Consider the following 288,358-nt stretch of genomic DNA (forward strand, 5'->3'; position numbering starts at 1 on the left):
ACAGTTGGGAATATACATGCACAGTACGATGAGTAAACATTTTCAGCCAATTCCCTTAGATAAAGCTCATAGTCTTTATTGATTCTGAAAAATGGTTTTTAAATTACTGGAAACTGGCAAAACACAGGATGAGAATTTTCCAAAACTGTCAAAAGATATCAAGCCACAGTTACAAGAGGCACAACAACCCCTAGCGGGATAAATACAAAGAAACCCACATAAAAAGAAATGGCAATGTATTAGTGATTCTGTTTCTCCACATCCTCACCAGCATTTGGTGTTGTCACTGTTTTTTATTTTAGCTCCAATGGAAGTGAGGTGCTATCTCATTGTGGTTTTAATTTGCATTTCCCTAGGGGCTAATGATGTTGAATACTCTTTTTATGTACTTAGCCATCTGTATATCCACTTCAGTAGAATGTCTTCTACCCATTTTCTAACTGGATAGTTTGGTCTTTTACTGGTGAGTTTTGAGAGTTCTTTAATTATTTTAGATACTATTTCCGTTATCAGACACATGGTGTGCAAATATTTGCTCTCAGTCTGTAGCTTGTCTTTCATTCTCTTAACACAATCTTCATAGAGCAAAGTTTTTAACTTTGATGAAATCTAGTTTATCAATTTTTCCTTTTATGGATCATGCTCTTGGTGCTAATTCTAAGAACTCTTTGCCTAACCCTAGAGTATAAAGATTTTCTCTTATATTTCCTCTTATGCTTTTTCTTAAAGTTTTATAGTTTTATATTTTACATTTAAGTCTGTGATCCATTTTGAGTTTATATATAAGGTGTGAGCCTTAAATCAATGATTTTTTTGTTTTGTTTTTGTTTGTTTTTGTTTGTTTTGTTTTTGGATGTTGAATTTCCAGCACCACTTATTGAAATCACCATCCTTCCTCCACATAATGCTTTGGCACCTTTGTCAAAGATCCAGCTAGGTATATTTGTATGGGACAATTTCAGGGTTTTCTATTCTGTTGCATTGATCTGTATGTTTATCCCTCCACCAATACGACACAGTCTTGATTACTGTAGCTATGTAATGGGTCTTGAAATTGGGTACAGTGTTTCCTCCAACTTTATTCTTCTTTTTAAAAATTGTTTTAGCTGTTATATTTCCTTTGCTTTTCAATATAAATGAATCATATCGAAATTAGAATGATCTTCTCCATATCTACAAAAAACCTTGCTGGAGTTTTGGCAGGAATTGCATTAAGCTGTACATCAATTTAGAGAGAACTGACATCCCCCGCATTTATTTTGATCTTCTTCATTTTCTTTAATTAGCAGTTTGTAGGTTTCAGCATATAAGTCCTATGCATATTTTGTTAGATTTATACCTGAGAATTTCATTTCTAGAAGTTGTTTTGTAGATTCCTTGGCATTTTCTACATAGTCAATCATGTCATCTCCAAACAGGGACAGTGTTATTTCTTCATTTCTATCTACTTGCCTTTTATTTCCTTTTCTTGCCTTATTGCACTAGCTAAAAGTTCCAGCACTGTGTTAAGCAAGAATAGTGAGAGAGGACATCCACTCCTCATTCCCAATTTTAGGAGGAAAGCATTTAGTCTTTTAGCATTAAGTATGTTACCTGTAGCTTTTTTGTAGATGCTCTTTATAAAGTTATAGAAGTTCCATTTTATTCCCAGTTTGCTGAGTGTTTTTTTTAAATCATGAATGAGTATTAATGTTGTCAAACTCTTTTTCTATATCAACTGATACAATCATGTGATTATTTTTTCTTCTTTAGCCTGTTAATATAGTGGATTACATTGATCAAGTTTTGAAGTGAACCAGCCTTGCATCCCTAGGATAAACTCCAGTTAGTAATGGTGTATAATTCTTTTTATACATTGCTAATTCTATTAGCTAATGTTTTGTTAAGGATTTTGCATGTACATTCATAGAGGATATTGGTCCTAGTTTTCTTTCCTTTTTTTTTTTTTTTTTTTGTACTGTCTCTGTCTGGTTTGGTATCAGAGTAACACTAACTTCATAAAATGAATTGGGAAGTTTTACCCCTTCTATTTTCTGAAAGAGATTGTGGATAAATCATGTTAATTATTCTTCAAACATTCCACAGAATTCTCTAGTGAATCTCCAGTGGAAATTTCTTTTGAGGAATTTTCAGATTATTAACTCAATGTCTTTAATAGGCTATTCAAACTATTCCATATTGAGTAAATTTCTGTTGTGGGTGGTTTTAAGGAATTGGTCCATTTCATCTAAGCTGTCAACTGTATGCATGTGGAGTTGTTCATAGCGTTCTCCATCTTTTCTATGTCTACAGAGTACTAGTAGCATTCCATGTTTCATTCCTGATACTGCTAATTGGTGTTTTCTCCCATTTTTTCTTTGTACATCTTGCTAGAGATGTGTCAATTTTATTGATCTTTTCAAAGAACCAACTCTTTGTTTTATTGTTTTTTCTCTATTGTTTTAAATTTTATTGATTTCTGCTCTTATCTTTTTGATTTACACTCTCCTGCTTACTTTGGGTTTATTTTGCTCTTCTTTTTCTGGGTTCTTGATGTGAGAGCTCACATGATTAAGATGTTTCATTTTTTCTAATGTAAGCATTTAGTGCTATAAATTTCCCTCTCATCACTGCTTTAGTTGGATCTCACAATTTTGATATGTTGCATTTTCATTTTCATTCAGTTCACTGTATTTTTTATTTCCCTTAAGATCTCCTCTGTGACTCATGGATTATTTAGAAATGTGTTGTTTATTTTCCAAGTGTTTGGAGACTTTCCTATTATCTTTCTGTTATTGATTTCTAGCCTGACTCCACTGTAATTGGAGAACATACTTTGTATGATTTCAATTCTTTTAAATTTCTTGAGGTTTGTCTTATGGCCCAGGATGTGGTCCATCTTGGTATATGCTCTGAAGGCCCTTGAAAAAAACATGGATTCTGCTGATGTTGGTTGGAGTGTTCTATAAATGTCAATTAGATCCTGTTGGTTGATGATGTTTTCTATCCCTGGTGATCTTCTGTCTTATTCTTCTGTCAACTGTCAAGAAAGGGGTATTGAAGTCTTCAACTATCATTGAGGATGTGTTTACTTCTCCTTTCAATTCTGTGACTTTTTGCTTTACATAGTTTGCCACTCAGTTCTTTGGTGCATACATTTTTAGATTTGTTATATCTTCTTTGGGAAGTAACAATTTAATCATTATATAATTAATTTTCCTCTCTGCATCTGGTAAATTTCTTCAGTCTGAAGTCTATTTATCTGATGTTAATAGAACCACTCTTGCTTTCTTTGTATTAATGTTTACATGATATATCTTTTTCCACCCTTTATTTTCTACATGTGTATATTATTATATTTGAAGTCAGTTACTTACAGACAGCACACAGTTAGGTCATATTTTTTGATCCACTTTGATAATCTGTCTTTTAATTGGTGTATTTTGACTGTTTATATTTAATGTAATTATTCCTACACTAGAGTAGGGTTGGTAGTCCAGGCTCCCCACATAGACTTCACTGAAACCGCTGTGGGGGGCTGGGGAGGAGGAGGGGTTAACACCCAATTAACACCCAGTGGGGTGGAAGTACTGACTCCCTACTCAGCCTTCTCTGACAACACCCCAGTATGAGATGGGGAGAGTTACAGCAAGGTGAGAGTGGAAGTCTGTATTCTCCACCTGGCCTTTGCTAGTCTTTTTCTGTAGTGTTAGACTGGAGTTGAATGGTTACTTTCTAAGAGTTTCTATCTTGTTGGCTGGTCCTTTGGCTACAGAATAGGCTTTTGTTGGCGTTTTTTAAAATTTCTGTGCCTGTCGGCATTTCTGGGTTACTAGCTTCTTCCACACAAAGACTGGAATATATGAGGCAAAAAGAAAACCCAGGTAACTTGAAATCATGTCATTCTTTGGGTCCTAAGGTCCCTAGGCAATCTGACTGATTCTCTCCATCTTTCAGAGTCTTCTTGTGTTTGTATAATTTCCAGGGTTTTTAGTTATATTTAGTGGAAGTAATAGGGAAAAGTATACCTACTCCATCTTTCCAGAAACAGAAATCACTGATCATTTTTTAAATTAATTCTGACAATCTTTGTCTTTTAATTGGTGTGCTTGACTATTTACATTTAATGTCATTGACATATCAGGATTTAACTCTACAATTATATTATTTGTTTTATGATTGTCCCATTTGTTTTCCATTCCACTGTTTGCCCTTTTCCCTTTTAGATTATTTGAACAATTTTTAGTACTCCATTTTAATTTATCTCTTGTGCTGTTTGACATTATCTGTATACTTTTCTATTGGTTGCTCTATGGATTACATACCTCATTTTTCACAGTCTACTTAGAATCAATAATTGAACACTTCAAGTAGAAAGTAAGATCCTTACCCTCAGATAGGTCCATTTACCCTCCCGCTTATGTCGTAGTTATTTTACATATTACATACTTTGAAAACCTTGAACAATGTTATAATTTTTGTTTTCAACCATCAAACATATTTTGAAGACTAAAAAGAAGAGGAACAGTCTATTGCAGGAGCCAGCAGATTTTTTCAGTAAAGAGTCAGATAATAAATATTTTAGGCTTTTCAGGCCATACAGTGTGGAGTAATGATTGAGAATGGCCACGTGGAAGCTTCTGGAATGTGGGCAGTGTTCTATTTCTTGACCTGACTGAGGGTTACACAGGAGTTCACTTTGTGGTAACTCACTGACTGTACATTTTTTTTATGCATAAGATTTTTGTTAGTAACTCACCGACCTAACTTTTGTTTTGTGCACCTAACTTTTTTGTGTGCGTTATACCTACCAATGAAAGTAATTTTGAAACTAAATAGATCAGAGAGCTTGAAAAAAATAGAACAGAGACCTTGGGACTGGATTATCAGAAAAAAGAAGGGGTTCATAAAGTGCATGGGATTTATTGCTCTCTTCAGCTCTTCCTTCTTTAAACAAAATTAATAGATGAGGAACTATTTAGAGTTTGCCCTCATCCCTGAGATATTCTCTGAGAATATCTTTTGAGTGGAGTGCACTGAGATGGGAACTGCATGCTGGAGCCAGAAGCTTAAAAATGGGAATTGTGAAAAAAATGAGATTAGAGGTAGATGAATTACATAAAATGAATATTCTAAGGGAATAACAGGAGAAAAGGAATAAGAAAAGAAAGGTAAAGATGTTCTTTAGTGAGAAAGTCAACAATACGAATTCTGGATATTTATCCTACAGAAGGCATGAAGAAAAAGGAGGTTGAAGAGAAGGTGGTTAAGAAGGGAGAGAGGAAAGAAACAGGGGAGGGAAGTAGGGAGGAAAAGGGTAGAGAAACAGAAAGATGAGAAGGAAGGAGAGAGGGGAGAAAAGGAATGAAGGGAAGAAGGAAGGATGGACTAAAGATAGGATAAGACACAAGAAAGAAACGTGGTTAAATGATCCATATTGGGCACCTGGTACAGGCCAGGCATTTTACCCATATAACACCATTTAAACCTCACATCAACCCTCTAAGGCAGATATTATCTTTCCTATTTTATGAGAAAACAGAAGCTCTGAGAATTTACTCTACTCGAGGAAACATATCTAGAAACATCAACCCTGGCTGCATGCAAAGCCAAATTCTGTGCTCTAGGAAACCATTTAATTCCAATAGGGAGCACTCCCTTATGGGAAGTAAATGCTTCTGTTACACTTGAGTCCTGGAAAGAATTACCCCAGAGGGTGCCTTTGTCCTAATAAGAAGTAGAAAATGGTTGATCTTCTGAAACTCAAATCTATACTTCTGTAATTGTATAGCATTGGGTCACTTATGTGGAATACTTATTGATATCACTGACATACTCTAAGTCTGCCTTAGTCTTAAGGGACATTTTCAAAGAATCTAGTGTACATTTTTTGGAGCAAAACCAGCAGAGTACTAGAAGAAGTTCTGTTTAAGTTGACAAACAATGTCTTACCTTATGAGAAAAGGGCACAAAACATATTCCATGCTGTTTTCAGTATTTGCCAACCAGCAGGAGCGCCAAGGATAGATATACGGAATGTGGTATAGAAAAAGTCCAAGAGAATACACAAGATCATGAAGCTACTTGGATTTCTTCAGGCTAAGCCAAGAGCAGTAGGCAATGACTGGGGAGAAAGAGCAACCCCAGAAGAAAATCATCTCATTTCAACCAAACTATGTGTGAAGAAGAGCATACTTTGTCTTCCCATGTACCACAACTTTTTGGATCACTTCAGAGTACTTGCAAAAAGTATTATTCATTAATTCTTTTGCTTAAGTTCAAAGTCTTCTAGCATTTACTGTGAGTCAAAGGAAGGGGTGTGGGGATAGGACAAGGAAAAGGAAAGGGATAATTCACATGTATTGAGGATGGGGTAGGAAACATGTCAGACTGCCAGGATAGTTTATATAGCACAGCTCTGGATATTCATTGTAGTTCCAAAAAGGAATAAAAATTAAACCAAGCTACCTCCAAGGAATAATTATAAGTGAAAATCGATAAGGAGAAAATGGCTCATATTCTCCTCATTGATTTCCTGTGCACAGTGAGGCAAACACGACTGTTCGCCAGAAGTCAGTTTGGCTACTTCTCATTACTTTTTCAGCAGTTGGGCGCTCCTGTCGGTGCCTTTCATGCTGGAGTCCTGCTTTGCTCTAATCACAGCTGTCAGCTATCGAACGAGTTTGACACCCTGGTTCCAGAAATGAGGGGATTCACACTCCATGCACATGCAGTCGGTTCCTTCATTAAAGCTGACTGACACAACAGACATGGTGCGCTGCCACTGATTTTTAGAAGCAAAACAAATGGCTACATAATCAAGAAGGAATCTCCTTGATCAGAAACACCCAGAGAGCCCAAGAATCAGTCCTCATACAATTCAGCCAGTAATACTGTAAATATCTGTACTTTTATTACTTAAAATGGTAGATCTAGGCAATCAAGAGCCAGATCTGAGCGCACACACACACACCAGACTCCTCTTCCACAACCTTAGCTATCCATTCCAAATCATCTTGGTTGGAGTTCCAAGTGTTGAGTGACAAGGGGGATTAGTTAGCTATTGTGACCTGGATTTTTGAGAAGCATAAATTTCTTGGAGGAAAAGGGGAGAATTACAGTGACCAGAATCTCCTCCCCCACCAAAAAAAAAAAAAAAAAAAAAAAGCAGAACTAGAGCTTCTCAGAGTGTTCTGAATGGAACTTAATGCCATAAAATGATAGACTCCAAGTTGAAATGGATCAGCTAGTCCAAAACCACCGAGTTCAAAATTATTTCAGAGCATCCCTGACAAGCCCATTCAGATTCTAGTTGGCACTCCTAGCAATAAGCTTGCCTTGTTTGGTGTGAGACCGCTTTCTGGAAATGGAAGCACGAACTGCATCTGTATTATAGAGAGTCATTATAGCGTGGTTCCCATAGAGATGCATTCTCTTCCTACCACTTGTATTTAGTAATCAACGTCTGCCCTCTTCAAACTCCAGGACTTTATGCCTCCAGCCACAGAATTTTCCTCCTGCGCTTCACACAATAGTTGGTCTCTTCCTCCCAGGCTACAAAGATATTATCAATGCCCTTCCAAAGGTCAAGAGACTTCTGACCATTCCTAATTGATCTTTAACTTCTGTTTCCTCCATCAGTTCCTTAAATACTCAGTGGAATGCTCTTCTATGGCAATTTGTAGAACCTCCAGCCACTACCACCTGCAATTTTTCAGCAACTCAGCACTGTTGACAAATAATGACCAAAAAGAAAGATCCTAATGGATTAAACAAAAATACTGGCAAGTAGCAACTTTTCAAATGAGTGAAGAGCAGTGTGGGGGTGCTACAACTAGGTGAGAGCATAAGATGGAAGATGGCGCTTACCCTACTATTCTGGGGGTAGGGAGATATACATTAACATATATATACACATATATGATTGTACTATTCGAGGCTGTGATATGCTTCTTCTTTAATACAAAACTATCCGTGGGGGCAGGGGGACAAATGCATCACTGCTGCACAGGGCGGCGCTGAAGAAAGTCCGCCCCGTGTCCGAGGCAGCTGACTATATTATCAAATATCTAAAGCGGCCCAACCCCGGGGTCAGATGGACCCAGCCCTGTTTATCTGCTCCAGAGCAGGAACCACGCTTGGACAGTGCTGCCTCGATGGTCGCATTTGCTCCGTCTCCCCTGCTAGAATGGACCCCAGGCCCAGAGGAGAGCCTGGCACGTGGCAGGTGGTCGTTCTTGAATGGGGAAGTGGCTGTTCCGTTAAGGCGCACCTCGAGGACTGAATGAATGAATGGACGGACGGACGACCCGGAGCCCGGCCTACGCGCCTGTCCGCTCCTGGGCCCCACAGCGCCGCGGCCTAGGGGCACCCAGCTGAGCGCCCGGGGCCACGCGCCCCAACCTCCGCCTACGGCGGCCGGGAGGCGGCAGGAGACGGCAGGGCGGAAGCGGCGTCGCCGCGGCTGCCCGACCCGCGCGCACGCAGGCGCGGCACCGACGCTTCCGGGAGGTCACTTCCTGCCCTGTCTCCTAGCAACGGCTGGAAGCGTTGTGGACTTCCGGGCTGCGGTGGCGCTGGTCTGAACCCGGAGTCTCGCCGTCTGCGCGATGGTAAATCTGGGGTCTCCGTCCGCGCCCCGCCGGTCCAGGGGCGCTGGCCGCAGGAGGCCTTCGCTGCCCGGCTCCCGGGGCCGACTCAGGCCCGGCTGGTCCCGGGGCCGCGGCGACGGCTGGGGTCTCCAGAAGCTTCTTGGAGGAGCGACAGGGAGACCCTGGAGGGACGAGAGGGCGCCCTTGGAGGGGGGAAGAAGATGTCTAGATGGAGGAAACTATCTTGGAGGATAGCTATCTAGGGGGCTGATTGAGGGTGTGGTCTTGAGGGGGGCTGTATCGAGAAAGAGAAGAGGAATATTGAGGGATAAAAGATCCCGAGGGGGATGAGAGATCTCGACCGCGAGCAAAGTTTGAAAAGGGGAGGGGCGAGATGGAGAAGAGAAAAATCACCCCGAGAGGGAAGAAAGAGGTGGGACAGGGAGCGCAAGGGAATGGAGAGAGGGGAGAAGGAGGGAGTGTTGAGAGAGAAGAAAGGAAAATAAAGGAGGAAAAAAGGGAAGAGAGAGCAATAATAATAAGAGAAGAGAAGGAAAGTGGAGACTGGGGAAAGTTTGAAAAAGAGCAAGGTGAAAGCAAAGAATTATGAGAGGAAGGAAAGGGGATTGGAGATGGGGATTAAGAGATTGTTTTAGGAGGGCTCAGAAATCATAAGAGAAAACAGCTGGGAGACGGGACAGAAAGGCCCGGGAGAGCAGAGAAAGGCGTTTGGGAGAGAAGTAAAAAAGAAGGACAAACGAGGGCAGTGGTGGTAAGGAACTGTGGACATTGTCTTAAAGATGGCAAAAATGTAATAAATTATTGATCCCCTGTACAACTATTACTTTAGTGCATTGTTTCTAAGTGAGATGCAAACACTAGTTGTTACATAAGATGGCTCAGAAGTACCAATAACATCAGAGAAAGTTATTCCTCTTCCATTTTTTTCAGCCTTTGGACTGTGTCCAGAATCAAATTTCTGCCGCTATTAGGTCCTTAATACCACTATCATTTGGTAATTTCCACTTTTCACCTAAAGAGCAGACCTCAGGCTCAGAGCTTTCATTGTGGTAGAATTTAATAATATGTTCTCTCTTGGTTTTGTTTTTCTGGTTATATCCATTTATGACGAATGATACCAGATTTCCATTTGTGGTAGTGATGTATAGTTTCCTTTTACATGGAGCTCCTATTTGAGCTTTTAGCAGCGAGATAATTTAAAGAACATGCTAGGTAAATAATATAGATGGTATTCATAATGGCAAAAATCATGAATCTAGTACATGAATGCCTGAAATTCACAAAACCCCTGCTCTGGTGGTGGAAGAGAGGAAATGAGTGCTTCTGCCCACAGTCAGTGCAAAAGAAAACAGTCCTCACTACAGTAACATAATGTTCACCTGTACAATGTTGGGAGGGAAAAGAATCACAAACCCTCATCAAGAGACTCTGAAGAATACTGTTTGAATTCAGAATATCCAGTGATTACTCAGTTATGAACAATACACAGGTTTGAAAAAGATTATTCTTAATTTTAGCATTTGTTGAGGGGAAGAAAACTGGTACAATATAGTCTCTGCATAAGATTCATTCAAAAAGTTGAGTTTAAAACCCAACGATGGGGTTCCAACATACTTTTTCAAGGTTGAACATTCAGCTTACTCTGAGATTCAGGCTATAGTTACCAAGAGAATCCTGGAATCCTGGAATGCATAGTTTTTACAGAATATCCTGAGTGTAATCATCTGAACTCCCAATTAGGAAACATTTAGGACTGAGAATTAGATTTCTCATTAAGGGATACTTTTAGACAGAGGGAGACAATGATATAGCTCTGTAAATATTAAAGGACTACAATGTAGAAAAGGAATTTCTGATACGAATACAGAAAGATCAATGAGTGAAAGATGATCGAGAGCAGATTTCTGTCCAAGGTAAAGAGTGCTTTTCCCATAAACAGAGACGGATAAAAATGGAGTGAGCTCTTGTGAGGCAGTAAGCTCTCTGTCTCTAGAAGAGTTCAAGCCAAGAGATTTGTCATGATTGTAGTTAGGGAGTCTTATATGGGCTTGTATATGGGACTTCACGATTTCAAAGCTCTCTTCCAAAAATCTGAGATTATAGCATCCAGTACCTTAGGTTAAGGAGATAGGAGAGTAGGTGTCTTTCTAAACATTATTCTCTTTGAGATTGGGGTCACCACAAAGACCCTTTTGGTTAACTACCTTCCTGATCTCTTCCAGGCAGAGGTGGAGGAAACCCTAAAGAGGATCCAGAGCCATAAAGGGGTTATTGGAACGATGGTTGTCAATGCAGAAGGTAAATACATCACAGGCTGCCTGCTTGACCCGCCGAAGCCAACCAAGAACCTGTTTGTTGTGCCAGGCCTTGAGACAAACATCTTCAAATTTGAAATAAAAAGCATATTTTGTATATTTTAGCTGTAACATTTACTTATCAAACATCTATTATCTATTATATGCCAAGCACTCTGCTAAGAGCTAGGGATGTAAATATGAATAAGACAAGTCTAAAAATGTCTGTATATTCCTAAGAAACACTATACTTGGTCTAATTTTTAAAGGTATGGGAACTCTTCTAACATTCAGAAGTACTAATAGAACTATCAAAGTAAGATAAGGAGAATATCACTCTTGGCAGTTTGTTTTTGTTTTAACATTATAAAGGGTACAGAGTTCCAGTCTTCATTTTAAATGAAATTGTTCCTTTACCATATTTAATAAAATCTTTGTGAATTAATTTTAATATCATTTATAGTATAGTCTTTGTGGATATAGTATCAAAAGGGCTGATGCATTTCCACCTCTGAAATCTGTAGACTTATACTAGAAACTTGCTCTCGCTCCCCAATCCCTATTAACAATCCACAGAGCATTTTCTCTGGCACGTTGCTACATACTCAGCTTTGGTGGCAACCTCTTAAAGGCTCCTGCTGGTTTCATTGCTAATTCAGGCATTTGTAAGGGCAAGAGGTGCCGCAAATCCCAGAGCATTAGTTGAAATAAGAGTAGCTATTTCATGTAGTTCGTGATGGAGCCGTGGAATTGGCACGTTGCCCCCTCAGTGCCTGGCAACAGACTCTCACAGCTAATCGTTATTTCAGAGCAAATCCATCAATAAATATTTATTGAACAACTATCAACTGAAAGTCTGTTTAGACTCTGAACTTCAATCCCTTATCATTACAGGTGGAAAATAACTTCCTTTACTGATGGTCATGATAATTAAATGAAATAATAATTATCAAGGACCTAGCACAATACCCAAAACTTAATAGAGTTATAATTAAATAGGTCTGAAAATGTGGGGATTTTTAATTGATTTTTACAAGTAAAACATTTGATGTGTTTTACAAAATAACAAAATTAAATTAAAAATAACTCAATGTCAAATGAATATGATAAATCTACCCAGCTTGAGTGATCAGGAGGGAGAGGGTTTAAGATCAGCCATACAGGTCAGTGAGGAGGTATGCCTAATATTTCCAGGAAGCTAATGTTTCCAACCCTAGTGCATGGTTCTGGTTGAATTGATTTAGTTGCAGGCTTTGCATAAGCTCTGGCACACCGCCTCAGATGGGCTGTCTGCATGGCTTCACAGAGGTGCTGTATTCGTTTCCTTTAGCTGCTGTACCACACACTTGATGGCTTTAAAAAGACTAGAAATTTATTCTCTCTCAGTTCTGGAGGCTAGACATTGAAATCAAGGTGTCAGCAGGACCAGGCTGTCTTTGAAGGCTCTACAGGGAAGATCCTTCTTGACCTCTCCACCAGCTTCTGGTGGTTTCCAGCAATCCTTGGCATTCCTTGGCTTGTAGATGCATCACTCCAATCTTAGCCTCCATCGTCATGTGGTGTTCTCCTCTCTCTGTCTCTGTTTTCTCTTCTTATAAGGACCCTAGTCATTGAATTAGGGCCCACCCTAGCCCAGTGTGACCTCATCTTAACGAATTACATCTGCAAAGACCCTGTTTTCAAATAAGGTCACATTCTGAGGTGTAGGGTGGACTTGAATTTTGGGGGGACACTGTTTATCTCAGTACAGGTGTGTTCACCTGTGACACCCAGGACAACTCATCTAACATCTTACTTTAGAAGATCTTAGTCTAAAGTACATTATCTTGGGAATATGCATAAAATATCTGAAAAATGTCCATACCCTTTGATCTGTAATTCCACTCCTAGGAATTTATCTTAAAGAGTGATTAATAAAAGATTTAGGTACAAAAGATATTCACCGAGGCGTCATATATAATAACAATAAATAAACAAATAAGTAAATAAATCTATCCCAACAGTAGGGGAAATTTTAAATTAATTATGTAATATTTACTTGATGAGCCATTTTACATATTTACTCTATTTAAAATGTTGAAGATTATTTAGAGTCATGGGAAACCACTCCCGATATTAGATGAAAAGAGCAGGGAATGAAGCAGTCCCCAGCATTTTCTAATCATAAATACAGCCAGGCACACACACCCTGCAAATAAATGTGGAAGAAAAGGCAGGGATGTGTTATGGTGATTATCTCTGAGTAGTGGGATTAAAAGTGATTTTTACTTTATTTTCCTCAGGTTTCTCAATTAACATTTTTCTTGTCCAAAGGCAACAAAATATTATTTTTAATGCCCATTAACTTCTTCTAATTAACATCTACTAGGATAAGGTGGTGTTAGGATTCAGGGCACTTTTCTGAAAGCCAGATTAACCTTTTTCCCAAAACTATAAATGAGGGGGTTATTTTTATGGTCAGATTATTAATAACCAGAGTGTACAACAAAGATGTTTATTAATAGCATATGTATAAGTTGTGTGACCAGAATGTAATAAAATACTCCATTTCAACAGCCTACTCAATTTTAGATGAAAGTCTCGTTTTTTATAGTACACCTCTGCAGCTCTCAGAAGTCTCAAGAAATTTAATACTGAAAATATTTAACTAAGATGATGTTTATGTGCTCTGCTTCTCTGCTAGCGGTTTTAATCTATTAATTCTAGGCAAATCATTTTAACATATTTTCAGATTGTATTGGTGGTTAGGCAGCCCTTCTACCATGTTTATACATTTAGATCGCATCATATGCCATGTTAAATAGAGCCCTTTGGTTTCATTGTTATTAAAACATAGACTTCCGATCCGTGACGATAAAGTAGACATCAATTTAGTCCAATGCCGAGTGGTGTAGGTTTTTATTAGAGTAGATTCTTTGTTAACTTTGGTTTCCCATTTAGAAAACCATACACTGTGTACAACATTGCAGCACTGATCATTGAATTAGATACTGTTGAATATATATATATTTGTTTCCCAGGCGGTCATATCTGTCATCTGTTCTTATTTATATAAGCCTGATTTCTGCAGGCTCTTAATTTTAAATATTCTTGACATTTTTTACAATCCATTGTTTGAATTTTATTAGATTTTATCAGCCATCCAGCCAATTCCTTTTATTTCTTTTCAATTCATTTTGTTTTTGAAATATCATCTATCAACCAAAGTACAAATGTCCAGTTGAGGAGGGCCAGCTTATGAAGATCATCAAGAGTCATATTTTAAAGTAGTGCCATAAACTTGGCAATATCAAATTCATACTCGTGTTCCAGAGTTCCATTTTGGGGATTTATCCTATAGATGTATACAGATGTGAAAGGGGATGCACGAGGACATGCTCTGTAGCCTTGTTTATAAAAGTCAAAGACTGGAAACATCCTAAATGCCAGGAGGATATATTAGTCACGTGTATTACAAAGCATCCATTTGACAGCCATATTGTGCTGTCATTCACATGAATGACCGTGCCTTATGTGTACTGAATGGAACAATTTCCCAAGTGTATTAAATGAAAAAAATTAAGATACAAAATAGAGACTGATACGATAAAATAAAGAATACAAATGCAGACACACTGAATAGACTTAGAATATGTCTGGAAGGATACTGAAGAGACTGGGAGCAGTGGTTACTTCTCAGAAGAGGAAGTGGGTAAATTTTATACCATGGCTAAAATTACTTCTTAATAAATTATTTTTTAATTACCTCACATGGTACCAAGCAAGAGCTCAAAAAAATATTTGTTGATTGATTTTTTTTCAAATGTCTATAGAGGATATGAAAAACTCCAAGAGTTTCCACAGTGCACGCTTGTTATTCAGAAGGGCTAGCTGTTTTATTTATTGACTTGGATCATGAACAGACTAACCAAATAGGCCTGAGTATCTGATTCATAATCTTGTCATCTGCATTTTAAATAATTTATTCTGGTTGTATTTCTTGTTTTGACACTGAGCAATGCAGACTTTGTAGGTAAGTCAGTATTCAGGATGCAAAATACAATTATTCGTCAAAAAGTGCTCTTGAAAGCTTGAGGGCTTGCTGCATTTCGGTTTCCTGCTTGTTAAAAACGCCTGCCTTGGGTTGTTCCATCAGCTGTGAAAGACATAACTGACTACTGGGGGAAAAGTGGCCGACAAATAATGATACAGAAATTAACAAGTTTTGTAGAAAACCTTATTTATTAAGTAGGTTTTCCTGTAAGTATTGTCCTCATATTGGTTAGGAAGACCCGTTCTGGAGATAACGGTTTTCTTAAAAGCAAAAGAAATCAGTCTGTTTCAAAGTCAGAATTGAGGCTCTCAAAGAGTTTCATGAAAAACTGGTAACACTCGTCCACTCTTGAAGTGCTCATCTTGTTCAGCAGTTTCTGGAATTACATTCTCTAGGGGAAAACCAAGAGCCACATTCACCTTCGTATGTCCCCCTAAGTTAAAGGCACATTTGCAAATCAAATCCCTGGAATTCCCTGGCTACGTGGTACTTCTCACAGTAATGCGAAGGGCCTCTCTGATTAGATACAGTGTATGTGAATACCTAAGACAGTACCTGTTACATAGTAAGCACTGAGTGCTGGGTGACCCAAATTGAGTTCAAGTGATTTGAACTGAATTGAATTATATTTGCATATTTGCCTGGCTGGATTTTTCCGGTTAAATTAGTAGGTTCTGTTCTAAACCTGTATAATGAACAATAGAGCACACAATTAGCCAGATTTAATGCTGCTTAAACCACGAGTGAGTGCAAACCAGGGAATGCCCAGCAAAACTATAGTGTCCTTGTTGCTATTTTCTCATAGAAAATAGAAGGTTTGCAAAATACCATGTGAGGAGTTACAAAGAAATTCTGCAAATCCTTTTTTTATATACTCTCTAGCATGTGCAGACATATCCCTTTCTATTTCTGGCTTCAGGGAAGAAAACAAGCACGGTGGCACAGACCAAGCATTTCACAGCAGACTCGCTGTAGACAGGACGCTTGGGGAAATCCTTTTTGTATAGTAATATGTTAAATCCGTACTGAAATAATCAATTAACAGCTTCCAAAAGATTTGTGCACAGAAATGTTCAACACCCCATTAGCTACAAAAAAAAATGTACAATACCTGACAATCCAACAATAGGGTATTGATTATATTGTGATATATCCATAAAATAGTAAAGTGTACAGCCATTAAAAATAATGAGGACGTTGTCACCAACAAGCACAACTTGTATGCTATCATTTAAAAGAAGAAAAAAGCAATTGTCAAATATGTAATTTATAGTTTGACCCAACTATATTTTAAAATCCACGTAGAGACAAAAAGGTTGGAAGGAAATAAACTAAAATTGTTACCAGAGAGTAATATCAGCCATCACTTCTCTTCTTCTTTACAATTATCAGTATTTTCCAAAATTTCTACAATGTACATGTTACTTTTATAATCAGAAGAAGTTTTTAACCCAAAATTAAATCTCGTGGCAGGCATTCCGATCCGAACAACCTTGGACAACTCGACAACAGTTCAATACGCAGGGCTTCTTCATCAGCTGACAATGAAAGCCAGGAGCACAGTCCGCGATATTGATCCTCAGAACGACCTAACTTTCCTTAGGATCAGATCAAAAAAGCATGAAATCATGGTAGCCCCAGGTAATTTTGCATTTCCTTTCATATTTAAAGCATCTTCTACTTTTACTGGATAAAAGCTTTGTTTCAAAGAACCAACGGTATAGATTTTAATATGCAATATGACACATAATATTCTTCAGTTACAAAATGAAGAAGTTTGAATCTGAAAAGTCCAACCTGAAAATTTTGTGAAATTAGCGATTAACTTGACCTTTGAAGAAGCTGAATTTTGCCCACTTGCATTTATTATTAGTAATCAAAAGATTTAGGAGATGTAGGTCTCATGTTAGGTGAACTTAGCGCACAGACTTTCTGGAGAGTGGGAGAGATGTCTCCTATCTAGGGGATAAGGGAGGGGATGGATCAAGGCCTGTAGGTCTTAAGCCCGTCCTAGGGGGAGAGCCCATCCACCTGGCCTGCCAAAGACAGCAGCCACCGAAATACTCTTTTCCTTGAAGAAATTAGACTGAAGGAATTAGAAGGAATTAGATTCACAGTGTTAGGAGATGTCAGTGTAAAACAAGACTCGTGATCCTAAACCTCGTGTCCAACGAACTTCCCTATCGTACATCTGTAAAATCAGAACTACCCATAAACTCAATAAAGCTCTTCCTACACCTGTGTTCTCATCCTGGCTGCACATTAGAATCACTTGGAGAGCTTTTAAAAAAAAAAAAATGATTGATGCCTGGAACCCCACTGCAGACCAGTGAAATCAGACTCTCTAGGACTGGGCCCTGGGTCATGGTATTTTCTAAAAGCGCAACAGGTGATTCTGATGTGCAGCCAGGGTGGGAAGCCACTGGCCCACAGGGGACCACAGGGTCCAAGTGATGTTTTAAAGACAAAAGCAGATCAGCTGAAGTATTCATTCATTAAATTTAATTTTTAGGGTGGATTAATTTTGTCCATATCTCTCCACAGATAAGGAATATCTTCTGATTGTCATTCAGAATCCATGTGAATAGATCTGCTATGGCTGAGTCTGTCCTGTGACGCTGGGTCGAGAACACTTCACTCTTTCATGATTACTAAGATTATATTCTAATCTAACTGGTCTTTTAGAGATTCTTTTTACTTTTAAACTATTCTACACGTCTCATTTAGTCTCTTTTGAATGTATTGTAAAGTTGTGATTTAGCTATCTAGTAAATAAATTCTGGTATGTACATCTCTTGTTTTATAATACATAAAACTGAGGGATTCTAGTGAGAAGACAGCCTTCCTTGCGACAGCTCTTTTAGTCTAGAAGTAACTCTCCCCAAGAATCAGTATAGGTGTATGATTTTGCCCATGTCATTAACACGCCGAGGAGATTCAGTGGAGCTGCGGGAGCTCTGAGGGAAGCCCCAGCCCTTGAGGAGTGTTAGACGCCTTCCCAGGTTCAATACAGGCGGTAAGAAGTCCGAAGCGTGGTTCTCAGCTGGGTCGGCACCACAGCTACGCTGCTGCTCCCATCCCTGCAAAGCTCCTCGGACTTGTGCTTCCGTCACAGCAGCCTGAGGGGACCAGGAGCGGGTCTCGGGCAAGGGCGCATACTTAGAAGGCTGACTAGATAACTCCAGAGGGTTTTATTTTTACCGGATATTTCCAACATTCAGAAAATAGTAGGACAAATATAACAGATTTCCAAGACCCAGATAGAAGTTGATGTTTTGCCATATTTGCCTTATATCCTCTTTTTTAAATTAAGCTTTTTATTTTGAGATAACAGGAGTCACATGAAATTGTAAGAAATAGCGTAGAGATCCTGGGTACCCTTTACCCGGTTTCCCTCTATGGCAGCATCTTGCAAAACTCTAGTACAAGATCACACAGGAAATTGACACAGTCTAGATGCAGAGCATGTCCATCACCAGCAGGGTTCCCCATAGTGCCCTATTGTCGCCACTCCCCAGCCCCTGGCACCCACTAATCTCCTCCATTTCTGTAATTTTGTCCTATCAACGAGGTTATATAAATGGAATAATATAGTATGTAACCTTTGGGGATTGACTTTTTTCACTCAGCATCATGCCCTTGAGAATTGCCCCCCAAAAATAAGAAAGAAAACATTATGGATACAGCTGCAGCTTCTCCTCCTCTGTGTGCCTCTCTCTCCTTCCCCAGAGGAGTCTTCTCAGGAGGCACAAGTCACCCTGCACAGGGGTCCACAGGCACTTAAGTTCCTGCAACTCCTATTTCATACTCAATAAATTTAATATTGATACAATAATATCGTGTAATACAGTCATATTCCCAATTTCCCCAGTGGTCCCAATAACATCCTTTATAGCTGTTTTTTTTTAATCCAGGATCCTATCAAAGGTCACATGTTGCATTTGGTCATCGTGTCTCTAGTTTTTTAGCTGTTTTTAGAACCCTTTGTTCTCTATTCTCCACCTCTAGGTGGTACGAATTCGTAACTGCTCTCCCTAGAGTCCGCAGTGCCACCTGCTCCCCATCCCCCTTGAGCCCCTCCTGATTGGACCCAGATGCAGCCTGTAAGTAGAGGAAATTCAGCCAAAGAGTAGGTCTTAATTACAGGTGAGTGTTTCCCCTGCCTTCTGCGCCATGACTTGGAGACCAGGCACACCACCATGGACCCAACCCCATCCTTCAGCCCAGTGAGGTCTGAGTACCATAATACCCACTCACCTAGGGACAGCTTCAGCATCTGCTGACAGTTTCCAACATAAACAAGATCTTGTTAGAATCCAAATGGCAAAGAAATTCATTATTGAGGGAAAGGGCCGCAGAGATCATCTGTCTGACCCCTGGGTTTTACAGGTAAGGCTTTCACCTGAGCTGGGAGTCAGGCATCTTTCAGGAATCAGGTATGTGTGTTTGCATTGGAGTGGTCATGTGTATGGAATCAGTGCTTATGATCTTACCAGGGGCCTCATGCTCTTGTGATACCCTCCCCAAAAAATTGTTTCTAGAAGGTAAAGATTAGCTCATTGTTATAAAATGCACCAGAGCTAACATTTGATTCCAATACCTAAATCTGTCATCTCCCCGTAGTCCCCCAGCCCAGCCAGAGCTCATCAGCAGATGCATGGCTGACTGGTAAAGCCACTTCCTTCCTCCTGGCCCAGCCAGAAATTTCAAGCCCCATTTGAGACGTAGCAGTGGGACATCTCTGGCAGGTGCAGATGACACTGTGGCAAGTGCCAGGGCTCTGCGTGGACTCTTCCGGGGAAGAAGACCCTTCCACCCCACTGGGCAGGGAACTCTGCTGTGGTCCTGCTGCACTTCTGCATCCAGAGGGAACGGTAACCCTTTGTTGGAGACAGAGACTGTGGCACCAAAAAGTAGAACTTGCCAAAGCCAATTACAACAGAGGAGGATATGATCTTGGGGAATTTGTACTACCCTTCTCTGCCTTCCAGCACACAGACATTCACATCCCCCTTTGGATTCATAACAGCATAGTCAATTAGCTCTATAAAAGATGCCTGGACCTATAGACTAAAGATCCACGCCCATACAAAACCATTGGTAAAGCTATCATTTCCTATGAGATGTATAAGCCTGGGCTCACTGGTGCCCCCTCTTAGTCCAAATTGCTATAAATTTTACCTGAACAATAGGAGAGCCATTTGCAGAATCTCTGGAGGAACATATCCCAACCATAAATATTAATGATCATGAACTTGGAAAGGCAGCTTAATAAAATAGCTGAAAATGCATTTACACATCATTAGCATTACGAGCTCCCAAATCTTCATCACTGAATAGCGGGACTATCCCAGCAGAGGATGGGCGTGAGCCTGCCCAAAGCCCCTGCAGGTGTCCGCCTCTCGCAGCCCCTTTCACTGGGACATTCTGGCCTTTCAGCTAGATCCCCTATCCTCTTCAAAAGCAAACATTACCATAGACTAAGACCTGGATTTCCCCCTTTCTTGGTCTTTGACAAATTACAATTATCCCCAACATGTCTTTGACATGGGGCAAAATATCCTTACTCTTCTGATGTTAGAAAATAGTGTAATGCCCTTGAACTGGAAACTATAGCATGTTTAGGTGAATTGGCCACAGATATTCATTCAATCAACCAATATTTGGTCTTATAGTCCCTGTTTAAAACAAAAACAAAAAGTAGATCAGGTTTGGGGCCATAACAGAGCTTTCAGAGTAGTGGTAACATCTCCAATCAGAAGCCTTACAGAAGATAAATAGGTATCTCAAATCCTGGAAACCACGGGACTCGAGTGCTTCCTTAACACGAAATCATCTCTAGTAATGGAAACTCAGGCATCCCCAGGGAAATTTGGAATAGTTTTAATATTTGGAATATTTAAGGCTAGTAACACTTTTCTGTATATTTCTTATGCAAGATGTGACACAGAGAGTTGGGATAGCCCTGCACTCAGCCTAGCCATTCCTTGAAAACGGAGAAAACACTGAACCTTTCTACTCCCTCCTGGGGTTTTACTCTGAGAAACCCCCACTCCTTATTTCCCTTCACCATACATGACCTCAGGACTCCCTCTCTAGATGTCATCAACCTTGAACCTTCCTGCTGCAGAAATAACTTTAAAATTCTCTTTCTTTGGTCAATTTTGCAACATGAGACGCAATACAGTGCAGGTGAAAGATCGTGAGGTCTAGAGTCTGACTCGACTGCTTGTTTATTAGCAGGGTCCACAACTTCCCTGAACCTCGGCTTGCTCGCCTACAAATGTAAAGGATGCCCACTGATGGTGGCCTGTAAAATACAGCGTAGATGCTAATTATTATTATTAATAATAGCTATAGTCACAAAATACAAATTTACCAGAATATAAACCATTTAATACATCTCACTGTGGCCTCATCTAATCTTTAACCATACGCATAAATAGATTTAAAGAGTTGTAATCCTCTTGGGTACACAATTTTGTCTGATTTCTTTACTTATAGTTTTATAAGCATTTCCACATTCCTATGTAGGGTTTATATTGATTTTTCTTAATATCTATATGCATTTCCATCAAGTTCGTCAGTGGTCACCTGGCCCAGACAAGGCCAATGAGAGAGGCTTCCTTGGGATTTAGATTTGGAAGAGAGTCAGAGAGAAAGGCCCCTTGTGGCTGGACCTATACACAAAAAACAGGTGTTGGGGGTGCCCATACTTTCCACAGGGGAGTAGCAGAGAGAGCCAGTTCTTAGAAGGAAGGAATACAGCAGCCATGCATTGTAATGCAGAGCAAGAGTCGAGTGTTCATTCCATGGGTTCCCTGCAATGTTCTAGACCCCAGCTACATTTTTACCCTTGGGTTTACAAGACATCTCTAAAGCCTTCTAGTAAGTTTTCCTCTTTTGTGTACATTACCAGAGTGGGTTTCATCTGTTGTCTGAAACCAAAAAGTCCTTACCTATCACATTTGGGCTATATTTGCGTCACCCCCAGCTGCTTTAATCAGACACAGTCAAGGAGCCCAGGGGCTCCCCAGGAAGTGTATATTAATCAGAGGCCCTGAACAGATGAGTTGTGGTCACCCACTCCCTTGCTTCAAAACATGCCTCATGGCTTTGGCTAGACAGGAGGATAGGCCACTGCTGGACTCTTCAGGAGGCAGAGCTCTGGGTGGGAGAGAGGAAGAGATGTCCCTCTCACTGGGGAGCAGAGTCCCCAGTTCATTTCCACCTGGTGAGTGGCCTCTGCCTCTGTCATTGACTGGAAAGAGAATCGGCTCCCTGGACTCTGGGCAGATGCATTCCCACAGCACCCACCGCTCCCGGTGGCCGGGGGTGTGGAGTGGTGGAGAGCCGTCTGAGAGACAAAGGGAAAACGCGGTGCAGCACAGACTCCCCTCACAGCCTGCTATCCCCTTGTCCCCAGAAGAGGGTGGTGCCCAGGAAAGGACACTGCTTTGTAGCCACACAGGTCTCTTTGACTCCCAGCCTTGCTATCCATAATAATAATAATAATAATAACTTATTATAGTACTATTTTTAGAAGAAGAGAAAAAAAGGAGAAAGAGGCCTCGGAGGAGACTGGGAAGGAAAGAACAACAGCAGCAGCAACAAACATTTGTTAATCAGTTACCGAGATAGGCACACTGGATTTCACAACAGTCTCATTTTACAGACGTAACACCAAGGCTCAGCGCAGTTTCACAGCTTGCCCAAGGTCAGTCAAGCTTTTCAGTGTCAGAGGAGGCACTGAAACCCCGGTGCTTGACTCGGGCACACACTCTTAACCGCTTCCTTGCATTGCCGACTCGCCAGACATGTGACAAGGAAATTAACATCTCTGAGCCTTAGAATCCTTACCTGTAAAATACAGACCGTAACTCCTACATTGTAGGTTGTCAGGAGACAAGAAGAAACTATTCAAAGCACCTGACACTTAGTAGATGCTCAACAAAGGGGAGTTGCTATTATCATCACCACCATCATCAACACTACCTGGAGAACCAATCAGCGTGGGGACGGTTGGTTGATGGCCATCGCAGCACTTATGTTATCATTATAAATGTTATCAATGTCATAATGTTATCATTATGTTATGTTATCATTATAAATGTGATCAATGGCATAATGTTGACATTTGACAGTATTCCGTGGGTTCATCAAGTAGAGTTACTCCTAATCCTTTCATCAAACCCCTCAAATCCCCAGCAATCACCTATCCATCTGGGTCTACAGGATGTCAGACCACCATTCCATTTGTGGAATGTCATCATCTCAGAAATTGCTCATAGGACCAACCTCCCCATCAAGAATGCATCTGCTACTTTGTGTGTTCACCAAGCCTGTTTTGTCCCCCTCCCATTGTGTCTACACATAAAACTAGTTTGTACCATGCTTTATCCCCTTCCCATTCTGTCCATACTTGTAACCTGTTTGAACCATTCCTTCCTTCCCCTCCCCACCCTGCTTACACATATAACCAGCTTTCCTACACCAGATTGATGGGTCAATTCAATTTATCGGACTGATTTTCTGGTCTGTGTTAACTGGCTGTATTGACTCAACAACTCACTCAAGAGAAGTTGTGCATTTGACAGTCTGTTAGGCTTAAGGACACAAACTCTGTCTTATTCTTACCCCCCAGTGCCTGGCAGAAAATCTGGCACAGGGTGGGTACTCAGTGTCTATGGGGTAAATAGTCAACATGTCTATTCCCACCCAGGCCCTATTTTAGAAACACTGTCCCCTGGATCATGGGATTAGTTGCAAAGGGGTCCACCAAGTTAATGAGCACCTTTGAAGTAGACATAATTAGCTACACCCCGAGAATACACAAGACGGGATTCTGACCAAAAACTTCTCAATTCAGATTGCAAAATGAAGTTCTCAATTCAGATTACAAAATGAATTAAGGTAGGTCCTTGACTCTCATGGGCCTCCTTCTGCATCTGCTCCTGCACAACTTTCTGCTTCTTGAATAGCCCCAAGGAAATATCTGGGGCCTCCCCATCAATGCCAGGAGAGCAGAAGGCCCAGCTTCTCAGAATAGGTTCCAGCTCTCCCAGCTGCACCCTTTGTGGAGCATGGATGGGAGGCCTGTATCGGCAAGTCCCAGACCTCTGGGGAACGGGCTGGCGCCAGCACCATCAGATTACAATGCCCCAAATGGTGCTGTCAGCCAGATCCTTTATCCAACATGAACTTTAAGTTGTTCACAAACTCTGAACCTTCGGTTGGGTATTTGATCACATCTCGGGGAAGTGGGGAGAAAGTGAATGTCTGGTGTCTCTGGGAGAAAAAAAAAAGCACAATGCCATCGGTGATGTCAGGAGGACGGGAAAGAGGATATTATCTGAACATGTTTACTTGCTCTTGCCAAGCCCAGCAATTTCTGGGAGATGCAAGCAGAGATTAATAACCATTTATGAAATCTCGAATTAATAAAAATACTGGCTCCATCTGAGAATTTAAAAGAAAGAAGGTGTGCTTAATTGGGGAAACATTAACCAGGTGGTGCCCCCTGCTGCAAGCATTTAACCCCTAGTTACTTTATGCCAGGCACACTCTTTGCCCAAGAGCAGCCATGGATGACATCATCCCTGCCCCAAAGAGCACGTGGTGTATAAGCGAGATAGGTGTGCAAAAAATACGTTTTCAGTACAGTGAGATAATAGCAACCAAAGAAGTAGGTGTGAGGGACGGCACAAACGCAATGCAGTCAAAGGACGGATACAGTGCTTGGTGCTTAAGGGAGGCTGCATTCCAGCAGAGGCCCCGGAGCTGGAGGTTAGAGGTGGAGTAGGAGTTTACAATGCTAAGAAGAGGGAACGAGTGATCTGGGCAGAAAGAACTGCAAAGTGAGGCATGTTCTAGGCCAGTGGTTTTCAAACCTTGCCTTAGGAATAGGGACCTTTGTTCACACACAACCTTAACCAGAGGCGAGCACGGCTGCTTGCTCTCATGAAGCCGAATGGACTCCTCTTCCATTCTGTCCTCTTCTCCTGCCCTTCGCCACCCCACATGTACACACAAAGGTCCTTAAGGGGCCCACCCCAGACCTGCTGAGCCAGAATCTGCTTTTAGGAAGATTCCCAGGGCATTCTTGTTCCCATGGAATTTTGAGAAGAGCTACCCTAGGCCGAGGAAATATATTTTACCCCAACAAGGGCCCAGGGAGAGGGCTTATGACTAGGCAAGTTTAGGAACACTGCCGCTCCACCATTTTTCTCTTCTGCAAATCTTCCTCCATCGCCAAGCCCAGGCCACCCAAAGCTACAGTTAATAACAGCTAGGGAAACAAGTAAAACAGTGTTGCATGGAAGTCAACTTATACCCCAATCCTGACTAAAAGAAAGAGAAAGGAGATGCCCTGCAAAATCCTGCCATAGCTGAGGCCACAGCCAGGTTTCACACTCCAAGCATTTGGGGGTCCCCAGGGTGCCTAGGGCTGCCATTGAGCCAGTCCAGCCAGTTTCCACGTGGCATCACCATGACCTTTGCTCCAACCCTCTTCCCATGGCACTCCCATGTCCATGGGGACATTGCCGCTCCTACCACAACTACTGGGTTCTGAACATCACAGATAGCTCCGGGAACCACTGTGCTAGCGGGCAACACCCCCCTCACCTGCCACCACCACCTCCTCCCATGCCAGGCACAACTGTCACCTGTGAGGTCTGCTTGGAAGTAGTGGAAGGAAATGCCTCGCTCCCCTTTCTGGAGTCCTTCTGCTCGGGCTCCTGGTGAAGTCCTCCCTTTCAGTTTCTACACACAGGGAGCTTTCCTGGGTACAGACCCTTCTAAAATCAGATAGTTCTTCCCCTCAGAGAAGTGAGGCCTCACTGGGTTAATCCTGGGTTTTTTCTTGCCTTCCTCTTCACTCAGAGTGAGTTCTCTACCGGGAGGTCCCGAATCACTCATGCAAACAGGTTTCTGACAGTCGGCAGACATGCCTGGATCCCGATGTGGGCTTGCACCAGGCTCCTACAGCAGTTGTTCAATGCCATATACAGTCATGGAGCCCGTGCCGTGTTCTGGGTTCTTTATGATGTTACCCCATTGGTCTCAACATAACCTCGCCTGGTAGACTTTATTACCCCCATTTTTCTGATAAGGATAAGTTTCACAGGAGGGCAGTATCTTGCCCTGAGTCACACTGCTAGACTCAAAGCCCCTTGAGATCAGAAACCAAGTCTTATTTATCACTGCACCCCCCCGTGCATCATTCAGAGTCCACATTCAGTCTACACTCAGCATAGAAAGCTTGGATGAAGAATAAATGAATTGGGGGCTGGCCTGGTGGCATAGTGGTTAAGTTCACATGCTCTGCTTCAGCGGGGTGGGGTTCACTGGTTTGGATCCCAGGTGCGGACCTGCAAACCGCTTGTTAAGCCTTGCTGTGGTGGCGACCCACATACAAAATAGAGAAAGATTGGCATAGATGTTAGCTCAGGGCCAGTCTTCCTCAAGCAAAAAGAGGAGGATTGGCAGCAGATGTTAGCTCACGGCCAATCTTCCTCACCAAAAAAAAAAAAAAAGAAAGAAAAGAAAGAATAAATCATTGCGTCTGGTATAATCCACATCACCAGTTTAGGGGGCAAGTAGGGGCACATGGTTTAAATAAATAAGGGCAACTTTGTCACCGGAGCCTCCACCTCCCAGATCCAGAGGACATCTGAGGTCTCTCTCAGACCTATCCCTTCCCTGAGCTTCCCAGAATATCGATTCCCGATGTGTGGTGGCCATTCTTATTTCTATTAAGTCAGCACTGAAAACAGGCTGTTCTACTCTCAAGATTAGGATAATCGGCTCCAACACAGCCAGGAACCCTGTTACCTGTGTTTGTGTGTGTGTGTGCATGTGCACACACACACACGTGGAAAGATTTTGAAAAATACACACCAAGACACGAACAATAGTGATTTCTGAGTGAGCGGGATTATGCCTGATTTTTTCTCCCTTTCGCCCTGCTTTATCGTCTGTTTCTTTCACTTTTTTCTGCAATTTACATTTCTTTTGAAGTATGATATGCAGATAGAGAAAGCACACGTATCATGGTACATAGCTTGATGAATTTTCACAAACTGAACACACCCGTGTAACTGGCACCCAAATCAAGAAACTAAGCACGACCGCTCCCAAGAAGTACCCTTTGGGCTTCCTTCTGGTCACTAATGGCCACCCCAGGGGTCACCAAGAGCCTGGCTTTTGTCACCAGAGATTAGTTTTTTCTCTTCATGTACTTTGCACAAGTGGAATCCGGCTCTTGTGCCCAGCTTCCTGCACCATCAGTACTCTGGTGAGATTCATCCACATCACATGTGAATGGTAGCTCACTCATTCTCATCGCCATTTATTGCCTTTTTAAGCACAGAAAATGTTACTTAAATATATTTGGGGGGAGGCAGGAGGGAGTCTATGTGGAAGGAAGTGTGGAGCCAGGTCTCTCCTCCCTGCAGAAAGTAGGTCCATGCAATCAGGGCTGGCCGTAAAAGAAACAAGAAATGGTAAAAAGAAAGGAGAAAGTTCGATGCTTTCAGCGCCTGCCTCCCAGACGCCAGCAGGTCCAGTGCAGTGGAAAGAACATATGCTTTGAAAGCTTTGGTTCAAACCCTGACTCGGCCACTCACTTCTCCAGGGAGTATTGTTCCACTTTTTGAGCCTCAGTTTCTTCACCTGTGAAATGGGGATCTTAATTGTCCCCTGCAGCAGACACTGTTGACTTCCACCCATATACACTTGGATCCTTTTTATCATTTCTGTGTGCTTTTCTGCTGGCTTCCAAGGGCTTTGCTTCCACCTGCCCTCGGGTTATAGGACCCACTTTATAAGCACACAGGGAAAACCACCAGTGCCCAGGGGTTCCCCTAGAGGCCCTCAGCCACTGAGTGCTGGGTGCAGGGGTGTGGAAGTCCAGCTCCCTTGCCCTAGGGGTGGGTGCAATTTACCCTCCAGGGCCCCTGCAGGAGCAGACCGTGGTCTTGGCCTGAAATCGCACCTTTGCTGGGTTCCTTCCCCTCTCCCACCCTGCTCCTTGTCCCCCTTGCTGGTTTGCCCAGGGATCTCCTCCTGAATTAGTCACATGCACAGGAATCCTTGGACACGGCGCACCTCTAGGTGGTTGACACCTTACAGGTGGTTGGGAGGTACACATGGATAATCGTGGATAAACCACCTGGCACCCAGGGGTACCCTCACCTGTTAAATCTCCTCCCCATGTCTGCGGCAGGCTGGCCTTGCTGTGCGGCCACACGCCTGGAATCACAAAATCTCCAGGGTTAGGAGCGACCGTAAACATCCCAGACTCCTAGAGTCCTGAATTATCTTGAATCACTCCATCTCTTCCCAAAGAGTATTACAGTAACTTCTAAATGAAATAACCAGGGACAGCAGAGCCGCCCCCACCGTAACTCCAGCTTTATTGTGCTACAATCAGCACAGCCATCTCGAGTGGAGACGAAGCGGTCCAGAGCGGATATTAAAGCCACGGGTTGTGCGGAGCTTCTCCAGATCGCAGGCCAGATTCCCCACCCGCTGCCCGAGCAGCAGTTGCACCCCCTCAACCCTCCTCTGGCTGGCGGGGAGGGGGCTCTGCCCTTGGGCGGTGGTGGGTGGGCAGCCTTGTGTGTCAGCACCCACTCTTCCCGAGAAGAGGTCTTTCTGCACCGTAAACTAAGAAGTGAAAAAGATATTAAAAAGTGGGGGGCGGGAGGGGGAACATAGCATGCAAGGAATTATCCTCTCTTTTGAAAAGACAATTCATTGTTTTTGAATAATCCATGGCTTTGATCTGTATTCCCAGAGCAAGCTTTAGACTTATTCCTCTCAACAGGGTGGAATCATGGGGGCCAGATACTGACCAGAAGAAATTGTTTAATATTAATAGTTGCCATTTATGTGCCAGGCACTACTTGAATGTTCAACAGTCTCTGAAGGCGGCATGTGCATCTTCGATTTAGAGATGAGGAAGTGGAGACTCCAGGAAGGCAAATGGCCTATCCCGCCCCAGGCAGCTGGTAGGAATGGAGCCGAGAGGCACACTCAGTTCTGTCTGCCTCTAATGCTGCGTTCTTAAGCAGAGCTGTTGCCAAGGATTTGGGTACAAAGGATGTTTTAGTTTCCTAGGGCTGTTGTAACAAAGTACCACAAACTGGGTGGCTTAAGACAACAGAAATTATTCTCTCCAGTTCTGGAGGCTAAAATCCTTTCTCGTCCCTTCCCAGCTTCTGGTGGTGACCGGCAGTCTTTGCCGTTCCTTGGCCTGCGTCTCTCGAATCTCTGCCTCTGTCATCACGTGGACTTCTTCCCCGTGTGTGTGTCTGTCTCTGTTTGTTTGCTTGTGTTCTTATAAGGACATCAGTCATACTAGATGAAGAACCCACCCTACTCCAGAATGACCTCATCCTAACCAATTACACCTGCCATGACCCTATTTCCAAATAAGGTCACATTTTTTGGTACTGTGGGTGAAGACTTCAACATATCTTTGTGGGGGACACAATTCAACCCATAACAGAGGACAAGCAGTCAGAACTCAGTTTCTAAGGAGGAGAGAAGGGGAAGAGGCTGGGCCTCCTCCCCCACAGAGGGACCCCAGGATGGACACTCAGTGCCTTTGATCTTGAGTCTCCGTCTCCATCTTTGTCCCCCTGCTGCTAAGGGGTTGGCCCCAGAGGAAGAGGCCTGCTCGCCACTGCACTGCAGCAGGAATAAGGAAGAACGTGGGGGGAGGGGGGCTTCATCTTTAAAATGTGGCACCCTCTAAATGGCAGTGTTCTGGGGCCAAACCTCTATGAACCTATTCTGGTTAAGACTCTACTCTTTTAAAATATTTCTTATTAAACTAAGACTGGGTTCTCAGTTGCAAGCATGGAAACAAACTCTGGACGATTTTAGCTGAAAGGGAATCTATTTTAAAGACAGGGTCTAGCTCACACAAGAGCTGGGAAGGCTGGAGGACCCATAAAACACTGGCCAGGAACAAGGGAGTCTAAGAGACAGCCAGGACCACAGTCAGAATCAGAACCAGCCCAGTGATGACACTGGTGCCTCTGAGCATGGCCCACTGCCATGGACCCACCGCCATGACTGCCCGTAGGCCTCGGACACTACTGCTGAGGCCACCGCAACTACCAGCAAAGATTCTCCGCTCTCCCTGATTTGCAGGCCACTAGCTCCAGATTTAAAGTCATCGGTTGAGGCTGGCTCACACATCTGAGGTCTGGCTGCAAAGGAGTCTGGGAAAGCACATATCTAGCTTTTTTTAGTTTTAATAGAGATAGAGTCTGCCTCCTACAACAGCCATACACTAAGGAATTCCAAAAATATGGGAAAGAGGCTCAAATGTCGAGTAAACAATGAAAAGTAGCTCTCACGGAAGACTAAACCCATTTATCCAGGAGGAAAGGTAAGAGGGGGATGTCAGGGCCAAAACTCTTAAAAATGAAGTCATGGCTCACAGACTTAAGATATTGGTACCATAAAAGGGCGAATTTTGTGTTACGTAAATTATATCTCAATTAAAAATAAAAGGAGTCTCAGAGAGGGATCCCGGCCCCTCAAATTTGCAGGAATGAGAGGACTCCCAGTCATAGGAGAGTAATGGGATGGGCACTGGGGGATGTGAAATGGGGGAAAGGGGCATTCCCTCGATTTTCCCATGATGGTAACACAATTTGATAGACAGGTGTTGGTCCGGGGGCATGGAGCAGAGTGGGCCAAATATGTCAGTGATCTCAAACATCCCATGTTTCTGGAAAATACTCCATCTCTCTGCTCATTGGGTCACAATGAAGACACGCATTCCCCATTATTTCTGCTCAGAATCACACAAACATAAAGCCCAGCGGTGACTGGTTTTAACTTGAGATGGAAACTTTTTTTTTTTTGTGAACTCATCTGGGGTCCGTGGGGGGCAGGTAATAGGGAACTGGGATATGGATTCTGCCACGAATGTTCTAGACCCTGTGCCAGGCCCCGTCCCACTGAATCTTCCCCCCAGCTCTGCGAGGGGGTCACGATCTCCCTTTTGCAGACGAGGAACCTGAGCCACAGAGAAACTAGATGATTGGCAGCTAGGTCGTCTGACTTCAAGGCCCTGCTACCTTCAGCACCCAGCTTCCCGGGGTCTGTCTAGACATGGATGTAACATTCCACTAGGGTCACTGAGGTGGGGAGGTTGGGGCGGCAAGAGAAGGGGTCAGAGGAGTAGGTGCAGGAGACAACAAGTGACTTTTAAGAACAGGAGCGTTTAATTTTCAATTTTTGATTTTTTGGAGGAGTGTGCCTCCCCAAACCTTTAGCCAAGTCTGCTGTACAAAGGTCTTGGGTAACTGGGGACATTTTTGGCAAGGGCTGGTTGATTGGTTGATAAAAGAAGATGTTTCCCATTGGATCCATGCTGGCAGAAATAAAGCAACAGAGATAAGATTTAGAGACGGGAACTTCTTAACAGAAGCCAGAAGTCTGATCTAAATTTGAACTTGAGGTTGTAAAACCGTCTTGGAATTCACAGGTTTTGTAGCTGATCATAACTAGATCTTAAGGGGCAGGGAGACCCCCTTTCTTATGAGGACTCCACATGTCTTACCTCCCACATTCGACTTTGAGCCTTTTCAGGGTAGGATCGAAATCTGACTCACCTCTGAAGAGCCACTGTCTAGCACACGGCAGGGACTCAATAAATGTTCGTTGAATGAACAAAATTCAGGGATAAGGCCTCATGTGAACAGATCACTATATAAGTCAGAAATTGTGTTTGCCCACAAGTGAAAGAATCTGATTTCAGTGTTTACATGGATAAGAAGTCTGAAGGTGAGTAGTTGAAGTCTGAATGTCACAATGTCACAAATGAGCTTCTTCTATTGTCCTGTTCTTTCGTCTTTATCATACATCTCCATGGTCTCAAGATGGCTGCTGTCGTCCAGACACCATGCCTAGACTCCGAGGAAGAAGAGGGAGAGACCACTGGTTCTCTCTGAGCCAGGCTTTAGCAGAGAAGGGAAGCCTTTCCCAGCAACTTCTGTCTCCATTTCCCTTGCCAGAACTGGCTCCAAGAGGTGCTGGGAATGTAAGTAGAGAAGAGAGTTCAATAAATAGATGATTAGAGCCAGATACAGCACTATCTGAGGGAGGGGGAGTCTCCTTTGCCATTCTTTTCAACCCAACAGGGGATCTATTTGGAATTCAAGGATTGTTCTTATCCTTCCAAGAGGGATACTTACCACGGGAGAGAATGACAGAGGCCTGCAAAAGAGGGAACCGAGGCTTTCTGTTCCCTCCCTGGGCCAGACCAGTGGGATTCTCAGGGCCCAGGGAGACAGCGGCATGGGAAGGAGACGTGAGCAGCCCCTCGTTCTCTGGTTCTCTGTCCTCCAGGATCCGTGCTGTGAGATTTGAGCGTGTGCTGTCTCAGAGGCCAGGCCAAGCCAGGCCTCGCTGGCAGTGCACAGCGTCTGGTGGCGAAGTCTTACATCACACAAATTAAAGGCCTCTCAGCTCTGCAGCCTCACTCCCGCCTCGCAGCCAGGGATGGAGGGATGATGCTGGGGCCACCAGGACTCTGACTCATCACTGGGGGCTGGCAGCACGGAATATTGCAGCAGATTATATGGGGGGCGTGGGGACCGGACCCTGAGTCATGGAGGACTCACATGGCCTTCCCCGGGGCACCCCTGCCATCGAAGCTCAGGTCATGGACGGGGCCCTTCTGCCAGCCTTCCCCTCACTTCACAATACTGCCTTATCAGAAACCATAAGGTGCTCAGAGGGTGGGGGACTGCCTCTCCTGTGACTCATTACCAGGACCCAGAGTGAGCAGGAGAGAGGGGGCGGAGGGGAACCTCTCAGAGCAGCGATTTTCAACCTCGCCTTGGCGGTGACCAGCCACCAGAAATAGGTTTTACGTCACAACCTGGTGCCCCATCTACAGATATGCATACAAAATGGAACCAAGTCTGCTTCGTGCAGACGAAGCAACCTTCACCTTTACTGCAGGCAAATACTCGTGCTATATTTTATTCTATCCTGGTTTTTCTTTTCCTTTTTTTTTTCTTTTGCAAATGCTGGTTGTGACCCACAAAAATGATGTCAAGAATCCATGAGGGGGAAGCCTGCAGTTAGAATTTTGGTGAGTCAGTACATGGTCTTTGCAAGACAGTTGAACTGGGTTTGAACTCGCTGGCCTGTGAATCCAGCCAAGTGACTTAGCCTCTGGCATCTGGCCACCTTTCTCAACCGCGAACACTGTGATCCTAGTTCCTGGCCTCCCTTCTGGACCACGGCATGGCCTCCTGACTGGTATCCCTAAAATGCAACCTGGAACCCCCTCCTTGCACATTCCATGTGCAGCCTGCAGCGTATCTGTAAGTGTGGGCATGCCAGCCCTTGCTCAGTGTCTTCAAGCTCTCCCTTTGATCTCTGGATAAAGACAAAGCTCCTACCTTGGCTGACAAGCCAACAAAACCTGAGTGGTTTGGCTCCTGCCCACCTCTCCCACTCTCCACCTGTCCCACCCCTCCCTACCTCAACCACACCCCCCACCTTCCCTCCTTCCTCCTCCCACTTCCCCCTCCAACCCGTTCTCATGGCTCCAGTCAAACCCATTCCTCCTGAGCGCCTCCTCAGTGTCCTCACCATGCTCCCTCCTGCCACTGGGCCTTTGCACATGCTTTTTCTTCACCTCTTTACCTGGTTCACTCCTACCCTTCTGTGCTTCAGATCTCAGCTCAAAGTTGCTTCCTCTTAGAAGCCTTCCCTGACTTCCCAACCAAGCCAAACACCCCAAATATCCCTTCTGGACTCCACTCACCACCCCTACAGCTCATGTCAGGGTTGCAGTTTTACATTATTTAGAGAGTTACTCGTTTGACTCTGAGACCAGGACTTCTCATTCCCACTGGGCATTAGAATCAAGTAGAGACATTTCAAATAGTGCAGAAACCTGACTCCCCCAACTCTACCATCACCAACCCCCCCCCCACCTCATTCCAATTCAATTGCTCTGGGGCATGTCTGGGACATCTGTACTTTCCACCGGGAAGGAGAACCACTGGGCTCAACTCTCAGCTTCACGATGGCAGGGACGATGTCAGCTTTCCACCGTCTCTTATGCTCCAGTGTCTAGCTCTGCTTGTGTGTTTGTGGAAGGAAGGGAGGGAGGGGAAAGGAAGAGAGGAAGGAAGGAGGGAGGAAAGGAGGGAGGAAGCGAAGGATGTAAAGGAGGGAGAGGGGAAGGCGGGGAGGAGAAAGGGGGGAAGGAAGGACAGATAGCCTCCTTAAGGAGGATGCAAGTTCCAACACAAAGAAGCAGAAGCTGTGGCTTTGCTTTTCTCGGTACCAGCCCCTGGAAGATTCTAAGGGCCTGCTGAGGAGCCGAGCAGACTGACCACATGAGGACCTGTACTCTCGGGGCCCCAGTTTACTGGGGAGCATCCATTGGCCCTGCAGCCTCCCCTGAAGCAGAGAAGGTGCCCCCACAGCTGGTGTGGGGGGTGTGAGGGACATAGTTCTGAACGGCCTTAGGAGAGGACAGGATTTCACCTCCATCCCCCTCCGGCCTCACGTAACAGGGACATGGCGGCACTGACTCTTGTCCAAGCTCCTTCCTGTCTGTGTCAGATGGTGCCCCAAGTCTGTGGGGCTGGCAGGGCAGGAGAACCGCCAGCTAGGGAAAGTCCCTCAGCTAGGGGGTGCTGGGAACAGAGCACTCAGCGTAATAACAGCCCTTGTCCTCCCGAGGCATGCAGTATAGCGGGAAGAATACGTCAAATAATTTATGATGACACGTGAATTGAAGCATCACTGCTGTACAAAATGCTGCCGGGGGAAGAATAGGGGGCAGAGGTTTTGGAGCCACTCAGACTTGGCTCTAGGACACACTTTCCGGCTCTAGAACCTTGGACAGGTGCCCCCTCCAACCCTTTCTCAGCCCCAGTTTTCCTAACTGTGAATTGGAGATAATAACATGTCCTCGTCGGGCTGTTTGTGGGACTGAGAGGGGATACTGTGTCTGAAGCACTTGGCACTCTGCCTGGTGTGGGGTGAGCACCCCCACGGGGTTAGGCGTTATCTCTGTTCCCGGGCGCAGATGTGGAAACTGAGGCTCAGAAAACAGGAGGCATTGGGGCGACGTGGTCAGCTCTGTGTTTCAGGAGTGTTATTCTTTCGCTGGCTCCTCCTCCTCCACTCCAGCTGTAAAAGTCCATCACCTTCTGCTCCTTCTGAACCTTTATCCTAGGTGGTCTCAACCCATCCTGTAGTTAAAACTCTGTCCGTAGGCTGATGACTCCCACGTTTCTATCGCCACCCCTGGCCTCTGCCTTCAACTCTAGACTCATCTATCCAGCTGCTTACTGGATATTTCCACTCGACTGTCTAGTGTGTATCTCAAAATAAACATGGCCAAGAAAACCTCTGGATTGGCACCCCCACCCCCAAGTCTACTCTCTTCCCATCTCAGTAAAGGGCCCTCCTTGATTCCTCGCCATCCCTCACAGCCCACGGCCCAGCCACCAGCAAGTCCATTGGCTTTGCCTCCAAAATAAATCCCCAATCCACTCACTTCTCTTCATTCCCACTGGCATCATCCAAGCCTCCATCGTGGCTCATTTCCTGTGGCCAGCAGAATAACAGCCCCCAAAGAGGCCCACATCCTAATCCCCAGAACCTGTGGATATGTCATCTGACATGGCAAGAGGGCCTTTGTGATTAAGTTAAGGATTTGGGGATGGGGAGATGATCCTGGCTTACTCGAATGGGTCCCATGTAATCAGGAGGGTCCTTAGCAAAGGGAGGCATGAAGGTCAGAGTCAGAGATGGAGATGTGACAACGGAAGCAGAGGTCAGAGAGAGAGAGAGAGATTGTAGGTGCTACAGTGCCGGCTTTCAAGATGCAGAAGGGGCCACAATCCAACAAATATAGGCGGCCTCTAGAAGCCAGAAAGAAAGACAGGGAGTGGATTCTCCCCAGAGCCTCCAGAGGAACCAGCCCTGCCCACACCTTAACTTTAGCCCAGTGAGACTCATTTGACTTCTGACCTACCGATTGTAGGATAATAAATTTGTGCTGTTTTAAGCCACAAAGTCTGTGGTAAGTTTGTTACAGCAGCAAGAGGACCCTAGTCCACCTCCTCTCGGACCTCATCTCGCTGGTCTCCCTGGGTGCCTCTGTCCCCTCAGTCCATTCTCTGCACTGCAGACAACAGGGGCTTTTAAAAAGCATGCAGTAGCGCCAATCACTTGGTACATAAAAACTTCCAATGGCTTCCATTGTACTTGGAATCGAATTTCAACTCTTTATCATGGCCTAGGAGGTCCTTCGATGCCTGGCCCCAGCCAGTCTCTCTGACCACCTGCTCCCTCCCAGGACGCCCCCGGGGCCCCACTGCTTCTCCAGGCTCTAGTCGCCCCGGACCCCTTCTTGTTCCTTGAGTAATTCAAGCTTGTTGCCACCTCAAGGCATTTGCTGTGCTGTTTCTCTTCCAAGAATACTTTCATCCTCTGTCATTAAGGGCTTGGCTGAGTTCTTCTCTGATGACACCCTCATGTTGACGAAGCCCTTCTCGCCTTAGCAAATCTCTGTTATATTCTCCCATTTTATTTTCTTCCTAGCATTTATCAGTAACGGAAATGATCTCATTCATCTGTTTTTTTGCTTACAATTGTGTGGATGCAGGGGAGGAGTGGTTTTTTTGTCTCCCCTCCACAGCCCCAAATTGTCAGCTCCACAGGAGCCATCTGATGGTCTGTCTGATTGTTCCTCACTGCTCCGGCACTGTGACGATGGGTATGGCAGTACACAATATTTGTATGTTTTAATGTCTGAAGGAATGAATCAGTGAATGAGTGAACGAATGAACAGTGCAGTGGTCGGCACTGTGCTCAGTAAAGGTCATTTATTTAATATTATCCTTGTCATGATGACCACCATGAGAAAACTGGTTAATAGCAGAGCCTGCACACGTGAGTGGCGTCCTCACTAACTTCATCAGCTCCCTCTAGGGGGAGAGTCAGCTGGGATGGCTTTGGGTCTCAGCATCCCCCAAGAGACCAGTTGGAAGCCACAGGGGCCTGTGATGGGGTGCAGGAAATCTGGGCTGGCAGAGACCGGGTCTGGTGGCCAGATGTGAGGGCAGAAACTTCCTTGGGGGAGGCACTTGTGTTATTACAAGTGCTAATTCAGAGAAGCAACAAATGCCCTCTCTCAGTGCACAGACACACACACACACACACACACACACACACACACACACACCACTTCAGCCCCACCAGGGCCCTGCCCGCAGATCCAGCAAAAGAGGGGCCTCTGCAGGACGGATTTGCCGGCGCCCCCGGGGCACCGTCTGGAGCGGCCCTCCCGTCATTAGTACCCCAGGCCACTGAGCACATGCTTTCTATTGGGATGAGGAGAAATAAACAACAACAGGAGACTGGCAAGAGATGACCCCCAGAGGAAACCCGATCCTCAGGCAATTAGAGCACTTCTGTTCAGATAATTGCCGGCTGAAACGGGGAGCTGGGTGCCCACCCTCAAAGGGCGCCCGTGCGCTGATCGCAGCTCGCCCAGCACCCGACCACAGGCTGGGAGATGGCGCTCAGCAGTATCCCTGCCTCTGTCTGCCCGGCGCTGGGACACAGACGGCACTCAGGCGTGAACACCACCTGTGCCATTTTCTGTGAATCTGGGGATGAGTGTGGCTGGGCAGGGTTCTCACCCAGAGGGTGTGGAGGGAGGATTTCACCCCCCGGGGACAGCTAGCAAAGTCTGAAGACATTTTTGTTTGTTCCAACTGTCATTTAGTGGATAGAGGCCAAGGATGCTGCTAAAAATCCCGCAACGCACAGGACAGCGCCCTTCACGAAGAACTGGCAACCCAGAACGTCGACAGTGCCGAGACTGAGAAACTCTAGGGTGGGGCCAGGGCGAGGAGAAACCTGCACGGGCGGACGTTTCTCATGTGGTCCACCCACCCGCTGTGGGCCAAACACTTTGTCCGACATAGACCTCGGCCATCGAATCCTCGAAAGATCATTCTGAGGTTTATTTTCATCTTCATTTCACTGAGACGGAAACTGAAACTTAAAGTGGTTTTTAAAAGTTTTTTAGCAACTTGCCCAAGATCCCCCTGCTGGTCAACTCAGATCCAGATCTCAAAGCTGCAGCGATGCCACCAAGTCTGAGCTCTCCCTCCAAGCTAGACCACGGCTCAGTCAGAAAACCCCTCCCTTGTGCGGGTCACTCTCACATGATCATCTTCTGGACCCCAAGGGGAGTGTGGAACGGTGGAAAAGCTGGGCCTTTGTCTTCCTACAGGCCTGAATTCAATTCCCTGCTTGGCCATTTTTACCCGCCATGCAACCTTGGGCAAGTTAGCGAAACTTTCTGGGCCTCAGTTTCCTCATCTGTAAAATGGGCTGATAATGTGAGGGTTTTCACAATACTGTATGTAAACACCTTGGAACAGTGCCTAGCCCTTCGAGGACATCAACAGACGGTAGCTCTGTGATTGCTACTATGGAGTTTGAAATTCAGAGCCACAGCCATGCTGATTGTCAATAGGGAAGGTGGGGCGAGTAGGGGAACGGAGGGTAGAGGGTGAGAAGGGAAGGGGACTGAGGGGGTGGAGGGAGTCAGTTCCTACAACTGCCAGAACTCTGGCTTCTAACTCCCCTCTGCCCTCCTTCCTTTGGGGAAACTATTGTATTTTGTTTACTGGTGAAGGTACGATTACCTGAACCTATAGAAATAAAGTTCCAGACAGGACTAACCGGGTCTGGAGAAGTGGCCGAGGTGAGGGCTGGGGAGCCTCGCAGCAGCGTGCGGGCCACCAGGCTTTGAGGCCTGCCCCCTGCCCAGCCTTGTCTCCAGTGGAAGGGAAGAGAAGGAACACGTCGCCACAGCCTGCTCTGTGCGAGTGCCTTTGAGACAGCTCCTCCAATTTTCCCAGAAGTCCCTGAGTAATCATAGCATACCCATTTCACGATTGGGGAAACTGAGGCTCAGGGAGATTTATTAATTTTCCCATAGTGGCACAGCTGGGAAACGGAGATCTGAGCCCTGACTCCAATGCTGGTACCTTTACGCACTTCCCCTCAAGCCCAGTGTGCTTGTGCAAGAGGGCGGCCAGACTGAGGGGCTCACTGGGAGCTCCTCTGGCTCCTCTCGCCGTCCGCTGGTGTGTGGGCCCCAGTGAACGTACTTCCCAAGCCGCAGACCCACCTGCTGGTCTGAAAAGAGTGAGTGCCTTCAGAGGGCACGAGGGAACTCAAAATCAGGACCTTCTAGAACAGCGCTGCCCCATAGAACTTTCTGCAATGATACAAATGATCTATAACGCTGCCGTCCAATGTGGTAGCCGCTGGCCACGGGGGACGGTGCATTTGAAATGTGGCTGGTATGACTGTGGAACTGAATGGTAAATTTTATTTAATTTTAATTAATTGAATTTTTAAATTTAAATAGTCACAAGTGGCTAGTGGCTTCCACGCTGGACAGCGCAGAGAAACGTAGGGCTCTTAGTCTCTGGCCTTTTCCAACCATGTACTTCTCAGAGCGCCCGTCCGTAGAAATGTCGAGTTTAAGATCCTCTAGCTCTCGACCTCCCTGGGCTCAGGCGTGAGACAGGCCCTCGCCTGAGCTGAGTTCATAGACACGACGTTTAGAGGATTTGCCCAGGTTCTTAGGGCAGGGAGCTGCGCTGTGACTTGAGCCCCAGTCCATACGACTTCAAAACTGTAAGTTGCTCAGTTGCCCAGTCTCAGAGATGATAGGGGCTCTCCCCGTGGCACTGCGGAAAGAGAGAACATTTGGGTGCTTACCACGCACCAGCTGTGCAGCTTGGACAGGTCACTTCACTTCTCCCGTCCTCAGGTGCCTCAGCCGTGAAACAGGACCATTTCAGTCCCTGGATCATTGTACAGATCATATGGATTCACGCGGATGAGTAAATAAGACAGTGTGTGTAGAAAGCGCCGCATGGAACTAGCACAGGTGGAACCCTCAGTATCAGCTCACGTTATCAACTAGCATTAGGTCGGTTAGCACAAGCCTGGCACACAGACAGGACTCTGCAGATGCTCCCGCATGACCTTGTCTCCATGCCCCCGCTCCCTTTAATGACACACAGCGCTAACCTCCAAACCCCTTTACCTGAGTGCGACTAAAGAAAGTGTTGTTTCCCCAGACGACTTAGATGCCTGGCAAGGCCACTATGAGCAGCACAGCCGCTCCTGGAAGCTGCTCCCTGCAGGGTCGTGCCACGCCTCTGCTGCAGACCCTCCCCCAGTCAGGGATGACCCACCGCCCTTGATTAACACCCTGGAGAATCGGAGTGCAGAGGCTCCGCGAGAAACCCTGAAATTACGACAATCAGCTGGGGCAGAACTGCCAGGGAAGGGAGAGGGTATTTATAAACCCGGCGCCGGTGACTGAGTCCTCAGAAACCTGAAAGAGGAGCAGCTTCCCCACCCCTCGGGGAAACCAAAGAGGAAAAACACCAACACGCTCCGAGCTTGGGCTCCAGTCAAAAGCCATGGAGGGCACATCCGAATCCCCTTCTAAATTTAGAACATTCAGCCAAACCAGTTCTCCGGCTCACCCCACCTCTCCCTATGGCTGGACCAAGATGTTCTTCTGAGAGCCAGGGACACAGATGGGAGCCCAGATGCCAGCCCACTCTGTCTCCATTTTTGTTCTCATCACACTGCCTGCCAGGACCTCAGGGCCTCTCTCACACCTGAGGCAGCCCCGTGCGGTAGGAAGGGATCTGCAGTCAGAGACGAGGGTTCCAATGCTGACACTGGCTGCTGACTCTAACCAGCCTAAGATCCTAGACAAGTGTCTCGGGCTTCCTACGTCTCAGTTACTTCATCTCTAGTGCAAGCAGAACATTGGACAAGCCTCCATTTCATCATCTCTTTCAAGAGGAGAATGAGAATTACCAGGGATCTCCCAGTCCCTGAGCCTCAGACTCCCTATGCTTCACAGGGGGAAATCACACCTCGGATAAAGTCTCTGAGGATGAAGTCCAATGGCAAAGAGAGACTGCCTAACACAGCAGCTTATGGTGGGCACCCAACCCATGTGGCTGAACCAAGATGGGAAGTGGAACCTGCAAGTCCCTATTCTGAGTCTCTCTCTCTCCTTCTCTTTTACTAAGTTCAACACGTTTATTTAAATGTTACCTGTGTGTTCCAGGCTCTATTTTCAGTCTAGGGATAAAAACAGGGGTCATGGTAATCGTAATCAAAAAGTATTTCTCTATCCTTGACCCCGTCTACAATTGAGTAGCATGTCGTCTGTCTTTAAATGCCTCTTGCTATTCTAGTACCACTACCTCCATTAATAATTATAATATAATAATAGCTAACAGCTATTGAGCATTCACTATGTATAGACATTGGGTTAAGGGCTTTACATGAATTATCTTATATAACAATTCAATTATTAATAGTTAATATACGTATATATATTAGAACCAAGGTTCATTTGACACAACAGTAAAAAATATAAAACAGCAATACCAATACCAATGCTCATATTCTCTCATTGACTCCTCACAGCGGCCCTGTGATGGGCTAGCTCACCTCCCTGGTTGGGTCCACAGGGGGCATTGTGCATGCACTCAAGAACACGCCCCTCTTGGATACTCCGTGAGCCCGCCATCTCTCCCTCCTGGCCAGCTCTAGTTTTATCTCTGTAGGGGACGATCGCTTCTGTGCCCAAAGCCCCCCTACCGTGCTCTACACCCTCTAGCGTGACACCCTCATTCTGTGCTCCAACAGCACCCCAACTGGGAAAGTACCTGTCCCCATTTGCGCTACATCCTGTTTCCCTGGTTACAAAACCCTGCAGCCGTGGGCTCTCGACGCCTCCCCGAGTTTTGATGTGCAGCAGCTCTCTGATTCGGGGCTCAGGTTTCACTGTAGCTGCCTCGCCCTCAGGAGTTCAGCAGCCAAGTGCGTTCCTCACCCACTGACCCCTGTTCTTGGACCAAGCTTCTTGGTTTGGATTCCATCTTCCCTCAGAATGTTTCTTTCCCAGAAGCTTTGAGAAAATGACCCCACGAGGCCACCCCACCATCCTCTAGACTTGCCCAGACATTTCTGACTCCCAGGGTGAACACGACAGTTTGCGCTGCCCAGCTGGGACTTCTGTGCAGAAGATCGAGCTGTTAACCAGCCACGCGGAGACTCAGATCTTTCGGTTATCTTCTTAGTACTGGGGTTGGTTTTGAAATGACTCATCCGCAGCCTCCCTCTGCTATTGTGAGAAACCCTGTGCATTGTTGAGGCAACTGGTTAGCACTGAAAGTGATTCTCTGCTCATGGTGATTGTTTGACAAGTGCTTGATGATTTGAACTAAATTTCCTTCGTGCGTTCGTGCTCTCAGCAGGAAGGTAAAGGATTCATGTGAGGTCAGACTCACAACTGCACCTCTTCAAATCCACGCTCCAACCCCGAGGGCTAATTGGAAGGCAGATGAGGTTCTGAGCTGTCAACCGGGAACTCCAAAGCAAGATATGTACATAGCATCCCTCGGTGTGGACCGACCATCGTACGCTGTGAAAGCAGCCTGGCCTCTGAGATGGGCCGACAAGGCAGTGCCAAGGTGGCAACTGGCTGGTGAAATGCTCTTGCAGGAAACAACCCGGGCCACTTGGCTCCCAGCCTGTGAGTCAGCAGCCCTGGCGGCTGCTTGTCACTCACCATGAAATTGCACGTGTTTGGAAACTTGGTGACATCTAGAGTTTCGGTCTTAATCAATCTGCTTTTGGCATTTCCTTTCCTGGTATGGAGCTGTTTTTTCTGGGTATTTTTCAAACCTATACATAGGGAATTCCATAGAAAAGCCCCTAACCTGAATCCTGCTAAAGCCACAGCGTGAAATTCCTTGACTGGCATTTGTCTCATGGTTTGATGTGTATCCACGCCAAGAAAGACTGACCGGAGTCCGTAAAGATATGGCACCAAGCTGTAAGTAGGCGGAACAATTTCCCTCCACCTCCTGCCTTCAGACCCTGCTCTGTGATGTACCAGGTGTGAACTTGGCAAATCACTTCTCCGGGTTTCTCTTACTTTGTCTAAAACAATGAGATAAATGATATGAGAAGTAAAGTGCTTAGAAATTAATTAAATACTTAATTACATATAATTATTTAAAAAATCATAACCAGTGTCATCATTCCACCAAAAAATTGCCAACAATTCCTTAATGTTATTCACGCACACACACACACACACACACACACTCCTGATTGTTCAAATCAGGATCTGAAGCGGTCTGCACACGGCGATTGGTAGATGTGACCGTGCTAGGTTCCCTCCTTCTGTTGATATTTTTTTCTTTGATATTCATTTTATAAAGGAACCAAATGCTGAAATACTTTGTTGTGTGGTTTTCCACATTCTAGATTTGACTAACTGCATGGATGGAATCTCGTTTAACATATTTCTCTCCCTGTACTTCCTGGACATTGGAAGATCAATCTAGAGGCAGGTGGTGGTGTGTCCCGCCATGAGGAGGGAAATGATGTCTAGTCATCTCCCTTTTGGTGGAATTAACAGGAACAGTGATCATGACCTAAATCTAATAACTCGTTAGTGGTTGCCACTCAATCACTTTTAAGAGCATAAAAGAAGCCTGAGACCAAAAACCATGAGAACCACCAGTAGAGAGCAAAGATCACGGGGTTTAAAACGAGACCATGCCATACTCCAAACCCAGCAGTTGCCATTTGCTAGCTGGGACTAGTTATGGACTTGGAGAATTTACTTAACCTCTTTGAGCCTCAATTTCCTCGTCTGTAAAAAGAAGATCACAATATCGCCCAACCAATTGGTTCGTTGTAAGGACTGAACAACAGATATAAAAGGTAGTGTATGGCATCTGGTGCATGGAAGGTAATCAATTAATGATCTCCCTCCCTTGATGACAATCTAATCTAGAAACTGATGGGGGAAACCATTGTGAGTAAGGCCCAAGGAAAAGGATGTGTGGTGGACTGAGGAGGGAGACAAAGAAACCCCCCTTCACCTCTTTGGAGGTACAGGAAGACCCCCTACCCCCTGCCATGACCTCCAGAAGAACCAGCGTGGGCTTGTGACTCGGCTAGAGCAAGGTTCAAAGTATGATTCTGCTGCTTTCTGGCTGTGTGACTCGTGGAGCCTCAAGATGCATGGGGTAATAAGACAGAACTTTTGGGTTCATTGTGAGGACTAATGATATAGGATCCATGATGGTACACCGACTGTGGGACCCGAGGTATTACACACAGTCAACAATGGTAGTGGTTGTTTGCATACTGTGAATAATAATTGTGTGGGGAACCATGGTCGTCGTTCTCGCTCAGTTCCCTAGCTGAGAAACACAAAGAGTAGACAGTGGGATATCGGCTTGATTCATGCGAGCACACCTACCCAATCTGAGCTCCCTGCTAAAGCATGACTAGAAAATACCACAAGACCTCCTCTCTCCCGACCACCCCCCTTCTTCCTCCTCTCGTTCAAGGCAGAGAAGACAAAGAATAGCAGCCCCCTCCCCAAGGGGGCACACCCAGCCCCGGGGCAGAGATGCAAGTTCTGTCTCTGAGACCCAGGCTCATTGAAAACCAAGGCCCCGGGGATGCAGGGCCCTCATTGATCAGGGGAGCACCCTCCTCGCCCATGGAGAAATTGGAATAAAGCGTAGAGAGAAGCGGGAGCTGTCGCCCCAGCACCTCAGAGCCATTTCGGGGAGTTCTCATATTACGAGCAGAAGTGGGAATGTGGGAAGGGGGAGAAAGGGTCTCCCCCCGCAGTAATAAAAAACTAGAAGTGCCTTCTGTGGCTAAAGTCCCCCAAAATGATAACACCAAATGCTGGCGAGGATGTGGAGCAGGAGGAACTCTCATTCATTGCTGGTGGGAAATGTAAAATGGTGCAGCCACTTGGGAAGACAGTTTGACAGTTTCTTACAAAGCTAAACGCAGTCCTACTATCCTCTTCAGCAATTGCATGCCTCGGTTTACTCAAATGAGCTGAAAACTTATGTCCACACAAAAACCCGTGCATGAATGTTCATAGCAGCTGTATTCATAACTGTCAAAACTTGGAAGCAACCAAGATGTCCTCCAATAGGTGGATGGATAAACAAACTATGGTACATCCAGATGATAGAATATTATTCAGTAATAAAATGAAATTAGCTATCAAGTCACAAAGAAACTTACATGCACAGTATTGCTAAGAGAAATAAGCTCATTGAAAAGGCTGCATACTGTGTGATTCCAACCATAGAACATTCTGGAAAAGGCAAAACTATTGCCGTGTAGCAAATTACTATGAATTCAGGGGCTTAAAACAACACAAATTTATCATCTCACAGTGTCCATGGGTTGGGAGTGTGGGCCCAGCATAGCTGAGTTCTTGGCTCAAGGTCTCACGAGGCTAAAATCAAGGTGTCCATTGAGGCTTGGGTCTCAGCTGGGGCTCAGATCTTCCAGTCTCATTCAGAGTGTTGGCAGAATTCAGTGCCTTGTGTTTGTAAGACTGGGGTCCCTGTGTTCTTGCTCTGGGCCATTGACTGGTGGCTGATCTCAGCTCCTAGAAGCCTCCTGCCATTCCGTGCCATGTGACTCTCTCCATTTGGTCCTTCAAGGCCAACAGGAGAGAACCTGCTTCAGCTTTGAACTTCTGACTTTTTCCACCTCTGCTCTCTAGTCTCATAAAGCTTCACCTGATTAGGGCAGGCCCACCCACATTCAAGGGCAGGAGATTATACAGGGCACGAACACCAGGGAGTGAGAATCTTGACGCCGTCTCAGAATTCTGCTTACCATAGCCCCAACTCATTAATCAGCTCTCTGAAACTAAATAGTCTTGGTCTCCATCTGCAGAAACACCAAGAACAACCAAAGATGAGAGAATCATTATTTTTACACACCCAGGATCAAAACAGAAATACGTTTGTTTAGAAAAGAGAATAGCTGCAAAAAAAATTCCTTTTTTTTAAAGATAAAACAGCCATTTTTCCTTTCCTCCTATAAGTAAGGAAATATCCACCAGGAGGATTTAGTTTTACTCACTCAAATTTAATTGAATACCTACTCTTTGTAGGCACTATAGAAAATAAAGGGATAAATATCCTACCTTCAAGGAGCAAACGGAACTGCGAATCTCATTCATGCATGCGTCCATTATTTTATTTATTTATTCATTCAGCAAACATCGTCTTGGGTTTTTCTCTGTGCAAGGCACAAAAATGCTGGAGATTCAAAACTGGTTTTTGCCCTCGAGTAAATTCACAGTGTAGAAGCGACAGCTTGAGCTGCAATATCATTTAATATTATTTTTCAACTGCTTTCACGACAGAAGCAGTTCTGACAATTTGAGTACAGTTTACAGAGATCAGAGTGTGGGAAGCATGGTGCAATGGAAGGAATGGAAGCCTTGGAATCTAAACCCAAATAATCAAGTTAACGTCTCCAGTAAGGGAACAAATGGACACGGTGTGTCTCCAGATACGATGCACTGGGAAAGACATAACTTCGCTTCTCGGATTCTCTTGCCAAAAATGCACAGCCTGAATTAAATAATGGGAAAAGCTGAGACAGACCCAAACTGAGGGGCATTCTACGGAATATAACTAGCCTGTTACATTCTCTTCAAATTGTCAAGGTCAAGAAAATCTCAGGAAGGTGAAGGAACTGTTCCAGATCAAAGGAAATTAAGGACAACTAAATGTGATGTGTAACCCTGGACTGGATTCCAGACCAGAAGGACATTCGTACGACAGTGAAATCTGAATAATTAGATCATAATATTGTTATTAATGTTAATTTCCTGATTTTTATAACTGTGCCATGCTTACGCAAGATGTTATCATTTGGTAGAATCTGGGTGAAGGGTATGTGGGATTTTTGGGGGGACTATTTTTGCAACTTTTTTGTAAGTCTGAAATTATTTCAGAATGAAAAGACACCAAACAAACAAGTAAGTTGGGATTCCTGCTTACTGCTTAACCACTGTGTGTCCTTGGGCAAGGCGCTTCACTTCTCTGAGCACCAGGTTTCTCTCCTATGAAGTGGAGGCATTAAAAGAGATTGGGCATTAAAATACCTTATAAAGAAGGAACTAACCTGAAATAGGTGCACATTATTCAACAGCAGGCCTGCACGTTATTTCTTTTTGTGTGTGTGTGAGAAAGATCAGCCATAACATCCAATGCCAATCCTCCTCTTTTTGCTGAGGAAGACTGGCCCTGGGCTAACATCCATGCTCATCTTCCTCTACTTTATGTGGGACGCCGCCACAGCATGGCTCCACAGGCAGTGTGTTGGTGCGAACCCGGGATCCGAACCAGCGATCCCCAGGCTGCTGCAGTGGAGCGTGAGCGCTTAACCGCTTGCGCCACCTGGCCGGCCTCTGCATGTTATTTCTTAATCCTTAAAAAAAACAAAACCTAGTAGAGATATCTGAAGCCAAGAGGAACTGTGTATTCACAATGCATCACACGGTAACAGAGGTAGAATTTGAACCCAGCTCTGTTTGATTCCAAATGGCATGTTCTTCCCGCTCCCCCAGGGCTGTTGCTATGATGATAATGTGATGAACAATGCAAGGCAGTGGGAGGAGAAGGCAAAGAAAGACTCCGCAATTAAACAGGAAATGTGGCCAAGGGTAGATACAATCTTAAAGACACAACCACAAGACTTCTAAAAAAAATCGTCAACCGCAGATCTATCCGCCAGGAATTGGCCCACAATGTCTGAATTTTCTCCTCTTTGTCAGTAACTGCTTGTTACCATCCAAATGGCAGGGACAGCAGCTCATGCGCCTATCTTTGGAAGTGAAAGTGTAAACAAGTGTGACCGCACAGGTGGCATCCTGGGACACCGAGTGTGCCACGAAGCTAGAACCCATCAGGTCCCATGTCACCTCGACAGCTTATTTGCCATCTGTCCTGGCAAAGCCTAGGGCTCTATGTTCCTCAATAGTGGAAAATCCCAAGGACTAGCCTGCCCCACCCTCGCTCAGCGGGCACGTCTCTCAGTGCCCCTGAGGGACGGTGTGTTCCTCTGCACAGTGGCTAACCCTGAGGACCCCAATCATCCCACAGCCACAAATCATTTTTAAAGGCCCTTAATCCAGGAGGTTATTAAGTTACACTCCATAAATCACCATCTGGCTGGGGGATTTCCCATGTGGGTGGGGTCTCCAGGCACTTCTTGAATTACACCAGCTTGGATGTCAGTCCCTGATGACAGAGTCACAGAGACCCTCTCTGCCTCCCAGTTCTCCTCCTACCCTCCCCGGTGCTTCAGCCAGGTTTCTATTGCTTTTACGAGAAAGGGGAGGAGGTGAAGATCAGGGAATTGACATTTATGGGACACCTACTATGTATCAGGCCTTCTTCGGGGCACTTACTGCATTTAGCTCATATGAGACTTATCATAACCTGTAGGAGGAGTTATCGTGCCCATTGTACAGATTAGGAAATCAAGATTGTGTCATCCATCAAAGCCAGGTCAGAGATTTAAATGCAAGGCTGTCTGACTTCAAATCATGCTCTTTCCACTCCGACCTAAGAATCTATAACATTCTCATCTTTGACCTCTCCAGTTGCTTCTCTCAGCAAAATCTTTCCAAATTTCTTACAAATGGACAGTCCTGGAGGAGGAGTGATTGTTGATTCATGCACACGCTGGCGCTCCCCGCCCGCCTCGGGTCCTGGACAGTCCCCTCGCCATCCTTGGGCAGGATGGCAGCTGCTCTATGAAAGTGCACAGGGTCCCCTGCCATCACCAATCCTGACCCTCCCACGGTGGCTCTCGTCCCTGTTGCCCATTCTGTCCCCGGGTGCTGGATCTTGGCCAGCCACTCCAGATTGTTGCCCTGCTCAGGCTTGTCTGCTCCTGGATGCTGACTTCTTGACTTGGCTTGGTGCCCTGAGGGCTCTCATTCTCCCCCCGGCTTAGGAAGGCTCCCAGGCCGTCCGGGGTCCGATACCACCTCATCCGCGTTTCCAGGAAGGGGTCTGGAGGATGGAGAAGTACAGCCCTCACTGGAAACCTCAGAATCCAAGCGCTTCTGATGGGCTGCTTCGTGGACGCCCCGAGGGAAGATGCACCAGGTCTCTCGCACGCTCACATTTAACCCTCATGACAACCCCGAGAGCGGGAGTGCGAGCCCCAGGTGCAGACCGGGACACAGAGGCCAGCGAGGAGGAGGAGGGCGTGCCGGGTGTCACCGGCAGCTCTCTGAGGACAACGCTCCATTGGCTACCAGCAGAGACAGGTTCGCATCTGAGAGACCAGAGGGACTTACCACTCCTGTCCAACTCTCTCCTGGGCCCAGGCCTGCGTGTGCTCACGCCAAAACACACCTGCGCTGAGTTCCCCGACTGGGTGAGCAGTCTCTGCCCACAGCATTTGCCAGCACAAGTACTAATACGGCTACTGTTGATTCAGCAGTGATGCTGTGTCAACAACGGTCCTAAAGGGGTGTGTGTGTGCGCGTGCGCGCACGTGTATAGGTATGGAGGCATCTATCTAATCTCATATTTCAAAAAAATCTAATATATATATATAATTTCATGCATGTATGTAAAGCTCATTTCATCACTAAAGAGTGACTATGTGCCAACTGTTCTAAACATTCTATATATAGATAAAATCTCATTTCTATATGTACCTAATTTCATTTATATTTACCTTTCATTTATTTGTATAAATCTTATCTATATAAAACCTCATATATATACACACATATATGTAAATCATGTTAACTCATTAAACAGTGATTATTGGGCCAGCCCCGTGGCTTAGCGGTTAAATGCACGCACTCTGCTGCTGGTGGCCCGGGTTCAGATCCCAGGCGCGCACCAACGCACCGCTTCTCCGGCCATGCTGAGGCCGCATCCCACATACAGCAACTAGAAGGATGTGCAACTATGACATGCAACTATCTACTGGGGTTTTGGGGGAATAAAAAGGAGGAGGATTGGCAATAGATGTTAGCTCAGAGCCGGTCTTCCTCAGCAAAAAGAGGAGGATTAGCACGGATGTTAGCTCAGGGCTGATCTCCCTCACAAAAAAGAAAAAAAAAGTCTTCCTCTAAAAAAAAAAAACCAACAGTGATTATCTACCAACTGTTCTAAAAATTATATACAATAATGATATTTATATAAAACCTCATTTATTTAAATCTTATATATATAAAATCTTGCATACATATACGACAATCTCAATCATTAAATAGTGACTGTATGTCAGCAACTATTCTAAATACTATATATATAAAATTTCATTTATATATATAAATCTTATTATGCAAATCTCATTTAATCATTAAAAGGCTATATGCCAACAACTGTTTCAAATATTATGTATATAACCTAATTTTATATATTAATGTCATTTACACATTTAAATAAATCTCATATATACATACACAGTTACACATACACGTGTGTGTGTGTGTGTGTGTGTGTGTGTGTGTGTGTGAATCTCATTTAATCATTTAAAAAGCCCTATGAGGCAGGCACAGCCGTAACCCCCAAAGGCTGAGCGAGGTAAAGGTCCGGTGCATGTGATACTAGGTCTCAGCTGAGCTCCCAGCACCCCACTCAGACCTGCTCTCCCAAAGCCCAGAGCTGTCCCTGCCTCAGTTAGGGGCAATTCCAGCTTTCTAGCTGCTCAGGCCCCGAATCCCAGGATCACCCTTGACTCCTCTCTCTCTCTCTCTCTGACCCCACAACTAATCCACCAGCAAATCTTGGTCTGCCTTCGAAATACATTCAGGACTTCACTCCTTCACCACCTCAAGCACCCTGTCCCTGATTCAAGGCTTCGTCGAGGGCAGATGGACAATTGCGACTCTCCTTGGGTCTTCTTATTCTGCTCGCACCCCACTTTTGCCTATTTTCATAGAGCAAATCTGTAAAGCGCAAGTCAGTCCCGACCACCCCTTCTACCCTCTCCAGGGCTCCCATCTCACTTGGAGGGAGAACTTGAGTTCACATCACGGCCCACAATGCCCTACAGAATGTGTCTCCACGTGAAGACTTGCCAACATGTTGAAATCACCACTTGCAAGAGCCTGAATAGTTTTGAGATATAATTTTTTGGGGGGGGTGGTGGGGTGGTGAGGAAGATTATCTCTGAGCTAACATCTGTTGCCAATCCTTCTCTTTTTGCTGAGGAAGATTAGCCCTGAACTAACATCTGTGCCCATCTTCCTCTACTTTTTGTATGTGGGACACTGCCACACATGGCCTGATGAGCGGTGCTAGGTCTGTACCTGGGCTTTGAACCCGCAAACCCCGGGCCGCCGAAGTGGAGCGCATGAACTCAACCACTACGCTGCAGGGCCGGCCCCGGAGATATAATTTTTTTATCTAACATTTATTAAGAAGGGTTTGTAAGAATTTCTTTGGACAGAACTGTGCTACCCACCATGACATGCACACACCTGGAAAGTAAGTGAGGAGGCCTCCCCTTTCATCTGACACCAAAGGAGAATGGGGCTTCAGTGAGGGATTTATACGTACCCCCTAAAACTTGGGGGACACAGTGGGTTGGCATCTGACTCATGCCTGAGAAAGTCAACACACAGGAGACGGAGGCTGACCAGCTAGTCCACCAGCGAGGCAGTCGCTGCCGCCCTTAAGTTAGTGTGCGTCCCTGTATCTGCTTGGGCGCAGGGTGCATGAGCGTTTCCCATGAGGCAGGACAAACGGCTCACTAAAGGGTCCAACAGACCCCAACGGAGAAACTGGAAGCGGATCACCAGACTCCTAGAGGCTGGAGAGGGAGTAACAGGCTGATGATACAGAGTTCATCCGGCAATTATAAGAGACTGGCCACCACCAAGAGGGAGGTCGCCAAGAAATCCATACAAGTTCCCTGTGAAAGGGAGGGTCAGGGAGAAACATCTACGAGGCCCAGAGAATGAGGACCCCCATCCGCCAACAGCACCATCCGGGCCTTGTAAACTCCTTCCTGCTCTCCCCAGTCCAACGAGGACGGGCAGTGAGGGTCAGTGAGAATGAGAGAGGGCGTCACCTTGAATGAAGTTGGAAGCATGGATTCTTAAATGAAACATGGCCATTTTTGATTGTTGAACTGAGGCTGTGTTTGTGACTTTGAGGGACTATTATCTACCAGACAGTCCTGCAGCCTACCTGTGTTTTCATCTAGGGCTGGGAGAGGACCACTCCATTAATAAGCAGACTTAAAGGGAGAGTGAGAGAAAAAATTGCTTTTGCGATTACACTCTGTTACTGCTTATTCAATATACTGGCAAATCATTTAATTGTTGAAGTATCTGACCAGATGGGAGTCTTCGCCCATTTCACTCTCTCTGTTCTTCACCTTCCTTTCATTGTTGGGGAAAGGGGCTCATTCAGCATAATATCACATCAAAGTGAGTCTGTGGGAGACAGTCAAAGGAACAAGGGTTTGTCTTATAGATGTCACTTTGAAACATCCAAAAGGCCTCATCCAGTCTACTGGAAGGACCAGAAGCGGTTAGAAACAAAGGACTTTCCAGCTGTGACCTTGACTACTTAGGATGGAGTCAGGACCTTGGAGAAAGAGCAAAGAGGCACACAAAACAATGACAATGACAACGATGATGACACCAAGAACAAGAGAAAGAGAAAGGAAAGGGAGGCCAGCAGAGGGAGGATCCTGGGCTCCAGCCAAGGCTGCTGGCCGGTTGACATGGACTGAAAGGGGACCTGATGGAAAATGAACAATTAACATTGCACCATCTTCTAGACTCTGAGGGTATTGGCAAATGCTTAAGAAGGCGTTCTCTCCAGTCCTGCATTGTGGACAGTTTGAGAAGCACAGCAGGATTACCCGCCTTTCTCACATTCCTAGACCCCAAGCTTCTTTATGACAGGGACTGTCTGAGTAATCTGTGCCTTTCAGCATCTGTGCAGTGCCGAGACAGAGCAGGGGCCTCCACATGGCTGCCGGATGGACCGACAGGTAGATGATGACCTTGTGCAAATCCCTTTCCCAGAATTCCCTGTTGCCACGAGCCCAAAAGGCTCCTTCCTCTTTCCTGCAGCCCCCACAATGTCTCTGGAAGCCAGGTGCCCGCATCAGCGTGTCTCTCATATGAGCCACGTTGTGATGACTGAAGCAACAAGATCATGTATGTGAAAGGACTTTGCATAATTCCATAGTGACAAATACTGTCGTTAGCCACGTGTGGCAGCTGGGATGGTACAAGATCGACTCCGTGGAGCTTTATCTCTAGTGAGGAGGGAGCAAGGGAACATTCTGGGTGTACCAGCAAAGAGGTGAATGCTCATACCAACTCCCCAGAAAATAACCCGTGTCCCCTCATTCTAGGGTTCTCTGGAACCAAACATGCTGCCCAGTGAAGACCTGCCCGAATAACTGAAGCCTCAAGCTAGATGTCGCGGGGGCGGGGGCAGTGCCTCCCCCATGTTCCTCCCCAGGAACCCAGCCACAACCTAGAAGCATCAGATGTCTCAACCCCCTGGAGGCCCCAGAAACCTCTCTGTTCAGAAACCACAGAAGCTGTTTGAGAACTTCATGTACAGGCTGCAAAAGGGGGAACACAAGCAAATGCAGATGAAGTTTCAACCTTTTTATTCAAAGCAGCTCTCACAATGTATAAATACTGCATATTAGCACACATGAAAAATACAACTTCTAAGGCACCCAGAAATGTGTTCATACACGTTACAGGACCATTCACAAAGAGAGTGTACAATTTGCTCTACACAGTCAGCATTTGATAAATCAGAAGATTACTACCCCCCAGTACTGCACCCAGTCTCGGGAAATATTTACAACGTGGTGAGAAAGGGTCAGCTGTACCTGCTTTATAATTCTATGAAGTACTCATACTTACAAATATTCAGAACTAGTTCAAGACTCTCCCATGTTAACCTGGCAAAAGAAAACAAGTAGCCTAATTTGCAATGGTCGCCTTGGATTTTGGTGTGTGTGCTACGTCCGTGATCAAATCCCAACACTCCTAGGGTGGGCCGGATCCGTTTTTGGTAGCCTGCTTTGTTATCAGAAGTTTGGTAATAAGCCTTACCAATAGAATATCACTTCCTCATCATCAATCATTTCTCAACTGGTTAATGGATCAATGATTGCCTTATGAATGGGAATGGAGCATCACCTGGTGTGAGAACTGAAGAAAATTCTTCTCATGCCAAACAGGAATTGGAATGGGTCGATGTAGAACAAAAAGAAGTGGAAATTTAGCAATTGCAGGATCACTGCCCAGCGTAGAGACACCTGAAAAACTCACGCCGGAGGTTCCCATTCAGATGGAGCAGTGTACGCTGGTCAGACAACCTGGAAGAAGGCCAGACTTCCACTTTTTGTGACATGGATAAAGGCTGGGACTGCACAGCAGAAACACCCACCTGAGACAGTGAGTTTCCATCTGAGAAGCTCATCTTCCAGAGCCTTCCCAAGGTGACAACAGACCCCTCTGTAGGGCCAGGCAGGCGGAGCATGAGGTTGGTAGAGGGAGCAGTTTCTCTGTGCCATGAAGCAGGCACATCTCTATCTAGATGTGCCCACAAGCTATGAAACTCATGCTTTGGTGGAATAATGGAATTCTTTGGTCCTTGGTTTTATGAAAGGCAATATTTTTACAATCCTGTCAACATGGACATCAGCAAGTGACTTCAAGCTGGGACTAATGGCACAGGGACAAACTAAATCCTAGATGGAAAATTCCACATCCTTGAGACTTCCCAGAGTCACCTTAATGAGCTCCAGCATCAGGCCAGGTGTGGGGCCAACGAGACACGGTCAACCCATGGAGACGCCAGAGCTGAAGCTTACGACTAGACGCCAGCTTCCCTGACTGCCACACACAGCAAACATCTGCAGCAAATCTCCATCCTAATGGTAGGTAAGTTGACTTTATGAACACTTACTAGAAATGAACCAAATAACTTGACTTTAGCCATACTTATAGCCCTGGTCTCAAGATCATCTTTAAAGCCTTGTCAAGGAGAATCAGTTGGTAACTATGAAGTGTACCAACCAAAATGAATCATAACTTTAAAAAAATCTAAGTCCAAATTCTAGTTGGTTTTCTTAGGTCCCAGACAAGGGGATGTACCACCAATGAGCTCCATGACTTTTGCTCCATTAAAACAGCCCCAGGTGGACTGATTCAGCTGATGTGTATGTTCTGCATCTAGTCTGCCTTTGCCCTGCTCAACTCAGGTTTAGTATGACTTAACACACACAGTTCATTGATAAGACACTCAGGACACATGGGAATGCTGATTATGTAACTGAAATCGACTTCAGATTGTCTACACAGTAAGACTCACATGTAAACTTTGTTAACATCTTTCAAGGAGTGCTGACCTCAGCCAGGCTGGATGTTTCCTGGTCATCCACAGGGAACCTGGGGTCAACCGCCAAGGTCAGGAGCAGGAAATGCCATTTGTTCAGGACAAATGATGGACCAGCAGCCCTCCCTGTGACCATGTCTAAATCATGTGAATAGTATGAAGGTGGCTCCGGAAAACCTGTCCTTGGTCCATCTGTACGGCCAAAGACAATCACCAAGGTGCCTATCTGGCCCCCGGCTGCCATCAGCTCAACCAAACCCTCCAGATGTGCCATGATTTACAGACTGCACTGAGTCCATCAACATGGCTTTCGTTGCTTGGAAGAAACAACCCGTATTACCCTTTTTTTTTTTTTTTTGCAACAAGCTTAAGGCTCTGTTCACAAACTCCATCAACTGCCACACAGTGAGAATTTATGGGGAGATCTTAAACTATATATGTAGTTGCAAAGGTTGGAAAATTTATTGATCCTAATGGTAAGGCTTATTCACAAATTCAATACATTTTCAAATTACACTTCAAACTCAATTACTTTGAGGAAAAGAAAATTAACCTGCTTTCTAATAATATAAGAGCATTAGAGTCTAATGGGGGGAAAAAAAACACCATTGGCACGAAACCAGTATGCTATTTTTTGAAAGAACAAGTGATATTAATGGAAAAGATTGCCTAAAACGCATCTCCTAACTTACCACAGAAATATAAAAGTTTATATTCTGAAAATATATACTGTATTAAAGTCTGTAAGCATTTCAACCAAAATTTGCAGAAATAACTAAGCAACACTTATCTACAACAAAAATATACATGCAAACAACCCCCAAATGGTTTCCCTTAAATATCTACAAAGGCAAAGTGTAGATTTTTAAAGATTATACAAAACCATTTACAGAGAATAAAATAAAATACTTAAGAAATCTCATTTAGAGTCTTAAATACTGTGTATATTAGTAAGAGTGTCTAAACTAATATATACAACAGATCTAAGTTATCTGAATACAGAAACACAGAAGAGAAGCAATTCTGTATTTTAAATATTCACTTAGGAAGATTTGAAGATGTTTCCATTTGTTTCTCTTTGTTAAAAAAAATTTCCACAGAAACTAGATTGGTAAATTGCATGAATGTGACTAAATTTCAAACTAAAAAAAGTTTACAAAATTTTTAAACCAACAATTAATAATGGGAATTGCAAATTCAGATTCAGTGAAGGCTATTTTTAAATGTGGATATTAGGGGATATAGTGGCACTGCTTGAAGTCTATGGTGATTATTATTTTTCCATCCTCATACTAAACTTCATATGGGAAAAACATAATGCCATGCTTCAGAGAGAACATTTCCTAATTAATCTACAATGAAAAAGAACAATATTTTAAATTGATTCTCTACTACCTTCTCCTGGTTATCCAATTTCATTCTTAGAGGGTAATTTTTGATGATTTTCACCCACAGACATTATCTCAAGACAGGAAGGGACAGTGGGCACATCAGCGTTAGGCTGTGACTTCCGAATCATGAGAAGCTCTGGCCACCTCAGCAAAGTTCTGCAGAAAGTCCTCTCGGAACAGGGCTGTTAACTCGAATGTTTCCACCAAAAGACACTGGGAACTAATCATTAGGGTGGGAGCAGCGAGGGAAGGAGAGTTCTAATGCATGGCTAACAAGATATCAAGGACTGGATTGCCTAGAAGTTTCCTTGACTAAAGAGGTACCCTCCACTTCCCACCCATAGCAGTTCTTCCAACCCCAAAGGTGATTCTGGGATGGGGCTGCTGAAACCAGAGACCACTCCTCAAAGACCTCCCCAGGCTCTGGAAGTGACCAACATGGGGTGCAGTGGAGGCAAAGCAGGGGAGAGAGAGGGGAGAAAGGATCCTATGGGTGGAGAGAGGGTGCTAGGGTAGAAGAAGAAACGTGGAAGCCTGAGCCCTATCTCAAGAAAGCAACTAGGATAAACCCTGACACACCCACAGGTCTGCCATTTTCCATCCCAGGTTGATTTTCTGTAAGTTACCTGGATTTCATCTACACATTATCAAAACAACTCTGCAGAAGGTGAAAAATTCAGCGGCTCAGTTCACCCTGCAGCAAACAGATTTAACCAACTTTGGCCCAGCATGTGGAACATCCTCTTGAACTGACTGCATGGAAACAACCAAAACACAGAATCTTTTAAAACACCCCTTGTTATATCCAGAACCTATAAATTAAAAACAGGAATTCCACCTTAGGAATGGTTTCATGTTCCTACCTTATCATCAGAGATCCTTGAAATGTTTAGAAGCTTGGATTTGTGACACGTTCAAAGCTAAAACATTTCTGGTTTTTTCAGCAAGGAACAAAGATGGACATTGATCAAAAGGAATTCCAAACATCCTCTTCCATCTTCAACCAGAATCCTGATGCTGCTTCTATAGATGGTAAAACATAGCTGCCCCCAGAAGGTACACAGAAAGCAGGGGCTCCTTCTTTAGAGAATTTAGCAATGGTGAAGAGATTATCTGCCACAACACACAACAAGGAAGTTTGTCTGGGGGCTTTGAGAAAGTATACACTTGCTTTCTCAGAGGAAAAGACAAAACCCAAGTGGAGCTGTGACAACAGGCATTGGGCAAAAGCAGGTGCTTCCCCTAGTAATTCCCTAGAGCCTAGGTCTGCAGTTCCTGTAGGATCCCACATGGATGAAGGGCGGGGTACACAGGACTTCCACTCCATCCTCCTCTGGCTGGATTCAGCCAAGCTGGCCATCCCCCTGCCGGCTCCCCACGGCCAAGATGGCACAGACGGGAAGAAAAGGGAAGGGAAGGCGAGACGCTTCCTCCTCCGTGACCCTCATGAAGCCACGGGGAGACTCGAAAGGAGAGAGGTTTTTCTCAGAGGGAACCAAGACCATCTTAAGACTCAGGAGTCCGGATAAGCTTCAGATTCACCGTCTAAAGGACCGTCTCTAGTCATAGTGTAGACACTCAACCTGCTCTTTGAAACACAATGCTCAGGGCCATGAATCCTCTCCACTTGCCGGCCCACTGCATCTGGTCACCTTGAAGAAAGGAAAAAGGACCAGAGAGAGCTAGATGACTATAGCAATTGACGTTCCCTCTTCTCATCCCACCTCCTCACCCCCAAGCTGTGCCCAACTCTTACGGCTCCACTCAACTCTCCCCAAGGAAGGCTCGAGAGAGGCTGAGGACTAACAGAGGGAAAGAGAAGACGGGACGAGCAAAGGGCCTCAGAGAACACTCAGGCTGTGATGGAAATGGAAAAATCCCGCCACTCTGAGAATCTAACTTTCTCTGGGTACTTACCCCATAATAGGCTGAGCCTCATACGGAACATGCGCCTGTCATTTCTCTGCTCCAACCCTGATGTCTACCCTTCTCCTCACCAACCAAAACCAAAACCAAAACCAAAACCAAAACCAAAACCTGCCCTTCACTGCAGCTGTCCCAGGGACTCTGGGCTGATGCTCTAAACACAGGTGCTGGGATCCCCATGCAGCCCTGGCGCAGGAGACTTCATCCCTGATTATTGCTCCCTGATGTGGATGAAGAGAAAACTCTTCCATGATTTCTGCTAAGAACAAGTATCCAATTACTACAGCTGAGAACTGTTTTACACATAGAGGATCTGGTGCAGAGCTGCTCCATCTATCCACAGAAATCCTTCTGTTTTCATCTCTCTGAATTTTATTTCTACGTGGTTCATTGCTAGAATGCACCAAACAGCATAAACCTTGTACGAGATTTGGTCCAGGGCAGTATGAAAATAATATCTGTGTGAACGACAGATATCACAATATACAAACAAAAATAAATAAATTAAATAACTCTGATTAAAGAAAAAACATTTTCCTAGTAGTTCACGTTTTTGCAAAACTAGCTTTACATATAATACACATAAATTATCAGAATTTCCACTTACATCGTTTTAAAAATATATATTTAACAAAACATTCCTAAATGTACAATATCTGGGTTCGTAAATCACTCGATTGGGTTTGAAGACCAAGCCCTAAAAGTCACACAGATTTGCATCAGAGAGAAGACTGAGGCTGGCTCTACACAATCCTTTTGCTCATTGGTCTGGAAATTCCCTAAGACTGACTGGCTCCTGTCACCAGATCTGCACTTAACCGGAGAGAGCCATGACAGCCAAGTCTCCAAATCAGAGGCACTGTGTAGACACAGCCTGAGGCAGAAGGATGGGGAAACTGGTCTTCCCCTTCCTGGACCAGGATGGTGCATTTCAGCAAGTGGGGACAGGACAGCGGCACCTGGCAGAGGCCTGGGAAGATAGCCCTCCACGGCTCTCTAGCCAGCGGGGGAGGGGCCCGGGGAGGCCAAGGATGCTGCGTTTCCCATCTGTCACACAAAACCAAACCAATAAGGAGCAACCAAACACACGAGGAAATGGACACAACCCCAGGTGTAAAGAGACACCTGGACAAACTCCTTGGCCGGGCATACGCTGTGCTCTGTCCCAGTTCTGAAACACGGGGCAGAGCTGGAAGTCAGATGCCCTGGGGCAGTGGGGCAAGGGAGCCCGGCCCTTCAAACTTCGTAAATTTTGTCCTGCAGGTAGCTGAACAGGGAATCCAGGCCTTTGGAGGAACTCCAGAGCTGCTTGAGCATGATGCATTCTTTCTCGTTCACGTCTTCAAGCACTGATTTCAGGAAGCTCCGAACGAGGCATTTTGACTCCTCCAGCACCTGAGGGGAAACACACAAGCCTCGTTAGCCGGCCAGGGATCTGCTCCAGAAGCACGGACGTGGCCTACGAGGCACCACTTAACCTTCCGACGGCCAAAGCCAGAGGAGGCTGCCTCCTGTGGTCCCAGGCTTCCCAGGCCCCTGTCCCCAGCACCGCCAGGGACGGATTCCAGGCGTGCCGAGATGTTGAGCCCTCGTCCCTGGGACGGCTGAGTGCGGCCTGCATTCTCTGTGACCACAAGAGGTTTGCCTTTCACCCAAGGGTGACATAAGCTCAGGATCATTTTCTATGGGTGTCACGAAAAAGTGTGGGAAACACTGCTTTCACCTCCCCATGCTTCATTTTCATTATCTGTGAAACAGGAATAATGATACCTAACTCAAGGATGGTTGGGATCACAGAGTAAGATTATGAAATGAACTAATGGTCGTCAAAGTATCCACATGGCTCACCCCAACAGCAATGCCCCTTGTTCAGGCTTAGTAGTAAGAGCATCAGTAATAATAGTAGCAATCATTGTAACAATAACTGCAATAATCATAGTAATGAGTAATAACAGTGATGATAACAATAGTAATAATACTATAGTGTTATAGTTGTAATAATAGCAGTAATATTAGTAACATAGTAGTGATAGTGGCAATGATAGTAAGAATGCTATAGTATTGTAGTAGTAATAATAGCAGCAATAGTAGTAATATAGTAGTGATGATGGTAATCGTAGTAATAATAATCATAGTAATAAGTAATGATCATCGTAGTGATCATAGTAATAATAATAGCAAAGCTACTACAATCGCCGGTAACCAATAGGCACTATGAGAAGCACTTTTCCCGCATTCTTTCATTTCCTCCTCACGATAACTCTGCAAACAGGTAGTATTTTAATCTCCACACTATGGATGAAGGACCTGAGCTCAACAAAGTCAAGTTGCCCAGAGTTGCCTGATGGATGTGGCCTGCAAACATCTGGCTGATTCTGAGGACGCACTGCTGTCTCACTCTAGCAGAGGCACTGCTGGCAAGCGAGGCATCGAGCATCCTTCCACTGGCCTCCACCATCCTCTGCTGATGTCAAGGCTTCCGTTAACACTCCCACAAGCGCTTTCAAATAGGAAAAAGCAAGAGAAGAGTGCCCTGCTCCAGCAGGCTGGAAAGCGCCGTGATCTTATTCCTCAACGAGGGCTGGAAGCTGGCGGGCTGGCAGACTGAGACCACCTCCTTCCTCCCAAGAATTTCTCCGAACATCACCCACAAGAGACTGAGGAGTAGATTCCTTTCTTGGGCAAATCACCCCAAAGCCCTTGGATTCTTAACTGCTGACAGGAGACACTTCCTTGCAGTATTTCCTCCACAGCTGCCTTCACCTGAGAATCCCCACTGCCCGAAGACCAAATTCCTCAACGGAGCTTTGAAGACTTTCTCCTACCCTCCTTCTCAGTCTGATTGTCCCTCGAATACCCTGTGTACCTGCTCACGCCACCATGAGCCGCTGCCTAAACTCCACGTGGTTGTTCAGACTCATGTGCCCTTCCTCACGCCATCTTCTCTGCTTAGAATTTCCACCTGCCTCTCTGTGCAGCTCCGCCTAGCGTCATAATCATCCTGTTCCCCTAGGACCATGGGGTTTCCTGGGACACGAGACTGTCAGCACTAAAACCAGGAGAGTCCAAGGCAAAGTGGGACGAGTTGGTCACCATAGGCATCAGGGAGATTGAAAGAGAAGCCACATAAGAGAAGAGCACAGCGCTCGGCCCACAGTAAGTGTTCATCAAGGATGCAGGACCATCGCCACCCCACCATCATCACTGGTACTGTTAGCTTCCATGGAGCAGAGCCTACACACAGCAGGTGCCCAATAAAGGCTAATGAGGAGGATCAGGAGAGGCATGACAGCTGGGTGGGGGTTCAGGGGAGACGGGGAGAAGGAAGAGAGGGTCATGAGTCTGGCCCATAAATCCAGCCCAGCACCTCCCTGACCCTGAAGCCCAGGAAGAGTCCCCGGGCCTCATTCTCCCAGAGTGCCTTTCTCATTTCCTGAACGGCCCTGTGGCTCCAGGAGCGGCCTTTTTTCCACCTTTCAACAGGATATTTCCATACTGTGCTCAGAGTGACTTTTGAGATAAAATTGACACTTAAAAACCGGTGCCTCTGCAGAGGTGTTATTTATTTACCTATTTTTCAATGTGTCTTCAGAGTCAAACGGTGATGTTTAAATGGGCCAGGCACGCGGTAGGTACGAGAAATGACACACAAGGACAGCGCGCACTGTTTCTCCCATTTCTCAGCGGGTTTAATAGCCTTTGTCCTTCTTTGCCTTCGCTTCCCATTTCTTTGAAAACTATAGAGCTATTGTGTTTTCGTGTGTGTTTAGGACTTTCTTTTAAGGCAACACACTCTACCCCAGAGTATAAATCTCTTCTGTGAGGTTTTCAAACTGGAGAGGATGGGGAATATCTAATAATGCTGACCGTCTCCCTCTGGATTTAAGCTCTCAACACCGAGGGGAAGCACTTGTCAAATTACCCAGGGCCTTTCACGTACTCCCTGCATGACCTTTGGCAAGTCAATTAGTCCCTTCCAGTCTTATTGCCCTCATCTGTAAAGTGGGTCTATTGCAAGGACAAGCATACGGAGACACAGGAACTCACCACCGCGCTGCAGGACGCCATCTCCTTGACCCGCAACATGACCTCCTGGCTGAACGTGGTTGGCCAGAAGACCTGGGACACGAGTCCTCTGCTGCACGCCTCCTGGGCAGTGAGCTTCCGCCCACAGAAGAGCATCTCATTGGCCTGAAACAGCAAAGGCAGGGGAAGGCTGAGAGCCTGGAGTGCCTCCCATGTCTGTTAGCGAGGCCTGGGCTTGCTGTATGCAGCTCTCCCAGCTCTCGAAGGCAAGATTCTTAACTGGGGGTTAGATAAGCTTTGGGAACTACATACAAATGTTTGTGTCTATGTGCATCTTTCCGAGCAGAGGGTCCACAGCTTTCATTCAATTCACAGAAGAAGCCATGTACCTAGTGTGGCTTCGTCTGCCCAATACTCCTCCCCATGTCTGGCAGCAGATCCACAGGAGTGGGCAGGCACCTCGGGCTGGGTACATTTCAGTGCTGATGCCCCAGCCATTATGACTGCTCCAAGATGAACAGATGAACTGCCCTAGAAAACAAAGCTGTGAGGTTTCCAACTGGAGAAGATGTGGAAGAATCTTTCTCCATCTCTGGTTGTGGGCTAAAGTCAATGAGCTGAAGGGCCACGCACTGCTGTGTCCCCGCTCTGTGAAGAGGCGGGTGCACAAAGAAAGGAGGATGGAGAACAAGAACACTGACGATGCTTGCATGCCTGGACCCTGGCTGCCCCAAGGGAAGCTCCACTTCTGGACTTGCCAGTCACGGCAACCATTACCTTCCTTCCCCCTTTACGCCTCAAGTGTCTCCATCACTAGCAGCCAAACAGGTCCTGAGTAATACCGTAATACCAGTGCAGAAAGGAGTGTCTCTCCTGGTGGCCCAGGGCTGGGCACAGGCACTGCCCCGTCATGAAGGGCAGAAAGCACTCCCTGCCTTCTGCGGTTTCCTCTGCACCCCACTCCCCAAAGAATTTCCTTTTGCTTTGAAGTTCGCAGCTGTCGGACACGTTCTGGAGGAGCTACGTGGATAAGGTCCTAGGCACAGACAGAGCACAGTGCAGTCACCGCTGAAACCTACCAACAAGCAGCGCTCCACTGATAATTAGGGCTCAATGGTCATGGCCAGGTAACAGGTCCCTATCTCCTTCAAGATGAATCCCCACCTCCTTCACACCGCAGACAATCCCCTCCCTGACCTGCCTCCCCCACTCTTCCCTTCCTGCTCGTCTGCTGAGCTGCTCTTGGATGGATGTTGAAAAGCCAAGCTCTCTCGCCCTCTGGATCTATGCACGTGCTGCCCTGTGTTCTGGTTGTCACTGACCGGTCCTGATGACCCAAAGGACAATCTTTCATGCCAGAGTAGAGAAATTTATCAGGCCGGTAACAAGCTTGCGGCATGCATTTAGTTAGAGCTGGGAAGATAAATACATGTCATTAGACTTATTTAGAAACACCTCTGTCTCTGGAAGGAGAAACGGAAGAAAGGGACTCAGTAGAAGGAGCCGACCAGGATGCAGTCAGCAAGAACGTGTCTCATTCCTGGAGCAACATTCCTGGGGTTTCAGAGATGATTGCAATGAAAGAGAGAAAGAAACTGATAAGACTGGACAATGTTAACATTTTTGTGACCACAAGGGACAGGGAGGAACTGGAGTGGCACCAGCTTCGGGCAGAGCACAGAGGCTGCGTTCAGAAGGGAAAGTGTTTGCTTCCTGGGCTCCCTACCCGCCTCGTTTTCCTGCCACTGGTGCGACTATGAGCAGCCTAAAGCAGCTCTGAGGGCCTGAATCTGGATAGCCCTGTCAAGCCCACCTGTTGGCCCTGCTGTGTAGACGAGGTGGTGCTGGTGGGTGAGGGGCTGGTGACTGCCTCCACTGATATCTTAGTTGCCCTTCTGTTTCATGATAGCATCAACGAGCAACAAGCCCACAGAGAAGGGACAGAATGGGGGTTCCCATCCTTCCAGACTCACTCAAGAGGTGCCCCCACTGGGAGTCTTCTCTAACCACCCCTGAACCTTATCCAAGGACAGCAGTGTGGCCACTTGTAGTTTACTACCTTCCCAGGCAGGAAGGCAAAGGTGTAGACAAAAGCCCAGGCTGCAGGATCAGACATCCCCGCTCTGCCTTCTGCTTTGCCGTGTGATCCTGTGCAAATCTCTTTGCCTCTCCGAGTCTCAGTTTATTCATCTCTAAAGTGGGTACCAATTGCCACCTCCGGACGTCCGTGAGGATTCAGTGAGATAACAAAAGAATGGGAAAGACCACGCCAGCCACGCATTGGTGCCAAGGCCTGGGGAGTACTGAGGATGAAGCCTGCGTGTTACTCATCCTTGCATTTCTAACCAGGTAAGACAACGAATGCCTGGCCTACTGAGAGCTCACTGAGGTTCGCTGGCTGAAAGAAGGAGCAACACCTGCTACACTACTGCCTCAAATCTCTAGGCCTCAGTTTCTCCATTTGTAAAACGGAGGACAAGAAGACCTACCTTTGCAGATGTTGAGAAGAGCGCCTGGTACAGTGTCTGGCACACAGTAGGTGGGCAACACAAGCTCGGAGAGCCTTGCAGGGACAACCACTCGGTCCTCCGCAATCAGAGTGCCCATGTGGTTCTGGTGTGTAACGCGACACAGTGGACACATTTTTCAGAATGGAAATATCAGAGACAGCACAGAGCATCAAAACGAATGGGCATCCCTGTGCAGAATCTCGTACCAGCAGTACTTTAGTGAGGGCAGTAAGTCCCAGGTGCTCCTAGCACCTAAAGGGTTCCACCTCAACGACCTCAGTCTGGGGTGGGGAGAGAGACAGAGAAGCTCAGGAATCCGAGGGACAGAGGAGGCACGGAACTCAGTCTGCTGGGTTAGGACAGCAGGTGGTGCCCGAGCTGAGCTCACAGGCCTTGGGAGTTACCTGGGAGTGAGCTTTTGGAACTGCTGGGATGTGAATGTTGAAGCCAGAGATCAAACAAGAAAAGGATCAAGAATGGCTGGCTCAGGAAAACCTTTTGAGCTGTGCTGAGGAGCTCAAACTCAATCAGAAGACCCACCCAAGGTTTCGTAAGAGACAAACAGAGATCAATTATCAGAGGGCCAAGGAGACCTCACACTTGGTGCTAGAGAAGTCAGGAATGGAGAGTGTGGAGGACGGGGTGTCAAGGAGCATCTGTCACAGCAGAGCAAGCAAACACTGTCAGGGTGGACCACAGGCCCAGTGGGTTCAACAAACAGGTCATGAGTGTCCCTTGACAGAATGAAGGCGGGTTTTTTCTTCCACACTAGACAAGAGCACCTACATCCATATGTGTGGGCGCTGGGACTTTTCAGAACTGATTTGGAGGAGTCGACAGCACCAGGTCTGCTTAGCCCCCTTCTCATGGGGATGAGCTGTTACAAGGGAGATCCAAGCTGACTTGAGACAATACCATCTCACTCAAACAAACAACAGGCAAAGACTCCTAATCTCAGACTCACTCGTCAGATGCGGGTTCTACTTTATACCACACTGGTTAAGAGCACAGACTCTGAAACCAGACAGTTTGTGTTCAAATCCCACAACTGCCATTACCACTGTGTGACCCTAGACAACCCACTCAACCTCGCTGAGCCTCAGTCTCCTCAACTGTCAAGTGGGGATAACCAGTGTCCTACCTTACAGAGTTGCAGTGAGGATGGACTGAATTAATGGCTGTCAAGCACTGGCCACCATGAGTGCTTTCTGTGTTACTGTTATTATTACTTGCTCCCACCCAGACTTGCTTCTGGCTGCTGGTGCAGGATCTGATGGCAGCCTACAACGGACTGCACCACCTCACTCAAACACGGCTCTGCCTGCTCACTGACCCGTGACACGGTAAGTTCCTTAACTGCTCCAAGTTTAGTTTTCCATCTGTAAGATGGAAATCATAACAGTTTCCACCTGGGGTGGAGACTGCCTTGTGATCTCCAAAATCCCTTCTGCTTCTTCCTGGACACGCAGCAAGACTACATTTCCCAGCCTCCCTTGCAGGTGGATATGGCCACATGACTGAATCCTGGCCAATGGAATGTGAGTGGAGGCAAAGATACCCCACCTCCAGGCTATCCTCCAGGCCCTCTCTTCTCCTCCGCTGGCTGGAAGGGAAGGCAGATCTACCAGATGGAAGGTGCCTGGGTTCCTAGTCAGTGTGGACAGCTGCTATGTCTGCACGGGACTGCGGCATGAGTGAGAAAGAAAGTTTTGTTGTTTGGACCCCTGAGATTGTGGGATTGTTACAGCACATAGCCCACCCTAACACTGGACCTTATCAGGGTGTTGTGAGGGATAAATGAGATAACATATACAAAGTGCTTAGTTAAGTGAACTAACTTAACTTAGTTAAGTGCTTAGTTAAGTGAACTAACTTAACTAACTTAGTTAAGTGAACTAACACAGTACATGTTCAATAAGTAAACATCACCGTCATCCTCTCAGCCCTCAGCCACCCCGCTTCTGGCATCCGGCCCCACAGCCCGAAGGCTCTGAGATCAGCCAAGCCTCATCCCAGCTCCTCTGGGGAGGCAGAGGAAGCTGAGACAATCGGCAGGTTCCGCAGGCCGGGAGCACCCCTGGGTTTCTATCCATATGAAGGGCCATATCCAGAACCCAGGATAGAGGAGGTGGCTTGTGGGGACCCAAATCCGTGCATCACAGAGACAGAGCCCGCGGGAGAGACAAGGGGGCTTACCAGTGCAACACCCAGGATCTGGGGGAAGGTGTATGAGGAGCAGCCAGCAGGAGTGAGGCGGATGGTGGCATAGGGGGTCTGAAACCAGGCCTTCTCACTGGCCCACACGATGTCGCAGAGGGGCAGGATGGAGGCGCCCAGGCCGAGGGCGGGCCCGTTGATCGCCACCACGATGGGCTTCTTAAACTGGATAAAGGCCTTCACGAAGTCCCTGGGAGAAGAGAGAAGACCCTATTTAACAGATGACCAGGTGGAGGCTGAAATAAGCTGTGAAGCACCTGCAGGCCGTCAGAGGGGAGTGGGTGCCAGGCAAGGGTCTCACTCTCCCAGGCACAGGCGTGGAGCACAGGTGCCAGCTCTTCAGAGACAGGGAAATTCATGGGGTGACTACACGTCTCGGTTTGCCCAGATGGTCCCAGGTCATGCACCCAGTTACCACGTCCTTCCACTCCTTAGCTACTGACAAAAAGTCAATATCCTAAGGAAGGCAACCTGAATGTTAAGGTTCAGACCCAGAACCAGAAATAGAACCAAAAGGCGGGTGTTACCAGGCGGCATATTTGAACGCAAGGAGAGAAGGAATGTTCTAAGAGCACTGGCCAAGGTGGAGCGGACGGCTTTGGGAGGTATGAACTCCTCATTACTGGAGGTATTCCAATTTTGGCTCGCTGATCACTTCAGGCGATGCTGTAGAGGGAATTCAAGCATCACATGGTGGGCACAAGTGGGGACTGGTGACATTTAAGATTTCTTTCAACCCTAGGATTGTGTGATTCTGAATTACCTAAAGGGATGCCAGACTCATCAAGGGTGGTTCTAGAATGCTGACAAGGGTCTGTGTGTTAGAGTGGCTTTGACCAAAATTGGGGAAGGACGCTGGGCTCCCCTAGAGGCACGAGGCATCTGGAATTAAGGCTACTGGATTAGGCAGTATTGTATCTCCCTGCCTTCTGCACTGAGCAAAGTTACAGAGTGCACCTTCACCTATTAAGCAGATAACCTCCACTCTCTACTTCCTTTGCCTTAGAATGCTTTTCACCTTCCCTCTAGTTGCTATATAAGATCTATAAAATTTTAATATTCATCTGAACATGGAGAAAGATCCAAGATGTCTAGTAAAGCCTGAATCCTTTGTTATTCTCAGGTGGAAGATTGGAAACTGCCAAGAACTCATAAGAATAAAATCCAAACTCCCAACCATGGCCTTGGTCTGCCTCTGCTCACCTCTCCAGGCTTATCTCATGTCTCTCTCACCCCAGCTCACTATACATGAGCTGCATGGGCCTCTGAGACTTCTTGGAAAACACCATTACCACAATTTGCAATTATCCTAATTATTTGCTTGCTTACTTGTTTTTGAATTCTTCTCCCCCTTCAGCTCCTCAAGGAAACCCACAGGTCTGCCTTGTGCACTGCTTGGTCTCCAAACATATTGGAATTAACACTCAGTAAATAGCTGTTGAATACATAAAGGAGTCTCCCAGAACGAGAGCAAAGACTGTAGATGTGTGGCAGTGACGTAGTAGCTATTCACCAGACCTGAGGTTTCCCCTCCCTCTTCTCCCTGGTTCTCCTGCTAGAACACATTTCCCAGCCTCCCTTGCAGTTGGCTGTGGCCAAGTAAACAAGTTCTGGCCAATGGAATGTGAGTGGAAACCATACACACACTTCCAGGCCTGCTGCACGGAAACCTCCCACCATGTGGTCCTCCAAGCCCTGTCATCTTGACAAGCACGGCAATCGTGGAAGACAGTTTTTGAGCCACAAGATGGAAGGAGTCTAGGTTCCTGAGTCACCACTTGGAGGACAGCCAGGGGCTGATCCGTAACATCTGTTTTAGGTTCGCATATGTGAGAAGTAAATTTCTACCACAACTGAGCCATTATATATATTTGAAGTTTACTTCTTACAGTGGCTACTACTTAACTAATACAAATGCCGAGCTGATTTATCCCTTCTCAATTGATGCTACTCCCCCCAGTTCTTACCAAAAGATGTGGGTATCACAGTGATACGTTGGGATTGGATTCAACTGTGAGAAGACTGCTTAATATTCTGCTGGGGTAAGGGGTATCTTACGACCTGTATGTTGTCATGAAAGTATGCACGCTCGACCCAGTCTCTCAAGCATCACATTTCTGACTCCTGTATGACTCTTCGTGAGTAGATGACAGAGTTATCTCAGCCACTGCTGGCTCCACTGCAGCTGACCCCAAAAGGACACTGCTACAAAGACGGAGTCCTGGCACCATGGCCTCTGATTCCTGGTTTTCCAGTGGCCCATTTCCAGGCTTGGCTTCCTAACTTCAAGGCCTCAGTCACTGGTTTTTAACAAGGACTTTTTACCAAAGGCACTTTAGAGTCTGTAGGGGATATGGGGCTTCTTTGTAGGGTCCTGGGAACCACAGGATTTGGGTCATCTTTGGCAGACATCCCATTCCTAAACACCCTCATATAATTCCAGGATCTTGGATCTCAGAGTTGGGAAGGACTTTAAGAGTCATCGAGACAACTCTTCCACTTGGTGCAGAGTTCCCTTGATAGCATCCTAAGGATGCATCCTCTGGCCTCTGCTGAATATTTTCAACAAAGGGGGTCCATCCCTATCAAGACGCCTCCCTGCTGTGGGCCTCGTGTGGCCTCTCTGATACTCCCATTCCCTCTGCTCCATCACCCACACAACAGCCCTTCAGGAACTCACCTCAGCCCTCACAACCTTCTGGAAGCTTCCCCCTCCAGACCCCAGAGACTTTTGCTCTGTGGTTTCCAACTTGAGCTCTGTGCAAGGGCATCACGGACCCCTGAGGAAGGCTAAAGGGACCAAGTGTGCACAGCTCCAACCCTCCATCCCCAACCCCTCCTGTTTCACTCCAAGCAGCCTCGTCAGTTCATTTCCTTGATATGAAAATGTGATGCGCACACCGCTCTCCCCATCCATTTCCTCTCACCTCAAGCAGTAGATCTCTATCGCAAGGGCCCAGTGGATGTAGGAGCCAGACAGCAAACAGGATATTGCATTACAGACGCTGCTGCTCAGATATCTGATCCTGACTCGGGCGGCGGGGCTGCACTGGGGAGATGGCTCACCATCTTGCCCAGCATCCAAGTCCATCATGCTGACCCCAGCCCTCGCAGCTTCCTCCGCGCAACCTGAGCCCTGTGGCTTCTTCCTGCCCGAGCTGCTGGGCTGTTCTGATGTGGCAGAAGGAGCAGGAACTTTGAGGTCTGAAAGACTTGGGGTCAAGTATCAACTCTGCCCCTAACTAGTGGTAACTTCTTGGACAAGTTACCCAGTCTCTAGAGCCTCATTTTCCTCCTTGCAAAATGGGAAAGCCAGTGGTGTCTCCCCATAGGCCATACGAGAATTAAATGAGACGGTCCACACAGGGCACCAGCACAGTGCCCAACACACGGGGAGCGCCTGATGGCCGCTGCTGTTCTTATGGTCAGTGTGCCTGCTGGGGAGGGCGGACACAGCTTTCACTCCATTCTCAGTGGTCTGTGATCTGCTCTCCTGGCCTAGAGAAGACTCAGAAGCAAAACCCTGCACACGGGGATGTTTGGATTTCACGTGGAGCAATTGGCACTTCTTTTGCGACCCGGCTACCCACTCCCTTTAACAGAGCTGTGGGGTGGAGCCCTCCCACTGCCAAAGCTCAGAGCCAAGTCAGCCGGTATGGAGCCTGTGAGCACCAGATCCACACAGTGACAGTCATCCCGGAGCCCCCAGAGGGATGCTCTAGAAGCCCACTCCATAGTCAGACCCAGGCTTAGCTAGAACTCGTGGCTGGAAGTAACAGTACTAACAATGAAAATAATTCTTTACAGTTATTCTAAGTACTTATGATGTGCCAGGGAGAGTCCAGGTGTGTCACATCACTATTTATCCTAGCAAGCCACCAGGAGGCCACCACATCACCTGCAGGGAGTTCAGGTGAGGGCAGCCTCTCTTTCAGGACGGGCAGACAGCTTTGTTTGGGTCCTGGATAGAGGTTTCTGCTGAATGAATTATCCGAGCTCTTCCCACATCTGCTAGTTCATTCAACGAACATCTGCAGAGTGAACACGGCGTACCGGGTCACGTGTGCACATGTTTTCTTTAGGAAACGATGAGGTCGGGGTGGGAGCACTGGTCGGGGTGCTGTGGCTGTGCAGCATGCCCGGACCACAGAAGTCAGCCCAGCCAAGAGCATGCATGTCTCAAGAGAATTGCAAGAGATGTCAGTAGGTTATAAGGTTCTATGGCCAAAATATGTTTCAGCCATGCTAGATTTTGAACCAAGTTCTTTCACAAGAGACTTCTCAGACCATAAATATGTTAACATGCCTGGAAAATCTGCAGGAGTGGGGACAGAACTTGCAGCATGGCCCAAACCCATTTATTGACAGTGCCCTTCACTCACAGTACTTCTCTGGAACATTCTCTGCAGGACATTCTCTGGGAAATGCTTCTCTGCCACATCGTGTCCCAAACTCTGGAGTGTGGCTGCTGGAGGGAGCACCCCAAAGTTGGTGGAGCTGGGGCCTCCCCACAGGAGTTTGGTGGTGACCCCGTGGGCACTCTTCCCTATGGGGCCATATTGTCTGCACCCCCCACCCACCCTCTCTGGAAGCTCCTCACCTCCTGCTTATCCTTTCCTCTTCACCTTCTTCTCTTAGAACCACCTTTTCTCTCTTGCATAAAAATAAGGATCTTTTTGTTTCTAAAACTTTTAGTGCTGTCAGTCAATGGTGTAGAAACCTCTTGGTTAGGATGGGGCAGGGTTCTCAACCCCGGCTGCACATTAGAACCCCCGAGGGGACTTTAAAACCAAATATATGCTGGCCCCACCCCACACTCATTAATTCAGAATCTCCTGGGGATGCTGCCAAGCAGCTGAGTTTTGGAAAGGGTCCCTGGGGATTCTCCGTGCTGTCAGGGCTGAGAACCAGGGGACATCCTCATTCCCTTTCCCCACGTCCCTGCCAGATCACGAATTTAGAACTTCCACTCCCTTCGAAGCATCGGGAAGAATGCCCTCTGCCATCTCTCCCTCCACTCTGCCTAAGAGAAATTCATCTTCTGACGAGATGGCAAATGTATGAATTCCACTGACCATGCTTCTCCAGAAGTGAGCTAATGTGTTGAGCATCTCCTTAAGTTTGGGGCTTCTGGAAATCCAGCTAATGCCTCCACTGAAATGCATAAACCAGATGATGGCTACGGCCAAGGCCTTCCTCAGGTCCCATATGATGGTCCCATAAATGAGGAGGGAAGCTCTCTGGGGACCCTGCTGCTCCCCTCACCACGTGACAAGGCAGCTGCGAAAAGACACAGCTGAGTCCAAGGAGAGAACCACCGTAGATATGGCCAGGGCTGTCTGCCCCCCGAAAGCCTGAGAGCAGCATGAGACCACAATGCCTTTTCTAATACAGTGTTCGGGCTTTTCACATCTCTTCTGGCAAGAATTCTGCAGCAGGAAGCACACGAGCGTCCTGGAGCAGAGACTCCAGGGCACACTTCACCCTGAAGAGGGACTCAGAACCCCACACCTGAGGGTGTCCCCATGTCATCTCTTGGAGACTGTGCATCCCCTGGAAGCCCCCCAGCTACGCGGGAATCAGCCTCTGTGTGACGCTGTTGCAGCGCAGTGAGACTGGAGGCCCCACAAGATCCCTGACACCACATGGAGTGAGCGTTCCTTCCAAAGGGACCAGGCGGCACTGCTGAACCGTGACTCTGTGCACGGTGCAAGGCGCAGCAGCGAGCGTGTGTGCCCTTCCCAGGGTGGAAGATGGGTCATAGCCCTTACTGGAAATCACACTCACCTGCTTTTGATAAATCTATAAAGAACAGGGAACTAACTACCCTTCAGTGTCCCAAAAGAAATACTGATTGTTGTGATGGGATGTCACCCCCAGGATCCCAACATTTGCCCCAAAGGCAACAAGAAAGGAAGACACTCCCCACCCCATTGGGCCTGCAAATGCACAGCCTCCCAGGGAACCCCTCCATCCTCCCCCAGTGCTGAGTACATCAGCCAGAAACACCCAGAAACTCAAAGATTTCACCATCAGGCAGAGGGCGGGAGTACTGTGGATAATACATGGACATTACCAAACAGTGGGCTTAATCTGAGAAAATAACATCTCTTTTTGATCAAAAGAATAAAATGGGATCTAACCTAGAGAGCAAAGGCATCTCTAATTTCAGCAGGAAAATACAAGATGCCCAATTAAAATCTCAATTTTAGATAAACAACAAACATTTTTTTAATATATGTCTCAAATATTGCATGGGACATACTTATGCTAAAAACAAATTCTTCACGTTTGAAACTCTGATTTAACTGAGCAGCCTGTGTTTTTATTCACTAATTTGGCAACCATAGGCAGGCCCCAACGCATCCATACACAAGCAGAGCTCACCTGATGGCTTCTGCAATCCGGGTGCTCTCCTTTCGCCGGTCACTGGACAGCCGGCCGATTAGGTAGGAATAGTCCAGGCCGCTGCAGAACACACTGCCCACCGCGCTGAGGAGCAGCAGTTTGCTGTCGTCTGTGGAGGCGTTGCAGAGCGCTCGCCGGACCTCCTTCATGATCTGTGGGCAGAGATGGATTTGTAGGGGTGTTAAGTGTCTATGCTATAAGCCCGGGCTTTCAGACCTCAGGCCTGCCAGTGGCCTCACTACTGAGGGCAGAGGCGAGTAGCCTGCTCTGCCTGTGCAGGGAGCCCCCCTGAATACAAGCCACGTCCAGACCAAGCAGAGAAACACCAAAACCAGAGCTCCCTGCACCACCCCGAAGCAGGCACAGAGCGCTAATGAGGCGGCAGTGGGTCACTAGCTGCAGACGTGGAAGACTGGCCAGGAGTCATGTAATCCCCAGGAAACCTCTGCAGATCTTCCAGCATTCCTTGTTCAGCCCTTCCCAAGGCGTGGGGAAGAAGTCCTGTGCACAGCCCAGGTGAGGTATGTTAGCCATCTCTAGAAGGCCCAGTTCTTCCTCATCCTTAATCCAACTAAGACCCTTGCATGGCTTGTAGGTGGCACATGGGAAGTGGGCTTTGGCATCAGACCCATAACATTTTCAAGGTGCCAAGGAAAATAACTGTCAAACACAAATTCTGTATCCAGCAAAACTATCATTCAAAAGCAAGGGTAAAAATCAGGCATTCTCAGTGAAGAATGTTTACCACTCTTAGACTCTCACTGAAAGAACTAAAAAAGGATGCACTTCAAGAAGAAAACTATATTCTGAAAGAAAAACTGATACACAAGGAACAACAGCCAGCAAAGACACTGGTGAAGGTGCTGAGAAATCAATATAAGAATTGACTGTAAAAATCATCATCCTGACATCGACTCATGGTGGGTGTGGGTTTGCATTGAGGTAGCACTATAGTCCCAGGCAATAAGATTGTGTACGATGAGAGGTGAGATGACTGCAGAGCATGCAACGTTCTAGGTCTAGAGTGGTGGAGAGGCAATGATTTCACTGAGGCTTTGCTCTCTGTACAAAACTTAAGGATAACTTCTTAAAAGGACATGAATTACAATGAATGGGGGTAAAACAAAAGCTCATTCACTCAATCCAACAGAAGCTCGGGAAGGAGAACAAGTAAGTGCAGAGAGCACACGGTAAGAGAAAACAAGGCACGCCCTTGCCTGGGTGGAGCTGCGAGTCCAGTGGGGCAGATAATATAAGTGAACAGGCTTTTAAAGGATCGTTATTAATTATCCAATAGGCATAATCATAGGGGACGGGGAAAATATTATGAGAGCATTGTTTTTTAAATCATACTTTCAAAAGAACCCCCCATTTATTAAGCATTAGAGGTGCCAGGCACTGCATCAGGTCACTTCCACATCATATTCTATTCCAAACAAAAGACCTGTAAGGTCGGGAATGGTATCCCAGTCTTTCAGGTGAAGGAAGGAAGACTCAGAGAAGGGAAGTGAGTTGCCCGAGGTCACAGTCAGGGGCAGAACCAAGATGCAGATCTCACCCCGACATCCCTTCTCTACTACTCCGTACTGGAGGACGACTTCTATAAATGGGTGAATTTTAGTGGAAAAACTAGGGCAAGACGTCAATCTGATTCCAGAATCTCCTGGCCTGCACCTCGTGAGAAGGACAGGAGAAGCACTTTCCACTCTAACAGGGTACAAGCCACGGATATTCATTGTGAACATCAAAAAAGCTAAGAGGCCACTATCCTGTGGGTCCTTTAATCCACCTGCCTCCAGAAATAGACACACTCTCACCTGCATACGAACTCTGTTCTCGGAGAGGCAAATACAAGACACCCTGCTGTAAAGGCTGAGCTGCGTTTCTACACACGACTCAGAGCAGCCTCTCCGCCTGAGGTCACACTCACTGGTCAATTACTAAAACAACACCACACAAACCAGCCACCTCCTTTAAGAATTAAATGGAAACAAATCTATGTTTTATCCATGCAACAGAAGTAAAAAATTAAATTTTGAATTAAAAAAAAATCTAGTTAGTACACCTTTCATTTGCCCTTCTCATGTTGATAATCCAATTTGGACTGATGGCTGAGTTTCCACCTTCTTTTATAAAAGACCCCAAATTTTATAATGTAACTGGTTTGTTTCAAGTAACATGTTCTAAAATTATCACACCCTCCTTTGCCTTCTTAAACAGAATACACTGCACACAGGGAACCACCTCTCAGTGGTCACTTGCTGGCCTGCGACAGTCCAGTCCCCTCAGAGGTTCCTGGGGTGAGCCGCAAAAACAAATGATGCCAGACCGCCATGCGTTTTGAAGTTCTTGCGATTTACTGCCCTTGATATGCACTCACTCCTGCTGTTAGTGTCTGCTGGAGAAAGCACACTCCTCGTCTACTACTTCTAGCTTCTGATCTGCCATGGGTTGGAACCAGATAACCAACTCCATGAGAAGTGAGTATAAAATGAGAACAGACCAGGGCCCCTCTCTCTACCTGCTGAACCCCGTCACTCAGGGCCCATCTCACCTGCAACCACCTTCATGAAGGCTTTCCCAAATATCCCCGACCAAAGGCAAACTCTTCCTTCTCCTGACACCCCAAATATTTTAAATCCCTGCTATGACACTTCTGACAAACTCCCTTGTAGAATGTATGCATCCTTACCTTATCCTGCCTCCCACCTGATTTAAAACCCTGTGACAGGCAGCCTCTATGATGGCCCTCAAGGATCCCCTCCACTGGTATTCACACCCTTGCGTAATCCCTTCCCCCGGAGTGTAGACTGGACCTAGTGACTCACTTCTAAGCATGAGACTATGGCAAAAGTGATGGGAGGTCCCTTTCAAGAGGAGATTAGGATACAAAAGGACTGTAGCTTGTCTTGTCATCTTTTGCTATCTCCCTTTCTTGGAGCTCTCAGTCTGGAGGAAGCAAGGTGCTACGTCCTGAGTAGCCCTATAGAGAGGCTACTCCACAGCCCACGTGGAGTAGCCACATGGCAAGGAACTGACATCTCTGGCCAGTGAGGACCGGACACCTGCCAAGAGCCACTTGGGTGAGCTTGGAAGTGGATCCTCCACTGAGCCTTCGGTTGAGACTGCAGCCCCAGCCAACACCTTGACTGCAGGCTTGTGGGAGACCCTGGGCCAGAAGCATCCAGCTAAGCCAGGCCCAGATTCTTGACACACAGAAACTGTGAAAAAAATAAATGTTTGTTTTTTTAAGATACTAAGTTTAGGGCACTTTGTTAATGCAGTAATAGATAACTAATACAATTCCTTAAGAGCTAAAATAGTATTCTGCTCATCTGTATAACCCTTGTAACACCTAGTCCAGAACCTTGCACATAGTAGAATTTAATAAATGTTTATTGAACTGAGTGAATGGCATAGTATTTACCTCCTCAAGAGGTTTATAGTCTAATGGGTGGAATCAGACATTTAACAAATTACCACACAAATACATGTACACCAACAACTGTGATAAGTTCCAAAAGGGAGAGGTGCAGAGTGCTAGGAAAGCATAAGAGAGAGCAATATGACTTGGTCAGGGAGGTGAGGAAGACTTTCCTGCAGAAGTGATGGCTGTGCTGAGATCTGTAGGAAGAGCAAGGGTCAGCTAAGCAAGGAGGAAGGGAAGGCTGTTTCAGTCAGGAAGACAGGCATATACAAAGGCCCTGGGGCACGTGTGAGCATGAAAGAGATCCAGGGTGACTGGAATGCAGGAGGAGAGAAGAGTGATGTGTGCTATGAGGTGAGGCTGAAGGGTCAGAACGCATCGGCCCCACAGGCCACGTTAATGGTTTTAACCAGAGTGATCAGGAGCCATTGATGTGTTCAAAGTGTGTGTGTGTGGAAGGGGTGATTTGATCAGACTTGCATTTCCAGCAGAGCACTCTGCCTGCCTTGTGGAGAATGGATTACAGGGCAGGAATCGTGCAAGTGGGCAGACCTGTGAGTAGGTTATTGTGATAGCCCAGACAAAACAGCCTAGTAGTGTGGACTATGATGGGTACGATGGAAACAGAGAGAAGGAAACATATTAGGGACTATTTAAGAATCAAATAGCTTGAGGATGGTGTGGATCTGGCAGTTAGATCAAGAGGGGTGTGAGGTGTGATTCTGTATGTCTGGTGCGCTCCCGGGGATGGTGGTGCTGCTGTCTGCTGAGGCTGGGAGCACTGAAGAAAATCGGGAGTTGAGCGAGGGCGTGGGGTCCTCTCCTAACGGGGAAGTGGATGAGATTCTAGTCACCAAGACTTTGGGTAATCTGTTTTGCTTGCTCTTTCCTTAAGAGGCATTTTCATTATTCTCCTGGTCCTCTGCTATATTCCAGATAGCAGAAATATTACAACACACCCACTAGCCCCAGAATCTAGTTAACACGCTCAGGAATGTATGAATTTCTGCCCATGAGGCCAATCTAATCAATGCCACATATACGACCTGAAAGAGAAATTCACTTATGACTGTGAAGGTGGCCTCCCTCCAGCGCCTCCGTGAATGAGGAAGGCTGGGTCTGCTGGTGCCCATTAAACCGCCTCTGTTCCATCTTAACAATGACAGGAACATTTACTGATTGCCTACTATGAGCTAGGTACTCTGTGAGCCTCTTTGCAGATATTATCTCTAATCCCACAAGCAAGATACTGTATAATTTCTATAAATGAGGAAGCTCAGAGAGGCAAAGTAACTTCCCAAGTTGACAGAAGTGGTGAGCTGGTGGAGGCAGGATTCGAACCCAGGTCTGCTAGACTCTCAAACCTGTATTCCTCTGCTAACACCACCTCTTCATTTCCGTAGGATCTTTCTTCTGGGGCTGCTTTACCCAGTTAGCCAGCTTATCCATAGAGTCAATCCACTTCGGTTGTTGAGACAGCTGAAAACACCAGATCAATAAGATTTTTCCATTCTTCTCCTGTTCTGTTACCGACAGACACCCATTAGGAACGGAAGCCCTAATTAACCAAGCCCACTTCTCAGGAGGTGAGACCCTGTGCACCTAAATCAGTAGGATGCTTTCCATAATAAGTAGGCAATAGTTAACATACAAAGCTGCTCCAAAGAGACAGAGCAAACTGGGAGACTTCACATTTTATTCAATTTATCAAAGGAAAATGCTGTGCCTTTTTAAAGCATGCTTTTAAAAAGTAGTGAAGTAGAAAAAATCCAGGAAGAATTGGTCTCATGTGGCTGTTTCATGATGAGCTTAAAATAACAAGGTTTCCAGGTGTATAAACACGAAAAGAGCAGCCTTCGGGGTAAACCACAGGCTCTGGACTACTCTGAATCCTACACAGAGGTCTACACAGCAGAGGACCTCAAAGTGGTTCCCGAAGGTGGAGGAGGGAGAGACTCCAAAACACCATGCTTAAAGGATGGGCGATCACAAGCCCCACAAACTACAAAGGCTTTACCCACATCTCTTCCCTTACAGGCTGGCAGTCATTCCTGACTGCTGCACCCACAACTCTGTAAAAGAACCACAGTCCATGTGAATCATAATGCTAGGACATGTGACAACAAGTTCAAGGACACAGCACCTCCCACCCCACCCCACTTCCTGGGCCTCCCCGAGTGTGTGGATACACTGGGCAATGCCAGGCCATCCTACCAATCCCAGTCTGGGTGGGCAGCACTCCTCAAAGTGCTACCGAGTGTGTCCCCCCAAAACACACCCCTGTGGTCAACCCTCCATGTCTTCATTGGTACTACGGAAAGCAGAGTGCAGGATATTGTGGGGTCAGGAGAAAGGGGGTTTGGAGTTAACTGTCTTCAATGCGCCAGGCACTGGGCTGCATGCGAGAGACAAAACGGTGAGCAAAAGTGACAGGGGTGCCTGCCCTGTCCTCCCAAAGGGACATTCAGTTAAGCTGTGTGCTCCCAGGCCTGGTAAGTTCTCTGAGCCTGTTTCCTCATCTGTAAGATGGGGATCATAATAATCCTACATCAGGAGGGTGCTGGTGGGATGAAATGGGATAATAATAAATACAAAGCACAAAGAGCTACTGCACTGTCGCTGCTGTCATTGTCACTCTACGCCCTGCCCCAGGTGGCTATAGCTGGAGAGGGCTGCCCGGCTGAGGGCTTTCCCACATTCGCACCATCAAGAATCTCTTCACTGCTCCCCTCTAAGTACCTCATATTTTGAATGGTGTTGTCTACCTAACTGTATTAAGTATTCATTGTTTCCCAGTTCTGTTCACCTAAGACAATATGATTAGCATTAAAAAAGTAATGTAGAAAAAAGATAAATTGGACTGCATCAAAATTTTAAAAATTGTACGTCAAAGGACACCATCAAGAAAGTAACAAGACAACCCACAGAACGGGAGGAAGTATTTTCAAATCCTGTATCTGAAAAGGGCCTAGTATCCAGAATATTCGAAGAACTCTTATAACTCAAAATTTGAAAAAACCCAATTTTAAAAATAAGCAAAGGATTTGAATAGACCATTGTCCAAAGACAGACAAATGGCCAATATCAGCACATGAAAAGGCGTCCAACATCATCAGATGTTAGGTAAACGCAAATCAAAACCACAATGAGATACCACCTCATGCCCACTAAAACGGCTACCATCGAAAAGACAGACAATAGCAAGTGTTGGTGAGGATGCAGAGAAATTTGAACCTTCACATACTTACTGCTGGTGTGAATGTAAAATGGTGCAGCCGCTGTGGAAAACAGTTTGGCAATTCCTCCAAAAGTTAAATATGGAGTTACCATATGACCCAGCAATTCCACGATTAGGAGTATATCCAAGAAAACTGAAAACATATGTTCACACAAAAATGTGTACACAAATGTTCCTAGCAATATTATTCATAATAGCGAAAAGTGGAACCAACTCAAATGTCCCTAAACCGAAGAACTAATAGACAAAATGTGGTATAACCATACAATGAAAAGGAATGAAGCACAGACATGCTACAACACGAATAAACCTTGAAAACATTATGCTCGGTGAAAGAAGCCAGTCATAGAAGACCACACACTGTACAATCCCATTTACATGAAATGTCCCTGGAGACAGAAAGTAGATTACTGGTTGCCAGGGACTCGGGGAAGGGAGCAGGGGAGTGACTGCTAACGGGTACAGAGTTTCCTTTCGGGGTGATGGAAATGTTCTGGAATTAGATAGTGGTGATGGTTGCACAACTTTGTGACTATACTAAAAACCACTGAATTGTACATTTTAAAAGGGTGAAATTTATGGTATGTGGATTATATCTCAATAAAAAAATGTAAGTGAGCTGAGTGAATAGCATTCCACCTAAAGCACAGAAATTTGACATATTGACTACCATGCAGTTTAGCTGGAAAAGCCAAAAATATGATTTTTTGATTCTCCGGCTGCCCCCTGACTAATTAAGTGACTCTGATCAGTTTTCTGATTCTGTCTACTAGGGTCTTCACGGTACAAGGGAATGACATCGTCACCTGGTCATAAAGATCCAATGGATGACACATGCCAAGTGATCAGCACACTGTGTCCTACAGCCAGGCTTGTGTGCGTGCTGGCTATTTGCATCAGCTCCTCAATGGAACAGAGAGAAAGCTGTGCCCTGTTCTGACTGAGGGAGAGGCCCTCCCTGCCGGACCCTGCCTCTGATGCTGGCCCTCTCACCTCGGGGGTCAGCGCATTGTTGTCCGAGGTCTGACTGGACAGCAGGATGTGCGTGAAGCCCTCCTCCTTCCGCACCACGATGTCCCGGAACCGGCAGTTGCTCTCATTCTGGCGGACGCTGTACCTGAGCCTCTTGTCGAAGACGTAGTCCTTCTCTGCCTCCAGCTTCCTCTTCACGGGGCTGTGCAGGGTTAATGCCCCGTTGGTCAGCGCGGAGCCTGCCAAAGTCAGACCAACAAAGTGAGAAACTGACACAGGAACAATCGCACAAAAGCGTCGCAAGCAGAGAACGTTCAGATTTCCATCGACAGGGTCAGATGTGCCGGGGACCCCGTGCACCCTCGGTTCTGGGGTGGCGAAGTTAAGCATCCGTGGCTTAACTGCTCCATCTCCAAATCTGGAGGAGGGCAAAAAGGGATCTCTGTGAAGGGCCCCACCTGATCCTTGAATCCCCTCTCCCACACACCCGCCCATGCGCACCCAGCTTCTGCTTGGATGCCTCCAGCAACGGGGAACCCGCTGCTTTGAAAACTTACGGCCACAAAACATAAACTGCAGCTTTATTCATAATCACCAACAACTGGAAGCAATCAACATGTCCCTTAATAGATGAATGGATAAACACTCTGTGGCACATTCATACAATGGAATATTATTCGACAGTATAAAGAAACTAGTTATCAAGCCAAGAAAATACATGAGTGAATCTTAAATGCGTATTCCTAAGTGAAAGAAGCCAGTCTGAAAAGGCTACACATTGCATGACTCCAATTATATGATGTTCTAGAAAAGGCAAAAGTATAGAAACAGTAAAAAGATCAGTGGTTTCCAGGGGTTCAGGTGGAATAAGAGGAAGGTGGAAAGGTGAAGCACAGGGGATTTTTAGGGCAGTGAAACTATTCTGTATGATACTATAGTGGTGAACACGAGACGTTATGCATTTGTCAAAACCCAAAGAACTTTACAGCACACTGAACCTTAAAGTTCGCAAATTTTTAAAAAATTTAAGAGACTGAAGGAATCCGAGGATGGGATGTAGAATGTGACAGAAGAATCCAACTGTATTACAAATGTATGAAACAACCTCACTGAAGGGGGTGGGGGGAGAGGAGCTGACCTAAGTAACTTGAGGAATGAGTGGAGTCTGCAAAAGTAAAGGCAAATAACCTGAACACCAGCACTGCACTCCAGCTGATAAAGTTGACTCCCACGGAGGCGGGCACGAGTTGACGATTCTGATACCACTACACATGTATGCTGGAGCTGAGCAAGTACATAAATGGACAGCAGATGGTAGGAACAAGGTTTCTCACTGTTGGTGTGGGAGTTTACGGAGAAGCAAGGGGAGGAGGCTAGAATGATCCATGCGGTAATGGATTGGAGTTGAAGAGATCAGTATGACCTCATGTTTAGCTTAGTGCAGATACAGATGGTTATATACAGAAATATTGATGGATAAGTGTGTACACACAGGTTAGTACATACATGTGTACTTCTTTGCTGTCAGCTGAGAGCGCCCAGAATCAATGACGTCCCAATTAGCAGTGAGCACACCTAGCCCCCAGATCTGGGTTTCTGATACCATTCTCAATAAAAGGAACTAGGGCTCCCTGGAGAAATGGCTGATTCTAGGACTGGGGCAGGGAATAGACAAGATAAGCTTGTAGTGGCTGAAAGGAAGTACTGAAAAAAAATGATAAACTTCACAATTATGGAGGTATGTCAAAAGGACATAAACGCCAACTGGGAGAGCTCCCAACGGCCAAAGATGGAAAATTTGATCAACAAAATAGCGTAGTATTGCATTATAACTGAAAGTATAGAATATCCATGAGTCCACATCGATATAAATAAATGACTGAATAAATGAATAAACGGGAGAGAACAGACAAATCTCCCACACAGAAGAACTCCAAATAGTTTACATAGATACTCTGCCCTCAAGGAAGGGGAGCAAAACTCCCCACTTTAAGTGTGGGCTGTGCATAGTGACTTCCTTCCAAACAGTACAGTGTGGAAAGTCAGGGGCGGGGAGAGTAACTCGACAGAGGAGAAACCTGACTGGGGCTGATGGAGAAGTCAAAGCCCCCTCAGCCAGGAGATCCAGACCAACACCCACAGTGACAAGTCATGGTGCTGGCACGTTCCCTTGACATGATGTGAGGAGAAGGGCACTGTACCTCTCTGGTCTTCCTCCCAAAAACCCACAACCCCAGTCTAACCATGAGAAAAACATCTAACAAATCCAAATTGAGGGACATTCTACAAAACACCTAATCAGTGCACTTTAAAACTGTGAAGGTCATCAAAAACCAGGAAAGTCTGAGAAACTGTCACAGCTCAGAGGAGCCTAAGGAGACAGGACAACTAAATGTAACGTGGGATCCTGATGAGATGCTTGAACAGACATTAGGCAAAAACTGAATAAAATATGGACTTTAGTTAATAATAAGGTATCAATATTGGTTCATCAACTGTAACTAATGTGCCATTCTAATGTAAAACGTTAACAACAATAGCAGAAGCTGAGTGCAGGGTATATAAGAACTCTCTGTATTATCTTCCCAGTTTTTCTGTAAATCTAAAACCGTTTAAAAAGTGAAGTTTATTTTAAAGAATATATTCTACAATTAAGTTAATAATAAAGAAATACACAGAACACCTCCCAGGTGATTCTGACAAGCAAGCAGGTTTGAGAACCTGGAGCAGCAGGTCTTACACTTGGGCACCATCAGGATCACCTGCAGAACTGTTAGAACCCAGCCTGCTGGTCCACCCCAATCTGCTGCCACCGCTCCAGCGACCAGGCTTTCAGAACCAGGGTCCAGACAACCCAGGGATTCGTCCATCACCAGGCACCACCCCGGTGTCGAGCTCTGAGCAGTCTTCCTCAAGCCCTGCGCCTGAATCCTGACGAAGGTCTGAGAACCTTGCTGAGTGGCACCATTTCTGCTGGGGGGTGGGGGGGCGGGGGGCAGTGACTGCCTGCGCAGGATGGAGCCGCATCTCAAAGATGACCTCACTAAGGCGCAGTGACGCGGGAGGAAGGGTACAAGGAAACACAGAGAAGGACTTACTATGTGCTGAGCATTGTCGGAACCTTTTGTTTTTGGCAGGGAAAGACAAGAAGTCACTATGGAGACAAACGCTGGAACCAAGCAGAAGCCAGCCCCCTGAGGCCAAATCTGTCCCCCTCTTAGGAAAATTGCTGTAGATAGAGTGGACACCCCCGTTTGCTGATCCTCAGAGAACAGGTTACAAGGGTCAGATGAGATAACATATTTAAAGGACCCAGGATATAGCAAGCAATGCATAAATGGTGGCTCTTACTTGCTTTATAATCATTACAGCCTGGTTCAGCAGAAAAGTATTCCGGTAATATTTTCTGCATGAACCCAGTCTCTCCAACAATATTGTGAGCATCTTGAGGGCAGGTCACGCACAATGCAGCCCAGCACAAGATATGTGCACCGAGAAGTGCATGGGAATTGTTCCTTAGCCTCTGGAGCCCTGGGTCCACCTCTGGGTGGACTCAGATCCTTAATTAGCATTGGGGTTCTTGGAATCTCAAGAACCAAGCCAAAGGCAGGGACCAAGAAATGCTTCCCTGGACCCCTCCTTCCAGATGCCGGGTCCCCACCCAGATGAGCGCCCAGTCGCCAAGGGGCACAGAAGCAGCAGTGCCTGTGCCATCTGACAGACTCCATGAAGCCTCCTCATTTTGTACTTTTCCGTTACCCAAAGCAACTGGGCTTTGTCAAACACCACGATGCGGGTAAAATGATTCAATGAACTCCGGAAAATAAACGCGCGCATTTAATTAAAAGGCTGTGTAAAGGGAGCTGTTTCTTCAGCGTTAACCTCAAAACCTTCAGCTCCTCAGAAGGGCTTCCTAATTGGAGCTGGCCACGGTTTCTTAGCAGCCCAGGCGGATCCGTGCTGCGGTCCTCCTGGCAGAGGTTAGCCTGTTACAGGAGCTGCTCTCAGTGGACACTGGGCTCCCGCCTGGTGAGATGGCAGGAGTTCAGGGCGTGGGTACATCAAGGAAAGGTCTGAATAAAATCCTTCTGCCCCCCAACCGAGTTGAAGTGCTAATTAACAATTATATCAAGGAGGAGGACGTGAGGGTTACCTTTTTTGAGCAGCTCTATATATGCTGTCTCTAAATTTCTCAACAGTCCTAGGAAACCACCATTGTGAGTCCATTTTGCAGATAAGGAAAAGTGAATCGCTTCCTGGAAGCCACAAAGGTTTTAAATGATAGAGCCAGGATTGGAGCCAGCTGTCCCTCATTTTATTCATTCAAAATCTACTTATCACTTCCTATCTCTAGCTATCATACTAGATGATGGAGAGCCAACAAAAATTAGAGAAATAAGGTCCCTGCCCCCACAGAGCTTGCTTCGGGCGGGGCAGATGGAAAGTTAACAAGTCAATTGACACCTAAAATAATTACCGATGGCAAAACAATATGGTGATGTGATAAAGAATAATGGGGGGGCAGGTGTCTCTGTGAATTTAAAGCCTTTTTCTCTATCAGGACAGTGGGCCTGAGTCTCCCATGGTGACTTGGAAGATGCGCCACCCTCTGGGCCAAGGAAGGGAGGACAGACTCCTTGAGGGCCTGAATTCACGTCACATGTGGCTGCGTTACATTTCTGAATATAAGTGACTGAAACGGGCCCTCCAGGAGACGCAGAGGGAAGTCCCCCTCACAGCCCCTCAGACTCGGCCCTCACACTGAGTGTCCTCCAGACCTCTCCCCTTCTGGGGCATCAAACCTCTCGAGAGACTGCGGCAGGCTGGCAGGGAAGGCACCATGGGAAATAGAACATACTGGAAGCATGGATTTAGGGCTTTGCAGTCACACAGCATGGATATCCCAGCCCTGTGCTCCATAACTGAGAGAAGCGAGTAAGCCACACGAGCTCTTGAGCATTGTCTCCTCGATTATAAGATGGGGTTAATAGTACCTGCTCTTCAGGGTTGTTTTGAGGTAGTCTAACTAAAGAACCGATATAGGATGAGCCGAGTGCCTGGCTCATCCTAGGCACTTCATAAATGTTGGCTGAAGGACGCCAAGTCATTCTAGAAAAGAGGAATTAACTGGTGAGTCCTCACAGCCATGCTTCTGTTACTCCCAGCCCACACCCTCTCTCTAAGCCCGGGGCACGGACCCAGGACGAGAGACGGGGCATTCCAGGCAGAGAGGGGACAGACCGCCCTGATGAGCCCGAAAGTCAGAGTGAAACCCAATGACGGACCATCATTCAAACCCCCACACTGCCTCCTCTCAGGGGCCACAAGGCTGGGCGGCTCACTACCCACTCTGCGCCCCACTTTTCGCATGTGGAATGAGAGAAGCCATTCCCGCCTCGCGGGATTGTTGTGAAGTAAAGGAAATGATTCTTGCTGCACTTCTGGGACACAGGAAACCCCCCATCATGCTGGTTTCCTTCCTTCTGCTCCCTTCAAGCCTTCTCACATTCCTGCCTTCGGAGTACAGAGAACTATTTCCCATGAAGAAGGCTCCATAAAATCACGCTCTGACATGGGCCCTCTGCTCCAAACACGCAGAAGTGACAGGTAAAACACTGGGCGCACAAACAAGATAATCGTGTGTGTGTGAGAGGCAGAACACCAACACGGAGGACTAATCAGGGGTGGGAGCCGGGAGTGGTGGGCAGGAAGCGGACTAGAGGGCGGCAGAAACGAAGTCTCCCACGCAGGGTGGGAGAGGGGCTGACACCAGGGGATGGCGTGAGGCCCCTCCATCAAGGCAGAACAACAGTAACAGAACCACGTGCTGCCCACGGCTAAGGCTTTCCTGGGAGCTCTGGGCCAGGTGGAGGCAAACACGAATTGTTAGAGAGACAGGGAGAGAGAGAAAGCAAAGAAAAATAAAACAAACCTTCCTTCTGGAAATGAGCCTGTACACCACAATTCCAAAACAGGAAGATACCTAATGCTTAGAAATCTAGCCCACAAAATCAACACTTGTGACATGAATTACTCCAAATAAAATAAAATGAATATCATGAAACAATCTGAGGAAGACTTTAAAAGAGGAATGTTTAGAATGCTCAACGTGATAGCTGTTAGACAAACATTCATTTAAAATAAACAAGAAATTCTCAAACAAAAGCAGACAGAAAGAAGACAAGGATAGGAATAAGGTCAAGAACTAATTAAAAGACAAATGACAAACAGGAATAAAAAATATTTGCTTATTACAGATAAAAGACTGAGACCTTCAAATTGTAGAGAACTTTTAAACACTGAAGACAAAAAGACCAAAATTCCTCCAGGACAAAAATGGACAGATGATATGGACAGACATCTACAAAGATTACATAAAAATGGCCTTTAAACATAAGATTTCAACTTCACTCAAAAGAATAATGCAAATTAAAATTCAATAAAAGAAATGAAAATTAAAACTACACTGAGATACCATTTTTTACCCATTAGCTTAGCAAAAGTTCAAAATCTTGACAATATACTCGTCTAGAGAGGATGTGGGGAGTTGGGCATTCTCTTAATTGTGGGTGGAATGCAAAATGGTACAACTGCTATGGAAGGGAACTTGGCAATAGATGACAAAACTGTTTATACATTTACTCTCAACCCAGCAATCCCACTTCTAGAAATGCAACAAGAAAATATACCTCTAACAGTACAAAAATATATATGCACAAGATTATTCTTCACAGCATTATTTACAATCACAAAATATTGGAAAATACCTAAATATCCAAGCATAGACTGGGGAAATAAACTATTTACATTCACACAATGGAATACTATGCTGCTGTAAAACGAATGAGCACTATCTCTATGAACTAACATGGAGTGATTTCCAAAATATATCTTCAGGTGAAGAGAGTCAAGAGAGTGTAAGAAAGAAGAGTAAATAGATAAATCTGCTTATTTTTGCAAAAAAAGAAATGCAGGAAGAATAAACCAGAAAACAATGAAATTGGTTACCCACAAGTGGTTGACAGAGAGTGAAAGGGATGCGGAAGGAGTGACACTCTCTGAGTAAATATTTTTGTTTTAATTTTTGGAAGGATGTTAAAGCATGTTAAGAAAATAAAATCGACAAGGATGGGGAAAAATTAACTGAATGCAAATAGAAAGAAATTAATCCCATCATATTTCAAGTGAATAACATAAGCACACTGAAGCGGGGGCGGGAATCGATACAAATAACTTTTGGGTGTGATATTATGACTTATATGCCCTCAAACAAACCTTGAGCTCTTCTTGGGTTTGTTTTCACAGTGGTAAGGGTGGAGAAATTCTAAAATTATTTTATGAGCAATATAGGCTTGAGCAAATGAGTAAATGTGTGATGTTATAGAGAGATAGGGTTCTCTCTATGGAAGAAGAGACATGCAAATATGGAATGGGGGAAGGCAAGGAAAAGTCTGGTGGGATTAGAATGGAATTGGAGGTATCGGTATGAACTCATGATTTTAAAAATTATATATATTTCCTAGCTCTGTCCACTGAAAGGGCTTAGAACAAATGAAACTCTACAATGAGCACTTAGATCCCAGATGTTCGCTTCTAAATACCAACCCCCACTAAAATAAACCAGGACTTCTCCAAAGAAATGACTGCTTCCAGGGCTGGACAGGCAAGGTACAAGTTGGGCTGGAAAATCTTATTGTACCTGGAAGTAAGGAAGAGATCAAAAGAATAACCAGGGATGTCAAAAGGACAGATGAGGCAGCTTGAAGGGGCTCCCACTGGCCAAATCTGGGACAATTTGAACATAAAAATAAGTAAGGAGCAGTAATGGATTATAAACCATTGCACAAAATAATAATCTTCAAGTCTGTACTGATAATAAGTAGAAACGATAGACAGACAGACAGATGGACGATGGATGGATAAGAGAGAAGAAATAACATGATATCAGGTATGTCAGTGGAGATGAATAACTTGAATCTAATCTTGAGGAAACATCAGAGGAACCCAAATTGAGGAACACTCTGTAAAATAATTAGCTTGTACTCTTAAAAATGTCAGTGTCATTAAAGACAATGGAAGACCAAGAAACTGTTCCAGATTAGAGGAGACTAAAGCAGCAGACAACTAAAGCGTCTGGACTGGACTCCACATTGGAGGAAAGAATTCTCTAAAGGATATTTTTGGGATAACAGAGAAAATTGGAATAGGGACCACAGATTAGACAAAAGTACTGTACTGATGCTAAATTTCTTGAATTTCATAACTGTGCTGTGTTGACTTAAGAGAATATCCTTTACCTTAGAAAATACCCACACTGAATATTAAGGGGTACAGAGGCATGATGTATGTAATCTATACACAAATGTGTCAGAAAAAGAATAATCATTTCTATAATTATTTGTATATAACTTCTGAGTGTGAATGTATGTGTGAGTCTATATTTATCCATATACACACATACATGCACATATACATAAACACACAGACATATACAGACAAAGAGAGAGCAAACAAGGTAAAATGTTAAAAACTGACAAATCTGAAAAGAAGTTCTCTCTATAATGTTTTCTGTAAGTTTGAAATTATTTTAAAATAAAAAGATAAATACATTTGTAAAAATAGAACCCTGCACATAAGAATCAAATTAAAATTCCATACAAGAGACAACTCTAAGGAAGGAATATTTGAAGAGATAATAGCTGAATACTTCCTAGAACTTAGAAAAAGACAAGTTCTTAGTTTGAAAGAGTAATCTGAGGATGAAGCAGGATAAAGAGAAAAATGATAATGAAACTGCACGATGTCACAGGTAAAGAGAAGATCATAAAATATAGCATGGAGAAAAAAATCACATTATCAAAAAGGAATGACAGACTGACAGCAATAACAGAGGCCTCAAAAAAATGAACTACACTATCATCAAATGCCGAGAGAAAATAACTGTCAACCAATAGTTTTGTACCCAGCTAAAACAGCATTTAAAGGCCCAAGAAAATGGGCATTTTCAGATATCCCAACACTAAGAGAGTTTATCTACCACAGAGTCTGAAAGAATTACAAAGAGAAACTTCAGAAAATCATTTAATTCAGAGGAAGACTCAGGATGATAAAAGAAACAAAGTTGATTAAAAATTTTTTCAGTAATTGCTGGCTGTAAAAATAATAAATATAATCTTTGGTGTTTAACAACATTGGGTATATAAAACAGAAACAAGATGTCCAACGAGAACTTAAAGCCAAGTAGGGTCCTCCTTGCTATATTCAATAGGAGGACATCATATTTTGTAGAAAAATTTATAGTTAAGTATGTATGCTAAAATTTAAGAATACAAATACAATCTATAGCTAGTTTCCAAGTCAGCCCAGGAAGAGGAAATATATAAAATGTATCAATTCAATAAAAAAGCATGAAAAGGTCATGGGATGGGAATGGGAGAGCAAGCAGAGAAACAGATGAAAAGAAAATGCAAAATAAAATAGGAGAAAAAATCTAAATGTTAATCTGTGAACAGATTAAACTCATATATTAAAAGACAGAGATGAGGGGCTGGCCCGGTGGCGCAAGCGGTTAAGTGCGCGCACTCCGCTGCGGCGGCCCGGGGTTCGCTGGTTCGGATCCCGGGCGCGCACCGAAGTACTGCTTGGTAAGCCATGCTGTGGCGGCGTCCCATATAAAGTGGAGGAAGATAGGCACCGATGTTAGCCCAGGGCCGTCTTCCTCAGCAAAAAAAGAGGAGGATTGGCGGATGTTAGCTCAGGGCTGATCTCCTCACAAAAAAAAAAAAAAAAAAAAAAAGACAGAGATGATCAGATTGGACAAAGAATCTGGAATAAGGGATCCAGGTGTGTGGAAGATTCCCTAAGGAGAGACTCTTACAGACTGAAAAGACATCTCAACTCAGCTGGAGGGGAAGGAAACCTGTCTAACCAACTGAGAAATGGCAGAATGACTCCAAAAGGGTCAAGAAATGGGGTGCAGTTGCCATTGTGCAGCAAGAAAAAGTGTGTCAGGAAATGCACTGCAGCTTGTAAGATCCACAAAGAGAAACAGAAACGTGTTATCTGACAAATAAGCTGCCCTGGGACCAGGGGTGAGCTTTCCGGAACAGTGGAAGGTAAAGGTCTAGGGGAGGCCACAAAGGACTGGACAGACAAGGGGCAGACCACAGGACACTTCTGCCACACAGTCTCAGTTTTGAGGAAACACAGCCTAGAGGTCCATGCCCACTGACTTCATGGAGAACATGTCAAACCCCAAGCACAGAGGAGCACCAAGCTTCCTCCGGACTGGGAGGAAGGAAGGAAGAGTCTAGACAGATCACCAAAGGATGCTATCCTCAGTTGAGGGATGCGTTATCCATGCCGGTTCCACACACACACAGTATTTCTTAGAAACTAGAGCAGCTCTTTGATTATTATGGGCAACTAGGCAAGGGGTGATCTTTACCTGCCCCAGAACAATACGAAATGAAGGCTTCCATAGTTGGTACAGCATCATCCTCAATGTCCTTTCAATTGTTCACCATAATGCAATAATCATATTTTGCTGAGTGCTTACTACGTGATTCACACAGCTTATCTCATTCAATCCTAACAACCACCACGTAAAACACTGTTTTATCCACATTTTACAGAAGAGAAAACCAAAACCCAAGGTCATGCCACTAGGAAATGCCAGGATGGGGTCCAAACTCCAGCACCTTGCCTTAAAACTTGATGCTTGACTCAAGCATCAAGACTCTAAAACCTAATGCTAGTGTTGGCTCTGAGGGATGTTCTGCTTTTCTTCCAAAGAGACTAGTCTTTGCTGAACAAAGCAGGAAAGAAAATTCGGGCACTACACCTGGTTCTGGTGTCATGTGACGCTATTACCAAGCCAAGCCCTTTTTGCAGGTTATCATCATCTATACATCTGCCTGATGCCTCCACTGGACTGTGGGCTCTTTGAGGACAAGCCTGAGAATTATTCACCTTTGTGTCTGCAGGACTGAGCACAGTGCCTGGCAGACAGCAAATGCTCAACATGGTGCTCATCAAGTGAATAAATGAGTGAAAAACAAATGGAGGAAACTAACTGGAACAACCTCATCATACCAGGTGCCAATCTCATACTCAATGCTCCCAATGCTGGGAAGCGTTCCATATTCATTTCTTAACGTGTCAGTCACACCTCTGTATTAGTCATGTGCATGAAAACATTTGTTTTCTGAAATCAGGTTGATCTCACACCTAGATGACTCGTACTAATATCACACCTGGTCCTTCTGCCTCACAACAGCCAAGCGAGATCTCACCTCTCAAAGAGGCCTGGGGAGAGAACACGGTATGAGTGCTAGAAGTTTCCTTCCCTTGCGAAGGAAATAGTAACACCTTTCGTGGATTGAGCCATCAGGATGCAGAAGGAAGAAGTCACGAGACCGGAGTCATTCTCTCTCCTGGAACACCCTTCCGCCCTTGCCCACCTGGTAAAGTCTCCTCAGCCTTCTCAACACAGCTCCACTGTTACCTGCTTAGGAATTCTTCCAGAGAGCACATCTCTCTTCTTGCGGCTATTTATACACCCTTCCTTTTTTGCAGCCTTTACACAGCTTCCTCCATCCATTCAGTATGTAATTAACGTGTGTCTACAACAAGCCTGGCACCTGGGATACACTGCTGGGCAGAAACAGATATGGATCTTACAGTCTGATTCAACATTGTCCAAGAGAACACCCCACAATGATGGAAATGTTCTATATCTGCAAGGCCCAATACAGTGACCAACAGCCACATATGGCTATTGAAATTTTAAAACTTTTGTTTAATGTTAATTAATTGAAAGCTAACTTTAACCACATGTGGTTGGTGGCTACCATATTGGACAACACAGGTCATCACGCTGCAAGATAATTAACTTGCATACCTTGCAAATCCTGACAGACCTTTTCTCCCGTGTCTGATTCCCTCCTCACCCTCAGACGGATTCTTAAAGACAAGGGCTGTGTTAGTGATTCCTGTATCTTCAGAACCAGTGCAGCCCAGCACACAGAAGTGGCCCAGTCATTGCGTAATAAATGAATGAGTAGATAAGTAAGTGCCAGACTTATAAAGGAGGACCTATAAAAGTTTCTATCTCCTGACCAAAAGTAGGAGAGTGAGAGCAAGAGGCCAGAAAGCAGGATAAGGAAGTCGTGATGGATCTGCTGCAAGCCCCATAAAAAGATACAAGTGCCAGGCATTTCCCTTCCTGTCCATTCTCCCCAGTGTTCCGGTCATGATCACCATCTTGGGAAGCAGACATGATTCATAGAGACAAGGGAGGGCTGGGACCACCCTAAGGGCCATTCACACCGGAACACCTTCAGTAGCCAACTGTGGAGAGGGTTGGGTGGAGAGAAGGCTAAAAATAAAGAAGACTCATCAGTCCCACAGTTGAGCGAAACCATCACTTTGTTGACTGCGGGGTTAGGGTTTTCCAGCTGCAGTTCTTAGAAGAGAAAGTGATAGTTCTTGTGCATGAGAACCATTTCCTGGTCTGTGGTTGACTCACCAAAGATCCCTACAGCATCGCAGACCATTCTGAGAGGGCACTGAGAGGGGAAGTACGAGGGTGCAAAGTTAACGTGTCAGGCCTTTTTCCATCTCAGCACATCAGAAGGAATGAGGTGCTGCCATCAGATTCAGCAGGTGGGGACAGTAGCTTCTTTCAACAGAAGTGGGGCTGGGTGGTCAGGATATTTAGAGGTGGGGAGAGGGGACTGAGGCTGAAAAACCCGCCAGTCACTCCACCCACTCATGTCATGGGAGTTCAAAGAGCCCAACATGCACCTGAACTCAATACCTGTACCATTATTCCAGGGCTGGTCATTGTCCCAGAGCCTGTCACCATGCACAGAATGCCTGATCTCAGGGCTGAATTCAATAGCAAAGCTCAAATTTACAGGTACATTAAAAAAATCTTACTTAGCCGTGTTAGCCATCATCTAGCATGTTATAATCGAGCCTGATAAAATCCATACACTATGAATTAAGAAAGTTCAAGGAAGAATTTCATTTTTCCTTCTTCTCTTTGCCTGATCAAACTCTACCAAGATTATTTAGAACTACTGGGAGTGATGATCATACATCTTATGATGTTTATTATCAGACATCTAAATGTTTTAAATAGCAGAGCAAAGCATGAATGCAAAATGCAAAATAACCCGATTAAATGAACGTTTTCCAGAGGTCAGGTCATGTCTCCTATGTTAAACCCTCCATGGTCATACTGACCCTCAGAGCACTATTAGGCCAGAATCCTCGAACACGGCGAAAGACGCCATAGGGTCTTCAAAGTATGAAGTGACGCTGTTGAAAACCCATTTTCTCATCTTTTCTTGACACTCCTCTGCTCACAAACTCTACCTTCTGGCCTCAACCTATTTTCCAACCTGAACTCCCATTCCTGTCCCTTGAACGTTCTCATTTCCAGGACTGTTCGAGGTTCTCTGAAACTCTCTGCACTTTCCTGCTTCTGGGTCATTGCTTCAGCTGTCCCCTTGGCCCAGAATGACATTTCCATCCACCTTCACACATCGAATCCTCAGTGCCATCTGAAACGCTTCTCTTCCAGGCAGCTGTATCTTCCTCCCCAAGTGCCCAGGAACAGCCCACTCCCAAGGCCCCTGGGGTGGTCTGTCCAGGCCCTTCCTGAGTTCTCAGCACACTCAGCTTTGCATCTGGTCATTTGGGACCATCTGATCCCTTAATTAGTTTAATTAGCTTCGAGTTCTTTAGAACACGAGCCTAGTCATCTCTCTATTCCCAGTTCCTAGCACACAGTGGGTGCATCTTAAACTGAATCGTAGAAAAAAATAATGATCTAAAAAGGCTCAGAACAAAATGGGTTTTCAACTATGAGGTAGTTCTCCTCTGCACTCCCAGATAACTCCATCCCTCAAGAAGCTGACAGCAGCATAGTTAAGAATATGGGTCTGGGGCCAGGCCAACTACATCTGAAGCTGAGACCAGCCACCTACCAGCTGATAGACCATAGGCAAGTTATCGCACCTCCATATCCCTCAGTTTCCTCATCTGTAAAATAGGCAGAGAAATAGACCCTACCTCCTGGATTGAATGAGTTACTACATATATGGTGCAAAGAATAGGGCCTGGCTCACAGCACAGCCTTGATAAATAAATATTGGCTATTTTGGCATGGTATGGAAATTTTTTATTTGTCTTTTCTCTATTTATTTGTTTTCTTCCCTAAACTGTGAGCATCTTGTCTTATTCATCAACATACTCTGAGAACAAGGCACACAGTGACCCACTTCTAGCTGGCTCATAGCAGTCACTAAATGTTTGATGAAAAAAGCATAACTGTGGTTTATTGATGATGTCTGAGGTAAATGTTACATATTTTCTACAAATCTTCTTAATAAAATACAGTACCTACTGTCCAGAATGTTCTTCCTTCTCCTCTTTGCCTGATCAAATGCTACACATCCTTCAGGCCTCAGATTAGACACTGCTTCCCCCAGGAAGTCCTTTCTCTAGTCTCATAATTCCAGTGGCCTCCTCACTCATGCAGGGTGCTCCCACATCATGGCGTGCTGTAATGTTTACCACACCACGGGTTTCCCCACAAGAGTGTGAGCTGGACGAGGACAGCAACCATCTCTCACACAGCCGCAGCCTCAGCACCCAATACCAGGCCTGGCACACACAGATGCCCAGTAAACCTGTGGCCAGTTGCTTCTCTTTCACTACCAAGTGATGCGAGGAGCTGCTGGCAAAGAGCCAGGCCAGCAACTGGACATCTTGTTTAACCTCTGGGAACTCAGCATAGATCCACTTTCACCAGTATGGAGAAGTGGGAGAGAGTTGAGAAAGAGGCTGAAGGTGGGAAAAACCACCAGAGCTCTATATTACAGAAGAAGAAAGAACACACTTGGAGAAGGAAACCTCCAACCTAGTACCATCGTCACCAAGATGGCGGGTGGAAGACTCAAGACTCTGACTTCTGTTGAGGACGGAAGTGAAATCCCAGAAGTGGGGTCTCTTGAATTCGCCTTGCTGGTCTACACAAATAGAATGAAAATTAATATCCTAGTGTCGATGAGAATGCAACAGGACATATGGGGGTAGGGTAAGAAAGCATGCCTTTGAGCAAAGCAAGAGGTTCCATTAGCAACACAGTCTAAGAAAGGGCAAGAAGAGAAATTAACATCCACTCTGCACTAACTGTGTGCCGTGATTCACGGTTCCATCCTTTGTGGTGGGTGTGCTTATTCCCATAGAACAGAGATGAAAACCAAGACTCCAAAGCTGATAAGACTTGCCAAGAGTCACTGGCTCAGCAAGAGGCAGGTTGTACTTGAACTCACAGACCCTCTGTCTCCAAAGCACATGCTCACTCTTTCCAGTTTCTTCCTCACCATGCTCCCCCCAAGTTTACCTCAAGCTTAAAGGAGAAATCTCAAAATCCTTTCTGTAACTGGGACTTCCAAGAAGTCAACTACACTTTTTCTTCCACAGCGAAGAACTACACAAAATACAGAAAATGCAACCCAAATGGAATGCGCTCTGCTGAAAAGGGTACGCAATATCCTTGATGGAGGGCGGGGCGGGGTTTGAGACCAGGCGCTTAATTAAGAGCCAGGGAGAGTGCGTGAATATTAACGGAGGGGAAGCTGGCAAGTAGAGCCACCATGGCAGATGGTGAAACAACTGCCAGACGAGACAACGGAAGGGGAATCCTTCAGTTGCTGTTAAGAGCCCTGACAAGACGTTAGCTCTCCACGACATGGTACCAGAAGCAGGGAGCAACCCAGGGTGGGAGAGTGAGACCAAGATGACTGATGGGAGGATCTGACAGATGTGACAAGGATTCATAGCAGGGCCTCAGGACCCACATCCTACAGCAGGAGAGCCTTCTGCTTTCCCTCTTTCATTCATTCACGCCCTCATTCAGCAGGTATTTCTTAAGCACCTACAATGTGCCCGGCATGTTAGGTGTTGAAGATACAACTACAGGCAAAAAAAGAGACCACCTTGCCCTCATGGAGCTCACAGTCTAGCGAGGGAGGCAGAGATTATTCAAGCAATCAATCAGGATGTGACCACCACAAACTGAGGTTAAGTGCGGTCAGTGAAGCAACATAGTTCTACATATGTAAACAAACATGGATGCTGACCCACCCCAGGAGCCAGGGGAGGTTTCCAGGGTGGAATCGCTGCTCGACAGCCATGAAGGAGGAGTGGAGGCTGACCACTCAATGAGCGCCGGTGAGGAGAGGAACACACGCAGAACACAGGGAGACGGGTGTGGGGAAGGGTTCAAGGCAGGCCAGATCAGGGAGGCTTCGCAGGCCTGGAGAGCATGGGCTGCATAAAGGACTTCCTCAGCCCCCTCCAGAAAGAATCCCAAAACACCCCCTATTGCAGGCTCCATCTAGCTGGTTCTTAAGCCACCGTGACTGCACAGAGAATTCCCTGGAGCTTCAGCCTCCCCTGCAGGGTGTTAAGAATTGGTTGGGCGGCCATACTCTTCGTGATGTGGTATCATGCACCCACATGCTGATCATTGGCTCTACGCCCCTGTGTATGCCTGTTATCACCTTCCACCATTGCTGCCTTTTTCCTCACGCGTTCTGGCTCATTCTGTCAGACTCAGCTTGAGCATCACCTCCTCTAAGAAGCCCTCTCCCAACTTCCTTCCCAAGCTGGCTTAGGCACCCCTGCTTATAGCTCCCTCAGTATCTTCTGCATATTTCCATCATGGTATATGGTATTGTAATTATTTGTCTAAACAGTTCCTGGTACACAGTAGTCACTCAATGAGTACTGGTTGAGTTAACATATATAACAAGGGACTAATATGCAAAATATGTAAAGTGCTCTAAAAAATAAATCAGAAAATACAAAAGACCCCAGTTAGAAAAACAGGTAAAGGATTGAAATAACAATAGATAATATTTATCAGCTGTCCACCATATGCCAGGTAATATTTTAAGGGCTTTCTCTGAATGAATTCACTTATTCTTTACCCCAACCCCAGGAGGTATGATTATATCTGCATTCTGTGAATGAAGAATTTGGCCCAGAGAGGCTAAGCAATTTGCCAGAGGCGACGTGGCCCTTGTCCATCCACCATACTGAATGTCACCTCCTGCTACGCATGGCATGACTACACTCAGGCCACTCCCAGGGAAAGAAACACAAGTGGCAGGAACACGAGAAGATGCTCACCCTCGTCTGTAAACTAAAATCAAAACAACAGAGCTCGGAGAAACATGACAAAGATTGGCAATAGCCAGGGTTGGCAAGAGCGTGTGTCTCTGGAGGCCACCTAACCGTCCTTCAGAGAGAGGACAGTTGATCTGCACACTATAAAACCCTGGGCAGCTAAAAGCGAAGCAGATCCACACACCTGACACAAATGGAGTTTTACGTGTAAAACAAGATGTTCTCACCACCTCCAGCCTTTACTCAGGAGTCACCTTCGCAGTGAGGCCTTGGGTTCGTGTGTGTGTGTGTGTGTGTGTGTGTCTGTGTGTGTGTCATTTAACCTAAGGCCCAGAGGACAACCACTCAGGACCAGCAATTCCATCTCCCGGAAACACCAAGTCAGCATCTTTGGAACCACTGAAGACATCTCAGAGGAAGGCCTGGGGGTGCTGGCCAGACGTTGCCCTAGGACCCAGGGAAAGTTCTGCTGGTTTGAACCTAAATCTCTGAAGGACCTTTTTCCGTTTATAAAACTGGTCACAGACCTCTGAGAGCTTCAGCATCACAGACCTGACACCACACCCCAACTCCTCCCCTCAGCACGCTCGGTCTCAACCTTTCTGAGCCTCAGTTTCCCCATCTAGAAGCAAGGCCAATCCTAGCTAACCTTGTTATTATACTGCTACGTTGTTAACTTGCTAAGTCAAAGAACCACTGAGGGGATTAGATGATATCCGGTCTGTCAGGCACAAAACGTGAGCAGGCTTTGCCTACTGAAGGAGCTCAGCACCACCCTTATCACGATCATTAATGAAGACTGGTCTTCGTATGGGCAGTGGCAGGTGGGGGCAAGCCCAGGGCCTGGGATCCGCCCCAGTGGGGAGGAGCAGCTTTTCACTAACGTCAGCAAACTGATGTTTATTATTGTTTTTGAGACCCTCTGCAGACAATGCACCCCCTCTCACTGCTTGCACCTTGGGTGGGGGTGCCTTCCACTCCCCACCCCACCCACTTTGGTGCACCGCTGACGAATGGTGACTTGGAAACAGTTCCTCAGACTTTTTTTGAGGTAGTTGAGAGAGGAAAACAATATCTGAGCAGGCAGGGAAAGTAATTAGTCCATTTCGGAATCCTGACAGTGGTCAAGATTCCATCAGCCTCTTCTGGAGGCCAAAATCAAACCCAGGATTGGGAAACCAACTGGAAGAGTCCATTTCCCCCCTGGACTTGCCACGGGTCAAGCTGACAGTCAGATTTTCCATCACAGTCTGGCACTTTCCACTCAGAGGCAGTGGCCAAGTTGGATGGCCTTCACATTACCACATAAAAGTTTTAAGTTCATTCATTAGCAAAGTCACTTGCTTGCCATGCTTTGCAAGACAAAACATAAGAATCCCTAAGGCTTTTGTTGTTATTGGTTTAGAAAATGATCAGCTTTTGGAAAATAAAATGGTTGGTCAAAGTCTGTTGGCTTGGGGGTGGGTGTTTGAAGTGTGTTAAAAGAACAGCTATGCCCAGGGAAACGGATACCTGCGTTAACAAGAGGCCGCCAAGTGGACACCCTCTCCGGACCTTCTGTGATTCACTAGATGGCTTGGGGCCACTGCCCATGACACCCGGAGCCCTCTGGAGCCAGCTTCCTCTAGACCACTTCCAGGGACAAGCTGGGCACTCAGAGAAGCAGTGGTGATTCTCGAGGTCATGAACTGGGGTGAAGTTCGGGGCACGGAATGAGAAGTTTCTGGAAAACTCACAATTTTGAGGAAGTATGGAGGGAACTGTAACAAGCCCAGGAGGGGTATTCAGGACTTTTACCACTATATCCTTAAGTGAAACTGGTCTATAATTTTCCTTGCTCCTCCCCTCCCGGTCTGCTTTGGAAATCCAGGTTATACTGGCCTTGTCAAAGGAGTGGAAGTGTTTTCTCTTCTTCTGTTCTCTGCAACCATTTGGATAAGAGAGGGATGATCTGTTCCAGAATATTTGGTAGGCTTGCCTGTAAGACCATCCGGGCCTTGTGTGCCGTCTTCCTGCTTTCTATGGGAGCTTTGTAATGACTGATTTAATAATTTCTTTTCCAGTTATTGCTCTATTCAGGTTTTCTAGTTGTCTTGAGTTCATTTTGTTAAGTTGTGTTTTTTAAGGAAACTGAGCATTTTATCCCAGGTTTCAGATTGAATGGCACAGAGTTAGTCACAGTATCTCAGGCTTAGAAGCATTATGTCCTCCACCAATAAGCAATGAGGGTGAGTCCAAGATGTGGCTCCTGCCCCACCAGCACTCCCGGGCCCCCCAATCAGGGCGTATTTTTATCAGTTGTCAGGGCCTAGGAACTGCCCTCTACTGCCCGGAAGCCAGCTGGGCAGTGATCTAGGGGCCAGCTCTGGAGTCGAATTGCTTGGATTTCTCTCCTAGTCCCAACCTGGGCACTTGAAACCTCAGTCTCCTCCTCTGTAAAATGAGTAGAACAATAGCAGCCACCGCTCAGGACTGCCATGATGATCATAGAAAGTACTCTGTAAACCCCGAGGCCTCATCCCAGGGAAGTTCCCATTCTCTAAAACTTTCAACCTACAACTTTTCATTTCACAAACTTTCAACTTATACATTCTTATGAATGCAACTCAAGGTCCAGAGCAGAAGCGCGTCAACTCTCCCCAATGCCACCAACTGGTCTTCACCATCACCACCTGTCATTCCGTCTCAACCATCTTGGTGCTTATTAGTCTAGAGAAGTGGTTCTGAAAGTGGGGTCCTGGACCCGTGGCAGTATCTGGGAACTGCCTAGAGATGCAGACTCTCGGGCTCTCCTCCCCACCGACTGCATCAGAAACTCCAGGACTGGCACGGCACACATGCCCTCCAGGGGATTCTGATGCCGGCTCCACGTTTGAGAGTCCAAGGTTCTTGAAAGTCATAACGCATTTCCACGCTCGTGCTTAGTTCTGAAGTGCCTTTAGAACATGGTTACTCCATGACGATCAATAAAGGGAAAAACGATAATCATGCTGAAAGAGTGAGTAGGAAGAGAAAAACATCACAGAAGTGAAAGCTGAGATAATTTTAAAAGATCAATGGAGAGAAATTGGTAAATGTTGCCTGTTTGTGTGGGATGACTCATTCAATGATAGGAACAATTCTGGAAACACTGGATCAAGCAACGTCTGAGAGGCAGTGCCTATGCAACAGACAACAGTCACCAGAACACGAGAAAAATGATTTTCAAAATTCAAAGAAATGTGAACTCGGGGCCACAGAATCTGCATCAACAGTGGAAACTCAGTGGCTTCGTGGAAATCTGCAGAACGCTGGGCATCTAGGTTGTGCTAGGGCTCAGAATGAAACGTGGGCTCCTACTTAGGGATGTTTCCACAGGTTAAAGGCTCATCTGAATGTGTAAAGGATCGATGCTTTGGCCTATTTAGACAAGACAGACCAAGTTCTCCTGGACCAGACCACAAGAGGGATCAGCTAACCCAACAGCTTTTCCATATAGATAAAACTAGTCTGTTTTAGAAAAAACAACATGCCTGGTAAAAGGTGGATTAGCAAGGAGGAGAAATTATGTCAGGCTTTAAACCTACAAAGGACCAAATCACAGTCCCATTTACAAGCTTAAAATCCAAGGAATAACTCTGGATCTACCAACAAACGGATCTACGAACATCCATCACTTACAACTAAATGCTTCCGCGGGAACTACTGTATACACCCATGGCTGTTCAAATTCAGCACTTAAAATGCATATCCCACACCCTGCCCCCTGAGATCCCGATTCATTCGACTGGGGTGGAGCCCATTTTTAACAAGCTCCCCAAGGAATACTGAGGCAGATGGTCCCCAGACCACAGAGCCATTTGTCATTACTGGAGAAGAATCAGAATCAAGAGCGCTACTGAGTTGCTGCGTACATTTCACAAACATTGCTGGGGAAAACACAGTCTAAAGGCAAAACACCACCCGCCAGAGCCCCAATTTAGCATTTGTTCCCACAGCACAGATCAGGGAAGTCAGCAGTAAATGAGTAACATGTTACGTAAGTCGCTTTTCTGTATGCAGAACCTTAATTCACCAAAGACAAGTTAAAAATCATATAAAAAGCAACAGCCCACCCCCAAAACAAATGTTGTGAAAGCGTAGCCAGGATCTCCCCATCTCCTTCTGCCAGGCAAAGATGAGCCCGCCTCTATGCTGAAAACCCCGCTGGCTCACACTTGTGCCACTGGGAACTGGATCCTTTGGTGCAGGGGATCAGAGAACGTGGGGTTAGGGAAGGGGGAGAGAAAGACATCCAGGGTTCCACACGGGCATGGACACTGGCTTCATCAGGCTTCCCTCTGGTTGAAAACATAAGTGGAGCCATGTCTTGCTCTGACCCCTTGCTGGAAAGTTCTAGAACCACAAAACCCCCTCTGCCTTGGGTCTTCTCCAAGAACCCCAAACCACTCTCTTTCTCACAAGGATTCCCAGTCTCTTCCCCTCCCCAATTACCCTAAGACCTGGATAATAAGTTAGTTCTAACTAGAGTGTTGAAAGCTGACAGTGGTTGGGGCATTTATCACCCCAGTGATGACAGAAAAGGTCAGCGCAGGTACGGCCAAGACATACCACCTATATAACACACAGGTTACTCCTTCCAGTGAGCCAGCCTCAGGAATCTTCTCAACACTGACCTAGGGACATCCACTCTCAGTTTGCTGGAGAGCAGATTGTGTCAGAGGGAGCAGTCCCTACCTATCTTTTCATTACTCTGCTCCAAGCACCAAGCATGGAGACTAACCCTTAGGAAGTGCTCAAAAATAAGTAGTGAATGATTTAAACTGACACCTGACATGAACCTTAACTGCTGCCCCCATTATGCCACAGAGCACATCTCAAAATGCATTAGAGTCACCGGGGTCCTTGCAAAAGGGCTCCACCCCAGACTTAGTAAATCAGACTCTATGGGATCTGCATCTTAACAAGGTGCCAGGTAACCTTATACACGTAATCTGAGAACCACTGCCTTAACCTTATGAGAGAATCAATCTCAAGGACAACAATACCATCTGATGTGATTCAGCAAAAGGGCCCTCTGGGAACACCCAAAACCGAACAAAATAGAGGCGGGCAGCTTCCTCCTCTCTACCCAGATGTGGGCCCAAGTGGAGTAGAGAACATTCAACGTTGGGGAAAAAATGAGGCCGACAAGGGATCAGAGACAAGAAAGGTGTAGAGAAGCATTCTGGAGTTAATGGTGGGAGTTAACAAGGCCACCAATGATGCCAGCAGGCTTGTCCTCACCGATTTCCCCCGGTCATGGGGTACTATACACCTGATCATGAACCAAGGGGCACCGACGAGGCCCAAGGAAGGAGAGCAAACAGACAGCAGCTCTGCCCCACATTGGAAAGTTGCAAGAACGAGAGGCCCACCTTCATCTAGCTTCTCTGCAAGTCTGGCTCCTCTCCTTCATGCTGCAGGTCTGGCAGCGACAGTCAGCAAACCGCTTCCCTCGTGCTTCTCCCCTCACCCTTGGGGCAGCCACGTTTTGAGCAGGGCAGGGGGCTGCTACTAGCCAGGGTGCGGGGAGTCACGCCCAAGTTCCTTGAGCCTGCACCCAAGGAGCCTCCCCAGCCCCCCTCCCCACGACAGGGAATTCCTCTACTGCCGGCAGCTGTCACAGGAACATCAAACATGGACGTTCGTGCCAGGCCGCATCTACATAAGCCCGCTCCTCCCCGAGAGATGAATTTTTAAAACAAATAGCTTTTATATATGTTACCAGGCAGTCGTGTCAGCATCGGGGATCCCTAGACAGAAACGTGAGTCAATCTGGGGCAGAGACTGCTAAATAAATCCTGTTTGGGTGAAATTCCTCTCTCTGGAGAAAGAGGAACCTCAGAACAGATTGTTCAGATTCCCCAGCAAGAGTCCCTAAAAACGCTCTCCCCAGTGGGGCATTCTCTGAGAACCCTGAACTCTGAACTCACCATGACTCTCCCATGCATTTGCCTCCGTCACCCCACCCCTCCGTGAGCAATTCCAGCCCGGCCCACCTGTGGCCCACCTCCCCTCTTCTCACACTCTGGTTCTATCCAGAGCATCAGATGGCTCTACTCTGCTGGGTGCAGGTTGTCCACGCTCATGCAGGATTTCCTGACATCCCAAGGCTTAGGGTTCTGGCGGCAAAAGAGAAAAATGCCACCACATAGACACACAGGTATCTGGGAAACGAGAGTGCACACGTAACTGGTACGGACAGCTAACCTGGAAGATTCGGGCCACTAAGGACTCAGGCAAGAAGCAATTTGCCTACTGAGAAAAGTCAGGTCTGGGAGCTTGAATTACCTGGGTCATTGCCTCCTCTTTCCTTAATTTTGCCTGTGGGGATGCAGGAAGAGGAAGGAATTCCATAATCTTTGCTGTGTGGCTTCCAGGATGGAGTAAAAAGGGGCAAACCAAAAGAATGAGCAGAGGATGGGGTCAGGGCAGCCTTTAGGACCTGATATAGAGATGGGGCCAGATCATGAATGTTAGCGATAGATGAGGGGCAAGAGGCTCCAGCTTATGGACAGGTTTGGAGAATTCCAAGTCCAAACTGGGTCTGAGAAGGAGGAGCAGACTCCAGCGCAGACCCCGCTTTGGGCTACACTGCTAGGAATACCACAAAATGGAAAGAAAGGCTCTGTGAGGTGAGTGCTGCCCCAGAAAGGCACTGGCCCTCGGGGAGCGGGGGGAGTCTTGATGGATGGGGACTTTGAGCTGCCCTCAGAGCAGGGGCTCTAGAGTGGTTCCCATGGCTTTTGATGCAGTCAGGGATTTTTGACCCATTACAGGCCTTGGCTGGAGATCAGGCGCTTGGCCTCCCCACACACAGAGGTGTGTGTAACCAGTGTCAGCCTGTAACCAAGTCCACATGGCCCCAGGGGAGAGAGACGCGGGAGAACTCCTGCCTAGCTGGGGGTCTCACGCAGCTCCCTGGGCTGCACACAAAGCCCTCATCCCCCAAGGCTAGGGCCAAATGCACGAGGAAGACACGCCACATACCGAGCCCGTTCTCTGCCAGCGCCGCATGGCTAACATCGCACTCGCCCAGGTCTTGCTCTCCAACGTCATTCAAATCCAAGCTGGGCTGGTGGGACCCGTTTCCAAAGTTCCTCTCGTCCTTCTCGGAACCGGTGTCCCCATTTTCCAGCCCATTCTGAGCCTTTTTCAGGGGCATTATTTGCAAACCGCTGGGGGTAGTCCTGTAAGATACCGTCTTGGTGGCCCTATCCCCTCCCGCAGGGGGCTTGGCTGGGTACCCTTTCTTCGGCTTGGACAGAGAAGGGGTGATTCGCTTCCGTTTGTGGGAAGTCCCTTTGCTCTTTCCGGATTCGGAAGGTCTATGGGAGAGTTTCTCAACCGATGGGCCTCGGCTGTCCCGCAGGAGCTTGGAGGCGCTGGCCTGCTTCCCTGACTTGAGCCTCTTCTCCTTGGACAGGTGCAGCCCGTTGAATTCGTCGATGAACTCCTCACAGTGCAGCAAGTGGTGCTCGGGCTCCCACGTGTCCTCGGTGCTCCCATAGCCTTTCCACCGGATGAGATACTCCCATTTTCCTTTCTTGTTCTTCCTCTTGTCTACGATCCTTTCAACCTGGGATACAAGATGAGAGTCAGAAAAGAGAGAGAGAGAGAGAGAGGAAAAACAATCAGTCACAGTCATGAGGATAGCACAAACCCTCGGGGTAGAGGTGTCCGCCCCGGCCGTGGGGTGAGCTGTTCAACACTGGAAGCCCACACTTCCAGAAGTCAAGAAGGCTGGTTGATTTTAGGACATCACTGAATGGGACCAAGGGCGCACGGTCATTTCCCACAACGACTGCGTGACGCCATGCCCAGCTGGCAGCATCTGCCTGAAACTGCATCGCAAGCTTTCAAGAAAGATCTTTATTCTTTTCATTGCACCAAAGTAGAATCAGACTTTTAAAGACCAATTTGGTGTGGGTTTTTCACCCTTACTTATAATAATAATAACATTTGTGGAGCATCTATATGGTGGGCACAATGCTAATGTGTCCTTACAATAATACTAACAATTACTAACATTCATTGGGCATGTATGAAGTGGACATTATACTAAATGCTGGGCGCGGATGCTCCCATTTCATTTTCTCCAGACAACAACCCAGTGTGGTCGGTATTCTTTCCATCCCCAGTTTACAGTGAGGAAACAAGGACTCAGAGACATTAAGTCACACAACCAAGTTCCAAAGTGATAAGCGCAGAGCTGGGATTTGAACACTCTCACTCGTACTTATTTTCCTAATCACGAGGCCAGACCAACTTTCTCAACCACAAAAATCTTCCATATTGACCAAAATGACTTGAATCGACAAAGCTCGATTTCCTCCTATTCAGCTCCCCCAGCCGCAACACAGTGGACACAACCGCGAGGCGAGGTGATAGGCCACGCTCGTTGACAGCCTGTTATGCGCCTGCATAGCCCCATGGTGTGTACACCATTGTCACTCCCGTTGGTAGAGGAAGGGGTGGAGTATGAGGCAACTTGCCTACAATGTAGGACTAGGAGCTGGTGGAATTGAGATCTGAACCTATATCCTTCTGGTTCTAAAGCCATGTGCTACTGTCTACATACCTTCAAGGTAAGGAAATCTACCCTGTCTTCAAGGAATCTATGGAAAAACACACTTAGGAAAATGCCAGTCCTGATGCTAATCACTGGTGTATGGAGGTGAAGGGTATGTGAGAGTTCATTTACTATTCTTTCAACTTTGCTATAGATTTGAATTTTTCTTTTTTTTTTTTTGTGAGGAAGATTAGCCCTGAGCTAACAACCGTTGCCAATCCTCCTCTTTTTGCCGAGGAAGATTGGCCCTGGGCTAACATCTGTGCCCATCTTCCTCTACTTTATATGAGATGCTGCCACAGCATGGCTTGACGAGCGGTACGTCAGTCCGCACCGGGGATCCGAACCTATGAACCCCGGGCCACCAAAGCAGAGCGCGCAAACTTAACTGCTATGCCACCATGCAAGCCCCCGATTTGAATTTTTTTTAATTAAAAAAAGGACAGAAAATTCCCAATGTTCTACCAAAAAAAAAGCTAAATCTCAACGAAAAAGTAAACAATTCTATTCAAAAGTTTATTATATTTCAATGTCAACATAATATACTTTTCTAGAATGAAATTTTGACCCAATAAAATTAAGTAATAAGTGAGGAATACGCCCTTGAAACTCATGAAAAGAGAAATAATATGAGAGGGGAGAAGAGGATACAGTTATAGTTGATAATTGTTAAAGGTGGGTAATGAGTACATAGGGGTTCATTATATCACTGTTTATGTTTACATGTTTGAATTTTTATATGTTTAAAATTTTCCATAATAAAATGTAAAAAAGTTTGAAAAGTGAGATTGTCCCCCAATGGTTTATGTACAACAGAGGCTGTGCAAAATAATTAAACAACTTTCACTGCTCTGCATTTAATCAATATGTAAATAGCTAGACCATGCTGCCTCTTCATAATATTGCTTCTTCATCGACAATTTAAATTGTTTCCTTAATTGATTTATCTCAAATGAAATTGGCCTATTTTTATTAAAATTTCTTTCCTTATAAAATGCTGCCTGAACATCTGTTTTAGATTTATTACATAATTTTTAGATGTATCACACAAACTCTACAACAGTTTAAAAAAGTAAAACCATGCCAAATAATCCAGCTTCCAATCTTTTAATCAAGGAATGGGGCTAGTTGAGTATTCATCTGTGATAACACTTCAGAAAGTCAAGAGCATTTCTGGAAGAGCCTGCAGCTTTGCACATTTGGAGAACTCTGAAGGAGAAACCCTCTGCAGGTTTACAGAGGGAGGAAAGTGATCAAGCAACCTGGCACTGCCTGAAGTAGCAGCATTCCAAAGAACATCAACCTAGGAGTGTCAAGAGCAAGCCCAGATATTTCTTGGGAGCTAAGGGATCTGTGTTGGCACGGAGGTCTCCAGCTTCAGATAAGCATATGCCTGCCTCCCAGGATCAAAAAACTTCTTCCCCAGATGAAGCAGAAAACCATGTTAGACAAACAGCCAACACAATGGATAGATGGGTGGATGGACGGATGGATGGATGGAAAAATCGATAGTTGAGTGAATGAATGAACATATGGGTGGATAGTGGGATGGATGGATGGATGGATGGATAGATGGATAGATGGATGGAGGCATGGATGGAAGGGAGGGAGGGAGGGAGGATAGGAGAAAGGAAGGAAGGAAAAATGGGTGTTTGATGGATGGATGAACAGATGTGTGGATAGTGAGATGGGTAGGTGGGTGGGTGGATGGATGGATGAACAGATGGGAGGATAGTGGGATGGGTGGGTGAATGGAAGGATGGATAAATGGACAGATGATTGGATGGATGGGTGATGAGTGAAAGAGTGGGTAGAGAGGTGAGTTCAGGAATGAATGGGTGCTGGATGGATGGCACCCACTCATCAAAATGAGCTTAGTATTTAAGAACACGGGCTATGGAGCAAGACCATCTGGTTTAAATCTCCTGCTAAGCCTTTTATCACATGTTCTCCAGCAAGTCACTAAACCTCTTTGGGCCTCAGATGACTCATCCAGCAAGGGGGAACTAACAGCATCTACCTCTTAGGGTGGTTGTAGAGAATATACAAATAAGTTATTTTGCATTCCATAGTAAAGGTCACTTAATCTTGCATATCCTCCTATGAACACAAACCGTGGTGGTACCTAAAAACAGAATGTTTCCCCCTCTACAGATTAGGATCCCTTTAGGATAATCAATTCTTCCCTGGGAAGAAGAGAGAGCCCACCTTCTTAGATAAGTCCTTCCAAGTGTGGGTGCTGGCTATGCAGACCAGGGCTGCTCAAGAAGCCTACGGAGTCAGCAAGGGTGTGGTGTCTACATGGCTATTTGGAGCCACACTGAGGCCACCCTCCTAGTTACTGAAAGATTGAGTCACAGAGTCACAAGTGGCTTTATGGGGGACAGAAAAGCCACTGCTCCCACCTCTGGTCCCATCCGCAAAGCCGATGGGTGGCTTGACAACTCTTTCTACTTAAATTCAACCAATACCAACAAGAAACAGTAGTTAACAGGATCATCCCTAATAGCCTTGTAGGCAGAGAAAACTGCTGTCCCTGCCACTCTCTATCCACATAACCCTGGGCAAGTCACCCAACCTCTCCAGGCCTCAGTGTCCCCATCTGTAAAATAGAAATAATAGTAATAGCTACCTGTAAGGTTGTTGGAGGAACTGCAAGCAATAAGATACAGGGAAAGCAAAGGGTCTTGAATACCACAAAGCGCCACAAGGAGATGAGTGGGATTGCTCTGTTACGTATGAAACTTCTGTTGACAAAGTTCTTTAATATACATTATTTCCTCCAGTTTAAACGTTGGAAAAAAACAGTTTTTTTCAGGTTCAGAAAAACGATTGCTTTTTCTGAAAGACCGAAATGCCCACAAGCTGCTCAAAGGAAAGCTGGCTCCCAAATATCCCCTTAGACTTTGAATCCGCCGTCTCCTGGGACCTAATCTCCTCCTTTATCTCCCTGCGGGGGTTTTGCGACCCTCCTTCCTCTTCTTCTCAGGGGTGTCTCAAACTGAACCAGAATTCTGATTTCTTGTGTTGATAACAAAAGCCCACCTTACGTAGGACTTGATCTTGCGTAGGAATGCAACGTTTTACGTCTGGGAAATTCTTTCTTCGCCCTAAGCACCCCCGACCTCCTCCATGGTCCCCTAACTCCTCACACTTGCTGAAAACAGAGATCTGGGCCTCCAGGCGCTGGCTGCTCTGCTGCTGATGCACCACCCCACCCTACCTACACAGCCGTGCACTCCCAGAAGCTCAGTCCCTCCAAATGCAAACCATCATCAATTCCCGTTCCTCGTCAGCCCTAACTAACCACCGCACGGCTGGTATTTAAAAATCATGTGCTCATATACACCCGCCAGCTTCTTTTCCAAAGATAAGCAATCTGAGCCCCTGAACTATTCCTTAGAGTTCAACCAAATCATAAATTAACATTTACTCTCTGTGATCCCAGCTACTGCAGGAGGGGCCAAGGAAATTCTGATGCAATTATCACCAGTGCCACGATGACAAGTGGATGGCTGTCTCATTAGGAATAATAATGATGACAATCACTTTTAATGGCACATGCTAAGTTCCAGGAACTGTGTTAAGCACTTATAAGGTGTTACGTTTCATCATTATATCCAGGCTTGCAGTTGAGCGTTATTCTCACCACGGGACAGGTGAGGAAGTTAAGGCTCAGAGAAGGTGGGTAACTTTCCCTCGATCACACAGTCAGTAGGTGGTTAGCCAAGACTAGAACCCTAGTTCGTCTGACTCCTCAGCCCAAGTTCTTAGCCCCATGGCCACATCTCACCAGTGGGAAATCATCAGGTTAGCAGGGGACAAGCCCTTAAAGGAGTGAGCCCAAAGTAACCTCTAGTAGCAAATGATGGAAGGCGCTCTGATGTGAAGAGACAGGTGCTGTGAGAAAGAAGGGCGGAGGGGGTGGGGTACTTCAAAGCCCGTGGGCAGGAAGGTTCCTCTGAGAAAGAACAATTTAAGCTGAGACCAAACTGGACGTTCAGAGATGGAGAAAATGGACCAGTGCCTTTCCAAGCAGAGACAGGTCACTCCCCACCTTCCTCCTCTGCCTTCCACTGGCAGCTAACCAAATACTAACCCAATACTACCACCACCACCTAACATTTATTCAGCATTTACTAAATGCCAGCCACTGTTGTACATGATCCCTATAGGTTAACTCATTTTATCTTCAAAATAATCCAACAAGGCAGTAAATTTATTCTCATTTTTTATAGAGGATAAAAATTCTGCCCGCCTCTGGCCAGCAGTGGAGAGCTAAGACTTGGTCCAGTGCACCTTGGCTCCCATGCTTCCAGTGTCTACACTAGATCCACCTCCCACTCTTGTCCAGGGGTCCAACCTGCCTGACTGACAGCGTATCCGCAGCTTCAGACGCCTCCCCTCAACTCCTGCCGAGGCCACAGGAAACCTATAGCACCTTTCCATGGTTTAGGAAGAGATCCCTGAGCTTGACTCTCATGGGGTCCCCATCATGCCATGTGGGCCTCCCGCCCCTTCTGCTCCAATTCTCCATTGGTTCAAATGGAAACAGACTACTCATCAATCATATTCCCTATCCCAGTTTCCCACCAAACAACAACAGTGTATAAAATTACAGTAGCTCAGGAGCCCAGGATTACCAATCAAAGACTTTCCAGACTCTTGAAGAGATGCCCCCCACACCAGATGGGGCTGGACTGAGAATCTTTGGGTTACTAGTACATGTCTTAACCTCTGAATGCAAAAAGTAGAGCCCAAAAAGAATAAAGGAAGATCTCCATGCCTGCTGTCCGCCCATACATACACCAGAGCCGCCGTCCCTAGACATTCCCTGATTCTGGACCTCAAGCCCCAAATGCACAAGGACCTCTCTTTCTGCATCCTTTCAACATCCTGGAAGAGTTGTCCTTGCGGGTGGAAAGGCACAGGGAGTCCACCTTTACAACTTGGGGTATGAAGTCCTTGGGAAGGATAAACACAGGACGAGCTCTGGGAGCACGAGGAACGGGCTGTTTCAGGTCTAGAAGACTGACTGCTTCCGATTATCTAGTCGGAGAAGGCAGTACCAACAGGCAGCACTTCCCGCTCAGTCCAGCAAAACTACGCCAGGGAATAGCTGCCAGACCAAGAAATTCGGCTCAGAGCCGTGTAATTCAAGCTAACCTCCGAGCGGGAGTCTGAATGGGGAACTCAGGAGCATCCAAGTGATGAGGGACCAAGAGAAATTTCCACACCCACTCTAGCGGAAAACACTAAGCCAGAGAGACAGCTCTCTGATCGAAAACACACAGACAAAAACAGGTAATACCAACCATCATCACAAGACGTATTTATAAAACCCTCTAAAACCTATCAGAACACGATCATAACTAAAAATTTTCAGTAAAATCATACTAAGAAAAGCACCACTGTACATTTGTGGATAGCATTTGTGTCATGTTTTCAAAAACTGCAGAAAATATGACCTCTGTTTTTCAAAGAGAGGGAGGAAGAAAAGATAAGTGATGAAATGAAACCAACAGGTTGAGAAGGAAATCAAAATGAAAGAAGACTCGTTTACATAAAAAAGGCTGTAAGGAAACCAAAGAAAAAACCTGCAAAGAAGTAGAATTTCCACTAGAACCAGGAAAAAACAGAATCAACATGCAGAAAATCAAATCGGTAATGTAGACAATATACTTGAAAAGCCTTCCAAGAATGCAAAAGAAAAGGACACAGAGATTTTTTTTAAAAACATTAAGGAAAATGAGAATAGACATCTAGGACAGTTAATAGAGACCCAAATAATGTCAGTCTGGCAGAGGGAAAAAATCAAAATGAAAGACAAACACTAATAAGGCATTCTAGAAGAAATCTCTATATCTTCAGTCTGTAGATCAAAAAAAGATCTCAGTGATGGGGAAAGCAGAGGTTGAGAAGAAATCAACTCTATTTCTATTCTTGCAAAACTTCATCATTTCAAAAGATTAAACTCCCTACCCTCATACCCCAACCCTCTGCCATCCAAAATAGTAGGAAAAAAAATCAGGCAGTCTTCAGAGAAGACTTACCGGAATTAAACACTGGAATACAAAAAATAAATATTGTAAACTTAAGAATTCTAAAACCAGTCAAGTGGACTTTCCGATGAGATGGAGGGAGGAAGATATCTCATGTGTTAAGGGGCAAAATATAAACCACCCATTTAAAAAATGAGCCTGGAGGATCTTGTAGTGCCAGAAAATAAGAAAGTTCAAAAATTAAATAAATAAACCCCGAAAGATGGCAGAATGTCAAAGGAGCTGACTGAAAGAGATCCCCAAGGCCAAAGCTGGGACAATCTGAATAATAAAATAAACAGTGATAGTACTACATTCATAACCCAAAGAATAAAATAAATATCCATGAGTTCATCTTATATAAATAAACGAATTAATTATCAGAAGTTGGCCTGCAGGCCAAATTTGGCCCAATGCCTGTTTTTAAAAATAAAGATTTATTGGAACATACCCATGCCCATTCATTTATGTATTATCTATGGCTGTTTCACACTACAAGAGTAGAGTTAGTTGTATGACACAGACTGTATGGCCCACAAAGTCTAAAATATTTGCTATCTGGCCCATTACAGAAAAAGTTTGCTGACTCTGGAATAAACAAACAAATGGGGAATAAAAGACAAATATTCCTTACAGAAGAATTCCAAACAATCAATGTAAAAAGAATAAGGGAAATAGAAAAATCACCATTGGAACATCACAGTAGTAACTGCCACAGGCAAGATCCACAGATGGATGCTAAAATTAGTAGGTAAAACTTTAAAGAGAAATAGGGTATTAGCATAGCTTCAACATACTTGCCAACTATCCTGGTAGTTTTAACAGATGCCCACCAATTGATACCCCTCCCTTCAGGAGGTGGAACCTAATTCCTCTCCTCTTGAGTGACTAGACTCAATGACTCCTTTCTGATGAATAGAGTTTGCAAAGGAAAAAACAGTAACTGTACAGTGGAGAAACCTGGCAAACCTCAGTGGTTAAGGTTACATCACCCGTAATAAATCATGTGAATGTCACGTATGCTCTGATATGATTCACCGAGAAGGGCACTTCCCCTCTATGGTATAATTCCCCAAACCCATAGCCTCTTGAGAAAACATCAGACAAACCCAAATTGAGGAACAGTCTACAAAATACCTGACCAGTACTCCTGAAAATTATCAATGCCATGAAATTCAGGGAAAGACCAAGATCCTGTCTCAGATTGGAGGAGACTGAGGAAAGCAATAACTAAATGCAGTGTGGAATCATGGGTCGGATTCTGAAATAGCATTTGTGGAAATACTGGTGAAATCCTAATAAACTCTGTAGTTAGTTCATAGTGCAGCACCAGTGTTAATTTCTTAGTTTTGATAAATGTACACAGTGTAGGATGTAAATAATCGTGAAAACTGGGTTAAGGGGTACACGAGAACTCTGTGTACTATCTTTATAACTCTTCTGAAAATCTATAATTATTGCAAAAGTTTTCTAAAAGTACAATTTCAGGTTATACTAAAACTAAAGAAAAGCATCTGAATAATAGTAACAACAATCATAAAACCTAACAATTTTAAGCACTCATAATATACTTATTTGCTTAGTGATAATAAATAAAAGAATGAGCAAAGATACATCAGGCAGGACCAAATTTTGTAAAGAATATCAAAGTAAAATTTAGGAGAAAATATATTAAATAGGAAAGGAAGATTTTATTAAATTAAAAATACTCACTAAATACATAGTAGTCATGAACTTTTCGCATCAAATAACAGATCAAAAAATAACTTTACAAAATTCAACGGGGCTGGCCCGGTGGCATAGTGGTTAAGTTTGCGCGCTGCACTTCGGCAGACCGGGGTTCGCAGGTTCGGATCCCGGGTACAGACTGACACACCGCTTATCAAGCCATGCTGTGGCAGGTGTCCCACATATAAAGCAGAGGAAGACGGGTACTAATGTTAGCCCAGAGCCAATCTTCCACAGCAAAAAAAGAGGAGGATTGGCAACAGATGTTAGCTCAGGGCTAATCTTCCTCACAAAAAAAAAAAATTTCAACAGAAAACTTATAGTAACAATTTGAACTGAAGATTTAAACTCAATACTTTGAGACTTAGATCAAGCAGATGCAAAATATGGATACAAAGAATCTGAAATTATATAAATATGATGGTCAATCTAGCAAATACAGCAAATATTTGTACAAACACAAACTTTCAACTGCATAATTTGTAAAGAAAATAAACTCTACAAAATTTAAAGAAAACCACGTATGAAACAATTATGAAAATTCATTAAATAGGAAAATACCAGAGAAAAAACCCTAAGGAATGCCAAAAAGAAGATATTGTACAGACTGTGTTCTCCAAATACATACAATGCTATAATACTAGATGATAACACAATTTAACAATAAATCCCAACCACTTACAAATGAAAAAAAAATGATCCTAAGTAACCATCAGATAGGGAAAAATTTACAATAACAATTTTTTAAAAATCAAAAAAATGAGCACACACATATGTCAAAGTAGTTGGGATGCAGAATGAAAGGCGGAAGGAAGGGAGGGAGGGAGGCAGAGGGGGTGGGAGAGTGATTGCACATCCACCCTCAGTAATTAGTGAAAGAAAACACACTCGGGAAATATGAGGAAATAATAAATAATAATCATCATTAATAAATAAGAAAATAACAGTAAATTATCAAATAAATTAATTAAATAAAAATAAATTAATAATTATTAGTAAACTAGAAAACATAAAAAAGAACTCATTGACATTCAAAAACTGGTTATTGAAATAAAGAGCAAAACGTGGCAGAGCAGGCAGCTCCAAAGGCCTGTCCCTCCACAGAAACACTGAAAAATCAAGCAAAAACGTCAGTGAACTGTTTTAGAATTCTGGAAAACAAAGTCTATAGCAACCAAATGAATGCTGACTCAAGACAAACACAACTTAAAAACAGTAGGAAAGCTTTGTGTCATTTTTACTTATCCTCTCCCCACCCCCTCCCCACCACAGCAGCAGTCTAGAATATGGCAGCCCATGTTCCCAGTGTGGAGCCATGGTCCTTGGTTCTGGAGGAAGCACAGCAGACCCTACCCTCAAAGAACTGTGTTTGTTGTAACTTGTCAAGAGGACCTGAAGGACTGACGTAAGTGCTTGCTTTTGCTTTATTAAACTTGAAACTTACTCACACTGGAAAAATGGCTATGCAGAGTCATTCTTTCAAAACAATGTAAGGCAAATGAACAATCTGCTGCCAACTGGGGCAAAAGAGCACAGTTGAGAAAAACAATAGATGCCTGGGAAGAAAAGCTGGGGAGTTTCTTCGGGAAATTAGAGCATTCAAAAATGCCTGTGTACACTGGGAAATTTAGAACGCTATACATACGCCCAGGGCAGGATGCAAGCTCAGAAAATACCTGAGTCGCCCTAAGCTTTCAGCTCTGGCTGATCTCTAGGCTTAGTGCGGGCAGGAAGTGAAGACTAAGGCAGTGTTGTAAGTGGCCTGGCTGAGCACTGAAGGAATGTCCCAACACAGACCCCGTCTGGAAGGCCTGTGGGGGAGCTTGCTTGCTTGCTTCGCTCCTTCTTTCTTTCAATCTTTGTTTCTTTATACTCCTTTCTTTCTTTCTATTCATCCTTCGTTTCTTTATTTATTTCTCCTGGAATACAAGGAAACCTGTCACAACTAGCTTAACACAAGCTAAAGGAACAAAGATTTCAGAGACCACACATGACAAGGAATACAGACTTTGCAAATATAGTTTAAAAAAGTCTCTTAGCAAACAGCAACAGCTCACAACAAGCAACAAAACAAACTCCGATGAGAGACAAGAGTTTTATTTCCAGAGTTACCACATTATAATAGTCAAACCATCCAGTTTTCAACAAAAATTATGAGACATTCAAAGAAACAAAAAAAAAAATGGTCCATTCATAGAAGAAATTAACATAAACTGTCCTTGAGGAAGGACAGACATTGGACTTACTAGACAAAGGCTTTAAACAACTGTCTTAAATATGCTAAAGAGCTAAAGAAAACCATGAACAAAGAGTTAAAGAAAGCCAGGATAACAATGTCTCAACAAATAAAAAATATCAAGAGACAAAAATTATAAAAAGGAACCAAACAAATTTGGGAGCTGAAAAGTACAAGAACTTAAACAAAAAGTTCACTAGAGAGTTTCAATAGAAGATTTGAACAGGCAGAAGAAAAAATCAGCAAATTTGAAGCTAGTTCAACTGAAATTATCCAGTCTGAGGAGCAGAAAGAAAAAAAAAATGAAGAAAACTAAACTGAGCCCCAGAGACCTGTGGGACACCGACCAACAAAGGTAGAAAGATACATATAATGCGAGTTCCAGAAGGAGAGGAGAAAGAAAAAGGGGCAGAAAGAACATGTGAAGAAATAATGACCAAGGGCCGGCCCCGTGGCTTAGCGGTTAAGTGCATGCGCTCCACTGCTGGTGGCCCGGGTTCGGATCCCGGTCGCGCACCGACGCACTGCTTCTCCAGCCATGCTGAGGCCGCGTCCCACATACAGCAACTAGAAGGATGTGCAGCTATGACATACAACTATCTACTGGGGCTTTGGGGGAAATAAATAAATAAAATTAAAAAATAAATATGCAAAAAAGAAATAATGACCAAAAATTTGCAAATTTGATGAAAGATGTAAGTCTACACATTCAAGAAGCTCAACAAACTCCAATGAGGATAAGCTCAAAGAGATGCACACTGAGACATAGTACAATCAAACAGGTGAAAGACAAACACAGAGAGAATTTTGAAAGCAGCAAGAGAGAGACTCACCACATACAAGGGATCCTCAATAAGATTAGCAGTCAATTTCTCATCAGAAAACGTGAAGGCCAGTAGGCAGTGGAATCACATATTTAAAGTGCTTGAAAGAAAAAACTGTCAACTAAGAATTTTATATCTGGCAAAACTATCCTTTAAAATGAAAGAGAAATTATGACATTCCAAGATAAATAAAAACTGAGGTAATATATCACTAGTAGACCAGTGCTTCAAGAAATGCTAAAGGGAGTCCTCTAGGCAGAAGTAAAAGGACATTAGACAGTAACTTGAAGCCACATGAAGAAAGAACTCCAGAAAAGATAACTACATAGGTAAATATAAAAGCCAGCATTGCTGTATTTTCGGCTTGTAACTACTTTGTTTCCTGTACGATTTAAAAGACACAGACATAAAGCAACAATTATAAATGTATGTTAATGAGTACAGAATATATAAATATTCAATTTGGAATAATAACAACAGAAATGGGGGAGAGGGAGGGAGCTGTATATAAGCATGTTTTTATGCTGTTGAAGCTAAGTTGATATCAATTCACTAGATTGTTATAAAGTTAGCATGTTAATGGTAAACCCCACAGTACCACTAAGAAATATCTAAAAAATATTCAATAAAGGAAATGAGAAGGGAATCAAAACAGTATAACAACTGATTTTTTAAGCAAGGCAAAAAAATAAATTTCGGGTGAATCCCATTGAAGGAGAAATAGAGAAAATACAAATAAAATGAATCATAAATGAAATGAGAATGTAACAGATGTAAATTAAATGCATGTGATATCATGCATTCTAACATGCTGAAAAGTTTGAAATACTGGATGAAATGCGTATTATGAAATAATATATACATTAGCAAAAATGAATTAGAAGCTGAAAGTATCAAGAGATCAATAACTAGGAAAGAAATAGATATATTTACTAAGAATTACATCAGACTTCTTATCAAAAACCATGCATGATAGCATACCGTGAAATAACATCTTGAAAGCGATGAAAGAAAAAACTGTCAATCAAGAACTTGATATCCACCAAAAACAGCTTTCAAAAATGAAAAAGAGGGGCCGGCCCGGTGGCACAAGCGGTTAAGTGCGCGCGCTCCGCTGCGGCGGCCCGGGGTTCGCTGATTCGGATCCCGGGCGCGCACCGACGCACTGCTTGGTAAGCCATGCTGTGGCGGCGTCCCATATAAAGTGGAGGAAGATGGGCACCGACGTTAGCCCAGGGCCGTCTTCCTCAGCGAGAAAAAGAGGAGGATTGGCGGATGTTAGCTCAGGGCTGATCTCCTCACAAAAAAAAAAAAAAAAAAAAATGAAAAAGAAACAATTTCTCAGACAAAAACTAAAGGAATTCATCACCAGCAGACCTACTCTACACAAAATGTTAAAGGAAGTTCTTCAGACAGAAGAACTATGATGCCAGACAGAACAGCGGATCTACACAAAGAAATAAAGAGCACTGGAAAGAGGATAAATGAAGATGAAAATAAAGCTCTTTTTTTTTTAACTTTTAATTGCTCTAAAGTTAAATGACTATCTTAAGTGAAAAGAGCACCAATGTAGGGGCCAGCCCCGTGGCATAGCGGTTAAGTGCGCGTGCTCCACTGCTGGCGGCCCGGGTTCGGATCCCGGGCGCGCACTGAGGCACCGCTTGTCAAGCCATGCTGTGGCGGCGTCCCACATAAAGTGGAGGAAGACGGGCACAGATTTAGCCCAGGGCCAGTCTTCCTCAGCAAGAAGAGGAGGATTGGCATGGATGTTAGCTCAGGGCTGATCTTCCTCACAAAAAAAAAAGAGCACCAATGTATTGTGTGTTCATGGCATATATAAAAGTAATCTGTACAACAACAATAGGACAAAGGCAGGAGAGAGAGGGGAATACTACACTGTTGTAAAGTTATTAAACTGCACATGCAGCAGTAAAAGTTGTATGAAGGTAAAATTGAGTAAATATACACAATGTAAACTTGAGGGCAATTGTTTTTAAAAATAAACAAGAGATACAAATAATTGCAGAGATAAAAAAGAATCATGAGGAACGTTGAATTTTTTTGAAAATTTTAATTCAAAAGAAGGCAGAAAAATGAAACAAAGAACAGATGGAGCAGATAGAAAACAGCCAGCAGGGGTCGGCCCTGTGGCGTAGTGGTCAAGTGCGTGCACTCCGCTGCTGGCGGCCCGGGTTCAGATTCCAGGTGCGCACCGAAGCAGGCCATGCTGTGGCGGTGTCCCACATAAAGTACAGGAAGATGGGCACGGATATTAGCTCAGGGCCAGTCATCCTCAGCAAAAAGAGGAGGATTGGCATGGATGTTAGCTCAGGGCTGATCTTCCTCACAAAAACAAAACAAAAACAAAAATGCACCATGGGCCTGCCCAGGAGTGCAGCGGTTAAGTGGGTGTGCTCTGCTTCGGGGGCCCAGGGTTCACAGGTTCAGATCCCGGGTATGCACCGACCCACTGCTTGTCGGGCCATGCTGTGGCAGCATCCCATATAAAAAAAGTAGAGGAAGAGGGGCACAGATGTTAGCCCAGGGCCAATCTTCCTCAGCAAAAAAGAGGAGGATTGGCATCGGATGTTACCTCAGGGCTAATCTTCCTCACAAAAAAAGAAAAGAAAAGAAAACATCTAGCAGGATAGGATGAAAGATTTTAATACAACTACATAAATAATTACATTAACATAAATGGCATAAAATCTAATTAAAAGACTAATATTGTCAAATTGAATGAATAAGCAAGACTCCACCATATATTGTTTCTAAGTAATCTACTTTCAATTTAAAGATATAGGTTAAAACTAAAATGATGGGAAAATATACAGAGAAACAATAATAAAAAGAAAGCTTGAGTAGTTATATTAATATCAGAAAAAGTAGAGTTCAAAACAAAGAATATTACTCAAGACAAAGAGAAACATCAAAAAAAGTAAAAGTCGGGGCCGGCCCGGTGGCGCAAGCGGTTAAGTGCGCGCGCTCCGCTGCGGCGGCCCGGGGTTCGCTGGTTCGGATCCCGGGCGCGCACCGACGCACTGCTTGGTAAGCCATGCTGTGGCGGCGTCCCATATAAAGTGGAGGAAGATGGGCACCGATGTTAGCCCAGGGCCGTCTTCCTCAGCAAAAAAAAGAGGAGGATTGGTGGATGTTAGCTCAGGGCTGATCTCCTCACAAAAAAAAAAAAAAAAAAAAAAAAAAAGTAAAAGTCAATTCTCTAAGAATATATAACAATACACAATGTTTATGCACATAACAGAATTATGAATATATGAAGCAAAGACAGTGAGAACTGGAAGAAGATTAGATACACAGTTATAGTCACAGACTTCAACATTACTCTCAGTAATTAACAGAACAAGAAAATATAAAATCAGTACGGATACAAAATACCCTAAAAATAGTATGAATCAGGTTGACCTAATTGACATTTACAAAAGACCTCACACAAAAAGAGCAGAATACATATTCCTTTTAAGGGCACGTGGAACATTCACCATCCTCTAGGCCATAAAACGAACCTTAAAAAGTTCAAAAGAATAGAAATCATACAAACTATGTTCTCTGACCGTAACTAAATTAAACCACAAATTAACAAAAATATATCTGGCAATCTCACTCCTAATATTTAGAAATTAAACCACACACTTTTAAATTAATCCATGGATCAAAGAAGAAATCTTAAGAGAAATTTTAAAATATTTTAAACTAAATGAAAATGAAATGAATACAACATATCAAAATTTATGGAAGACAGGTAAAGCAGTGGTCAGAGGGATATTTACAGCATTATATGCTTATGTAAGGGAAAAAAAAGGTCTAAAATAAATAGTCTATGCTTCCACCTTAAGAAACTAGAAAGAGGAAATTAAACTCAAAGCTAATAGAAGGAGGAGAATAATAATAAAGATAGGAACAGAAATAAATGAAATTAAAAACAGTAAAATTATAGAGAATATCAATGAAATCAAAAGCTGCCTCTTTTAAAGAACTATATAATTGATAAACCTCTAGCCAGACTTAGCAAAAAATAGTGAAAACACCCATTACCTATAACAGGAATGAAAGAGTGGACATCCACAGAGACTCACAGATACACACTTAGGACTGTGATCCGTGGTTGCTGTGGGATGGGGGGAGAGAGGGATGAATAGGTGAACACAGAGGATTTTCCGGGCAGTGAAAGTACTCTGTATATTATAATGATGGACATGTCATTATACACGTCTCCAAATCTATAGAATGCACACCACCAAGAGTGAACCCTAATGTAAGCTATGGACTTTGGGTGATAGTGATATGTCAAAGTAGGTTCATCACTAATAATAATAAAAAAAATACAAATAACAGACTGATGAAATATTGACATTTATAATAAAGGGGTTAATGTCCAGAGTATATTAAAAACTTTGAAATCAATAAAAAAATTAAAAACTAATACAAATGGGCAAAGAACCAGAATAAAAAACTGAAAGAAGCAAAAATAGACATATTAAAAAGTGGGTCAAGGGGCCGGCCCGGTGGCACAAGGGGTTAAGTGCGTGCGCCCCGCTGCGGCGGCCCGGGGTTCACCGGTTGGAATCCCGGGCGCACACCGACGCACTACTTGTAGAGCCATGCTGTGACAGTGTCCCATATAAAGTAGAGGAAGATGGGCATGGATGTTAGCTCAGGGCCAATCTTCCTCAGCAAAAAGAGGAGGATTGGCATCAGATGTTAGCTTAGTACTGATCTTCCTCACAAAAAAAAAAAAAAGTGGGTCAATCTCTTCACTAATCAAGAAAAGTAAAAATAAACAATGAAGAAGATAGGCTTCTTCTTGATAACATACGTTGGCAAGAGTGTTGGGAAATGAAGAGCCACATATGCCCTTGGTCAGAACGTAAACCTATATACCCTTTAGGAGGGTAATTTAACAACTACCTATAAAAATGAAAAATGCACAGATGACAGATATCTCAAAAAATTTTAAATGCCCCCTGCCACAGACACACACAGTATTCCAAGTCACATCACACTAGTTCAGGCCAAGAGAACACGGGCAGAAGAAACGTGTGTCCCGTCTGAACAAACCATTGCATTGCCTGCCCTCTCTCTTCCATGCTAGTCCCCAGGGAAGCTCTGAGTTGCTTTTGGTGCAGCTACAGGACAGTTAAGCCTTCATCGTCAGCCTGGGCCCCTGAGGGACTGGGTGGAGCTGAACCCCCCACCAACCCACTCTACACCTTAGCATGAGTGAGAAATAAACCTTTGTCGTATTAAGCCACTGGGAATTAAAACTGCACAAACCCTTGACCCAGCAAATTGGCTTCTGGGCATCTATTCTGACCGTACAACTGTTTCCAACGGAAAAAAGAAATAAAGGTAACTGTAGGTAATCGTCTATCTAGGAGAATGATGACAGAAATTAAAATAGAGCTATATGCTTTGATATAATAGTATGATCCCATTTATGTTAAAGTATGCATATGCAAATATATAAAGGTCTAGAATAACTCACTGTTCGTTGTCTATAACTACTGCCTAATTATTAACAAGGGCTGGCTCTCAAGCAGGGGTTGGGATTGAGGAAGAGGCACTAAGGGGGTCTTTCATTTTTATTCAGTCTTCTTGTGTATTAACTGTTTTCAGTGCAAGCTATTTATACAGTATCCGTGCCATTTTTTTTTTCCTGAGGAAGACTGGCTCTGAGCTAACATCTATTGCCAATCCTCCTCTTTTTTTTTTTATTTACCCAAAGCCCCAGTAGATAGTTGTATGTTATAGTTGCACATCCTTCTAGTTGCTGTATGTGGGACACGGCCTCAGCATGGCTGGGCAAGCGGTGCGTCGGTGCGCGCCTGGGATCCGAACCTGGGCCGCCAGTAGCGGAGCGCACGCACTTAACCGCTAAGCCACCGGGCCGGCCCTATGCCATTTTTAAATCAATAAAAATATTTTTTAAATTAATGCATTTCCTATACAACTTAAAGGACCAGTTAGAAGATATAATGAGAAAACTGAGCACATTCCAAAAAGCAACCAAAAAGATTAAATAGCAAAGGCTAACTTTAACAAGAACTATTGAGCAACTATAAGAAGAAAAGCCACAAGATTCGACTGAGATATTTTAAAGGGCTTAAATGAATGGGGCTATATGTACCATGTTTCTGGAAGAGAAAAGACGTCAGATTGCAACAAACTGATCAATACATATAATGCTGTTACAACCAAAATCCCAATGGGTCCATTTTCAGAACTGTACAAAATGACTCTCAAGTACCTCTGGGAGAATTAAACAAAAATAGTAGAGAGATTTCGAAAAAGAAGAATAATGAGGAGGCACTTCCACAATTATATAATAAAACACAATATAAAGCCACAATCATTGTGAGTATAGTATGGGGGCAGGAAAAAACAATCAAGTGAATAACAAACAAAGCCCAGAAACATCTCCTAGTATATTAGGAAATAGAATCTGTTAAAAAAAAAAAAAAAAAAAAAAACATCAAAAATCTGTGCCAAATGGAGAATTCCTGGATAAGTGGCACCAGGGCAATTACATAGGAATGGGGTGAGAAACAGATCCTCATTCCACGATAGGGGAAGCAGAGTTTGGGGGAATCAGGTTTGTTTACAAATTAATTCCAAGTGGTTCCAAGAGCCAGAAAGCTTATACACACACACACAAGCCACAAAAAACTATGAAAATCTAAAAGAAAACAAGAGATGGATAGCCATCTGATTTTTAGTTTAAAGATATCCTATATTTAAAAAGAACAGTTTTTCACTCAGAAAAAAAAAACTATATAAAAATAGAAACAAAATCAAATGGCACACAACAAAATGGAAAAAAATCAAGAAATATGTCAGACAAAAGCTTAAATAATTAACATAAGAAGATCTCAGGAATATCATTAAGAAAAGTGCATTAATAAGCAAAGGACATAAAGAAACTATTCACAGATGGAATATACAAATGGCTATTAAATACGTAAAAACACTTTATCTTATGAATGAGCAAAAAATGTAAACAAAAACAAGAATGAGGTGCTGATTTTTATCCATTGATTTTTTCTGAAAATCAACAGTGCTTAACGGTGACAAGGCGATGGCGAGATGGACATACTTGATGCACCATTGTGAAGAGGAACAACTTTCAGAAAGGAATTTTACAATATATATTAAGAGCCTTAAAAAGTCCATACTCTTTGACCTAGTACTGCGTCTTCAAGGACTCCAAAAACTTGACAAAGCATCATGTGTTTTTATTTCAGCAGTACATGGAAATAGACTAAAACCTAAATCTCTAACAAACAGGTTAAAATGAAACACGTGCGATCTAAAAATTATATCTACCAATAGGTTTTACTGATGTTGAAAAGTGATGAAATATTAAATGAAAAACAATGATTTTCATAGTTTCAGGGAATCCTGGATTGTTCCAGTAATGGCCCTCAATGAATCACATCTTTCTGTGTCCATGCCCCCGTGCACTGCGACTTCACCTCTCTTCCCGTCAAGGGGTGGAGTGTATTTTCCAACCCCTGAATCCGGACTAGCCTTGTGACTTGCTTTAACCAACCTAACGTGGCTTATTCAACTCCAAATGCTAAACAAGCCTTAAGAGACAGTGTAGATTCTGCTTTCACCTCCTTGGTTCACTGCCCTGAGACCACCGTGTAAAGAAGTTGGTCTGGCCTACTGGAAGATGAGAGGACATGAGGCGCCCAGCCAACTGCCAACACCACATGCCAGGAAGGTGGGTGAGCCCATCTTGGGCCTTCCATCCCAGCTGCATGAGTGAGCCCAGATGACACCAACAGAGGATCCACCCCGCCTACCTACTGAATCACGAGAAATAATAAACTGCTGTTAGCTCAGCCACTAAGTCTATAACTGATACACCATGATATACGATTTTTTACAAAATTAGCTCAATCATGTAGTATAACCCTAGATGAAAAGATCAGAAGGAACTGTTAACAGGAACATAAAACTTTATTTATAGAATTATCTCAAACAAGTAGAATACAAACACACGGGCAAAAAGAGAGGAAGGAGTGTTAATAGGAAAGTTATTTCTAGGGAGTAGGATTGGAGTTAATTATCTTCTTTATACTCTTTTATATTTATGAAGTTTCCTTTTATTCACAGAAAAATATATGTATATAGCATTATGCTTTAAAAATTAATTCATTTCCCCAACTAGATTGTGAACTCCTTGATGGTAGGGACTATGTCTTTCAACTGTGAGCTCCAAGGCTTGTCATACAGCAGATGTATAATAAATATCTGATAAATGAAAGAACATCAAGTGCCTGGGCTTGTTACCTTCCCAGATTCAGGACTAGACCAGAGCTGCCAAACTCCTCACTGCTCCCTGGATTGCCCCTAATGGCCACTGGACCAGACCTGGTGCCCATGGGTCAATGACCACTCATCTAAGTTGCCCTACGGTAGGTCTCCTGGTCACCCTGTGCTGGCTCAGGCCACAGGGGTTTCCTGTGGGGTCCTCCAGGTTCTGTTCTGGTTACCCTGCATCATCCTCTGGCTCAAGGAGAGAGAGGAGTAACCAGCCCTTCTCCCAGAACTGAAACCTAGTCACCAGCGTCTCCTCCATGCCTGGCTCCGAGGTACGGCTCCCCTGGGTCCTGCATCCCTGATGGGGATACCCCCATCCCCCCCACACCTCTGTTTCCAGAACCACACCTGGTCTTGCCTACCCTTGCATAAGCCTCACTTGTATGGTAATCAAACCTTGCACCCAGTTAAGCAGAGGGCCCCACTCCCCCTCTTTCCCAGACGCACAGTGCTCTGTGAGCCCATTGTCACACCTCATACTCAATTCCAAAGCTCACACAGGGCGACTCTTTGAGCTTCACAAGATGGCAGATGTGTGCACGTGGTTGGAGGGACTGGGCAGTGAAGGTGACCAGTAAAAACTCAAATACCAGAGTTGAGCAAAATGTCTGCCTGCCGATCAGTGAGACTCATCAGGCAGTGCTCTCTGAATACTCACCAATCAATCCCTTTCCTTCCTTACCCTTCCTGCATCCAAGCAGACATTGCTAATCAATCACAGTACCCACCCCAATCAGCCCAGACTAACCCAAGATCCTCAGCACAGGATCCAGTACACAGACGCACTCAGTAAACAACAATAATAATTATTTATATAGCAATTACTATTACTATTATTTTAAGTGTAACACCCCAGACAGCCACAGCTACACTCTCAGAGCTGATACAAAGATGGAACTTGTTCATTCATCAACAAATACTTATTGAGTGCTTATCACGTGCCAGACACAGTGGTAGACACCAGAGGTGCGATGGTGAGTAAAAACAAATGTGGTCCTTACTCTCGTGGAGCATACAGTCTGATGGGGGAGGCAGAAACTAATCAGTAATGTCACCAATCAACATATAATGACAAACTCAGATAAGCAAGTTAAATGTTTGGAAAGAATTCACTAGTGACACTGGCTTCCAGTAAACAATTAGTTATCATTGAATTATTAACCTAGAAGCTAGGGCCAGCCCCAGAGGAAACCATCCCCTCCTCCTGCACAAAAGTAATTAACAAGGATGACAAGAACGCTCCGCAGTTTATAGAAAATACAGAGTAGAATGAGGCTGAGAAGGTCTGCAGTGTAGACAGGGACCACCTGGAAGAAGACAGAAGAAGAAACAAGAGCTGGGGCTGTAGGTTTTCTGTCTCACAGGCCCAGACTGGGCAATCAACAGTCTTCATCAGAGGGAAGAAGAAGAGAGGCAGGTCTCTGATTCACGGGAGCAGAGGCGGGATCGGAAGAGCTGGCTCTTTGACTACCGGCTGAGGGACTCGGATGAATCACACCTGCAAACTTGTCTCCTGGCAGACAGAATGAAGGTCTGAACTGCAGCAGTCAGAGGTTTTCCGCCTGTGTGCTGGGAACTCCTACGAATGGATGGAGGCGTCACAGGAAGTCATCTCAGAACAGCAGGGCCAGTGAATTCCCCACTTCCAACTTCATTCACCCAGAGCCAGCCACTCTGCTTGGGTGTAGATATCAGGGGTCTGCCTGGTACTGCATTTGGCGCTAAAAAGAACATTTTTAGACAATTAAAATAAATGATAAAAACCTTGAATAAAATGATCCTTGTTCGAGGGGCCTCCAGGAAGGCTCCTTCCAGTTCAATGATTTTAAATGCCCTGGTAAGGGAAGTAGCCTCACAGAGGCCAGAAAACAAACTCCAGACACTTTAGTGACATCACTCTGATGTCCAGACCCACATTGAAGTCATAATCCTCCCCTAGTTTTTAACAGAATTCATGTTTGTACAAAAAAATCCCTGTTTGTAACAGAATGGTCATGTCTAGCATTCCAGAGAGACAGCCCCATAAAGCTAGGGGAATGCAGTTTATCTGAACCCTGGCACAGGTCAAGGGTTGGTGCTTCAAGGGGGTTGTAATACACAATTGTTTCATCACCATTCACTGGGAAAATTCTAGTAAGAGACCACTGATGTCTCTTAGACCTCTTAGATGAAGTGTTTTCTCTCCAGTAGAGTGTCGAGATACTGAAGGAGTCTAGATGACCTTACAATTATCCAGACAGCAAGGCAGATGGTTCCTCTTCCAGCAGAAGGGCTCAGAGAAACAAACTCCTCATTGCTGGGGCAAAGATGACACCCTTCTCTCCCCTATGTCCCATGGGAAAGTTGTGGAGGATGTTAGGTCAACAGAAAAACCAGAATAAGATGGAAGAAGGAGGAAACTCTCATTCATCCAAGAGGAACTGCAGAAGTCACATCCATTATCTCGGTACAGCCTCACCACTCCCTCATGAGGACACCAACACCATCCCATTTTGAGGATAAAGCTCAGAGAGGATTTCCATCTAGGAGAAAACTCAACTTGTCCCTCGAGAATGCAAAGGGCATCACTGTACCCAGAAGGCAATCAATAAATATTAGTTGGTAGTCAGACCTCCTTTTAAAAATGAATAAATAAATAAAAGACATGGTCCCTTTTTAACTTATAAATGGAAAGTACTAGAAAATCATTTTGTAGTTCAAAGTGTTCCCAGTTCCAAAGTACGAAGACAGAGCAGAAAGCAATCTGGTAATGATGGAATTTTCATTATAAAGTAAAATTGATGCAGTCCTTATTTATTATAAAGCAAAGCGAGGCAATTACCTATCTACATTCCTATTTTTAAGTACAAAGATAAAAACGTTCTTCTGGCAACACAGCTCTTGTTTGCAAATTGAACAGGAGCATAAGATGCCAGTCAAACAAGAGGAAATACACATAGAAAAAGCACAGCGAGTTCTGCTATAACTTGTTTTGAAAACACAAATTTGTTCCAATGCAATTGATACCAGAGAACAATTTGAGCATAACGTAAATTCTGTGTTTGTGCACGATTTTCATCCATCAGAAATACCAGGTGAATGCAGAAACCCACACCCGGCCAAAGAGAGCCACAGAAGATACACAAAACACGCACATGCACACACCCCACACATCTACCAGCTGCCTCAGTTTACCGTGTGTGTTATGGGCCACACCTATCCACAACTTTGCTCAATTCAGACAACCTTCCTTCCCTCCTTCCACCACTTCACACTCACTCACAACCGCACCCACTTCCACAGGCCCACTTCCGGTCACATTTAGCGTAGTCTCAACGTGTTTCTTAACCACTAACATGTGCAAAACTGTCCTACCTTCTTTTTTTTACTGTGTCACTGATGAAGTTTTTGAGTTTTGTGCCCTGACCCCACTTTTCCCTGGTGGTTGTTCTGCTCTGGATAGCTCGGTGATTTTTAGGAACACCTAAGTCACAGCAGAATTTATTGTACATGGAAAAATGTTCTTCCATGGTCAATTTAATTTTTAAAGGAAATACACAGCATCATAAATTGGTACAACCCTTCCAGCAGTCTTCTGGCAGTATTTACCAAGTTATGTCCATATCTTTCGACCAAGTAATCCCATTTTAGGAAACACAGGACATAATTCGACAGGGATTATGGACATAATTGGACAGGAAAAAGGAAATGAGATGTGTGCATTCAGATGTTCATTGTGACACTGATGTGTTTTTGGGTGTTATGTGTGTATGTAAAGCCACCAAACATTATAATTACGAAGACTACGTAACCAAATTGTAAATGACTATATTGTTTATTAAATGAAAAGGATAAAAAATGTACGTAAACTGATTAATAGTATGAAAACTGATTGAGAAGACAATATTTGCTCACATGCACACACACATACACACAGTTGCATCTCAAATTTTAAAAAGCTAAGTCACAAAGAAGGGTTTTGAATATGCTAATTTTCAGTTTTGCTAAAAATCAGAAATAGTTCCTCACTGCCTATCACATACCCAGCACACTATTTATTTCAAGATGTGAAGGAAGTAATTTGAAATTTTAGTTTCATGAATACATATTTTTGTAACAGGACAAATCTGAATCTTGAACTACAGCTGGTTATCTTCAGTCTGTCACTAAAACTAATTTGCAGCCCTGCTGCTTGCTGTAAATATGGAAACAATAGTCCCCTTGCAACATGCAAACACACAGGGCAAAACATACCAACAGAAAGTAAAGGTTTTGTTGCCCGTCTGGCAAATTGCACACCGCGTTAACGGGAGAAGACGAGGTGGGAGGGTCTGACGAAAGCAGGGCTATTACCAGGAAGACAAATTTCTGGACAAACCAGATGGCCAACAGGAAGTGAGGCATTTTCATGTTTAGCACAGAAGGAACCATCCAATGGATTAAAGTCTATATCTTGAACCACCGGTGTCACAATATCTGAATCACCCCAACCTCTCATGCAGGGAACAAGACGTTGACAGCGCATGTAGAGGCTGAGAGTGGGCGGACAGGCCTGCGTGCAGACCTCGGAGTGGGCAAAAATGGGATTACTTTGAGTGTTTAACAGAAAGTCCTGTTTTTAATAACATTTCATGAGCTGGCTTTCCCATACCAAAATGCTCTCTCCTCCTCTGAACACTTAGGATGGGAGTAGAAGAGAGCGCTCAAACTTTGGATCCTAACAGATCTGGGATTTAATTCAAGCTACTTGCTGTGTGGCCCCCTGCAAATTACTTTACCTCTTGGAGCTTCCCTTTCCTCTTCAGAAACGCAGTGATAACAATATCTCTCAAATGGTTGCTCTGTGGATTAAATGTTTTAAAAAGCAACACACCTGGCCCTAAGAGTGGCTTAATAAATATGCATTACATCTGAAGCTTAATATTTCAAGAGACACTCCTACTGCCTTTACTTTCAACCTTGACCCCATGCCCAATGTCCCCAGAAAGAATAATGTCCTGGTTGACCACACTCGATGTGGCACCGAGGGATGGAGACTCCAACAGGATCCTGAATTATCCATTATCCAACTAGATTAATCCAACCAGCTTCACCCACCCCAATGGCCCAAGCCATATGTGTGGGGGATGACAAGGTTGGGAGGCAAGTGGGAAAGTGAGTGCTAAGAATTGTTCTTCACATTTAAAAAAGAAAAAAATCCAAACCACTGCTCACCGTGATTCAACTGAATGAAATTAAGTTTGTGTCCATTCTAAAATAACGTCCAAAAAGTCCCTCAAAAGTAACCACTTGATCACCCAGAGTCTGTGCATGAAACCACTGGTGTAAATCATCACTGCCGGGTGTCCTTTGCCTGCCCTTGTAAATCTCTGATTCATTCATCAGCATCATGACGACGCTGGTTGCTGGCTCCTCTACGCGTCAGCTAGCCCCTCACGTCTCCCTGCTGCCTCGCCACAGCAGCAAGAAATAGAATACATGCAGACATGAATGTGGCAAGAATGATCCCATCTCAAGCAGCAGCATAGGAGCAGCTGTACCTCCCTCCACTGCATGGGAGAAGGTGGGCTCCTGGAAGGAGCACTCCACAGACCTGAGCAGGGTGCTTGGAGAGGGAAGTCGTGATGCACCCCCGCCCACCCCACCCCCCGCAAAAGGTGCATATGGTAACACAGCCCCAAGCTGCAGTGCACAGCTGTGGGATGAAAGGAAAACGGGTGGCTAAAAGAAAATGCAATGCCACCACACACACCTATTTCCCTTCATCTAATTTATATAGGATGTACAGCTGGCTCCGTCAATTTGATATCCATTGGGTGTCACAAGCTCAGTAATGCCCAGCCCAAAGAGGCACCAGCCTCCGTGGTAGCAAATGTGGACTTTCTGCCCATCCCTAGGCACAGAAGTCCCTAACAGAGGGACAAGAGGAGGAAGCCGCACGGACAAGGGCACCCCAGGTCCAGTGGATGTGGCTTCATTAATAAAGCCTTTAGCTAACAAGAGCCTCTCCCCGGCCCCCAGTGGCCCTACCTACTTGTACAAGAATATCTTTTCAAGACAGTGTGTTCCTTGAAGGTATGGCCCACGATCTCCTGAGCTCTGTCTTCTCCTCCTCCTCCTGCTCACAGTGCCCTATGCAACACATAGCCACACGGGTGGCTGGGTGGATGGGTACAAAGGTGGGCGGAAATATGGATGAATACACGGATGGGTGGGTAGCTGGATGAAGTTTTGAGACAAGCTAGGAGGGGCTGTGAGTACAGTGTACTGGGGGGAATATTCTGAAATAATTCAGGTGACAATCAGATTGTCATCTCTGGACAAACATCCAGAAGATTGGCAGCATTTTTTTTTATTAACTCAAATGGCTATTCAGATGCTCTGTAGCAACAGCCATGAGTTACTGTTCAAGACGTTCCATTTGGATATTGAGGCTTAACCCAGAGCTCAAAAGATCCCCCTGAACCTTTGATTAGCTTCAATCAGAGTCAACGGTCATCTAGGGATGGTCAAGATCTTGACATTTGCTCCACCATCCTGCCTCTATCAACAGAGTGTGTGGAAGTCACCCCGTGTGACTTCTGTGCCTAGATCATAAAGTGCCATTCATTTCCACTATGCTTTCTTGGGACACACACTCTTGGAACCAAGTAGCCAGGTGGTGAGGAAGCCCAAGTGAGCCCACGTGGAGAGACCACATGTAGGCTGTTCTAGCTGACAGCTAAGGTCCCAGCCAACAGCCAGCATCAGCCACTAGACATGCAAGTAAAGATGCTTCCAGATGATTCCATCCCCTAGCCGTTAAGTCACCCCAGGTTTCAGGTCTTTCCAGCGGAGGCCCCAGACACCATGGAGCAGAGACAAGCCATTCCCATGTTTCCTCTCTGAATTCCTGACCCATAGAATCCACAAGCATTAAAATAAAAATGTTTTACCATTAATTTATGGGGTGTTTTGTTTTGCAGCAATGTTAATTAGAACACTGGAACTGAAACATTGTCCATAACTTGTGGCAAATCCGAACTCTAGTCATACTCTTGGGCACAGGACTACACATCTTTGTGTCTCAGTTCCTCATCAGGATGATAACCATTCCTGCTTCACGGGGTCATTATGAGGATAAAAAGTTAACACAGGTAAATTAGGTAAAAATAATCATAACAGGGCCTAGCACATAAAAAGTACTCAGTAACTGTTAGCTCCTTATTCCTATCTCAGCTCAAACATCACTTCCACAGACAGAAGCCTCCTCTGTGGATCCCCACACTAAGATTCCTTCATTAAACGCTCTTTCTTTCAAGCACTTATTGCTTCGTAATTATACATCCTTTAGTGGGACTATTTAATTAGTGTATGTCCCACCCACTGGTCACAAGATTGGGGTATGCGTCTGGTTTTGCTCACATGATATACCAGTACTTAGCTTGGCTCCTGACATACAGCAGATACTCAAATTAAAATCTGATGGATGGATGGGTGGAAGGAAGATGAATGAATGAGTAATTAGATGGATAGAGGGATGGATGGAAAGGTGAATAGATGGATGGAAGGAAGGAAGGATGGAAAGATGAATGGATGAATGAAGGAACAGACAGATGAATGGATGGACAGATGGATGGATGGATGGATGGATGGATGGATGGATGGATGGATGGACGGAGGGATGGATGAAGACAGCCAAGATGACAAGTAGTGTGGAGGCTAGCCACTCTTACTACCCAAGCTTGCACCCAGCAGGAGCTACCCAGAGTCCTGGACTGCCTTGTGTGTCTTCTATAATGATTTTGAACATCACCAGTTCTCTTTCCCACCTCACTATTTTTGATGGGCTCCACCTTACAAAAAGACAGCAATGGGACCAGAGGGGACTGGATTTCTTGATGACACTAGAGTTAGACACTCCAATGACAAAACACTGATCATAGCCACTGCCGCAAAGAAAGGTCAGTGGAGAGAGACGTAACTTGAGTTGGGGTGATCAAGAACCCCCAGTCCACATTCCAAGATTCCACCAGAGTGGCATGTAAGGAGGCTGTTTTACTTCCTCGGGAGCCATGAAGAGAAATCCGCCATGGTAAACTGGAGATTGAGCCAGATCCCTTCTCAGGTCTCCTCCACTATCAGGGAGGCAACAAGTATTCATGAGACCTGCTGGGGATGTGGAGCAACGAAGTGGACAGACGAGGCCCCTGACCTTGGGGGTTAGCCAGGATATGTAGAAGACAGACAGGAAATAAATAATTAAAATAAATGACCAACTATTGGAAGTGTGCAGAGAACAGGGCATGCAAGTAAATACGGCACAGAGGATCTCTAACATATACTAGAAACTCTCTGGCATGCAAAACGTGACGTGGCTCTTAGAACAGGTTTCCCACGTAGTTGTGGAGGCAAAAGAGGGGTGCATGGAGCAGGTCAGTTTTTAATAAGTTTCTCACTTGAAAGGCCAGTGGTGCAGCAAGGCACTTGTAGAGAGGTGCGAAAGGTGTGCAGCTCTCCCTGCGCATGCAACGTGCCTCTGTTGTCTAGCTCGTGTTCGGTGCCTTCCCAAACACTGTCATTAAACCACCCCGACAAACCCAGGAAAGGTGATTATCCCCACATTATAGATGCAGCAACTAAGGCTCCGAGGGGCTAAATGAGTTGGTCACATGGTCGAGCCAGGACTGAAACCCAAGACTGTCTCCCACGCCCATGCTCTTTCTGTTATACCAGGCCGCATGGGGAGTGAAAAGAGGGTTTTGTTTTGCCTTTCCACAAAATTGAGGGACCTAATTTAAAATAAAATGTTAATGTACAACACTCACTGTCGAAATAATCTGCAAGTAAAACTCATGACTTGTTTAAAGGTGAATGGCAAACTGTCACATAATAGATAAAACAGTGATAGCTTCATGGCCGCCATGACACTAAGCACCTTATATGCACAATTCCATTTAATCTTCATATCGTTCCACTGAGGGAGACGTTAGGACCATGAGACCTGAGTTACACAGTTGGAAACTGTGACTTTGGGAGTTAAAGTGCTTGCTGAAGGGCCTGGAGTTGAACCCAAGCCTACCCACTCCAGTGCCTACGATCTGTATCACCTGACTGTCTTAAACAGATTTGACTTCTGCTCTGAGGCAGGGTAGGTGGGATGGTGGCCAGGCTGAGGGGTAGAACTGGCCCCTACGGGGAAAGGATGCAGCTGAAGGAGCTGCAAGTCCAGTCTGGTAAGTGCAACCTGATGCCCAAGGCTCCAGCGGCAGATGGTAGGTGGTGGCTCACAGGATTGAGAACCCAGAACAGTGGGCCAATAGCCGGCATCAGGAAAGGCTGCCCAGATAAGAGGGTCCCGGCAGCCAGGCCTTTGTGGGAGACAGAACCCTGGACTAAGAAAGGTACTGACCAGAGCAAGGGAGGACCTGGAGTCCAGAGAAACAGGGAGGGTATAAAGGGGGCAAAGACTTAGCACCAGGGAGCAATGTCGGGATCCCAGAGCAGAACCAGAATGCCGAGGAATTGGCCATGGCAACAAGACCAAAGCTGTCAGAACTAGGGCACGAGTTCTGTGCTTGACGACTTAATGCTCCCAGGGAACTGGGCAGGAGCCACCGAGATTCCCAAGGGACTCCTTTGACGAGAACAACACGCACTCATTCCTTCAACAAGTACTGACTGAGCACCTGTTATGCCTAGCCTGCACCCTGGAGATAGAGCCTTGAACAAGACAGACACATCCCTGCCCCCCATGAACTTGAAGGCCAGGATATTTCTAAAATGCGGATTCCTGGGTCCTGCCCCGACCTCCTGAAAGAGGTTAGGAGAGGCAACCTGTGTGGCCTTGAGCAAGTCATCAGATTTCTCAGAGCCTCAGTTTCCCCATTTGTAAACGGAACTAGGAACAGGACCTGCCCATGGGTTGCAGTATTAAACGACTGTACTCAGTACAGAGTAGGGATTTGACTCAAACCAGGATCATCATGATTCTTCATCATTTTAATTTTCTGCATCATCATCTAGAAATAGTATATGAGTCTTCATTTTAACAAGACCACTAGTCATTGGTATGCACTAAATTTTGAGAATCACTGCATTGTTTTTAGCTCTGCGGGTAGTTCCTGCTTTTCCAGCCTGGAGACAAGCCAACAACTCAAAATTGAGACAAACGAGTATCTGTACTTCAGGCTGCCTGGAGGAAATCAAGGTCACTTGGGACCCCAATTCTGAACCCCTGCATGCTGCCTTCTCTCCTAGGAACCTAGACATAGTGACAGGAAACAAGGAGGCCGTCCCCAACGAGCTTCATGCTATGCAGTCGTGGGGACAGGAAGCACCTTGCTCACAGTCTGCGTCTGTCCGTTCAGAGATTATGACAACAGAGTCAGCCCAAAGGGAAACCAAGAAGTGGCCAAGGTCTGCCTTGGTCACCTTCATTCCCACCCCAGCCCTCCCCAGGCATCTCTGCATCTAAGCCCCAGGACTTCAGGGAGAGTTTCAAAAGCATCATCCATAGTCCCTGTGCTAGATCATTTCCCAACAACGTCCCCGTCTCCCATGCCTTGACACCATAAAGCTACCAGCCTTTAATTATAGAGTAAAACAACACTAAGGCAGAAACGGGCAGGTCTAAGAACGGTGGCAGGAAGAGAGGGAATCCAGGCTTCTCCAGGGCCCTGAGACTCTGTAATGTCCTTGCAGACTAAGAAGGTGAACCCACTCAGCTCATCCGGGGAGCGCCCCTCCACTTCCCCTTACTGTTCCCCGCCCTGCAGACACACCGGATTCCATGCTGGACGCTGGAAACCACTGACAGTCACCTGAACTCTAAATGCCAGGAAACCAATGACGCAAGGAGACAAAAACTAGGTTTGCCCATGCAGATTCGATGCTAATTCCTGCCGCGTTGGTGAACAGTCACCGTTTAGTACCCGACGACCAGGCAGTGCAAAAACAACCATGCACATAAATGCCTCCAACAAACCTTATTGTTGTTTTCATTTATCCAACAGGAAATACACTGGCAATGAGTGTGTGCTCTTCTGTGAGAGCAAGGAAGACAGTGCTCTGCTGAGTCTTTAAACCTTGAGAGAACTTTGCCAGGGACCATCCACCCAGGCCTTCAACATGGCTTCTGCATGAGCTGTTGCTGCGGGGAACGCACGCCCCTAGCATTTCTACCTGGGACTCGGGATGCATTTTCCTCTTGGATCACTGTACAAATGAGGGTAGGCTGCAGCTGACACGCTGCTCTGATTACTACTATAATTCCGCAGCATTAGCAAGGGAAGACTTCAGTGGGCTGGCCTGGGAATCCAACGTGTAATATTGTTTCAGGTTTAAAATTAAACCCTGAGAGCCCAACCGCTCCAGAAACTCTGCATGTGTGGGTGCTTACAGGCTTTCTTGCGAGTCACCAGTGGGGTAACAAACCTTAAATAAGAGAATAGACTAAAATAACCCAAGAGAACCCACATCATATCATTATAAGGAAGTGGCTAGAGAGAGATGTGCTCACGCTGAAGAGACTCGAAAGACAGCGAACACATTTCCACTAAGACCCCAGGCAGTTAGGGGCTTCCACCTCAGTGCCCCCAACACCTGGCCAAACAAGGAGTACAACAGATCACGATGAGAACAACTGCCGCAGGACAAGGGAACTAAGAAAAGCAACCGCTCCTCTTCGCTGGCTGTTCCCACATGCCGGGCTCCTGTGAAACATTTCACTTGCAGTAACTTACTGACTCCTCACAGCAACCCTCTGGGGCAGCAACTGTTCATTCCCATTTGACAGGTGAGCAAACTGAGGCTCAGAAAAATTAAAGGATCTGCCTAAAGTCATATAGCTCACATGCGCTGGAGCCTGGATTCAAACTCATAACTGACTAGGAAGCCTGAGCTCTCTCTCCAGGCACAAACCAGTCTGAGCAGAGAAACACTGCCTGGCAGGAAGGGGAGTCCTTCCATCAGGACTACTGGGGGAACCGTGATGACGACTGTCCAAACTGCTCCTAGAGCGGTGAGTTCTTCCTTGTCCACTAGAGTCAAACCCAGCCTGGGCATCCACTGCCAAGCTGAGACATTGGTGACCACCTCCTTCTAAGCAGATTTATCATCTAGCACATAATCCACCACATTTCACTGACTCTAAAATGCACACAACTTTCCATGTTATCATCTCTGCAATCAGGATTGAAATCAAGGCTGCCCTCCTGCTTCTCCAGAACTGAGCTGAGCAGTGCCCACAGGGAAGACGGCTGGTAGTCCCCTCGCCCACCACCCCCACCCCTTGTTCTGGCGTCATCCAGTCCCCACAGTCCGTTGGCCCTGTCCACCCTTCCCCCACCCACTGAACCTGAGTCCAGGAGCCCCCAGACTGCACACTCAGGGACTGCACACCAGGCAGGGCAAGGGAGAAATCCTGGCCATTGCCCAGTTCTGGAATCTGCCAGCTGTGCCAGCACTCCCAGTAAAGATCTTTCTTAAAGAAGAGGTGGTTAGGGAACTCCTCGGGAGCTGGGGGGACTTCTAAAAGAGCTCTATAAACAAATTAAGACAAAAGTCCCCAGTGACACGGAAGCACTGAGCCATCATATCACTGACAGAGGTATTTGTTTGTTTGTTTGTTTATTGCAGTAACATTGGTTTATAATATTGTATAAATTTCAAGTGTACATCATTATACTTCTATTTCTGCATAGATTACATCATGTTCACCACCCAAATACTAATTACAACCCATGACCACATACATGTGTCAAATTATCCCTTTCGCCCTCCTCCCCCCCCTTCCTCTCTGATAACCACCAATCCAATGGACAGAGGTATTTGTTTTAGGGCAGTGGTTCCCAATCCTGGCTGCACATTGGATCGCCTGGGGAGTTTTTTTAAATACCAATAAAAAATAGATAAATAAGGAAGGAAATGAATGAATGACTAAAACCCATGCCCAAATCCCAAATTACTGATGTAATTGGTCTGGGGTACGGCCCAGGCATCGAGACACGTGACAGCTCCCCAGGTGATTCTAATGTTTCAAGGTGTAAAATAATAGAGCACCCTATAATCAATGATTCTCCAAGTCAATGAAAGCAAATGCAGTGCCAAGTCTTCAGAATTTGCCCAGGGAACTCAACCCGATCCCCAAGCACTCCTCAGCTCCTTTCGATGAGATGCTTTAACAATGGCAAAGCAGTAGAACATGTACACAAGCTCCATGCATGTTTTATCTGTAATCCTCAGAACATACCTAAGAGTGGTTTTATTAGGCCCATTTTACAGATGAGAAAACTGAGGCTCAAAGAAGTCCAATATTTCACCCAAGGTTACAGAGGAAGTCAGTGGGAGACCTCCAACACCTATGCCCTTTCCAAAACGCCATGATGGCTCTCCAATTTATTGTGCTCCCTCTAAGGACAGGGCTAGGAGCTAGAATCTAAGCGTGGATAAACCACAGACCATGTGTTCTCCGAGTTGATAATCCACTCCAGGAGGCAGACTGGTGTCCTAGTAATTTTCATACCAGTCGCCCTGAGCTCTCCAAGGTACAAGAGGCTGAGGGAACCCACAAACGGGAAAATATTCTTGTCTGGAGAAGTGAGTGTCCATACAGCAGAAGTCTGGACTTGGCCCTTGGAGGGTCAGGACAGCTTCCATAAGCAGAGTAGAGGGAGAGGGCAAAGGCTCAGAGGTGCCCACGTGCCAAGACCCCATCCTGCTGCACACTGAAGGCCTCTTACCTCCCAAGGTCAGCAGGACCACCGTATATTCATCCTCTATGGCCCCTGTGTGTCACAGTACCCATTTCAGGCAGCTGCTGAGGCTTATCATTTGCCTCCAAGTGCATTAAGGTTTGCGGCGTACGTCCAGGAATTCCTGGAGAGAGGAAGGCAGCCCCAAGGAGCCATCTCAAGCCGTCTCCTCTTAGGAGCTGTTCCTCCCTGCACAAAGGCTGCATTCCCGGTGCGGGGCTCCAACAGCAGGGAGCTTTGCCCAGAAGGCTTGTATTAATTAATCCTTGGCCTAGTATCAAGTCCAGCTTCAGCCTTGCAGCTCTAAGGAACTGAGCTGAACGTCCAATTTACAGTTTGCACTCTGTCTGTGGCTGAATCCGAGGCTGGGAGATGGGAAGTCTCTAAGTAAGGACCTTAACTCCAGTTGCTTCTGCAGCCCCGACTCCCCACATGCAAGCCCTGCGAGTGTGAGAATGCACCTTGGCCCCACTGGGCCTTCCTTGGGAAGGACACCACATTCCAGCACTGTGATCCCACTGGAGGACCAGGTGGGACAAACACCATCTCCCCAGCACCCTGACTTGATCTCAACCTCCTCCTTTCTTACTGATCCCACGGGCTATTCTCCTCCTTCCTCAGGACAGGAGTCGGCAAACCACAGCCTACAAATCTGGCCCACCACCTGTTTTCCTAAGTCAACTTTTATTGATAACACAGCCAGGCCCATTTGTTTACATATTGTCTATATGTGGCTACCTTCCCATCACAGCAGCAGAATTGAGTAGTGGACAGACACTAAACGGCCCATAAAGCCGAAAATATTTACTCTCTGGTCCTTTACATAAAAAGTCTGTCAAGCCCTGCGGGAAAGGAAGAAGAGGAGGAGGAAGAGGAGATCTAGAGAAATTATTTATGATTTAGTGTTTCTGTCACAAGGGTCTTTTTTCTATGCTACTATGCTGTTTCTCCCAAAAAATAAATCTGCTTTAAAACTTTGGAGATACCTCACTTCATGCAGGACGAAGATCCAGATTCCTTAGCATTCATTAAATCCCGTAACACCCTCTGCCCACCTCAAATACACAACACACACACATGGCATGACATGGCATGGCATGCAATATACCAGTGTGCCTTGTCTGTAGTAAAGGCGTTCTTTTACGAAGCTTTTGTTTCACATATATACACATACGCACACATTTGTGTACTGAGCCCACAATGCAAAATATATTTCTTTCAGTAGGTCACAGTCAAGAAAGGCTGAAAGCCACTGCACTAAAACTCTGTAAATCAAATCTGGAATCTGTCCACTTCTCTGCATCACCAAGTCGCGAAATGTCTGACCTGGCCCTTTGCTGCAGCCTCCCACCTGGTCTTCCTCCTTCCAGTCTTGACCCCCTACTCACGCACTCTGCACACGGCGGCCAACTCAGAAAGGCCCTGTCCCAGAACCCTTTGGCGGTTCCCCATTGCCTTGGGAATAAAAGCCACACTTTTTATCACAGTCCATAGAGTTCACCATGGTCTGGAGCCTGCCCGCCTGCCCTACTCCTCTACCACACCCCGGTCGTGCTGCCTTCTGTGGGGTCCTCGGACATGTTCAGCTCTTTCCCATCAGGAGCCTTTGTAAGTCTTATTCCCTTGGATATTGGGGTTGAATTGAGCTTCATTAAATTAAGCATATATATTAAGTTAATATATTGGGGTTATATTGGGCTTGAATATTCCCAATTCCCACACACCCACCCCAACACACACACATGCACACACACATGCCTTGCCTCACCAACTCCTACTCATCCTTTAGGTCCTACTTCAATGTCACTTCCTCGGAGTATCTTCCCTGACACCCTAGACAAAATCAGGGACTCCTAGATTTTTCGCATTGTTTTCTACCCCTTACAACACTTATCCCAATTGTAATTAGCAATTTGTGTGATTTATGGTGACTGTCCCCTTTTAGCCCCGGACTGCAAGCCCCACATAGCAGGGTCTATGTGTGTCCTGTCCCCACTACTGTGTCCCCAGCATAACTCCTGGCCCACAGTAAGTGCTCAAGAAGCATTCACTGAATGACTGAGTCTACAAATCTCATTCTATAGTCAGCAAATCTCAGTCTACAAATTTCAAATTCTCATTTTCACATCAGGGAACAAAACTCAAGTCACTGCGGCCTAAACTCGATGTGGAACTTCCAGCAGTCCACAAGAAATTCTGGCAACTGGTGTGTTTGACCAACCTGAGAAACCTGAACCCAGACTGAATTGGAAAATACTTAGTATATTTTGCTCCTAAAAGGCTGCCAGCCCCAGTGTGAGCAGCCTGCTTTTGTGACAAGCATGCGCCCTGCTCTTCAAGAAGAGTGGGATCTGAGTTCTATGGCCTGGATGACTAAACACCTATTTTTTCAAATTCTCACTTGTCACAACCATTCTTGGTGTCATTCTACCCACAAGCGTCTAATACACTGGGGCACGAATCTTTCATCTTCTCAAGTAAGATGACAATTAGTCACTCATTGGCTCTTAAAAAGGTCAACTGTGAAACGTTCCTTGGCATTTATTTAAGCTTCTTGCATTACGCGTGTCTGAGTCAGGAAAAGCAGTGACATCTATTTCAGGTTCTAAAATGATTTGCTAATCCAGGAAAAAATGTCAGGTTCGGATGAATTAAGATTGGCCATGAGTTCAAACTGCTGAAGCTGTCTGATGGGTCCTTGGAAGTTCTGTATAATATTCTCTCTACTTTTGTGTTATGTTTGAAATTTCCCACGTGAACACTGAAAAATTATTTGATGAGCATTTAGTGACTCAAATCAATATTCATCCACATGTTTGTTCCCAATGATAAACATTTGTTATTAAAATCAGCAATGAAATGAAGGAGTTGTAAAATAAAGAGACTGCTTTTAGCACAGCAAACAATAATTGAACAACCCTATCTCCAATTTAATTATAACACTTTACTAAAATAACATTAAAGCATGAATGAATTTCTAAGTACTATGCATAAAAAAGTGAAATTCTATTTAGAGCAAGTTTGAAAGAACTAAAAACACAACCCCAAGTACAGAGCTTGGCATTCGATACAGATTTATTGAAAGACCAGCTGAGGCATCTCTCCCAATTAAACTTCAACTATAAGCCTACGGTGCATATCTTGGTTCTGATATCATTTTCCAATAAAAGGAACAAGGGCTCTTTGGAGAAATGGTTGATTCTAGGGTTGGGACAGGGAATGTATAAAATGAGCCTGAAGTGTCTTGTAGCCAGAAGGTAAGAAACTGGCAAAAAAAAAAAAAAAAAAAAGAAAAATGCAGACATACCGAAGCGACATAGGAGTCAACATGAAAGAGCTTCCAATGGCCAAAGCTGGAACAATTTGAGCAAACAAAATAAATAACATAGCACTGGATTATAACCCAAATTATAAAATAAATATCCATGAGTCCAATCATATAAATTAGTGATAAATAATTAAACAAATTAGGGAGAAGAAACAAATCTCCTATGCAGAAGAATTCCAAATAATAAGAATTCTAAATAATGTAGATATCCCCCCTTCAAGAAGGTGGAGCTTAACTCCTCACCCCTGAGTATGGGGTGAGCTTAGTGACTTGCAAAGAACAAAGTAGGAAAAGAGGAGGGAGAGGACTCTTACAGTGAAGAAACTGGACAGACATGACCTCAGCCAGGTGATCAAAGTCAATGTCAACAGTCGCGTTGACAGCATGTAGAATGTATCCTTTTTATGTGACGAGAATGGCACTTGAGTCTTCCTCATAAAAACCCATAACCCAATCTCATCATGAGAAAAACATGAGACAAACCCAAATTGAGGGACATTCTACATAATACCCACCCAGTACTTCTCAAAACTGTCAAGGGCATCAGAAATGAAGAGAGTCTAAGAAAGTGTCATAGATCAGAGGAGGCCAAGAAGACATGACGACTAAACATGTGTCATCCTGGGTGGGATCCTGTGTTATAGAAACAAGCCAAAGATGGCCTCTGTAGACTGGCTCAGGTTGTTTACTTCTTCACAGCAGGTTGTTAAGCTCGCCAGTGCCAAACTCAAAATTTTACACATCCAATTACTTTAAATATAGCCCAAATGAGCAGATTTTTAGCCATTTAGAGCCTGCTTGCTTTGCATACCCTGTAACTGCGCCCAACATCTGCTAGTCAGAGATAAGATAAACTCTGTAACTGTAAAGACCCCAGGTTCCCACTGCCCTTCAGAGCTCTCTGATCCAGAAACTCTCCGCTGGGCTGGGAGCAGGATCACCTGGACACACAAGCCCCGTCGCCCATCCCTCTCTTCCCCGGGAGTTCCTCTGCCCTCCCTCCTTCTGAGTAGTGACCCCTGCACCACAGCCACTGGATGGTCTCATGCTGTGAGGGGCCTCCCCACCAAGCAAATCTGTCAAAGCATCGCCCAAATAAAGCTTGTGTGTGCTATTGCCACCTCACAGTCATATCTTTTTCCTTGGCTAGCCCCCAAATCCCTTAAACACCCTATATCCTGGAACAAAAAAAAGGTCATTAGGGAAAATCCAGTGAAGTCCAAATGAAGTGCAGAGTTTAATTAATAGTAATTTACCAATACTGGATCCTTAGTTGTGACAAATGTACCATAGTAACGTAAGACATTAACAATAGAGAAGCCTGGGGGAGGAGTATACAGAAACTCTCTGTAGCATCTTTTCAGATTTTCTGTGAATCTACAACTATTCAAAAATGGAAAGTCCATTTAAAGTTTAAAAATGATTAATGAGAAGCAGAGGCAGAACTTCTGTCTTAGCTGTGTGAGGAGCTCAGCAGACCCTCTCTCTCAACAAAACAACTATTTAACCGGTGAAAATTATAAAAGAAAAATAAACATTAAATGTCTCTGAAAATTGTCCTAAGTGCATACAGCAAATGGAGAAACATTTATAAAATAATATCTACTAAATCTCAATAATAACCGGGAGAGTTTGTGGCAATGATCCATGACCTGCCCCCATCCTCCCGCTCAGCTCTAAGTTACAGAAGCTCTACTCCGGCTGGTGCAGCCAAGGAAAAGGAGAGTCCATCTCCTGCCAGCTCACAATCTAAGACTACAATTCTACTCTAAGAGGGGCAAGCCCCCAGAGGCCCTCATCCTTCCTTCCCAGCCACCCTTCCACCAGATCCATGTTGCAAAAGCTCAGGTACAGCTGTGGGACTAAGAATTCCTTCCCCAACACAGATCCCATTTGTAGGATGAGGGCTCTACACTAAGCTTGACAGGGGCCAAGAATATTCGGGTTTCAATCACCTCCTCCCGACTCAGACTGCTTGTAGGGTAGAGGTTACATGCATGGAGGGGCAAGCAGAGAAGACCAGGGGCTACCATCCTTTGCTCATTATGCCTAAAGCATAATCATCACTCTAAGAGACTGAGCTTCTGTCCCTGCCTCCAGCCTTGGTGCAGTGGTATAGAGGTATAGAGGGGTATTCGCTCAAGGGGAGAGAGGCCATCAGGACTGGCAAGCTGAAAGCTGTGCCGGAGGGAAACGACATTATTTGGAACAGCGCATGGAGAAGATCATGCCTAAGGACATTGTTGAAAACAATGAAGACCCTGGTGGCGAGCAATTAAGAGGGGACTAGTAGTTTCAAGAAACCAGTAGCAACACACAAAATAGCAGAGCAGTCATATGTTAAACAGAGAGAAGCAAGGAAAGGAACAATCAAGCAGGTCCACCATGGGATCACGCTCATCACTGAGAATCCAGAAGACGGGGCACATGCACTAGGCTACAACCATTCAAGAGCAAACAGAGCTGGATGTGGAGCAGACCTGAGAGCATTCCCTGCCATGGACCCATCAGCAAAGGGCAGGGGCCTCACTGATTCAAGGGGTTTAGGCTTAACCTCTGACCAAACACTGACTGAACAATAAACTACAATGACCCTAGGAAGCTAGGTTGAAAATTACACTCATCCTTGGTGGTTTGGAAGCCTGTGCACATGCTCACGACTGCACTCTCTCAAAAATGATCCAGAGAGGAAACAGCCTAAATACCAGTCCTCAGCACTGAGCAAAATCATAAACCCTCTGAACTGTGAAAGTAGTCTCCAAGCCACACACAAATCCAATGGTAAGAGTGAAAATCTAACTGGTTGAAGGGGCATAAGCACCACTTTTGAGCAATACGTGGCCTATGTTGACCCAGGGGAAATCCCTAGGAAGCAAAGCTAAAAGATAAAAACAAGAGGAAAAAGCTGAGCAGGGACATCAGAAGCTGCACACCACAGGGAAAACAGACTTAGAATTAGTTCAGCCTAGTCATCAAACACATAAATAAATGACCAAATATAAACAAACCCTGGTTGATGGTGGAGGGGAAGAATCAGTATCCAGATTTGCTATAATATATTATCTAAAATGCCCACTTTTCAACCAAAACATATGAGACATTTGAAGAAACATGAAAATGTGATGAATACACAGGAGAGAAAAGCAGGCAATAGACATCGTCTTTGAGGGGTCCCAGATGTTTGACATAACAGGCAAAGACTTCAAAACAGCTACTATAAAGATCCTCAAACTACTAAAGGAAGCCATGTTTAAAGAATTAAAGGAAAGTGTGATGACCATGACACACCAAATAGAAAATATCAATAAGGAGACAGAAGTTATTAAAAAAAAAAAAAAAGAACCAAATGGAAATCTTGGAGTTGAAAAGTACAATAACCAAAATGAAGATATCATTAGCAAGGCTCAACAATAAATTTTGAGTTGGTAGAAGAAAGAATCAGTGAACTTGAAGATAAATCAGTAGAGATTATTCAATCTGAAGCATAGAAAGAAAAAAGAATGAAGAAAAATGAACAGAGCTTTAGAGACATGTGGGACACTATTAAGCACACCAACATATGCATAATGGAAACACGAGGAGGAGAGGAGAGAAAGGGGAAGAGAAAATATTCAAAGAAATAATGGTTGAATACATCTCAAATTTTATGAGAAACATCTAATATACACATCCAAAAAGCCCAACAAACTCCAAGTAGAATAAACGCAAAGATATCAAAGTCAGACATATCATAGTCAAATGTTGAAAGCCAAAGATAAAAAGAAAATCTTTAAAGCAGTAAGAGAAAAATGACTCAATCAAGAATCCAATATCTAGCAAAGATAACTTTCAAAAGTGAAAGTAGCGTAAAGACATCCCAAGATAAACAAAAACAAAGAATTTTGTGTAAAGCAACCCCTAAAATAACAAATATGTGTAGCTAGTTGGAGATTAAAAAATTTAAAAATTATTCAATTACTACATAAGAAGGTAGAAAGGGGGGCGGGACAATGTACAGATAAGACAAATAGAAAACAAACATTAAGATGATAGAATTAAGCCTCGCCATATCAAGAGCAACATTAAATGTAAATGGTCTAAACACCCCAAGTAAAAGGGATTGTCAACTTGGATAAAAAAGCAAGAACCAACTATATGCTGGCTACATGGAACACATTTTAAATATAGAGACATAAATTGGTTAAATTTAAAAGGACAGGAGGCTATGTCATGCTAACACTCAAAAGAAAGCTAGTGTGGCGATTTTAATATCAAAGTAGATTTCACAGAAAGGTATATCACCAGGGCAAAGGAAAGTCATTTCCTAATGATAAAAGAGTCAATTCATCAAGAGGACATAAACTTAAGATTTATGTATCTAATAATAGAGCTTCAAAATACAAAAAGCAAAAACTGATAGAAGTGGAAGGAGACAGATCCACAATTATTGTCAAAGGTTTAAATATACCTCTCTCAAAAATTAATGGAACAAGTACACATAAAATCAGTACACAGAGAAAAGCAAAATATGGAAAAATCTGAACACTACTATCAACTAACTTGATATAGTTGGCATTCTGCCATTACTAGTTATTCCTAGTTGACTAGCACACTCTACCAAATAACAGCAGAATAAACATTCTTTCCAACTGTGTACAGAATACTTGCCAATATAGCCCACAGACTAGGCCATAAAACAAGCATCAACAAAGTTAGGAGGACTGAAATCCTACAAAGTATGTTCTCTGACTAAAATGGAATTAAATTAGAAATTTAAATTAAGGATCTCTGGGAAATTCCTAACTATTTTGAAATTAAGCAGTACACTTCTAAATAATCCATAGGTAAAAGATGAAATCAAAAGGAATTAGAGAGTATTTTAAACTGAATGAAAATGAAAACACAACATACCAAATTTGTGGTATGCTGCTAAAGCCTATATTAGCAAAGAAGTAAGGTCTTAAATCAATTATCTCAGATTCTACCCTCAGAAACTAAACAAAGAAAAAGAAATTAAATCCAAAGAAGCAAAAGAAAGGAAATAATGAAGATCAGATGAGAAAGTAATGAAATGGAAAGCAGAAAAATGGTAAAGAAAAATCAGTGAAACCAAAAGCTGTTTCAATGATAAAAATCAATAAAATTGATAGACCTCTACCCATACTGATCAGGAAAAAAAGGGAGAAGATACAGATTAATAATATCTTGAATGAGGGAGGTGACATCACTACAGATTCTACTAATATCAAAAGTATAATCAGGGAATATTATCCTTTTAACTTTTTTCAATAAATTTGACAACTTATAGGAAATAAATAAATTCTTGGAGAGACACAAAGACAAGGCTCTTGAATTCAAGAAGAAATAGATAACCTGAATAACCCTAAATCTATTAAATAAATTGAATTTGTATTTTAAAATCTTTTTACAAGAGAAACTCCACTTGTACCACACATTTACTACTACTACTACTAGATGAATTTCAGAAAATTGAAGAGAAGGGAATAATTCCCAACTCATTCTATTAGGGCAACATTATCCTGCCACCAAACCACACAAAGATATTACAACAAAAGAAAACTAACTACAAACCAATATCTATCATGCATATAAATGCAAAACTTTTACATTATTTTTGACTGCTGCAATTTGAGCAAATACAATCCAACAACATATAAAAAGGATCATACATCATGACCAAGTAGAATTTTACCCAGAATGCAGGGTTGATTTAACATTCAAAAAAATAAATGTAGTTCACCATATTAACAAACGAAACAATAAAAAGATGTGCAAGACTTATAGACTGAAAACTACAAAACATTGTCAAGAAAAATTTAAGAAGACCTAAATATATAACATCATGTTCACAGGTTGTAAACTCCATACTGTTATGATATTAATTCTCAAAATTGGTCTATAGAATGAACGTAATTCCAATCAAAACTCCAACAGGCTTTTTTATAAAAATGACAAGCTGATTCTAAAATTAATATGGAAATAAAAAGAACCTAAATCACCAAAACAACTTTGAAAAAAAAGAATAAAGTTGGATTGCTGACACTGTCTGATTTTAAAGTATAGTATTACAAAGGTACAGCATTCTAAACATTGGTGACATTGGTGTAAAGATACAGAAAAAGATGAATGGAACAGAATAAAGAGTCCAGAAATCGACCCACATGCATATATATATATATATATATATATATATATATATATATATATATATAACTGATTTTTGCCAAAGGAGCAGAAAGCAATAGAGTAGAGAAAATATAATCTTTTCAACAAATGGTACTGGAACAATTGGACATATCCATTCAATCCATACCTCACACCATACACAGAAATGAACTTAAAATGGATCATAGACATAAATGTGAAACCTAAAACTATAAAACATCTACAAAAAAATATAGTAGAAAATCTTTGTGACCTTGGGTTAGACAAATAATTCTTAGACATGACATCAAAAGCACAACCCATAAAAGAAAAAAATTGGAAAACTGGAAAATTGGACTTAATCAAAGTTAAAACTTCTGCTCTTTGAAAGAAACCATTAAGAGAATGAAAAGACAAGCCATGGACTGAGAGAAAATATTTTCAAACATATATTTGATGAAAGATTTGTATCCAGAATAAAGAAATCATAAAACTCAATAATAACAAAACAATCCATTTTTTTTAAATGAGCAAAAGGTTTGGGCAGACCACTTCACCAAAGAAGGTACGCAGATGGCAAATAAGCACATGAAAAGATTCTCAACATCATTAGTCATTAAAAAAATGCAAATGAAAACCACAACAAGATACACTATACATCTTTAAAAATGGCTAAAATTAATAATACTGATCACACCAAACGTTAGATGTGGAGAAACTAGAACTCTCCTACGTTGCTGGTAGAAATGTAAAACGGTACAAACACTTTGGAAAACAGTTTGGGACTTTCTTAAAAATTTAAAACATACATCTACTGTATGATTTCTGCATTCCACTCCTATGTATTTAACCAAAAGAAATAAAAGCATATGTCCTTACAAAGATTTGTGCATGAATGTTTATAGGAGTTTTATTTGTAATAGCCAAAAACTGGAAGCAACCCACATGTCCAACAATAAGTGAATGGATAAATAAACTTCATTGTATCTACACAATGAGATTTACTTAGAAATAAAAAATGAATGGAGCCAGCCCTGATGGCCTAGTGGTTAAAGTTCAGTGCTCTCAACACTTCGGCAGCCCGGGTTCGGTTCCTGGTTGTGGAACCACACCACTCATCTGTCAGTTGCCATGCTGTGGCAGTGGCTCACGTAGAAGAACTAGCATGACTCACAACTAGGATATACAACCAAGTATTGGGGCTTTGGGGAGGAAAAAAAATGAATGAACTATTCATACACACAAGAACATGGATGAATCTCAAAATAATTACAGTGAGTGAAAGAAGCCAAATGAGAGGGAGTACACACTGTATGATTCCATTTACATAAAATTGTGAGAAGGCAAACTCACCTGTAGTGACAGAAAATAGATCAGTGGTTGACAGGGGTGGGGAGGCAGTGGAAGGGGTAGGAAGGATTAGAGAGAGGTAAGAGGAAATGTCTGGAAGCAACAGATATGTTCATTAGACTAACTGAGGTAATGGTTTCACAGGTATACATATATCAAAACTTATCAAATTTTATACTTTAAAGATGTATAATTTATTGTATCCCCATTATATCTCAATAAAGCTGTTAAATAAATACCCTCCAAGAAATAAGAAAAGATAGAATAATTTAAATAAATACCCTCCAAGAAATAAGAAAAGATAGAATAATTTACATGCAAAATCAGAACAGGATTCTATAAAAGAAGGAACAGTCAAAGACTCAAAAAACAAAGTTCTTGAAAATTAAAAACATGAGAACAGAAATAAAGGGCTTAGAAGATGAAGTTGAAATCTGAAATATAAGACAATAATATACAGAAGGAATACAGGAGAGGTAATATAAGAAACTTAGAGAACCAAGATATTCAACACTGAATAACAAGAGTTCAAGAAACTGAAAATAGAGAAATTAAAAGGGAGGAAATTGACCAAAAAATTCTGGAAAATTCCAACAACAAATAATATGAGTTTCCAGATTCACAGATCCCACCAGGTATCCCATACAATAATCAAAAACAGATTAAGCCAAGGCACAACCCTACGGAAATTCAGAACTGGATTTCAAAACTCAGATTCCCCTGAAATCGTTCAGAAAGGAAAATAAAGTTTTACATCCAAAGGGCCAGGAACCACAATGGCTTCAGATTTCTCAACAGCAACAGTGAACACTAGAAGCAATAGAGCAATACCTTCAAAATCTTAAGGAAAATGATTTCCAATCTAGAATTCTATACTTAGCCAAATCAGCAATCAAGTGGGAGAGTAGAATAAAGACATTTTTAGAAATGGACAATCTCAAAAAATTAACTTCCCATCTACGTTTCTCAAGAATCTATTTGAGAATGTGCTCCATCCTAACAAGGGTGTATACTAAGAAGGAGAATACATAAAATATGCTACACAGTTGAAAAAGGCAGGGACTCCCCAAGCTGATAGAGAAGGGACTCTAGGGTGACAGCTGTGCACTAGACCTTGAGGGAAATCAGTCCAGATTAGAGCAAGTGTGACATTTTTTTGGCCAACAATAGTGTAAGGTTCTAAATTCAGAGCCACTTTCTCTCCAGAATAAACAAGCATAATGCAAGTCACTAGAGCCATCATGTTTATTGATGAGCTCCACAATGAAGACAGTGTATGGATGGGACTGAATGATGAGAAGATAAAGTACCATATTTCATTGATGCTAAGACCACTTTTTTCACATTTTAACATCTCTGAAATCAGGATATATTTTACAACTGAGGGAGTATCATAGTTTAATTGGTTGAATATTGTTTTCTGTCTTAGTGGTATATCTTACTATTGACAGCATTTCAGATTCGGTGAATAGGGTATGTTCCTTACGTGAGTGTTACACTCAAATCTGGAGGCCCCTTCTAATCAAAATCTCGACAAGAGCCTTATGCTCTCCATAGGCTGCAATACAGAGAAAATCACAAATCTGCCCAATCAAGAAAAAATCTCCTCTGTAAACACTCAAGCTTGAATACGCAAAGAGTTTCTTACACATAGCTGGTAACTCATCATAGTCATGTGTGGGAAATGTTTGAGGAAAACTATTTTCCCAATTTACCCTCTTGCTCCTTTTGAATTTTGTACCACGAGCGTGTTTTACCTACCAAAAAAGGAACAAAATTTTTATATAACTAAGTAAATGAATGTATAAAAAATATTCAGAAGGAAGTCTAAAAGTCTGGGCATTAGCTGTGTTGAAGACGACTTCAAATTGCCAGGAAATGGTATAATGACTTCCTCTTGTTCCACTGGTTCTCAAAAAACTAAACTAATCCATCTTAAGGTCCGCATGCTTTCTTTGGATTGGTTACAGCCCTCCCTAAACAAAAGTCAGGTTGGGAATGCTGAGGAATGGAAAACACACATACACACACTTTTTAATTCTGTTGCCTGGCTCAAGGTGTCATGATCTATTCAGTCCATCAAAAGACGTGAAAAGGCCAATGATGAAAACAACTCAGAGACATTCATAGAAAAGGGTGAAGGTTGTAGCAACAAGCCAATGTATCCCGTGTCTTCGGATAATGTTATTCCCACAACCATGTCCACCCCACCCCATAGCACTGGCATCTCTTGTGAGAGGGGTTAAGGTAGTTTACTGGGAGGAGAATGGAGTTGGGGGAAACTGAGGAAGTTGGATTCATAAAATCAGTTGTCAAATGAAGCTCTTAATATTATTGCAGAATCTCTGCTGCATGTATTTTAAGATACCCTGAGAACCTCAAAGGGGCCATAGTTGCAGCCTGGTTGGAGAGTAGGCAGGGATGGAATGAGTAGGAAGCCTATTTCTGTATCTGCTGGAAGCACTCTGAATAGTTTCATAATGCCATTTTGGCTATGCAATGGCCCTGCCCTATTCCAATGTTCCGAAAATGTTGAAAATTCTGGACATTCTCCAAGGCTCCTTGGACATGTTTATGGCAGCTTCCTGGAAGGCATTTGTGACCTCTCTTCATATGCAGTAGGACATGGCAGTTTCTAAACTCCCATCCCTCTGCGGACATCACCACTATGCCGGGATAGAGAAATGCCTGTCTGAGAGGAAATGGAGTATCTTGGATGTGCCTCTTTCCCAGTGCTTTGTTAATAAACTCAAGTAAAGCAGTTCACCACAAAGGAAACTACCCTGAGGATAAAGTAACGCAGTAGAGAGACTGTCAAGGACTTTAGATGCTCTCATAACAGATCACATACACAGTGACTATCTTTGATCAAAACTATTGCAATGGCTCCTAACTGATCTTATGCCTTCAGTTTCCTTCCTCCTATCTCGTCTCCACTTAGACATAAGGCTGAGCTTTCTAAAATATAAATCTCACGGTCTTATCTCTCTCTTAAAACTCTGCAATGGCTCCCCAATAGGATTAAGTCCATTCCTGATGGCAAGACGTACAAAGTCTCCAGAATTATTCTGAATGGGAGACTGGCTTTGCTAACTAATTATTGCCAGGAATAAAGGTAACAGATAAACTAGTATATACAAAAAAGTTATATTCGATGAACTTAATACCAAACCACCATACTTCATTTAGTTAGCTGGGTGGACATGTCACAGCAATGATCTTCTCATAGACTATATTAGGAAATGCCATCACCCATAGCTCAGTATTTCCAGAGTGTTACTTTAAGATTTTATTTGGTCAATGTGTAAGTCTTGTTGAATCTGAGGGGGAAAAAAGCTTTCAAGTTAGAACCATGGTAGCCAAACCACACAGAGTAGAATTTTGGGGTCATGATCACCTCTATGTTTTCACTATGGAGTTTTTGAGGGGCATTTTACCTGGGCATGAGGTTGAGATGGTTGGGATGTGGACCATGAAGACAAGAGAATGCTAGAGGCACACTGGGGGTGAAGGCACAATTGGAAACCAGACACATTGTGGACCTAGATCAGCTGAGCAGACAGGAAATCGAGATAGAAAGCAGCTGGACAGAAACTCAGCAAAGGGAGCAGGCTTGGGAAAGGGATAGGAGGAAGCCCTTCTCAGAGGAAGTCAATCTATTTGGCAATTAGAAGTGTGGGGTCTGGACTCATCCATTCAACGAGGTTTACTGCATTAGCACCCACTACGTGAAAGACACTGTGTTGGGCTTTGCGGGTATAGACATACCCTCTTAAGTTGAAGGATGTATTCCAGGCAATGGAGACATCGAATGACTCCTTGCCACATGCACATTCCCTGGAGAGATGGTTCCCAATTTTGTAACCCGGTGCTACTGTTTCTTCAATTTAAGGTGCAGAAAGTCATAACGGATCTCCCATCACAACACGTTCCAACCAGTGACAATCACCGGACCTCCCAGGCCACGTGATATTGTTGATGCCTCTCCATTCAAAGGCTTCTCAGCGATCCCAGAGTGCTGAGCTCCATCCTCTTCCCTTTGCCACTCCTGATAAGTGCACCTGCCTCAAGTCATCACAGAACTTGCATTTATCACCTGGCTCAATCCTCTCTCTTGGTACTCGGTTGCTTCTCTAGCCATGCCTCTTGCTCACCTTCTGTCCACTATCAAGGGCAACAACTCTTCCAAAGAGCATGAAATGACAGAAAGAGAGGCTCTGATGAAGCAAACAAACAGACAGAGATGACCTCAAAAGCGAGGGAAACGCTGGAACCTGGCAGCCAAGAAGACAAACGGTGCCCAAGCTCCTGAACTTGCCCACAAGCCACGAAGAAAATTTATATTAATTGTACTCTTCTGTATTATAATGGGTCTGTGCACAGATCATAAAAATATTTCTAAGATGAAACAGCGCTGCACAGAGCTGTACTCAACAAAGTGCTGTCTGATCACGTCCTTATAGACTTTAGCAAGTTTCCTTCCACTCTATGCACCAGTTTCCTCATCTGTAAAATGGGGTCACTAATGACCACCTCACTGTCAGAACTAAACGACTGAATTCCTGTAAGTACTTAGCTCCATGCCCGGCACAGCCCAAGCGCTCATGAATGGCGGCGATTCCCATTATCACATGCTCGATATTATAAGGCTCCAGTGACTCAACTGCGGGGTGGGAAGGGAATTCTCAGAGGCAGCACAGACCCCCCCAGAGGATCGCCCCAGATTCCAACTACAGCTCTGGGGGTTCAGTCTAGAAGAGCACCCTGGAAGTTTCGCTTTTAGACACTTTTTCTCAGGGACCTCACAGCAGTATCCCCAGACTCCCTAGAGAGTACTCTGCAAGCTGCGGCACTGCTTTCAGACCACACCCCCATCTGCACGGTGTCTCCAAAAAGCCTATGCCAGTCAGGAAACTTCAGTCAGCTCTCACTCGTGGACAAGACATTTGTCCCTCGCCAGCCTCCAACACCACCTGTCCACAACAAAGGCTGAAGAGAGCAGCAAAAAGGGAGCAGGGACTTTGGAATTGCTGAGCCCCAGGTCTGTACTTCCTAGAGCTCAGGGGCCTGGAGGAGGTCAATGACCACTCCCGACCTCAGTCAGCTCGGGCCTCTGGACTAAAGATCACCTGCCCAGCTTGCCCTCAGTAACCAGCTCTTTAAGGCGTATGCAAGTGACCTCGAGACCGTGGAACCCCCAGCTGTCAGAGCTGGCCACAGACCCTGGGCAATGTATGCAAACCTCTGTCTTGTGGGCTGTTTGCCAGCTCCTAAATCTAACTGCAAACGGTGACACATCCCCACCATCAATACATTCATAATTCACATTGTTTCAGAGCCCTTTAATGAATATTTTCTCATTTGTCTGTTCTCATTTCTAATGGCAAAACATGACACGTAATTGTCACACACAGAATACTAATACAAATAACCCCTTGCATGAATTTAGTCTGCAAAACTGTCCAACACACAGCAGTCAGCAAACAAAGCACTCATTTTTAACTTACTAATTTTTAATTTACTAAGCGCTTACCATGCACCACAGCAGCAGTGGGCAACAGAAATACAAAGCTGAATCCCCGTCTCATGATGTGAGGAGGAGCTGGGGAGACACAGCTGGTAAACGTGAACTTGTCTACATGTTAAGGGGAGGCAGGACAGCCATGTGGTTGAACACGAGGACTCCGGGTGCAGACTTCACGGGTTCAATAAGTAACTCTGGGCCCTAAAAAGGATCGAAGTACTGATACACGCTACGAATGGAGGAACCTGGAAAACATTACGCCAAGTGAAAGAAACCAGTCACAAAGGCCACATATTGTATAATTCCCTCTACAGGAAATGTCCAGAATAGGCAAATACAGAGAGGACAGAAAGTAGATTGGTAGTTGTCAGGGGCTAGGGGAAGGAGGGTGGGGGAGTGACTGGCAATGGATATGGGTTGTTTTTTGAGGTGATAAAAATGTTCTAAAATTGACTGTGGTGATGGTTGCGCATATCTGTGAATGCACTAAAAACCACTGACTTGTGGGGCCGGCCCCATGGCTCAGTGGTTAAGTGCACGCACTCCATTACTGGCAGCCTGGATTCAGATCCCGGGCGAGCACCGAGGGATGGCTTGTCTGGCCATGCTGAGGCGGCGTCCCACATACAGCAACTAGAAGGATGTGCAACTATGACATACAACTATCTACTGCGGCTTTGGGGAGAAAAAGGGAAAAAAAGGAGGAGGATTGGCAATAGATGTTAGCTCAGGGCCAGTCTTCCTCAGCAAAGAGAGGAGGATTGGCATGGATGTTAGCCCACGGCTGACCTTCCTCACAAAAAAAAAACCACTGATTTGTATACTTTGAGTGAATCATATAGTAGGTGCAGTATATCTCAATAAAGCTGTTTCTAAAATAAAGTAACTTTGGGAAAATTATTAACTTCTCACAGCCTCAGTTTCTTCATCTATAAAATGGAGATGATAAAAGTGGCAAATTTTAAATTACTGTGAAAATTCAGAGGGATAACTTTGTAAAAAGCACTCACTCCTTTGAGCACTATTATCATCAGCTATAAAAGACCAGGAGATCATTTACATTAGGCAAAAGGTGGAAGCAACACAAGTGTCCATCAACAGATGAAGAGATAAGCAAAATGTGGAATATACATACAATAGAATATTATTCAGCCTTAAAAAGGAAGGAAATCCTGTCATACGCTACAACGTGGATGAACCTTGAGGACATTATGCTAAGTGCAATAGGCCAGTCACAAAAGGACAAATATTGTATGATTCCACTTAGATGAGGCGCTTAGAGTAGTCAAATTCCTAGAGACAGAAAGTAGAAGGTGGTTACCAAGGGCTGGGGGGAGGGGGATGGGAAGTTAGTGTTCAACGAGCACGCAATTTGGTTTTGCAAGATGAAGAGTTTTGGAGACAGATGGTGGTGATGGTCATACAACCATGTGAATGTACTTAATGCCATGGAATTGTACACTTAAAAATGGTTAAGATGGTAAATTTTATGTTATGTGCATTTTGCCACAATAAAAAAATTTAAAAGATTGACGGGACATAAGAGCTGGAGAAAGGAACACCGTGGGAAGGAGGGAGAAATCTGGAGAAGGCTTCACAGGACAAAAGACTCAGGAGCTAAGCCTCAGCAGGGCAGACTGATGGAGCGTCTCGGGGCAGTGGTCCCAGACAGAAGACCGCACACCACACAGACCCTGGCACTGCCTCCCAGGAGTACTCTGGCTTCCTCCCACTCTGCCAGCCAGCACCGGCCCACGGAGCACGAAGCGCCAGCTCAGAGCCTGGGGGCATCGGAGCAGGAGTGAGTCACGGGAGCTCTGCGTTCAGACAGACAGACTCACTCCCTGCCAGTCAAGGAAACTCCCCAGAGGCAGAAGCCCCACCTCTGGGACCTCCATCCACACACAGGCCTGCAGTCCAATCACCCAGAAACGTTGATCTGGATTATCCCAACAGGAGGGCCCAAGTCGCCTGAGAATGAAGCTGAGGCACGTTGATGCGCAGGAACAAAAGACTTCAGAGGGATTTCAGCCTCTTCCTTCGTTAGGTTTTCTCCCCGTGTGGCTGTGGGGGGTGGGGGGTGCAGGGGGCAGGGCGGGGGTGCTGAGGAGAAATTACAGAAGAGAGCTACTTATAGGTCTCTAACTCACAAAAAAAGAGACTGACTAAATTAGACAGGGTTGACATCCACAGGACAACTCTGTGCCTTTAGTGTCCCTTGTCAACTCTGGTGCAGCCTGTGGAGTAAGCATGTCCAGAAAGATGCAACATAAACCAGAGTACCTGAAATTTGCCATTGTTTTCCCTACCGCAACTTCATTTAAAGGCCCAAGATGCTACAGGTATATTCTCATTCTTTATCTTTCACCTCTCAGGTGGCAGAGGTTGGAGGAGGGAGGGAGGGAGTACAGAACAGCCAGATGTAAGCATGGACCCATGTATCTGGAAGTATTTGGAAGGCCTAATCCAGAGGTACACCTATGACACCCACCCTTTCAAGTTCTATAGTGCATAAAATTCCACCATTAAAAAGGCAGCCCTGATGTCCAAAACCATCATTTTAAATATTGTTTTAGAACTTCTAGCCAATGCAATAAGGCAGGAAACAAAAATACAGAGGTAATCTATAGGAAAGAATCTAAAAATATTATTTGCATACCTTATCATACATCTAAATAGCTCAAGAGAATGAACTGAAAGAATTTAGAATGAATAAGAAAATTCAGAAAGATGTCTAGTTACAAAATAAAGATCTAATCAACATTCAGCAATAACCAGTTAGAAAATATAGTAGGAAAAAAATCCTATTTATGGAGGCAACAAAAATATTAAATGCCTTGAAATAAATTTAACAAAAAATGTGCAGGATTAAATGAAAAAATCCACAAAACAACTGTGATATATTAAAAAAAAATGATTTTACCAAATGGAGACGCTTCTATATTTGTGGATGGGAAGTTTCATTACTATAAACATTTGAGAAAATGTTAATTTTCTCAAAATTAACTTTAAATTTAGAGCAATTTCAATCAAATCCCATCTGGAGTTTTTAAACCTGAAAAATTTATTTTAAGTAAATAACAAGCAGGAACAGCTCAGAAATTTTTGAAACAAAAAGAAAAATTCATGACTTGCACTACCACTTTTTTTTTTTTTTAGTGAGGGAGATCAGCCCTGAGCTGACATCCATGCCAATCCTCCTCTTTTTGCTGAGGAAGACTGGCTCTGAGCTAACATCTATTGCCAATCCTCTCCCTTTTTTATTTCCCCAAAGCCCCAGTAGATAGTTGTATGTCATAGTTGCACATCCTTCTAGTTGCCGTATGTGGGATGCGGCCTCAGCATGGCCGGAGAAGCGGTGCATCGGTACGCGCCCGGGATCCGAACCAGGGCAGCCAGTAGCGGAGCGTGCGCACTTAACTGCTAAGCCAAGGGGCCGGCCCCTGCACTATTTACTAACCACTACAATAAAGTAGTAACTGGTGTAAGCACAGACCAAAAATGAAATTGCATAAAAAGCCCAGAAATAGACCTATGTGTACACTATACATAGTTGTATAAAAATTCTGTATATAATAAAAATGATGTTTTAGATTCTAGATCCAGTAAAGAAAGTGGGTTTGGATAACTGGTTAACTATCTAAAGAGAAATTGTGAGATGCCTACCTCATATCATCAACCAACATGAATACAGTTTAATTCAAGAATTAAATGTAAAAATAAATAAATTCACATACACATATGTGATTTAGGGATAGACAAGGTCTTTCTAACCTTACAGAAAAATTTAAAAGCTTTTATTACATAAATATTTTAAATTTATGTATATCAGAGTGTCATAATCTAAATTTGAAAAAACATGATGAGGGAAAGACCTGCAACATAAATGGTAAATATTTATTTTTAATATTGAAATGAATCTTATGATTCAGTAAGAAACAGATAAACATATCAATGGAAAAGGTCAGGAAAAAGAAGTATGGGAGGAAAAAAAACATGAAATCACCAGGAAACAAAAGATATATAAACTCACCAGTAATAAAAGTCTGAAAAATAAAACAATGAATTGGCATTTTTCACAAAATTGGCAAAAGTTAAAATAACTGATCAGCATTGGCAGATGTTCAGGTAAATGGGCACTCTTACATACTGCTGGGGAGATGTAAATGCTGGACTAATTTACAAGATTCCTGAAGAGGAATTTGGCAATGCCCATGAAAAACCTTTGAAATAGTCACATCTTTTGATCAGTAATTCCACTTCTAGAAAATAGCCTAAAGAAATAATCAGAACTACGTGTAAAGTTTCAACATCATCATCACATGTTATGGGCACCATGTGCACTTACTTATCAGGTACAATTCTGTTTTAAATGCATTGTGTAATTTAATCCTTAAAAAAATAATATCTACATCCTGATATGATCCCCATTTTACAGATGAGGAAACTGATGCATAGAGAGATCAAGAAAATCATCCAAGGTCACATGACTAATACACGGGAGAGCCAGGATGCAAACCCAGGCAGTGTGATTGGCTAAGCCCAGACTCTTAAACACTAACATGCCATCGAGGAAGCATGAATACCAATAGCAAAACTTTAACACTACCTAATGTCCAACAATAAGGGACTGATTAAATATATTCTGGCATAAGCACATAACAGAATTAATGAATGGGTGGACAGATGATGGATAGATGGGTAGAAGGAAGGATGGCTGGATAGATGGATGGATGGATGGACGGATGGATGGATGATGGATGGATGGTTGGACAGATGGATGGAGGATGGATGGATGGATGGATGGATGGATGGATGGCAGGCTGGCTGACTCAAATCATAAAACATTCATTTGGGAAACTATCCTCAATTTTTTTTTTCCACTCACGTATATTGAAAATTAACTTCATGGCAGGTAAATTTTCAGGTACCATTTTAGCCCTCATCAAAAGAGGCAGGAAACAATTAAACAGCAAAATCCAAGGCTTCTGCTCCCAGGAGTAAATGGTGAGCAAAGACATTGTGAGGTAGCCCTCAAACCAGAAGGCGTTCTCTTCTCAAAGTTCTTCAAACCTCTCTGTTTCATAAAATAGAGTTCAGAAGAAGTCACCAAGTATGAAAGTCTTTATTTAAAGTCTGGGTGTCAAAGAGCCGCAGACAACAAATCCGACAATTATCTGCATTGATACAGTAGCTCCGATAGGAGGCAGCACCCCAATGTAGACTGGAGTGTATGAGATACATACAGAAGATTACCAAGGATGGTGTAAAAGCGAGGACAAGATCAGAAGATTCAGAACAAGCCAAGAGAGATGTTCCCTACACCCTGGTGTAGAGAACCGGTCTCACCCACATCCTGGGGAGGAGGGATTGGCGATAACTCCCAAAACCGTATGACGCTGTGACTCTATGTTCATTACTTATTGTTATCTTAATTCAGGTAAGATTATTTTCTATAATTAATATTACATTAGTTTGAAATTTATTTTTAAAACATTTAACCCTTTCAAATAGGATTAAGGATAAAGACAACTGAAGGCAACACCCTGGTGACCAGAAGAAACCAAAAGAAAGAGAAAGTGCCTGAACACAGGAGGAGTACCTATGAAGTGCTCAGGAAATCAGTTAGTGGTTGGGGTGGTGGCGGGATTACACTATTCCTACTGGCTCCTCAAGTGGAAAAGGAATATTCTATTCGAGTGTGTCAGACAGAGACTTCACTCCCACTAACTCATTTCATACTTGCTAACCCCTGGGAGTTAGGTGTCATTATTCACATTTTAAAAAAAATAAAGAAACTGAGGGGCAGAGAAGTGAAAGCAACTCATCAAAGCCACACACTTAGAAGCAGCAAGAGATTCAAACTGAATCAGGGTAGTCCTAAGTCCAGAGATGCAGAAAAGGTGGGTGTTCTGGGAAACTCCCTCCGGGAAGGGCTGGCACATGTGGACAGATGTTCTCTATGCTGTCCCTTTCCTACCTTGATTTCCCACGACCCCATTCCCTGAGCAACTCTCTAAACCACAGCAGAGCTCCAGAAGGTTGTCGGGGAGTCGTCTTCTTTTTCACATGTTGAATCCTTTAATGCTTGCTTCACACTAGACACCAGGAAGATATCCTTCCTGCAAGAAGCCCTATTCTGGAGTCCAGACCTCAGAAGGCAACAAGTGATGACCCAAAAGGAAAAAGAAATTAACATGTAAGAGCACCCTATACTAGGTACTTCACATCCATCGTTTTATTTAATCCTCCCAACAACCTTCCAAGAAAATGTCATTGTCCCTGACTTACAGCAGAAGAAACTGTGGGTCTAGAAGGTGAAGCAACTTGCCCAAGTGACAGGTGTTGCGCCAGCTCACCAAGACCTACAGTGAAATGCCACATGAGGGTCTTGACCAAGCTAAGGTTTGATAGCATGTGTCAACACGGCAAAGGGACTTGCTAGTTAAGTGAGCTCTGGCAGGCTCTCTACCCGGTGGACAGAGTAACGAGGCAGTAACTTTACCCCTGTGACAACCAGCAGCATACGCACAGAAAGGTGACAATCTTGAACCGCCAGCCCCTGCTACGAGTTAAACAAGTCCAGCAGAAGGCGCCAGTGGCACCAAGCCACCTGTCTCCTTCCCCCAGGAAAACTCTGCAGACGGACACTGCAGTGGCCCCTTTGGTGCTACAAACGTGTGAAACCCCTGACCTACAGGGTCAGTGACAGCCAGGGGCTACTAAAAGCACCAGTGCTGGGGGCCGGCCTGGTGGCATAGCGGTTAAGTTCACGCACCCCACTTCGGCAGCCCAGGGTTCGCGGGCTCAGATCCCAGGCGCGCACCAACGCACCGCTTGTCAGGCCATGCTGTGGCGGCGTCCCATATAAAGTGGAGGAAGATGGGCATGGATGTTAGCCCAGGGCCAGTCTTCCTCAGCAAAAAGAGGAGGAAGGTTAGCTCGGGGCTAATCTTCCTCACCAAAAGAAAAAACAAAGAAAGCACCACTGCAGGAGGCCCTCCAGCTGAAGCAGTGCAGTCACAACGCGTGCTTCCCCTCATCTGCACAAGCTCCCCCGGGAGGCAGGTGCTGCGAGCATCCTGCCTTTCAACAAAACAATCAAGGTAAGAAGTTCAAGCAAGCTGCCAGAGGGTCCCACAGTTACAATGTGGGGGTTTGGGGTTTTAACCGAGACTCTCCAATTCCAAATCCCATGTGCATGACACCAGGCAACCTCCTTTGTGTGAACTGAGCATCTGGAAAGCCAGACGTCCACTCCCTATGACATCAATGACCCTGAAACCAGGAGTCCAATGAAACCCTGTCACAAATACCCAAATGCCCCATGGCAAAAGGCAGTCAGCAGAGTGGAACCAAGAGCACCCAGGGTGCATAATCCCAGCCTGACCGCTTACTAGCTGTGTGACCTTGGGAAAGCCACCTAACCTCGCTCTGCTTGGAGTTTCTTGTCGATAAAAGGAGGATACTAACAGTGCCCACTTCGTAGAGTTTGTACGAAAGCTAAATGAGCTAATACTTATAAAACACTTCAAACCATGTCCACATGCTATAAGCACACAATAAATCAATGCATGTTAGGGATCATTATTATTATTACTACTACTTTTGTTACAAAGAGATGACAGTGCACAAGTTACCAGCTTGTAACAGGAGGAGATTTTGCTCCTAGATTTGGCTTTCAGGAGCAAAGGCCACAAATGTAACATCCCTGTGATGCCTACAGGAACTCTGAAATCAACCCCACATGTGACCAAGTTCTCACCCCGAACACTAGGGTGTCCTTATTCACTTGGAAAGGTTTCCACATTGACCTTCCATTCGTGTTGCCCCCTGTTGCCTCAGAGGGCAGGGAGGACCAAGGACACCACCCATTCACCCAGAACAAGTAGCACGTTGTCGCCACCTGATTAAACAGCCCCATAGTTGTCAGGATGCCCCTTCCCGGTGCTGATCGGCACGCCTGCCACCGAGCCACCAAGTCAGCGTCATCTGCACCCAATTCCTTGGAATTTGAAGAGTGGAGTGGAAAGGGAATGAAACTCACAAGACTAGACCCGTGCCCAGGATCTGCCTTCTCCCCTTGGCCGTGGGAACGAGGCACCTCTCCCCCAGGTACCACGCCACGGTGCTCGGCTGCACTTGAGTGAAAATAAGGGCAATCACGCCCCATCCCTATGAAGACCGGCAGACGGTGGGAGGCTGAAATCCCAAGCTCCGTCCGCGCAGAAGCATGGGCTAGGTGTGTAATACGTTGACACAACATTATCCTACCCCGACCTCTGACCCGGGGGAGCTGACTTTGTGACCCTGAGCGCTCTGAATTCAGTAGTGAATTGTGCTACGGGAAGAAAAGGGCTTCTCTAAACGTGCTCGAAATGTTCCATTTGGCACTGACTCCAGTAGCGACCTCTTGTTTTCTTCTTACAGCCAGATTTTTTAAAGGCAGATTCTAAGCAATTTTCCTTGCATCCTCTCAGGCGTTCTGGAATCTTCTGCCTGTTCTGAATCAGTGTTGAAGACAGCAAAAGTAACCCCAAGAATGTAGGGCACGGGAAGCCAAGTGCCCAAGACGGACTGAGAACAATTCCTGGCTCAGACAGCCCAGGCAGGATCTTCACTTGGCCACCAGACACGCCAGGAAAGTCACACCATGTAAGTCGGCAGACCCCCACCCCAGGGTGTGCGGGAGACCGGTGAGGTTGCAGGAGGGTCTCTAGAAGGACGGCATAGCATGGAGACCACTCTCTAGGAGACGATGCTTTCCCACAACTCCATTATTGTTGGCTCAGGGTCATTTAAAACACTGAGCTGACTTTTTAAAACTGGTAGACTTCACCTAAAATCCACATTCTCAGCTTCTCTTTAACAAAAAAAAAAAAAGTTAAGAGAAAGGAGGATTGGCAGCCCTGGGTCTACGTTCCAACACTGGCTGGATTCTAACAACCGTTAGCCCTTCTGGGTTTGCCACAATCCCCACTATGCCTATTGCGTCCGCAAAGCTGAGGGCCAGTCATTATTTAACATCATATATGTGCTGTCAATCTTCTTACAGCACAGAAATAGCTCTCTGTACTCAAAAGCATCAAAAAAATAAATAAATAAAACAAAGGGCAGACAGGCCACGTTTCAAGAAAATTGGGAAATGGTCCACCACACATCATTTTCCTCATTTGCATCTCTAGCCTGGACCCCATGGTGCAGAGCCCAGCATCCAGTGTCAGAAGTGTCTGGGTTCAAGTCTTGGCCTGGCAACTTCTTAGCTGTAGGACTGGGGGCATGTGCTTAACCTCTCCAAGCCTCAGGTTCCTCATTATTAAAGTAGCTAGGCTTCACAGGGTTTGAGAAAGGATTTAAAAAGATGTTGCATACAAAGCACTCGGCACAGGGCCTGGGACCCAGTAAGTGTGCAATAAACGCTGGTGGTCATTGTCATCAATGTTGTCAGAAGGGGCAATAGCGGTGGTGGTGGCTGTGGTAGCGGTGGGAACAAGGTGGTAGTTCGCCCTCTGGAGCCTCGTCTTGCATCAGGAATGGGCTTCGTTCCCCTCCCAACTTCGAAGGTCAGAGAAGTGTGCACCACTCAAAAGTGGCATGGCCACACCCAAAAGCTGTCCACATAGACTCCTCTAGAACCACTGAGCACACACCTTAGTTTCTTTGCCTTGCAGCCTCATATGCCACTGCCAAGTCTCATCTCTGTCATCTCTGCTTCCTGCACACACACCTATTTATCTGGCTTCTGCTGTTCCCTCTGAACAGAACACCCTTCCCACCATTACTCACATTTGAAGACTCTGATCAGACATCAGCACCAAGAAGCCTTTTCTGAATTCTTGGGCAAGATTCCTGAATCCCAAATTCCATTATATATTTGTTCATCTTCCCCACTGGACCATGAGCCCTTCACAAGCAGGGCACTGTCAGCTCCGTGACCCTAGCCCCCTGCCCAGTGCCAGCACATAGTATACACAGCACACAAGTTCAGCTACAGAGCCGGCAATTCTGGGAGACAGCAGAGTATAAAGGAAAGAGCGCAAGTTTGGGGACCAGGGCACAGGTTTGCATCCCAGCTCTGCCATTTAAAACTCAGATGAGTAATCCTGAGCTAGTCCACTTAATCCGCGGAGCCTTGGTTTGAACAAATGGAAGACTGGGTTCTTGTGAAGAATAGATAACATTAGCAAAATGACACAATGTATTATTATCAGCACCCCCAACCACCACCAGATCCAACACCACAACTACCACCACCAACTGCCTTCCCTTCCCCATCCCCAACTTAACCTGTGATCCCTGAACTTGAACTGTCCCCTGTCTCTCACTCTCCTAACTTACAACTCTGCACCAAGAGCTCTCAGGGACCCAATGTGTTATGGGTCCAAATGAGCCCAGCCTGACATAAAGAAATCCATCAAAGGGGAGAAGGTCACAGAAGGGAGCTAATTGTTCTCTCTGTACATGTTTGACTATTGCAACAAAGAACATTTAAGACATAAGAATATAATCAAAATACAAGACCAAGGCTTAAGCTATAAAGTGGATATAAAGCTGCACGTACAATATGGTTCCAATTGTGTCTAAACAAAATATATATAGCAAAATAGATCCAAAGAAACTTGACCAAAATGTTAAGAGAATTATGGGTCACTCATTTATTATTTATATTTTTATTTTCCAAATTTCCATTTTATGATTCCAAATCACATTTTATGATTAAAAAATTTAAACTTTAGGGGCTGGTCTGGTGGCGTAGCAATTAAGTTTGCGCGCTCCGCTTCAGTAGCCAGGCGTTCACAGGTTCGCATCCCGGTGCACACCAACGCACCACTTGTCAGGCCATGCTGTGACGGTGTCCCATAATAAAGTGGAGGAAGATGAGCACAGATGTTAGCCCAGGGCCAGTCTTCCTCAGCAAAAAGAGGAGGATTGGCAACGGATGTTAGCTCAGGGCTAATCTTCCTCACACACACACAAAAAAAACTTAAACTCTATTGAGTGCCTACCAGTATCTTATTTAGTGCAAGTAATCAATTAAACAATTGTTGAAAAAGTAAATAAATTATTGAAAACATATAAAGTAATTGGTGATTTGTCTATAGTAGTCTTAGGTTTTTCACAATAAATGCAAAACACAGTTTTTTTAAATGTCCCTGGAACATTTACAAGAACTGAACAAGTACCAGTCCACACAAATACTCAATAAATACCAAGATTCAGAAATTAACCAGGTATTTTGTCTTTCCACAAAACAATAAAAAGCAAAATCAATAGCTAAAAGATTGACAAAACCTCAAAACACCCCAATAATTAAGTCTTGGCTAAGAAAGGTAATCCAAACAAATTATGGGCTACATATAAAATACAGAGAGTTCCAACACATCCCAAAATTTATAGGGTTCAGCCAAAGCTGAGCTTAGAAGGAAAAAATTAGCCTTACATAAAAATTTTTAAATAAAATAAGAAAGAATGAAAATATGTAAAGTATTCAGTACAAAAAGCTGTGGAAAAAAAGTCAACAAAATGATCCTAATCAAAGCAAGCAAAAAGGATTAATTTTTAAACACAAAATAATTAAGAGAAACAAAAAGTAAAAAGGGTAGAACAGGTCAAAAATATCTAACAATCAGTTTTTAAAAAAGGACTGATAAGGGGCCGGCCCCATGATGTAGTGGCTAAGTTTGGTGCACTCCGCTTCGACGGCCCAGGTTCGCGGGTTCAGATCCCAGGCAGGGACTGACGCCACTCATCAGCTAAGATGTGGCAGCGACCCACATACAAAACAGAGGAAGACTGGAACAGATGGTAGCTCAGGGCTAACCTTCCTCAACCAAAAAAAAGAGGAAGATTGGCAGCAGATGTTAGCTGAGGGCCAATCTTCTTCAGCAAAAAAAAAAAAAACAGATAAAAAAGACAAACCTCTAGCAAACCAAACCAAAGAGAGAAAGAGCGAGAGAGAACACAAAACCTAAAACACTCTCTAGGAAAAAGAGGCCATAAACACAGAGAGATCTTAAACTATTATATTTCCTCTGCAACCAAGAAACTGGAAAATATAGAAGAAATTAATAATTGTATCAAAACAATCCAAAAAAATCAATTGTCAAAAGACCTGACAAAACTAATAACCAGGGAAGAAATTAGGAAAAGCTGCCAATGCACAAACTACAGAGGGGGGAGGATGCATCATGCCTGAATGATTTTATTAATAAATTCTTCCAAACTTCCAAGGGATCGTGTAAAAGCTAGTCAACAGATTTTATACAAAAACATGGGAATCTCTCTGTCTATTTTGTGGCTGGCATAACTCTGGTTTCAGAACAAACACAGACAACGCAAGAAAAACAAAACAAAAAACTCCAGACTTCTATTCCAGCCAAGACAGAGCAACTTTCAGGAAACCAGTGTTGCTGCCAGGAACAACCAGGAAAGCTAGCCCATCGCCTGTTCTGAGACATTCGCGAGCTGCCTGGCAGCCGGGATCTGAAGCACCAAGATCCCAGGGAAAAAAATTCACGGAGGTGTGCCTGACATTCTGCATGACGGTCTTCCCCTGGGTTATTTACCAGCTCTTAAATGGTGTGGGATTAGATGCTGAAAAGCTTGGCAGAAGCACAAACAGAAAGCAGAACAGCACATGGAAGCTAAGGAGAGCGTCCTACAGTCTTATAAGGCTGGGAAGACAAAAGTCGTGGTTAGCACCTTTCAAAGGCTTGAGGGTCCAAGTAAGACTTGAGGGTCTAAAAGCTGGGACAGACGGGAGGCAGACAGAAGTATGCCTACGCTCTACACCTGCTTTCCCTTCCAAGTATTGGATGATTCTTAATCAAAGAAGATGAGAGACTAGCGTGCTGAGCAGAAAGCGGTTGAATAGCTGAGCTTAACTTTGAGAGGCTCGTGGCACTAGGGAAATGATTTTTGGAGTTCAGGATCCACCAAGGCAAAAATAAACAAGCAAGGCTCTCAGTTAGGGAGAGGGGGACTAACCAGAAGTGGCCAGGTGTTACAAAGATTGCAAATCAGCCTCAGTTTCTGACCAAATAGAGATGATCTGCCTCTTCACTGCCAGATGGAGGATAAGATAAATCCTCTCAGGAGACAGACTGGGTGAATCCTCTTTCCAAGAAGGGAACATCATCCTTGACCCGAATAAATGTCCAGCATTCAACCGAAAATTACCAAGCACACTAAGAAGCAGGACCCACATTAGACCACAGGGGATATAAATACTGGAGTTATCAAACACAGCCTTTAAAATAATTGCAAAATAGGGGCTGGCCCAGTGGTGTAGTGGTTAAGTTTACGCACTGCACTTCAGCATCCCGGGGTTCGCAGATTCAGATCCCGGGTGCGGACCTACACCATTATCAGCGGCTGTGCTGTGGTGGTGTCCCATATACAAAATAGAGGAAGACTGACACAGATGTTAGCTCAGTGACAATCTTCCTCAAACAAAAAGAGGAAGATTGGCAACAGACGTTAGCTCAGAGCCAATCTTCCTCCCCAAAAAATAAATAAATAAAAAATAAAAAAATAATTGCAAAATAGATAACTACATGGAGAATTTAACCAAAGCAGAATTAATCTAAACTTAAAAACAGAACAACTGAAATTGAGAATTCAATAAATGAGTTTAACAGCATATAAACCACAGATGGAATCAGTAAAGTAAAACATAGGCTAGAAGAAAAAAATCCACACAGAAACAGGAAGCAAAACCAGGTAAAATACAAAAAAGAACCTAGTAGGCATGGGGAACATGGTGGCAAAGTCTAAATATGTGTGATAGGAGTCTCAAAAGAGGAAGAGAGAAAGAACAGAGCAGAAGCACAATGTAAAGAGATGAGCACTAGGAATCTTCTAAAAATAAAGACAATATCAAGTTTCAAAGATCCCAAGCAGGATAAAAAGAAAGAAAATGATACCTAGAAACACCACAGTAAAACTTCAGAAAATTAAGACAGGGAAAATTCTCAAAGGTAGCCAGATGAGGGGGGAAAAAGTCCATTATCTTTAAAAAAAAAAAAAAAAAGGCAACAATAAAACTGACAGCTGAGTTCTCAATAACAACAACAGAAGAGCTGAGAGAAAATAAATGTTATTTACTTTGAATTCTTTATCCTGTGGAAATATCCTTCTCAAGTGGAGTAAAATAAAGACACTTTGAGACCCACAACAACTGAGAGAATATGCCACCAACCAGTAATGTGCTAGTAAATGTTTAAAAACTGGCTTCAAAAAAAAAAGCACTGATTTGTAGTTTCTAATTTCTGGGATATAAATACTCCCACCACAGCTGATTTGAAGCTACCAATGTGACATCACTGAATGTAGAGCTGGAAAGAGATGCTCACAATCAGCTCTCAGGAGCACACCTCTGTTACTAACAAGACTAACAAGAATTCTTTAGGGAGAAAAAAATGCTTCCATACTGAAAACTGAAAATGCAATAAAGAATGGAAATCAACAGAAATAATAAATATGTGAGTAAATATAAATGAATATTCACTGTACAAAACAATTAATAATAATGGCATGTGGACTTCAAAAATAATATAGAATTAAAGTGCATGACAACATTAACAGAAAAGAAGTGGGGCAAATGGAGTCCAAGTTTCTTAAGTAGGAAGTAGCAAAATTCTCATTTACATTAGTCTTTAATAAGTCAAAGAAACAGAACCATACATATGTGGTCAATCAATTTATTATAAGGGAACACTGCAACAAGGGAAGAATGGCCCTTTCAAGAAATAGTGGATGTCCAACTTAAAAAAAAAAAAAAGAATCTTGACCCCTACCTCACACCATATACAAAAAATTAATTCCAGATCCATCATCTATCTAAATGCAATAGGTAAAACAATGAATATTCTAGAAGATAACATAGGAGAACATCTTTACAACCTTCAGATAGAAAGTTTTCTTAAACTAGGACCCAAAAAGCATTCAACATAAAGGAAAAGACTGATAAATTGAACTTCATTAATATTAGGAACTTCTGCTTATCAAAAGCCACAATTAAGAAAATAAAAAGGTAATCCATACGTTGTGAGAATATATGCAGAATACATATTTCTGACAAAGAATTTGTTTCCAAAATATATAATCCACTTTGTCAAAAGCCAGGGTAAATAACCAGGTTTGTGGGAAGAACAGATGTAGGAGACACGGGGAGAGTGGGTTATAATGGGATAGTGATGATGGAAGCATGCCTTATGCATCATCTTATTTAATCCTCACAATAATTCTTTGAGGCAAGTGCAACTTTTATCCCTATTTAACAGGCTCAGCACAATCCTCATCTCTGCCATGCACCCAAGAGCCACCACTGTGCAGGGGAAAGGGACTGAGATGCTTGGGTAACAGAAAATGTCATCAATCCTTGCCAACCTGTGACGCACCACCACGGAGGTGAATATACCACAGGTCCACCTGGGAAGAGGGGGTGCAACCAAGAGGTGGGCAGAGCCACAGGGGAAGTATTTAGACTATATGGCTTTCTGAGGGCTGTGTGGACAAGAGTCTAGGATTCGAGACAAATGGAGATTAAGCCAGGAGCAAAGGCCACTCTAATATCAGAAGTTAGGAGACATTCCCATTACAGAAGAGGATTTTTTTTCCATAAAAACTTTATGTAGTTGGGAAAATATGCCAGACTGAGAGCTGTCATGCTCATCATGTCCCATAAAGTGTGACCTCAGGTGTCTAGGAGTAGCAATCTAGAAAAGCACAGTCTGTTGTCAGCCCACATGGCTCCACAGCTTGTCCGTGGTGTGACTCTGGACAAGTCACTTAGCCATTCTAAGCCATATTTCCTTTATCTGTACAACAGAGATGACAAGGGCCCTCCATCAGGGAGGACTCAGCAGGGGAATCCACCCAGAGACCTGGCATGGAGTATGAGCTCAATAAATTACTATGAAATTCATTTTGAAATTCATTTGGAGTATGATGAGGTTTGGCTCTCTTTCCTCCCAAATATTAACGAACTGGAGAATCAACAGGCTCCCACGGGCCTCTCCTGCACCAGGGAAGAGCAGGGTCTCAGATGGGAAGGTGGACACGTGCTGGTTGGGTGAGAAGCCCACGTGACTTCCCAGGAGAGGTATCCTCAGAACTGCACTCCTGGAACTGGTGCAAGGGCCCGCCAACACAGCCTGCACTTTTGTCAAGTGGAATGAGCAGGGGTGGGAGTCAGAGAGCTGTGCTCAAACCCTTACTGGCGCTGACCTGACTTCAGCCCTCACGTCCCCTCTGAGTCTTGGTTTCCTCACCCGCATTCTATTTTACTCGTAAAGGTATTTTAAGATGGCAAAATATGTGAAATGCCTGATATTTCCTGGCTGCTCAGCAAGTGTCAGTACACTTCTGCGTGTCAGCAGGGATGCTTGGAGATGGCCTGCCTTTGGAGAGCAGAGGTAACTGTGAATTCTTACCCCTTAGTCCACCCAGGAGTCAGAGCATCTCGGATCTATGTGAGGATGAACAGGAAGAACTTCCCAACCCCCTCACCACAGAGTGAGGACCCAGGAAGAGGAGAAGTCAGTGTGGAACTAGACCCACACTCAGTGCTTCCCTGTTTGTCTACAGAGACCTGGCATCCGTGCGGAATGACTTTTAATAGCTACAACCAGAAAAAGGCACAGCTGTCCTCGATGGCCAAAGGGCTGATAAATAATCTGGCCATATCTACCAAAAGCCTAGAAAGCAGTCTTACCTTTGACCTGCTTCTGGAAATCTACCCAAAGAATAATTTTAGATATAGAAAAACGCAAAATATTCATCACAGATTTATAAGGAAATTACAAACATATAAACAAAACCCTCAGCCACTTAGGAAGGACTCAAATAATTATTGAGACAATGGGTAAAGACATGCAATTACAAATTAGTTCAAAAATAGCAATTATGATAATACCACATAGAATACTCTAGAATAGAGATATGACCAAAACTATAATCATAAGAAAATTATTAAATGGTTTTATTATTAAATAAGAAAGTATAAAACTAAATGCACCAACAATCCAATTCAGCAAGTTAGAAAGAGAACAACAAAATAACACCTAAGAAAAAGAGAATCAAGGCATGAATAAGGTTAAAAGCAGAAATGAATTCATTAAAAACAAAACAGCAGTAGAATTCAAGAGCTGGTTCTCTGAAAAATACTACTATCAACAAAAACTACCACCAACAGACAAACCTCTATCTAGTCTAATTAAAGAAAATAATGAGAAAACACAAATAGACACAATAAAGAATGAAAACGGGTATTTAACAAAAAATAAGGCAGCAATTCAAAAATGAGGGAAAATTACTTAAAACTTAATAAATTTGAAAATTCTCAATGAAATAGAGGATTTTCTGGATAAATACAAATGAACAAAATTGACTTAAAAATTAAGAACATCAAATTAAGCAAAAGCTATACATGAATTTGAAAAAGTTGTTCAAAATGCTCTCTGAAGCTTTATAAAATGTTCCAGACACAGTGAAAAATGACCATTTCTCCATTCATTCTGTGACATTTCGTGACCTTGACAGAAAAATCTGACACACACACTCACACACAAACTAAAACTACAGCCTGGTATTGCTTAGGAATACACATGAAAAAATTCTAAATACAGTATTTCTGAAATCCACTAGTATAACAAAAGAAAATACACCTCTATCATCAGGGATTTGTCTCCGAAAAAATATTAATATATTAATAAAATCATCACGACAGGGGCCAGCCCAGTGGTGAAGTGGTTAAGGTCACACGCTCCACTTCGGCGGCCCAGGGTTTGCAAGTTCAAATCCCAGGCACAGACTGACACACCACTCATCGAACCATGCTGTGGCAGTGTCCCACATACAAAATGGAGGAAGATGGGCACGGATGTTAGCTCAGAGCCAATCTTTCTCTTTTTTGCTGAGGAAGCAAACAGATGTTAGCTCAGTGCCAATCCTCCTCACCAAAAAAAAAAAAAAAAATCATGTCAATTAGTGAAAAAAATCACATGATCTCAATAATTTTTAAAAGCATCTGATAAGTCATTTCCTATTTTTTCTAGCAAACTAGGACCAGAAGGACATTCCTAGTCTTAAACTACCAGCCAACATAAAACTTAAGGTGATGTAATACAGGCATTCCCATTAAAATCATGGATAAGGCTCCTATCACAACTAGTATTTAACACTGGTAAAGAAATTTAGAAGTATTCAACACTAGCAAATAAAAGCAAGTAAAAGAAATAAGAGCTTCCATTATCAGAAAGGACAGAGAAATTGACCATTATTTGCTTAAGATAAAATTGAACTTAAAAAATGTAAGAGAAGTAAGCAGAAGACTATAACAACTAATAAGAGAGTGAAAAACATTGCAGGTTATAAAATAAGTGTTCAATAATCAATAACTTACCCTATAAATTAATAAAAAATATAATAGAAAAAGACATACTCTCAATACCAACAAAAACAAAACTGAACAGAACAAAATACCTAGGAAAAATGTAACTATGTAAAATTCACATGAAGAAAACAAATGAAAAAATTACTAAAAGATATCAGTGAGACCAGGGCCAATCAGAGAATAAGCCAACTGGTCTATTATAAATAAGTCAGTTCTTCCCAAGTTTAATAGTAAATTAAATACCATTCTAATCCCAGCTACTAAGATTTTATTTCACTTGAAAATTGATTCCATACATTCATATGTAAGATAACTGGGCTAGTGCAGTCAATAAAATCTTGAAATATAAGAATCAAAGTATTATATAATTATATAATATATACTAATATATAAAAATAATATATATTATACATAACTAAATATTACATAATTGTATATTATATAATTATATGTAATAAAATATACGAATATAAAATAATTTATTATATATTACATAATTATATGTAATAAAATATATAAATATTAAATAATTTATAATGATATAATATGTGTTAAAAATTGTTAAATATGCAAAAAAAGTTTAGTCCTAAGTAGTGTGATTTTTTTGGCAAGGCTTTCAAGATGAACTGGCCTCAAATGTGTAGTCTCGTTTAACTGTTGATTTTAACTGTTGATTAGAGTTGTGACCCACATACCAATTGAATATTATCTCATTTTAAAGCAACATGCTTTCAAAAGAATGGCCAGGAAGAAATAATACATCATAATCATTAGAAATATTGGAGTACTTTTGTGATGATGGTTATGAGCAATCATATTATTCTTTTTGGTTTTGGACAGTGTTTGCGCCTTACTGTGGATAAGAAGAGGGAATAAGAAGAGCCCACCCTCCCCTTGAAGACAGCAAAACAGGCCACACTCAGAACCGTGAGACAGTACCTGGAAGCAAATGCGTAACCATAAAGATGCAGTTGCATCGGAGGAACCGCACTGAGAAAAACTAAAGACACAAACTTACAATAATGACAAATTCAGGGACTGCACAAACCACTGCAAGTCTAACCACACTTGCAAAAGTTTCCCTAAGGCCAGGAAACTATCTAAGATTCCCTGAAACATGTGGAAAAATCCTGAACTGTATTTTTTTTCTTTGATGTCTCGTACTAAATTCTACGAGAATTGACTCAGACTATTTTGAAATTACTAGAATTACTGGAATTACTAGAAATTACTGTCTTAGGGTCAGTTAACCATGGAAACACAGAGACTCTGTTCAGAGACCAGTGATTCAACCTGTAGGCATATTTCATTTTAAGGAAAAGGTGAAAATCCAGATTTATAAATTGGGTGTCACTGTTCTCTTTACAAAGATAGTTTGCTATAGGACTCCTTAAAGCAGCAGTTTGCTCTCACGCAATTACAATATCATCTGACTTGGGAACATGTTCATCTATTGTACAGGCAGGGCACACCTAAGCTAGGCAAGAACTTAATGTCAATAGAAATTACACTTAAGAAAGCATCCTGCTATTTACCGGAGAAAGTGCATTGCCTCGGGTATGCTAAAAACAGCCCTAAAATAGTGGTATATTCCTTGCAAGCATCTTCTCACCTAGGCTTCTATTATTGGCAGGAGGATGAAAATCTTATAAGCTGAACAGATCACTAACTACAACACTACAACACCGGGTAGTTCATCTGGAATGCAGGAGGAATGAAATGAGAGCAAGAGGTTTCAGAGGTGACCAGTTATCCAGGGCTGTGTTCCCTAAATCATAGAGACTCAGGGTTGAACTCACCCTGATGACAAGTTCTCTCTCAAAAGGTTAAAAGGATCATAGAGGACAGGTGCTTCTGCAGACTTACTACACAAGGGTTAGAAAGCAAATTAACTGGGCAGGTGACAGTGATGGACCACGCCATGCAGAGTTCAGAATTGAGATGGTTGTCAACGAAAGAAAAGCTAGAGGCTCAGTCCAACAAAGAAGGTACAAGGACACCAGCCTGGGGGCTTGTTAGAAATGCAAACTCTTGGGTCCCCCTCCAGACCTACTGAATCAGAAACTCAGGATGGGGCCAGTAATCTGCTTTAACAAACCCTCCAGGGGATTCTGGCGCATGCTCACCCGACTGAACTCGCACTGACTATGCGAGTGCAGGCAATCCTGAACCCAGGAGCTATGTGACTTTGGAAAAGTTACTGAACTACTATGAGCTTCTGTGTTCTCGTCTGTAAATTTGGGTTCATGTATCTATGTCAAAGGTGACAAAGATGTCAAATCTTGTAAGATTAAAACACACAAAGAGCTTAATAAGGAACCTGACACCTAGTAAAGGGACCATAAATGGTGGTGGTGGCGGTTTTGATGGTTATCGTTTTTAATTATTGTCATCTTTACCATGGCTCTCAATACAATTGGCTCTCAAACCTCTCCCCCCATAGATCATAATCACCTATGGAACTTTTCTAACCTGTCTATACCCCTTGCAATTGTTGACTCCGTTGGTTTGGGGCAAGGCCAGGGCAACTGTAGTTTATGAAACCCCACAGGTGATTTAGATGTGCACCTCCATTTAAGATCCCCAACTTGAGGAAAGCAGAGTCAAAACATTTTGAGATTCAAAGGCTATGTCTACTGTCAGGGATGCTAAGAAGCAAGACGGTTCAAACAAACTTCAAAAGAGCCTCCAGAGTGAAATTCTGACCATGCAAGTGCAGGCAATCCCAAGAAAGAAAAAAAAGAAAGTACCTACAGAAGAATGTGACCTGTGTGAGAAGGTGAGCTTGGACTCCAAAGGGACATGAACCAAAGGTGGGAGGAGCAGACTACCTGGGTTCAAACCTTGCCTCCTGTGTCTACTAGATTTGTAACTTAGTTTTTCAGCCTCTTGGTGCCTCAGTTTTCATGTCTGTAAAAGGCGTTTGAGAATTAAAAGGGATAATGCAGATAAAGCACTTAGATGAGCAAATGGCATGTAAGAATTCATAAATGTTACCTGTTGTTATTAATATGATTCTATACTTATAAAACCTGTGCTATCAAAAGCATAGTTTTGACCACCAGACCCGAACTTAAAACCTCAAGGGCTCCCTATTACTATGAATAAAGTCCAAACTTCTGAGCATAGAATATGATGGCCTTCATCAAGCAGACACCAAATACCCACTATACTATCAACCCCTACAACTCCAGAACCAGGGGCTCCAGCCATGCCCAGAGCCAATGGCTCCATGTTTCATGAGTAAATGGAAGAAAATGAAGTGTTTCAGGGCCTAAGAACATGTGTATTCAGGGATATGGCCACATTCTAATCAGTTGTAATGTATTAAGTCATTATGTGATTGAGATGATGGGTCAAAAAGTTGTAAAGCTAGAAAAACAATTAGCCCAAGCATAAGCTGATGGCAGTGATGTGGAAGCCAACATTTACTGAGCACTTACTATGTGCAAGTAACTACACAAAAGCTTAACACAAAGCATTTGTCTCAACTATTTCACAAGCTCTAAAAGGTAGACACCATTATTAGCCCTTAGTCTTGGCATGCTAAGTAAAAGAAGAGTCACTCTATGGCTAGCTCCTAATGAGGACAAACGAGTTGGTTAGGGAAGGGATCCTGCACCTGCTAATATTAGGCTGTCACCATGAACATATGAAGGAATCCTTTAACAGAGATTGGAAGCTCCCAGTCACGTCAACACTTCTGGCTGCAGCTCCTTCTGCTAATATGGCAAAGCAAAATTGCAGGAAGCATAAACCACTCCCAGCTCCTTTCATCTCAGCCTGAAATATCTGAACAGGGACCAATACTTTTACTCGTAGAATCTTAGCTCAATTGCTAACACTGGAAAAATAACCATGCCTTTATATGGATAACAGAAAAAAAAATCAAACATATTTGCATAGATGAAATCAAGGACACTAAACTGAGGAATCAGATTCATCATTTCCCAGTACAACAGTATTGAAAAAATGTCATTAGACTTTACAAATTATACAATATATATTCCCAATGATACTGAGAATATCGTACCCATGAAAAGGAAAGAGGGGTTTAAGAATATGATAACTACAAAAGTATTAAACAAAATGGATGTTTCTGTATTGCTTACTTTATAAAGTACCAGGTACTTTGTACAATGAAACTATTTTGCAAAAATGAAGTCAACAATGGTCACTGCAGAAAACTGAATGAGTGAATTAGAAGACTAGCGAAAAAAAATTTTCTGAGAATTAAGGAAGAAGAAAAACTGATAAGCAAAATGATAGAAATATTGAGAACATATCCAGCAAAACTACAATACATTAACCAATGTAACATGATTTAAGAAAGCAATAAAGGAGAATTTCGAAAAACTTCACTACAGATCAATAGACTATGTACCAACCTATATTAACGAAAACTGTATAATAGATATATACTTCTGAAATTTATTAATTTCAAAGGTAAAGAACAAATCTTACAAGAACCAGAAAGAAAGGTTATTAATTTTTCTATCATGTTAGCCTCAGACTTCTCCTCCACACCCTGGTTTTCAGAGAAAAAAAATGCAACAAAATCTTCACAACCAGCCAAGCTAAATATTATTTATGTTGAAGAATAAAAAAAATACATTTTCCATTTTCAGATCTGCAAGAGCCCAGAAAGTACATCACCCATACATATATGCTTCCTGAGAAAAAAAAAATACAATTATACTACTGATCAAAAAGTGAATCAAAACAATTTTTAAAAGCTTGAATAGATGTGCCATCAAATAATTCATGATAAGCAAAGATAAAAGCAAAAATTAGATTTGATGTCTAACTCTTGTCAATGTAGCTATATAAAAGCTAATTTTTAATCTTCCTTTAAATAAGATACAATATTTAAAAATCTATAAAAACAAATATAAAATCTTCAGTTATTCCAACAAAAACTGGGGAAAAGGCTACACACAAGACAACCCCTAAAAATTGTTTCATTATTGCCAAAGAAAAATAGAGGAACAGGAGAATTTAGAAGGTACTGGCCAATTACCCAGCCAGGAACTAGGAGAAAATTGAGAGCCAGGGAGTGAACCCAGAACTGGGGCCATGGGAGGGCATTTCTTGAACCAGAAGAGGTAGCTGAGAGGATGACAAAAGTTGGACCTACTGGGAATTTGTACTGGGACCCTGAAGGGCTGCATTCTAGAAGGAGGGGAAATAGTAAGTAAACTAGCCTCATGAAGACCATCGACAAGCTTTGATTCATCTGGATGGCCTGGAAAATCTCTCTCCCTGTAAGTGGTTCAAGATGATCCTATATTTCCCCAGTGTCTGACAAAAGCAGATGAAAATCCAAGCTAGAGAAAGTAAAATCATTCTAGGCCTCAGTTTAGTTCTACAGACATTTTTTCCAAATACAATCAAAGATAAACAAACACAAGAGAGAGAAGATGCTAATGAGAACTGGCGGAAATATCAGACAGGACACACAGACCCACAGGGGCTCAGATGTTGAAATGTCCAACAAAGACTTTAAAATAACCATTCCTAGTATATTCAAGGAGCTAAAGACAACATTGAAAATTTCAAGACAGAAATGGAAAGTGAAAAATTACACGGCAGATTTCTAGAACTAAAAAATACAATACCCAAAGTTAAAGCCACAGAGGAAGAGTTTTAAGACAAACTAGACACAGATGATTAAATAATTAGTGAATTGGAGGGTGAATTGGAATATACTATGAATGAAACAAAAAATTAAGAGACAAAAAGCATACAGTAAAGGAGTTTAACATGCATTTAAGTGGAATTGATGAAAAATATCAACTCTATAAATCAAGTAGCCAAATAAACACCATGACTGCCAGAAGACAATGGGATGGCATCTTTAATCCACTGCATTTCAATGAAATCATTGAAACCTGACAATTCTTTACTCAGTGAAAAAATATCCTTCAAGAATGAATATGAGCCCGTCAGAATGGCTATAATTAACAAGACAAGAAATAACAAGTGTTGGAGAGGACGTGGAGAAAAGGGAACTCTCATACACTGCTGGTGGGAATGCAAACCGGTGCAGCCACTATGGAAAACAGTACGGAGAATCCTCAAAAAATTAAGAATAGTACTACCATACAACCTATCTATTCCATTGCTGAATATTTATCCAAAGTACATGAAAACAGGAACACGTAAAGATATATTCACCCCTATGTTCATTGCAGCATTATTCAAAATAGCCAACACTTGGAAGCAACCTAGGTGCGCATCAAGGGACAAATGGATAAAGAAGACATGGTATATATACACAATGGAATACTACTCAGCCATAAAAAAGATGAAACCTTGCCATTTGCAACAACATAGATGGACTTTGAGGGTATTATGCTAAGCGAAATAAATCAGAGGGAGAAAGTCAAATACCGTATGATCTCACTCATAAATAGAAGATTAAGAACAAAAACAAACACACACATGGAGACAGAGATTGGACTGGTGGTTATCAGAGGGGAAACAGGGAGAGTGGAGAGCAAAAGGGGTGATTTGCACATGTGTATAGTGATGGATGGTAATTAGTCTTTGGGTGGTGAACAAGATGTAATCTACAAAGAACTCAAAATATAATAATGTACACTTGAAATTTATATAATGTTATAAACCAATGTTACCTCAATAAAAAAATAAATTAAAAAAAGAATGAATATGAAATACAGATTTTTCAGACAAACAAAAGCGAAGAGAATTTGTTATCAACAGCCCCTCACTAAAGGAAATAATAAAGGATGTTCTTCAGAAAATAATTTCAGATGGAAGGCTGAAGATGGAGGAAGGAATACAGATCCACAAAAATAATAAATAAGGGCAAGTCAAAATAATAATAATATATTCCATGGGATTTAAAATATACAGAAATAGGGGCCAGCCCAGTGGTGTAGCGGTTAAGTTCATGTGCTCCGTTTCGGCAGCCCAGGGTTCGCACGTTCGGATCCCAGGCGCAGACCAACACACCGCTTGTCAAGCCATGCTGTGGTGGTGTCCCATATAAACTAGAGGAAGATGGGCACAGATGTTAGCTCAGGGCCAATCTTCCTCAGCAAAAAGAGGAAGATTGGCAACGGACGTTAGCTCAGGGCTAATCTTCCCCACAAAAAAAAAATAGAGAGAGAGAGAGAGAAATAAAACACTCAAAAACAATAGCATCTAAGACAAAAACAACATAAACTGGAGCATAAAGATTTCTAAGGCCTCTGCATTGTCTCATAAGAGTGTAAAATGCCAATTAACATTAGAATTTAAGCCAATTAACATTAGAATTTAAGTCAAGTGTGTATGGTAATCTCTAGAGTAACCACTAAAAGGAAAGGAAAAATAATAGAAGGAAAATGGGATAATAAATTATAAATGGCAAGAAAGAAGATAAAGAGGAATGTAGACTAGATAGGACAAAGAGAAACCATACAGTAAATGATAGTTTTAAGCCCAAATATATGCATAATTATATTAAATATAAATGGCCTAAATATTGCAATTAAAATATAGTGGTTATCAGATTGGATTTTTTAAAAAAATCTAACTACAGACAGTCCCTGACTTAACAATGGTTCAACTCATGATTTTTCAACTTTACAATGGTGCAAAAGTCATATGCATTCACTAGAAAACTGTACTTCGAATTTCGAATTTTGATCTTTTCTGGGCTAGTGATATGTGGTACAATACTCTCTCATGATGCTGGCAGCAGCAGCCACACAATCTCGAGGGTGAACAACAACTGACATGCTTACAACCATTCTGTACCTATTCAACCATTCTTTTTTTCACTTTCAGTACAGTATTCAATAAATTACAGAAGATATTCAATACTTTACTATAAAATAGGCTTTGTGTAAGATGATTTTGCCTAACAGTAGATTAACGTAAGTGTTCTGAGCATGTTTAAGGTAGGCTAGGCTAAGCTATGATGTTCAGTAGGTTAGGTGTATTAAATGCATTTTCAACTTAAGGTATTTTCAACTTATGATGGGTTTATCAGGATGTAACCCCATCATAAGTCAAGGACGATCTGTATATGCCATATACAAAGACACATTTAAAACACAGGAATACAGAAAAGTTGAAACTAAAATGATGGAAAAATAAATGCCATGCAAACATTATTGAAAGAATATGATGTGTCTCTACTAATATGAGACAAGGTACTCTTTAAAGCAAAAACTTTACTGGAGTTAAGAAGGGGGATTCTTTCATAATAATAAAAGGATCAATTTCCTAGGAATATATAACAATTATAAATCTGTATACACCTAACATCATAAACTCAAAATATACAATGTAAAAATTTATAAAACTATATCAAAATATAAAAATGACAAAATTACAAGGAAAAAAGACATATCCACAACCCGAACAGAGATTTTCATACACTCCTCTCAATGAATCATAGAAAAAGCAAACCAAAACATCAGCAAGGCTAAATATTTGAATATTACTATATTATACAATTATATAATTATATAATTAATAATCTTGACATAAAAGACAAACAAAAAATGCTCTACTCGACAATTGCAGAATACAAGTGTTTTAACACACACAAAACGCTGACAAAGCATAGCCGCAGACTAAGTGATAAGGCAAGTCTCAATGCATTTTAAAGTGAGACTATCAGAATATGTCCTTTAACAATATAATTAATCTAAAACTCCATAAAATAATCTAGAAAATCTTCATGTTTGGAAATTAAGAAATACACTTCTAAATCAAAATGGAAATTATAAAATATTTTAAACTCAACAATAATGAAAAGACTACATACTAAAATCTATGGGATATGGCTAAAGCAGTGCTTAAATAAAAGTGTATAATTTTAATTTATATAGTTGGGGTAAAACGCAGGCTGAAATTTAATGAAGTAAACAACCACATCCATAATTTTTTTAACCAAAAGGAAAACAAACACAGAAAAAATAGAGGGAACAAAATAATAAAGAGCAGAAATAAATGAAATAGAAAACAAACAATAGAGAAATTCACAAAGCCCAAAGTTAGCCAAAGCATTAAAAAGATTAAACCACTGACAGGAATGATCAAGAAAAAAAGAGGCGGGGATAAATATAAGCAGTCTGAGAGATGAAAAAGGAGAATCACTACAAAGCTTGCAAAGGTAGGAGAATATTAAGAACTTCATATACATGGGGACTTCTGGGTGCTGGCAGTGTTCTATAAGATAAAGACCTGGTGATAATGAGACAGGTATTCACTATAAGTCATTAAAGTATATATTTATAATTTGGCAATAAATGAATGCATAAAATTAAAAGAATGGATAAAATATATAAGAAAAATAGAAACAGAAAGAAACCAAAAGAGGCCAAGACAAAGCAGAATTAATTCAATAAATACTTACTGCATGTTTGCTATGTATCACTCACTGTACTAGGGGCCAGGATTAAACAATAGTGAGAAAAACACAGTCCTGCCCTAATGATCTTTAGAGTAGACAGACATTAACCAAACAGTCATGCAAACAAATTCTAAACCATAATAAGTCCTATGAAAAGAATAACGAGAAGGTACTAGAACATAAAACAGGGAAATCTAATCTGGTCTTAGATGTCAAAGACGACTTCCTATAGGAAGAGACATTTGAAATAAGAGTGAGAAATGAATACGAATTAATAAGTGTAGCAGGAGGAGAGCATTCCAGGCAAAGACTGAAGAGTATTTTGAACAGCTTGTAAGATGAAACATAGTACATTCAAGGTCAGTAGGAAGGCTAGAATGGACAAAGCACAGAAAATAAAGGTAAGAGTAGTAAGATACAGGCAGAGGCCACAATAGGAAGGATAAGAAACATTGCGGCTGGCTGAATTTATCAGAGTATTCAAAAAAAAAAGCATACCATCACCAAGTAGGACTTATCCAAAATATAGAGAGTTAGGAAATTTGTTGCAAAATTATATCAGATTAAAAGAGGAAGATTTATTTCAATAGAAAAAAATCTTTTTCTAAATTACATAATTCTAACATATTCATGGAATCAGAAGATTTTGCACGCATGGTCTCTATCTAAAAGAGCTACCTGAGTAAATACTCTAGCATCATGAGACACAAGTCCAAGCAAAAGAAAATTATGGAATATATAAAAGTGTAATAAGTGAGGACATAAGTAAATTTATACTTAAATCTAAATAACTATTGATAATTTAACTGTTATATTTAAGGAAATGTTAAAGATGCAATGCCTATGAAAGTAGGTACAGTATAAAAACACAATAGCAACAAAATCTGTATCTAAAATTCAAATAACTAAATTAAAAGGCAGGAAAGGGGGCTAGTAGAGATGAAATAAAGAGTGGCTAAGTCGCTTACCTTGTTCAAGAGGGAGGCTATAACAATTGTTTAACTCTACACGTTAATAGAAAAAATAGTTTCAAATGTGTTTGCTAAGAATTTAAGGACAACCATCACAAAGATAAGAAGCACATATATAACTACCAGAACACTAAAAGAAAAAAGAAATGTCACAAAATAAATAATCAATACCAAGAAAAGCAAGAAAATAAGAAAGCATGATAAACAGAAAATATAAAATATGTCGTAAATAATTTCAAACAGATCAGTATTCACAATAAATATTATCTATTTGCATCCACATGGAAACCAATCCAATACATTTACAAGGAGACCTTGAGACTCCGAACTACCTCTCATCTTACGACAAAACCAATAAGGATCTAAGGAATTTACCTGATATAATTAATCAGCTTTATTTAATAGGTATATATCTTAATTATCAATATATACTTATTCATATAATACAGACATCAAATTTTGTGCTCTCCAGGGATTATGCATTTTTCCAATATCAATAAAATACTGATCACATATTAAGTCACAAAAAATTCATAACACTGCAAAAAGGAGTTAAATATGTATCTTGATTTCTGACCATAATGCATAAAAACTTGAAGTCAAAAACAAGAAGAGAATCAAAAAATATTTGATTATATGGAAATTTAGAAACACTCTCCTAAATAACTCCAGTAAAAGAACAAATAGCAACTGAAAATACATTCTATTTAGGAAAAAATATCAATTAGAAGACTACACAATAAAACTTTTGTAGTTAAAACCGTATTCTGGAAAAAATTAAAAGCTATGAATGTTTTTATTTTCAAATATCAAATACGAAAATAAATATGTTAAGCATTTAACTCAAGGAGCTATAAAATTAGGAACAAATTAGCCTAAAGAAAACATAAATATTTTGGAAATAATCTGATGAATTTGATATGATCTAGTAAAGTTGAATATATGAGCACACTAGGACCCAGGAATTCCACATCTAAGTATTTATCATGAATAATCTTTGGCATGAACGAACCAGGAGACAGCTACAAAAAATATTCATAGCAACACTGTTTATAACAGCAAAGCAGGAAAACAAAAAAGAAACTAAAATAATTTCAAATGTCCATCCAAAATAGAATAGATAAATTCCACACATCTTCATATATTATATTTGTATATTATATACCATAAAATATTGTATTTTTAATACTTCTGTGTATTTATATATGAAAATACTTTTTCTATTTTTCTTATAAAGAAATATATGCCAGTAAAAATGAACTACATTAACATGGATAAATCTCAAAAGCACAATATTGAGCAAAAAGCAAGACACAGAAGAATTCATACAATTTGATTCCAATTCTATAAAGTTCAAAACCAGGAAAACCAAGCAACATAAATTTTAGGGATGCATAAATATGTTGTAAAACTATAGAGAAAACGAAGGAAATAATTAACCAGAAATTCAGAAGAATCGTTACCCCTTGGAGAGAAGGATAGGCATACACTGAGAAAAGAGCACACAAAGGGCTACAAAGATATTCTATTTTTTTAAATTAAATGTGGTTAATACACTCATCATTATTATTATTATCATTGCTATTACTAAATTATACATATACATTATGTACATCTTTGCATATTTCATAATTAAAAGTAGAAAAAATAGGGGCCGGCCCGGTGGCGCAAGCGGTTGGGTGCGCGCGCTCCGCTGCGGCGGCCCGGGGTTCGCTGGTTCGGATCCCGGGCGCGCACCGAAGTACTGCTTGGTAAGCCATGCTGTGGCGGCGTCCCATATAAAGTGGAGGAAGATAGGCACCGATGTTAGCCCAGGGCCGTCTTCCTCAGCAAAAAAAAAAAAGAGGAGGATTGGCGGATGTTAGCTCAGGGCTGATCTCCTCACAAAAAAAAAAAAAAAAAAAAGTAGAAAAAATAAATAGATGAAAGAATGAATGATAAATTAGAAACTGATTAATATAGAGCAGAAAACAGAGAAAGGGGAAAATAAAGCTATGAGTTGATTTCACAAAAATAACTCAATGTAAGAGACAAACTGCTGGCAATCTGAAAAATAGGAAAAAAGACAGAAAGCACAAAGCTACATTAGGAAGAGAAGGAGAGCATCACCAAATATATGAAAGAGATATTTTGCAAATATAAGAGAAAACTATTTGCACCTCTTCAAATAAATATTAAAATAGGGATAATATGAATGATGTTCTTATTATATATAATACCAAAAATTACTCAAGAAGAAGAAATATGAAAAAAAATTAACAGCCATTGAAAATGCTATCAAAAACTGTCTCAAAAAATATTCCAGACATAGAAAATATCATAACCAATTTATTTCTTGCAAAAAATATTCAAGAGAAAATTTAATCGACATGCTGTATAAACTATTCCTGAAAACAGGGGACAAAATAAAAGGTTAATCAATTACTTTCACGAAACCAGCATTATCATGACATTAAAAATTTGACTAAATTAGTACAGATAGAAAAAGAAAACAAAAGACCAATCATATTTATGAATATCGATACTAAAATTCTGAACACACACAGCAGCTGGCTGAACCTAGCAAAATAGTAACATAAAAACTGCATCATCACCAAGTGTGCTTATTTCAAAATATGGAAAGTCAGTCTTAGGAACTTGGCTTCTAAATCATACCAAGTTATGATAAGGACAAAGATTATATGATCACCTCAGTAAGCATCAAAAAATACCTAATAAAATGTAACATCCATTCCTTGTTAACAAGGAAAAAGAACAGTAAAATAGGTATAGGAACTTGAATTAACAGGAAAAATAATATCTGCCTTATATCAATAGCCACTGCCTTAGTTAATAGTGAAACAAAGGGCAGTTTTTAATAAAATCAGAAACAAGAAATAAGACAGGAATGCCAGCTATGACCCTACTATTTAGCACTTGCTGCAAATTCTGGCTAATAAGAGTAGAAAAAATATAAGTGTATAACTAATAGAAGGGACAGGTAAGATAATATATTTTGAGGATGATGTGACCGTCTAAAATTCCAAAAAGAACTGAATGAACTATATTAGACTGATAAGAATTCAGAAGGAAAACAGTTAAAAACAAATATCCAAAAAAAATTACTCTTCTACTATATAAACAAATATCCAAAAAAAATTACTCTTCTAACATATAAACAATAAAAAATTACTCTTCTAATATATAAACAATAATAACAATTATTCACTAAAGCCACAAAAATGTTAACTATCTAGTAATAAACTTAGGATATGTATCAAGAAAACTAGAAAACTTTACTAACACACATAAAAGAAAGTTTTTGTTTTTTTTTTTTAATTTTCTTTTTTGTGAGGAAGATCAGCCCTGAGCTAACATCCATGCCAATCCTCCTCTTTTTGCTGAGGAAGACCGACTCTGAGCTAACATCTATTGCCACTCCTCCTCCTTTTTTCCCCCAAAGCCCCAGTAGATAGTTGTACGTCATAGTTGCACATCCTTCTAGTTGCTGTATGTGGGACGCAGCCTCAGCATGGCCCGAGAAGCGGTGCGTCGGTGCGTGCCTGGGATCCAAACCCGGGCTGCCAGCAGCGGAGCGTGCACACTTAACCGCCAAGCCACGGGCTGACTCGAAAGTTTTAATAAATAGGGAGAAATATTATGTCCTTGAATGAGAAGACTCAAAATTGCAAAGATGTCAACTTTCCCCAAAGTGATCTGTAAATCTAGTGCAATTAAGAGAAGAATCTCATCTGGATTTTATTTTGGCACTTCATCAAAAGAAATAATCAAAAACATTTTGAGAAAAGAATTATGAAAGTAGACTCAAATTACCAAATAATTTTTTTAAAAGCACAATAATTAAAACTGCAGAAGAGAGTAGAATGCCCATAAACAAATTCATATTACTATATGTAATAGTTTCATCAATGATAAATCTGATATTTCAAATCAGAGGGAAAATAATGAATTATTCAACAGTGTTGAAACAATAGATTAACAATGGCAGTGACCATATCCCTACTTCACACCGTACAGCAAAAGAAATTACAGCTATATTAAATGCACAAATGTTGCACACTTACATGTGCAAAAATTATGCCACAAAAAATAGAAAGACTAAAGATCAATAGTTATACACCTAGCACATGGAAGATTTTCTCCCCACTCCAAGAAAGGAAAATAGGAAGAAAAGAAGGAAGGAGGGAAGTAGGAAGGACAGAGACGAGAAGGAATCATAAATTTGTATATGTTTAGTATAAAAGTTTAAGTTACTCTCCTAGTAAAAAAATCACAATAGGCAAAATTAACAACTAATCAGAAAGAAAAATAAATATTTTTGTTAATGTATGCTATGGATTAAACCCATTAAGAGTTTTTTAAACCTTTATACATCAATAAGAAATGAAAAACATCTCTCAAATTGCATTTTTCTAGCAATAATACCAGTAGTGCTGAGAGCCTAGTGAAATAAACATGCCAGTCACTGTTGGCAATATTTTTTCTGGATGGCAAGCAAATCCTTTCTAGAGAGCAATTTGGCAGTTTTAGCAAAAGTCTTTATAAAGGGCATACTCATTGAACTTCCACATCTAGAAATTTATCATAAAGAAATATCAGCAACATACACAAAGATTTCTAAAGAAAGTTTAGTTATACCACTATTTAAAATACTGAAAATTTCAAAACAAGCTAAGAACAGAATCCAATATACAACAACAAGGTGATAAAATATATGATACAGCATATTAAAATTATGTTACAGGACACTACTAAATAAAGTGGAAATACTTATAATATATAATTTAAAAGAGTTGCAAAACATTTTGTGTAGTATAGCCATAATTTTGTGTTCTGAGGTTATTACATATGCATTTGGATATGCCTTAAGTAAGTAGAAAAAAAGATTAGAAGGACATACATCTATGTCAGCAGTGGACACTGCTAAATAAAAGATTTGTGAGTTATTTTGTTTTCTTTCCTGTTTTTCCTATTTTTAAAAAATTTTTGACAGTGAATATGTATTTGCTTTATAATCTGATTTTTTAAATGTATTTATTAAGAAAACATATAATGGAGAGAAGAAACTGAGTTAAGATAGTTAAGAAGATGACACATGAGCCTCTATTACTCTAGCTGATTTCAAACCTCCAGACCCAAACTTACTATACTCTGAGGGCCTGAAAACAATCTTGTAAGGAAAGCTGTAGAGTATGACTGGCAATTTTTTAAAATCCTGAACAATAAGAATTGTGTGCAGAACAGAGACATATACCCTGCTTTTCCTGTTCTACAAACAGCTAACTAAGGAGCTTTCTGTGAATTCTTGGTAAAAATCCTAAAATGGATTTTTTAAAGGTTATTTTATAGGTCTATATGAAAGTATGAAATGATTTATCCATAACAACATGGAACCATTACCACAAGCAAGTCCTTCACAGCAATATCACTTCCTCCTTTAAGAGGATTTGCAGGGTTGTACATAAGGAAAATGATACAGATGTACAATACCTTAAAAGCTACAAAGCATTTGACAAAATCTTCCATATAATTTAGAATAAGATTGTAAAATTAAAATAACACAAGGGTAGGGTCAGTAAAACGTAGTAAACTGAGGACCTCCAAAAAATCTAGGAGGTTTTAATTTACTTCAAGATTCATATGACCCAATGAAATAGCAAAATGGCTTTTTAAAAATGCCAATACTGTTCAATTTGTCAAGAAGATATAATGATTATAAACACACGTGCACCTAACACCACAGCCCCAAAATATGTGAAGCAAACTGACAGAATGGAAGGAAAAAATATACAGCTCTATAACAGTTTGAGACTTTAATATCCCATATTTAATAATGAATAGAACAACCAGACAGATCAATAAGGGACCAGATGATTTGAAGAACACTATAAACCAATTATACCTAACATACATATTCAGAATGCTCAACAACAGCAAAACATACATTCCTCTCAAGTGCACGGTACATTCTCCAACAAGTTTTAATAAATTTTAAAAGACTGAAATCACATAAAGTATCTTTTTTGACCACATAAATAAAATTATAATCAATAATAGAAGGAAATAAAGGAAAGGAAAAAAGTTATCAACAATAGAAGGAAAACTGGAAAACTCACAAATACATGAAAATTAAACAGCACTCTCTTAAACAACAAATGGTTCAAAGAAAAAAATCACAAGAAAAATCAAAAAATATTTTAAGACAAATGAAAATAAAACATATCAAAACTTATGGGATGTAGTGAAACCAGTGCTCAGAGAGGAATTTATAGCTATAAACACCTACGTTAAAAAAGAATAAAGCAGGGGCCGGCCCAGTGGTGTAGCAGTTAAGTGTGCATGTTCTGCTTCAGCAGCCCAGGGTTCGCAGGTTCGATCCCGGCGCGCACTGACGCAGCACTTGTCAAGCCATGCTGCGGCGGCATCCCATATAAAGTAGAGGAAGATGAGCACGGATGTTAGCCCAGGGCCAATCTTCCTTAGCAAAAAAAAGGAGAGGATTGGAAACAGATGTTAGCTCAGGGCTGATCTTCCTCAGAAAAAAAAAAAAGAATAAAGCTCACAAATCAATAACCTAACTGTATACCTTAAGGAACTAGTAAAAGAAGAGCAAACTAAACTCAAAGCTAGCAGAAGGAAGGAAATAATAAAAATTAGAGTTAAGATAAACAGCACAGAGAACAGAAAAGCAATAGAGAAAAATCGATGAAACCAAAAGTTGGCTCTTTGAAAAGATCAACAAAATTGACAAACCTGTAGCTAGAGTGACTAAGAAAAAAAGACAGAAGACTCAAATTGCCAAGAGATGACATTACTACAGACCTTACAGAAATAAAAATAATTATAAGAGAATGCTGTGAACAAATAGCATTGTTCATGTGGGTTATCCAATTTGTTGGATCCCTACATAACAAATTGGATAACCTACATGAAATGGAAAAGTTCCTAGAAACACATAAACTACCAAAACTGACTCAAGAATAAATAGTAAATATGAACAGACCTACAACAAGTAAGGAGATTGAATCAGTAAGCAAAAACTACCAACAAAGAAAAGGCCAGGACCAGATGGCTGGTGAATTCTACCAAATAATTAAAGAAGAATTAACACCAATTCTTTCCAAACTCTTCCAAAAAACTGAAGAGAAGGGAATATTTCCTAATCCATTCTACAACACCAACATTACCCTGATACCTAAGCCAGACAAAGACACTACAAGAAAACTACAGGCCAATATCTCTTATGAATATAGATGTAAAAATCATCAACAAAATACTAGCAAACCAAATCCAGCAGCATATTAAAAGGATCACACACCATGACCAAGTGGGATTATTCCCAGGAATGCAAGGGTGGTTCAACATATAAAAATCAATAAATGTAATACACTACACATTAATAAAATGAAGGAAAAAACACATGATCATCTCAATTGACATAGAAAAGGCATTTGACAAAATCCAACACCCTTTCGTAATAAAACATTCAGAAAACCAGGAACAGAAAGAAACTTTCTCAACATGATAAAGAGCATTTATGAAAAATCCACAGCTGACATCATATCAATGGTAAAAGACTGAAAGCTTTTCTCATAAGATCAGGAAAAGACAACAATGCCTGCTTTCTTCACTTCTATTCAACATAATACTGGAAGTTCTACCCTAAATATGACACCAAAACCACAAGCAACAAAAGAAAAAATAGATATCAAAATTACAATTTTTATGCTTTAAAGGACACTGTCGGTAGAGTGAAAAGACAACCCATAGAATGAGAGAAAATATTTTCAAATCATATATCTGATAAGTGTTTAATATCCAGAATATAAAAAGAACTGCTACAACTTAACAACAAAAAGACAAACAACTCAATTCAAAAATGGGCAAAGGACTTGAATAGACATTTCTCCAAAGATATACAAATGCCAATAAGCACATGAAAAGATGCTCAACATCATCAGTCATTTAAGGAAATACAAATCAAAACCATAATAAGATACCATTTCTTAACTACCAAGATGGTTACAATAAAAAAAAAAAAAAAACACAATGGAAAGTAACAAGCGTTACTGAAAATGCAAAAAAAATTGCAACCCTCAATATATTGCTCGTGAGAACGTAAAATGGCGCAGATGTTATGGAAAACAGTTTGGCAGTTTCTCAAAAAGTTAAACATAGAATTACAATATAACCCAGCAATTCTACTCTTGAGTATATACCCAAAAGAACTGAAAACAGGGACTTAAACAGGTACTTGTAAGCCAAGTTCATAGCGAAATTATTCACAATAGCCAAAAGGTGGAAACAACCCAAGTGTCCATCAACAGATGAATGGATAAACAAAACGTGGTATACATACAATACTATGGAATATTATTCAGCCATAAAAATGAACGAAATTCTGATTACATGCCACAACATGAATAAACCTTGAAAACACTATGGTAAGTTAAAAAAAACAAAAAGATCAGATAGAAAAGGCCATATACTGTATTTCAATTATATGAAATATCCAAAATAGGCAAATCCATGAAGACAGAAAGCAGATTAGTGGTTGCCATGGGCTTGGGAAATGGGGAATGACTACTTAATGGGTATGGGGTTTCCTCTTGGGATGATAAAAAATGTTCTAGAACAAGACAGTGGTAATGGATGCACAACACTGTGAAAATACTAAATGCCACCAAACTGTATACTAAAAAAATGGTTGAGATGACAAATTTCATGTTACATATATTTTACCACAATAAAAAAATAGTAATATATATATAAGTAAAACTTTGACATCAAAATAAGCTAATGCAATCTTAATACACTTATTCTACTATTTTTCTATTTTCTACTTTATCAACATTTTTGCTTTTATTTGCATTTATTCTTTCTTTATGGTTCCTTTTCATGCATTTTGTTGTTCTTTTTCTTAATTTTATGAGATGAATGCTGAGTTTCTTCTTTTTTTGTTTTTAATGTATGTGTTTAAGGTTATGAATGTTCCTCTAACCCCACTTTATTCATTGCCCAGAAGTTCTAAGACCATTGTTTTCATTCATGTTATTTTTTAAATATTTATTCTGCAATTCAGCTTCTGGTTTTTCCTAAGACTAAATTAATAAAAAGTGCAGTACCCAAATTGCGAGACGTGACCTTTGCTGATGAAACCGAGATGTATTCTAGGTAATCCATTTAAAGCAGGGTGTTAAATAGACTAGAGATAGCCAGGAAAGAACAGCCAGGAGAGTGAAGGTTGGGAAACATATCCAATAAAAGCAGGAAAAAAAGACAGTGATGCTTACTCTGGTGGGGAAAACAGTCCTAATTTCTAGTAGCCCAGAGCTTTCTAGAATACTTGAAAGACTTCCACAAGCACCTCTCATGCTTTAGGTGCTGGAGATACATCACTGTGCCCTGCCTTCAAGAAGATAGTCCTTAATAAGTACAGAAATAACTGACTGATGTGCCCTGCCTTCAAGAAGACAGTCCTTAAATAAGCACAGAAATAACTGACTGATTACAAGAACCAATGCTGTGAAGCAGACGCACAGGATGCTCGGAGGATACGTGACAGGGATGTCTACCCTGGTCTGGGGGTCAGGGAAGATGCCCTTGGTAAATCAACTTTAGAGCTGAAAAATGAGGGAGGAGGAGAAAGGGCCAGGGGCCTTCCAGGCGCAAGAAACAAGATGAGTAAAGGTCCTGAGGAAAAGGAGATTTGGATGAACTGAAAAGAGGCAGGGAGTGTGGTACCCAGAGAAGAAAAGGAAGAGCGTTCTTAACGGAGTTTGGAAAGGTAAGCAGGTATTTGGGACTTCTGCCCAAGAGCAACGGGAGGCCACTGAAGACTTTGGGAAGAAAGTAACAGGTTCAGAATTACCTTTTCAAACAAACACTTTGCATATAGTATGAGAATAGAAGATAACAAAGAAGAAATGTTGGGAGTCCAGTTAAGAGGCTATTGTTTCTTCCAGAACAGAGAAGAACAGAGAAGCCCTAGCCCTAGGGCTAGGGCTAGGGTAGTAGCAGGGAAAATGGAGCTACCTAGGAAATGAAACTAATAGTTCTTGGTGACTAAATTCATTACTCTTACAAACAGGTAGAAATTGCACAAGAAGGCAAACTTTGGCTCACTATAACAAAGCATTTTCCAACAGCGAGCACACTACACCAAAAGGAAAGAGGCTGCCCTTCAACATGGAGCACCCTGTCTCCTTGGAAAGTTTCCTAGGAGGAAGTGAGCGATCATAAGTGAAGAATGTCTACACTAGGTGAGGAATCAGACTAGATGACATCTAAGATATTCCAACCTCTAAGACTCTTTGCTAAAATCAACAGAAATATCAGGCCCTCTGGACAACTCAATGTAAAATATCTAGGAGAGAAATAAATTGTGCGTGTTTGTGTATGTATATGTATTATTTTATATCTCAGTTTTCCTCTCTATTCAAGTTGAGTTTCTTACAGAAAAGTACACTGATAAATTACTGTCAGTACTTTACAGTTTGTCACACAGATGTGAAAAAATACTATCATATCTCTCTTTCTATTTCTTTATATTTTTTTAAGTATTGGTATGAATTGTTCTACTTATTTGAACATGTTATCTTAATTTTAGTAAAGATTAGTAATATGTATGCTCTGTTAATATTTTTTTTAAAAGCCAAGTGTGCACACCCGTTTGCTAGGATCTGGGATTATTTGCCTCACCATGGGAAGCCTAGCTTTTTTGAGCATAAATTCATATAACCAAGGCACCACTGTCCACCAGGCACCAAACTGTAAGTACAGTATACGGTACCACAGAAAGAGCTTCAAAAACAAAAACACTATTCTGCCAACTCCAACCATGAAGGGACTCAAACACCATGCCAACCTAAATAAATAGCACATGGAAAAATGCACTGAGGCTCACAAATATGCTGAAAGGATGAAATAAGACTGACCAAGAAATGCTACCAAATGCCCTCAAAACCACTCTTCTCGGGGCTGGCCCAGTGGTGTAGTGGTTAAGTTGGCGTGCTCTGCTTCAGCGACCCGGGGTTTGCAGGTTTGGATCCTGGGTGCAGACCTACACACCACTCATCAAGCCATGCTGTGGTGGCGTCCCACATATAAAGTAGAAGATGGGCACAGATGTTAGCTCAGGGCCAGTCTTCCTCACCAAAAAAATAAATAAATAAACACTCTTCTCAATGCTAAAGCCTGAATAAAGGCCAACCAACACAAACACCACTGAAATTGGTTCTCAGACCAGCCCTGGTGGCCCAGTGGTTAAGTTCAGCATACTCCGCTTTGGCAGCCCAGGTTAGGTTCCTGGGCGCAGACCTACACCACTCATCTTTCAGTGGCCATGCTGTGGCAGCGACCCCCACACAAAAAGGGGAATATTGGTAACAGATGTTAGCTCAGGGCAAATCTTCCTCAGGAAAAAAAAAAGTGAAATTGGTTCTCCATCATAATTACTAGGTGGGCAGAGCCATCACTTTTTCTGAAGCAGCACAGCTTAAAGCAATGTGACAAACATCTACTCAGACAAACTCAAACAGAAGACTTCCCATCCCGATTAACTAATTTCACAGGAACTCCTTCACACGCCAACACATGGGCTGGCATATGTCACCCTTCTCTTGAACAATACGACATACACAATTGTGTTTTCATGCTATAAGCGTGGAGAAGCAGGAAGATTTTCTTGTTCTTGTGCAACACTCACTGACCTATACCTGGTATTCTGTGTGAAGCACAGGTGCAAGAGAGAGTTACATGGTACAAATACCACCCAGTAACAAAAGGAGGGAAGAAAGAAGTGGAACCACGGACATTTTATAATTTATCATCAGATGAATAGTGTTACCTCAGATGACCTAGTTTAAATCTCGGTTCTACCATCTGGTGGCTGTGAGCCTCAGTTCCCAAATAACAAAATGGGGACAACACTGGTACCCATCCCAAAGGAAGGACTAAGTGAAGAATTTAGACAGTGTCTGCCACACAGGAAACACTCATTAAATGCTATTATTACTGTTTTTACTATTATTATTAAGATTATTTTCTACAAGAATCATAGAAAGTCACACTTCAATAACCTCTTTATGCATCACCCAGGATCAGAGATTATATTTCTTCAAAAGATATACAGCAACTCATTAAGTCAAAAGCAAATGGGGTTTGCACCAGCTTCCCTTACACAATACTATAGACATGGCCACACAACGGGGGGGAGGGGATAATAAACCACAGAAATCCTTCAAGATATCAAAGACTCTTCTAACTCTGCCATGCTTGATAAGCAAGGTGAGAAGACAACCTATGACTTTCTATATAGTACAAAAATATACAACAATTCAGAGAGAAAATTAGGTCTACAGATTGAAGAAGGTCTGTACATTGTTCCATCCCAAACGCAGCCACTGGGTGGTTCTCTTTCTCTTTCTATTAACTACAAGACCCTTACCAAAGTCTGTTTCACAGGTCTCCATGGGTCCCATATTTGTCAAAGTGTGATTTTAGGTAGCAATGCAGACAAGCAAATACAGCAATGTAAATTTCAAGACGCTAAAATTTTACCCCTTCACTTTTTACTACAACAGGTGCTTTGGATTCCATACTTGATCTGATTTCCAACAGTTCATAAATGAGTCTGGATTTCCAGAAAAAGTTTAGTTTTCAAGTGCTCCCCATAATGTCAAGGCCTCTGGTTTCAGTCAGTGAGGGAGCTCCTGACCCCATTCTTCATCAACAAGAGAATTAAACAAGACTCAAGGCTGTGCTGAGCCTCACTGGCCTCCTTTACTAAGTCTTGCATAATAAAGCAATAATGACATCAAGATTTTCAAGGCGACTCTCTAGAATAGTCCAGGAAGATATTGTCTCTGTCTCATGTATGACACACTCAGATTTTAGTGAAGGCAAGTAGCCAGTTTTAGCATCTCCAGCATTTGTCTCCTTCAACCGAGTGAAAAAGGTCCTCACTTTTGATCACTTGCTGGAGATGTCAGTGGAAGACTAAGCAGATGACTTCAAAACTCACATCCAACTCCAAGATTCAGCAATCCTTTGACTGCATTAGCTTTATTAACCATACAAAGCCGAAAGCTGTCAGTGAATTTTGCTTATAAGAAACCTATATTCACTCATTAACTGATCAATAAAGACAAATAAAATAGACTCAGGAGTTATATGCCCTTAGGAACACTGAAAGACTGAGAATGCCGTCAAGCTTCATACAAAACAGATTGTAAAAATATCTGAGACAATTTCAACTTTCATGTAAATGAAAGACCTAAATATATTAATTCTTTCATTAAACAGATTTATTTTGAGTCTTGCACTGTGCTAGGTGCTAAATATGGAACAAGACAGAGAGAACCCCTGTCCTCACAAAACTTACACCCCATTGGGAGATTCAGAAAATAATAAATTACAACGTATTAAAGTGAGTGCCATAATGAGAGAACAAGGTTCTACAGGAGACCAAAGAAAATCTGATGAGTTAGGGCAGTTTTGCCAAGAGCAACATCAAAGCTGAGACGTAACGGATGAGTACGCAAAAATCAGGTTGGTAATGGAAAGTGCCCCCGTCATCTGGAAGGGTGTGATAAAGGGGAGCGCATGGAACGTTCAAGGAACTGAGAGCAGATCTATCTGGAGAGACTATATGCTGTGAGTGGAGAAATAGCAGAAGGTGAGAAGGGATCAAATCACAAAGAGCTTATACATCACTTAAAGGTATTTCACCAGGAGAAAGACAAGATAAAATGGAGATTTTAGAAAGATCCTGTGAGTACAGTATGGAGAAAAACTAAGAGGTTTTGGAGTGACCCAAGCAATGGGAGTTGTCTCCTGAATTGAAGTGAAGAGAGCGAACACGAAGGGAAAAGCGCAGATTCAAGAAACATGCAGGATGCTGATTCAACAGAACATACATGTTATTTGGGCAAAATGAAAGAGGCCGTACTTCTAGCTAAGGAACAGTCGGATGGAGGTACTAGTGAGTCTAGGAACCGAGAAGGAAAAGCAAGTTTTACATAGGAAGATCATAAGTTCAACTCTTGATATTTTGAGTATAAAGAGCCACCGTGGAGCCAGATGGATAGCTCTGGAGCTCAGAAGAAAAATCCAGGCAAGTGTCAGAGACTTGGAAATGATCCATACAGTCCCTGTAGCACAATGAGAGAACAGAAGAACTCTGGACAAAACCATAAGAAGCTCCCAAGTTTGAGGAACAGGCAGCAGCAGAGGAGGACACAAAGGCAACTTAAGAGTGGGAGAATGACTGAGGAAAATGTTTCAAGAACAAGAGGCAGAGATCCAACAGAAATGACCGCCTCTGAAATATCTGGCCCCCTTGGACACACGCTACATGCTGCATGGGGAAACAAGGGAATCACTAGACCATCCTAACACACAGCCTGCCTGTCAGTACTCAAGACCAGGCTGCCCCAAGAAGCTGGCAAACGACAACTATGTCTTCAATGGAGGCACCAATAACCTAAAATACAACCAAGGTGACAGATGCATATTCTGGAGGATTGAGAGCACCCATTAGTGGATGATGCAACACTCCACCCAAATTCCCTTTTCAGGGTCAATGTGCCCATCCCCTCAGCTTCTAGGAATATCTCTGGTGCTCACAGATGTGTCCCCTGTAGGGAACTGCCCTCCGCCACAGGGAACTTCCCTAAGAATACACTCCCTCCCCTGGGGCAGCCTACCAGCAATGACTGGCTGACGCAGGGATATGAGGGTCCAGTTCCCTGGCCTCAATTTGGGACATTTCTGAAAGGTCATTCCAGTTCCAGAGCCTTCCATAGGATCAGCTGAGACCTCAGTTGTAACGTCACTGCAGGTCAGCTTCAATCTTGCCTTCCTCACTTCCTTACAGGTGTATCTCCTAAGAGCATTCTTCAGTAAAGCCTCTGGATACAATTCTCTATTTCAGAGTCTGATTCCAGGCAGCCCACCCTAAAACGGATGGTGTATATCAAACTGGGCCAAGCCACTGAGGCTAGAGTAAAGAGGCGGAGCTGCCAAGGGCAGAGGCAGGTGCAAACCAAAGGGTGGTCTTTGTGTGTGTCAGTGTAAAAGGGCTTCTGTCACATGCAGACTTTCAAGAGAATGGCTACTCTCAATCCAGTCATCACCCATAATGAGGGACAAGGGCTTGAATGTTTCAATTCACTTTAAGGGACTATTGTTACCTAATAAATCTACACAAGATCTGGTGTAAGGCAAAACGGAAACTTGAATTTCAAGGACAGTCTGAAGGAATCTTCTCAGAAAAGGGAGAGAGTAACATCACACAGGAAGCAGAAAAGGAAGCTCACTCAAGAGAAGGCCAAGGTGGCCTAGAAGCATCAGTTTCAAACATTCTCAATCATTCATTCAACAAATATTTACTGGAAAGCTACTACGTGCCCAGCAAAGTGCCACGAGTTGGGAATACCTCATGACTAACACAGACGTTGTCCTGCCTCAGAGAGCTTAGAGTCTAATGGAAAATGCCGGGGCTCAGCAATGGAATGCTTTTCCCAATCAAAATGGTTCCAGGAGACCAAACATGTAAAATCAGATACATGTGATAATCTCTTAGTGTAGATGTCTTTTGTAAGTTTAATTTATGACACTTTCTTATCAGTGAGTTAACTCATGAGAGCAATAAAGCCCATTTTGATTAATATCAAAATTTTTAAATGAGGTCCTAGGATGTTAGCCGTCTTCCTATAACAGCCTCAGCAATTTATTTCTGCATTTGGTTTGCTTGTAAATAAGACAGCAATCCTCGATTTGCTATGAAAAGTGGCTGTAAGTAGTATCAGGTTTGGTTTGGTTTTATTATCTTGTCTTGCAACCTCAGGGTATTCTTCATTCAAACTGATCCTGGAGTCCAAAAGAAGAGACGAAGGACATGTCTGCCTTGTGGTTGAACCTCCAAGCTAAAACAATTGCTCATATTCCTTCTCTCAAATTTAAAAGTCAGGGCAAAAAAGATCTAGAACTCTCAATAAACCCCAACACTACCTTTTAGACAAGGAGACAAAGTGTTAGACATTCAGTTATTATCACACATTTGATTATCACACCACGTCTAGACCATTCACCAACCAGTGGTATTCACTGAGTGGGGTGCATTGTGTTGCAAAACTGCATTGTGTTGCAAAGCAAAGAATATTTGCTTGTACAATTTTATGTGAAGAGATATGAATAGGCCTGAATTTTCCAGGAACACTGCAGACCTATAACATTGCTAAAACAGTGCATTTACCAGAAGTTCAAATATATAAGTCCAGAGATGGCAGGAAAAGTTGTATTCTGAGGTCTGCTCACTAAAAAGAGTTGACCTGGCTTCCCTCTTTAATGTACTGAACACTCCAATGTGTTAAAAATGTGGTATATACCGTTTCTGGGTGTTAGGTTTTTTAATTATCACATTCTGAACAAAGACATTCAAAGCTGCAGCCCGGTACCTCGCAAAGTTCTAGGCACACAGTTGACAGACAATAAATATTTGATTGATGGATTATTAAGCAAATGACTATTTTTAAACAAAATTCAAATCCAGTATTTGCATAAGATCCATGGTTTGTTAGTAAACCCCTTGAGACTTAGTTTTTAAAACACTGGACTGGAAGACAAGGAAATGAAAATCAAAGAGGAAAATTCCCCGATGAAGCATCTGAGAATAGGGCGGTGGCCCCTCGGCAGGGGAATTCCTGGCATGGCAGTGTGTGGCCCAGAGCCCCAGTCCCACAGATGTGTCCCTAAAGTCTCCATGCTGATACTTCTCTAAGTCATTTATAAAGCAACATGGTGATAGATCACCCCTGGGGCATTCTAGAAGAGATGGGGTGACTGGAGTCAAGGGAATAACTTGGGAGCAGTGCCATTTATAGGAGGAAATGGGACATAAAATGACAAACCGATGGCCCTCCAAGGCTTCTGAGGAACCCACTGCTTTTTAAGGCCTGCTCAACCGATGGGCCTTTCACTGGAGTGATGTCACCTCTGGAAGCAGCAGCTTCTATCCACTGGCTAAGTCTAACCAGGCAATGTCAGAGGGAGACAATGAGCTGAGTGAAGGGACAAGAAGGGGTGGATTGGGATGGAGAGCAGCTATTCCCCAACCCCCATCATTCACTCAACTACCAGAGCAGGAGGCTGACTCAAGGCAAGGGTGAATTTCAGACCCTAGAGGTCCAACACTACCTCTACCTGCCATCCCGAGCATGGCCCCAGGAACAACTCCAGTGCGAGAAAACACCAAGGACTAGCGGGGTTCTTGGAACTCTAGGCTTGCCCCTCTTCACACATGCATACAAACAAGATGATGACGGCTACTAACAAGTGAGGTGTTTATCTGAAGAAGTAACAGACTTAGTCAAAAGCAGAAATTTCAAAAATAGAGATCTCATTTTACAGCAGAGGCCACCAAGGTTTAAAAAGACGTATCTGGTGGCATACTGTTATTAGGGTGGAGTGAGGACTAGAACCCTGAATGTTTCAATCAGTGTTCAACCAGAGAAGCAGAACCACTATACACTAAGAGATTTATTGCAAGGAACTGGCTTACATGATTGTGGGGCTGGCTAGGCAAGTCCAAAGTCCATAGGGCAGATCATTAGGAAGGGCAAGCTGGAAGTCTTCCAAACTGAAGCTGCTATCTACAGATGGAATTTCTTCTTCTTCAGGGAAGCCTCAGTTCTATTCATAAGGTCTTTCAACTGACTGAATCAGGCCCACCAAGATTATCTAGAATAATCTCCCTTACCTCAAGTCAACTCATTATGGACTCTAATTACATCTACTAAATACCCTCACAGCAACACCTAGATTAGTGTTCGATGGAATAACTGGGGATTGGAGCGAGCCAAGTTGACGCATAAAACACCATCACATTCGTTTATCAATAGCACCACGGTGGTCTGTCCACCCTATCCTCTCAGAGAAATGCTAGTATGACAAACTCTTAACAAAGAACTTTATCTCCTTGTCCTCAACTCAGCAAGATCTTTTCCTTGACCTCATTTTATTTAGAAAGATTCTGTATGACTACATCATACATGTTCTACTTTTTTTTCTCCAGCTAAAATTACTGAAGATGTTGAACCCAACTGTCATAGGTCAGCAGGAGACGGGTTTATAGGGTTTATGGAAAATCACTTCTAGGAATGTAAGTCCAATAACCCAAAGGCTACACCACAATCTTTTGTTATCCAAGCCATCCACAGAAGCAGAGCATGTGTAGAACTAGGGGAATAGAGACGGCTGATCCATTCTTCCACTTCACCCGTGGATATCACATTCACTCTCTCCTCACTATCCAGGAGATTCTTAAAAGTGCTGCCCATATAAGATGTCTCTACAGCCACATTCCCCACATTTCTCACTCATCATCACACTGCAATCAAGCCCTCCCCCACCCACCAACACACTCTTTGGAATAGATGTTCCCTAAGATTACCAATGACTTACTGGTTATTAAATCCAAAGGACACCATTGACCATAACTTTCTTCTTGAAATGCCATTTCCCACTGCCTTCCATAACAGCAAAGCCTCTTGTTTTTCCTTCTACCTCTCTTGCTATTCCTTGTCAATGTGATCTTCTTTCTCTTCTTCTATCCCTTAAATGTCCATTGTCTCCAGTTCTCCATCATTGGACCCTCCTCATATTTATCCACTGTCTTCTGACTTTAATTATAATCTATACACTAATGATTCCCAATCTCTACCTCCATGCCAGGTATTGCTTTTGAGCTTCAGGCTCATATGACCTACTGCTATGGACATCTGTACCTGAATGTCCCACAAATACTTTGCACTCATTGTTCTTTCCACTACCCCCACTTCCTTCAATCAGTGCTTCTTCCTGGGTTCTCTATCTTCATGACTAGTTCCACCATCCATCTACTGGACCAAAACAGAAACCAAGAATCTATCCCTCAACTCTTGCATTTCCCTCAATCCCTACACCCCGTCAATCAAGTTTTATTTGAGGGGAGGTGGGGAGAGTACAGCTGAAAATCACATTTTCCAGCCTCCTTTGCAGCTAGGTGTGAGCACATAATTATGTTCAGGCCAATGAGATGAAAGCAGGATTGTACAGAACTTCCAGACAGCTGCGTACAGAGGATAACCTAAGTTTTGCCCTTTCTTCCTTCCCATTTCCTCCAACCTCTTACGAAAAAGATGGCTGGAGCTCCATGGCCACCTTAGACCAAGCAGTGACCCTGAGGACAGAAGCTACAGCTGAAGATGAGACAAAAGGAGCCTGGTATCCTGAGAACTTCAAAGAGCATCATACCAACCTTGGACTGCCTAACTCCAAGCTTACTTCATATAAGAAAATAAACCTTGTTTAAGCCACTGTTACTGTATATTTTCTATTATATACAGACAAACATAATCCTGACTGATGCAACAAATGTGCTGAATCTTTTTAAATCTTTCAATTCTATACATTTCTCTCCATCTCTACTTACTACCACTCCCTTAGTTCAAGCCACCAATATCGCTTGTTTCAATTACTGAAACAGCATATTAACTGCTCACTCTGCTTCTATTCTTCCTCCAATCTAATCCATTGTCCTTTTCTGAAGGGCAATCTGAGATTATGTATCAATAATGTTAAAAATGTTCACATTCTTCAAGCTAGTAATTCCACTTCTCAGAATTTATCCTCAGGAAAATAATAAGATATGCATACAAATAATTATGTTCATGGAGGTTAATAACAGCAATATTTATAATGGTTTATAAATGGAAATAGTCTAGATGTCCAACCACAGGGGATTAGTTACAGACAAAATGGTGCATCTATTCAAGTGAAAATTAACCTGTCATTAAAAATCATGATATAGAATAGTATTTTAAGATATGGGGAAATGCTCATTATATTTATATTACATATAAATATATATATATCTGAAAATAAAATGAGTTTTAAAGCAGTATGTTCCAATCTGGGTTTTTTAATTACATAAATATGTATAGAAAACAACTTCACTCTTACAGTTGTATCTGCACTAAAAAAGCTAACATTTTAATTAATGCAGATATCACATCAGTATTTATTGAACCTCAAGTGTGTGCTAAATGCATAGTAATAGTCACCTTGCGTATTATAATTTTTATTTTCTTTCTGTTCATATTTTTTAAAGATGCAACAATAAACAAATTGCTTTCAAAAACAGAAAAGATAAATATTCTGACTAAGTCCTGCAAATCTGATCATGCTCATTTCCTAATTTAAACTCCTCAATAGTCATCACCTCCTCTGGGAGGCCTTCTCCCATTCCCCCAAGGCTGGATCTCCCTATGCTCCTAGAGAACCCCATTTTCCCCTGTACTAACACTTTTCCCACTGCACTATAAATTGTCTGTTTTCTTAACTATATCTCCCACTAGACCACAGGTTCATTGAAAGCACAATCTCATCATTTCCCTAGTGGCTGGCATATATTTGGTGTTCTATTAATGTGAAATTAACAAATGAATGATAGTGCCATGAATTCAGCCACATCTACACCTCTCTTCACCATCCAAGAGATGCAGAAAGACTCATATCTTTGGAATCTAAATATGTGCCTCCAATACATAAGATCTTTCATAATTACCCTTCCTGAACCCATTCCTTAGCAATTGATCAGGCTGCAAGGAGCTATATAAACTCCTTTCAAGATAGTTTAAGCCCCTGAAGAAATGATCTTATGCAGTGAGGAATGACTTGACATAAAAGTCTAGTTGAAAATAAGCTGTTGTCTACCCACAGGGGATAATTTAAAATAACTTTCAAAAGATGGGAGAATCGTACGCCCATTCAATATCCATCAGGTGCCTACTAGGTGCCAAGAAATCAATGCAATTCAACCGATGTATTTTCTTTAAAGATATTTACCTCTTCAAATACTGGTACAGAGATTCAAGAAGTTATATTCTTAACCGTCTGTTCTCCCACTACACACGTTTCTTTAACAGGAATTACCTCAGACATGATTGGTAAACAGGGGAATGAAGTCTGTGTGGGAAGTAAGTTGTGCAGATTCTTATGTGATTTTTCCTAGTTTGTTAATATTTTAAAGCAATCATAGGCAAGCTCTCTCTCCAGGAAAGAGAAAGACTTAATGATAGATGAAGACCTTAGAACAAAGCTGGATATGTACTCAAGCGCCTTCTTTTAATGTGAATAGTGGCTGATGGTGGCTTCAGCAACCACTAGGCTTTCCACTATGCTAACCTGCCTGACGAAGCTGCAAGTCACAGATGAAGCTATGGAAGCATTTCTCCCTATACAGACGAATGAAGAGGGCAACGACCTGGGCCAGACTTAATTTTGATGACAATGGTCTCTATTAGAAGCAAATGCCCTCTGTGATCTACAGGAGATGAAGGAAGCATAGGCTCAATCTGAATACTGTAAAGGATGGAGTGTACTGTTAAGGGCAAACACCAGCCAGGAAGAGATTTAACAGAGCTGTGTTTTCATTAGATTTGTTTTTGTTTTTGTTTCTGGTTACAAAGTTCCATAGGTTTTCAGTGGTCTGAATCAATCCTGTTTTTCCCATAAGCCCTCTTATTTTTAGTGTGTGATTTTGCAGAATGCAAGATGCATATATAGTGCTATAGCACAAATGCCTGTGTTTATCACTGTAGCAGAGTTGGTTTTTAACTAAAGTAAATTTCTTTCAACAAAACTAAAATTATCCTATTGTTATTTATTTTACTTGGAATGAAATTAAAGCAGTATTTTCTAATATATACATAACAGACATACACATACTCACACACACCTAAATGCATGTATATCAATCCTAAAAAAAACATATGGCACATTTCATCCTTTTAAGAAAGAACTTTGGGAAGTATAAATAAACTGAATGTTGACAACCACAAAGGAACTATTCTGTCAAGTCCATCTCAACAAATTTCAATTTGGCCACTGCTGACTTTCTCTATAGTCATTGAGCATTGCCTTTCAACATTTTTGCCAATGAAGTGGAGCCCTCCTCCACAACGTCAGGGAGGGAGTGTGAAATACCACCCAACAGCCTCAGGGAAAGCCACGTGGTTGACATTCAATCCTTCTAACGAATAAGAGTCTAGTTCTCTGGAAAGGGACTCAGCCACATTTCCTTCCAGAGAGTCACCCCTACACATGGTGTTACCACCACCAACAGACCACGAGCCAGGGAAGAAAAGAGAACAGAGGGTAACACTCAACACAAGGATAACAAAGGTCACCCAAGGTACTTTATACACACAGTAGTCCTCCCTTATCCGCGGTTTCACTTTCCCCAGTTTCAGTTACCCGCAGTCAACCAAGGTCCAAAAATATTAAATGGAAAATTCTAGAAATAAACAATTCACTAGTTTTAAACTGCACATGGTTCTGAGTAGTGTGATGAAATCTTGCACCCTCCGGCTCCATCCCACCTGGGGCGTGAATCATCCCTTGTCCAGTGTAGCCACTCCATACACTACCCAGGCTTTAATCACTTAGTAGTCATCAGGGTTATCATGGTTATCAGATCGACTGTCGCAGGATCACAGCGCTTGTGTTCAAGGAACCCTTATTTTACTTAATAAAGGCCCTAAAGCCCCAGAGTAGTGATGCTGGCAATTCAGATATACCAAAGAGAAGCCATAAAGTGCTTCCTTTAAGTGAAAAGGTGCAAGTTCTCCACTTAATAAGGAAAGAAAAAAAATCCCATGCTGAGGTTGCTAAGATCTATGGTAACTTTTATTACAGTATATTGTTATAATTGTTCTATTTCATTATTAGTTATTGTTAATCTCTCCACGTGCCTAATTTATAAATTAAACTTTATCATAGGTATGTACGTATAGAAAAAACACAGTACATATAGAGTTTGGTACTATCTGCCATTTCAGGCATCCATTGGAGGTCTTGGAACATACCCCCCACGGATAAAAGGGGACTAATGTACTTAATTCAGTTTTCCCTTCACCAATTCAGTCAACAAGTATTTGAATGTGCAAGAAGCTACATCACAGAAATGGACAAGAGAACTGGGCTCCTTATTGTACTGATTACGTCTTCCTGATACCCAAACATCTTAGCAAGTGATGGACGGAATCCTGAGGTTGCAAACTCTAATGCCAACTGGAGCCAGATAAGTAACGTAAGAGTGAAGCAGAATGAGTGCATGGCAATAGGGAGCAGTGGGACAATGACAAACCAGAGATCACATGCTCCATCTAAAGGTACTCAAATCCATTTTTCTTATCTACCATCGAGGCAAGGCAAAATACATAGATAGCCTAGACGTGGCTCACAGACTGCCACTTTACAACCCCTCTGTTTAGCAGAATGTAGACCGGAGCATCTGGATAAGGAAGTTCATTTTGTATCCAGGTACTTGACTCTAAAAAGACCAACCAATATTTACGATCACCTTTCTATAGGTGATGGCTATCCTACACCAGAAGATGCTGAGAACTCTGCTATAGGAGAAACAAAGTAAAACAACCTATCAAGATCCAAAATCCAAAATTTCGGAACCTGGGCTTGATCCCATATTTCTTCATTATGATTGAAGAGTACTATTACATAAACAAAGTTTTCATTTCCTGGTATCTTTAAAATCAGCACTTATTCCTAAAAAATGCTACTTGGGGAAGGTTTATTCTTTACAATTTAATTGTCTGAAATACCAAAGAGAAGATGAAGAATCTCTACAATTCAAATCACATCTTCACCATAAAAGGTCAAAGATAATGTCAGCAGACACACAGGTGAAATATATCAATTACAAATTGATACTGGTTCTTAGGCCACTCAAAATGTGGTTTCTTGGTTAAAGGTTACAAGAAGCCATTTTATATACACTTGAGCGTAATATTTAATTAATGTAACACCATAATGGAGAATGAGATCAGTTTTCTTCTTTATTTTTCTTTCAAGGGCAATCAATGTACTAGATATTCCAAGATTTGTCCTTAAATCAATATCTTTTTACACATACAACAATTTTACAGTTAGAAATATATATGTTAATGTACAGTTAGCACTTCTTAATTGTTTTTAAAGCTAAATTTGGGTCACAAATTAAATTCCTCAGTATATGTTCTGTAACGTAGACAGGCTATAAAAACGTTGACATCGGTTATAGTCTAGTAATGCAATTTAGCCCTTTTAGTAATGACTATGCAAATAATTAGCCACAGGAAAACTATTTTACATCTAGTACAATTACCTACAATCACAGAAGTAATTATTATTATTGTCTTATTTACTGAACTTCAGTAAGAACTCTTGATGTGCTAAGATAGTTCCAAAGCCGGTATGAAAACTCCCCTCTTAATAGACTCATCAAGCAACTATAACTTCCAATGTTAAGGAGGGCAGTTGCAGATGAACATTAAACAAGAAATTATCCCCAGAAGGTTCATAAGTTCCAAACTTTAAATGGAGAAATACTGACAACTCCCTAATATATCCTCCTAATGCCTTCATGATGCAACTTTTCACCCAGACAAGGCCAGCAGCTCTAAGATGACTCGATATCAATATGTAGGAAACTCCACGCTCCCAATGAGATGAGCTTTGCCCTTCAACAATATCTACCTTGGGCCAACGTCGTAATAATGCTGGTTATACTTCAGGAAGCTCAACCAAACTTTCCATTTACTGTGCTTCAACTTTTGGTTTCAGAAATTGTTCCACCATCTTGAAACAGATCACAGGGCTTGGGTGACCCATTGGCCACAATCTGCTGAAGCTCTTCACCAGGTTTCTACCCAACTTCATTTTCCTTGTTAGTGTAGGGATGAGGAAGGCAGTAGAGGAGAGAAGAAGTCAACTTGCATCATTCTTTCAAGGAGTGCTAAGATTACCCATTGGCCCGACCTGAGCCCGCTGGCTAGTGGTCCATGTCTGGGCCTCACCAAGTCCAGAATATCCAAGAGACCCTGGTGGAACAGGGAGTGGAGATGTTCACTTGCCCGTTCTCCACTCTCTCACATCAGCCAGCAAATCCTTCTGAAAAAGCTTCAGATGCCCAGAGGGCCCAGAAAAAAAAGCTCTCATGGGTGAATCACCCCTGCAGTCTCTTACCCAGAACGCTAATTCCACCCTTTCGGGGTATTCACCTCAATTGAGCCAAAGCCTTGAGAACCAAGGCTAGTGTTAACGGATTCATGTTCAGGGAGTCCAGATCCAGGCTGACGGCGCAAGCTGGTTTCTCGGACGATCAGTAGGCCTTTTGGTTAAAGATGGCTGGTCTCTTAGCTTGCTTACCCTGAACCTTCTCTTGAGGGCCAACACCTCTTTGGGGGCATTCTCCTCAGGGAGTGGGAGTTGTTTCTAGTTTTGTCCACTTGTCAGGAATCCAAAAGCAGGAAGAGTCGTGTCCAGAGCTAGCTAAAAAACCCAGCTCCAGAGACCATAGCTATTTCTCCATTGTTTCAAAGACGCCAGACTAATGTCTTCCTTGACCACTTCGAGACGCTTTCAAAGTATCCGATGCTGGCCATTACCTGTGTGGACCTGGAGCCAGGTATCCACTGAGGGAGACGTAGAGTGTTGGGAGCAGGGCTCACATCCCAGGTCCTCCAGCAACGTGTTACCACCCACCTCTGGCTTCCATGTTCTCTTCCTTCCACCGAAGGCCCTCTGCAGCGCCCCCTTTCGCCCCCAGTGAGCACGACACCCGCAAGGACCGCCCCCACGCCCCGGCCTGAAGGGCTTCCGAGCCGGCGGCGGGGCAGCAGGTGGGGGGGGGGAGGGTGGGGCCTGGTGGCCCCGGGGAGCGTTTGGCGGGTATCCCCCGAAACCCCACCCAGCCGCCCCCTTCCCAGCCCCCCAGGACCCCGCCGCGCCGGGGCCGGGCTCCGCTCCCATCGCCCGCCCCCCTCCTCTCCCGCGCCCCCGGCCCAGCCCGGGCCGCGCACCCCCGCCCCGCAGCCCCGCCGCCCGCCGCGCGGCCCCCCGCATTCCCGGCACGTCCGGCGCCGACTTTTACCTGTACTTTCTGCACTCGGGGCGGCTCGTCGGGCGAGAAACACCTCCCCGGGACCGCTACCTCCCCCGCCCCGGCTCCGCCCGGCTTCCTCCTTCCCCTCCAAGGCCGCAAAGTAGATGGAGTAAGAGAGTGTGCGAGAGAAAGAGAAAGAGGGAGCGGGCGCGGGCGCCGCGGGAGGGCGGGCGGCGGGAGGAGGCGCGCCCGGCCCCCGCCGCCCTCCGGCCGCCGCCGCCGCCGCCGCGGGCTCGGCAACTCCGGCTCGCGCCCGGCCCCGGCCCGGTCCCCGCCGCCCGCGGGCGAGGGCCGGCCCGCGCCCCCGCGTCCCCGTACCTCGTAAAGGTCCCCAGAAGCCATGCCAGGCTGCGGAACTTGGCTCGCCGGTTGTGCGCGTCTGCTCGCTCGCGCCCTCCGTGCGTGTGCGCGCGGGGGCCGGTGTGCGCGTGTGAGTGCGCGCGTGTGTGTGCGAGTGTGTGTGTGGTGTGTTGAGTAAACTGTGTTTTTGCAGAATGACAGGCTTGGGGGCTGCCTATGCGCAGAATCAGAGCGGGCGGCGGCGGGGCTGGCGTAACCGGCAGCGGCGGCGGCGGCGGCGGCACGAGCGCGGGCAGCAGCGACGGCCGCGCAGCGCGCCCGGGAGGCACCGACGCGGCCCGAGCGCCGCGGCCCCCGCGACCCGGCCACCCGGCGGCGGTGGCTGCGGCGGGCAACGGCTCGCCCCGGCGCCGCCTGCAGGAAGCCGCCCCGCGCCCGCCGCCGGCCCGGACGCTGCTGCTGCCACTGGGCGAGTCCCCGCCCCCCGGGAGCCCGGCCCGGCCCCCGGGCGGGGGGGGCGGGGGCGGCGGCCCGGCCGCGCCCCGGGGGACCGGTCCCGGAGCCGGGGAGCGCTCGGGCCCGCCCCGCCGCCCCGAGCGGGCTCGCGAGGCGGCCGGCGGGGTCCCCCGGGGGGTGGCGGGCCAGGTGCCCGCCGGGCACACCCGGCCGCGGGCTGCGAAGGGGCGGCAGGAGAGGCAGGTAGAGGGCTGCGCGGGCAGGTCGCAGAGAAGGGGCCCCAGGCAGACTCAGCCGGCCTGGGGGCCTCACCTCTCCCCCGCGCCCCGACCACCACCGCTGAGAGAGCAGTGGGCGCCACCCTGGGAGACCTGCCCCTGGGGCGGCGAGGCCCCTCCCCGCCTGCATAGCCCCTCCCTCCAGTCTGGTTTGTAAGATGTGGAGGCCACAGGGAGGAGGGACGAAACGGCCCATCCGGAGGCACTAGGAAGAGCCAGGACAGCACCCATCGAGCCTGGAAAGTCTTTAGAGCCAAGCATGGACTTCCCTCATCGACCCCTCCCCCAGTTCATTCACTCATCCATTATTCGACAAAGATTTTCCAAAGACTACCCAGTGTCCCTGCACAGTGTCCCTGCACAGGCACAACGGGGACCCTGCCTACAAGGGACTTTGAATCCTAGAGGAGAGACTAGCCACATGCACGTGAGGAGGATTCAGTTGTTCAACAAAAAGGAGTTCCTACTATGTGCCAGCTCCAGAGCTAGAGGGACTGGAGAAGATCTCTAAGATCCAAACTTCTTAAGTCATCTCTTCCCAATAATATCATGGATAAATGGTCACTCTTCTGTTTAAAGGCTTCTCTCTATAAAAGATATAGTTAACTCAGAACCTGGGAAGGCAGGCTGTTCTGAAATTGGAAGAAAGATCTTCCTCGTCCCAGCCCCAAAAATGCCCAGTTGGTCACTTCTCCAGATGTGATGTGGACATAACTCACGTCATCCCTCGGTCGCTTCCTATTTGTGAGACTTTGGACAAGTCACTTTACCCGTCTGAGCCTTGCTTTCCACATCTCTAAATTGGAGATGGTGATAAACACCTAAGATGATGTGAGAATTAGATAAAGGATCTATGTAGATAGTAAGTGGCCTCTACCAGCAGATCTCAATAAAGGTTATCTGTGTCTGAATCTGGACCCTGAACTGCCCTTGTGGAGAGCAAAATGGGAAAAAGGAATGTATGACAAAGAGAAAAGTTTTAATCCAGAGGTCAAACTTTTAAAAGCCACCAAATTTTTCAATTAAAAAAACTTCCACAGAATCTGAATCACAGTTTTCGTGTCTGGCTCATTCTAAGACACATGAGTTTGCATATGCTGTTCTCTCTGCCTAGAATGTCCTTCCACATTGAATCCATCTGGAAAACTCTTCCTCTTCCCACAGGAGCTTGTTTATCTTTATATCACAAGCATCTATCACCATTCCTGACAGAGAGTAGGTACACAATGACTGTTTGTCAGGCTATGCCAATAGAACAAATTTTATACCAATATCTAGTTAAAATCCATACTAAAACAGTGAGGGGGGAAAAAAGGGTTAGGGTGTGGAAATAATAAAGTGTATTTAGTTTAGAAACTGTGGAAATTGTTATAGCGGTTCTCTTCCCTTTTCGTACTATTTTCCCAATGGTCGTGGTTTTAAATAATAACGTTAATAATAAGCAGCTCTCTATCTGTAGGTCGCAAAACAAATTTTAATGATCCTTAATTTGTACTTGGGAATAAATGCACAACCATGGCATGAGGATGTAATTTGGAAGCAGAAGACAAGAAAAAAACTGGGTATGGAAATAATACGCTCAGCCAAATTTGAATATATAATCAGTAGTTTTACAAAAACTCCCCAAACTTGACTTGTGCCAGCCAAATACTCTCTGAGAATATGAGCACAGTTTGAAAAACCCTAGTCTAGACAACAATTGTTTACAGAATTCATAGAAGGGGATATTCACTGTGGATTGGCATGCTCCGGGAATATTTTATGGAGGAGGTAGGAGTGAAATGGATCTTGAAGACTCATAGAAAAGGAGGAACAGTGTTTTAACTTGGGGAAAGAAGTAAGGGTAGTTGGTAGGCAATGGGAAGGGTGTGAGAAGACTAGAAGATTGATTTCATGGAGGTCACAGGATGTTGGAGGTGAATATGGGTCAGTTCATGGAGAATCTTGAATGCCAAGCTAAGAAGTTTGTAATTTAGCAAGTCAGCAGTGGAAAACTGGTGAAGACTTTTAAATCCATCAAAAGCATGTGGCAGTCAAAAGTGTGCTTTAGAAAACAAATTCTAGAAGAAATATGAGAAATGGATCGCAAGAATTGAGGTTAGAGGCAGGGAGACCAACTGCAGTGGTCCACGGTGGTGGCAGTAGAAATGAAGAAGAAAAACTGGATTTGCAAGATGTTCAGAAGGAAGAATCCGCAGGCCACCAACTTTCATTATGGTTACTCCACCTACTTCCATAAAGCGTTTGATCCAGAGCAACAGGACTTGATGACTAACAGGATGTGTGTGTGTGTGTGTGTGTGCGTGCGTGCACTGAGAATTGGGGGAGGAGGTGAACAAGTAAAGAAAGAAAGGATACAGAGATGACTAAGGTTTCAAACTGAGTGACTGAGCTACCCGTCTGTCATAACACTGTTTTATTTTGAGCTTACGCCTAGACCATCACTGGCTTCCAGAAAAGCCAGATGTTTCCTGAAGGATGAAGGGAAGGTTCTTCACCCTCTGTGGGAAGGTCAGCCCAACCAATGGACAGTTCTGCTCCAGGTTCTTCAGATGACATAGAACCATTGTTGCTTACGGAGAATGAAGAGACCTACCATCTTCCACAAACTGGGAGAGATGCTTCATACTACTCATAACTCAAGGGCAAGTGATAGAAACTCAACTCAAACTAATTTAAAGCAAAGAGAGAATTTATTGACTCACATAGACTAGAAAAGGATGGAATTGCCCTCAGGGTTGACTGGATTCAAGGTCTCAAAGGATTTAAAATGGCCTCTCTTACCGTCTGCCTCTTTCAACATGCTGGTATCTTTCCTGTTGAAGATGGGCTTCCTCCATGCAGCTAAAAATATGACAACTAGCAGCTCACATCATCCCAGCTTAAAGACCTCATACAGTATTTCTAAATCTCTCAGGGAAGGGCTTGGCTTATGTAAATCATATGTTCTTGTTTTGGCCCAGTTACTGTAGTCAGTCACTGATAGTACTCTATGATTGGTCAGCTTAAGTCATACACCCACCTCTGGAGCAGGAAGAGTACAATGATTGACTGCTTTATCAGAATTACATAATTGGAAGTGGGGATGAGCAGAAGCCCAAAGGAATGGAGGAAAGGATACGGGAAGATAGGTATCCACTATATGCTGGAACAAGCCTGGGGCAGATAGGGAACTTAGAAGCAAAGGCGTTGGCTGCCTAGAACATGACCTCACATTGGAGCAAGACCAGCCAGTGTAATATCCAAGGAAAGATTGTATTCACTACTCTGACAGTGGCATTAGAATGTGGCAATATTCTCCTTCTGGTATTCCTTGAGACATGATCCTGACCTCCTGTATAGTGTAGTGGTTGAACGTGTGGGCTCTAGAGTCAGAGTGCCTAGATTCCAATTCTTGCATCATCACTACTAGCTAAATGCTATGAGGCTCTTGACTTAACCTCTCTGTCCTTCAATTTCCAAATGTGTTTGTTATTTATTGCTGCACAGTAAATTGTCCCCAAAACTTAGTGGCTTAAAACAGAAGGCATTTCTTATCTCACAGTTTGTGTTGGTTGGGGAGTCCGGAGCAGCTTAGCTGGGTGGTTCTGGCTTACAGTCTCATATGAGGTTGTAGTCAAAATGTTGGCTAGGACTGCAGTTATCTGAAGGCTTTACTGAGTCTGGAGGATCTACTTCCAAGATGGCACCCACACATGGCTGTTGGCAGGAGGCCTCAGCTCCTAGCCATGTGAGCCTCTTCATAGGTTTGCTTGAGTATCCTCGTCCCATTCTCATCTAGCCCCCAAATCCAACAAAGTAAAACGAAACTGTCAAAGCTTCAGCTCTTTCTAGCATAGAGCAGCTAATTAATCTGCTGTAGCAGTCCATGCTAAGAAGGCTATTTGATGCAGAGGTGATTTGCAGGATGTCAGACTGAATGACTGAGGATGTCATCTGATCCACACCCCTCACTTTAAGGACAAGAAAACTAAAACTCAGATTGGGTGATCCAAGAGAAAGAACAAGGAGGAAGTCATAATGCCTTTGACCGTCTAATCTTGGAAGCCAAATACTGTCACTTCCACCATATTCCATTCTTTAGAATTGACCACTAAGCCTAGCCCACACTCAAGGGGGAGCAAATTAGCCCTCACCTTTTGAAGGGAGGGCTATCAAAGAATCGTGGACATATTTTAAAACCACCACACTACATCTGTAAATTGAGGTGATAAATACCCCCTAGAGTTGTTCTAAGAATTAGATGAGATAGTCCAGACAAGGCACCTGCCACTAATAAGGGCTCAATAATGGTATCTGTTATAATTACTATTACAACTACTATTACCAGTTTCAAACTTGATATGTGTCACTGATATCCTTGAATGTTCAAGATTCCTATGGAAAGGCATTAAATCAAATAAAGCCTTCAAAATGAATATTGATCTCAAGCCATATAGAAACTCTTGTTACTAATTAAACTTTATTTTCAGCATTAATTTAAAAATACTTTACTTCAATAATAATAATAATAATTGAAGAAAAGTCATACTTATTCAGTGTCTACAAAGTGCCGGCTATTATTCTCACTGAACAAAACAAATGATGCCCTGCCCTCTTGAAGCTTATAGCACAGTGGAGGAGACAGAGAATAAAACAAGAAAACAAAATACATGTATAACATTATTTCAGGTATTGATAAGAATGACGAAGAAAAACAAAGCTAGCTATAGAGACAGAGAGGAACTGAGACGGGTATGTGCCAGGGCTGGGAGGGAATACTGGTTTAGAGAAGGTGGTTAGGCAAGACCTCACGGAGGTGTTGACGCTTGAACTGAAACCTGAACAAAGTGAGAGAGAACAGAAATCAAATCAGAGGGCAGAGAATGTCAGAGAGAGAAAAGAGCAAGGGCAAAGCCCTGAGGCTGAAATAGCTTGGTATGTTCAAGGTCCAGCAATTAAGCCAGTGTGGCTGAAGCTGAGCATGAGGGAGCACGAGAAGAGGTAAGTCCAAGAGCTAGCCAAAAGCCAGAGAGATATAGGGACTCAAAGGCCAGGTAAAGAAGTTCGATTCTACTCTATGTGGTATGAGAGGTCATTGGGGGAGCTCTGAACAGGGCAATGATATGATCGGATCTCTTGGCTCCTGGCAAGAGAATGGAATGAAGAGGGACAAGAGGGATGCTGAACACTATTACAGAAGTCCAGGTGTGAGATCCTACTAATGTGCACTAAGGAGACAGGTGTCAAGATGAAGAGGAGTGTTTGGATTGGGGGCATATAGGGGGATACATGGCATATGAGGAAAGTAGAAGAATCCTACGTTTTTGGTCTGAGCATCTGGATGAATGGAGGTGCCATTTACTGGGATGGGGAAAACTGGGGAGAAGTGCATTTTGCAGGTGGTATTGGGGCTGGGTGGGAGGAAATCAATAGCTCGGTTTTAGGACATGCTAATTTTGAGATGCATGGTAGATGTTCAAGTGGAGACGAGCGAGTACTTGATATGTGAGTCAGGAGCCAGGCTGGACATATAGTGGGAATGGTTAGCATATTGATGGTAAGGAAAGGGACTAGCTATGGTCGCTGGTGGAGTGGGCAGAGATCTGGAAGAGAAGAGAGCCTAGAAGGGAGCCCTAGAGCAATAGTATTTAGAGGTCAGGAAGAGGGTAAGGGGCCAGTGAAGCAGTCTCAGAAGGGGTGATTGAAATAGGAGGGAACCAAGAGAGTGTCGTGTCCCAAATCCAAGTGACAGAGAGCAGGACTAATCGTTAATGTCAGTGGGAGATTGGGTAAGAAGAGGACTGACCATGGGCCTTGGCAAGGTGGAGATCTCTGGTGACCCTGACAGAACCAGTTTTGGTGGAGCAGTAATGTTGAAAGCTAGATTGAAGCGAATTAAAGAGAGTTTGTGCAGAGAGGAAGTACAGATGGTAAGCACGGGTGACTCATCCAAGGCCTTTTGCTATAAAGAGCAGAGAAGTGGGTCAGTAGGTGGAGGGGGGCGTCCGATGCAGGAAGAGTTTCTAATATAGACGATATGACAGCATGTCTGCACAGTGATAGGCATGATGCAATAAAGAGGAGGAAATGGTCGTGCGGTAGAGAGAAGAGAGAATTGCAGGAACAGATGTTTGAAAAGGCCAATGGAGGGGATGCAGAAGGCCAAAGTGGAGCAGCTGGACTTAGGAACACAGTGTCCACCTGCACTGGGTTGAATAGTGTTCCCCCAAAAAATTCATGTCCACCTGAAATCCCAGAATATGACCTTATTTGCTGGTGTAATTACTTAAGATGAGGTCATACAGGATTAAGATTGACTCTTTCCAATAACTAGTGTCCTTATAAGAAGAGAAAACAGAGACAGAGACACATAGGGAGAATATCATGTGATGATGGAAACAGAGATTGGAGCGATGTGTCTACAAGCCAAGGAATGTCAAGGATTGCCAGCAACCACCAGAACCTAGGAGGAAAGAATTCTTCCCCAGAGCCATTGGAAGGACTGTGGCCCTGCCAACACCTTTTTTTTCCAGATTTCTAGCCTCCAGAACTGTGAGAGAATACATTTTTATTGTTTTAAGCCACCAAGCTTGTGGTAAATTGTTATAGCAGCCACAAGAAGCTAATACACCATCCATTGGAAGAACAAGGAAGGTCAAGTAGCTATAAATGAAGTCATTGGCAGATTTGGAGCTCTCTTCTATCATTTCTATATTCTCCATGAAATCATCAGATGAAAGTAAGGGAAAAGCAAAGGTATCAGACAGGGGAATGTGATTTGCCTGGAACAATACTGGTTTAGTCTATTGTCCCCCAAAAAAACTATTAATAGCACCCCCTGTCACTCCCCAGGGTATCCAGATGTAGACAATAAATGTATGGTTTTTCTAGTGTTAGATGTTGGAAGACAGATTTTAAAATATGAAAAGTCAACTCAGAGAGAAGAGTGGATTGACTAGGAAAATACAGTGGCACTGCTGGGAGTTACTGAAGGCCCACTGAATATTTGTGGTCATAAGTTAATCAGATCAGTCAGACCAGTAAGCGTGGTTGTGATTTATCCAGCCACGTTCAGGTGTTCAGGGGCATGCTGGGCGTTGGGTTGAACCAAAGGTAGGATTTGCCATGTGAGTTTAATGCAAGGAGAGAGGGGAGAAGGAGTTAAGAGTATACAGAAGGAAGTGATTATAATGATAGGACTATGGTTACCGAGGATTATGGTTACCGAACCTAAGCTAGATAACGAGGGGGGTGATGACATGGGGGCCGGGGTAGAGGTGATACAAACAAAATTGTTGGTCAATGGATTGAAATTGAAGATTGTTGGAGTGAGAAGGACTATAGCAAGTGACAAGGACTTTTGAAATGGTGCAGTCAGTAATGGCGGCTACCACCCATGAGCAACTCCCTTGGGCCCATTCTTTCCATATGTGACTGTCTCTTGTTTCCTTCAACTCTCTCTTGCTTCCCCTCCTCACAGTGTAAGGGTCTGCTGTCGTCCCAGCAGGACGGAGGCAGGATCCATGTTCAGGACCTTGAAGACCTTAAGGATAGAGAGAGAGTGAATCTGGGTTGAGGACTGAGGGGTGGAAATGACCACAGATATTGGGACTGGGAAAAGGGCTGAGAAATGAGTGCAGGGGAGCAAAAGGAAGAACCTTCCACAAACCCAACCAAGTTATTCTTTGAATGGCCTTAATTGAAGAGAAAGGTAATGTGTTGAACTGTTGATGGTCTCCGGTGACTTTTAGTGGAGCGAACCTGCCATTCCTTCCAGGCATTGTAGGCAGAACTCAATTGTCATATGCATGTTGTATCATTTCCACATTTTATCGTTTCAATAAGGTAAGAACCATTGGCCCCATTTTATAGATGTAAGAAGAAAGGGTCATGACCCCAGGGATATGCTCTGGAAGGGGCATGTCGAGCTTCTATTGCCATAAGTAGGCTCAGACTCCCTGTGGGAAATGGGCTTGGGGAAAAGCTATTTCTTGCAGAGACCATCACAGGAGAAGGAAAACCCATGTGTTTAGCCTTGAGCCTCGTCTAAGAATTAGTCCTGCAACTTTGAAATCTTGGGGTAGGAGGTGGGTGGATTCTGAGAAGCAAACAATATCAATTTTTCAGTTGTGTGTGTGTGTGTGTGTCGTAAGAAGAAGGAACTTGGATTTAAGTTTGTGAACTTAACACTGCTTTGTCTAGGAAGATCAAAATGCGATTCTTGTTTGTACATAGTAAGTTAACAACATTATTGTGAAATAGATGTGCCTATTAGTGTGGCTTCAAGAGACTAAACTGCTGTCTGTATCAGAGGTTCTCAACTTTTTGGTCTCAGGACCCACCGGCACTCTCCAACATGATTGCAAACTCCAAATAGCTTTTGTGTTATATCTATTGGTATTCAGTGTATCAGAAATTAAGTTGAAAAAATCTTAAAACACAGGAATACACGCACATAAAAATAACACACAAGCACACACTCCGTTAGCTGCCAGAGCAATAAAGTTATCTAGAGTCACGTAGCTTCTAGAAAATTCCTCTGAGGGACTGAAGGGTGGGGAAATAGGGACATGTCCATCAAAGGGTACAAACTTCAGGTTATAAGATGATAAATTCTGGGGAGCTAATGTACAGCATGGTGACTGTAGTCAACAATTCTGTATTGTATACTTGAAAGTTGCTATGAGAGCAAAACTTTAATGTTCTCACCATAACAACAGCAACAACAAAATGGTGATTATGTGTGAGGTGAAAGATGTGTTAACTAACTTTATTTTGGTAAACACTTTGCAATATATACCTGCATCAAATCATCACATTGTACATCTTAAACTTACACCATGTTGTATGTCAATTATATCTCAATAAAGCCGGGGAAAAAAAGAAAACTGCTCTGTACACTGGTGAAAGAATGAGAATGAAAAAGGCAAAACTATCTTAGTATTATTCTGAAAACAGTTTTGACTGTACAGATTCCTAGAATGGTTTCAGGGCCTCCAGCTTGCCTGGACCACTCTTTGAGAATTGTAGTTCTACAGAACCACGTAAAAGACAGTCTTTGTTGTGGGTAAAGTTGCATCTTTGAAGATTATGTGGAAATGTTTCTTTTCTAAGTAGACTTAGCATTGTTCCTACATCTTGAGAGGTCAGTGTGCATGTTTTCATTCACGAAATTCCCCCAAAGGAGTCCAGGAAAAGAGGCCCAGAGGCGCCTACACAGGACCTGAGAGCGCTGTTCTTCACCACAAGCTTCTGGAGGAACCCTAAGGGAACACAACTGAAACGTATTGGTGAAGCCCTACAGGGGGATTTCTCCTTCTCTTTCTCCTCCTCCTCTTCCTCTTCTTATCCTTCTTTTTTTAATGTTTTTACCTTTTTTTAAAACGAAAAATTCCAAACCTATGCAAGAGTAGAGAGAATAATGCAGTGAGCCTGCATGCACCCATTACCCAACTACAAAAACCACCAGTCCAAAGCCATTCTTATTTGCTCTCTACCACTCCATTCCCTCATCCCACACACTGGATTATTTTGAAGCAAGTCTCAGACATCAGATCATTTCATCTGAAAACGTGTCAATATATATCTCTAAAACGTAAGGACTAGTCTCTTAAATGTAACCACACCACCACCATCACGCTTAACATAAACTCTTTGATACCATCAAACATTCAGTTATGTCCAAATTTCCCCAGTTGTCTCATAAATACTTTCTGACAATTGTGTGTATAAATCAGGATCCAAACATCCATGCATTGCATTTGTTTGCTACGTCTCTTCAATTTTTGGTAACCTTTAGATATCTTCCTTCCTCTTCCCCATCTATGCCTTTTCTTGTTGCAATTTTTTTGTTAAAGAAACTAGATCATTTGTCAGTAGTATCACTCAGTGTGTGCTTCTGTACCAGGTATTTGCTATACACCGGTAGTTAGATCTAGATTTTGGTTTGTTTTGGGGGCAAGAATACTTCGTAGTTTGTGTGCACTCTCACCAGAAGGCACATGATGTCTGCTTATCTTTCTTTTTGTGGTTTTAGCAGCCACTAATGATTTTTGCCTAGATCTGTTTAATTAGGGATTGCAAAATGGTGATTATCTATCATTTCTTCCTTATTTATCAGCTGGATACTTCTATGAAATCTTCCCTGATCAACTCTTTGGTTGCCCTAAGGTACATTTGTACAGGTAAGCCTGGCTAAATGCTTCATTCTTTCCTTTTATTTATCAGTTTTCCAAATCATGAGTTGGTTCTCTAACATCTCCAAAGGATCATGAGGTATGTGTTTTAGTGTCATTATGAACTCATGAATTTTAACATATTTAACACATTTCACTCCATTGCCACTGTTCCTCTTCTAATTGCTCAAAGTGCTGCTGTTTGGGCCAGCAGGAGCCTCTTCCAGTTGGTTCTTGAGTCTTTGAATACAACCTTGCTTTCTCATATGAGAAGAGGCTCAGACGTCTTGACTACTTCCTGCACCAGACCTGGATAACGCCTGGTTCCTTTTACTGAGAAATGGCATGAAGATACCATAAAGTGAACACCAGCCTGTGGCTATAGGTTGGTCATTGTTTCCAGGACTTTTCAATGGACAAAGCTAGAAATTTTTTGTAGGCCTTTTAGTCCTGAGGGCATATCCCATAAGGGATGTCCAGTCACATTACTTTGTTTTAAACTCACTTGAAATAACTTCTCCATGCGTGGTTAAGTTACCAACTCACTACACATTTAGATTCATTTGTTTTCATTTTGATTTTTGGAGATTTCATTTTTATTTTTATTTATTTATTTAATTAATTGTGTTAATATTTACCTGGTTCCAAAGTTAAATCTACAAACAAAGTATATTTAGGGAAGTCTAGCTTCTACCATTTTCCCTCTACTCTGTTCTCTCCCTACCCTCATAGGTAACCATTTTGTTTCATGGTTTATTATTGAATTTTTAATATAAACAAATATGCACATACATTCATATACTCCTATTTCTTAGACAAATGTTAGTATACTATGCACACTTTTGTCTACCTTGCTTTCCTTACTAAAGATCATATCTTGAAAATCATTCTTGAGCATTATTTAGAATCATTCTTCTCATAGCTGCATAATACTACATGATGTGGCAGTATCATAGTTTATTCATCCTATTCAAGGACAGCATTTTGCAGTTACAAATAGTACTGCAATTATTAGCTTTATGCTTGTGTCTTCTTGAATTTCTGCTAGCCTATAGGAGGATTTCAATTTTATGGTGAATAATTTGACTTCCGAAAATGTACTGATCATTACAATCTGTTGAGAGAGAGGGTGTCCGCAAGCAAGCCCCACCCCTGTGGCAGGGCACTAGGTGTATTTTTATTTCTGAGAGGATAGGCTGCTGCAACTGTCAATCATCATGGCAGGGAACCAATCAGGAGATGACAAATGAGTACTTGCAGTGGGGAGGGAACCTGAGGCTCCATAAGAAAGAAAGGCGTTAGACGAAGCCATAGGAGAAGAGAGGCGAATGAGGTGGACGTCTACCAGAATTTCCCAGACTAGGAAGTGGCCCTGGCAGTGCCACCCGGGGACTCAGGTGGAGGAACTTGGATCTGTGGTCTCAGAGAGTAACCCAAGAATTGGTTTTAACTTGCTCTGTATTCAATTTCTCTTTTATCTCAAGGTCTTTAGACAAGTTTTGTGAAATGTTACAGCGATATCTTAGTTGTACTATGGAAAATTCAGAGACAAGCCTGTGTATATGATTGGAATGTAGTGATAAGGCAGAGAGTAGCCGTCCCTCCTCAACCCCTGCCCCCAAGGCTAAAAGAATGGCAGCAGCGGCAGCTCAAGGGAACGCAGTGGCTGGCAATTCCAGGACGTGGGTGAACGCTAAGCCCCTAGAAATCCTTGTGGCACCGAGAATGGTACCATGGAACGAGGAGATGGTCCAGATTGGGGTCTTTATCAACCTGTTGAGTGGTATCAGACTTCCTGATGAAGGAAGGTCACAGAAAAGATGCATAGATGCGGAGACACTCATTAGAGGTCTTTCCTTTTAAGTAGAAAAGGAAATATTAATGACACAACATTAAGTGATTAATAAGCAGGCTACAAAACAAGGAGTCCAGTGTATCATTTTTCTAATTAACTATATATAAAACGTAAAATATTGATTTCTGGTGTGTAAATAGACACATAAAAATGGAAAATGATAGCAATGAAATCAGAATGAATGATGAGATCATGGGTAATTATTTTTCTTTATTTTTGAAACTTTTCTATCTTGAGTATGCATTTATTTCTAAATTAAAATGTTATTTTGAAATAATAAAAAAATTAAAACACCTAATTCAAAAAAATGGGCAAGGGCATTAGTAGGCAAAATAGAAATGAAGAAATATGAATCGGCAATGAACTTAGGAAAAGACTATTCAAACACACTTGTAATAAAAGAAATTCAATGTAAAACAACAGCAAGATGTCATTCTAATTAATTGATTGATGATTTTTAAAAATTATTCCAATACCTAATATTGCTAAGGATGTAGAGAAAATGCTCATGTATAATGTTGGTAGGAAGCTACATTGTTGCTATCTTTTCTGGAAGGAAATTTGACATTGTTTATCATTCTCCATAAAATTGTCATACCCTAAGGCCCAGTAATTTAACTTCCACAAAATATCCTAAATAAAAAATCAGGAATATGCATAATAACATGTTTAGGAGTATTTATTATAGTTATTTATAATACCAAAAATTATTAAAATGTGAATATCCAAAAGGTTAATATTCTGTAGATAATTAAAATCATGACCTTTAAGAATAGTTAATGACATGAGGGAAAAGCTCATTATGCTTTAAGTGGAAAAGGCAGATTACAGAATAGTATATCTAGTGTGATTACAGTTTTGTTCATAGAATTGTGTGTGTGTTAAAGTGTTAAGAGTGATTGAATATAGAAGGAGATTTGGGCTTTCTTCCACAGGCATTGTTGAATTTTCTAAATGTTTTACAATGAGCATGTAATACACATACACATAAACAGACACATTTATAGAATCAAGATATTTTGTTTTTTAAGGAAATGTTATTTTAGAAGCAAAGCAAGGTTCTGGAGTGGGGGAGTTTACAGAGAAGCAATGGGAGGAGGCTAAAATGATCCATGTGGTAATGGGTTGGACTTGGAGCATCAGTATAAACATATATTTAGCTTAATATAGATAGAAATATTTACAGATATATGTATATATACAGGTTAGTATACAGGTTAGTATATATACATACATCTCCTTGCTCCGTCAGCTGAGAGGGCATAGAAATAAGACACTTAGGAGCACTGAGCACACGTAGTGCCCAGATCTCGGTTTCTAATACCATTAAAAAAAAAAGGAAAACAGGGCTCTTTAGGGAAATGGATGATTCTAGGACTAGGGCAGGAAATAAACAAAATGAGCCTGGAACATCTTATAGTGCCAGAAAATAAGGAAGTGCTCAAAATAAATAGATAAGCCCACAATGATGGGGGAATGTCCAAGAAGCCAACTGACAAAGCTCCCAATGGCCACAGCTGGAACAATTTGAGTAAAAAAATAAACGCAATAGTATTAGATATCCAAAGTATCAAATAAACATTCGTGAGTCAATACTAATATGAATGAATGACTAAATAAATAAATGGGTGAGAAGAGACAAATTTCCTGTGCAGAAGAATTCCAAATAATTTACGTAGATACTCCACCTCAAGGAGGTGGAGAATAACTCTCCACTCTTTAGGTGTGGGCTGCACAGAGCAAGTTCCTTCCAAAGAGCACAGTATGGAAAGGAGGAAAAAGAGTACTTTTGCAGTGGAGGAACCTGACAAACACAACCTCAGCCAGGTGATCTAGACCACGATCAATAGCGATAAATCATGCTGAGAGTACGCACCCTTGATATGGCATGATGAAAATGGAACTTTACCCCTGTGGTCTTCCTCTCAAAAACCCCCAGTCTAATTGAGATAATCATCAGACAAATCCCAACTGAGGGACATTTTACAAAATATCCAACCAGTACTCCTCAAAAACTCATCAAAACAAGGGAAGTCTGAGAAATCATCACAGCCAAGAGGAATGTAAGGAGACATGATGACTAAATATAATGTGGAGTATTGGATGGGAACAGAAAAAAAAAGACATTAGGTAAAAATTAAGGTAATGTAAATAAAGTATGGTCTTTAGTTAATAATAATATATCAGTATTGGTCCCTAATTGTGACAAATGTACCATACTAATGTAAGGTGTTAATAATAGAGGAAATTGGATGAGAAGTATATGGGAACTCTTTTACTATCTTTGCAATTTTTGTGTAAGTGTAAAACTATTCTAAGAAATCAAGTTTATTTTTTTAAAACGAAGTTACGACAATAAAATACAATAAAAGCATCTTTAGCAATTATCTCTGCAGGATAGGTAGGAGCCCATTAAAGGCAAGTTTTTTTTCTGGAGAAAAGTATTATTGTATTGATTTCAATTAACAGCATAGCTAAAAATATACACTAAGAGGAGGAATATTTTTCTCTTCTTTAAGACAAGAGAGAAATATTACATTTTTCTGAACCTCTAGATATCTAGAAGGCTGTAATTTCACTTTTCTTTATCACAAAGTAAGAAAGACACAGGGAAATTATCTGAGGAAAAGGCATACCTACGCAGTAAGAAATCTGGAAAGAGGAAGAATTTGGGGAAAAGCCTGCTTCTGAAGATGAGCTACTCCAAAATTTAGAAGAAAAATTTCAAAACCTGGTTGGTATTCTCAAAAAAAGGACAAAAAATAATAGGCTTTATGAATAATGATCAGAGAGTTATAAGAAGAGAAAAAATTGAGATGAATAGGCAAAGGAAAGAGATAAAAAGGGAGATGAGTGACACAAAAAATTTCAAGGAATCTTAAAATGTTGTAGCAGAGTTAAAATCAACATTGTTGACAATAAATGACAGCATGTGATATGGACAGCAAACTTAAGAATACCTCCCAGAATGTAGAAAAAAAGGACAAAAAGAGTAAGATGAAGAGAGAAAATATGATAATCATGGAAGATGGAGAATGAAGAACAAAGATATAACAAAAAGGTGCAACTGAAGAAGAGGAAAAATAGAACAGAAGCAAAATCTGAAGCTATAATAGAAGAAAACAAAGATGAGCTAAAGATTTATCAATTTATAGAAACTTAAAATGTTAACTATATTATACAAAGAAAGTGGTCCTTTATGTGTAAAGGCAACACAATAATATTTGCATATTAATAAGAACTCATACTTTTGTTGAAAAAAATCACCTAATTATATACACCAATCAAAATAAAAGCCTGAGAACTGGAATGATCATTAAGAGAACAGAAGTAAACACTGATACTGGTCAAAATAACTAAGTCTAAATAACTGTTTTAAATCTAGTTTTAAAACTGAAAGTGAATGTAAAAGTAACAATGTAATAATATCTGGTACTAACCCCTGTGAAGTAAGGGGAAGTAAATTGTACTGAGTACTTTGTCTTAAATGGGGGATGGAGGGTTGGGGACCCCAAAGATACTCCTTTGCTCCTGAACCTGGAATTAGAAAAAAAAATCAGAGAACAAATTTGAGACACTGAAGATAACCACTACTAGAATTTACATGATATATTAGCCTCTAAAACAGAAACAAATATAAAAGTTCACATAACATAAGGTAGGAAATAAAGGAGATAGCAAGGAGGTGTAAAAAACAGAAAATGTGAGTTAAGATGGCAGGGGTAACATTTATTATAATGACGAACGTAAATGGGATAAATGCCCATAAGAGAGGCAAAGACTCTTAAATTAGGCCACAAAAACATGTCAGGCCCCAAGCTACATGTTTTTCACAAAATATAAATATAAAATAAAAGTGATACAACACATTTAAAAAACAAAAGAAGACAAGAATACATGGTACAAATGTAAAAGGAATATTAGATGACAAAGAAATCTACGTAAAATCAGTACATGGGACAAAGGGGAACGTTTTACATAGTAATAAGGGATATAATTCAAAATGAAGACATGGTGCAATATTTAGCAAACACAACACAGCTTTTTAGCAATAAAAAAATGCATGTGAAACATTTAACGCTAGCTACTACTAAAATTTAAAATAAGATATATAACTTTTTTGAGCAGTTCTGTTCCTTACAATATTCCACTTAAATATATAAAGAAAAAAACTGTTAGAAATACAAAGAAAAGCTGACACAAATACTATGATTTTGTGAAACGTTAGCATACCATTATTGTTTTTGGCAGATAAATTAGCCAAAAAGTAAACAAAGACATAAAAGATCTAAATAATCATAAAAATTGTAACTTTAATTCCTAAAATGGAGTGATAAGAGAGTACATTTTCCTGGCAATTATGGAAAATTTATAAACATAGGACACGTAATAATAAAATGCAAAAATTCAATAAAATTATGAATTAATAACAAACATTACCTGAGGATAATTGATCTTGAGAATAATCCTCTTAAAGTAATAATCCTACCCTTATAAGGAAGTTCAAAATTTCACAATGAGCATTGAAGAAAAGTTGGAGTGGAACTTTGTCTTGAAAAATGAAACAAAAAATTTTCAAGGTAAGATTATTTCATATTTAATGAAATTAAAGAACAAAAAATTAATATTGATTTTGGCATATTTATTCTGACAAAATTTGGGATCTTATGATACAACATCCTTCATGTTTGAATAAATGAAAGTAATTTTTCTGAAAAAAAAAATCAAAGTTTTCATCAGTTTCCTAAGCATTCTTTCAATGCTTTTCTATTTTGATATTTCTTCTCTGAACCTATCATGTCATCACCTTGGAGATTTTTGTCTCCTTTCACTTGCATTCTGCCAGATCCTTATTTGTCAAAGAAATTTGGATGAGTCCAGCAGCTCTCCAACATCACCTTCAACCTTATAAAATTCTACATGCTTTTTAGATCAAATATAATGTTTTTGCTTTCTTTCATCAGGAAAATATCCAACAACCAGCTAGAGGGCACTGGACAAAGAGATCTGACCAGATGGACAAGAAAAGCCCTGGTCTCACCAGTGAAGGGACCTTTAAGACGAGATCTATTTTATAAATGGTTAATTTATCAGTGAACATTTCATGTTATGACAGTTTTGCTCCCCTATACAACTTCATAACTGTAGGGAGTTAGATACTCAAGACCCCCTTTCATGGAATGTAAAATGAATTCCATCCTACATAATTATGTATAAGAAGATATGAAAATTGCAATGACAGATGATTTAGAAGTTAATCACAATGAAAATAGATGATACCAAAACCCATAGAATACAGTCAAGGTGTTAATTAGTAGGGAATTTATAGAGTTAAATGCTTTCATTATTAAATAATATTGAAAATAAACTAAGCACTTAAATTTCAAAAAACTAGAAAAAGATATGAAATTGAAAAATAAGAAATTAACAAAGATATAAATGGCAGTCAAAAAATAAATCTAAGCTGTGATTCTTTGAAAAGACTAACACATCCCAAGGCCAGGCAAGAGAAGAAACGAAGGAAGAAGGGAAGGAAGGAGAGAAGGGAGGGAGGGAGGGAGGGAGGAAGGAAGGAAGAAGGAAAAGAGAAGAGGGGGATGGAGGGAAGGAGGAAGGAATGAAATGAGAAATATAGAAATGAGGGAAGGAGGGAGGAAAGAAAAGAAACAAGGCATACATATAAGGTTAGGAATGGTGGAAAGTCTTGTTCTGCAGAGATCAGGTTCCGAAAGACTTTCAAAGTCCATTTGTTCTTATATCCGAAGTAACAATATAAAGTGACTGCTATCGCCATCTGTTGGTGGCAGACAGAGTTGACACCTTTGCTCTGGCTTGGTTCACATCTAAGAGATCTTGTAAATTGAAATTTCAAAATTGTTTTAAATTTACAGTTTCTGAAATATTTTAAGTGGTACAAGATACCCTAAATTCTATGTCAATTAATTTTAAAATCTTTATTAAATGGAAAATTTTGTTGGAAATTCTAAATAGCTAAAGTTGACTTAAGAAGATGTAGAAAGGTCAAAAACACAACTGACCATGTAAGAAGTGAAAAAAAAGAAGTTTTCCCAACATGTTTTAGGACTAGGCAGTATTTCAAGTGGGTACTTTTAAGAAAGAGATTCATTCCTATACTCTGGAAACTGTTCCAAAGTGTAGAAAAAGAGGGAGACTCTAATTAATTTTATAAAATCACTATAACTCTGATACCATAAAAAAAGGTGACAAAAATAGCCCCCCAAAAAAGGAAATTTAAGATAAATTACAATTTTAAATAGGGATGCAAAAGTCATTTTAAAAATTATAGCAAGTTAAATACAAATATATATTCAAAGAATATCACTCTGTGTCCCGCCAGCGTTATTTCCAGATGTGCAAGGATAGTTCAATATTATGAAATCATCAATCTGATTCACCACAGTGACAGATCCAAGGAGAATAACCCTGTGAAGGTCTTGAAGGATGAAAAGAAAACCCTTCGATAAAATTCAACTGCACATCTGGTTAAACAATCCTACCACACTAGGGTTAGAAGACTAGTTCATAAACATTTATAAGATTTCCTCTCCTTCTAAAATCAGGAGTAAGAAAATGATGCCTGAAATAACCACTATTATTCAGTATTGTCTTGGAATTTTTGGTTAGTGCAATAAGTTAGAAAAAAAAATAATATGTAAACTACAACACTATATAAATATTTGGTTTCAAAAACCAAAGAGAATCAACTAAAAACTATTAAATAAATGAGCTCAGAGTTCTAATTTTATTAAAAAATAAATATGAAACAAGACAATAGATTCCCCATATACTAGTTACAATAATTTATAAAACATCCTGGGGGAAAATTATTTCACAAAAGTATCAAAAATTATAAAATTTCTTGAAATAAGTTTTAAGTTTAAGACTTGTTTTTTAAAATCTACAAAACTCTATGAAAAATAAAAATAGATTTGGACAAATAAAGTAATATACTATGTTCATGGATGAGAAGACTTAAGATTGCAAATAAATCAGTTCTCCTCTAAATCAATACATACATAATACAATTCCAATCAATATTTCAATAGGACTTCCTTTTGGAAATGAATACAGGTTTTCAAAAATTCAACTAGAATAATAAACACAGAGAATACTCAAGACTTTCTTTTTATTGAGATGTAATTGACATATTATATATACAGCAGGTGTACAACATAATGATTCAATATATGTATATATTGTGAAATGATCACCAAATATATCTAGTTAACATCCATCACCTCACATAGTGACAACTATCAATCCAGGGACATCTAGCTGAAGAACGCTTGGCATAGAAGAACTGTACACCTGATTCCTGTCTACTCTGGATGTCATAGCCTTGGGTCCACTCAGTATCTATGAAGAACAAGACCTGGGGTTGTTTAACTTAGTGTTTTATTAAGTTGACAAAACATGTTTTGAGAATGAATGATCCCAAGGTCTGTCATGAGAACTTATTCATTTATCCTCCATCATTAGGAACATCATACTAGGAAGTATATGCAGGGTTCCTGATCTGACTGCCTGTCCTTCCAAAGGAATGCATGAATTCTCTTAACCAGGACAGCCAAGAGAAATGGAGAAACACGTTCTGCTCTGGTCTGGTCTGATCTTCTTCCTGAGTTTGAGGCTCCTCATGTCCCATGCTGGGGTCTCTACTTCTTTCTCCAGGCTGCGTGATGCTTCATCTTTCTTACCAGAATTTTGTCCTACATCTGTGTCCGCTTTGCCTGTTCAGTTCTCTCATCACCTTATTCTCTCTAATGGTGGGGTGAGGGAGGGTCTATGTTCCTCCCCCTACCTGAAGGGCACTGATGGTTGAGTCCAAAATGAAAACCCATCACCTCCTTCCATGCCAGGGCCGGGGAGGATTATCTAGCCAGTTCACACTTTGTAACGTGGGGCTCTGAAAGTGTACTTATTTCTCCTGTAGACAAAGCATTCTGAAGGCTCCTGAGATCCTGAGACCACCCACCTAACCAGAACAACTGCCGTCACTTGAATTCTTCTAAGTGTGACACAAACTCTTGACAGTAAAGCTGAAAGATTAAATGGATGAAGTTATAATGCCCAACAGCCTCTACAAGTAAAGGTGAGTGAAACCAACAGGCCTTTACTGCACATCTAGAATGCTTTATCTCCATAGGAAGAGTTAGCAGAAATACAGATTAAGACGAATTTAGAAGGATAATCTCTAAACATGTGAAATGTCTAGGCAACAAGATAACATGTGTATCCAAATATTTAAAGTGAAATGTCTCAGATATGGGAAGCTTACTGTTTTCAAGGAAAAGCTTTAAAAAAGAAATGGAAATCTTTCAAAAGAAGCTAAAACATTTCCCTGCCTTAGGCAGAATATATGGAACATAGATTAACCTTTTCGATATGTCTCTGGATAATTAGGAGTGCCACCTTTCACGCTGTGCTGTGACGGAGGGACCCCCTCGGGGACTTGCAAGTGTACAGGGTGCCTGTAGCTACACAAATGACCTAGAGCTCCTACAAGGCTCACTTCATATTTTTGCTTTTCATAGTTTTTTTGTTCTCCTACGTTGGCATCACTTTCTTGCCTTGAGCAGGCTTCCAACCATTTAGCCAAGTTTTGATAAAAATTGTATCCAAAGGAAGAGTATATAAGCTATGAGTAAGCATTGAGGCTCTCTGCTTAGATTCTGACTACTTTTAGATTCGTACTACTTTTAGAGTATGAAGTTTTCCGCATCTAATTTTCTGCACAATTGCCACCAATTGGGTTTTATTGTTTGTTTGTTTTTCCCGGATTCTCAGCTATGTTGAAGAAAGGTAGCTTTGGTTGATAGGTGACATTTGGTCAAATACGATGTTATCGAATAAAATTGAATGTGTAATGAAGGTATGCATGAAAGAAAGAAATGGAGTCCTCAGGAAATGACACAGGAAAAGCAAAACTGAAACCAACCCAGTGGAAGGGAGGGAAAGGAAAGGTCGGGGCATTTATTGACTCTCACTATGGCCAAGTACTGAGATGAGTACATATTATTTCACACTGAGGAGTCACAGTTAGGATTGCATTTGTCTGCAATAGAAAACAGGAATTTATTTAACTCATATAGCAGAAAGCCTAGAAGTTAGTGGTTGCTGCTTTTCGTTAGCTTCTCGGTGATACTGTCAGAGACCTGGCATCATTCTTTCTGCTCTGCCATCATTCACAAATTGCCAATATCGTTGTGGTTACAAGATGGCTGCTGCAGCCCCAGACATCACATCCAATGTTCAAAGAAGAATGAAGAGGAAGGGGCAAAGGCTTTACTCCTTTGAGACTTTGTCTTTTTATTTGGAAGATCAGCCTTCTTTGGCAAACTTACCCTTTCATCTCCTTATCCAGATCTAAGTCACAGGCTCCCAGGCTGAGATAGAGTTCTGTTATCATGGAATAAATTAGGATGCTGTTAGCAAAAAAAAAGTATAGCCTACTGAGTAGGCCGCAGACAATGTGGCCATGCAGGCCACATCTCCACCATGCAGATATTGCCTCATTTAATCCTAAAAACAACTTTTTTTATTCTAATAGGGAAACTGAGGCTCAGATATGTGACTTATCCAAATGTGCCCAAGGCTAAATTTGGATTTGAACCTATTTCTCTTCCTCACTTTCTGATCATGCAAGGTAGTAAAAACACACCACTCGTCTTTAGAAAATATATTCCAGCATGAGGACTAAAGTTATTTCCTAAATATATAAAGAATCTTCCAAGCAGTATCTTTATCTTTTCCCCAGTTTGTAAAGGCAGAGAGGCCATCGCCACAGAGCTGGTAAGGAAGGTGGGATCCCAAGAGGTGAGAGCCCCACTCCACGCGCTGTCCCTTCTCCACGGCTCCAGAGCGTCACTCTGCCCTGCATCTCACCAGAGCTGCTGGGTCATGGCCACCAACCCCACCAGGCGCCTGCCTCGCCCCAGGTATCGAACTCTCAGCAGCAGCCTCACCTCTGGCCCCAGAAGTCGCAAAATTCAACCACCCCATCCCCCACCCACCCCCTCCCCTCCTAATTCCGGTGAATTAGGCAAGTATTTACTCTTGGATGTTTTTCCTCTTCACAGCAGTACCTTCATTCTCAAGCACACTGCAGAAATTAAAATCATTGTTCCTTTTTGTTTTATTAAAAATCCTACCCTAGGACACATGATAAGCAACCTCATTAATTTTCTTTTGTATTTAAATAATTCCAGAAAAAAAAAATAATGCAGTGTTTGGCAAAAGTGTGAAAAGGGAAGTGATTGCACTGTAATTCTTTCTCAGTATTTAAAATCTCCCTAGTTCTTATTCATCTCTATGTTGCTTCCATGATTACTGTTCTGAAATTCAGACCCAATTGGGTTGATGATGCCCTGTTATCTAGAGAAATGATGCCCCCAATATCTAGAGGAAGAGTTCTTAACCTTGGGACCCATGGATAAACTTCAGAACATCCACTAACCTGAAAGCAAAATTGTACATGTGTGTGCATACATACATGTCTTTTTCTGGAGAGAGGACCCATAGATTTCATCAAATTCTCTAAGAGATTAGAATAGGTTCCTTAAGTAGCCATAACAAATTACTAAAAACTTGACAGCTTAAAACAACAGAAATTTATTCTCTCACAGTTCTGGAGGCCAGGAGTCCAAAACCAAGATGTTCCTAGGGCTACGTTCTCTCCAGAGGCTCCAGGGGAGAATCTCTCCTCATCTCTTCCAGCTTCTGGTGGCTCCTGGCATTCCTTTGCTTGTGGTTACATCATTCGAATCTCTGCCTCCATCTTCACATGACCTTCCCTGTGTCTCTGTGTGTCCTTTTCTGTCTCTTATAAAGACTCTCATTGGAGTCAGGACCCACCCTATCCAGCATGATCTCATCTCAACCCTTACCTTAATTACATCCGCAAGGACTCTATTTCCATACAAAGTCACATTCTGAGGTTTTGGGTGGACATGAATTTTGGAGAGACACTATTCAATCCACTATGGATCCGTGACCCTAAATAGTTAAGAACAAATGACATCTCCAGCTCCTGGATGACATTCCAGTGCCTTCAGACTCTGCCGCCACCCCATATCCCTCGTCTTCTGCAGCCACACTCCAGCCACCCATGCTGCTCCCAGCTCCCCACACCGCTGCACTGGTCTGTTTCCTACCTTCTCTGGAAGCCTTCTCTCTGAGGCTTTTCCATTTTGCTGTGGATGCAACACACAACTCAATCCTTGACCCTCTGCATCCTTGCTCTACACTTGTCCCACTAGAGAACTCAACTACACCCATGACTGACTTTTTATTTCCCTGAAAAAGACTTGCAGACTGAAATATTCAACCCTGACCCAATCCATGCTGTGTTCATAAGAATTAACATTCATTGAGACTTCCTTAATTCTCTGAGTACGTGGCCCCACCTAGTTACCACCTATGAGGTAGATGCTACCATTACTTGCATTTTACAGATGAAGGAATTGAGGGTAAGACAAGGTAAAGAATTTGCCCAGCATCACGCAGCTAGCAACAAGCGGAGCTGGGGTTCAAACTCACATTCTGCCAAGTCCAGAGCCTGTGCTCTTGACCATCAAGAATAAGCTTAGCATGTTCAAATAACAGAAAAGACAGTGTGATCAGAGCAAAGCAAAGAGTGGTAGGATGGAAAGATACCATGCATATTAGGTAGGGCCTCATATGCATGGAAAAATAAGAGCGTGGTGGGAAACCGACAGAGACGTTGAGGAGAATGAGATCTGAGAAAAGACCATAAAATTATTCATTATAAAGAGTAGTTTCACTTATTCATTCATCTGTTCGTTTACTAAATGAACATTTATTGAGAACCTATTACATGCAGGGTACAGTGGAAGACAGTGGAATACAATGGTGAACATGTTAGATGGAACTAAGATGTGAGCAAGGAGGAGGAACCAACTGAGTGAAGATCTAGGGGCAAGATCTAGTGGAAAGCCAAGAGATGGAAGATGAAAGTGTTAGAGCTGACTTAGTGAGCAAAATTCCAGGAGAAAGAGAAGTCTATGGGACCTAGAGCACAGCAATCATGCACAAACGCTATGATTTCTACAGCTACATTTAAACAGCCTTGGTAGGATTGGGGGAAAGGTGAATTATTGTCATTTGGACACTCCGTGACTGTTCATTAGTACTCCTGACTAATGGAAGAAGACGAAGATTGGGCAAGAAAAATGACTGCAGCAAATGCCTTGGCATCTCCAACTCTTCATCTTTGGCAACCAGCCTTTTCAACAGCGTCTTGTGCCATGTTTGGCAGCTGGGCACTCCCAGAACTGCAGGGGAGACACAGCAGGTATGATCTTTGCAATGCAGCAAAACCAAGAGATCTTCAGGGGACAGACTTCAGAAGACGACGTAGAATTCATCCATCTTCTGATGGATGCAATGCCAGCAGAGAGCCTGGGATCCAGCCCATGCAAGCCCAGGCTACACCATCTCAGAGTCACTTTTTATCATGTCTCCCCTCCTCTCTTTCCTGTAGCCAGGTTGAGCAAAAAAGGATTAGACTCTATCTCCTTGGAAAAGCTTCAGGCTGCATGTGTCACCAAAAGACCTTGAGAAAGCCATGAGAAAAATTTCTAAATATCTGTGTAGGAAACATTTGCCCAAGGAGACTCGTGAAAAGGCAGGGCCCACTTTGCAGAACTGGCAAATGTCACCATTGCTTGACAATTCTTCTCACTGACTCAGTTCCGTAAACCAGATGTCCCCAGTACTCTCGGCCTTGCTGAGGGCACATTTTCTTTTATTATCCAAACAACATGGCTCAAGGCCCATCTCAGTACTAAGAGAGACTTTTCCAGTGTCTGAGAGAATGGGAATAGGGAGGACGAGCGAATGGGGTTTATATTTCTACTGGTCACCTCTTTTCCCTGCTTCCTCTGAACACCACTCATCTTCCTTCCTCCGCGTTCCCCCCGAACAACACTACCCAAGGCGATTGTGTGTGGTGACCGTTCACTGAGGCTTTTAGGGATAATAGAAGTGGTTTCTTCAAAATCACTTCTGTACAACCAGAAAAAACACAGCACCTAATTTACAACTGCATCATTTTTGCATAGTTCCCCATATTTCTCCTCTACAGGAAATTTCTCACCGCCACGATTTTCCCTAAGGTGCTGCCTCCCGCCATATTATTGGGGCCCTCTTCTCACATGCTGGGTCCCTCACATCCTCTTTCTTGGGCTGCCCACCAACCCTCAAAATCCTTGCTTTCTTAGAGGAAGCAGTTGAGCTTGCTCTCTCACCCTCACAAACCTAGGTTTTGCTGGAAGTTGGCAAAAGAGCAAGACAGACGCTCATCTTTCTCAACCACACAGCCCCATCAAAGTATTTTACTCCATCAAAAAGCTATTCACCTCTAATACTCGTGCTGTCCTTCCCCTAAAAGGCAGAAATTTGATGCTCCTTTTTTTTATTAACTAGTAAATTATTTGCCATATTGCCTCATGATCCTATCAAGATATATCAAGATGAACACCATCAGCGAATTCACTTCCCTCCACAGTACATTGTGGACATGATGCTTTAAAGTAAAAAAAAAAAAAAAAAAATCCCACCCAGAAATTAAATTAGGTCATTCGAATGCTTTGAATTGGTGTGGTGTCAACATATAGTTATGTCCTAGACTCAGTTCTATGGCTAATCAATGGCTGTAGTGGATCCTCATGGCCTGTGCAAATCCTTTAAAACCTCTAGGCTAGTTAGCACCCATCCAGTGGTCAATTGCATTCCTGGAGCACTGCTCATCTGTCATCATTGACGCATGTGCTCCAACCCCATGCCTAGAAATCAGGCAAGCCCACTTCCACAACACACAAGTTCAAGGAACCTCAGGCAACACAACCTTGCTCATAGTAATGGTCTCAGCTTCTCTCGCTTTGCTGCTGCTTTTGATCTTCACTTCCAATTCTCCAGAATCTACCTGTGTTCTGACCTTCTGGCTTTGCTTCTTACTCTATGCCCCATAGTCATCCCTTTTAAGCATTGACAGATTTTTGCTTCCTGATTTTGACTTCTCTACTGCAGGGCTTCTCAACATCAGCACTACTGAGATTCGGGTGTGATAATTTTTGTTATGAGGGGCTGTCCTGTGCACTGTAGGATGTTTAGCAGCATCCCTGGCCTCTGCCCACTAGATACCAGAGGCACCTCTCTCCAACTGTAACAACCAAAACCATCCCACAACTTGCCAAATGTTCCCTGGGAGCAAAGTGGCCCCTGGTGGACGACCACTGGTCTACGGAACATGATTTTCACTTGTCATTTGGTTCTGTTAGCTCCTGGGTGCTATGAAAAACGACTTCACAACAGCTTCAGATCTCCAAAAGGAACCAGTGCAGATAGGGTGTTGGCTGCATCTTAGGACTCTTGTGATGGACTTGAGTGAAGACTGGCTGTCCATGAAGCACTCCATTAAGACGCTCTGAAGCAGATTCTTAAACAGTTCAAATATAGAAATTGGCTTTGTCTGGCTGGCCAAAGCCAAAACACTTGGTTGAACATTAATTTATCCAATTTTTAATATACTAGCAAGTCCCAATGACTGAACAAATTTTTTTATCTTTCACTCATAGTGGGGGCTTGCTCCCAGCCCAATTACTGGGGAACCCTTAGTGTCATGAGGACACAGTTAAAGTGAGGCATAATTAGGAGAAACTAGGCTGTTTAACATTTATATTGAGTAGCTTTGCAGTCATAAAACCCCAAGAAACTCCCTATACACTTGGTTCTAACAGGGCTGTACAAGGCCAGGTTTTTTTTTTCAGGGTCACCTTTAAATTTTGATATCCCATTTCAATGCCATTGCTCTTGGAAGGAGGGCCACATCTTGACTACATCAATAAATTGATCCCATCCTTTATAAAAGTAAGCTTGGCTAGAAAGGAAAATGGGAAGACTAAGGTATTCCAGTAGAATATTAGAAGGAGACAGCCTTAAGCGGGGCGAGGAAAACATTAGCCTTCTTCCACGCTTGGCCAAGAGCAGCCCTGCTTCTGTTTACTCAGTTGCCTGGGCTGCTCCTCTCAATTCTCCACACTCTCATTCATTCATCCATTCAGTAAATGTTGGCCAAGGACTACTTTGGGCTATGACCTGCATTCGTGACTGGAGATTCAAGGATGAAGAAGTCTTGAAAAAGCAGAACATCGTGATGAAGAACTCAGGACCCAGATCAGAAATGTCTGGGTTTTAATCCTGGCTCTGCCACTTACCAATTTGTGCAAGTCATTTACTCTTCCTGGGCCTCAGTTTACTCTTCTGTAAAAGTATTGTAAAATTTAAACGAGACAATGATATAACGCAAATAGCACAGGCCCTGGCACATAGTCAATGATCTATAAATGTTAGAGATGATGATGGTGGTAATAATGATGTTTCTTAACACTATTCTCAGGGAGCTCAAAATCAAGTATGTGTTGAGGGTAGGGGAGGTCCGGAAAACAGACAGGTAATTGCAGCCAGTCGTGCTGGGTGGTGCTGGGACAGAAATCTCATGGAGTCCAGTGATGGCACACAAAAGAGAATGGTACTATAAGAGAAGAAGAAGAAGGAAGGCGTTCTAGAAAAGGCAACCTGTGAGATGGCACCAAGGTCACTGTAAAATCACTCCTCTCCTCAGGAATGTTGCCCTTTGACCAAGGTCTCAAAGTAATGCTACTTGAGGACCCAAAAGGGTAGCCACTGGAAGAGCCTCCAACACACCTGCACAGGCTCTTCTCCAGCAGGAAGTGGGATGAAGTCTCACATGAGCTGTGTCAGAGGAAATAAGTCAATACCAACATGGAGGAGAAGGTCAGGAAAAGGCATGGGAACAGAAGAGTGTGGTCCTACACAAAGCTGGAAGGCTTCACTGCTACACTACAATTCTTGTTTCCACTCCACATCTGTTTTAAGATAGCCAAATTTACAAATGCTCACAACCCAACAGTGAAAAGACAAGAGAAAGAAGACAAGAAGCTTCTTTGTTTCCAACAACTAATATTTTGCATTTACATAGCTTTAAGTTTTTCAGTTGCCACAAGATTCTGGAAAGGAGACAGTCTATAGAGGAATTACAAGAGTTTTGTAGAGGAAACCTATAGTTGGTGTTATAGGATTCCTTCCTCTCCACAAATTAGAAAAATGCAAAGTTGTCATGCCCATTCCCTCTTGTAATTTAGATGCACATTTCATTCTCAAGGTGGAGAATTTGTGTCTATAGTGTCTACTATAGAATTTTATTTAGGGACTGAAACTCAGGGCACCACATTTACTCAAGACCAGGATGATAGAATAGCACCCAAGTCACCATTAAAGTTTTCAGAACAAGGGGAAAAGTCAACAGAGAGATTGCTCAGCTATTTCCAGAGCATGAATGTTGCCTTGGGAAGAAATAGTTTGTTCTTTTTTCAAAAAATGCATCTGCTTTGAAGACTTTCCTGTTTTGAAATCCTATCAGTTCTGAAAATCAAGATATTTCCTTCAGCTTATTTATGTAAGAAGAAGGTTCCGTATTGATATTTCTTTCACAAAGGCACTGAGAGTCCTGGGATAAGAAGTTACTTACAAGCTGCCTGGTTTGGCATATGTTTTGTTATTCGCCTTTTTATTTCAAGTTCTTGAAAATGAACTTTGACACCTTGTTCTGATTGCTAGGGTACACATTTAAGCTGTCAGTAGAAATGTAAAAGACTGCTTATATTTTGGAAGATACTGATTATTTCTTGTGTAATTATTGGTTATTATTTGAGATTAAGTAAAATTAAGGTTTGTTTTTTCTTTTGCAGTGTTCTTTTCCTCTGCATCCCACTTAAATTAGCACACTCTATTCCCAAAACATCATAACTTTCATGAAGAGACTGGTTAACAGAGAGGTTTAAAGTTCGTCCTTATTTTGAAGGGGGATACTTATGTTAAAGATCTATAGACATTGAGCTTCCTGCTTCTTTGGTAAGAAAAAGAAAATGCATTGTGAAATCAGAGTTTTAAAACAGGCAACTGATTCTTCAACTGTTTTTTTTCTTCAGCCTTAACTTGCCTGGTTATTTATGAGTCTGCAGTCTTTCCCAGACACCAGTGTAAATAAGCTGTAAAATCTGGGGTCAAATGCATAAATGTAAATGAAATATGCTCTTGCCTCCAGGGCCCAGGCTCTCATTCCCTGAAAGAATAGAACCCATTTGATGCACACCTGTGATCAACAGGATCTTACCTTTTTGTTGATTTAATCTTCCATTCAACTAATATTTATTAACATCCTGTTATGTGCCAGGACCAAGGATACAGCGGTGAGCAAAACCAGTCATGGTCCTTGCTCTCATGGAGCTTACAGTGAGGGGAGAAAATGACAAGTAAAAAAGAAACATGAGTAAGTATGACACAGAAAGTACAATCAGTGGGTGCAGGAAGAGAGAGGGGGTGACTCTCAGAGGGCTTCCCTGAGGGATCAGCCAGGCCACGAGACAGGCTTGGCTGGCCAGGACAGGCTTCTCAGTCTGATATCCAGCTGGCTGATAGAGCTACGAGTACCTTCACCTCCAGCATCCTGGGGGAAAGTACCGAATCATTTATCCTCAGTATCCTCATCCTAAAATTAAGTGTTCTCTAACTAAATAAAGAGTCATTTACTTTTTTTTTTCTGTAGAGAAAACAGACTCTACCCATTGTTCATTCTCCTACTCTTTCCCCATCCTCTTCTGCATCACTATTTAATCATTTCACTATGCACAGAATGACATAACCACAGTCGAGTCTTATTTTCCAATGAGGATTGGGAGACTAAGCTTTGATTGCTTAAAATTTTTAAAGTCAGTTAAAGCAGTGTGCCATTAAAACAATACATACATTAAACATATAAGATGTACACGTGCAGGGGCCGGCCCAGTGGCACAGCAGTTAAGTGCTTGCGTTCCGCTGTGGCGGCCCAGGCTTCGCAGGTTCGGATCCCAGGCATGTACCGACACACCATCTGTCAAGCCATGCTGTAGCAGCGTCCCATACAGAGTAGATGGGCACAGATGTTAGCCCAGGGCCAATCTTCCTCAGCAAAAAAAAAGAGGAAGAGTGGCATCAGATGTTAGCTCAGTGCTGACCTTCCTCACCAACGAAAAAAAAAAAGATGTACACATGCATTGCTTAACCAATGTTTGTGATGGAGAGGCAAGGACTTTTCTGTGAGTATGGACAACTGATTGCAATGCTGTTCAGTAGAACTCTCTGTGACGATGGAAATGTTCTATACCTGTTCTAATGCAGTCATCACTAGCCACATGTGGCTATAGCTACACATGTGCTGTACCGGACAGCACAGGATAAGAGTCCTGTGTTCTCTTTCCTGAATAAACCACATCCATATGCCTCCTCTCTGGTTTTCAGTCTTGGTTTCTGTAAAATGGAGGGAGAACTTACAGATAATTGTGACACATTCTAAAAGCAGAATCCTTTTAAATTTTAGTATTTTTTCTAATTTTTTACATGTCTTTCACCCACACCTAATATGACAGTTATTTTCTGTAGTAAATTGCATCTTTTAGGTCTTGCAATGCACTCAACACCCATCTCCCCTCTCTGCTCCTGTCCAGTTCCTCTCTTTAGATGGTCAGCTTCTTGCATGAATTGACTGGGGGTGGGAGGGAATGGGTTCCAGTGGGCAGAGACTCTGTAGGCTCTCCTCACTCTGAGCTGGGCAAGAGCCATAAGGCCAGCATCCGAGAAACCCTAAGGCAGAGATTACAAATGACAGATCCCAGGAAGAGTGGGACTCTCCCCCGGGGAGTTGGGGGGGACCGACACGCAGGGAGCAGAACACCATGGTGGGAGAACAGGGTGTCTTTCTTGAGGAAACAGTTGGAATCTTGTTTGCAAACAATAATATATAGATGTCTTATGAACACAAAAAAAGGGAACAGAATGAAACAAAAAAGTTCGATACAAAACCCAAAATAGCAAGGGGAAAAACAGAATGAAAAATAGAATGAATAGCAATCTGATTAAATTAGCAAAAATAAAGATAAAAAGAAAAAATTAAGATAAATAATTATGAAGAAATTATCATTCCTGGAACACGCCATTAACTCTACTCCTCCACATCTGTGCTGCCCCTCTAGGTGTACCCTCCCTGTCTTTCTCTGCCCCACAAGGCTCAATGGTTTTTAGTATATTGAGAGTTGCATGTCTAACACCATAATCAAGACAAGAACATCTGTATTACTCCACAACGAAACCCTCTCCCCTTAGCCGTCATGTCTTGTGTGAGCCAGGGCCTCAATAATCTCACAGTCAGTTTACAAAAGCCATTGGTCTCACAGTTCTTCACTTCCTAAAACACAATTCTACCTACAAAGGCCTTTAATCTTGCCTATATAGTTTAGATGTTTAGGAAATTTCATTAAACATTTGCTACGCATCAGTGACAGTTAGATAGACTTCACACAAAGCCACCGTCAACCTCAGATGTGGGAAGGGTATCAACCAGCATCCATATCCCTTAGAGAGGATTGGGAACAATACTAATTGCTCTCCAACACTGGATATTGATATATTACTGTACGTTCACGAAGGAGTAGAGAGAAAATAAAAATCAATGTAGAGTCTGATGGGTCGTAAGGATCAAGACTGAAATAGAGGATATTATATAGGAAGACATTTGGGTCTACTTAAATATTACATCTAGAAAGTGGACTTTATATGAGGTTCTGTATATACAGTGATGAAAGTATGGAATTATTTAGAATGCAATGTTACAATGATTGAAAGAAAATTACTGATTCAGAATTAGACAAACATCTGAGTTTAAAAAATAGTCATGGCTCCATTAGAAAAACACTTGAGCCTGTGCACCAGACAAAGAATGTAAATGCAAGTAAGAGAGGTCGGGGAGACAATGTGGTTTGAGAGGAGTTTCTGTAGCTGACAAATAATAAACTCCTTTCTGGATGGGTAAAAGGGATATATTCAGTCTCTATGCTTGAGAGCACGTTAGTAGGGTATCATCCTGCCCTCTTTTTCATCTTCATGCTTGCAGCTTTGCAAGCATGACACCATCTGTGTTGACTCACCTCTCTTGCTTAAAAGCTGTGCTGTGTGAAGAAAACATTGGATAATAAGATGATGAAATTACTTGTCTGATAATTTCTGAATGTTGACTAGTGGTGCCAGCTATTGCGGCAGCAATCACTCACTCTTCCTTCCCATACCAAAAATGGCGGAGTCCACCTGGAAATGCTACGATAAGAAAGCACGAGAGATCATAACACGTTCTGATGTCCAAGAGAAACGAGTAAAGTTCTAAGAAAGGTTCAAAGAAGATTTTCCTGTAAAATAGTTTTACAATGGAAGATCATTCAGCCAGAATGTCCATGATTTGACCTCTTACAGAATAATGTGATGTTTCCAGATTTACATATCTTAGCTTCAAACAAGCACAATGATTTAAAAAAAGCATCTTAGAATATTATGTGGGACCTATGGCATGGTTAAAAAAAAACAAATTAGTTTTAAAGGCATATATATCCTAGAAGAGTTTTATCTAATATAAATGTATTATGCAAACTAACTGAAGAATGTGATAAACATAAGTCATCATTTTGCACCCGTGAAAAACATCTGGATTAACTTGAAAATGAAAAAGAACATATATCTAAATATTTAATAATGGGAACACAGCAAATATATTTTACTTATCAATTCTGATACACACAGAAAGAATTTGCTTTGCACTCATTTCCTTTAAAAATGACACACACATAAAAATGATAAATTATTTTTTTAATGAAGTTTTTATTTCCCAGGAAATCCTTGTTGATATGAAGAGAGGGATGTGGCAAGGGTCCCTTATCAACAGGATTTGATGTAACAGCAGCACAGACGCTAAAGAATGGAGCGGCGCTGCAGCACTGATGAAAAGATCCATCAACTGCTTCTCCTTCCTCCGCTTTTCTTTTTCAGGTTTCTCTTTCAGGCTCCACATCTGAGCCATCTCCTGCTCAGTAATAAATGACATTTGTCCCATGAAATTTATGAGCTTTTCACAGTATGAAATAGCATCAGATGAAGGAATGCTTCATCCATCCATTACAACTCTCACTATCACACACCCAGCTCAATGCAGCTCACCATCACCACAGACCATTCGCTTCAGGAAATCATTCTTCTATTATTATAAGAAATGATTTTTTAAAGTAGATAATGGTGCTTCTTTAAAAAAATAACGATATAACAAATGTATAATAATTCCATCATATACTCTTAAGTTTAGACTCCTGGATAAATGATCTTCTACCAAACTTTATGAAATAAAAGAACAGCTCATAAAAGATCCACTTCTTATGTTTAGTAGGATACAAGGGATATATTTTCTGTGAAATAAGAACAATATGACATAAACCAACAACCAATATAAAAAATTATAATTAAAATAAGAGTTGTATGGAAAATGGTAAAGACTTAATGCTGCTAAACCTTGATTAAATGATGCAAAGAACGAATTTGAGAAACACTAACAGAATTTTAAAAAATCAATTTTTAAAGCAATATTGAATGAAAATGAAAATACTAGTGGAGTTGACAGATAAATTAGGTAGCTTACAAAGATTTAACTAATGAGGGGACCTTTCTGCAGAACAAGAGCAAATAGAGCAAAACAGTAGTCAGAAGTGTAATAGGAGAAAATTTATACAAACTAAGCATTTTTAACTTTCGAGAATGAGATGACCAACTGTATTTCAGGCAAAATTAACAAATAAACATCCTTACCAAAACACATAATGGTCAAATGTTCAAAGAGAAAGAAAGGACTGGAAAGTGGCCTTTGGAGTAGGCAACCCAGAAGTCAGGGTAAGAGTCAAACTTCTTGACTCTTTTCTCACGACCTTCATTTCTTTACCACCAGCTTAGTCCTCAACCAATGCATTATGACTTCCACCTATCCTACAGAAACTTCTCTCACCAAGAAAAATCGATGCGTTCCTGTGACTAAATCCAAAGCACACTTTTCAGCCCTCATCTTGCCTGACCTGCCTGCAACATGTGATACCACTGACTACTCCTTTTGAGAAATATCCTTTCCCTTCGTTTTAGGGGTGCCAAACTGAATTCCTTCCTACCTTTTCTAAGTATTTTTTACTCCTCCTTTCCTGGATCCATCTTTTATCCATCTTTAATGTGAGACAATCTTGCAGGCTCCCTCTTTCTTGTTGATTCCATCTACACAGCTTGTGTGTGCAACCCCCTCTTCTTCCCGAGCTTCCATTACCATGGATGTGCCAGCAACTCCCAAATCTCTCTCTCCAACTCAGTCCTCTCTCACAAGCTCCAGATCCATATATTTTATTTCCTGGATATGGCTAAACCTGACCTCATAATTTTTCTCCCTTCCTCTCCCAGACTTGTTACTGTGCCATTTTTCCCTATCTCAATAAATGGCACCATCATCTATTCTGTTGTTCAAGCCAGAAATCTCAAAGTTATTTTTTTAATTTTTTTTTTTTGAGGAAGATTGGCCCTGAGCTAACATCTGTTGCCAATCTTCCTCTTTTTGCTTGAGGAAGATTGTCCCTGAGCTGACATCTGTGCCAGTCTTCCTCTATTTTGTATGTGGGATGCTGCCACAGCATGGCTTGATGAGCGGCATGTAGATCTGCACCTGGAATCCGAACCCACAGACCCTGGGCTGCTGAAGCAGAGCACGTGAACTTAACCACTATGCCACTGGGACAGCCTCTCAAAGTTATTTTTGACTCTTATCTCTCTCTATTGCATACACTCAAAAACCTAGTCCTGTTGATTCAACACGCTAAACATTTTTCACATCTTGTATGTCTCCCTTCATCCCCACTACAGTCACCCTAGTCTAAGCTACAATTATCTTTCAACTTGGTTGCTACAGTAGCCTCAAATCTGGCTTCCTAGCAACCAATCTTGTGTCCACACCTAAATCCATTCACCATTCTGCAACAGGAGAGATCTTTCTAAAATAGAAAGATGATCGTGTTATCTACTCAAACCTACCACCTACAGCCATTTAAAACTTTTCACTTTGGCTCTTCTTTAGAAAAATATCTAAAATAATCTTATAAAACTCTTATTCCTGCATACTTTAGGCATCATTGTCTCCTTTGGTTGATTATACTCCAGTCTTCCTCAAATGCAGCACCTGTTTCTTAACTCCTTGCATTGGCATATAATTTTCCCTTTGTCTATACATTTTTCTTTTCCTCTCACTTCCTATCTCTCAACCTATCCAACTCTGACTCATCATTTAACTTTCTTCTTTCAAGTTATCACTTTCTCAGGGAAGCTTCTCTTTCCTCCTTAGTTGGGTTAAATTCTGCTAGCCAGAAAACAAACGATCCAATTTAAAAATGAGTCAAAGACCGTAACAGACACCTCATCAAAGAAGATATACAGATGGCAAACAAGCACATAAAAAGATGCTCCACAGTATATGTCATCAGGAAAATGCAAATTAAATCAACAATGAGATACCACTACACACCTCCTAGAACAGTCAAAATCAAGAACATTGACAACACCAAATGACGGTGAGGATGTGGAGCAAGAGGAACTCTCATGCATTGTTGGTAGGAATGCAAAATGGTATAGCCACATTGGAAGACAGTTGGGCAGCATGTTGCAAAACTAAACATATTTTTACCATATGATTCAGCAATCATGCTCTTTGGTATTTACCCAAAACAGCTGAAAACACATCCACACAAAAACCTGCACATGGGTGTTTATAGCAACTTCATTCATAAGTGCCAAAACTTGGAATCAACAAAGATATCCTTTAGTAGGTGAATTGATAAATAAACTAATGCATCCAGACAATGGAATATTATTCAGTACTAAAAAGAAATGAAAAGACATTGGGGAAACTTAAATGCAAATTACTAAGTGAAAGAAGCCAAACTGAAAAAGCTACATACTGTATATCCAAGTATATCACATTCTGGAAAAGGCAAAACTATAGAGACAGTTAAAAGATCAATGGTCACCAAGGTTTGGGAGTGGGGAGGGATGAACAGGTGGAGCACAGAGAATTTTCAGAGCAGAGAAAATACTTTGTATGATACTATAATGATGGACACATATCATTATATATTTTTGTCGAAACCCATAGAATATAGAAGAAAGAATCAGGGAACTTGAAGATAGAGCAATAGAAATTATCCAATCTGAAAATCAGAGACAAAAAGATTGAAAAAAAACAAACAGAGCCTCAGAAATATATGGGGAAATATCAAGCCCACCAACATACATGTAATGGGAAAGACAAGGAGGCAGAAGATTTTTTGAAGAAATAATGATTGAACACTTCCCAAATTTTATAAAAACACTAATCTACACATCCAAGAAGCCTGAACAAACTACAAGTGTGTTGAAAATAAAGAGATCCACACCTACAAACATCATAGTCAAATTGCAGAAAATCAAAGACAAAGAGAAAATATTGAAAGTAGCAAGAGAAAAGTGACATGAAGTCCAAAGGAGATCAGGACAGGGCCAGGTGTCCAGCCAGCCAAAGATGTGCTGTCACTGGCCTGGTGACACAGATCCGCCCTAGTCCTGGTCCTAGTCATGTTGGTTGTAGGCACCACTTGTCAGCCACTTTTATATCATTTTCTCCAAGTTCCAGCCACCATCAGCCTGGGCTCATATTCAGAGGCAGTGCTTGAGACAGAGTTTTAGGAAGCTGGCAGCAATGGCAGAATCATCTTGGCCACAGCCCCATGCTACTGCAGAAGCAGTGGCCCAGACAACAACCACAACAAGATTAACAACAGACTTCTCATTAGAAACAATGGAGGCCGGAAGGCAGTGGGATGGCATTTAAAGGGCTGAAAGAAAAAGCTGTCAGCCAATAATTTTATATCCAACAAAACCATCCTTCAAAAATGAATATGAAATAATCACATTCCCAGATAAACAAAGATTGACAGAATTTGTTGCTAGCAGACCTATATTACAAGTAATAATAAAGGAAGTCTTTCAGACTGAAAGGAAATGATGACAGTTATTTGAAAACACAGAAGAAATGAAAATCACTAGAAATGGTAAATATGTAGGTCATTATAAAAGATTTCATAAATATATCATATCTTCTCTTAATTCTTTTAAAAGATATTACATTGCATAAAGCAATGATTAAAACATTGTATTGTTGCATTTTAACATATACTGATGTAATGTATATGACAACAGGGGTACAAAGAGGGGATAGGAATGAAGCCGTATTGCAGCAGAGTTTCTATATTTTACAAAAATTGAGAGTGTATTAATCTGAACTAGATTGTGATAAATTGAGATGCATATAATAACCTATATAGCAACCACTAATAAAACATCTAAAAAATATAGTAAAAAACATCAACAGAGGAATTAAAATATTTATGGAACACACTAGAAAGCAGTAAATCAGGAACTGAGGAACAAAAAAGGCAGGAGACACAGAACACAAATAGGAAAATGACCAATGTAAAGCCAACCATCTAAATAATTGCATTAACATGAATAGTTTAAATGCCCCAAACAAAAGGCAGAGATTATCACATTGGAATAAAAAAAAGCAAGAGCCAACTACATGCTGTCTATGGAAAACACACTTTAAATTCAGACACAAATAGGTAGAAAGTAAAGGGATAGAAAAAGATTTACAATGCTAACAGTAAAAACAAGCGAGCTACAGTGGCTATATTAATCTATCACAAAATAAACATTAAAACAAGAAATAGTACAAGAGATAAAAAGGAATATCTCATAGTGATAAAAGGGTCAATATATAGCATAAAGTTATAACAAATATAAGTGTATATGCAACCAATAACAAAGCCTCAAAATACTTAAATCTAAAAATGACAGAATTGAAGCAGAAATAGACAATTCAACAATGAGTTGGAGATTTCAATAACTCACTCTCAATAGTTGATAGAATAACTAGATAGAAATTAAGCAAGGATATAAGAGACTTAAACAACATTATCAACCAACTTAACATATTTAGACACACCATACAATTACTGGAGAATGCACATTCTTTTTAAGCACTCATGGAACACTCTCCAGGATAGGCTATGTATTAGGCCATAAAACAAGTCTCAATATACTTAAATGGATTGAAATCATTCAAAATGTGTTCTCTAACTACAATGGAACTAAATTAGAAATCCACAACAGAAAGAAATGTGGGAAAACCACTTATTTGGAATTTAAATAACATACTTCTATATAATTAATGGCTCAAAGACATAGTCACAGGGGGGGCCAGCCCCAGTGGCCTGGTGGTTAAGTTAGGCACACTATGCTTCAGCAGCCCAGGTTCAGCTCCCAGGCATGGACCTACACAACTCATCTGTCAGTGGCCATGCTGTGGTGGTAGTTCACATACAAAAAGAGGAAGGTTGGCAGCAGATGTTAGCTCAGGGTGAATCTTCCTCAGCAAAAAAACAAAAAAAAAAAGTCACAAGGGAAATTAGAATATATTTTTAATTGATAGAAAACAAAAGCACAATATATTAAAGTTTATGAAATGCAGTTAGGGCCAGCAATTAAACGCTTATATCAGAAGAGAATACAGTCTCAAATCAATAATTGACATCTACATTAAGAAACTAGAAAAAGAAGAGTAAAATAAATGACATAGGAAACAGGAAAACAAGGAAAGCAAAAGTTGGTTCTTTGAAAAGATCAACAAAATTGATAAACCTCTAGATTAACCAACCAAGAAAAGAACAGAGGAAAAGAAAACAAGTAAATTCAAGACTGAAAGAGAGGACATAATTACTGACCCTGCAGAAAATTTAAAAATTATAAGATAATATTATGAGCAACTTTAGGACAAAAAATTAGATAATCTAGATGAAATGAACGATTTCCTAGAAAGAAATTCCAAAAACTGATCCAAAAAGAAAAAGAAATCTGAATAGACCTATAACAAGAAAAGAAATTGAATTCAAAATTAAAATCTTCTCACAAAGAAAAGCCAAGGCCAAGTTGGTGAATATTATCAAATATTTAAAGAAGAAATAGAGGACAGAAGTCAAGATGGCAGCGTAGGCAGACTCTGAACTCACCTCCTCCCGCGAGCGGACACAGCCAATTTACAACTACTCGTGGAAAAATTACCCCTGAGACAGAACTGAAAACAGGATAAGAGGAACTTCTGCAACAACGGACAATCCTAACTGAGGTAGAGGAGGCAGAGACTCCCTTCTGGAGAGGAAAAACGCCGCCTTCACAAGCCACAGTGCCTCACGGCTGCCCAGGAGCAGGACACAGGTACGCAGCCTCCCTGGAGGAGCGGGGCCCTGAGCCGGGAGCGCCCCCGCTGTGGGCATTTTGTGGACCCAGCACAATCGAGACCAGCGGCATAATATATGACTTTGCCTGCTACTAAAACATTGGGGAGTACCCCCAGAAAAGCTGGTTCACAAAGACATTAAAACCGGCTCTTAAAGGGCCCATGCGCAAACTCACCCGTTTCAGAGAGCAACCTAAAATCACCAGAAAGAAAGGTGCACAGTGCTTTGGTGAAAAGAGACTCACCTAATAGGCCCTGTGTGCATCTCGGTGAGAGGTGAGACCTCTCCAGGGACTGGGACATTGGCGGCAGCCATTGTTGTGGCCTGGTGTGGGCTTGCTAACACAGACGCCATTGGAGTTCTCCCTGGGGCCTGCTAGCCCAGGGTCTGCCCCACCGGCTAGAGCACCGATTTAATCCAGCTCAGCCAGGGCAGGCAGCCCACCCTAGAGACTGGCCCCACCTAACAACAAGCCCTCAGGCAACTTGTGGGCCTGCATAGATTGGTGACTGGATTCTCTGCAGACTGGCAACTGAGCCGACTTCAGTGGGGCAGGGCGTGCACAAGGAGTGGGTGGCAAGTGTGGGGCGGCGGTGGAGTGTGTGGGGCTCCCGCCATGGAGAGACTGGGTCTGCTTTGGGAGGTCGAGGCGGGCACACAGGGCAGGACTGTGTTGACTGGATGTGTGGACCTGTGGGCGGCAGGGCTTGTCAGCTGCAGAAGACTTGTGCTTCTCAAAGACCCACATAGGGGGTTTGCCCCACCTTCCAAAGCCTGAAACAATTGGGTGCTCCAGTGCCTGAGGCCAGCCCCACCCAGCTGCAATCCTCAGAGAACTGACAAGAGACCTAAAGGCTGGAGGCTTATAGCAATTGTAAGGCCCTGAGCCTAACAACCAGCCACGCTGGGGGCCTACTCACTTAAAAGAAAGACTGCAACACAAATGTGGTATTAGAACTTGCAGCCAACTGTGCTGGGGCTCCCCACACCTGATAAAGAGACTGAAGGGCCCACAACAACTACAAGCAGCTGAGCATTACAACAGCTGGCCAGGAGCATAACTCGGCCTCCCTGGGTGCCTACAGGGAGAGCAAACAGGCCACAACAGAAGGACACACATAGCCCACATAGGGGTCACCCCTGGAACATTGAGAACTGAGGGAAGCACACAGCAGGCCTCCTAAGCCATCACTTACATAAGGTCACCTATGCAAGAGCAGGAGATGTAGCTGACCTACCTAATACATAGTCACAAGCACAGGGAAAGAGGCAAAATGAGGAGGCAAAGGAATACATTCCAAGTAAGGCAACAGGACAAAACCCCAGAAAAGGAACTAAGTGAAACAGAAATGAGCAACCTACTCAACAGAGAGTTCAAACAAAGAGTGTTAAGGATGCTCACTGATCTGGGGAGAAGAATAGATGAACTCAGTGAGAATGTCAACAAAGAAATGGAAGATATAAAAAAGAACCAATCAGAAATGAAGAATACAATACTGAAAAAGAAATATTCACTAGAGGGACTCAAAAGCAGAGTAGAGGATACAGAAGAATGGATCTGTGAGCTGGACGAAAGACTAGAAGAAATTACCCAAGCTGAACAGGTAAAAGAGAAAAGAATTAAAAAGAGTAAGGACAGTCTAAGGGACCTCTGGGACAACATCAAGTGCACTAACATCCGTGTTATAGGTGTCCCGGAAGGAGAAGAGCGAGACAAAGGGGCAGAGAATCTATTTCAAGAAATAATAGATGAAAACTTTCCTAACCTAAGAAAGGAAACAGACATCCAGGTACAGGAAGCACAGAGAGCCCCAAACAAGGTAAACCCAAAGAGGCCCACACCAAGACACATCATAATCAAAATGTCCAGAATTAAAGATAAAGAGAGAATCCTAAAAGCCGCAAGAGAAAGTCAAGTTACATACAAAGGAAACCCCCTAAGGCTATCAGCTGACTTCTCAGCAGAAACTTTACAGGCTAGAAGAGAATGGCATGATATATTTAAAGTGCTAAAAGGAAAAAACTTACAGCCAAGAATACTCTACCCAGCAAGGTTATGATTCAAAATGGAAGGAGAGATCAAAAATTTCCCAGACAAGCAAAAATTAAAGGAGTTTGTCACCAAGAAACCAGTGCTACAAGAAATGTTAAAGGGACTGATTTAAGGGGAAAAGAGAAGACCACAAATAGGAAAAATTATCTATTTCCATGATAAGAGGGTAATGGATACAAATGCACAAAAAAGAGGTTAGATATGATATCAAAAACATAAAAGGAGGGAGGAGGGGGGTTAAAGAGTAGAGCTTTCAGACAGAGGTCAAACTAAAGAGACCATCAATTCTGTATAGAAGAAGGAAGGAACAGAGAAGGACTACTAAAACACTGAGAAAAAAAGAGTTAAAAAATGGCAGTAAGTACATACTTATCAATAGCTACTTTAAACGTCAATGGACTAAATGCTCCAATTAAAAGGCATAGGGTGGCTGATTGGATTAAAAAAACAAGACCCATATATATGCTGCATGCAAGAGACACACTTCAGACCTAAAGACACTCACAAACTGAAAGTGAAGAGATGGAAAAAGATACTCCATGCAAATGGCAATGAAAAGAAAGCTGGGGTAGCAGTACTCATATCAGACAAAATAGACTTTAAAACAAAAACTGTAAAAAGAGACAAAGAAGGGCATTACATAATGATCAAGGGAACAATCCAACAAGAGGATATAACACTTGTAAATATCTACGCACCCAATGTAGGTGCACCTAAATATGTAAAGCAATTATTAACAGACATAAAAACAGAAATAGACAGTAACACAATAATAGTAGGGGACTTTAACACTCCATGTACACCAACGGATAGATCATCCAAACAGAAGATCAATAAGGAAACATTGGCCTTAAATGATACACTAGAACAGATGGACCTAGTAGATATATACAGAGCATTCCATCCAAAAACCGAAGAATACACGTTCTTTTCAAATGCACGTGGAACATTCTCCAGGATTGATCACATATTAGGCCACAAAACAAGTCTCCATAAATTTAAGAAGATTGAAATAATACCAAGCATCTTTTCTGACCACAACGGTATGAAACTAGAAATCAACTATAGGAAGAAAATCAGAAAAGCCACAAATACGTGGAGATTAAACAAAATGCTACTGAACAACGACTGGGTCAACGAAGAAATCAAAGAAGAAATCAAAAAATACCTGGAGACAAATGAAAATGAAAATACGACATGCCAGAATTTATGGGAGACAGCAAAAGCGGTTCTAAGAGGGAAGTTTATAGCGATACAGGCCTAGCTCAACAAACAAGAAAAATCTCAAATAAACAATCTAAGAATGCACCTAAAGGAACTGGAAAAAGAAGAATAAACAAAGCCCAAAATCAGTAGAAGAAGGGAAATAATAAAAATCAGAGCAGAAATAAATGAAATAGAGACCAAAAAAAAATAGAAAAAATTAATAAAACCAAGAGCTGGTTCTTTGAAAAGATAAATAAAATTGACAAACCTTTAGCTAGACTCACCAAGAAAAAAAGAGAGAAGGCACAAATAAGTAAAATCAGAAATGAAAGAGGAGAAATTACAACAGACACCTCAGAAATACAAAAGATTATAAGAGAATACTACGAAAAGCTATATGCCAACCAATTCGACAATCTGGAAGAAATGGATAAATTCTTAGAATCATACAACCTTCCAAAACTGGATCAAGAAGAAGTAGAGAATTTGAATAGACCAATCATCAGTAAGGAGATTGAAACAGTAATCACAAACCTCCCCCAAAATAAAGGTCCAGGACCAGACGGCTTCCCTGGTGAATTCTACCAAACATTCAAAGAAGACTTAATACCTATCCTTCTCAAACTCTTCCAAAAAATTGAGGAGGGGGGGAAGCTCCCTAACTCATTCTATGAAGCCGACATTACCCTGATACCAAAACCAGACAAGGACAACACAAAAAAAAAGAAAACTACAGGCTAATATCGCTGATGAACATCGATGCAAAAATCCTCAACAAAATACTAGCAAATCGCATACAACAATATGTTAAAAAGATTATACACCATGATCAAGTGGGATTTATTCCAGGGATGCAGGGATGGTTTAACATTCGCAAATCAATCAACGTGATACATCACATTAATAAAACGAAGAATAAAAATCACATGATCATCTCAATAGATGCAGAGAAAGCATTTGACAAGATACAGCATCCATTTATGATAAAAACTCTGAATAAAATGGGTATAGAAGGAAAGTACCTCAACATAATAAAGACCATATATGAGAAACCCACAGCTAATATCATCCTCAATGGTGAAAAACTGAAAGCTATCCCTCTAAGAACAGGAACCAGACAAGGATGCCCACTGTCACCACTCCTATTTAACATAGTATCGGAAGTCCTAGCCAGAGCAATCAGGCAAGCGAAAGAAATAAAAGGGATCCAAATTGGAAAGGAAGAAGTGAAACTGTCACTATTTGCAGAAGACATGATTTTATACATAGAAAACCCTAAAGAATCCACCAGAAAACTTTTAGAAGTAATAAACAAATATGGTGAAGTTGCAGGATACAAAATCAACATACAAAAATCAGTTGCATTTCTATACACTAACAACGAAGTAGCAGAAAGAGAAATTAAGAATACCATCCCATTTACAATTGCAACAAAAAGAATAAAATACCTAGGAATAAACTTAACCAAAGAGGTGAAAGAGCTGTACACGGAAAACTATAAAACATTGCTGAAAGAAATTGAAGAAGACACAGAGAAATGGAAAGATATTCAGTGCTCTTGGATTGGAAGAATTAACATAGTTAAGATGTTCATACTTCCTAAAGCCATCTATAGATTCAGTGCAATCCCTATCAAAGTTCCAACAACATTTTTCACAGAAATAGAACAAAGAATCCTAAAATGTATTTGGAACAACAAAAGACCCCGAATAAGTAAAGGAATCCTGAGAAAAAAGAACAAAGCTGGAGGTATCACACTCCCTGATTTCAAAATATACTACAAAGCTATAGCAACCAAAACAGCATGGTACTGGCACAAAAACAGACACACAGATCAATGGAATAGAATCGAAAGCCCAGAAATAAACCCACACATCTATGGACAGCGAATCTTTGACAAAGGAGCCAAGAACATACAATGGAGAAAAGAAAGTCTCTTCAACAAATGGTGTTGGGAAAACTGGATAGCCACATGCAAACAAATGAAAGTAGACCCTTACCTTACACCATACACAAAAATTAACTCAAAATGGATTAAAGACTTGAATGTAAGATCTGAAACTTCTAGAAGAAAACATAGGCAGTACGCTCTTCGACATCGGACTTAGCAACATATTTTCAAGCACCATGTCTGAACGGGCAAGAGAAACAATAGAAAAAATAAACAAATGGGACTACATCAAACTAAAAAGCTTCTGCACAGCAAAGGAAACCATCAACAAAACAAAAAGACAACCTAACAATTGGGAGAAGATATTTGCAAACCATACATCTGATAAGGGCTTAATCTCCAAAATATACAAAGAACTCATGCATCTCAACAACAAAAAAACTAACAACCCAATTAAAAAATGGGCAAAAGACCTGAACAGACATTTCTCCAAAGAAGATATACAGATGGCCAACAGGCACATGAAAAGATGTTCAAAATCATTAACTATCAGGGAAATGCAAATCAAAACTACAATGAGATATCACCTCAAGCCCGTCAGAATGGCTATAATTAACAAGACAGGAAACAACATGTGTTGGAGAGGATGTGGAGAGAAGAGAACTCTCATACACTGCTGGTGGGAGTGCAAACTGGTGCAGCCACTATGGAAAACAGTATGGAGATTCCTCAAAAAATCAAGGATAGAACTACCATATGATCCAGCTATTCCACTGCTGGGTATTTATCCAAAGAACTCGAAAACACCAATGCATAAAGATACATGCACCCCTGTGTTCATTGTAGCGTTATTCACAATAGCCAAGACTTGGAAGCAACCTAAGTGCCCATCAAGGGACGAATGGATAAAGAAGATGTGGTATATACACACAATGGAATACTACTCAGCCATAAGAAACGATGAAATCCAGCCATTTGTGACAACATGGATGGACATTGAGGGTATTATGCAAAGTGAAATAAGTCAGAGGGAGAAGGTCAAATACCGTATGATTTCCTTCATTAAGTAGTAGATAACAACAACAATAAAGAAACACATAGATACTGAAAAAAAAAAGAAGAAATATTACCAATTCTTCACAAATTTTTTCAGAATATAGAGAAGAAGGAAGAACTCCCCAACCCATTCTGTGAAGCCTGATAACAAAGGCAGAAACATTAAAACAAAAGAAAACTACGGATCAATATCCATCATAAGTGTAGATACAAAAATCTTAAACATAATACTAGCAACTGAATTCACCAACATATCAAAAAATTATATATCACACCAAGTGTATATTTACCTTGTGCTTTACCCAGGAATGCAAGGTTCACATCATATTCTTAATGGATTCTTAATCTAAAGAAAATGTATTTGACAAAATCCAACACTCATTCATGAAAAAAATCTCCCGACAAACTAGGATTTTAAGAGAACTTCCTCAACCTGACAGAGCATATATAAAAATATACAGCTTGCACCATATTTAAGGGTGAAAGACTGAATGATTTCCCCCAAGATCAGGAAGTAGGCATGAATGTCTGCTTTCAATAAACCTATTTATCAACATACTGGACAGTCTAGACAGGAAAATAAAGCCAAAAAAAAAAAAAAAAGAATAAAAGAAATTAAAGCTATGCAAATCGGAAAGAAAGAAATATAACTGTTTTTACCGACAGGTGACATGATACTATGTGTAGAAAATCCCAAGGAATAAAAAAAATAAATATAACCTAATATTATAATATAATATAATAACTAATAAATAAGTTTAGCAGGATCTAAGATCAGCATACGAACGTCAACTGTATTTCTATATATTAGTAATGAAGAATCCAAAAGTGAAATCAAGAAAACAACTCCATTGATAATAGTATCAAAAAAGAATAAAATAATGGAACAGAATAGAGAGTCCAGAAATGGACACAAACAAGTACGGCCAACTGATTTTCAGCAAAGATGCAAGAGTAATTCAACAGAAAGAGGATACTCTTGTAAACAAATAGTATTGAAACAATTGGAATTCACAGAGCACAAAAAAATCACACCTTTCACAAAAAATTAACTCTAAATGTAAAATGTAGGGAGTTCAAGGGATTTGGAGGCTGATCAATGACAAAGACATGACCGTGAGAGGCAGGAACACACAGCTTTATTGGGCAGGGCTTGGATGGGATTGCCTAAGAGAGGAACTCCCTCAAAACATGAGACCATCCAGAGGTTCACAGTGTGGGGCCCACCACCCAGAATGGGAGGAGGGCAAGGAAACTCCTGGAGAAGAGGAGGATCCAAGAGGGGACTTACATGTCTAGATGCTGTCACTCAGCTGCACAGCAGGGAGGCTCTTGGTCAGAGAGCACCTTTGGGTCTTATTACCACAAAGCTCTATCTTACTAATGGTCGGCAGCTGCTGGGTGAGGTTTCACAGGGTATGCAAAGCAGTCAGGCTCTAAATATGCTCGTTGGGGCTATTTTTAAATAATTGGATGTGTAAAAATTTGAGTTTGGCACCAATGGGCTTCTGAGCTAATAAGACTCAGCCTGCAATAAAGAAATAAACAACCTATGAGCCAGTACACAGAAGCCATCTTTGGGTCATTTATATAACAAATGTAAAATTATGAAATTTTTAGAAGAAAATATTGGAGAAAATCTTCATGACTCAGAGTTATGCAGAGTTCTTAGACATGACACCAAAAGAATGATCCACTAAAAATAATTTGATAAATTGAATATCACCAAAATTAAAAACTTTTGTTTTATGAAAGACCCTGTGAAAAAAGTGAAAATACAAGCTACAGACTGTGAGAAAATATTTGCAAATCATGTCCTAGAAAGTACATGTATCTGGAGAATATATAAAGAATTCTCTAAACTCAACAATAAGAAAAAAATATCCAATTAGAAAATGGCCAAAGATTTGAATAGAAACTTCATAAAAAAGGATATACAGATAGCAATTAAGCATATGAAAAGATGTTCAACTTCTCTAGCCATTGGGGAAATACAAATTGAAGCCAGAATGAGATACCACTGCACATCTAGTAAAATGGCTAAAATTAATGCTGACAATACCAAGTGTTAAGAAGGATGTGGAGCAATTGGATCTCTCATATATTGCTGGTTGGAATGTAAAATGGGAGAGCCACTCTGGAAAAAAGCATGACAGTTTCTTATAAAGTTAAAGATACACTAACATATAATCAAGTAATTGTACTCCTGGGTATTTATCCTAGAGAAATGAAAATTTATGTTCACACAAAAATCTGGACATGAATGTTCACAGCAGCTTTATTTGGAATAGCCTAAAACTGAAACAACCTAAATGTTCTTTAATGAGCAAATGAAAAAACAAACCATATACACCCATAGAAGGGAATATTTCTCAGCAATAAAAGTAAACAACCTAACAATCCAAGTGAAAGAAGCTAGACACAAAAGACTACATGTTGTAAAATTCCCGAAGATATAATTTACAGGCACAGAATGCAGACTAGTTGTTGCCTAGGGCTGAAATTGGGAATGGGGATTAACTTCAAATGGATATGAGGAAATTTTGTGGGGTAGTAGAAATGGATTATGGTGATGATTTCACACTTCTATAAATTTACTAAGAAGAATTAAATTGTATGCTTACAATGGGTAAATTATACCTAAATAAAGCCGTTTTTTAAAAAAGCATAATTGACTGTATAAAATATGACAATGTAGAATGGGGTTTATAACATATATAAAAATAAAATGTATGACACCATAGCACAAGGGTCGGGAAGAGAGAAATGGATGCATACTATTGTAAAGTTCTCATACGTAAGGTTATATAATATCATTTGAAAGCAGACTGTGATAAGTTACAGATATATACTGTAAACCCCAGAGCAACCACTGAACTAACACAACAAAGAGTTATGTATGATAAGCCAACAAAAGAGACAAAATGGAATCACAAAAAATATTCAATTAATCCAAAAGAAGGCAGAAGAAAAGAAAAAGGGAATAAAGAATAGATTAGATAAAGAGAAAAGAAATAGCAAAATGATAGATTTACACCTAACCATATCAATAATCACATCAAATGTAGATTGTCTAGATACCCTAATTAAAAGGCACAGACTATCAAATTGGATAAAAAAAAATCAAGACTTAACTGTTTGCTGCCTACTAGAAAAGTACTTCAAATATAAAGACACAAATAAGTAAAATAAAAGGGTGCTAATACTAACCAAAAGAAATCTAGAGTAGATATATTAAAATCAGACAAAGTAGATTTCAGAGTAAAGAATATTACCAAAGATAAATAAAATCATTTCATAATGATAAAGGGGTCAATTCATGAAGACTACATGACAATCCTAAACATTATGTACTTAATAACTGATCTTCAAAATTTATGAAGCAAAAATTGATTGAACTATAAGGAGAAATAGACAAATTCACAATTGGAATTTATTTCAAAACTCATCTAAATAGTTTATAGAACAGAGAAAATCAGTAAATACATAGAAGATTTGAACAACAATATAAATCAACTTGATGTAATTGACACTTACAGAGCACTCTGGCAAAAACAACAAGATTATATATTCTTTTTAAGTGCACATGGATCACTTACCAAAATAGATCATATTCGGAGCCATGAAATAAGATTCAATAAATTTAAAATATTTGTGTCATATAAAATATGTCCTCTGACCCAAAGAAATTAAAATAGAAATCCATAACAGAAAGATCTCTGGAAAATCCCCCAAATATGTGAAAACTAAATAAGACACTTCTAAAATAATCCATGGCTCAAAAAAGAAATCAGGGAAATTGTAAAGTGTTTTGAACCAAATGCAAATGAAAACACAACATATCAGAATTTGTGGGAAGTAAGTAAAGGAACTTCAACACTTACAACATATGCAAAAGTGAGGTCATAGAACTAAATGTAAAATCTAAACTGTAAAACTTCTAGAAGAAATCATAAGAGAAAATATTTGTGATCATGAGAAACATAACATTTCTTACACAAAACACTGACCATGAAAGAAAAAAAAGGACAGACTTCATCAAAATTAAAGACACTGTTAAGAAAAGAAAAAGATGAGCCACAAACTGGGAGAGAATATTTGTAAAACATATATCTGATAAAGGATTTATATTCAGAATATTTAAATAACTCTCAAAATACAGTAATTAAAAAAAGCCTAATTAAAAAATTGAACAAAAGATTTGAACAAACACTTCACCAAAGAAGATATATAGATGGCAAAATAGGCACATGAAAAGAGGCTCAATATAAGTGGTCATTAGAGAAATGCAAATTAAAACCACAATGAGATACCACTACACTCCTATTAGAATGACAAAGTTAAAAAAAAAAAAAAAACTGTCAATACTAAGTGCTGGTAAGGGTATGGAGCAAATAGATCTCTAAACACAGGTGGTGGGGATATAAAACGCTACAGACACTTTGGAAAACAGTTTGACAGTTTCTTATCAAGTTACACATACAATTACCATATGACTCAACAATTCCAATCCTAGAGACATACCCACAAAAAATGAAACATCTGTCCCCTCAAGGACCTGTACGTGAACATTTATAGCAGCCTTATTCATAATTGCCCAAACCAGGAAACAATGCAAACGTCCATTAACTGGTGAATGCATAAAAATTGTAGTATAGCCTTATAATGAAATACTACCTGGGAAAAAGAAGAAAGGAACTACTGAGTACACGCAACAATATCAACAAACCTCAAGTGCATTACGCTGAGTGAAAAAAAAGCCAGACACTAAGGTTCTATACTGTATGATTTCATTTATAAGACAATCTGGAAAAGACAAAACTATAAATATAAGTCACACGAATGGTTGTCAGGGCCTGGGGTGGAAATTGGGGATCGACTATAAAGGAGATAAGGGAACTTTTTGGAGCGATGGAAATACTCTATATTATGATTGTAGTGGTGGCTACCTGACTATGTATGCCAAAATTGACCGAACAGTATGTCTAAATAAGGTGAATTTTACTGTATGTAAATATTCCTGACTTTAGAAAAAGAACATAGGGAAGAAGAAAATATTGAAGATATGCTGGCTAAGAATTTCCCATACCTTAAAAAAAGTCATGAATCTTTATTTTGGAAATTTGTTCTGAGATGAGAATAAGGGAAATAAAAATAAACCCACAGTTAAAAACATTGTGATGAAACTGTGGAAGCTAAAAGCTACAGAGGGAGCGGGGTGGCGGGGACGGGGGGGCGGTGAGTATGCAGCAGAGGAAAATCAACAAGATTATCTGTAAATGAATAATAATTAGATTGACAGGGGACTTCTCAGCAACAACATCGGAAGTCAGAAGATAAGGATATGATATCTTCAAGGTTCTGTGAAAAAATAATTTTGAATCTAGGAATATTTATCCATCTGAACTACCATTCAGAGTAAGGGGGATAAGGATAATTTTGGATAAACAAAGATGGAAAGAAATTAGCCCTAACAAACCCACACTGGAAGAATTACTAAAGGCTACAGTACTTTTTCAAAGTAAGAAATTGAACTCAGAAGGAAGCAGAGGGATGTGAGAAAGAATAGTAACTAGGGAAACTGGTAAACAGATCAATAAATCCAAGAGTAATAACAATAACAAATGTGGATCTCAAGGACATTATGCTGTGTGAAAAGAGCCAATCTCAAAAGGTCACATACTGTATGATCCCATTTATATGACATTCTTGAAAGGATACAATTATTGAGGTGGAGAACAGATTAGTGTTTGCCGGTGGTTGGAGACGGTGGGAGAGCAGGGGTCAGGGTGAGACTATAAAGCAATATTACAAAGGAGATGTTTATGGTGGTGGGTCAGTTCTGTATCTTGATTGCGGTAGTGGTCACACAAATCTACACGTGACAAAACGACATAGAACTATAAACAGACATTGTACCAATGTCAACTTCCTGGTTTTGATATTGCACTATAGTTACCTAAGACGTAACTTTTAGAGGGAACTGGGTGGAAGATACAGGGATCTCTCCGCACTATCTTTGCAACTTCCTGTGAATCTATAATTATTTCAAAAGAAAATGTTAAAAAACAAAACTAAGATGGAACTGCTAAATAATAAAATTATGGAAGATTTCAGGGGACACTGGAGTTAAACCATTTTCAGGTCTTCTTATGTTTGGAAAGAGGACAAAGATATCCATTAACTTTAAACCTTAAGTCAAATATGTCATTAAAAATTTAAGGAAGACACAAAAAGAATAGAAAAACAATGTATAGTTTCTAAACCACAGAAGGAGGAGGAAATGACAATAAACTTGATTAATTCAATAAAAGTTACAAAAGGAAAAAGAAAAGAGTAAAGTAGCTGGCTAAAAGATATATATTCAAAAAATCATAAATTTCCTTTAACATTAGTAATAACAAATTAGAAAAAAGTAATTCAATTCACAAAAGAATGACATCTATAAAACACCTAAATGAAAACTATGAGTGGTATATGAAGAAAACTACAAATATTTACTGAATAAATTCTGTTGCGAGTTATCTAGCCTAGAGAGATAAGAAAAGAAGAGCAAGTTCCAAATTTGTTCACAAACAGTATGTGCTGGATAAGAAAGCAAAAGTAACCACGCTGTGCTGGTCTGCAAGCACTAACTGCAAGAACGCTGTAGTTTCTGACACATCAAACTGACTAGCTGAGTAAGATAAAGGACATGAGTCAATAAGTGGCCCGAATAAGTGGATGCCAGGAGTAAACTGTGTACAAATTAATCCCTGTTTCTGCTGTAGTGAACCTGGGGAGGACTGGCAAGTTGAGGGTTCCTATGTCTAACTGGAGCAGGTACGCAGCTCTAACAAGGTCTGGAGCCTGATCCAGGTGGGACGGTGGAGGTGCTCAACTTGGCTTTCTTGTCAACAAGCCTGTGGGTGGTACCCAGAGGTAGAGCCCAATCCACATTGCCACTGCTACCAGCCACACCTCGCCCCAGGAAGAACGTCCTGATCAGACAGGGTCTTGCCTTAGGGTCAAGACTCTTATCAAGGAAAGGAGGGATTGATGCTATTTCTATTTTCTTTATCCACCACACTCAATAAATGGGTCTCACCCTTTCAAGAGACTGGTGGCGAGTATTCAGTTCAATGGTCCCATCTGGGTGGGTTTGGGATGATGAATCCTCACTCTCCACCTGGATCTTAAATGCCTCGGTTAACTAAGAATCCAACAGGAACACTACATGTGGGTGAAATTACAAATGCTCATTGATAAAATGTGCAATATGACTTGAATAAAGTAAGCTATGTTCCTGAAGAGGGAGTTATTAATCTTTCCAAACCATGAATAAATTTGGTTTAACATGATTCCAATCAATAGCCCAGTGGGATGAGTTTCAAATTGGACAAAATGATAATAGCTAGAATTATTTAGAACTTACTCTGTGCCAGGTATTAATCTATGTGCTGTATGTGTGTTTTAACTCCATTAATCCTCACCACAGCCCCGTGAAGAAGATGCTACTATTGTTCTCAGAGAAGTTACTACTATTATTCTCAAATGAGGAAGCTGAAGAAATCTGGCCAAAGTTCTAGGGCTGGTAGGCGTCAACTCAAGATTTAAACTTGAGAAGTCCTTGGGCCGGCCCTGTGGCTTAGCAGTTAAGTGCACGCACTTCGCTGCTAGCGGCCCGGGGTTCGGATCCCGGGCACGCATCGCTTCTCCGGCCATGCTGAGGCTGCGTCCCACATACAGCAACTAGAAGGATGTGCAGCTATGACATACAACTATCTACTGGGGCTTTGGGGGGAAAAAAATAAATAAATAAAATCTTTAAAAAAATAAAATAAACTTGAGAAGTCCAGCTCCAGAGCCTATACTCTAAACGCCTCTGCAACTTGTCTTTTAAAATGAAATCAGAAAAATAAACAGATAAGGCTATCAAAGAATAACAGCACTGGAGTCAGACTAGCCCTACAGCTATCTCAGGGTGCAATAAACAGTGTGATACTGTACCAGAACAGATAAAGGGAATCGGTGGAACAAAACCAATCACTGAGAAACAGACTCTATTGTGTACATTAATTTAATTAGAGGTGTATCTGAAATCAGAGACAGAGCTGTTAATAAATTGAGTTAGCACACCAGGCTAACAACTGCAAGGGGATTGTAAAGATTCACTTTCAATTAAGAATTTCTCCTTTCACCATACACAAACAGAAATCCCGGCTGGAATAAGGAGTTAAATAAAACAAGATTGTATCATAAAAAAATGGAACCAATATGATTAAATATTTATCAACCTCTTGAGGGAGGAGGAATGCCTATGTAATAAATTACAAAGAGAAACAGCAACTGACTTGATAACATAAAAAATGTAAATTTTCTACTAACCAAATAAAAACTCAGAAAGAAAATTCAGAGGCAAAGGCAAACAAAAAAATTACAACAAATATAATTCAAAATCATACAAAATGCAACTGTATTATTTTGTCAAATTGCTTTAAATTTAAAGGATTAGTTTATATCTTTAAAATGGAAAGACTTTTCAGAAATCAAAGAATAAAACACTAAAACCCCAGAAGAAAAATTGACATAAGCAGGAAATCTACAGAAGAGACACTAAAGGTCAATAAATTCAATTTTAATTAAATAAAAGATGCAAATTAAAACAATAGGTGATTTTACATTTCCCTTTGTTGACAAAGATTTCTTTTAAATAATGGTAGTAAGATTGTAATATAAACTCATGCAAACTTTCTGTAATGAAATTTAGCAAAACAATATACTTACATTTTGTATGATTTTGAATTAAGTAAATTAAATAGTGGGATAAAGACATCTTAAGAAAATTGTACTTTACATGCAAAATTTGAAATAATGCAAAGCCTAGCATTTTTAAAACTTGAAAAACATAACAAAATTACAGAGCTTTCCAATCAAGTGAATTGTAAACTGTGGAGAGACAGCATTGCATGGTAGTTAGGAGTTTAGAGTCCAGAAGGTTTAAATTCTGCCATTTACAAGCTGTGTAACCTTAGACAAGTTGCTTTACCTCTCTGTGCCTTGCTTTCTTCATCTATGAAGTGGGAATAATAATAATAAAGACACTATATGATGTTACAAATATTAAATGAGTTAATATATTTAAAGTACTTAGAATACAGCCTGGCATATGTAAGTATTACATAGTGTTTGTTATGACAATGATGAAGGTAATGATGATGATAATGATTGATGTTACCACATGATGGCACCACATTAGCAGAAAACAAATATACCCCCTATCCTTTGTCATTATCCCGAACTCATATTGCTGTTAAATACTAGAACTTCTGCAGATGATTTTGGTGGGTATTTATTATTTTATTATATAGTATACAGTAAAAATAATAGTTTATAGTAAAAAGTAATTTTTAAATTTAAATTTTAAACTATTTGTATATTTATAAGAATGTTTGTTAAATAATAATACAATTGCTATTGCTGAAATGGTAACCCCAATCAATAACTTTAAAATAGAAGTTAGAGGGCCAGCCCAGTGCCATAATGGTTAAGATCGCACACTCTGCTTCAGCGGCCCAGGGTTCACAGGTTTGGATCCTGGGTGCGGACCTGCACACCGCTCATCAAGCCATGCTGTGGAGGCATCCCACATCAAAAATAAAAGAAGATTGGCACAGATGTTAGCTCAGGGACAATCTTCCTCAAGCAAAAAGAGGAAGACTGGCAACAGATGTTAGCTCAGGGCCAACTTCCCTCACCAAAAAAAAAGAAGTTAGATATGATACAACACTATAAGAAGGGTAAAAAACCCATCATGATATGCTATGCCCTTTGGAAAAAAATTAGAAGAATGCTGAAAAATAAAGAATCATTAAAGCAAAAATACACTGTAGTGGTTAAAGATTTACACACACAAAGTATACCCTCTCATACACATTTTACATTCTTTCCAATGGGAGAATCAGTCTCGGATTTGCACAGTCTTCAGGAACACTTCCCTCACATAAAATGCAACCACCTGGTAAAGGCAGAACCAATAGACACATAATGGTCAAGACCCTTTATGTACCGGCATCAAAATACATAAAGCAATTGCTATAAAAATTTCAAGGAAGAACTGACAAAAAAGTAGACTAAAACACTTGATTTTTTAATAAAATAAGTAGGCAAATATATACCAAAATATATACTCATTATCTATTTGTCTACAAAGAAAATCTCAAAATTTTTTTAAAACTGGAATTTACACAGGCCATGTGCTCTCACCGTTCTATTACCAGCAAAATTTAAAACTCTTTATAAAGTAGATCTTGGATCATATTGGAAATAAAATCTATATGTAGAGACAATTTAGAATATTGCTCCAACTATAAATTGCACATTTCACAGAACACAGTCAAAGCTATATTCAGAGGAATATTCATAGTCTTAAATGTTTTATTATTAAACAAGAAATAATAAAAACAAACAGTCAATACAGGAAGCTATAATCCTATAGCAAAGGAAGTAATAATTACAATAAAGGAGAAATTAGTACACTAGAAAATATAGTAGAACTGATATATTTGAGAACTAGTTCTTTGAAATGGCCAATTAAGCAGAGGATAAACTTTAGCAAGTTTAATAAGAAAAAAAAGAAATGAGGAAGAGAAAATACAAATAGTAAACTTTAAGAATGAAAAATAAAATTTCTCTCTCAGAAATCTCACTTCTAAGTATAGCTACAAAAATCCAAATAACATTTAAACAAGCATAACAAAGCAGCATATTAAAGGATCTATACCTACAACAAAATGAAGTTTAAGAATGCAAAGATGGTTCAATATTGACAGGACTAAATAAGAAAAGCTTTGTCCATTTCAATAAAGGTAGAAAAGCATTTTATAAAATAGAGCATCTGTTCCTGTTTATTTAAAAAATCTCCCAACAAAATAAGAATTGAAATATATTTCTATAATGTGGTAAAGAATATCAATATCAAATGGTAAGCCACCAACAGCGTACTTAACACTAAAAAATACTAAAGGTATTCTCATTAAAATAGACAACAAGACAAGGATGCCCATAGTCACTTCTGCTATTTAAGATTATGGTGGAAGTTCTGTGTGCCCTTGCAATAATCTTTATTTGCATACAACACAAGTACATAATCTCAAAAACAAAAAATATATATACCAATTGTAAAACTATTGAAACTAATAAGAGAGTTTTCTGAAGTGTCTGGCTATACCGGTTACTCAAAAGTCAATGGCTTGATACAGAGTTTCAGTCTGGGTTGATGAAAAAGTCCTAGAGATGGTTAGTGGTGTTGGCTGGACAACAAGTGTGAACGTACTTAATTCCACCAAAGTGTACACTTAAAAATGCTTAAAATGATAAATTTTGTGTTACATATATTTTACCACAATAAAAAAGTCAACGGCTTCGATTACTTGGAATAAGACTGTCACTATACAAGCGCTGAATAACTATTTTTTTAAACGAATAACTAGTTTTGAAAAGTTAGTGAGGAAAAAACATCCATTCACAAAAGAGACAACAGACAGAAAGAGAAGGAAGGAAGGGAGGAAGGGAGGAAGGGAGGGAAGAAGGAAGGAAGGAAGGAAGGAAGGAAGGAAGGGAGGGAGGGGAGAGGGAGGGAAGAAGAGAGGGAGCAAGGGAGGGAGGGAGATGCAGGACTCATATGAAGCTAAAAATATTTATTAAGGGACACCAAAGACAACCAAGTTAAAAAAAAAAAGGCATATCATGTTCTTGGAGGAAAACATTCAATGTTGCAAAGATCTAAAAATTCTCCAAATTAATCTTTAAATGTAATTCAATTCTAGCCAAAACATCAGCAGGATTTCCCTTTCAGAATTTGACACAATAATTGTAAGGTTTATCCGGAATAATAAACGGGTGAGAATAGCCAAGAAGATTTTGAAAATTAGTAATGAGGAAGGAGGAGCCATTCCAGAAATGCATAATGTGTTCTACAATTTCTTTTACTTCCTTCCAGAAGACTAGAAGTTTGGCTTCTTCCAGCTCACTCACAGTTTTCCAGAGAAAGAAAAGGACATTGCTGCCAGCTGCTAAAAGTTGCTTCACCTAGGAAACAGGCACCTTTGGTAGAATGCACATCTACTTTCAATATAATCTGTATTTTTACTTTTAAAATAGAATACCACAATTGGAAATAAAATGACTAGCTGTGCTGTATAAATTAAATAAAGTGTGTTAACAGAATGCCATATTTTGATATTCTGTGATTTGGGCTCTGAGCTTTAAAGATATTCAAGTATTATCTTTTGGTATAACCCATGAAAGTAAGATTTTTCTATAAAAAATAGGTAAATTTTCTATCGGCCATTGAAAAAACATAAATCAAGAGTAATTTTTAAAAGGGTGATGGTAATGGGATCAAATAGACCGACAGATTAATAAACAGAATAGAAAGTTAGAAACAGCACCAAGGACATACATGATTTTAGCATATAGTAAGTGTCGAGTTTTCAGTCAATAGGAAAAGGAAAAATTATTCACTATTTGCATTGAAGTTACAGGCTGATCATTTGTGAGGAAAAATAAAGCTACTGCTCTAAATCACAGCATATAGTCGAATTCTAAATGGATTAAAGAGTTCAATTCCTCCATACTTTTAACAAATATTTACCAAATACAAACTTATGAGCTAGGGCTGGCCCTGTGGCTGAGTGGTTAAAGTTCTGTGCGCTCTGCGTCAGCAGCCCAGGTTCACGGGTTCAGATCCCAGGTGCAGACTACTCCACTCACCAGCCACACTGTGGAGGCATCTCACATAACAAAACAGAGGAAGATTGGCACAGATGGTAGCTCAGGGCGAATCTTCCTCACCATAAAAAAAAAAAAAATTATGAGATAGACTATTGTGAGTTAACAAGAACAGGTCTTGCCACGAGACCCCCAGGGATCCCCACACTCATGGGGTTTACCACCTAGCTGTGGTCTAACGGCTGTGCTGATAACTTCAGCGGCCCTGGGGAAACATTCTACAGTTAGGTATCAGGGGTCTGGTCCCAGCGACTCCAGGATTAGGTAATGTTTCACTTTCCATCTTGCATCTCTTTTATCTGATGAACAGAGCCACCAGGTGATAACCCTTTCACTTTTCCCTTTCCCTTTTTACCTTTCTCTCGGTGACAGTAAACTTTGGGTGGTTTTCTGCTTACCTTTTGGAAACAGTGGGTGGGGAGGTAATCCAGCACTAGGATGTTTAAAACCCAGCTTCTTCAGCGTTTGTGGGCAGACACTGAAGACAGAGAGCCAGAAGCTCACAGAAGGTGGAGGGGATCTCCCAGAACAAAGGGCAAAGGTGGCGATAAGATAATTTGTCCCCCACCCTTGATAATGTTTTCTCCATCAGAGTCAGAATCGATGGGAGATTTGGCTTAAAAATAAATATATACATGAGTCCCTCTCCCTCTCCCTCTCCCCCTCCCCCTCCCTCCCCCCCCCTCACTGATTGGACTCAGATGTTATCTGACTGGTATGGTGTGAGGTGTGGCATGTGGTCAATAAAACTGCCCCCATTCTGCCTTCCACTTGTTTCCACCTTCATTGACGGGGCAACCATAATGCAGACATCAAAGGCTGAATTGCACAATCGGGTACTTATCTTTGCGATGATGCCAGAGAAGCCCAGGGTCAAGGGATTCACAGAACAGGGACTCTGACCTAACCTCAGCGGTCAGGTGAGGCTTCCCTGAGGACACTGGAGAACTCGGAAGGGGGAGCCGGATTAAATAGGCCGAGTGGCTGGCGGGGAGCGTGAGCATGCGCAAAACTCCAGTAAAGCAGACAGCCCTCCCCAACGTGGGTGGGCATCATCCCAAAAGTTGAGAGCTGGAATAGAACAAATAAGTGGAGGAAGGTTGAATGCACTCTCTGCCTGACTGCTGACCGGAAACATTCATCTCCTGCCCTCGGTGCTCAGGGTGATTAGAACCTCCGACCCAGACGGAATCTACACCACCGGCTCTCTGGCTCTCAGGCCTTCAAGCGGCTTTCCTGGACTCCCAGCTTGCAGACGGCAGACTGTGGGACTTCTCAGCCTCCATAATCATGTGAGCTAATATAATAAATCTCTTTCTTAGCTTTTTTTATTATAAGCTAATACTTTATAATAAATCTATCTATCTATCTATATATATCTACAAAGATAGATATAGATAGGTTTTTATAGACAGAGATTTATATATGTATATTGGTTCTGTTTCTCTGGAGAACCCCGACTAATACAGATTTCTATCTTAGTTCAAGGTGCTGTAACAGAATACATAAACTGATGGCCGTCTGGTGAGGGCACTCGTCCATCTTTGCAGACAGCCATCTTCACCTTGAATGCTCAAGTGGTGGAGAGCAGAGAGAGAGATCATCTCTCTGGTGTCTCGTCTTACAAGGGCCCTAATCCTGTTCATGAAGCTTCCACCCTCATGACCTAATTACCTCCTGAATGTCCCACCTCCAAATGCCATTACATTGGAGATTTAGGCTTCAAGATGTGAATCTGGGGGGACACAAGCATTCAGTCCATAGCACATACCTAGTGACTTTCATTACATCTAGTTTCATTTTTCCTCTCTGCTGACACCATGCTGCTTCTCTCTCACACTTAAATATTTACTGTAAATTTCAAATAGTGTTTTTAAACACATGAAAAAATAATATTGTTTTATCAAATTAAGAAGAATAATGTGTCCAGAATAAAATACAAGCTTGGCTACCCAGGAGAGTTCTACAGAAATCTTTTCTTGACCATGACCTCATTCCAATTCAAAGTCTAGTATATGGGGAAAAAACTTATTGGTTAATCTCTTTTCAAAACTCTATTTAAATCATGCTTAAAATGTCCTATTCTCATCAATTCAGAGGAAGAAAATGCAAATGACTAATAAATATGAAAAAATGTTCAGCACTCAACTAATCAAAGAAATGCAAATTAAAACAACAAGGTAATATTTTTCACCTATCAAATTTGCAAATGCTTTTTAAATGCCAGTACTGGATGCTGGCAAAGGAGAGATACAACTCACATAGTAGTGCTCATGGCAGCACAAACTGAAAAATGTTTTGGCAAAATAGAGCAAGAGCCTTCAAAATAGCCCTACCTTTTGACTTCATACATTCTCTGCTAGAAATATACTGTAGAAAATGCGATCAAAGATTTATGTACAAAATATTCAAAAGAGTGGCATAATAATAAAAAACTGTCAACATCCTACAGTTGATCACTGGGTCATGGTTTTTAAGCTGTGGTCAGTAGAGCCATGGAGTTAAACACAGGGAACTAGCGGGGCCAGAAAGTGGTCAAGTTGTTAGGACGCTGAGTTCTAGATTTCTAAGTCAAACAGTTCTGCTTGTATCTATTTTACATATTGAGTTCTAGTTAAGATTCATTTTTATTATTATTATCTTTTGGTAATTGTCAGTCTATCCCGACTATAACATAAGATCCACGCAGAACCTATCTGTAAGTGACGTTCAACCAGATTCAGAAAACTAAGCACAGTGCTTGGCTCATAGTAGGTATTCAACAAATAGATGATGTTTGTGGTAGATTTAACTATTTTTTTCCTGATTAAAAACAAGTTTGAAAAGTATTATAATTAGGAAATTTAATAAATACCAGAAGTTGGCAAATTATGGCCTTTGGGCCAAGCCTGGCCACCACCTGTTTGTATAAGTAAAGTTGTATTGAGACATAGCCACCCACATTCATTCATTTACATGGTGTCTGTGGCTGCCTTTGTGTCGCAATGGCAGAGTTCAGTAGTTACAACAGAGACTGTGTGGCCTGCAAAGCTGAAAGTATTTACTTTCTGGCCTCTTACAGGAAGAGTTTGCTGACTCCTGCTCTATACAGCCATTAAAAATAATGAAGCAAATGACATCATTAATACATAAAAATGTTCACAGTGTGATCTTGTGTTGAAAAAAGTTCTAAAACAAAAGTGCAATGCCAAGTGTTGGTGAGAATGTGAGGCGACAGGAAGTGTCCTCCACCACTGATGAGAGTGTAAATGGTCGGCCTCATCTCCTGAAGCTGTAGGGAAGCAAGACGTCTGAAGAGAAATTCACTCCTAGTGATTATCCAATGGAAATGAGGGTACATGTGCACTAAAGGATACATGAAAAGAATGTTCACAACAGCATTATTTGGAATAGGCCCAAACTGGAAACAACACAAACATCCATCAAAAGTAGAGTGGATGAATAAATTATGGTAGATTCATACAGTGGGAAAAAATCCTCAGCGCAAATGCACAAATTACTTCTACACAACAACAGGGATGATTCTCACAAATATAATGCTAAGAGACACTAGACACAAAGAGTATATTCCATATGCTTCTAATTATAAATAGAAACCTAATAATAGGCAACATTAATTTATGATAGATGATAGGATAGCCTTTAACTTTGGAGAAAAGGAAGAGGGTATAAATTTGTAGGGGCTTAAGAAAGGGGCTTCTGATGGGCTGGTAACATTTCATTACTTGACCTGGGCGATGGTTACATGGCCATTTTCACTTAGTGATCGTTCATTGGTTTTTGCACTTTTCAGTGTATAAACCATACTTTTGATTAAAAATAATTGCCTTAAAAATGAATGTATACTATGGCCCTAATTTGGCTGAAGAAAGAAAATGTGACACTAAATGTGAGTGCATCAAAAAAGCAACCGATAGAATTACATCAAAATCTTGAGAAATTGGAATATGACTGCTCTTCATTTTCTTCCTCTCTACTATGTTTAAAATTCTCTACAACGTTCAGAATGTGAGAAACTCCTAAGAATGATAGCTGCAAGGCAGATATCCAAAACACCCTTCCCTAAAGTTGAAAGAAATAAGAAAAAGAAGTAAAATTAGTGAAGAATACATAGCGAACATTGAAAATATAACTGATATTCCCAATTTGGAGGACAGAGACTAGAAGGGAGGGCAAGCCAGGGGGAGCCAGAGAATATCCCACCTGGATGTCCTGCCCCGACACTGATGAACAATGGGCTAAGTCTCAAGTCAGCGGAGTGGCCTAAGTACATAGCAATGGGAATATTTACACCACAGAAATTGGCAAATGCTACAAATCAGGCCTTGATTTATTGTCTTGTTGGTCATCTAGGCTTAAGAAAGTGATGGAAAAAAAACGTTAATAATGCAGATTAAAATTAAATGTGTTGTGTCTGTGGTCATAATCACACAAAAAATTAAGGAAATAGTCTTCCCGTAGTTAAAAGCTATTATCTGATTCAACAAGGGAGTCGCTCACATCATTGGCAAATGTCCTTACAAACATCTTTGGTTGTTTCACTTTCATCTTACTAGTTAACATATAGGAAAATATCAACCAACATTTATGCCAGAACTAAACTTGTCGGTCAATTGCAACCATAGGTTGGCTATGGATACAAGAATTTGACACAAATCAGCCAAAGCATCCTGTGAAAATCAACCAGTTACATAGAGTTTACAATGAAGAGTACTGTGTATTTTATCATTATTGTATGCTACACATCCTCTCTATGAGTGATATTGATAGTAAACTTACAGGCATAAAGATTTTCCCAGAGAGCCAGTTGTTAAACATTTACTAGCATACCATTGCCTAAAAACATTTTTTTCTCGGTAGAAGGAGGTCACTGACATAAACATGATTTGTAAATGTAGCCACAGCCGAAGAAGTCAAAGAGCTAATGGGAAGGAGGCACTAAAGCAAAACTGTAAAGTGAAAAAGTGCCTCTTTCTAACTAGGGCTAAGGGGAAGTAAACAACTGACGTTTCGTGCCCTATGTGAAGAGAAACTGTATGAGCTTAATTCTTAATTCTTCATCTTTCAGGTTCTGCCACATATAGAGAAAGAAAGTAAGAAATCGGATAGCAAGAAGGTGAAAAGGGCTTCTCTATAATTAGCTTAACAGGTAAATTAAGGTGCACAGATTCCCAGTGGCTAAGATGGAAAGAAGTGAGGTCCCCCAGCGTCCATGTAACTCTCTGCATCCTCCACTATTCATCCAATAAATTGCACTCTCTTGTCTAATTAGATTGTGACTTAATGTGGTAAACCTGATTTCCCTTGCATTTAAACAGTACTTTATAATTTTCAAATACAATTATATTAATTATCTCACTTGATTCTCATAACAATTTTATGAAGCAAGAATGGCTAAGTTTTAAAGGAAAAGAAATTCCTAGGGAAAACTTAGTATTTTTGTGTGCTTAATTTAACCACAGTTTTAAAACCAGGCTTAAGAAAAATGCTTCTTTCAAACCACCCATATTTCTTTTGAGTGCACCCATATCTGGTTCCGTAAAGATTTCAGCGTGGTTTTGTTTCTAAAGCACTTGCCCTTTATTATTCTTCCTGGGAGAGGAGACAAAACTACCTGATTACAATTAACTAAAGGGCAACCATTAATTTTTTAAACCCTGGCCGCTGCCTTTATCATGAAAACTTCTGAGAGGTATTCAGATGATCTCTTTTTTAGTCCTTGATCTTAGTTTTCTTCCTTAGTACAGAAACTTGTACACAACATGTATTCAAGTAAAGTAAGTAAGAATGGTTTTCCCAGCCTGCCTTGCTTGGTTTACATGACAAGCGCCATATTGGAGGGAGACACATCATGAGTTGTACACTGCTGTAAAATTCCAAAGCAGCCTCACGAAGAAAGGCGACTCAGAGTCAGTGTGAAAATAAGTATCTACAGTCCCTTCTCCGAGGGAAGGGGCGGGGAGAGAGAAAGAAGGAAGGAGGGAGGGAAGGAGGAAAAGAAAGAAATGGCCATTTATTGAATCTCTACTACGTGTTGCAGAAATTTTCACAGACTTCATCTGCTGAATCTTCAATCTGACCAGATTTTCATTAGCCCTATTTTACAGATGAAAAAACTGAGATTCAGAGAGGTTAACTGCTTGATAAATAACAAATTATTAAAGATGTGTCTGTGATTTCAAAGACCATCTTTTACCTCAGACCAGTGGTTCTGAAAGTGTGGGTCCCAACCAGCAGCAGCAGCAGCATCACCTGGGAACATGTTAGAAATGCAGATTCTCAGGGGCCACCCCAGACCTGCTGAATCAGAAACTATAGAAGTGGAGCCCAAAACTCTGTGTTTTCATGAGCCCTCCAGGTTATTGTGATAGATACCAAAATTTGAGAACACCTGCTCTAGAGCAGAAGTCAACAAACATAAAGGGCCAGATAGAAAATATTTTGGGCTTTGCCGGCCAGATGGTGTGTGAGTAACTGCTCAACTCTGCTGTATTAGTGCAAAAGCAGCCATAGACAATACGTAAACAAATGAGTATGGCTGGGTTCCAATAAAACTTTAATTATGGACAATGAAATCTGAATGTTATTTTCATGTGTCATGAAATATTATTTTTCTTTTGACTTTTTGTCAACCATTTAAAAATATAAAAACCATTCTTATCCCAAGGGCTGTACAAAAATAAGCAGTGGCCTAGATTTAGCCCATGGGCCGTAGAGCTCGGCTATGCTACCTACTAAGTGAGAACTCTCTAATTAGGGCAATGACACAAAGATAGGCAACTCCAATACAAGGTAAAATGTTGCAAAGGCAAATTATAAAACTCTCTATGGTCCAATGTGGGCAGACAGCCCATCTGGTTGCAGCAATTAGGAAGGCTTCCATGAAGAGGTGACAATCTGTGTGGGCCTTGCATGATGAGTAGGAGTTCAACAAGTAGAGACAGTGAAGACAGACCATGCAGAGGTAATGGCTTGAACAAAGAGGTGAGGACTGGCATATGCAAGGCACCCACTCCAAAACGCCCGCTTCCACCCAAAATATTCCAATCTCTTGAACTAAAAATGCTTTGGGGAATTGTAATATGTAAAAAGTGTTTCAATGCTTCTGTGAGTACCAACGAAACTAAAGCATTAAGAAAGGGACAAATTGCAACAACTAAAATAGCTTTACGTGCAAAATCCATTATCGGTGATAAATTCTTCTCTTCTTATAGGTCACAAGTGGGGGTAGGATGTCTTACGTGCTACAACAAACTATTTCTGGGTGCAAATTCGATGGTATGAAATATGCTCCCAAGTATCATACAATACAAGAAATAATTCTCTTGTGATAGTTTCTAGTTATACAAATTAGTTCCCATGAGATTTATTTTGTTTTCCTAAGTCTTTACATACCATCCAATTGAGTTGTTGGTTATTTTCAAACACAAGAAATCCCCTTATGATCATAAATTACTACAATTTCAGAGAGTGTTGGGTTTTTTTCAAGTTACACATTTTCATTAGATTTGCTTTGATACCAGTTATTAAAAAGAAATGCTATCTGGTCGGTAGTGTTTCCTAGAATAAGAAAGAAGGCAAATTGTCAAGTTGTTAGGGAATAATACATTTGTCTCCTGATAGATACCCAACTTCAGATAGCAGAGTGGTTAAGAGAGCAGGTTCTGAAGTCAAACGTTCCAGGCTCAAATCCCTGGCCTCCCACCTAGCAAGCTATCTGACCTTGACAAATTACTCATCTCCCAGAGCCTCAGTTTCCCCACTTCATCTCCTAGAGCCTCAGTTTCCCCAACAATAAAGTGGGAAAAAGTAATCATAGCCACCCTGGGTGAGTATGTGCTTGTAGAGTACAGGAAATGGGCTCAGTTAGTTTTAGCAATCATTACTATTTCCCAGTAATCCCTTTCCTCCAAAACTAAATAAAATCTGCCAATATTTTTGAGCTAAAATGATATTCCCTTTGGGGCTGGCCCAGTGGCATAGTGGTTAAGTGCACATGCTCTGCTTTGGCAGCCCGGGGTTCGCAGGTTTGGATCCCGGGCGCGCACCGATGCACTGCTTGTCAAGCCATGCTGTGGCGGCGTCCCATATGAAATAGAGGAAGATGGGCACGGATGTTAGCCCAGGGCCAATCTTCCTCAGCAAAAATAGGAGGATTGGCATCAGATGTTAGCTCAGGGCTAATCTTCCTCACACACACACACACACACACAAAAATGATATTCCCCCCATGCAACCTTATGATATGGTGGCACATTGAAGACAGGACCTGCCAAGTAAGACTTTTCATGTCCCCTTCTCCCTCCTCCCTCCACCATTTGGACCCTGGAGGGGTCTGAAACTGCCTACCAAGCTGAGGGAGGCAAAGGCAGAGAACAGCGAAGCTGACCACACAGCCTTTCCCACTGCCAGTTTCCTGCCCACAGTGGGCGCAGCTAGGGGAGAGCAGGGCAGAAGTTTTACCGTTAGGGAGGTCTGGATTTTGTATCCTTACATTGGATGGAACATACCAATTACTGAAATGAGAACTCTCAGGATATTATAACAGGGTATTTTGTATTATCTGAGAGTGGCTGGAAAAGCTATAGGACCATCTGAGCTTCCACTAGGGGCAGAGAAGAACTTGTCCCATGACAGGGGTAGGAGTGGGCAGAGAGGAGAAGGAGATAAAGTTGATTTTGATCACATTCTAAGAGGCCCGTTACAACTGATGTGCATAGACTGTCTGTCTGTCTGTCTGTCTGCCGTGGGTGTGAGGGACGGTGGAAACAACTCAGGCCTTCAAGACATGTAGACCTGAAGCTTCGGCACCTATTAACCTCATTGAGGTGCAGTTTTCTCAACTACGCCCTGGGGACAAGAATGAGTGGGGACTAAATGAAATGAGGGATGCAGAGTTCTGCGCACAGTGCCTGCCATCCTGCAGACCAAACAAATGGCAGCTCTTCCTGTCATGATCATTAGTTCGCGCGTTCTCACTCCCCTTCTCTCACTCCCCTTCGGTGGCCACTTGCAAAGTCACTTTAATATTCACTAACGGCCGTACCAGTTTGCAGTCAGTGCCTTTATCTGTCAGATTACAATCCAGCAGAGCCTGCTGGGGTGGGGTTTTTTCCCCCAAGTAACACTGACATTGACATTCCTTTACTCATTACCATTCTCCTCTCAACTGACTCGCTGGTCAGGGACTACAAGTTCCCAAGCTAATATGAGTAAGGAACGGGCTGGGGGAGGGGCGGGAGAGCTTGCCACCCCCACAGCCGCTGGGTTTGCCCTCCCCCTTAGGTGCTGCACCACACCTGGTACTTCTCCTTCCTTAGCAGGAATCACACTTTGTTGCAATTATCTCTTGAATTAAACAGTCTCTCCACTCTCTGTGAACTCCCTCAGAACGTGGACTGGATCTTTCATCCTGGATCTTCACTGTCTAGCTCCTAGATTTCTTTAATGATTTAATGATATTATTTATGAAAGTATAAGAATAAGCACCTTATTAAAAAGTGCACCAGCACACACTCCTCATAAATCAACATCTGTCTTTATAAGCTTTCCCACTAGGCTGTCTCTCTGACCGGGTGAGACACATTGAAGGCAGGTCCTGTCTTCAATGTGCCAATGAAACAATGATCTGTTTCATTTGCAGTAGGGATCACAAAAATCCTCTGTACCCCAAAATACAATGTGGCTGCTAACATTCCATTATGTAAAACAGATATAGGACACTCCCTGGGATGCCCTAAATCGTGTCCCCCAGTGGCCCAAAAGGGGCACCACCATGCCCCAGTACCTGCCTCCTCTGGAAGAGACCTCACTGAAGGGAAAAATTGGTGCATTCCTCAGAGAGTAGGAAACAAGGATCCAAGAGCATGTCTACACAACCAGTTGGCTTTCTTTTCCAGATTTGCCTTCAAATGAGTGTTTCATAACTTCGTTGAAAAAGACCTCCCCGCACCTATTATCCCACATGGCCCATGTGTATTCACGGACTAAAGAGAAGGAACCTACAGTCCGAGAGCCACCACATCCCTGAGAGAATCACAGCCACACAGAGTCGTGTCACAGCCTGCCACGCCCCCTCGTCCCCAGCTGTGCCAGGGCAAGAATGCGGTTTCCAAAGCAACTGCGACATTGTGCTTTCCTAATGCTGCAGGCAGAGAGCCCCACATGCAGGCACACATGCAAACGCACACGGTCACCCACCGGCATGGGCACACGCAAGTGGGCACACCTAAAGACACATATGCAGAAACCCAGACACGAATCCCCCGTATTGTGGGAAGGGGTGAATCTTTTAAAAAGAGACAAACGTCATTTTATTTCTTATTCTGGCCAGAGACGTTAGCTTTCCAAGGATACATTTAGTTGATTTCATATCTGCCATTTTAATATTTCTTACAGGTAACTTGCAGGAAATTGAAAACCCAATGCTCTATATCTCTTTGTAAATGTCTGCTGAGCCCATTAGTCCTACTTTTCTCCCACCGAGAGGGTAGGGCTTATATCTAGCCTGAGATGTGTGGCCCCTTTCTCCTAAGGCTTCACTTAGTGATCTCAGATGGGCAGTCCATCTCCCCTGCTATTTCTTCCTCTCTTCTTCTCATTCCTGTTCTTCCTCCTTCTTCCCTAATGCTCTGTTTAGCTGGAATTCCCCTCCCAGGAAAGTCACAAACCTGAAACCACCTCCTAGTATTAGATTCTGGCAGCTGGGTGTGAGCCTGAGGTGGGGCGTGCCCGCAGCTTCAGGATGTGGGGCAAGGAGAACCAGCTTGGCCCTACGAATTCTCATGTCTACACGGGGCAGGCCCGGAGGCAAAAACGGGCTCTGACGTGCTGGGTCTGCACTGGAGATCAGGCAAGGCAGAGCAGGGCGTCTGGGAGGGATGGGAGGTCACTGCAGCAGGGGTGTGCAGGGCGGCAGGCCAGAGTTAGCCCTCACAGAGTCTTTGCAGAATTGGAAAAGGGCACCCCCTTTGGGCTTGACAGAGGAAGCTGAGCTGGATTTCAGTTCCCAACCACCCATTCTGGGGCGGCCTGAGGGAGCATAGAAGCTGTAAGAATGGGTCCACAGCCTCGCCCATGAGCCAAGGCAGCTGTAAAGGGCCAGTTCACACACCACTCTCTCTCCACGTTCTCTTCTTATGCTCAGATTCCCCAGACCAAACATCCTCTCAACCCAAAGAATCAAACCAGGGACCTAGAAGGGAGCTCAGTTCTGTGCATGAAAATAACCAAAGAGCATGTAGGACTTTTGAGAGTCAGCATGGTCAGGAGCCCAGGCTCCAAAGCAAGGCGGCCTGAGTTCTCACCTCTGACTGTCCATTGACCATGAGACATGGCGGATGTTACTCAACCTGGCTATGCCTCATTCTCCTCATCTCTACACTGGAGTGCTAACAGTTCCTACTCCCCACGGTGGTTATGAGGACATACAGATCAAGCACTTAGCACCTGGTAAATAGTAAGCACTCAGTTAATGTTATCTACTATTATTCACCTGAAATAACTCCAGATTTATTTAAATTTTCTGAAGTTGCTGGTTGATTTGGCTTCATATATATAAATAATAGGTGTTCTTTCCTCATCTGCCCACCTTCAAGACATATTTTTAAGGCACGCATATTATGGGAAGTTTATGGTCAATGTCCAGAAAGCAGGGTTTAGGGATGAGGCTGACCCTGGGGGGCTCCAAATAGAGCTTTACCATAGGGTAATAAGCTTATCCATTAGGACACTGAACAAGTCTTGACTGTACAGAATCAAAAGTCTTGACCCTACAAAGTACAGACTCTACAACTAAAAAAGTGACAAGCAATTCACTACGATTCCATTTAAAAGGCTGCCAAGAAATGGAAAAACCACTGAGTCAATGTCTTTCCCTGTTTCCTTAAGTCTGGTGCCGTATGGCATTTACCTGTATGATAGATGCACAGCATGGGGCCATGGTTAATGCCAACATCAACCAGCCTTCCTGGCTAATGTCAACATTTTGTAGGCCCCATGCATATGGCATTTCTTCCTGAAACTTTCCCTGACTTTCCAAGTCTGGATTAGGTGTTCCCATCTTTTCCTATTACATCAGTGGACTAAACTGTTTACTTATTTATATCCCCCACTAGACTCCAAGCTCCAGGATGGCAGGGTCATTAGTTTTTTTGTTTTTTGTTTTTCCCAGCACTGTGCCCTTAGCACCTAGCACAGTCTCTGGCACACAGTAGGTTTCAATATTCTTGTAAATGAATGAATGACAGCAATAAAGAGGATGAATCAGTGTTTTTGAGAGACTTTTGGATGGGTGTGGGCACTGAGTGGTGTGTTAAAGAGGGGATTCTTGGCGCTGCTCCCAGCCAGATCTGGGCAACCAGACAATAATCATTTCCATTCAAAGACAAGGAAAAGAGGGCTCTGGAATTTCTTAAAGTGGGGGGTGCATACGTTAAATGGCTCAAACAAACCAATATGCAAAAGAAAAATTAATTTACAGACAACATTTCCAGAGTACATATCCACAAAGCTCAGAATGCATGTAGTAACACAAATACCAGCTGTTCGGGTATGATTTGAACCAAGAAATTCTGCACACGCGCCTTGGCCAGGAGAGAGAGAGAAGGTACAACAGGAAGACCAGACTGGACCCGCTGCAGGCAGGAGGGAGCCCAGTGTGGATTTAAGCCCAGTGCCAACATTCATGGCTGCGATTGGCTGCCGTCCAGCTGCGGGCCTGCGTCTGATAGGATGAGGGTTCTGAGCAGGGCTGTGGCTGAAGGAGGGATGCAGGAAGGGCTGGCCGCAAAGGCTGCTGGGAAGCACAAGTACCCAGTGGTGAGGAGAGGGGGAGGGGAGGCCAATAAATAGGAGGAAGTTTAGACAGCATCGTTCCCCGGGGCTCTTGCCGCTTCTAGGTCACAAGCAAGAACTGCTAGCAGAACAGAAACTTGGCTGAAAAAAAAATGTTTCTGAAGCTGCTAAGTGAACCTTGTCTCTTTAAATGCAGCCATTTCCCTTACTGTGATCTCAAAGTGGCAATGGGCAATTTCTGTGCTATCTTTGGAGCCGCATTCTCAAGGCCAGGTCACTGGACAGAACTGGAAGGTGGGTCATTCGGGGACTTCTTGTGGGAGAACCCTTTTGAGACAATCAGTCAATCAACAGATGCTTGCCGAGCACCTCCAGGGTGCGGTGGAACGAGGCAATCTGGAAGGAGGCTTCAGAACCGGTTGGTGAGTTCAGACTTGAGGCAGATAAGGGACAGCACAAGTGAAACCCATGCGTCAACTGAGGCGCCCTTAGTGCGTGCATCGTATCACAGCCTGGATGCTCTCGCTTTGCTAAAAACGTCCACACCCAGACCCTTCCTCTTTTTCCTTGTAAAACCAAAACCAAACAGTGTTAAGATGTTTGTGTGCTTAGGAGACAACCAAAAGTTTAGGCGTGGTGGAGCAAAGCAGAGAACTTAAAATTAAATGTTGGATATCTTGTGCTTAAGATTCCTTTGCCTCTCCACAGGCAGGGACTGGTCACTTTACTCCATGTGGAACCCCCAGGCTGAGACAGATCTCTGGCTCTTCTCTCCTCCCCTCTCTCTCACTCCCTCACTTCTTGATTACCCTTGGGGACTTCAAATTCCCTTCCTTCTATCTTGCAAAATAATGGACTCTCCCTGGTGTCCACTCCCCACTATATCTCCGGGCCCACATTTGAAAATCATGCTCAGCTGAGCCTGGCATTTGCCACAATCCTTAGAATGTAGAACTGGTTGGTTAATAACATCATTTCTCTCTCACACACCAGGATCAATTATTATCTCTTCCCTGGTCTCCCAACCTGCAGACTCTGCCCTTCAATCCTAAACCAGCCTTCCTAAAAGATCACTTTTATCAGCTCACTTCTTAGTTGTTGAAAGCCAGAGCTCATCATTTTCTCTTAAATTTGCTTTTCCTTCCATGATCCCATTCTCACAATCATCCATCCAGATGCCCAAGCCAGAATACCAGTATCACCTTCACCTCTCTCTCCCCATATCCAGTTGGCCACCAAAACTCCCTCTGAAATGTTTCTTGGTCAAGAATATGGTGCACGGAGTGAGCCATGTGGGTGGGTCAGTGGAGGGAAGGCAGTTGCTATGACTAACAGCCCTACTAGAAACACATGGAATGGGAGAAGGGAGGTTTCCCAAAAGAAGGATGATGGGCAAGCAAAATCTACACCAGCAACTCAGCAAGGAATCCGGGGGCCATGATATTCATAAATCTTGAGAGCTAGCTTCAGAAAAGTGTAATCAGAGAACTAAGCTACAGTCACAGATGGAATTCAGACACCTGCCCCTGGGAGGGGGATTGGAAAGCCTGGACTGGGGCAGGAGAGTGGTAGGTGAGTCCTAACGAAAAATATTGAGGCAGAAGTCCATTATCAGAATGAAGGCTGTATTAGTTTGCTGCCATAACAAAGTAGGCCCTGGTGGCTTAAACAACAGAAATTTATTGTCTCATAGTTCTGGAGGCTAGAAGTCCAAGATCAAGGTGTCGGCAGGGTTGGTTTCTTCTGAGGCCTCTCTCCTCGGCTTGTAGATGAACACTGTCTCCCCATGTCTTCATATGGTCTTCCCTCTCCGTGTGTCTGTGTCCTAATCTCTTCTTATAAGGACACAAGTCATATTGGATTAGCCCCCCACCACCAATGGCCTCATTTTACCTTAATTACCTCTTTAAAGACCCTATCTCCAAATACAGTCACTTTCGGAGGTGCTGGATGTTAGAAGTTCAACATGTGAATTTTGGGGAGGACACAATTCAGCTCATAACAAGGGGCCACACTCAGAACCAAACTGTCAGCAGCAGGATGACCTGGTGATGAATCTCAGAGTGGGGAAGCCAGAGCCACTCAGGAGTCTCCTTGTGGCCTCCAGCCAGCTATGGTCCCCAGGCGCTTCTCATTTTGGGCACTTTTATTTTTCATTGACTGACTTCTGAGATAGAGGTGGTTAGGAGCTTTGAACCATCATCAATCACTAAATTAGTCAATCCAAACTGGATTCCATTCACATCTAAAGACTGAGAAACCTTCCTAGGTCATCTAGAAAGCAGAGGGTTGGGTTTCTTTTGCCACTGTAGTGAGTCACCTGGAAATGCAAGTTTTGTTTTTGTTTTTGTTTTTGAGGAAGATTAGCCCTGAGCTAACATCCGATGCCAATCTTCTTCTTTTTGCTGAGGAAGATTAGCCCGTCTTCCTCTACTTTATTTGGGATGCCGCCACAGCATGGCTTGACAAGCAGTACGTCGGCGTGCACCCGGGATCCGAACCTGCAAACCCCAGGCTGCAGAAGTGGAGTGGGAGCACTTAACCACTACACCACAGGGCCAGCCCAGCAAGCTTGGTTTTTATATCACAAAACTCCAAATCTGGGCAACATATTCCTGCCTAAGACACAGAAAAGTATAACTGAACGATTTAGGTGACTTTTTCAGGCCCTTCATGATTCTATAATACTGAATTAAGTCTGCTGGAAGAGTAAAAAGTTAAGAACCATCATTTTCTAGGCCTCTTGGCTTTCATTGGTAGCACAAACAGGGCCGTGTGCTCACTGAAGGCTCTCGGAAAGAATCTGTTCCATGCCTCTAGTCATCTGCAGCTCAACATTTATACATGAATTGCATTTCATGCAGGATGTGGGTACATTTTATGGTGATTGATGTGATGTAACAAGGTGCTTCACAAAGTAAGAGTGCCTAGGGCCCATGGAGATCATAAAATGACCAGTCTTTGCAGCTTGGGGCCTCCACGTCAAGAGGGAATTCTAACCACAACTCCCTCGCTAGTAGAGCTTTTGCATTCAGTGGAGTTCAAGGTCTCTGTTAAACTGTGCCTTTGTGAGCTGCCTGAAGGCTCAAGCGAGGGCATTCACAGAGCCAGGTGGGCAGGGAGCCCTACTTCACCTTGCCCTTGGAGGCCTTTCACATTGATTTCCTGTGAAAATGTGCCCCATTGGAGCACCCCCAAGATGGACCTGACCTACTGGCTGGCAGCCTGCAGCCCCGTGGGGGCCAGAGGAAAACGGGCAGTGATTGGGGTAAATGGCTCTGTTGGAAGCAGCCTGTGGCACTTGAAGTCACAGCTCTCGCCAGCCTCCTGGAGAGAGAGAATAGGGGAGGCCGCATTACCCTGTCAGTCACGGGGAAGCAATTCTTTAGGTCATCAGTCAAAAGACTCCTTGGAAATGAGAAACGAGCCTGAACACCAGGCCATTTAAAAAGATATTTATTGTGAAATGTGGAGGCAGCAGCGCCTTCCCCGAGTCGAGACAGGCGCTCAGCATGAATTACGCCGGCTAAGTCTAGAGAAGCAGGCAGCAGGTACCTGCGTGTAAACGAGATACGACCTCGAAACCATCATTACAAACAATGGCCTGGGAGGAAAGGGCCCACACATGGAGGGTGAGGACCTCAGTCCTTGGGGCTGTGGGAGGTGACAATTGAGACCCTGTGGCCCAGGGCAGACGCCAATCCTCATGGCACTACTCAGAGGGTCTTCAGCCCTGCGTGAAGAAGAATGAGGCTGAACTTGTTACAGTGCAAACTGAAGGTGACAGCTGAAGCGACTTGTTGCCTGGAATCTGCCTTGAAATACTCCAGGAAACAAAAGATTGGAGGATGGATAGATGAAACAAGATTAGCAAGATATTGATCATTGCTGAAGCTAGGTGATGGGTATTTGGGGGTTCATTATATTATTTTTTCTACTTTTGTGTAGATTTGAAAATTACAATATTGAAAAACATTTTTGAAGGAAATAGGTTTTTATTCTGCATTCATGGGTCTTATCTCTCTGCAGATATATACTTTGGAGCACGAGCCGGCCACACCACATTTTCTAGGCTCTATGAACACTTGCAAATGGCAAAATTATATTTGCATATATTTGTGTGTGTATACACACACACACACACACATATATATACACATATACACACACACACTAATACTGTCATTGCTACATTTATACTGTATGGCATACCAGGCACAATGCATGCCATTCTATGTGCATTTTATCATTTAATTTTCATGACAATCACATGAGGCAAGGGACTTAGTGAGTCATCCAAGGTCAAAGAGCTAGTAAATTCCAACTCCAGGTTTCAAGTTCACCTCTGTCTGACTCCAGAGCTTGGAACCTGACCCACCCAGCTATACTAACCCACGCTTACTGGGGGTACAAAAGCCTGAATGTACAATCACAAGGCCAACAGACATGAGTGCCTTCTGTCAATGAGGCAAGGTCAAAGGAAGCCCAGCCTGCCTGATTGCTTCTACTTCCCTTTCCACATCTCACTTCAACACCATCAGCCCTTCTTACATCCTTTTAGGCAAATCTGTGTGCACCTGAGGCCAACCAAAGAGGGCCGGGCAGCGGCAGCTTCTGCAGGAACAGCCTGCTCAGCATCGTGTGGCTGCCTGCTCTCACATGTCTGCATTTGGCTACACAGCAGGACCTTGGAACTGAGTTTAGAGGCCAGAAATGGGGGAGGTGGAGTTTCCAAGTGGCCAACACACTGTTATCTTTTCAATAAAATTGGGCGTGTTTGATTTTCTGTTTATAAAGATAAATTGAGTTCCACTGGAAGCAGACTGTGAGTTAAGAATTTGAGTGCAAGTAGTTTTGGGGGGAGTGTCAGTAGGGCAGTGGGGGGAATGAGTCAGGGAGTGGAAGGCAGCCAATGAAGGGGTGTGTTACTGGGTTGGCAACCACCACGGGCAATGCGTGGTGCTGGATTCCACTGGGAAAGTCTGGGAGAAAATGTAGAACATGCATCCAAGTTTTCCCACCTAACAGGTGAAGAAGCTGGGGTAGTTACCCTCCAACTCCCACTCACCA

At 42.4% G+C, this 288,358-nt stretch overlaps 2 protein-coding genes across 2 annotated transcripts; one reads left to right on the plus strand and one right to left on the minus strand.

The window, feature by feature from the left end:
* Positions 1 to 8,526: 8,526 nt before the first annotated feature.
* Positions 8,527 to 17,711, plus strand: DYNLRB2 (dynein light chain roadblock-type 2). The gene is made up of 4 exons (XM_058528636.1): positions 8,527 to 8,591; positions 10,814 to 10,889; positions 16,392 to 16,559; positions 17,463 to 17,711. The coding sequence occupies exons 1-4, from the start codon at positions 8,589 to 8,591 to the stop codon at positions 17,504 to 17,506; spliced, it is 291 nt and encodes a 96-aa protein (XP_058384619.1). The 5' UTR covers positions 8,527 to 8,588; the 3' UTR covers positions 17,507 to 17,711.
* A 40,981-nt stretch (positions 17,712 to 58,692) lies between these two features.
* Positions 58,693 to 211,660, minus strand: CDYL2 (chromodomain Y like 2). Its single transcript, XM_058528340.1, has 7 exons — positions 211,466 to 211,660; positions 105,605 to 106,193; positions 81,407 to 81,624; positions 73,728 to 73,900; positions 67,320 to 67,530; positions 62,635 to 62,778; positions 58,693 to 59,982 (listed from the first exon to the last, which is right to left on the minus strand). Exons 1-7 carry the CDS (start codon positions 211,487 to 211,489, stop codon positions 59,824 to 59,826), a joined length of 1,518 nt encoding a protein of 505 aa, XP_058384323.1. The 5' UTR covers positions 211,490 to 211,660; the 3' UTR covers positions 58,693 to 59,823.
* Positions 211,661 to 288,358: the final 76,698 nt, after the last annotated feature.

This window comes from Diceros bicornis, chromosome 32, assembly GCF_020826845.1.
Source record: "Diceros bicornis minor isolate mBicDic1 chromosome 32, mDicBic1.mat.cur, whole genome shotgun sequence".
Lineage (NCBI taxonomy): Eukaryota > Metazoa > Chordata > Mammalia > Perissodactyla > Rhinocerotidae > Diceros > Diceros bicornis.

Bases quoted from the DNA above. Each gene is read 5' to 3' on its own strand.
- DYNLRB2 (XM_058528636.1), top strand. The intron at 10,890-16,391 runs GTAAATACATCA...ATCTCGTGGCAG, and splicing joins GATGGTTGTCAATGCAGAAG to GCATTCCGATCCGAACAACC. The intron at 16,560-17,462 runs GTAATTTTGCAT...ATCTCTCCACAG, and splicing joins TGAAATCATGGTAGCCCCAG to ATAAGGAATATCTTCTGATT.
- CDYL2 (XM_058528340.1), bottom strand. From the start codon at position 211,489: ATGGCTTCTGGGGACCTTTACGAG. The intron at 73,901-81,406 runs GTGAGAGGGCCA...CTCTGCCCACAG, and splicing joins ACAATGCGCTGACCCCCGAG to ATCATGAAGGAGGTCCGGCG. The intron at 62,779-67,319 runs GTAAGCCCCCTT...TTGCTGTTTCAG, and splicing joins AGATCCTGGGTGTTGCACTG to GCCAATGAGATGCTCTTCTG.